This window comes from Thunnus maccoyii, chromosome 18, assembly GCF_910596095.1.
Source record: "Thunnus maccoyii chromosome 18, fThuMac1.1, whole genome shotgun sequence".
In the NCBI taxonomy this organism is placed as follows: domain Eukaryota; kingdom Metazoa; phylum Chordata; class Actinopteri; order Scombriformes; family Scombridae; genus Thunnus; species Thunnus maccoyii.
The window spans coordinates 16,269,648-16,521,520 of record NC_056550.1 but is presented as its reverse complement, the minus strand read 5'-3'; the positions used below and the strand labels follow the sequence as shown (position 1 = coordinate 16,521,520).

Sequence of the window (251,873 nt, the reverse complement as noted above, 5' to 3'; positions counted from 1 at the left end):
TCTTTGATTTTGGTTTATCTTTATCAGCCATGCTAGTGGCATAGCTTGATAGATGGCAATATCTATCTTTTGGTGGATTAGTCGACCTCTTTGATTCAGACTTAAATATTTCAACAACTATTGGGTGGATTTTGTACAGACACTCATGATCCACAGAGGATGTTTCCTACTGACTTCGGTGAGCCCCTCTAATACCACAGGTCAAAGATTTAATTTATCCTGAGAAATATCTCCATCTATTGGATGGATTGGCACAAACTTTGATGGGACATTCATGGTTCCCAGATGATGAATTCTGTTGACTTTGGTAACTTTTCCTCTAGCGCCACCATGAGTTTCATACTTGTGGTTTTAAGTGAAATATCTCGAGAACTAGACATTCATATCTCCTCAGGATGAATTATAATAACATTGGCAATCCCTTAAATTTCCATCTAGTGATAGATAACGTTAAAAGAACAGCAATAGATTTTTTATGGTGGCATACATTATATACACATACATATATAATTGACTTGCACTGATGAATGACTACATAACCTTACCTGCCTTCAGTCCCCAAAGCTGATCCACTGGCTGAGGGGGATAGTAAACATGATTGTCAGATAAGGTGGTTCTTGTAGTAAATCTGCTTGAAATATGTAGGATCTGGACCGGCTAAGTTCACTATAACAATTTATTAGACAGTGATTTACATTGAACAAATCCTGTATCCACAACCTTTGAGATTTCAAGGTCCACCCTCAATAATTTATTTGATCTTTGACATGAATGTTTCATTTCAAAATATAAAACACAGATTGCGCTGATGCTTCTGCTCACCTTCAGACTTTGAAGGTGCACCTGTTTCTGCACATGTGTCATACAGTTCAAGAGAAAGTAGTGCTGGAGGGAAGGTGAAACTTCAGGGTCAATAGGAAACGCAGCAGGGTGCTCCACCATGAGGTGTCTCTTTTCTTCTTTGAGCGCAAGAGAAATAGAAGAAGCAATTCAGGCTCTTTTTGTTTCTCTGGCATGAAAGAAGGGCGACTAGGAGAGGTGATTTACCAGCCTGTCTTGACATCAGACTGGAAATAAACCAGAGCTGCTGGAAACATGCTGGCCTGGAGGAGCAAGAGGAGGACGGAGTTAATACACGGTTTCACATCACACAACTGGATCTTGGATGATGAATGGTTACTGCTGCAGGGGACAGTCGGCTCACAACATAAATGAGAACAGATCTGTGGTCTGAAACATGTCTGCAAATCACATGGATTGATTTTTGATCTTAGTGACAACTTCTAATAAATAAGAATATAGAAGAGAGACCACTAACGTAAAATGACCTCTGACCTTTGATGGCAGGTACAGTACATTGCACCACTCTGCGCCAAAGTTGTTCTACCTTCATCTGACAAAGAGGAGAGGGAAATACTCTTTTCCAGACATAAAATGTAAACCCTTTCCAAAAACAGCAAAGGAGCAGATCCACTCACAATGAGCTGTAATTTAAAAAACGCCTCTCCTGGAAAAACAACAATAAATTTGAAAGGTCTTCAAAGGAACCGCCGGTGCTCTTACTTTTCTGTACGTAAAACAAAGCACTGGCATGTTCTAAAACCACTCAATCACCCTGCGATGAACAACACACTGAGTCAGAGACCGAGAGAGAGATGTAGCAGACAAAGAAAAGAGAGAGACTCTTGAGTTTCACTTCCAGTACACAGGCTTTTATGGTGTACTGTTGGCAAAACAGTCAATCTCCTTTCTTTTTCACTTTCTCTCACTTTTTTCCTTTGACTGTCTCTCTATGTGAAGAGTTTTCAGTCAGCCTTAATATGGTGATATTATCCCACAAAAGAGAGAAGTGGCCAAAAGAGCCATGTATTTGTCACCACACTCTAAATGAGTCTTGTTAGGGTAATAAATGATACAAAACCCATCATCTAAGAGCATCAGAATGATCGATGGACTGGAAATAAGGCCATCTACTGCGACCAGATACCACAGTGGCGCTGGTGGATTTTGCATTGATACACTACACGGACTGAGGAGCTCCAGGACGCACATCAATAGGAGAGCAATATCCTGCATCCTGATTCTGTCAAGGGGCACAGCCGTGACATGTCTGAGCACCCAAAGAGAAAAGGCCAGGTGTCCCCCAGCCCTCTTCCACTTCCCTCCCCCGACCCAGCACAGATCCTGCTAACTAATAGCACCAGGGAGCTACCACCCCTGGCACAGGAACCCAGATCACTGAGCTGTGGAGATGGAGATGTGTGGGATTGAGGATTTACAATTGCTCCCTGACAGAGGAACACAACTTTATGGCAAAGAAATTTAATGTGGCATTTCAGTTTAAACAACAGGATCTATGTTCCATATTAACAACATTTGATTTATCTAACCACACTGCCCCATGCCATTTGACACTTACATATTAAATAAAAACTGAAGTGAAATGCGTAGCAGTGGTAGGAGTGACAATTCTACTGAAATGTGTTTTTGATTAAGGTCTCTAAAGTGAGCTGCTGGTTTCTATTTTCTGGGTTGGATTAAGACCTTTCCAATAGGGAAAGCATTCAACAGAGACACAGTTGATGACATGAAATGTATCAACTACAAAAGAAACCACTGCGCAAAACTGATAGAAAGAACGCCTTTATACACTCATCTGTGTGATGCAAGTTAAACTTCTATGCTACTAACAATTACTTTCATTGGAAATGGATCTATTGATTTTTTTTTTTCAATTAATTATTTACTCACCACAATTGCAGAAAAGCCCATCACATATAGCTATAACCCAAGCCCCAGAAAAAAACCCTAAAAATATTCACAATCATATAAAACAGAGAAAAGGAGCCTGTTCTGAAGTAACTTTGGGAAGTAAATGTCTAGTACTTTTACTTTCTAAATGATGACTGGAGTATTAAAATTTAATAGGTTGATCTTGCAAATCTTACCAGACTAATCAATTAATTGAACATTGAAAAAGTGCTGAAAATTGTATGATTGAATATCGTAGCAAAACCAAAATATATAAAAAATAAAGAAGCTTGTTTAAAAAATATAGGTTATAAATACATTCTTTAATAATGGTGTTTCCCTTTTTCCCTCCATTTTAGCAAAATTGAAAGTATGTATTGTAAGTTAAAACTGCTACAATGAGGAACAGAAAAATTGTACAAAATGTCAAATAGAGGCTTTTCGGGCCCAATTGCAGGTACAATTTTCATCCCACTGGGGTCATGGAAAAAGTTTACACACAGGCTATTTTATGAATGTGTGTCCATGTGTGTTGAACTGCTGACCCAGGTGGAGAAAGCACAGAATGCACAGGACATGACATGCACTATACTTTTGAAGTTATGAAACCTTGTATTTGCTGACAGCGGCCCTATCTCCTTCCTTCACCTTTCTTAGTTGAAGAAATATTGTGACAATATGAAAAGGAAGGTCAGATACTCAGCAACAATGTAAAAACACAGCCATCAGAGCAATTTTATTCTTCACTGCATCTCTGACGCTGAGAGGGGAAGCAGAGCTTGTTCATCTACAGCTGAGTAAACTACTTAAGTCCATCTTATATGGCTACAGACATGATTTTTGAAATGGAAAAACCTCAAAATGTGGTAATGATAGAGATAGACAAACATAGCCATGTTTGATTGCCAGACTTCCTTTTGTTATTTCACTGTGTGTTTGAAGTCTTGAGAGAGTGAGTGAAATCTTAGCGAACTGTCTTCAATTTCCGCACTTTCTCTGAATCAAAAAACTGGCGATAAAATCTGCTGGACAGGATTCACAGAGGAGTACGCTTTGACAACACACTATACGGCTACTAAATACTGCACAGGCAGCCAGAGCCTTGTCTTTCCTTGAAATCTCTTATTGTCCTCTCAAACCAGCTGTGTTAAACCTGTCCACAATAAGATAAGCTGTGGGACTGTTTCCTGTGCCGCCTATAAATATGGCCTAATCACTCTCCAGTGGGACTGCTGGGACAGATGTTACAGTTGCATCCCTCCACCTCGCTGAAGTACATATTGATGGTTCACAGACTGTTTACACAGTTTTCATTCATCTGTGCTATGACCATTCCCAATTGGATCCATTTGCCAACCCAAGTCTGGTGGTTTACATAGCAGAGCCCCTCCGGCATGTGGAGCCCATGCTCTTTACCCTCTGCTTGTTTCATGACTGCACATAAGCAAATAAATAAAAAGTGAAGATGTATGCCCGCAAGTAATCTATAGTGGAGCGAGCCTGGCGGGTACTGGATCTAAACAGACTGATGACTGTATATGTGGAGTGAGTTAAACAAGTGACACAGACACGTTATGCTTTGATCTGCTAATTATAGTGGAAAACAACCTGGCATCGAAACTGCTGCGATCAGTTTGACCACATTACCTGAATTTTCCACCTTGCAAACAACAAAACTGTCCAAGACATAAATGTTGAAATGTTGAGGCTCTTTGTTAATTGAAGAGAATTCCAAACATCCCTTAATAGTCTCAAGTGTTTCACGCTGTTGTTTTGCACATTAAACTTCTGAATGGAGGTTAGGTTGGGTGACCTAGCTTATACGGAGTGTATCTATCCTCCAATGGCAAAGAAAACTTTCAATTACTGTGTAGCTGTCATTTTTATCTCGCAAAGCCTTTGTGCTCCTCAAAGGCATTAATACCTGCACCTTGGTGATGCCTTTAATTGCCATTTAGCATTAAGCTGGCTGAACAATAAAGCCCAGGCTGAGGGGATGTTGTCAGGTTTAATGAGGCCCTCAGTGAAAGAGGGCTGCTGTGTCGGCACCACCAAAGGCTGCTCCTTGAATTCACCTCCAGTGGACCAGAGTGGTCCTGCGGGGATTTGATGGGCTGAGGGAGCACAGACTGTCTCTCCCCCACTGTAGGAGTGTGAGGGGTAGCAGTGGCATCAGTAGCCCTTGCTGTGCATGGCTAGGCGGGCAGAAAACACAGAGAAGAAGAGGTTGTAACTGCGGTGCCACAGAGCAGCGTGGCATTGTGACACTGAAAAGCTGAGCAGCTGTGACAGGCACACAGATGAAGAAGAAACCTTTACTGGGCCCAACAGCAGCTGGTGGTCTTTCACATCACCTGACTGCAAAGGGTAAAATATGGACCTTTCTGGCCTGTTGCTTGACTTGAAGAATGAGAATATACAGTGGTAACAAAGGCATGAACAAGCATGGCCACAAATAGACATATGGAGACAATGACATGTAACAAAATGGAGAACAGAGCCAAAAAGAAAAGTAATGACAACTGTGAACTCCTGGCCCATATTTAAGAGGGGTACATGGTTCACAGTTTCACATGGAGTCCTCCGCCTCCAAACCCCACTCCAGTTACTTTGATTCTTTATTCATCCCTTTCTCCTCCCCCCCCCCCCCCCTCCTCCTAACCCCTGCCACCCCATCCTTAAGTCCAGCTGATGGAGGCTCTTTTGTCCACCAGCACCCAGGCAACAACATCAAAGGGCTGCTGGGTGTAAATGCAGAGTGCCTGAAAAACAAAACAAAACTGAAAAATAAAGAAGTCCTGGAGGGGATGGGAGATATTCACAACAGCACCCCGGAGAGGGAGGAAAAAGAGCTACTGTGTACAGGAGGAAATAAAGAAACAGGGAGAGGGGGAAGAGAACGGAAGACAAAAACACAGAAAGAAAGAAAAAAGAAAGAAAGGAAGGAAGAAAGAAAAAAGAAAGAAACACACCCTAACTTGCTAGGCAGCAGTGGTTTGTCAGACATTCATCATCATTTACTGAATACACAAAGGTGTGGGTTGGGTCATTCTCGGTTTAATGACAACAATAAACAAATGAAAAAGCCGACATTAGACTTTGTATGAGACCATTATGACACTTTCTTTGTACTGGATCATCAAAGCCCATTAGGGGACAGTGAAAGCCTTCCATTGCTGTTCATGACCACTTCCTCATTCAGTGACAGATGAATTGGAGGCTAGATGGATTGTTATGCAAGACAATGTCATGCTTTTGGACTGAATGCTTTGCTTTGATCTCATTGGATGCCCTTGAAGCTTCAACAAGGGCTGATATGTTAACAACCAGTCTGGTTATTCTAGTTCTATCCTCCACCTACTGCCCTGCCAGTCAAAGCTCCGAGGGGAAGGGGACAGAGGGAGGGAGGGGGGTAACGGGAGATAAAAGCCTTTCATCTCTGCCCCCATATGGGAGTCCTGTAGAGTCACGCTCGGCGTGGCGACATGCCTTGTCTCGTACCCACAAAGTACCCGGCAGTGACATGCTGACTCCAGAGCCTGGCACCAGGTCTCCAGCCAGCGCCGAGCAAACCCTCTATTCAGCAAGATGGAGGAAACACAACTACATCGGGCCCACAGCTTATAATTAAAAGTCCTCAGCCTCAAAGAGCACAGCATCTCCATCGTAATGGTAGGCTTCCATCTGAGGCATTGGTTTAATACTTACTCTGTTTCCCATCAGATAGTGATGTGGATAGAGGAGGAAGAGAGACATTAGGACTACAAAGAACACATGTGACCCATCCAGGATTAGAGGTTCACTCTTCCCTCAGTAGCCTAATTGCTGGATTGGACAGATCAAAATCACTTCATTGAGATCAAGGTCACTGTCTTCCTCTTGTCTCACTACACTGTTGCACAATAACTCAACAAAAGCAATGACAAACCCGGGGAGGGGGGGAGAGTCCAGAAGTCGTGGAGCGAAAATGAATGTAGTTCATGTTTAGAGAGCATGTTGTGTGATTAAGGGAAGCCCACATCAAACATTGTGGCTTAAGAAAACCACCAGTTGAAAAACAAGATGCTTCTTCTGTGCAGAGCGGCGCAGACTGGAGATGCTGTTGTTCAGAAGGCGGACCAGCCCAAACTAACCCGCCTGTCTGTCTCTTGAGACAAACAGGGAAATAAGAGACATCACAGATTTGCAAAGGACTTGGAACTCATTTTGAGTAAGAGAGCAGGATGAGCTACAGACTTGAATTCAGTGTAGCAAAAGACAGCAGGTTATAAAGTAAGATATAAAGATGTAAACTTGCATAAAATTGAATGGATTAATTCACACGTCAGAATTTATATTTTATTCTCTTTAAACTCTAAAGATTGGGCAATATTTCACAATTCACAAACTAAAAATTAAGTGGACACGTGGCTAAAAAAAGTGTTTTCCAAAGTATGATTATAAACCGTTCAAAGGAATGAAACACAGTTAACCTTTTAACAATCTTATTTTCATCTTTTGCATGATTAAAAAAAAACACTAGAAGAGAGGAAAAAAAACTCATTATGATGAGTGAACTTGCAACAGTTTAACAGGAATGTTTTCAAGGCACTTTTTTGACCTAAATTTCCTTTTATATGGACAAAACCTCGAGACTCTCGTGGTTTCTGTCATACATCAGCGAGAAACGCTGAATGAAAAGGATGGATAACACCCCCTTTTCTCACAGAGAAAACATCTCTGGACAGAGGAACGGCAATATTGTGGCCACATGTGTGAGCTTGTTTACTTACGCTTGGCTTTTAACTGAAGGAATCTCATGATTTAAACCACAACATAACAGACTAAATTATTAGCATGTTACCGCACTACACACTCTTTCCCCTTGATTGGAACAGGAGAAAGTGTGCATGTGCCTTGTAGATTAACACACAGACACACGCCTGCAAGAAGTCTCCCTCCTGCTGTCTTACATACACAGAAACACTCACACGGGCCTCTGCAATCTCTTAGGTAAAGAGATGGAAAATTCAAAAACCCTAATCATGGAAATATCCCCTTTAAACAATAAACTTTCAACTTCATTTCATCTCTCTCCTTGCCAGGACCACATCAAACAAATCCTAAGGTCAACAGGGGTCAGCGAAAGGATTTGGATAATGATGAGGCTCAAAGAAAAAGATTGAGGGTGGTGAAAGAGAGATGGTAAAAGAAGGGGAGGGGAGCTGATGGGAACAGAAGAAAGGATGGGGCTGGTGGAGAGAGAGAGAGAAGGTGCAAAGGCTAGGTCTTGTAACGACAGACCCCCTGATTACATTGTTGCACAAATAAACAGGCCCTCTGCAGGCTCCCTGGAGTCCAGCTGCGGTGCAGGAGAGGAAAGCTTTCATTTCAGGGGGCTGAGGTCGAGCCAGGCAAGTGATGGGATGGGGCCTGGCTGTCTACCCGCACCGTTTCCTCACATCTCCATCAGCAAGTCAATGAACAGGGGAATAGGGCAACATCTCATTTGAGAAGCTCAATGATTACGTGCCATTTCCTGCACTTGCAGACTACCTAGAAAGGCCATCAGTATGTAGATTAATAATTGTCAATTCTCAGAGAGCTACAGAGAAGAGCTGCTTAGGTTGAAAAGAGAAAAGAAAGGATGCTGGATAACTGAGCTTTTTGATGATGATGAGGGGCCATCTGTATGGGGTCAGATAAGTGTTAGAGGAAAGAAGTTGAGAGAGACAAGGCTCAGATGCCCCCAAGCCACATCTGTAATCGTCTTTCCTTCACCTCCGATCATTACAGTCCTGGTCCTCTCTTCTCTGTGTCCTGCAGCTATCAAGACCCACATCAAGGCATGCCCCTGCCAAATGTATGCCCCCCCATTAAGGGGCCATCATCAGATAAACAAGATAAACAAGTCCTATTCCTGGCAGGACTGATCAAAGGACTCAATGTTAACCCCATGGCCAATTTCAAGTAGGCAAAAATCAAACACAGACGAGGTCACATGGAAATGGAGGAGGCTAATCCATTGTCCCTTTATGGGCACAGAAAGTAAAAGGGACAGTGAAGAGGGTGGGGGAAAGAATGGAAACCGTCTGGATCTCAAGATGCTACAGGAATTGCACCCACCGTAAAAATTAAATTCCTGTATTACTTTGCATGGACAGGTGCACCCATTCAATACCACAAAATCAAAAAAACATTGACAGTATTTTGCAATAGATGGTGAATCCCCCAGATATGTCTTGGAGGTAATACCACAGTCCGCACTCCAAGTTCTCGTTCTTCTTGGATTCTTCTTGGGTGTAGCGACTTGGCTGAAATAGTCTACAAGAATGATACACCCCTCCACTTTCTTTGGATTTCCCTGGCAGATTGCGTCATCCAGGCTAAACACTTGCGTATATGGTGGTATTTCATTAATCTTTTTTCCAAAGCCCCTGTGTCATCTTTCCTCTGTAAATCACCTCTTTCTCAAATGCTCAAACTCTCCCCAGACACACGTCAAGTGAAATGAACAGTTGAAAGACAAAATCTAGCCAAGTATGTGTGCGTGGAAACACACTCTGATTTATTTTATATTTCTACTCCCAGATATCCACACAGTATTATTAAAAAAACATTGTAAAATACAACAACAGATTGTCTGGTGACTGTGACAATGGGATAGATCAACAGGAGTTTTAAGGTTCAAATTCTTTCAAACCGTAAACAATTAACAAAGGGAACGTTGAACTCTACTTGGTGTCAAGGTATGACAGAGAAGATGCCTGCTTTTGCTCACGTAATGAGTCCATTCATGTTCACACAGGGGAGAAAAAGGAAATTCTATTGGCTCTCTTTCAAGAGAGCCATATTGAATTGTAATCAAAAGATTATCCCAGAATAATCAAACAGCCCCCCATGGGACCACCCACAGAGAGTAGAGAGAAACACAAGACTGGCCACATGCTCTGCTGTTCACCAAGACCTCCACTGCACAGCAGATAAAGGAACAAGCGAGAAATAGGACAGAAACTTTTTGAAGTTTGAAACACTTTTTTGTGACTGGCATGTCCTTTTATTGGTTGCGCTGAGTGATTGAAGCATCTCAAGAACAAACATCCTTATTTATTTTGTGTGAGGTTCCTCTCATTTGTCTGTATTCATCATTTCAAAGTGAATCAGAGATATTTAACTCTACGTTACAGTTAAGTCATACTCCCACAACACAATGTATGTCATTGTTTGGGTTGCTGGTTTATCACGTAATGGGAAAAAGTAGCTTCAAGCAAACAACAGCTTTACTCTCAAATGATCCTGATAATGACAGGCCCAGTCTATATTTAGCTCTTGTCTCTCTGACAGACCTCCAACTGTTGTAGCTGGGATGGAGAGCCATAAACAAAGCTGGCAGAGCTTAGACAAGCATGTGATGACTGCTGTGCCGCCTGAGATACGAACCATGGGGGCCAGGGACAGAGAAGTGTGGAGGGTGGAGGGATACATGAATGACTGCACCACATGAAGTTAACAGACACCACCACAGACTCTGGTTGAGGCTTGTGGTTCTTCTAAAAGCTCTGACTGACAGAATCGTCCTGTGATAGACAAGGGCAGGCTCCGTCAGTAGCCTGCGGGATGCCAGTGAGGATTGTTAGTGATGTTTCCATCACAGGCCAACCAATATGGTTGTCTGATTAAGGAGATACTTTTCAAGAGAGCAAAATCACTGTTGTCAAGGGATGACTTCAGCTTATGTTTTGGGGTCAGATGAGAGGAAAATGTTTGTGCATCAAGCATAACTCTCCTTTTTCTTCTCAGTCTGGGGTGTTGGGTGGAGGTGCTTGTGGTAGGTGGTGGGTACAGGGTAGACAGACCCCACCCAATTTCTTCAATCCTGGCTAATTAAAGGACCGCAAGTCATCCATAGAGGTTTGATGGATTCAAAGAGACCTGGGTGTCCTTTGCTGTAATTTCAAATTACTGATTTCTGTTATTAATTATACATCTTAAGTGCCTTTGAAGAATGCTGCAGACTATCCTTCATCGGGAAGACATAATGTCTGGCTCGCGAAAAAAAAAAAAAGACTTAAGAAAGCAAAGAAGCTTCAATTCATTGGCTCCAATGAATCAGAGCTTCCAGGAAAGTCAGCAGGCCTTGTCTTATTGTATCATTATTATTTTTCTGTCTTGTTTTTAAGCAAAACACCCGCGTCTGACGTCAGTGTATCATTGTCATTTCAAGAGTAGTCTTGGAAGCAGAGCAGGGGTTGTGATTGAACTCTGAGAGCTGCCCCGGAGCTGTACTTTGAGGAAGAAACCACGGAACCACAGATAATGCTTTACAGTCCACTAGTCTCAACTACTGTCATCAGATTTTCACTTTGTAAGATACTTGAAAAAGATTGTCATTCCGGTTTCCTCCAGAGCAAAGGGCATTGCACTGATGTCAAACTGAAGACAAGCTTCGAAGACTTGAGTGAAATGTCACAGATCATCATTATAGAAAATAAATCAGTGAAATTAAAATGGATATATTCTATGCTAGCATCACAACTGAAAAAAAAATGGCTGAACCAGAAGCATCTGACAAGATAAATACAGCACTCATCTCATTTTCAAATATGTCTTTGCCCATGTTGTAACAAAAATGGAGAGGAGGCATAAGACTTTCAGAGGGTGCTGCTGGGATCATCTGGACTCATCTGGGCAGAGTTTATGGCCAGAAAACAAAAGCAACATAGTGTCAGGCACACAATAAAAATGAAACCACCTCTGTTGACTGGTTGAAGACTAGGAATGCACGAGACACAAGTTCAAACACCGCAGAGTCTCTTCTTCGTCTACTTTCCACTGGTGGAAAGACTTTTCAGGAGACAGGGGAAGGCATCTCCCTTTCATCCTTCACCACAGACAAACATAGACATATAAAAACATCCATGTTGAAAAGTGGCAATAGTCCTTTTTAATTCCAGACAAACCCAATGTGAAGAACTTAATTACAGAACGGGGGCTACCCAGCCCTTTTAAAAATTACACTTACAGTAAGACCTTTGAAGCAAATACATCCTTTATCCTATTTTTTCTTTTGTTCAATGTTTTGTCTCTTGTAAAGCATGCCATTGACGACTGTGGTTTCAAGTGGGTCTCCCTCTTTTCTCCTCTGTCTCCATCTCTGTCCAGCCTTTGCTCATCAAAAACCTATTATTTGGATATATAGTGGAGGCAAAATCCCAGTTTGTATGTTAACTTTTTGGCACTTTTTACTTGATCAATTACCAATATCAGATCCTTGTTTAGAAAAATGAATCAAACACACTCTTAGCAAATTAATCATTACCAAACAAGTAAATAAATCTGTGCTGATAAAACACAGTTTGAGGTACAAGGAAAACTATTTTTGATCAAATAATATCATTGCAACAAACAACATTTAGTGTAAAGGAATTTTGTTATATTAAGTTGGTACAATGCTACGTGAGACTCAAGCAGCTAAAACTGGTGCTGAGAATTAGCCAGGTGCTTCTTTACAAATTGCTTCAAGTTGCCAACTGCAACACAATAATACAATCATCTATAAACTATTTCATTAACACAAACATGTGGGAAATAATTCCACTGCACTCAGGTAAAACAACTTCAAAAGTGGAGCATGGTCCCATGACATAATCCCAAGAAATGAAAAACAGATTTCCATTTTGTTTGACAAGAATGCTGTTAATTCCTTTCTGTTGTACGTGGGTGTCTGATACAGGTTAAAGATTTCCTCTGTGTGAGCTCATTAGTTCCTCCCTGTAAAGATAAAGCTTTGTGGTTGGATAGACCCAAAAGGCCTGGCACCAAAACTCTACCTGGAGCCATGGTAGTAAACCGCGGGAAAGTGAAAGAGACGTGGCGAGGAACATGTTTTGCTCTCATCTTCCTCTCAGGCAGGCGTAGGTGATGTTCTGCCAGGTCTAAACTGAGGTGTTGGGTTCGGCAGTAAATCAGCTTGGTCTCAGATGATCAAACGCTTGTCGTTATTTCCCGCGCTTTCATGTAATCTCATAAAAGGCCGACCACTCTGATGGACTGAGCCTGCCTGCCAAGCCGATCGGGCCTCCCATGCTGGCACGTCAGTGTATGTGGCTCTGCTGGTTTGTTCCTAAAATCAGAGTGAAACAAAACAAGGCTGAACAACAGCATGAACAACATCACAATGAGTATGACCACTGAAAGTGGAAAACATTAGGGACACTTCCTCTTCTCATTAAACACACCACTGAGGTAGATCCAGATAATATCCATGATGTCTTTTTTGATTCTTGATACAGGTAATGTTATTTATCCTTTGTATGAAATATTTCACCAAAACATGATGTGAGCTGTGGACAAGTACAAAAGATGCTTTCATGTGCACATTTTAGAGTTTTGCATTGAGTAAAATTTAAAGGAAGACATGCCATTTTGTGCCAATAAAACATAAAATTTACATGTAAAAAATAGGTGGCAGGAAGAAGAGATGAAGCATCTTGAAGCGTCTAATAAAATGTCTGAAACCACCGCAACTCAGAACGAAAGACACAAACATCAAAGTCAATAGACTGGTTGTTTGATCTCCCCAAGTTTTTCCTCTCTTTTTTAACATCACTCTGTCCCGTTTACACTCTGGTCTTCATTATCCTCCTCTGCCCTTAAAATCATTTAAAATCTATCAGGTTCTGACATGAGAAGTGGGGAAGCTCTAAAATAAGAGAGAGCTATGTAGTGACCACTCTGATACAAAACATTTACCAGCCAATATCACTTCATCTCCTACCAAATTACACATCTTATGTGAGATCCTGCATCTCTTTGAACAAAACAGTTGGTAGTTGGATGGATGTTCTATAATGGATGTTATGTTCTCAACCTCCAGGGAAGTTTATAGCTCGCTTTTTGACAAATGGGCAAGAGCGAGATAAAACACTCACATACACAGACACCCACTCCTTTCTCAAATAAAATAAATCAATAACCATAAAAAGGCAGCTATTAAAGTGTTGGATAGCTACACATTAGGAATAAAACTTGGATTTTGGCTGCTGTGTAAAGGCTTTCACAGACGGTGCAGACCGCACACATCATTGATAAATGGATGGTGGGCACTGGCGTGGTCGGGATGTTTCAAACATGTGCTCGTGGGCCAATAAAGACCAAAAATACTGGCAGCTGCAGGACAACTCATTCACAGCTTTCAAAGATTTGGCCAGCTTAGGCAACATCAAGAAAACATGAATGTTACAGGTTCCCCAGTGAAACATGTTCCTGAAAATTCTGCCTGCGATTATAACTGAATGTGCTTCTTGCTTGAGTATCAGAGTAATTTTGTATTTTTGTGTTGTTGTATGTCTGCATATGTGCGTGTGTACGAAGACTCAAAGAGACAAGGCCACTTGTGCCCATGGCGTCTGGTAGAGCTCGTGACTGTGCCTGTTTAACTCCACTAACAGAGCACCGTTCCACAAAGCCCATCACGCAACCCACAGATGTCCCACAGAACAGACAGGACTGCGCCGCAACCAACAAGAAGCAGTAATAACCCCCCAGCCCACACACCCATGCGCACATACACACATGCAAGTAAACAAAACAAAACACACACACACACACACACACACACACACACACACACACACACACACACACACACAGTGTCTAGTATAGGCTGCACTATTTAATGTTCTTCTTCAGAACATTAAATATGGTTCTAAACTTGGTCAAAAAACATATTTTCTCATGTAACTCAACTGGTATCTAGCCATGCAGTTTGGGTTTTGTTTGCCAGATTTTCAGTTGTATGTAACTGAGAATTTTTTTCCTTCACCTCAGTATAATGCAGATAAATGCAATTTTGTTTGTGGTGCTCATGGCACTGAAAAAATACATTACAATTAATTAATTGCAATTACAAAAAATAAAATTCAGCAGCAAAATCTCTCCAAAAAGTTTCCCAGTTACTCTGGATAATCCACAGAAAATACTAGTTTTTATAGTGATTATCAAGGAGACAGTAATTTAATTCACTTGTTCAACTGACTGGTAAATGATACAGTCATTAATTGGGCTAAAATATGATAAAGAAAGCGTTTCTTATTGAAGATGGAGAAAACTATTTACTGTCTGGTAGAAAAGTAATGTTTAAAGATGGCCATTTAGTTAGACTTCAGGCATAAAAAGGCAAGCCAAAGCTTTTGATTAAAGCCTGCAGATTACAGTGTAATTATTCCGTATTTATGGTGCAATTACACAATAAACATGGGGTACAATAATACAGTTATGGGAAACAAAACAGGGAGCCTTAAAGGGGACCTATTATACTCATTTCCAGGACTATACTTCCAGGACTCCAGTAGAGTAGCTTTGCATGATTCACAGTATAAAAAAACTCCTTATTTATCTTATACTGGCCCTTTATGCAGGCCCTCAGTTCAGCCTCTGTCTCTAATAGGCAGTCTTAGCTCCTGTCTCTTTAAGGCCCCCTCCCAATGAGCCCACTCTGTTCTGATTAGCCAGCTTTCCGGAAGCTGCCGAGGGGCAGCCACATCAGAGTGGTGTTAAGTTACTGCCGATGCAAACCCAACATTTCCTCTTTACTCCTTCATATCAAAAGCTTTTAAATGACTAAATAACAGAAGACTTTTATTGTGTAGAATTTACAGGAAATGAAATGTGTTCCTCTCCGAATTAGCAGAGTTTCGTTAGCAGTGCTAAAAACCAGTCAACAGAATATTATATATGGAGATATTTGGAGATATTTGGAGCTCTTTGTTCAGCAGATCAGTTAGAAATAATTCAGGGAGGAATAGTACAAGAACAACCACAGTGATGATGTTTGATGAAGAGCTGCAGATGACCAGCACACTTCCAACAGGTAAACTACATATTTCACTTTACCATGCTGCGTAATGGAAAATCACTCACAGCGTGCCAGCATGACTCGAGTCATGGCTTGGCATGACAACCCCCAAAACACTGGAAAAATGCCATAATGTCAGCAGAGTGGAGTGGAGCAGTGAACTTGCATGCTGTGCATAGAGCAGATGACCATATAAAGAAATCGGTTATGAGCCGATGTCGGCTTGGGCTGAAAGTAGAAAAAACCGTTAGAAACACAGTGTTCAGAGCAGTCTGAAGCCAGTGCTTTTTGCTCACAGGGATTACTTCTACATACGTTTACCTCATTCTTTGACACTTTGGCCACATTTAATATGAACATCTGACAGTGTAACATCATATTTATATGACTGAAAATAAGGAAAAGCATAATAGATCCCCTTTAAAAAACTTAAGAACTTTGTACTTATACGGAACTTATATGAATCATATTATTGCAGGATGCCTTTACAATCATTAAACTATATTGAAATTATAAACAAATTGTGGGGCATAGAAAAATTACTGAGGTACAAAAAACTGTTGTAACTATCCAAATGGACTGGCTAATTTATAGATTTGGTGGTCTGTTATGTTCTTTGAATTGGTTGCATATGTACTCATAGTACAAGCCAAATGAGGGCTGTAAAATAAAGTTCTGCCTGTTCTCACTTATTCCTTATACTCATGAAGTAATACAAGATCTAACTCTGACTGTAGTGATTATAAGTTTCATAGAGAATAATCCTCTTTTCTTTTTAGGAAACGTGCTCACTGAATTATCTCCATCATGTGAAAAGTGCCTCTATGAAAACTATTGGTTGTTGATTTGGCCTTGAGGGCATTTGGACCAATGGTGAACATTAGAATAAAGGCATCAGAGTCAGAGGTGAAATCGAGCTTTTTTTTTTCTTTTTTTTTTGGTGTCTTTACATTCACAGTTCGGCTACTTTTGAGAGTTTCCTGGGGCTGACATGCAACGTGGGCTCTGACTTCAAAGTCTCCAAAGAAAATATATAAATACAAAACCATTAGCCAGCTTGTTTTCTTTAGTTAACATTTCAAACACACTGCGGAGTGGATCATGTTTTCAGTCCCCTCTCTGTAACTTGAATGTTGATGTTGTTTTTCTGATGGTCCTGGGGCTGGAAAGTCCTCAGCACCCTTAAAAAATGACTGCACAAACACACCCGAGTCAAGCAGAACACAACCTCCTTTGGCCTGTGTGGACTTTCCTGCCAGCTGCCCACTAAGATACAATTTGCATTTGGCCCTCAGCACCGTAGAGCCATAAGCATAGGTTTCAATGTCAGCAAAGGGTCGAACATATACAAACCCAGAGGTGGTAGCATCACAGAGGAAAAAGAACAGTCAACGCTGAAATGCATGATTATATCAGACATATGTACCATTCTCAAGCATCAGGGGAGTAGAAGTCATTTTTATTAGAGACACTAAGAAGTTTATAAACAGAGCCACTTGACACAGTGAACTTAAGATTCGAGGGTGATCCTCTGTGTAGACAGATTACCACTTCGTTAAACAAACCAAGACCTCAAAGTGTAACAAGCCCTTGGACATGCATACCACAGAGAGAGAGAGCAACCCGGATTCTCAGCCACATGAGACAGTAACAGGCTGTCTGTCCCAGAGGTTATTACAATTCCAAACATTTATTGGAAGGAAATCAAAAAATGTGTGCCTTTTTGTCCTCCCTCTTTTTTCTGCCCACAAAATTACATTCAAGCAATAAAAATGTTTATATGTTAGGTATATAAATGTTTGGGAATAGCACTTTGTGGCTATTTTTAAACCCGCTTGGAGTTGAAATAACATCATAAAAAGACACATAAATCAGTAAAAATAATGCTCAGAGGGAAAATAAAAACCTTCTTCTGTTTCAAGTAGCTATTATAAAGGCACAGACAGCTGTCAGGAAAACAATTCGACGTGTGTGACCGCAGTGCGAGTTTGACCGGAATAGTCCATAAAAACATAATGAAGCACTGGCTTCAGCAGCATGAAGGCATGCATGACAAAATCAGTAAAAAGTGAGGAAAGATACTACGATTATGGTCTGGTCAGCTAACTTTGAAGAGGGGGCATTTTTGTCAGTGAAGGCATCAGTCTTCTTAAATCCAATCACTGACTTTATAGTTCACAAAGCCTTTATTTCAGCTTTTAGTTAAGAGAAACAGGACGATGTAAACAGTCATGTTAAAGGAATAGATAAATGGGTGGGGGGACAGCTAGCCCAGCTTTGTAAGAAGGTAACAAAATCGACCTACCAGCACCCCTAAAGCTTACTTACTAACTTATTTTATATCTTGCTTGTTTAATTCGTACAAGAACCGAAGCCTAAAAACAACAATTTGCTGTTTTATGGGAGTTATGTGCCAAACTATTTCTTGGCTCTGAGTTGCCGAGCAACCAGTGGAGACTCCAGGAAGTTACTGCTCCTAAGAAGCCCAAGAAATAGTCCTGCACAAAATGACCCACGAAACAACAAATTGTCATTTACACTTCTATTTCCCTACATATTAAACAAATAACATGTAATTTCGTAGAAATAGTTTGGGACAAACCCCCCCTATAAAACAGCAAATTGTAATTTTTACGCTTCAGTTTTTATATGGATTAAACAAGCAAGATATAACATGTTAGGTTGTAAGCTTTAGAGGTGCTGGTAGGGAAATTTTGTTATGTTTGGACAGACCCAGGCTAGCTGTTTTCTCTTGATTCCGATCTTAATGCTAAGCTAAATGCTGCTGTTGACGGCTTCATATTTACTGTGCAGACATGACAGTGGTATCAATCTTTGAATAATTTCCTGTTGAAATATTCCTTTAAAGATGGGTCTTTTTAGATTAATACTGTATAGCAATGGCTTCATGTTCATCATTCTATACAGGAAAAAGTCACCAGAGTAGTAAAAACACCTGTTATACAGAATTGCATTTGCAGAGTGTAATTCGTTGCTCTGCGGTGGATACTGAAGTAGAATCAGATCCAATCAGAGACAAGAAACAGACTAGCAGTGACACAGTGACACCACTGCAGAGGAAAAACAGACCCGTTCTCACTTCAAAGAGCCAGGGGGATGCTTTTAAAAATCACACCGGCAATAAACTACAACAGAAGTTCATCGCTTTTCCACGACATGAAAGGGATTTTCAAAGTTACGTCTCCTTGAGTAGTCCTCTCTCTCTGCCCGGACTCTACCCCTAAACAAAGTTCATATCAGCAGAGGACTGGTGGTGCTGAGGCTGTTTACATGGGAGGTGTTACCATGGGAGCGGTCAAATTATTTACATTTCAAAGACGGAGGACAACACGCCGCTGTTTAAAGCAAGGAAAGAAGAAAGAGCAGGCCTTCATTTCAAAAAATGCCACTCACAAATCACTGTAACAACTTAATATAACTTCTATGAATCAGGGACTGGCTTTTTGCTGTCTTTCATCGTTTTACCCCTGCATTGAAATGACAGAAATTAAAATTACACTGTGGACACTTGCTAACCAGTGGAGTTTATCTTGGCATGAGAGTAAATAACATACAAAGACAGCAGCTGAAACCCTCCATCCTCATATGACTGATTTAAGTAATTACAGAAAGGACATGAAAGAGTTGCCCTGCCCAAGTGCATTATATGAATTCTTCACTTTCTCTAGAATAAATAAATAAACAAAGACAATACCAATAAGGTTACATGCAATGAGCACAGGGCAAAAGAGTAAAAAAGAACACACTTTGAAATCCTCATATGTCACATGGAAGAAGTCGTCCTGCAGGTTGTCATAGTTTGACATGTCATGAGAGGATGCAGTGGACAGATCACCAGAAAGGGTGGCGACAATACAATAAGACCTGAAATACTGACTGACTGCTGTCATTTCAGTTGCAATGAGAAAGAGAGCCAGTGTCCACGGTTGATTCTTCTGTCTTATTTGAAAAGCTGAGCTGTTGCATGCACTACATTTCAGGAATTTTCACAAGGATTAAGGTGGTACGGACAAATAGCAGCAAGTGGAGAAGGTGACAGGTGACAGAGCCTGCAGTCGATAGCTGTGACTGAAATTACAGCAGAATCCTGAGCAGTTGCAGCTCCCTCCTGAGGTAGCTGATTGAAACAACATGCTGCTAGACACGTCCCATGTTTTCTATGGTTTAGAAAATATAAAAGGTCCAACAATATATTATAAACTGTCTTATATTATCAAGGTCTGCTGATAAAAAACGTATTAAGACAGTCTGTGTTCTGATGTGGAGGGCTGATGTCTCGCAGGATTTTATTCCACATCTGGTCATACCTGATTTGCATCTTTGTGACATCAAGTTAAGATTATCAACAATATCATAATATCATTGTGCACGCATGTCTCGCCATGTAAAATGTTGCAAGGATGTGCAGATTGCATGCAGGTATCCTGAATAATGAAGCTGAAAGGAGGAAATCAGCTGCTGCACAGTAGTGACAAGTTGGAATGAAAACACTCGGCTGTGATGTGAGATTCAGACAACACTGGCGTCTTTTGCCACCAGGTATTTAATAAACTGCATTTACACAGTGTCCCAGGTGTCAGCCTCATAACAGATGATAAAAACCAGCCGGGCTCTGAGTCATGAGACCTGAAATTCACTGTGTTAGTATATTATTTGAAAGTTGGATGATTTAACACAAAGTTGTACTATATCTTGTGCTGCATCACTTTTATCTTTTTTCCATTGTTTGTTGGTTTTACAGCTTGGCGATCAAACACAACCGTTGTTGATCAAAGGTCACAGGAGCAAAGCAGAACAGTACAGTCTTTTTGAGCCTCTATTTCAGATTCTAAATAATAAATATTTACTTTGAACTGTTTTCTCAATGGCAAATTTCTTTCTCTTAGGTATTTGCTACCAGCTACCCAAAGTCAAACAGATTTAGGCTCCCATCGGCCATCAATTCAGCTAACTCATTGTACACTATGTGTGCTTTTGTATTTTTTGTTTGTTTGTTTGTTTTACTTGCAAATTCACTGTAAATTGATGTGAACTGTATATCGTTTGGGTACTAAAAAAGCAATGACACAGATAGTACAACCAGCCAACAGTCAGCCTGAGCAACCGTCATTCATTTTTGTGTTCATTTTTACCCTGACGCATTCCACAGCTTCCTTTGATTCCCGCTCTTCATATGTGGCACTCACTCTGCGCTGAAAGAGAAATTAGAGGTGAAGATGACAAAAGCATTCTGCAAATTACAAGGCTTTATGTTTACTATTCTGAGCTCGAACATGACATTCAGTCCAGCAGCATGCTAGTCTTTCGGCTTTGCCTTTTCTTCAGAAAAAAAAAAAAAAAAAAAAAAAAAAGAAAATACCACAGCCAACTGGAAGTACAGAGTGAATAAAGAAAGGCCATAATTATAGTTGAGTATGAAGAGAGAAAGAGTGAGTCCCCATCAGGAACTCTCATCTGCTCATCTTCATTTGTCCCTCACATAAGACTGCAGTTGACTCTGGCCTTGTTTAGGCAGAACATGTCAACAGTCATTCCAGTAATGACTATATATGCCGATGTCAGAGTGTTGGGTCCTTAATGGCATTCTCTGCAGACTTAAATCCACTCACTTAGGCTGATTTAAAGAAAACATGATTATAATAGCTTTGTAACACAGTTCACAAAGAGTTAATCAGCTATGACAGTGGTTTGGCTCATGAGCCAAACGCAGCTTGAATATTTACAATTGTTTACATTTTTATGCATGTGAGAATAGATATTATCCGTGCATTTTTGTGGAAGCGATTTTAAGTCTGCCATCTGGACGTGGATGAAAATGGACTGTCATGTTGACTAAATACTTACTCCAAAGATAAAAGAACATCGACAGAAAAAAAAGGCATCTACAGGAAACAAAAATCCACTGAATAACAAAAAAGATCCTGTGTGCTGTCCAAACACCGATGTATGTGCTGACTGTTGACTGTTAAATTCTCTATTTCTGCTCTTCTATAATTCATCCCAAGCTGTTTCCAATAGACCTCAACAAGTGTCTCCGACCAGAAAAGTAATAATCTCAACAGCTTTTTTTCCCGTCTTTTGTCTCTCCATCATAATCAGATCTTTGAATGAGTGGAAACTAATTTATTCAGATGCAAACAGATACTACATTAAATGTAAGCTTTGAGGTAGAAATTGCTATTAAAGATAAAGCACACACTGTAATATTAAGGGACAGTGACATGAGGGCTGCAGGGGACACATGGAATCTATAGTTATATTTTGTAGTTTATTTTTATGATCAAATAAAACTCTGTTGGATATGAAAGTTCATGTAAACAGTGTGTGGAAGTCACTTGCCCCTCACTTGCTTGTCTCTTGTCCTTGTTCCATCCACAAAACAGAGAAATTTCATTATTTTATTTCAGATCACATTAATATCATTTCCTTTTTCTTGAATCACAACATAAGCTTTAAGATGCAGGTTTCATTAACAGTACCAGAATCTCTTCATAAATTTTCTCTGTTTTGGGTTCAGAGAGGTTCAAATATCATCGTGTTACCGCTTTTACCAGGAAGTCATACCCATGTTTCCTTGACCTCTGCCATATGGTGCCTTGTCTTTTCTGTGTGTGTGTATGTGTGTGCGTGCGAGCGCGTGCACAAACATACTAAGATGCCTGAGCATCATTGGATTTCCCTTCAGGCTCACCCTCCCGCTCTCAAGTGGATATCAAAGGCCTGCATTTACAGTTATCTCTGCTTGGCTGCGCCACGGAAGTAATCACTGCAGGTCAGGGGTCAGTGCTCAGGCCCAAGACAGAAACAAAACTGACTGACGTTGACTTCAAAGGAAAGTGATCCTCTGACAGACTGTTGTTTTAGCCGGGAACTCTGGATATCATAATCAGGAGGGTGGAAAGGGACAGTAAGAAGAGAGAGCAGTGGAGTGGGTTGTGTGGATGGGTGGGGGTGGGGGTGGTGGGGGATACTGGTGTTTCAGAAGAGAAGTAGAAGAGAGAAAGACTACCTTTGAATAATTAGAGCCAACAAGATCAAAGAACAGGCTCAAGTTTGGTCTGCTTAACCTCTGTAACACAGAAACGGAGCAACAACAAAAAAAAGCGTCATTTTATTCCGTCCTGTTGTTATTCCTCTGGTTGGCGAAACCCAAAACCATGTCAAACATAATGGAAAATTTTTGAGGTCTTCTTTTATTAACCAAGAACAGCTTTGATGTTTGACGTCTTTATTTGTTTTAGAAGAAGAAAGGGAAGGGGCAATATGGCATGCGAGCGATCTTCTTTTGGAGAGAGCACACAAAAAAGGGGAGGAATGAATGATATGAGAGCAAACCAAGCTTGTTCATTCTACATAATCAATTAAACATCATTATTGGCCCTTTCAAGAATGCCGAGATCAAAGACCAGTAGGAAATGATCAAAGTGACAGTATTTTGTTTGAGCGCTAACCCCTTCCTGCTACTGCTGTCCTGCTTTCCAGCAAGTTCACTAATGTTGCTTTGCTAGAGATCTGATGAAATGGCAAATGTCTAGCGAGCTGCTTTGCTCGAGTTTATATTTTACAGTTTACATTTGTACAAGTGATGCTGCAAAGATGAAACAGATAAATTGATTCAAGCTTCCTGTCATATTTGCATGTAATCTGTGTTTTGTTATTTATTGGCATTGTTAAAACGGAGAAGCCTGGGGAATGTTGGAAATTGCAGAATCAAGAAATCTGGCAAACTGAGTAAACCCACTATCTTCAAAGTTGGCAGCTCTTAAGGGGGAAGTAAAACTGCTCTGTTGCTGTTGACTAGGAATTATTCACACCGCTCCAATTTGATTTTGACTGTTGTGACAAGTTAATGATATACAGTATTTTGGAGCAGAGTGGGTGGCTGCTACTTGAGTTGCAATTAAGCAAAACTGGGTGAATTACAGCAGCTTAAGTGGAAACAAGTTGTTATTCCAATATTCCTTTATAAGGATGAGATACACAGCTATACAAAGTCACTCTTATTCTACATGTCTGTAAAGCTGGAAAATAAATTGGCTAGGTTTGGTGCATTTTGACCCGTAGCTGTGTAAGAAAGTCAAAAACAGCATTCCAGCTATCAAAGGCACAAACCACAGACCTTCTCGGGTGTATGTGTTCAGCAATGGGACACTTCAAATGCATAGCAACTGCATGAAAAGGAGCCTCTTCAGCTTGCTGGGTGTGAAAACAGGTGGAGGGGCAAGAGGGAGTCTTTCATGGACATCCTGTCAAGAGGGAAGGGCGCGGGTGGAGCAGCATCACAACGAGCGTAAGAAAAGTCAGCGTTTCAGGGTGGTCAGCGGGAGGGTGCAGGAGGTCAGAGAAACAGTGTGTGAACTATTCTACTCCAGGCCACACCGACCAAGTCTTATCACTGCATCCTTGTTGGCTTCGGGTTTCTTAGCTGGTGGGGGGCCATCAACCCTCATGACAGATCTGAGCCACTGGCACTTGGCCTGTCGTAAGTCTTAGCTCTTCCTTGTTAATGGATTGGAGGTAGAAGAAAGCTCCAACCCCAAATTTTTCTCATTTGGCCTTTTTCTTCAACTTACGGGCTCCTTTTATTTATCCAAAGCACCTCTCTTTGACTGCATGCTGTACTGGAAGATGTCAAGAGGAAAATATGTGGTAAAATGTCTTTTTAAAGGGCTCTGACTAAACACAAGGCTTATCTGCATTTGCAGATGCTCAAACCTTTGCTTTTGTCAGGTCAAATTAGGACATTCCTTAAAAGAGACCCTCACTTGTCTGCTATTAAGCTTGTTTTTACTAAAAATATCCACAATTATCCCTGTATGACATTGCAATTAGCAAATTTAAAAATATTGCGAGTCTGTGGGAAGCAGAAATCTTCCTACAAATTATCTTGAAAACAATTTATACAGCATAGACCAGATATATTTTATGGGAGCCAATGATTTGACAAGAACAATTCATATGCATTGTGGTGCGTACCGACACGAGCACCAAGTCAGGTCAGATTCTCTGTGTAAACCTGTCAAAATAACACTGCTTGCACAAGACTTTGGTGTTGCCTTAGTGTAAAAGCTCTTACACTGTGCATTATAGGAGTGCAAGAGAGAAGCAATTTGATCTAAAGCCCAAGTGGTGGTCTGTTTTGTCTGTAACAATTCACACACATACACATTCATTCACACACATAGGCACACTGCTGAATCATGCCAAAAAGGCTATTTGATCAGCAGCAAACTCGGGAGAGGTGACGTCCCATCCGACGAGATTCACACGCTCCCCGCTCTTCAGCACAAAAGGGCAGAACAACAATATTATGGTGTCCACTGAGTGCCTACCCCCCAGTAAAAACATTTCTGTGAGAGTGGGCTTGACCTACCTCTTCTCTCGTATAAAAACACAAAGCCGAGTGTATTCTGACAGCTGCTGCCCGGGTGCCCTGTGGAGAACAGAAGGAGAGCTTTGAAGATCTTGACCTTCTGGAACAATAAAACGCCATCATCAAACACTTTCCTGAGACAGACTGCTGACCCACAGATCCAAGTGTCTGCTTGAGATAATTCATATTAAACTGTAGGGATCACTGTGTGTATGTGTGTGCATGTGTGTTGGAGGCACATATAATGTGCTCCTGCAATCTGGACCAGTCAGATGCTCCTGACTGGCAACATGTGGAGTGGAGTTTACTACTGCTATCTGATTCTGAATCTTACCACCTTCTAATGCTTTCACACACTGACATGCTTTCTGATATGATGTGACGGCAGCATCACAGAGTATCCATTTGGCCAAGAAATGTGTCTACCATTAGTTCAGCATTACTCAGAGTTTGAGTCACTCTGGCTGTTTAAGTTCTTTGTCACAAAGAATCAAAAGCCAACAATGACTCAAATATGAATAAGAAAAATATAATAACCCTGTACAGCATCACTGCACCAGCACCAAGCAAGATGTGTGGAAACATACCATTTCACAATGATTAGAGCCCATTTCCTTAAGAAAGTGAGACTTTGCATTTAATCACCAAAAGAGTGATTCACAAAAAAAAATCTAACTTAAAGTTCAGTTAGAAAAAGTAACTGATCACAGATGAATGGTATGGTGATAACAGATAATAGTGATGCTACACATGGTTCCAGTGCTACTGTACTGGGCGAGAGATCAGAGGGGTTAAAGGGTAAACTGGTTGATTAGAGTGGCCTCCAAATGTAGGCACACCCGTGTGCAATATGGAACTCTGTGGCTTCAAGGTCAAGGCAAAACCCCTTCCCTTTGATGGCAAAAGGAGGAAGTGCGGCTATTTACCACCTCGAGAAATACGCCAGGTGGCAGTTTTTAGCACAAAGTGAAACAGAAGCTAAAAACATTAAGCTTGCAAGGGGATGGTGTCGATAAGTGAGAGCCACCTTTCTGATCTCCTGCGCTCATACAGTACTCACAAACTGATGTTGCAGTTTTTTTCATAAGGCCTTAGTACAAGTATATAAAACAAGCCTTTGATCTTATATAACCTTGCCTTAGCGTAACTGGCGAAAGGTGTTGTAGGGCAGAGATGCCAGCCAGGCCCTCTTGCTCATCGCGCAGGGCTCCGAAGGCCTCCTGTCTCTGTCCACATGTTAATCTTTACAGGGCACTCAAGGAAGTGGCGTTGACAACCTAGTTTTGAGGTCAAGAGGGGGCCATGGGTCAAGCACTTCCTGCTGACATGAAAGCACATCCAAGCACACCTTGCTCTTGGTATCTGTCGTCGGCCCCTCTGACCATCTGTACCTACATAATCTGGGGCTCATCGGGCCCAAACAAAAGCCATGTGTTAATTACCTTTGAAGGTGTAATGACTTCAGGGCCGCAGCCGATCTTCATCTGGTTTCAAAGCGAGGGCCAGAGAACAGGTTACGCTTCAGACATGTTACAGTCGTCCTCTCCCCTACCTGCCTGGCGTGTTTTCATTTTAGTGGGATAACCATGCCTTTTGGTTTCCTTAACACTGGAATCCTCTCCTTTCCCGTATCAAATCCAGAAGTACACAGCTGCTTCACTCTTGCTTTTGTGGACTCTTAAGTAAATTAAGGAGAAAGTTCTGACACATGAGAATTGGGCCTACACCTGTCCTCCAGATGTGAGGGCGTTCACTTTGATGGAATTTGGTCTTATTCTTCAAGTGTTTTGTCTTAATTGTTTTTGTACTGCTCACTTTAGAAATATTACTTGATTGTGGTAGTAATCAGTATTTAGTTCTACTTTTCTCTATTTACATCCATCACTTTCCCCAATTAGAGAGCTTTGTGAAGGAAAAAAGAACGATTAAGTGGATTAATTTAGAGACTGACAGAAACTCTATATGTAGATCATATTTATCTGTCCCAGCTCTTTTTCAGAGGTAGGAAGTATCCAAAAGAAGCCCCCATCCACTGATTCCAGTTATGTGAATTATTAACAGATCAAAACCAGATAGAGACGAGCGAAAGGTGCTGGTAGCAATCTGCTCATTAGTCATCATGAAAACAAGATGATGTGTCCTGATGACGGCTCCTCTCGCACTCTCACGTTTGTGAGTAAAGCCTGACTAACACTTTCGTTCTGCCCACAAAATGACCATGCTCTTCCTACCCAAGGAGAAAGGGAAGTGGTGCTGTATATTTCCAAACAGATATGTTACCTTGTTTTGAATAAATGTTTCCACTGGCCAACCACAGGTTACCTCAAAAGCAAAGATGAGATCTTTGCGGGAAGACACTCAGATTTCAATGGCTTAGGTGGCTTTGTAGGAAGTAGTGGTGGCACTAAAAGGCTCTTCCTCTACCCGAGTGAAAATGGCTTTAATATATGTCAGTCTGTGTTACTAATTAGATCACACGATGATAATTATACCTACTCGTGTTTGTAAGAGGATATGCATCTGAATACATCAAAGAGCAGTGCGAACTTGGCAGCCACATGAGTTATGTACTGTCTATCCCACTTCAACCTCTTGAAGATACGCAGTCATTCTCTACATCCTCTCTGCTGAGAATAAACAAACACACTCTCTAATCCTTTGAAATGTTTTTCCTTTTGAAAATCCTAAACTCCAGTTTCCAGTCAGGGGATGGTCAGGGGCCCGCAAACACCTCTTGATCCTCAGGGCATCTAGAGGAGAGTCTGTATGATGTGGGGAGGAGAGGCTCTCCGCTCCTGACCGACTGTACAGGTGAAGACAGACAGCGATCCTGTGAAGCCGAGGCTGGGCAGAGAAGCAACTCTACTGCCAGCCTGCTGGAGGAGAGGTTGGTTATAAATATCCGCCTCACACGGCAGTTTCCTCAGTTTCCTCCAAAAGCAAACACTTCAGATTCTACCTTGTAATTTATCACTGCTCTCTCCCCTGCGGAGGGAAAATCAAGGGAAAGGAAATGTTGAGTTGAAAGATTGCAGTGTGTACACTTGTTTTTTTTTAATTTTTTTTATTTTCCATGTGTCATTTTGTCTCTTTATGCTGTTTATTAATATTCACTGAGCTCCACCTGGTTTCACTGGTATCACAAAATGTTTTACATTCTTTGAAATGTGTGCTTTATTTCATAAGTATTTGCTAACTCGCCAAAATATGACTTGTATCACATGGGTTTTTTTTATACATTTGAAAAGATATGTTACTGTTTATTTTATTTGTGTACATCTTAAACAAAAATTATTTCAAATTAAATTAATTTAAATAAAAATAAAATTGACATATAATAGATTTTTGTAATAATGTTACAAGAGAATAAATAAAAATAACTAGAAAAGAATGTGCTACTGTGTTTTAACCAACAAATGAAAATCAGTAAACTGTGTGTAAACATACCCCTGATGCATTTTGAATCTACGTAATACCATTTTCATGAAACACTGGATTTACTCAGAGATGTTCACAACTACATTTCATGCAAAGTTCACATAAAACAAACAATCACAGGTAGGAACAGAAGTCAGAAATACATTTCAGAATAGAGTATTCTGGCATCACTTGATGGATGTGTACCAGTATATAACCTAAATCTACCATATAACGATTACTGTAGACATATAAGCAACATGGCAAACAAAACAGAAAAAAATGCATTTTACTTAGGGTACACTATAAAATCTCCTGATTTCTCCTGCACTGCTTGTATTCCATTGCCCAGCTTGTGCCTTCTTTTATGTAAAAGAACCAAACACATGTCTTCACCTCGCATTTACTGACACAAATTGCTGACAAGTCTCAGGCCAATGGCATCAAGTTTTACTTGATGGACATGGCAAAAATATTATTTAGTCACATTATTGAGATTGTTGACCTGAGCCAGGTTTTCAGTCTCCAAAGTTCACCGAAGCTTCTTTCAGCTTCAGCTGAAGCCACAGGAAAAACCAACAGCAGCGTAACAAGAGTTTTAACCTCATCAAACAAACCTCTAACCTCAAAAGGCATTGTTTTTAGAACTGTTTCTGGACTTGTAGTTGTTCTTTGAGATGAACATGGATACTTGGACTTTCAGATTCTCTTTGTCAAGCTCTGGGTATTGACAGACAACATTGTTCATTTCCCCAGTGAGGAGAGCATTCTCTAATTTGTGCAAGACTTGCATATCTGCCTGATTAAACCGTTCTTTAAACTGCATATCCACAGTATCTAACACCTTATAATATTCAGTCCTGTAATACACTTCTGGGGATTTTTGGCCTATGCTGAGCTGCTTTGCCAGTGTATCTTTTGGGGGGCTGTCTTTGGTGAAGGATTTGGATAGCCTCAATATCCAAGGAGTGTGCCACTAACAACGCTCTGAAAGTGCTCCTCATTCCTTTTTACTTTGAAGAGCGGAGTTCACATATTCTTCTGCAGCCTGCATGCCTGCAATGGTCTGTATTTTCTTCTGCAGTCACTTGTTTAAGCATTCTAGCCCCCCAATTACTTCTGATGCTAAAAATTGACCAAGGACAGTTTTCCTTCTCTGAAAACGGTCTAGGAGACCATTTGCTCTGATTCCAGTGTCTATGGGTCATCTCCTCAAAAGTCAACAACACACTCTGACACTGACTAAGAACAGCAGAAATGGCCCTCTCCCTAACCGTCCACCTGATCGGAAACAGAGGTTTCAGTGCTCTGGTTTTGTTTTGTCCTGATGTTGCCTGTCCCTCAAATACTGCCTTGAATTTCCCTGACTGGTTACTGAGAGTTCCCAGCTCATGAAACCACTGTAAAGAGTCACGAATCGAAGGAGATGCATTTCAAGCATGTTGTGTGATGAGGTTTACACAGTATGCACCACAGTGTACATAAAGAGCCAATGGCTGCTTTCTCTTCAACATTGCCTGTGCTCCTGTGTATTTCCCAGTCACACTGACTGCACCGTCATCCTCTGAAAAATGTCCATGCTACTGCAGCTGACCTGATTCTCCCTTGCCTTCAGATCAATCAGAGCCTCAATGCCTGCCTCTTAGACATGAAGCAAAACAATAAATATCTGTTTTGTATCTGCACATGCATGAAATACACAATAATTTACAATATTTTGGCTCAGTTTTCACAACAGAGTTTTAATGTGCAAAAGCTTCAACACAAAATGTAATTCTAATTTTGAACTAATGCATGAAAATCTCATGTAAAATGAAAACAACTGAATCAAAATAAGTAATATATCATGCGTCAGGTTTATCAGTGCATCATTAAATTGTATTGTTTCATGGATGAATAAATTGTTAATCTTTTTTTTTTAAATTAAGTGGTTTTAAATTATGCTGTCAACAAGTGATTATATTTAAAACAGAATATGGCATGGTAATTTCTGGAGTCATTCTACAGTATAGTGACAAGGAAAAATGTGCAACCCACACAAAAGTGCATATTTAAAATGCTGTAGGGGTAAAAACTTTTTTTAAATTAAATAAACTGTATTGATTATGATGATGTAGTCAGGAGTGATTTAACACTAAAATAAGTTCATTCATTCATACAAGGCAAAATGATGATTGTCACTGTCATTACATATTATTTTAGTTTTTTGCACTTTGTATGTAAACCAAATTTTGTGTTTAATAAGTTAAATTAAAAAATAAATTAGTAGTTTTGTATGTTCAAGAGCAGTAATAAATCTTATCACTTAGCTGCAATAAGACCCCACCTGAGTTTGACTGTGTTCCCTGCAGATGATGCAATGATGAGTTGATGTATGAGTTAGACAAAGTAAATCTCCCTGATTACTTACCACTATGGTATTTTAACAGTAGTTTCAATGTCAAGTTCAAGTCTGTTGATTCAGACTATTGAAGAGTTTCATGCTGCTAATACAATGGAAATTTTTGACAGATGAGCAACAAGGCTCAAACATTAACCCATCTTTAAAACATCTCAAAAACTTACAGTAGGCAGAATGTATTTTATAATCATCTTATGAACTTACAACCAGACATTTCACTGTGGCATCAGAGCTCACCTGGGAGCCTGCAGTTCCACCTGCCTGTGTATCCTCTCTGGGGCTGCTGTCTGGATTTTCCTAATATAATGATGCATGGAAATCACATACAATCAAATTAGTTGGGTATCCTGCAGATACCTTTGGATATAAATAATGTCTATGATTAAATAATGACTCATTCAATAATAACTTAACACATGATCCACTCGTGAAAAGGGATAGGCGAGAGGATGGCAACGTTCCTTAACACATTATGGCTACATAAGAATATACTGTCAAACATTAATATTGTTTGCTAAGATTTGATTACAGAAAACTCCTTTAAACTTAACTTTTTACTTACACTTTGGGTCTTCTTAAACAAGGGCCTGATATCTACCCTCTTTCTCTTTTTAGCAGACATTTTTGGCTACAGTGATAAAATTAGTTAGTATTAAGATTAGCAAACTAACACGTAATGCTATACCTAAAATTGAAATATAAAATCAATTCACAGGTTTAAGTTATATCCAGCAAAGACTATATTTCTTAATTCAATGATGTTTGAATTGTTTAAAATAACATTACCAACAACTTCAAATTGACCACGGTTCATTCATCTTACACAGATGCTTTTACCTCCACTGTGCTGAAGCCTTGGGTATAGCGAGCAAACAATGTGTAGTACACGATCATAGACATATATACATGGACACCCCATTGACCTTTGGATCATATGTTAACCTCGCCGCCATAATGGACCAGGCAAGACTGGCCTATAAACAAATACAAGTAAATGGAGGAGCTTTGGGTTTTTTTTGGATAAAAAGCACTATAACATTTACATTTTTTGACCAATTTCAATGAGACGTTTTTGCCAGATCATCTGGTCAAGTATCCTCCATATCCCGCTCTGTCACTCAGCGAGTGTTCAATAGCCAGGTGTTTGCAGAAAACGTTATACAAAAATACTGGTAGGGACAATTCAGTAACTCCTTAACTTTGGTAGGGACATGTCCCTACTGTCCATACCCAAATCTACGCCCATTCATATGCCACATATACTAATGTGTGTCTCAGATGTGCATTTTTTTTATTTTGAGATGAAGGGTGTAAAGGCGGGGATGATGATTTCAGATTCCTGGGAGAAAATTCCCAGGCCTGGAAGAGCCCATGGAAAGTAATCAAGTAGCAGAGTGATGAAAGGCAGCCTGTCAGACAGTTGGCGACTATGGGTGCTCTTTGGCATGGGCCACAGCCCGCTATACACCAAAATATGACATCAAAGCAGGTACCAGGCCAGGCCAAGAGGCTGGCACTGATCATTGTCTTCTTTGATTACAGTAGCTTCATCTTCTTGCTGAGAGGATAAAAGAAAACGGCTGCTTGGTGTTAAGAAAGTGTCAAAAATAATGAGGCACATACCATGCGCTAATGGTGTCCCAGTGGCTCTGTGGATTGAAGCGCATACCATGTACTCACAACATTATGGGCCGATTTCCCGGACAGGGATTAAGTCTAGTCTAAGACTATGGTGTTTCTCAGTGGATATTTTCACAGAATTCTGTCTTTAGTCTAGGACTAGTCTTAATCTCTGTCTGAGAAACTGGAACCAAAAGTTTGGATGTAACAAGAGATTTATGCTACATGTCAATAATTCCTTCTCCTTCATATTTCTTATATTTCATAGAAGAAGAAGAAAAACATTTAAAAACAACTGTTGTTCTCAACTCTTCATACCTAGATTCTTAGTGTCTACATTCTCAAAACTGTTTCAAATACAGCTCTTACATAATTGAATAATGACCATGTTTTACAGCAGGGTGTGGACTTCAAAAGAATTTCCCCTAAGAGACTACCAGGTTAAAGGACAGAAAATGAATAATGTGTTGTGGCTCTACTGTCATGACCTGTAATAAGGGCTTTTCCATGTCCTTTGGCAAATCTGTGGCATAAATAAACATTTCCGAGACAAAAGGGCCTGATTCTCCTCCTGTCTCTGTAGAGATGGGACTAAGCGCTGGGGAAGGAGGGCTGCCGCCTCTCTGATGATAATAATAGCAGGTCTTCAATGGTAATTCGTCTCTGCTCCCTCCTCTGTCGCTACCTGGCAGAGGGCACAGCACAGAGTGATTCAGGCACAAAGCATGAATGGAAAACTCCTGGAGGAGGGCCACACACTCACGCACCGGTACCTCTGAGACAGCCGGGTCCACATCGTTCATCCTTAAGTGCACCAACACACACATGCAGGCACACACACAGGCATGTGCCCCCACCCTGACTGACACAAACATCTATCTTGCTTAGTATGAATGACGTGACAGAACTGTTTACAGGCAACAGCAGCTATTTTGTGACCATCATTCAGATGAAAGATCAACAACAAACAGCTGACCTGTCAGCTGAACTATTTGGTTACCCTTTGGTGCCAGAGAGACCCCTAATGCAAGCTGTCCTATCTTGAAAGAGTTCATTTTTATCAAACAGGGCATCATCTGTAACCAATAGACGGCCTCCTCTTACGAAATGAGAGCCTGCTCGACAGATGTCTCCTGCCTCTCTTACTCTCTCTTACTCCCCATTTACATCCACATCTTAGATGGCACCTCTTGACTTAACTTGACCAGGATCAAGGTTGTTTACGGATTCTCTAGGTAATATCAGGAACATGTGGTGAGGGCACATGAAAGGAACTCTACAGTGTGTTAACACCCAAAACCTCTGTACATGTTTGTTTTGGGTTTTAAACAATAGTTTCAACATGAAATTAAGGGGACCTGCTTCCGGAGTTTTGCCTCAAGGTGACACAGAACAGAAGCTGAGGCTCAAAACGTTTTCAGGGGTGGATAGCCTCAAACGTCAAAGCTCTCTAACATTACCATCAGATCAACTTGTTAATAATCCTGTCATGAAAATATTCCAGGCAAAATCATTATATTTACATGAATGTATTTGTTTTCTTTTTTGAGAGTAGCACAGTGAGTTCCCTCTTACCAAGCTACCACAAGCAATGAACAAAATGTCAAAGTCTGGTACTGTCTTTTTTGGAAAAGCAGCAGAGAAATGTTAGCCACAGGAGAAATTAAGAGCCATTACTACAATATACAAAAAAACCTCTGAAGGTTTCAACAACTTTTCGAGTAATACATAACACCTGAGTCGTATTCCATACATTTCCAGTTCCTTTTGCGTCCTGGCTTTTAGCAGATTTCCACACTTAAACACTTTGTGGCATAATGCCACTAAGTCTGAGGCTTTGCTGTTGTGACCTGCATGGGATTTAGTGCTGCGGTTGAGTCCCACAATCCCTAACCTGATATCATATGTTTTTTGCTGGTGCTGTGTAGTTTGCGCGCTCTGTGTAGGTGAGGGTGGCAATTTAAAGGAATTTAAAGAAACTCCTCTATGAAATATAAAAGTTTTATAGATGGTGATCTCTCCTTTGTTCTTCCAATGAGGACCTCCACCTGTTTCTGATGATGTGAGCCAGAGCCTGTCCCTTTCAAGAGGCTGATCCCTCCTGATCTCTTTGATGTAACCTGACCTAACAGTTCCAACTAGCGGGATTTGATGATCACGGATGGACCCTCGACAACAGCATGTGCAAATCAAAACTAACAGGCATGGGGAGACGGACGATGGGGATGTGTGAGCAGAACTGGCAGGCTATGTAGACAGAGAACGCTCACAGAGCTATGATGTGTCTAAACGCCAGGCAGGCAACGGTCACATGATCAATGCTGCCAGCCCAGACTTAAGCAGTAAAACCTGTGGATCTGTGAGGGCACATGCAACTGATCGGAGATGAAAGACAGGCTTTGACTTTCACAGGAGGCCTGGAGTTGGGGTGGGGGCTATGGGGGCTACGGGGGCACTTCTGAGGGACTGCCATCAGAACAGCTGGGTCATTTTCAAATGACCTAATTCTAGGATTAATCCATTCGGACTTGCATGGTTAAATTTGTGTCTATGGTACACACAGACGATGGGAGGCAAAGAAAAAGGGACCAAGAGAATTACTGGTGAAAGCCAGAAAGGCTTAGCGCGAGGAGTTCAAACAAGGTGCACAGTAGAGAACAAACCGCTCAGCACCAACAGTAGCAGAGCTAACCAATGTTTCTAACTCTGACTTCAACATCATATTGTTAAGTCATTTTAACACAGAATCTGTCATGTTCTCTCTCTGAATCTACACATTTAGATCTCTCGTGTCTCCTCCTCCATGTAACATAAGAGCATCTGCAGCTCACACTTCTCACTCACTTGGGTCAGAGGACGTTTCGACACACCGTCGGGGCATCTCTTCATGGTAGTGTGTGTGTGTCAGAGGCCAGCGTCCATCTGCGAGTGATTTAAGGGTTACATTTTTTGGGATGACGTGTGATAAAACAGGGAGGTATGGGTCAAAGTGACTAGACTCAATCTGTGACAGAGCCTCTCCTCCTGGGCCCTACCACATGTTTTAATCTATACAAGCATCTGTTTGAAGTTCCTTATGAATACCATCAGTCCTGCTGGTGACTTCATATCCATCTTACCTGACTCAGAACAGTTCGACATCCTTTAGGCACACCGATTAACCATGGGGCTACAGTCAGTAAGTTTGTCTCTGAGAGGACATGAAGCTGTTTTACAGTTATGATGTTCTTTTTGTTAAAGACATACACAGTACGTGAGTATCCTCTATAATATCTATCTATCTATCTATCTATTCAAACCTTTCCTCATCTTTTGTTTTTTGTATGTTTTCTTCCAAGATATAAAAAATTTAAAGATTTAGATTTAAAAAATCTTCTTGGCAAACCCTATAAGTTAAAACTGTGGATGCTTGATCACTGAGAGAAAACTGATCAAATGGATCTTGAATTGATGATAGGTGAGCTTGTCGACAGACGCAACTTTGTCAAAAAAACGATCCACAAAAATTCTCTCAAACACTTCATATGACATCCGTCTCTGCCTCCTAATCTTGCTTCTACAAATCTGATACAGCAACAATTAGACATTTAACAATAAGCTACATAACGCTGGGGTTCATTTTACCATGTGGATGTGAGCAAAATCCTCTTAAACCACTCTAGGGTCTAGGGCTTTTTGCTTTCATAAAAGAAAGAAGGAAATGTAAAGGTATGCATTAGTAGTAGAGCAGTAAAGTCAGTAGTATCAAAATTGCATCTGACTTCACAGTCATCCAGACATTTAAAACTAAACTGAATTATGGTATTGTGGCCTCAATCACAGACAAGTGTTATCTTGATTAATAATCACTTTCGGTCTGTGGGCTAAACTTTAACTTAAATGTGTCCTTAAAATGAGAGGTTGTTCGAGGGAAGCCTACCTCAACCGTAACGAGGCATTCCTGTGTTAAAAAGCTGGCTTCCCATCAGGATGCTCTGCTCGACTTAAAATATACAGTAGACCAGGAAAGTTTGGAAGAGACTGAAGTGGGAGGGAGGAGGCGAGACGGGGGAGAAAGAGTGATGGTTGCTTTGATCTTTAGAGGCCCCGTCTGGATTAAAAAGAAAAAAAAAAAAAAAAAAAATAACAAGTGTCCAAGTCCCTTTTTCTAAACCTTAAGAAAACATGAGCAACTCAGTTAGTCAGTACTGGATGTGATTGTAACAATGAGTTATGTGTTTTTTTAAGAGGCGGTTGATAGTGGATTAATCTCTGAACAATTATTGTTTTACATTTAGGAGAACACATAAAGTGAAAATTAAAGGAATAATAATAATAATAATAATAATAATAATAATAATAATGATAATAATAATATGGTGTTTCCTTTATACAATTAGGTAAAGTATCTTGATTAACTTTTCTCTTTCAAGAGAAACCTGGACAAATATCGTTGGAACTCTGAACAAGTTTTGATCATGTTTTGTTTTTTCCCCACTTGATTTTCAGGCAAGTGTGTAACAAGATGCGTATTCTCACTTCATAAATTTGTGGTGGAATGGGAAATGGGCATTTCAAGGCCAATAAAAGCCACCACATCAAATAAAACATCGCGGATCAAAAGAACCAACGCATGGACATTTTTTCCCTCTATAAATTAAAAAGGGGGGTAGTCTGCCACGCTTGATCATGCCCTGAGTCCTGCCCCGCAACTGCGATTGGCTGGACGGACACACAAGGGGGGAAAGTTTGAATAAAATACAAGAGCATGGCACCAGTGTTGTCGTTCAAGCTTGTGCGCTTGGTCCAGCAGCGCTAGAGTTGTAGTAGATAGATGGGCAAACAGTTGAAGGCGTATTATTTCAAAGTTTGAAACATATTCACAGAATTCAACGGATGACTGTGATCGACCTCAGAGGACTTTTGATTTTAGCTGACATTAAATTGATGCGTTTCTGGGAGCGGACGACAAGTGTTGTGGCGTCTCTAAAGCCGTGCGTAATTGCCGTTTCTTCCTCAACTCCACTGGTAAAAATTCCTGTTTCCCTGACGAAACGTTGCATTTGAAGGAAGAGCATTTAACCGGCGGATAAGATGACAGCGATCAGAATGGTTTCATCAGTGCTGCTGCTGGTGCTGATGCAGTCCGGAGCTCTTTGCGCACGGAGGTTCCGGGGTGGCCGCAACCCACAACCACGACGCTCACCACCTCCTCCCACATACCGGGCGGACCGGAGTGACACCACGGAGAGCTTCCCTCTGGATTTCACCGCCGTGGAGGAGAACATGGATAACTTCATGACACAAGTGAAGAACCTTGCGCAGTCTCTCTACCCGTGCTCCGCGCAGAAGCTCGACTATGACATGAAGCTGAACTTTTTGGAGAATACATCAGTCACCTGCAACGACGGTAGTCCTGCGGGGTATGTACCAACAGAAAAAAAAACACATTACAGTGTGATAAATGATGGTTCCCATGTGATCGGATCACGACAGGTCAAAGCAGGGTCAGCTTTACAACAGTGCACCTTGGAGCTAGAAGGAGTGTAGAGTTATTTTGTAAGAGTTCTTCAGCAGGTCCTGCTGGTCATCCTGCTACCCGAAGTAACCCGCATGTTTCTGACCTAAGGATAACGATAGAGTTTGGAGAGTGCGCACAAGAGGGAGACATTCTCAGTATTCGGCTTGACTTTAAATGTTAAACATGGGTTTTCGACATTGAAATGCTGACACTATTATATATATACATATATATAAATGAAAAAAATGGGGACTTGTTCAAAACAGGGCAATGTTCCATTAGACAGAACAGGGTTCAGTCAGGATAACATAGACAGCTGCTTTGTGTCAGCCAAGCGTGAAATTTGCGGATAGCCACATGGCCTATGCTTCATTTCCTTTGCTTCAAATTAGAATGCAGGATTTGCTCTGCAGAAAGTTTTAGATTTAAGTTTTCAGACCCCCGCCCATCTCTCCCTCTCTCTGATGATTGCACCCGGTGCGCAAACTGTTGCAATGTGATTTGAAAGCAGTTTGTCCTCCTGTAACTGAAACGTGGAGAATGGGTCCTGTTAATTTTATGTTTGTTCCTCATAAAATGATTTTCAGCCTGTGCTCTATGGGGTAAACAGTGGATCACTACTTGATCAACATTTGCTTGCAATAACATAAACTGTTGCCATTGTTGTTAAGCAGAAATCCATTTGGCAGTAATAAAGCCTGTATGATTTCGCTTCTAAAGAGGGATAAGCCATGGCACTAAAAGCATATTAATGTCAGACAGATCCACTGACTCTCCTATTGTATAATAAACAAACAATGTTCAGTCATATAGACTCTGCTTTTATATCCTATTTGATGGCAGTGAGTCAAATTGTGTGTTGAACTGATTCTCATTGTTTCAGAATACACATTTTACTGACAATTGGCAGACTGAGATTAATCAAACACATAGTTCGGATTGCAGATTTTATTTATATCCATACATTTTTTTTTACATGTTAATTGTCTTTAAAGGTTCTTTAAGGAAAGTGAACTTCACTTGTGTCTAAAACTGGCGATACTTAAATTGTAAGCATAATAAAAGAAAATTACATATATACGCACTATATACAGTAATATTGAAAATCATTGTAGAATATATGATAAGCATATAGTCATTATTTGCAGTTATCAGTATCATATGTTTTTTTTTATTACTGTTAATGTTGTCCATGTCATATCAGGAGGCTTTGATGTCTGGCCGCCATTGTGCATAGGAACTTATCTGAGACCAGTTTGACGATGGGAGATGAAGACTTGACTAAAATGGGTTTTGACATAGAAGTCTCTTTATGGATTTAGTATCCTGTCTAATTCCTGATAAAACCCAAAGTGCCTGATAGAGAAGCATGGTAAAGCTCTTAGCTCTGTATAGACACAACACGAGTACCGGCGCAGGGGACAGTTACTGGCAGATGGCCGTTTCATTCACCACTGTGGCTGTTGTCAGTTAAGATGCTAATCCATCAGATACTGAAATCATTTTTCCAGTGAGGGTTTCTCACAGTTACAGATAAACAAGAATGCAAAGAAAAAAAAAAATCATTCACTAGGCGTAAAGGTGAATCTGTGTGATTCATCTTCTGGAGCGAGATCTTGCACTTGTTAGAGTGAGTGGATTGATGCAGCACCTTTCCCTTTTGGCTTGTTCAGCTTGCCAAGCCCGCCCTCACATTGTTGTTTGGAAGTAGTGAGTAAAGTGTGCTGTCCTCAGCCTACATCATTGACTGTGGTTTGCAATAACAGTAAAACAGCTTTAAGCGCAACCAAAGTGTGATTCAGCATCTGAGCAAACATCACAGAGCTTCAGCCAAGTCTGTCTTCTTTAAAGTCACTGAAATGTATTTGGCAATCATTTGAGTTTAGTCATTGGTAGAGTCTGGTGGATAAACTCTCTAAAAAAACAAATCTCTCAGCGTTACAGAAGCACATTTGGAACATCTGTCCTCTGTGGCTGAAGCTACTTTTCACACCAGACATTTTTAATTTGCCTCAACTGTGAAAAAAAACAAAACTTTTTTCTGTAATTGATATTGACTAAATATCTGGTTAAAGACAATGATGGTAATGCGCTAGAGATGAGTACGTCCTGCACATCCTGTAGCATTGGAGAATCATGATAGCATTGCCCTCTTCTGGGCTGACAACATACAGCACACATCTCATATAGTCTAGCATGCATAAACTTCAATTTAAAGTCCCAGTGTGACACAAAAATGAAACCAATTCACTTCATCTAACCCAGGATACATATAATGAAGCACTACATTGGGCATATGTGGGTCCTACGCAACAGACAGACTGTGTGTTGACATGAATACAAGCCAAAAGTAGATGTGTTATTTCTTCTTTGATTTTATCAAATTTTGTGTGTGAGGACACCGCTGAAGAATGATGAGCTCAGACTGAAAGAATATCATGGTACATTGCCTTCTCTGGATTCATTAAACATGAGGGATATCATCTACTGGAATTTTCAGTACAAGCAAGATAGGGGAAAGGATGAGGTCTATCTCTTGTTTGATCACTAGATCAGTTTCCTAAGTGCAGAATATACACACAACCTCATTGTTCTCCTCTGTAAAAAATTATCTTGGTGTATTTCCTTTTTTGCTGTTTTCTGTCACCTTTCTAAAGATAGGAATCAACACAGTAACAGGACATCCTCTGTTTAGCTACAGGTGATGATGTCATATGTGTTTTTATTTCATGCTTGCATACCATCGCTGAAGGTAGAAACAGTGAGGGCATAACTTTAACCATTTATCTCATCTTTCTCTGTCTGAGAAAGAAAGTACACCATATCAAAATTGTGGAATGTGGTTGTATTTCTATGCAATTTAAATATATTGTCATGCAGGCAGTGTAAAATAAATCTTGAGGAATTTAGAATTGTATTAACATATTTTTTTTATACTTCAAGATTAAGTCACACGCCTGCTATGATGTGTTGATTTTATATTCTTTGGTCTCTTGTAGGTACTACCTGAAAGAATCTCGAGGCAGCAGACGATGGTTGATATTCTTAGAGGGTCAGTATTTAGGACTGGTTTGTCTAATTAACTAAAATCATTATGTTTCTACTTTCATACCCATATTAAGAATGCTGATGGCAAAGTGTCTTTCAAGCAAAACATTTTGAAAATCCATGCAAACGGTATTGTAAAGAATTCATGTGAGAAATGATCTGTGTTGTGTTTTTTTATGTATCTTTGTCCAGGCGGCTGGTACTGCTTCAACAAAGAGAACTGTGATAGTCGATATGAGACCATGAGGAGACTGATGAGCTCATCCAAGTGGCCCCAAACTAAAACAGGTCAGCCTCAGCTAGCCTCAGCCTCTCACTCCAACTATGGCCTGTAGCAAATCCTGACCCCTCACACAGTATCCAAAGTGCTAACATCCCACCATAATGTCTCAGTAATTTAAAGGATCGGATGTACCTGTGCTCATCTGCCTTGTTATTGAGACTGACACCCGGTCATAATTTAGCTGTGGCGTAGGGCTACCTGGCGCCCACTGCTATAGAAGCATAGACACCTCCCTCTCTCATTGTGGTGTAATAACTGTAATCCATGTGATGATGAGGAAGAAGAGGATGTGTCTGGGAGTGCCAGGATGGCTAATGATACATGTTGATCTGTCTCTGCAGGCACGGGGATCCTGTCTTCCCTGCCGGAGGAAAATCCTCACTGGTGGAATGCCAACATGGTGTAAGTTGACTCGTGTTTTGTGTGTTTGTTGATGCTTAATATTTAATCATAGCCAGCAACTTTAACTTAATGTTGTTTGTGCAGGTTCCTGCCATACTGCTCCAGCGATGTGTGGAGTGGCGCAACTGCCAAAACAGAGCAGAGTAAGACAATACTGAATCATCAAAAACATAACATGTACTGCATCCCTCTTTAAGAAAGATGTTTTTCTACATGTTCCCCTCTCTCTTTCTGTTGTGTGCAGATGGCTATGCCTTCATGGGCTCGCTGATAATTCAGGAGGTCGTGAAGGACCTGCTGAACAAAGGTCTGGACAATGCCAAGGTTCTCCTTCTAGCAGGAAGCAGGTACATTCATGTGTGAAAAACATAAAATTAAAACAGTATGATTCATTCATATTCCTGTATACTGTATGTACTCATAAGAATTTCTGTATGCAGTGCTGGTGGCACGGGGGTCCTGCTGAATGTGGACCATGTAGCAGAGCTGTTGGAGGGACTGGGGCACACCGGGATACAAGTGCGAGGCCTGTCTGATTCTGGCTGGTTCCTGGACAACAAGCAGTACCACTGCACTGACTGCGTTGACACTGCCAGCTGTACCCCCACTGAGACCATCAAGAGAGGCATCAAGTATGTGAATATTATCATGAAATGTTAAAAATCATGATTTTGTAAATAATTGTGTGATATGGACTATTTTAGTTGGGTGATGAGATCATAAAATTGCTAATTGTCTGTCTGTACATTCACCTGCCCCATCAGGTACTGGGGAGGAGTGGTACCAGAGAGGTGCAGACAAACCCATGAAGGAGAAGAATGGAACTGTTTCTTCGGATACAGAGTCTTTCCATCAATAAAAAGTGAGTTTGTGGTTTCAAATCTGTACTATGTACATTTTGCACATATATGCTCACATATCTTTACAAGCGCAAATCATCTGCATGGCAATGTCTAAATAGATGTATACTAAACTATATATACACATGCATATATTAACTCTAATCTTCTTATAACTGTTTAATCTTCTCTGTTCTCTCTGTGCAGGCCCTGTGTTTGTGGTCCAGTGGCTTTTTGATGAGGCCCAGTTGACAGTGGACAACATCCAGCTGACAGGCCAGCCTGTGCAGGAAGGCCAGTGGCGCTACATCCAAAACCTGGGCATAGAGCTAAGGAACACACTAAAAGACGTCCCGTAAGGCCAAGTCTCTACATTTAAAGAGGATAATTTAAATATGATTATTGCATGGTTTCAGATTGAATTATGTCTTCCTTTTTTCAGGGCTATGTTTGCTCCAGCATGCCTATCACATGAAGTTATCACCAGAAAGTGAGTATTTTTATGTAGTTCTCAAAAACCCAGTTTTGCAGTGTATCATTAACAGGAGGCACAAAACTTTGTGTTCAAGCAGTTCTGACTGTGAGCTGACAGCGCCCTCTTGTGTTGTGTTCTAGTTACTGGATTGATGTGCAGGTTAAAGGCACTTCCTTGCCCCGAGCACTGCACTGCTGGGACCGCAGCCTCCAAGACAACAGGAACAACAAGGCCCCACCCAAGGGTTGCCCTGTGCATTTGATTGACAGCTGCCCGTGGCCACACTGTAACCCCACTTGCCCCACCATCCGAGACCAGTTCACAGGACAAGAGATGAATGTCATTCAGTTCCTCATGCACATGGGCTTTGATGTGCAGAAGATGGCCCAGCAGCAGGGCATGGACCCCAGCAAGCTACTGGGCATGCTCAGCAGTGGCAGCTAAAGGGACACATGCATACACAGCATCTCCAAGCTAAGCCCGATTAGGGTTGGCTGGTCTCTCTGGCCAGTCTCCCACGCCTGATACCTCCAACTACCCATCCAACTTCACAACCCATTCTACCTAGTCTATTCCCCTCTGACCTCCTGTTTACTTTTGGTACGAACCTCAAGCAAACAAAGGGGCTTAGATTTGTCCCACAATCCCTTCCTCACAACTCAGTACTGGTGACAAGTACAGGGGGCAATATGCCACCATGACAAGGCACAACACACTGCTACTCTCCATTTAAATTATCTTTTGCTTTGTAAAAGAAAAAAAAATATCACGAATGTAATCCAGTTTTAAGGATGCTCAGTGATGTTTTGTTTTTTATATTATTTTCATCCTTTCATATAGATTATATTAAGTCATTGTTAAGAAAAAAAAAGCCACAATGACATAAGGATGCTGTCTTTGTTAAGTAGTCACTATAGAGTATATGGGTATAATTTTGTTCAAACTGTTTTATAGTTGGGTTTTACTTACATCTCATCACACAATAACCTACATCAAAGCAAAAACAGGGGCATATGATGAGGTGAAAAAAGCACTGGATCGGGAGGGGACTGAAAGAAATTTAGTATTTACCTCTAAAACAATGGCAAGAGCGATAGAGAGGCATATGAGCAACTTGTGGTGCAACACCAAATAAGCTGTTATGATGTCCCATTACACATATAACAGTTACACAAATCTAGAGGTTAAATTAAGACACTCTTAAAAAGTTACTGAAATTAAAGCCTTAAACAAAAAAAAAAATATAGTCAAAAAAAGACATAATGTTCAACACTTGAGATAAAAAACATAAAATAAAATAAAAAAAGAATCCCTGTAGAGGTAACTCTCATTCATGACAGTGTTGGGATCAGAGTGCCATATTTCCCATTTTGACTGCTGCGAAGATGTCGTGATACCTGGTTTAGTCATAAAGAAACAAACTGTGGTGCTCAAGTGGACCTGGAGACACTATAAGTTGCTATACAAACACCACAGTGCCATTGCATCTAGTCTGTACCTCTTTCTCACCAGCTGCATCACCACAAGAGGACCGTTTAAAACTCGCACATCGGGTACACAATCATGTTAGGACACCTCAGTAGTTCAGCAATCCTCAGATCAATGCAACAACATTTAAAGGGAGACAAATATTGTGTATTGTATATTTTTTGAGTATTTGTATAGGTTCTTTCAAGTGTTCACTATTGTAACTCCCTTCTTATATTTCATAATAGAGATCACTTTTTAATATAATGACAGTGTTGTATGTAATGATGTCTTTATAAATGATGTTTTTAAAGGACCTCTATTTCGCATCACACCAGAGAAGGAAAGGTATTACTAATTGTAATTTTATTCTGTAACATATTTTTTAACAGAAAAAAACTCAAGCTACATTGGTAATTTACATATTTATTTTGTTATGTAAATCATATTTATAAGTGCTATTTTCACAGAGAAGTGATTCTTTGTAAATTGTAAATACATTGCTGTTTTTTTCTCTTTGTGTTGATTGCATGTCTTTGTATTAGACCTAAAAGAAACAACATATTACATATACTACAAGGTACATTTGCAGTCTTGTTATTATTACTATGATGATACTTTTATTATTATAATTATTATTATTATTATTATTATTATTGGTAGTAGTAGTAGTAGTAGTAGTAGTCGTAGTAATAGTAGTATAGGTATCTGCAGCATTCATTCCTAATCCACTTTACACTCATAGTACACGTAAAAAGTCAGGAGTCAAGGTCAATGGCTCCCTCAGGTTCCAAACACAGCTTGTCACTATTTTGACATACCTGATAATAGATATGAGGCTTACTTTACACACACTGACAGTCGAAGGTTTTTCAGTGCCTTATATTTCAGCGGTTTCCGATAAATCTCAAATTCCCTAAAATCGGAAAATACATTTCAGAGTAGGTCAACTGAATTGAGAGATGTTTGAGTTTTTATTTTATTAAAAATGGTAATAGGAAATGAACTGAAAATCTCATCTTTTGGGATGACCAGTCTAAAATGCATTTTCCTGTTGTGAAGCACTAGCGAGCTATAGCAAACCCCTGTTTTGATGCCTCAATAAAAGGTGTCTGAGTGATGCAAAACTGACCAACCCTAAATTATAGTCTTCATAATCATCAGGTCTTCTTTGCACTGTTTAAATGGTCATTTTCTTATGTTGTGACCTTCATTCAGCCATGTCTTTATGTCTGGTGAAGTCACTGTCTGTTACACAAGCTGCAGACCCTGATGAACATCTTGTTTTGTTGTTGTAGGTAAGCCACATTATCAGCTTGTGCCACTTGATAGTGCCAATCACAGTGATAAAAGATCATTTACATTATTTGGCAATTTTTCAGTAAGATTATCTACCATTCCTCGTGTCATACCAGCTTGACCTTTGTTGTGAGTGGACATTTTCCTCCCACGATGTGCGTCTTATATTCCTCTATCACAGACCAAAACCTTATATCCAGAAAACCTATTTTGGATTAATGTCAGGCAGGTGAACTGGGATGTTAAGAACATATATATTGCTTGATTGTAACCTAATTTAAGACAAATATTTTGTCTACAGCAACCTAATTAAAGTAATTTAACTAGTAAAATCAATCAGGAGTGATAAAGGCCAGTTCTAATAAAATACAAAACTAGAAAAACATTTCTTATTTCACTTATACACCAATCCTTATTTATATATTTTTTTCACAATAGGGTGTTTACAAAAATTCATTGCTATTTAAAAAAAAATGGTGTCATATGGAGCGTTCAACCTTACAGACCTGCAGTGTACCATTTCATACTTCAAAAACTATTGTAGGTAGTGGTTTTCTGTAAGAATCACCTGGCATACTGTATATCAAAAATCACAGTGTACTAATATCACAGGTTGAAGTATTTTAAGTAACTACTAATCCATTTTCACTTCCCTCTCACATGCATAGCTCAAATCTGCCATTGCTCGTGTGTAATTATCCCTCTGGACCTGTGTGTAATTTTTGTCTTCAATGGGAGTCTTAGCGTCCCTCCCTGTCATTACACTGTGTATAAATGCCAGTTTCTTACTGAAGGAACTCTGACTCAGCCTCTCTGGGTGCTCTCTGGAAATACGACTCCCATGCTGCCTGCCACATGTAGCCTCCCACCCCTCTGTGGATTATAGACCCCCTATTTATAGCACTAGCTGGGCCTGTAACCCTGGGCTCGGCACAAACTTTCATTTAAGCAGCCACCCCTTGCAAATCCACTGACTGCACACTGACACACACATACACACACACAGGACACATAGGCGAGAGAGGGTGTGTTTGTGTGAGTGAGAAAGAGTGGAAGACCAAACCCGAGAGGCAAAAGTAGACAGAAACAACGAGACAAAGAGCAAGAGACAGAGGTTTGAGTGACTGACGGGCAGTTGAGGGTGAAGAAATTACACATACAGGAACTTGACTGATAGGACAGCAAACCAGTCCACCTGTTCGGCACTGAGGGCTATTGTTGGAAGATTGATCTCTGGATATGACTAAAAGAGGAAGGCTTATTGGACAGGACATTACTTCACTTTGAACTTTGTGATACACTGGACAACTTGGTGATTGAAGTTGAAGCAAGGAAAACCAAGATTTCTGAGGACATATCCTACAGCTTTGAGTAAGACCAGGATAACATTCTCTAAGCTTTAGATTTGCATTTCAAAAACAGGACTGATATCAGTGTTATATGATTTACAGAAATTAGACTCTATATGTATAGTTTATAGACCTGTGCAGACAAGTAATAGGCTACTGATAATGATAATAGTAATAATACATTTATTGACATTGGCTTAAAAAGCAAACAAAAAACAAAACTTGGTAGTCAAAAAGATATCTTATTTTTAATGTCTAGCTAAATGATTACTACTATTACAAGCTACTGTACAAAATTCTACATAACAACGTATAAATGTAACTAGATCTTAGGCACACTGCTGTAATTACAAAGCTAGCCCAGCAAAAATTACAGACATTTGTAATTAAAGACCATCTATAAAAGGCACCCAAGGAAAGGGTGAGGTCTGTGGCGAAAGAGAAGAGCGGGCCGCAAGGACACCAAGACGAAGAACAGCACATCGAGAATCTTACAAGGAATAAACAGCTGTTTGTAGGGAACAATACACACCATGGATTCACATGGAGGACACTACCTCAACAAAGAAGCTGTGTTGTCACCTTTAGGCGCAGCTCGAATGTGCCAGCTGCTACTTGGTTGCACCATAATGGCCCTTGTGTCCCACAGTGCAGGCTACAGCGCCACCTATGGAACCTTCTGCATGTTTGTGTGGTGCTTCTGCTTTGCCGTCACGCTGGTTGTGTTCACCCTGGACATTACACGGCTCCATACCTGCATGCCCATTTCCTGGGATAACTTCACTGTGGCCTTTGCCATGCTGGCAACACTTATGTACATCACTGCCTCTGTGGTCTACCCTGTTTACTTCCTCCAAACAGACTGCCCTGATGAAGGCTGTGAAGTCCAAATCTACCGCATTGTTGTGACTGTCTGTTCCAGTGTCTGCTGCTTCCCCTACGGAGCTGAGGTGTTCCTAACTCGCGCCAAACCAGGTGCTGTGGTGGGTTACATGGCCACTGTGTCTGGTCTACTCAAGGTGGTCCAGGCCTTTGTGGCCTGCATTATTTTTGGAGCCCTGGCCAATGATAGTGAGTACAACCTCTACATTGCCACCCAATACTGTGTGGTGGTGTACAGCCTGTGCTTCTCTGTCACTGTGATAGTGGTCATACTGACGGTTTCTGGGAGGACCTCTGCCCTGCGGTTCCCCTTCGACCGGTTTGTGGTCATCTATACTTTCTTTGCTGTGATCCTCTACCTCAGTACTGCACTGGTCTGGCCTATCTTCAGCTTTGACAAGAAGTACAGCTCTACTACTCGTCCTGAGCACTGCCCACGTGGAGATTGTCCTTGGGATAGTAAGCTGGTGGTGGCAGTGTTCACCAGTGTCAACCTGATCCTATATTTTGTTGATCTCATCTACTCCCAGAGGATTCGCTTTGTCTCCAGCTCTGCTGTCTAACCCCCTCCACCCCACCCCACAGACCTTTTAGCCTCAGAAACAAATAACAAAGGTTTGAGATATCAACATCCAACATGCTCTCCACAGTTGGGTCCCTGAAAAGGACTCACTCCCTTATTAATTAATGGTGTTATGTTTGTGTGACATTTGTTATTATCAGTATTCATCTTGTATTGAGCCTCTGTTCTAGACAGTATTATACATGATTCATGCTACAAACTAAGGCCTTTCTCCAGTTCTCCAGTGACCTACCAGGGAGAATCTGCCAGGTGCACTGATGAGCTGATCTCAGCAGCTTTGTCCACAGATGTCCCCGGGAAACACGTCCATCTCAGCAACAAACACATCCCACCTCTCAGCGTTGCATTGGTGGTCTCATAGTGGGTAGACCTACGGGGGTGGGTGATAATGTTTAGAATATCACACCAGTATTATGTCAGTCAGACTTAGGCTGAACAATTTATTTATGTATTAACATGCATTATGTATTTAATGTCTCATACTGTCTTGTAACATGATGTCTCATAGAGATACACAGTATATATTAAACCTACAGTGTGCACTGAACATAGGTTTCAGTTTTGGCTCTCCAGCCATTTTGCTGTTGTTTTTTTTTTTATCAATTTGTGTCATATTCCTCATCATATTTGTAAAGCCAAAAGTTCAGGTTTATTAGACTTATCCTGTTATCCACTGAATGTTGAATGTATCTGATACATTGATTTCTGAAGGAAAAATTTTGACAACAGCATTAAATTGATTACTTGGGATGGGCACAATAATGTAACATATTTTCTTTATCTATGTGATATTTTCCATGTTCAATAAAATACTGAATAATGTGTCTTGGGTCTCTTTGATTTCTGTATCCTTTGCTTTGCATGAAGTAGGCTTTAACTGATATGTGAACCTTAGTCTCAACTTTCAGGCTAACTAATTCATTGCTGTTACCACAAAAAAACTGTGCTGCAACTTTTGTTATGTCTTCACTGTTTTTTTCCTGTATGTACTCCAAGAAGACACATTAGACCATAATGTTTTCATACATGGCCTAATTTTCTACATTTCACACAATGAAATCTTTTCTAATCAGAACAGCTGAGGACAGAAAACCTAGATTACATCACAAATTTGAAATTGGACATTCCATTTGTAATTTTAACAAATGTCAAATAAAATACAATTAAAAAAATGTTTGATTAGTAATTAAATAAATACATCTGATATTTACAATGAGTAATTATTTATTATATTATATATATCATATGCTGCCCAATGTCAGTAAAATTCTCCTAATTGTCACAGCTAAATTTATTTAGGCTAACATACTTAAATTAGCAAGAAAACCGATTTGTTTCTCTATTCAGAAGCGTTTATGACGAAAAGGGCGTTACTAACTGTTAATTGGGCTAAAAGTCGGCTCTCACAGACTTTCTGGGGCAGCATAACATCTTTCTCCATTCCTGGAAAATTCTCTACAATGTCTTTCAAACTTTTCGCCAGCAGATGTTAGTATCGTGCTTTCTTCCTGAACTTTTCTTCCCCTACGGCTCCAACTGATGCAACTGGCTTTTCGGCTTAATAGGACCCGCCCGAAAGTTACAGTTACTACCAAGGTGATTGGTCAGACGTGTTATGAACTAAGTAAACATGCAAGTTAATTGGCTTCCTCGCTTGTCAGTCAAACTTATTGCAACCAGGTAGAGTATTTTTACAGTCTATGAGTAAATCGAGGTAGCTGGGCCACGTTGGCAGCGTTGCTGTATTGGACAGTCAGACCGTCCACCTAGGGGCATCTTCTTTATATTCGTAAGTCTTTTTATCTGTAAATATATGCGTTGTTAGTAATATGGCTCGCGCCACCATGTTTTCAGGAATGTTGTTTGCCTCGGTCAACAAGGAAGTAAGAGTTTGTTTACTACCACTGCACAACATATCCAGAGCTAAGAGGGCATAATTGTGCACCACTTGTTACATGAATGTTTAATACTGAATTTAGCATTCAGTCTATTTTTCTTGAGATAAAATTGATTCATCCATGTCAAAGTCTTTGTACATTCACACGCAGAATGAGTGTGGGCTTCATAGGTGCGGGCCAGCTGGCCCACGCGCTGGTGAGAGGCTTCACAGCTGCAGGTGAGTTTTGAGTCATACATCAACATGTGTGCATGGTTTTGATTTGACTTGTGTTGTTGTGTGTTGATTGCAATCAGACACTAAAATGATTTCTTGACATTTTTTCTTCTTTCACAAGGCGTGATTGCCACCCACAGAATTACAGCCAGTTCCCCAGACACAGATCTTCCCACAGTACAGGGACTCCGGGTGGGTAGACAATTAGGGATTAACATCAATACTACACTGTATGTTCCATCTGTGATTGTGTGAAATCCCAGGCTGAGTTTTATTCATGCTTTAGGCTGCTGGGTTTTAAAAAGAAAAATACATTTATTTGCATGTAAATATTTCCTATGCCAGCTTGCTTCTGTAAAGTAAATGACATAATATAAAACAATGTCTTTACAGAAACTTGGTGTGAATTTCACTACCAGCAACAAAGAAACAGTGAGCAAGAGTGATGTACTCTTCCTGGCTGTGAAGCCCCACATCATTCCTTTTGTGCTTGATGAGATTGGACCAGACATAGAAGATCGTCATCTTATTGTGTCCTGTGCTGCAGGTGTCACCATCAGCTCCATAGAGAAGGCAAGTTTGAGCCATCTGACTGTACATGATACTAATATCAAATATCACAAGATTTTTTTTCACTCAATTAATCTTGTGACACAATTTTGAATAAGACAATTAGTGCATATTTAATCTTATATAGAAGTATGTGACATGGTGTCTGAGAGGAAATCACAAGTTAATGGGGACATGAATGCCCATTATGTATCCATCCATGCGTATTTGTTTACTTGAGTCAAGCCAATTACAACTGTAATCCTGTCCTTTGGACCAGGAAAACGTGAGTGTAGGACAACATTGCTATAATTAAACCCTCAGATGATCTCTAGTTTCACTTCAAAATCACATTGATATGAATATCTCAGCTCTAGATGATAATGCTTGCAAAATTTTGCTTTTATGAAGTAAGTTCAGCTTCTTGGTTATTAGGAATGCTGATACAGAACTTTAACATGAGACTCTCATCATATGTTTGTGGTCTGATCTCAGCAGACCCTCAGGCAATAGTCACATTCTTTAACATGATGCTGGTTTGCTGTTTGGACTTGAAACACTCTGCAGTTGCCTTTAATATAGGCCAAGATATGTTGTGCAATCTTAGAAGGGCTATTTTAGTTGCAGACTTAAGCAAATGCACTAAACAAAAAATTGATCCATTACAGCTTTAGTTTAAAGTTTGAGTTAAAAATACAAGTGACATGTAGGGCATGAACGGTGGCGCTCAACTTTTTTTCTGTGATTTCAAGGTAGTCTGTAAAATTGTTACCCTTTGCAGAAGCTGCAGCAGTATCGCACGACTCCAAAGGTAATGCGTTGCATGACGAATACCCCAGTAATAGTGCGTGAGGGGGCCACTGTGTACGCCACAGGCACCCATGCAGAGGTGGAGGATGGAAAGCTTCTGGAGCAGCTGATGGCCAGTGTAGGATACTGCACTGAGGTGGAAGAGGACCTGATTGATGCTGTTACTGGCCTGAGTGGCAGTGGTCCCGCTTATGTGAGTCAGTCATTTAATATCCAGTGTGTTTTGCAGTGCTGGTTTACCTGTAGCACATATGCTACAGGCAAGTCTTTCAGATTGTTTTCACTCATTCTGTCAATCTAATAATTGATGATTGTGATCTTACAGGCGTTCACAGCTGTAGATGCTCTTGCTGATGGTGGAGTGAAAATGGGCCTGCCCAGGAGACTGGCTGTACGCCTCGGAGCCCAAGCCCTGCTGGTATGAAAGTTAGCTATTAACAAATTTATGTCTTATATGTATGTGTTTTCTTTGACATTTTTTTTTTTTAAATCCCTTTTTGATAGTATTATATTTCTGTTGGTTCCAGTGTTTAAAATGTAGGTTTTCAAGATTTGATCATTTTTTTTGAAAGGACAAGACTGACGATTTTCCGTTTTTCTTATTGTCAGCAAATCTCATGTGCAGAGCCAAACCAACAATGAATTGATCCTACTTACAAATATTTTGTGTGTATCCAAAGCCTGATATAGTGTATTTTATTCCTCTGTGCCATAGACCTCCGTTGTTGTCCAAAAATGATTAAAAACATGTCAGTGAGCCACGCCGCTGCACTGGGTAACATGTTCCTGGTTCCCGAAGAATGCGGGCATTTGAGTTTGTTTGTTCACAAAAGGAAAACTTGTTACCCAGTGCAACAGTGTGGCTCATTAACATGTTTTTAATAGTTTTTGGACAACAATGGAGGTCTACGGCACAGAGGAATACAATATATCAGACTACGGTTACACGCACAGTACCTGTTGATGCACTGATTCATTGTTGGTTTAGCTTTTCACAAGGTTTTGTTGACAATAGGAAAAACATAGAAAATCACCAGCCAGCCTTTACATCTTGCTTATCTCGGCAGATAGGGCCATTATAACATTCTGAAAAGGAAATGCACGTCTTTTCTAACTTTGGCACATTTTTATTCTAATGTTGATTAATGTGCACCGTCCCTGTAAGACATATAAAACCAGAAACAGCTCTGCCAAGTGTGACTTGCAGTCTGTCTTGGGTGGTTCTAGACAGTCTGGATATACAATAGTTGGATAAAAGATACAGGTCGTGTATGACATAATCCGTGCTTTGTTGATCTAACGTTGATCTCCCTTTGTGTTTCTTCAAAGGGGGCAGCTCGAATGCTGTTAGACTCAGAGCAGCACCCCGGGCAGCTCAAGGACAATGTGTGCTCACCAGGGGGCGCCACCATTCACGCCCTACATGTCATGGAGAGTGGTGGCTTCCGCAGCCTCCTGATCAACGCTGTAGAGGCCTCCTGTGTCCGTACCAGGTAATTTGATAAGAAGAATGTGAGACAAACAAACCAACAAATCATATTTCCTGTCATAAGGACACACAAGAAATGCTTTTAAGTTGATTGTCCTACTTAAATGGCCTAAGGCTGATATATTTCTTTTGAAGTTTACACTTCAGACAGCAGATGGAGCTATGTGCAAATCATTTTAAAATGAGAAATTTCCTTCTATGGTTGCTAATCGCTAAGTGATAAAAACACTATTACATCACTAAACTATAGTATATTGTGCTATGTTTGTTACATACTATGTTGTAAATGTCTCTGTGTCCCTACTCTTCCTTTAAAAAGGGAACTTCAGTTTTTGGCAGACCAAGAGAAAATCTCCCCAGCTGCTATAAAGAAGACAACTCTGGACAAAGTGCTGCAGCAGCCAGGAGTGACTGTGGAGGCTGTTGGAGTTAGATCTCGTGGGATCAGTGTCTTCAACAATAGCAAGCCAAGGACCAAGAATAACTGATCCTTTTTTTTTTGTCACACTGGGAAACAGTACATTGTAATGCAACTTGTCACATCACTGAGGATGCAGTACATCCTGTCAGCAAACCACTACTACCTGATGATTGTTGAAACATAGGAAACCCTAGAGGATTGCCATCTAGAAAAAAAAAAAAGGAATGATGCCTAACATTAGGAAAAAAAACTGTATAAGCAATATTTCATGAAATCCCTCTCCTTTCCCAGGTGGTTGCTTCCTCATTCAAGGTTTCATTCCTGTCCTATCTTGTCACTTCTGACGGTCAATTGTTAGACTTTGAGATAGAATGATAATTTCCATTTCTGGTGAATATGGCTTCAGGAATCTTATTTCAGTTGGTCCTTTCTGATGGTGGTAGGCAAAGATAGGTTTGCTAAGTTAACTATGCAACCCACTGGTCTGCGGTGAAGTTGTTTTTCTGGAGGCGGTAGCCTGTAGTTCAACATGTATTTATGCAGTCTGAAATAATGTTGTCATTCAAATAATTTACTACTTAAACTTTTCTTTAAAAAAATGTAAACGAGTATATTTTATATAAAGCAATAAACAGGATGTTTTCAAAAATGTTATTAATAAATATTCAAAACACCATGTGGATGTGATTAATTTGTGTCAATGCAACAAATGTGCAGTTGGATACAGTAAATGCCAGCACTGTTTAATTAGTCATTAATGTAGCAGTGTACAATATGTATTTTGGTTAAAATGTTTCTTTACTTATGAGGAAAGAAGATCCTTCATGAATGAAGGCACGTGACCAAACACGATGACGTCTGGCTTCGATACAAGAGAAAGGAATCAACAAGGAGAGCACGAGCTGGCATTTGGGAGCAGCGCGCTGTCGCTTCTGTCACTGTAATCGAAATACTACTGTGCCTCTCATGTTTGTTCCTCCGCCTGTCGGTGTGAGAAGAGGACATTGACAGCCACAGCTTCAGAGAACGTCATTTTAAGTCAGGTGGGTCTGTAAACCAAACAGAGTCGGTGTTGTTATGCTGAGTGTGCATGCCTTCGCCTCGCCGCTGACAAGCTGGCCGCGGCTAGCTTCATGCGTTAGCCACCTAGCTTCTAATATCTATGCGCGTCAAGTTAACCGGATTTACACCAGAATTGGTTTTCAAAGGAAAAGAGCTCGCTTTACTCGCGCATGTGTGTTTTCTTTATCATGAAAGCTACTACCGGATATGCTTAGTGTAGTCTGTGTGAAATGACAATTGTCGGGCTCCTACTATGCTGAGATGGCAGCTAATCTTTTGTACACGCTCGTGAGCTGCGAATAAAATATGTCATTCAGATATTTGGGTTTGATGTACCGTTCACCGTTTCGCGCGTGAACGGTGATTTTTTTTTCTCCCTCAGTGGAGGAAGCGCTCGTGGTGCTGTATTGGCTTCAGTTATAGTAGGAAGGCTGAGCACGGGGATTTCCTCGCTTGCTTGTTTTGTAGGCGGGGGAGTTGTTTGCCACTTTCACAAGCAAGGCGTTGAGAGGTTGCAGACAAGAGTCGTAGGAATGTCAGAACTGTGTAACTAGGTTGCTTTTATGATAACTAGTTTGGCGTCTCGTGCCCACTGTGTCACAGCGCTTCTTGGTGGTTTGTCAACTCATGCGCTTTCTTGCTGTTCAAACCTGCTGCTTCATCACCTCGTTGTGAAAAGGAGCAAGAGCAAGCCGAGGCAGCGGTTTAGCGAGATCAGGTTGGTTGCATTATTATTATTTTTTTCTTTTGACATTTCTCTCAAAGATGAACGTGATGGTTAAATCTGAGCAACGTGTTGTGCTTGTTGTGCAGCTTCAAATGCATGCATGGTTTTCATCTTTTTTTTTTTTTAAGGAAATGCTTCCATATCATCGTTTCGTATTGAATTGGTTTACCTGAAGTGACAATTCATTTAACCACTGGTTAAATTGTAACAAAGGCAGTGCAGATCAAACCATCCGTCCTTGGCTTTTAACCACAGTATTGTTTTATTATTAGAGCCAACAAACAAACAGCGGTATTTTTATCATGCTGAATCATCACAATGATGTAGGCTATTTAGACGTCCTCAGAATCCACCCCGAAATATGGCACCACCGGACAAAGGTCTGCTCGGTGGATAAGGGTCGATGTTTATCACTAAGCCGCCGTTATTAAGTAGATGGATCGAAATGGTGCTCATCTGTCGTCAGAGTCAGTCATCAAGCCATGAGCATCAAGTGATGACCATCATGCATGTATCAATAGCCTCATCTACATTCAGCTGAGAATGTGCATTTTATTGCAGTGCTGTCATGATGTACATCAACAAACGGGGTGTGAGTAGCCTACATTTAGACTAAGTGCTTAGGTGTCAACTGCGATGTCAAATCCATTTTAAAAATGCATGATAAGCAATATATTATGCCTGTGTTGTTATAATGGAGTCCTGCAATGAGTGGCTGTTTAAATTGGGTCATGTATAATTATGGAAGGTATGGGAAGTTAAAAATCTTATTAGGGAGTATTTTAAATAAAATGCAAGTCAAGGATATATGTATTTTGGTGTGTGTGTGGCGTGCTGTAAATGCCTTTTTATTTTGTTATACAATAGTATTTTAAATACGACTGAGAGCCAGCTTGTTTATGACATTATCTGATGCAGTGTAACACTTCATTTCTCTTATTTTGGGTTGGCAGATGCTCTTGTTTCCCTGTGTGTGACATGATGAAATTTGCAGCCCATTAGAGTGCACGCTTATGGAGGGCAGGTAATGAATTATCCATGGAGAATCTCTGTGCAATTTCGAAAAGTCACCTTGGAAACTGTTGAGCATATATAGGCAGGGCTAAACAGATAGAAGTTGCCCGTTCTTGCTCAGATATCCAACTTATTTCATCATCTCTGTTCATGCGAGCAGGGCATTGAAGTGTGTTTAGCAGACAGGCCAGCGCTACATCAGAAGCCCGGCTTTGCAATAAAGCGTAATGCCCATCTCTGCCTTTTTCTGCAGGTAACAAGAACAGATGAGGGCCCATATAAGAGCCCGATGGGGCTGGCAATGGTGTGAGGATGGAGACAGGGAATGGTGGAGATCAGCTCTGAAATTTATCGCCTCTTGCATTGAGGTATCCAAGATAAAATAAGGCTGGATACCATAGAGGTGAACCAAATGCACAAGCCATACCTTGTGGCGTTGCTCAGAATGGGCAGGAGATGGAGGGTGGAAGAGAATATGTAAGGTTGATGAAACACAAGGCAAGACTTTACACTGCATAGAGTACAGTCTGGCCACCGACACCTCTGTATGGCCAACACAGCTGTGCCTTGGGAGTAGTTACGCCTATTCAGGACAATTAATAGCCTCCAGAAAGGAACACAAATGTGGGATTTGTCCACAAAAGTGCTGCTTAAGCTGCACAGGGAAATGGGAATGCCTAGAAGCAAGGGAGAAGAAGATCAATATAGTTTTTTTTTTTTTTTCGTTTTTGCAATAGGGAGGGAATGTTGATGATGAAACCTCTTGCAAGTGTAGTGCGGATTATGATTGCTTAGCATTGCGATATGCCCGCTCCACTTCTGAAAGTAATACTTTCATCCAAACAGAGTAGCAAGTGTGTTTGATGAATTTCTGTTTGGAACTTGAGTTAGACTTGGCATGTTCATTACTGCCCTGTGTGTGTTCATATTTTAGATTAGCCAATATCGGACAGAACATGGAGAGCATAAAGTCTAGAGTCTCTGCTGGCTGCTGTTTTTCATGTAACCTACTTTTATCGTGGCTGTTTTATGTGTGAGACACATCAGTGGTAAACTGACATTAGAAAGTAATTTAGCTGTTCCCATAATTGTGTAAGAAGCCAAGTCAAAATGAAATGAATGAATGAATGATGCAGATTTCTTGCAATGTTCTGACGTGACTTGGGTTGCTGGATGTGTAAAATTTTCTAAGGAAGTTAAAGATAGTAAGACCTTGTTCTAAGATAAGCAGTCTATAACCCACATTGGAAAGGAGCTCATGTAGATCATTAAGCTGCCTTAAGTGCTGCTTGTATTGGTTCTTGATAAAATGGACAAAGATTATTTGTAGAGGCATGTAAAATGAAGGTGTGTTACCCAAATGAGTGCAGAGTCTGTTGGTGTAGATGGTTGAATTATGCTATAGTTACATTAATAATATTTGCCATTTGCCTTCTGCAGCCAGTATCTTTTTACTGGCACCACTATGACAACAATCTAGTTTTATACATGTAAGTTTATTTGTGCAAAATATCCCCAATTTACAAAAGCAAAGTGATAAAAATAAAACTAATAGAAACTGCCCTTCATTCAGTTATTCGGTTATTTATTATTTAGCTGAAGTTCCTTCCTGTTGTACACAGAGTGAGCAGGTGGGGGTTTAGTATCTTGCTCAGGGATGGATGGACATACTGGCTGCTGTGGGGATCAAACCTGTGACCTTACTCTTATAAAATGGTTAAAATGTTTTTGTCCTCTTGTACATTCTTTAGGTATGTAATTCTTTCCAGTACTCTAAGCTTTACTCCACATATTCCAGTGATCCGCTGAGGTAGACTTTAGTTTAAATTCTTGGTGTACTGAATGCATGCTTATGAATTCAGACTGTATTCTGGAGTGACGTAATTTATTTATTTATTTATTTGGATAATCACGTTGAGTGTGAGGCTTCATCAAATATCCTGTAGGCAGACATCATCAATCACTTGGCATAATTTGAACTGAGCGGTGGCAATGTTATTAATAGAAATTAGCATCTTTGTTACTTTCAGGTAGTAACTCTGCTAAATGACTGTATTTGAATCAAAGAGCTTTGTTATACAAGATGATAATAACCTTGTTTTCTTTTCTTTGGTTATGTTGTTCAGCTTTGTTTGTTTGATGGCTTTATCACAGAGGGATGTTTCAATTTAAGAGAATCCAGAATCAAAGATGTGAATTATTTCACTATTATTTCACTTAATTACATTACAATGTGTCGAACTGCTCTAGTTTAGCCTGTGTGCTGCAAAGGCTGTGTTGTAGCTGTAAGGTCAATGCAATATGCATTTAATATGTATGCAACCAGAGTAGTAAAGCTCCTGGATATTTTACCAGTGTGTGGGTTGCCTGCAACCCTTACTTCCTCTGCCAGTGCAAGGCCGAAGTATCAAGAGCTATTCTCTTCCTGTTTAATCAAGTCCTCCAGGCAGATTCAGTGGAAGGCCAATGAAGTCTCTTCCCCTGCCTGTACTAACAGAGCAGCTCCAACAGTAAACAGCAGCTACTGAGCTTGGAAATATTCTGTATTGAAACATTGGCTAATGCAAACCAGTCTAACTCAAGTCCCTTTTAATAAGCCTCACATTATCAGTGACTTCAGAAAATATAAAATCCCTTGAGGGTGATGATTCATGTTTTCACTTTAAACCACATGAACTGGATGCAAATTCCAGACATGAATGTGCCACATGCTCCTCCGCATGGTGTAACCTACTAGTCTCAAATGTGACTTTTTTCAGAGCCAGGGTCTATCATAGTGCATCATGTTATGAAATAATCAGTGTTACTCATCTTTGTAAACCTGTAGGGGAAAAATGATCAAATTTATTTAAAAGAAATAGGAAAATTGTGCACCAGAAGACTACATGTTAGAGATTAATTTACAATATTCAGAAATGCTTCATACTTTTATATTTTATAATATCAAATAGAGCAAAATCAGCAAATATCTTGGCAATATTGCCAATATTTTGACAAGCATAAAAGACAGAATTACCATATATTTGCATGGAGAATCATAAGCCTAAAACTATTGGATTCAATCCCGTAAGGCAATTCTAATCTTAGTTTAGAGTCATTGTACTTATTTAGCATTTTACCACTTAAAATGTAAATGCCACTGCAATAATTGTGTAACATGTTCTTACATTGGTAGAATTTTTGAAATACATTTGTGTAAATGAAAGCATTAAAATAATTGTTACATTGCAACTACTCAAAAAGTCAAGGACTGTATAGGCTATATTGTATTACCATCTACTCTGGTCTTAGTTAAAATGTATTGCCTTGAAAAATAAGTGTAGGCTACCAAAGTCACTGGCACTTAAGAGATAATAAATAAGCGGAGAGAAAGCACCCATACAATATTTTCCCTTGTGCTGTATTATGCAGCAGGTGGCAATATATTCCCCCTCTTTCAAACTTTCATTTAAGTGGATAAAAGGCTACATATCAAGAGTCACAAAATTCTTGGATGAAATATCAATCCCAACTTCCCCTGTCTGATCTTTTTTTTTTTACTGATATTTTTTTTTTAATCTTGATTAAAGTGCTTTTCTGTTGAATGTAGTATTAAGCATCCGTCTGTTCATCTAACACGACTACGTCTGCAGACCAGAGCAATATCAGGAAGATGTACTAACAACCATTTAACCCTTTAATTGTAGTCACACTGTATTTATTCTAAGGGTCAGTGTTTCCACAAGGCTGGCTTAAGATTTTGATATGATGCTATTTTAGCATTGCCCTAAACCTCCGCTGGTCAAAAGTATTGGCTTAGTATTTCCCCTCTACTACAAGCATATCGCATTTCCCCCTGAAAGCTGCTGAATGATTTCCCCTCTCCCTCTTTTTGTCACTCTTATTTCACGCTCTGAATACTTAGTAGTTAATAGCTTCCCTCCCTTCTTCCCATCGTACCTTTCTCACACACACACTCACACACTGTTGTCTCTATACACAAGTTTACACCAGTCTCCCAGTAACTCTTCCAGAGCTATCAGAGGAGTTTGATTTTTAATTTGCAGTTAAATGGCGCCCGACACATGCAGCTTGCTTGATAATTGACTTCACTCAGCTGAAGGGAGGAATGATTAGATCTGAATATCTAGGCGATCATTTCAACTCAGAATTGGAAGGGAGGGAATAAAAGTAGTGGCTCTGATCAGGCATGAAGGGTTGAGAATGGATATTTATGGCGTACAGGGTGAAAATGTTGGCAGGCTGCATTAAACATCTCAACCCCGAGAACAGAGAGTGGACAAGACAACAAATAAGCACAAAGTATAAATTAATGAGCCAAAGCATAATGGGAAAGTGCTGACATTTTTTGTTTTTCACACACTTATCTCATCATGTGCTTTTCAGTATCTTTGTGGTCATCAACCTTCTATTTCCTGTGGAAAGTCCATGATAATGGAGTGAGAGGCTACAAGTCTCATACATTATTGATCAGGGAAACTGAATAGGTGATCATACTGGCTTCATGTCCAGGTCTCTTCTTTTGTGTTGTGTTAATCTTCTAACGTGCAGGTTTTGGAGAGACAATGAATTGAAATCGATGCTAAACCAGTCCGTCATCTTAAGGCTAATTTACTACTGGTTTGTAGCCCCCATGTCTCTTCTTGTGGCTGCACAGACCCTCTTTACGAGCCTGGACTGGTCATTGCAAAGGAAATAAACTTAAACTAGGCATAAGAGCAAAATGAGCCACACGGTATGTCTTCTCTTTTTGGAATGAAACGGATTGTTCGGTGTGAGATGTTATTCAGCTGTTAGTTTCACAGAACTGAGTTGTTATTGTTGGATGCTGCCTGCGCTTTCCTGAAAAACAGTCTTTCATCAGCATGCACCTCCACTGTCTAGTTTTATTCACTTCATTAGCAAGCTGCCAGTGCCAAGTGCTCGGACGCTTCTTTTCAAGAATTGATCATGACAAGTTAAATTTATATGTGCTTGTGTGGTTTTGGTAATCTGTCTCTGTGTGGATACATGTGCATGTGATTAGTTACGTGATATGCAATCCACTCTCATGTCTCAGTAAAGCCCTCCCCAGCCATGTTTAGTATTCAGAGAGCAGGCGCTGTCGTAATCTGGATTCTGAGGTAGGTTGCTGGGGTTTTTGTTTGCTCTTATGGCCCTGATAATCTTGTTACACTGCTGTCAAGTGGAGCTGGCTCTCCCTGCAGCCCTGAACCACCATGCGTGCCACCTCCAGTACCAGAAATCCATCCCCTCCCCCCTCGACGCCCCCACCAGCCCACCGCCATTTTGAGACAGCCGTTGATGGAAGAGCCTTGGATGTATCCTTGAAGAATCACCTCCCGAGCATCTTTATTCAGCCTCCCACCCCCACCCTTGTCTCCCACCCCCACCTTAGGCAGTCAACGACAGTGATAAATATTCATCAGGGGACGCAGTGTGTGGATGCTGTAGCCTCGGTTCCCCCTCAACAAAGGGTCCCCTAGCTAATGGTGTCCATCCTTGGCAGCCCCCCTGGAGAGATCCTGTGGAGGGGATGAGATCATTAAAGCATGACATGGGCTCAAGGCCTGACCTATCATGTCACATCAGCATTTATCCCACCAGAGTTTTTCCCCCCTTGAGCCTCAACCTAAGCCAACCCCACCTTCGCAAGCTGCTCTCTATAGATTTAGATGAACACAGACAGCTTTTGAAGGTTGGCTGGGTTACTCTCGTCGTGTTAGTTCAACTTCACAACTTCCTAATTGGCACCTTGGTTTTGGTCCTTGCTGAGATCAGTATTTTTTTTTTTTTCCCCTCAACCTGTTCTTCTCAAGCTCCTCTAAATGTGTTGAGTGTGCATTTTTAACAAGGCTGTTTGCTCTCTCTTTCTTTCTTTTCTTCTCACCCTCTCTTTCCCTCTCGCTCTGTCTCTGTCCGTCTCTCTCACCATCCCCTCCTTCCCTTTCTCTGGGTGACCACACTCAGCGTTTTCTATTTCCTGTGGGTGTGATGTCTCTCCTCCACAAGCAATCAGCTCTGATTTGTCAGCGTTCTTCCAGGCGATTCATAAAAATTCAGCAAGCACCTACAAAAGACGTCTGTGTCCCCGCGCTTGCTCCCTACCTCCGCTGCCTCTGTGCTCCAAGCCACAGTTTTCTCCCTGGGCACACACAAAAGACTTGAAATAATAACAAGTAATACATGTGTGCAAGGAAAACTGTCCTCAATTACGACTGTTAAGAGAGTGAACTTGTCAAATCTGTGTAGGAAGTCTAAAATTTACCTGTCACATTTTTGTGAAATTATAGGTGTGTTTTTCTATTCCTCGCCTCTTTGTGTGTCTGTGTGACCATGCCTCTTTGTCTCTGTGAGGTATGACATGCCTGGTAGTGGAAGGGAGCAGCTGTGCATTGGACCTTGTCTGTGTTGTGCTGCCATGCCCTGTCATTGGTAGCCGTCTGTTGGCAGCAGCCTGTGCTGGAGGGTTGCAGCCTGAGCGCAATCCTTCCACAGTGTCATATGGTGAGCTTTCACTGTGCCAAGCCATGCCTACTATGTTACCCTACACACAGCTGTGTGACAGAATACACCCCCTCAACCTGGATAATGTGCCATCTCTCCCTGCATTTTCAAGATTCCAACTGGTTTATGAACAATGTTGGGTCTAGGCTGCTGAGGGGAAAATGATAGGCTTACATGAAATTTGGAAGAAGCAGCCCTTTTTTTTCTACTCTGATCCCAGTAGCTATTAGTAGAGTACTTTCCTGTCTATTTGTCCATTATCTGTGCTTCATCAGGCAGACCATTATCCCATTATGTTTTGCATCTGTGGTCCAAATGCTTACTGGAAATGAGTCACCACAAAGGCCAGTGAAAGGTAGGTGTTACTATCAGTCAGCTATTCATAGCAAGCCCAACAGGGATGAAAGTATCACATTTAAAAAGTCCTCCACAGAACGTGAAAGGCTTTTTATATGGGCATCCGCAACACAGAGAAACATTGCAGTTTTATGAGGAGCCAGAGGACTTTTTTGAAGTGAAAGCATCAAGAATGCAAGTCACAATCTGACCTCATGTTATGTCCCCAGCCTGTGTGATAGTGTCGTATTCAGGTCATTTTTAACAAGCGTCTGTCTCTCCCTGTTTGGCTCAGGTGACCAGTCCACCTGTAGCACCCTTTTGTTGCCATGGAAATATCCTGGCCATCTTAGTGCACTTCAGAGCTACGACTCATCTGTTTCTTTTTTTTTCCCTCCTTCCCTCACTGAGCTTCTCCGAACACATCATACATATACATGATGACTAGCTTAGTGGGCGTGTAGGCTGTAAACACATGCACACTGACAGTAGTTCTTTTTTTCTTCTGTTCTGTGTTTTGATGCTAAAAAGTTGTAAAAGCCCACATGCATTTGTTTATGTGCTCAGTGCAAACACACTCTACTGGGCTGTGTAAATCAGCTTACCGAGGCAATGTGCTGGCTGGGCTGACTGTGGTGGGTGCCTGTGTCGCTGACACAGCATTTACTGTGTGTAGTGTAAAGCACCCAGGGCCACAATCGTGTGTGTGTGTGTGTGTGTGTGTGTGTGTGTGTGTGTTTGTGTGTGTGTGTGTGTGTGCATGTACTTATCGTGTGACAGAGCTCACACGGTGGAAGGCACCCAACCTTCTGTCTGTCTTAACAGAGATTTCTCGCCTGCACAGCTTCTCTTGGTGTTCCCTCAGTACTGACATGACAGAATAAACTGCATTGCAGCCCTGTTATTCTGGATGGTAGCTGAGGCTCTGCAGTAGTTACAGCATATCCCTTTTTCATTGATTTATGGGATTATAGTCGCACACCAGCCAAATCTAGACTGTCTAGACTGGATAGCTCATACAGTAGATGAAAGCCTGCCCTGTGTCTCTTTTTTGAGAGTGTATTTTAGCTGAGAGTGTACGTACAGTAGAAAGGCTCAGGTCTTTTTTAGTCCATCCGCGTCCTCTGCTGTTTATGCTCTGAGAGGCTGCACTTAACGGAAGTGACTTCTCTTCAGTTTTGTTTTCCAAGAAATTGTTGTGAATTGCTGCCAGCCAACTAAATGTCGTGCTCCTTGTGACTCGCCACCCTGCTGTTTAAATGCAGTGCAGGATTCAAGTGAGATCTTTAAAGTACTTGCCACTGGATTGTATTGCCTGGTCCTAATCAACCCAACTTATGTTAGTGGGGGAAATGCATACCACTGAGTAGTTTGTTCATAGTGGCAGGTGCAGTAATAATCCAGGTACCTTTCACGGAATGGGCCTGGCATCAATTACAACGAAGTCTGAAGTCCTTTGACCCCCTTTTTTGTATTTGAAGGACTTAGTCATGCAGTATCTTCTATGTTATAAAACATATTCTTGTGTATTCCATGGAAATGTATCTTTTAACAGCTCTGCTAAGCTACTGGTGACTTTTCTTTTCACAGACCAACCAGCAGTACAGGTGGACGCGGCTCTCGTGGCATGACTACCACAAACAAGGGAAACAAGGCCTTGAAGGTACATAGCTTTCAGACACAGAACTAAGTTTGTCAAAGTGTGAAGTTTGCCATGTAAATATAAGTATTCACACTAACTAACTCCACATCCCCAGGTGAAGCGGGAGCCAGGGGAAAATGGCACCAGCCTGACAGATGATGAGCTGGTGACCATGTCAGTGCGGGAGCTGAACCAGCATCTACGGGGCCTGACGAAGGAGGAAATCCTGCAGCTGAAGCAGCGGCGGCGTACCCTGAAGAACCGGGGCTATGCTGCCAGCTGCCGGGTGAAGCGTGTCACCCAGAAAGAGGAGCTGGAGAAGCAAAAGGCTCAGCTGCAGCAGGAAGTGGACAAGCTGGCCACAGAGAATGCCAGCATGAAGGTGGAGCTGGACGCTCTGCGTTCAAAGTATGAGGCCCTCCAGAGCTTTGCCAGGACTGTGGCCCGCAACCCCGTCACCTCAGCCAGGGGACCTATGGCCTCCGTCATAGGGCCCCTTATCCCTGGTAAAGTAGCTGCCACCAGCGTCATCACCATCGTCAAATCCAAAACGGAGGCTAGGTCGTAGTAGCAGAAAGGATGGGATGAAGATTTTCAAGACTAAACTAGTCAGTGCATTGTAACATGGCGCAGGATTAGCTGTGTATATTCTCAGTCACACCCCATGGCACTAACACTAACAATATGCTTCCCCCAATTCACTCTTGAAGTACGACTCAGCAGTCTGTACCTGTCAAAAGACATGTTGCGCTTCATGGGCGGCACAGGTAATCAAGTTGTGTGATTTAGGAGTTCACAGTTTGTTATCAAAGAATGGTGACACATTGGCAATACTGAAACATTTCATTCGAAAAGCCAGCTGTGGTAACATTCAAGATGGCAATATTGGGTGGCAAAAATACAATAGAATAAACGTTTTTCTAATCATTGAAACTAATGGTTAATGACATCAAGTCAGACTGTTAATAGGTTGTTGGTTTCTGATAAGGTACTGTATGTGATGCGTCTGTTCTCTTTAAGACTAAGCTCTTAAATATTTTCCGTCCTAAGAATTGGTATGTTTGAAGTCTCACAACTGATCACAACCAGTAAACTAATAGATAATAAACACCACTCCTTGCCTATTCAACAATATAACAAAAGAAAGAGCCAGCACATATCTCACATTGAACCCCTTTGCTTGTTATTATGCACTGACTGAAATGAGGGTAAATAACACATGGTCACAAACTCTTGGCATGGATGCGACAGATGTCTTTAAAACAGCCTGACTAACCCAAAACTAGTAAATTTGTCCAATTTGTGATGTTGTTGGTCGTCTGTCAGGAATATAAGCATGAAATAATGCTCCCAAATCTAGCATTTATTTCTGTTTATGCATCTGTGACAGGCTTTAATGAACTTGTCATTATCAATATGACTGGTAGATGCAATAATATATGTATGCACTGAAAATACAAAGAGGTCTTGCATATTTATGGTAAGTGGAAACGTTAAAAATGATCAGCTGTTCTTAATGATATTGTTCCAGAGCTGAGTGCCATTCCAATATGACAAGATTCTTCTACAATATCTGAAAACCTGAATGTTATTACAGTAATATCCTCGTGTTTTGAGGGGACAGTGTAATCCACAAACATTTTGAAACATAATTTTTGCTCATAGAGAAAATATGTTGAAGTTGTTTTGTTTAAAAGATATATATTGCATTTTTTGTAATTACTTGTTGACAGGGCCGTCAGATATTTCCAAAAGAAAATCTTTACACAAGCTTTACTGTTTGAATTGTTAAGGTGTAGAAAACTTTGTCTAATGTTGAGTTCTTGGTTTTTATTACTAGGTAGATTACCTTCCATTGTTTATAGAAATACAGAAAAAGAAAACAGGAAAAAAAAAAAATCCCGTGACATCTTTTTTGCAATTGTACCGAAAGTGGCTTACTATTGAAGTCTGATAGCTTTTTCTAGTGACTAGGCGCGTACTGTGGGGTAGCGCGTGATGTGATGTGTAAGTGACAAGTTGGCAGTGTCGTTCACTGTATAGATGTCAATGCTGTGCTATTTAAAACAAATCTGTAGAGCTAAACTAGGTGGTGTAAACAAGGTCAATTGTCTTTGTGCGTATTGGCATCTGTGATATCCTCCGCTTCCTTGGTGTTAGTTACAAATCATATTGTCATTAAGAGTTTACCACATTGAGCCATGTAAGACAGAATTGGGTGAAATGGCGTTTGGGTATTCAAAAAGCTGCGTTTTACTGAACACGAATTTAAAAGACTTTTACTTTTTCTTTGAAGCTCAAAGTGATACTGTCATTGCAGAACCTGAATAATGGTTGCACCTGGTGCTGGATGCCCTCTAAATACATCCTCTGTAACCTGAAAGTAAATGACTTCATTATTGGGAAGATTTCATTATCATATTCATTCCAGACACTTAATTGGTCTGAATTAGATCACAGGAATAGAAATGAATAACCCTTCAAATGTCGCTTTTGACAGACTAAATGAAACATGAGGTTAACTGAACATTTTTAACAGTTTAGATTTTTGTGGGTTTTTTTTTTTTTTTTTTTTTCAAAATATCTTACAGTTTCCCAAGACTGTAAGATTGCATCAATGAACTTAAAGGGTAACCGCCAAATGGTGCAGCATCATGTGAATTTTACCCGCTGTCTTCAGATGGTCAGATTAAAAGCGGTAGGGTCTGGCTGAGGGTTTGTATGCACTAAGCTCCAGCTTGTTTTGCTCAGGACAAAACAGGTCACTCTAAAAATGAACAAACCATTCTAGATGAGAGGCAGGGATGGCAGCTCTCTTCATTTTATTGTTTTCTTTTTTATAATAAGCATGTCATAAAAGGGCTTCAATCCACACTCGGAAAGAGATACAGCACGACCACGTAGAATTACAATCAACAACGGCTGCCAGCAGCGCTTCCTCTGTGCCAAGTGTCGCATCACTCTTCTAGTCCTCTAAAAGGAATTTAACAGTGAAGCAGTTTTACACCTCAAGGTGAAAGTAGTTGTGTGATGACATTAACAGAATGCACTTCATCCAGATCTCCTGCTGGTCAGAATGTCTTATAGTGTCGGCAAGGTGTTAATCGACAGTCACTCTTAAAACTACGCCTCAGCAAAACTCCATGCCAGGGACCTGGGTGCTGGTTATTACTGTCTGTGCGCAAGTATCCTATCCTCACTTTGTCAACATGCTTAGCTATCTACATTGACTGCTTAACTGTGGGAAAATATATATCTGACTCTTGACATAGCCCAGTATTGATGTTGGCGTCCTTATTGCTGTGGCAGTCTTGTGGAGTGAATCTTTTTTCGTGTCAAGTGTCTTTAAGGTGTTCGAGTGGCACCGTCGACCAATCTCTCAATCTCCGCTAGAGATGATGACTCTCTCTTTCTCACACATACAGGTGTATAGTATGTAGCTACAGTAGGTATTAATGACCATTGTGAAAAAGTGACCCTTAATATGCAACTCAGTGGAAAGGTGTGAAAGAGTAGATGTAAGAGTAATCAATATTGTCAAAGTGACTATGGTCTGTTATTTAATAATAATTGTTGTTTTTGTAGTTTTTTTTTTTTTTTTTTTTTTGTAAAACATGTTTTCTTTTGCCCACAGATTTTGCATCCCTAAATGGAAGAGCAACTGGCCCTTGTTTATAGTAGCTGACATGTAAACTATAATAGTGTACAATGTTGGAAAGAAGTCATGAGACAGTTGCACTCAAGCCTTACTCACTAATTATTTTGGTCTTAAATTAGCTGAATTACCAGATCTATAAAAGGGATTTTGATATCTGACTGAAAGCTATTACTATTAAATAAATGTTAGAGTTTGTGCACTGAGTGATGCTACAATAGCTTCTGTCACAAGGGCCACTTGCAATATCTTTTTTTTTTTTTTTTCTTTTTGTCGGTATGCCTGTGTTCGTGTGAGTGTTTGTACGATTGAGGTTCCTCTGCTGCTACACCAGTCATTAATGCTCGTTGTTTGCTGTAGCATCATCCACAGCATTTCTGCTCTCATTATGTGTTGAGTGTGTTTGAAATTGATCTTACACTGTAATTTGTTCTGCAGATTTAATTTTTAATTAGTTATAGCTTTTTTTTTTTCTTGTTTGTTGTTTTTGTTGTTGTTTTTACAGGCAACATGTTAGAGAGAATAAATAACAGCACTTGTGTGGCAGTTGAATTTAATAGCTCTCAAGACATTGGCTTTTTTCATGAAATTATGCTTTGTAAACAGTTGACTGTGCAGTTTTTTTCCCTCTTACTCCATGGAGTGGGTCTGTGTTTCAAAGGTATAAAAATCTGACTAAAGCGAGTAATACAAAGTTAATAATCTGTTTTTGTTATTTTTCTGTATGGGTTGTAATAAAATATTGCAGTACTTTGTATGAAAACAGACAATAGTTAATTATAACTATTTATAAATTAAATTATTGTACTTTTTGCAATCTGTAGATAAGTACTATGTATTCATATATACAGTAACAACTGTGGATTTAAACGTGATTCTCTGAGGTGTCTAAGTTATTGATGTATATATTGTATGTTTGTTGATACAGCTTACTTTATTTTCTATAAGACCAATAAAATGTTTTGAAAAAGGCTTATAAGCACTACTACTCTGTCATTGGAGGCTTTTAAACACTGTTGAAAAATTGGGTTTTTGTCATATTCTGTGGCGTCATTGACCCAGTTTGATACTTGTAAAAATAAACTGGCGGGGAAGGCTTTTCGCCGTCCAGGGTGGGTTTTAGAAGACAGCGATCATTTAGATGGCACGATTTCTTTTTCTGTGATCCAAAAAAAGCTGTTGGGCGACCCACTTTGGCTAACCTCAGCGGACATATTTTTGGCCCGACACGAGTAAAACATTAGAGTCATGAAGGATGTCTAGGTGTGCTTGTCCTAGATTAGGAGGAGTAGTGAGTTAGTCATCTCTGCTCCCTATGGGGCTCCTAAGCCCCCTCTGTCTCAGCGCAGCTCATCAAACATCACCCTCCTCAGCAGCGTTTCAACCCCAGCACATTCAAAACATGCCTCATGAGAGAACATGCGGAGACAAAGAGACAGATGGCTGAAAACAAGCTACACCTTACCACTCCATCCTGCAGGGCAAGTCTAAAACCCCAGTGCCTCAGCACCGTTCCAGCTAGGTATTCTTCTTCGCCTGGAAGAGGCTCCTACAGGTCTATGTGACCTGTGCCTTAAAAACGGGCTCCTCTCCCTCCTCTGTTGCCTGCCCCAGACAACCGGGTGGCCTCTGAAGAGTTGATTAATTTTGCTGGTTGGGTTAAGGTGAGCTGGTGGGCAATCTAGGACAGCATTCTTCATCTTCACCCACTTCTGCAGCAGGTGCCTGCCCCAGTTCTCAGACCACAGCTTGCCGTACAATTAATGTTGCCATCCCCATCAGCGAGGCTGTTCATTTACCACGTCTGCCCTGCCAAAACTTGGCATGGGGCTCCGCTCTGCAAATGTCACCATGGCAGAGGACATGCCTGTAGAGGAGAGGCACAGTTCTACATTGGGCAGGAGGTGTATTTGTTCTTGTTCACATCAACAGTTATTTGAATCATATATAAGGGAGCAACAAAAATTCTTATCCTCATATCAAACATGATTTGTTAGTCTGTGCTCTCCCAGTAATAAGAGCAACTGCACTCCTGTCCAGATAAAAGACTCCAGACAACTGGAGAAAGGAGACAACACATACCAGGGTATTCAATGTCACTGCTTTCAGGAGTTTACCTTGCACCAGTTTAGCAATATATGGGTCTGGGTTTCCCTCTGCTGGCATGTAAGTGTAAAGGCTTTGTGTGATTTAGCAGGGCTTTTCCACAAGATGACGCTACACTGTGCTAACAGAAGGATTTCCCTTACAGTGCTTACCTTTAAACAATCATTCACATGTTGAAGTATCGAAATTATGTAATGTTGCCCAAAAGTAACTTCATTCAGCAATTAAGAGTTTGCAGTAATCCTGTTGTCCTATTTTTGACTGGCAAGAGTCACACATTATATTAATATTAGTCCAGGGTCAATAGCAAGTCTCTGTTGACCTAGTAAAAGCTATAACCTGTGTTTAATAGTAATTCTGAGACCCTCATCTACAGTAGCTATGGAGGACAAAACATTAAACACGCCCTTCAATATAATACTGTCAGCACAACACATTACTAAATAGTTTTAGAGTGGAAAGAACACAGTGAACACTGATAAAATGTATAAGGATTATTGCAGTGCTATTAATGCTATTATAAGTAATATTGATTGTATAGGTGTTGCCTAAAAATAAGTACTCTGTTTAAGTCTGTATTTTTTTTAACCTTTTTTATATTTTATTTTATTTCATTATTCGTTATTAAAGACAAAATGAAATAGCATGTATAAGATCAAATTAAATTAATTAATTTGATTAATTTAATGTATCTATTATGTACAATTTAACAGTAAATTTTATTATTATTACTTTGGCTTACTTACTGGAACCTAATTTTCAGTAAATCGAGGTTAATGTTCAGGCCGATCACCAACTGGCAGGTCATCAAAGACAGCTTTGGCAAATAGCCTGCTATTTCTGTGGGAATCCAGATATTGTCACATGACAGTGGGAAAACGTCGCTATTATGTAACAACATGTCGGCTTTGTGAGCCGGCACTACATCGTACGATTCAGCCAGTGTCAAGCGTGCCGTGCAAGACACAGTGGTCAACGTTGGCACTTTACAAAAATAAAATCCGCAGCTACAGAGAAGTGATGCATGTGCTTTTATGAATAGTGCTCTCTTCCTTCGCGGTTTATCCGCTTACTTCGGCCGACTTGACGCTGCGGGCGTCGTGCGTCGCTGCGTCGCCGGTAAAGGAGGCGTTGGCGCATCGCTTCACTGCTGCTGCCGCTGCTGCTGCTTCACTGCTGCTGCTGCTGACACAGAAACACAGCTGTCCTGTACTTGAAAAGGAGGCAGATAACTGACACAGCCACGCTTAACATCTCATTTGGAGGAAATCGCGCTGTGGCGATAGTTGCACTAATAGAGCACCAGCTTCAAAATGATCAAAAATGGACATCACCACCACCAAGTGAACACACCAGCGGGGAAAGACGCAGGGACGACCCCCGGCGCTGCAGCTTGCAGTCCCGAGAAGAGGAGGCGAAGAATCCGGGTGTGGTGCGATGGGTGGTGAGTAACTTACCGGATGATTGATTGTGTGATGAAGATGCTGCAACACTTATCGTTTGCATCGAGCCCGTTTGAATGAATGTGTCAGCCAGAGTCACCTGTCACCGGGACAGGCCTGCTGCAGGTAACCGGGCTCTCACAGGACTGCTACTCAATTCTCCAGAGATATGAATAAAACTTTTAATTTAATATTTTGTTGTGTATATTTAGAGCTGGAACATAAGCACTGCAATTCAAGACGTACATGTCAATTACATTGCATTACTTTTATTTCATATTGCTGAGGCAGCCTCAGTTTTCCTTGAACAGACACATTATTACATAATAGCATCATGACAGATTTACATTGATCTTTGTTTGGTGTACTTCACTATAATTCACCGTCATGTTAAGGGAGCCTCATATCTATGACCAACCCTAAGTGTACTAAGGTAAACCTAATGACACAATATTGTAAGTGCTTTGGACTGAAGTGTCTGTCTTCCAGATGAATGTATTGTAATGTAATGTAAGTACCAACTGCATAGAGGCACCAAAATAGTTGTCCAGTATCAGCAGAGATGCTTTCAGCCTCTTTGACGCCATGTAGTATCTTCCCAAAATTACCTGTTTAAATCAGGTATACCATTATGTTAAACAAGACATAATCTTACATTTATATTAAGTGCTGCACAGATTCAGCCAAAAAATATTGGATGCTGCAACCAAAGTTAGAGTAATTCATTCATCCTCTAAACTTTGTAGTTTTATTTAATTATTTCCATCTATCTTGCTTGAAGTGTTATTTATATACTGGTACGAAACTATAACTTTGTCAAAGGAAGCTTTAAAGCAAAAGGAAAAAGAAAAGATATTTTCTAAACGTAAGACTTCTTTGAGGCACAACCAAGAAGGTCACACTACCACAAAGAAGTAAATGATAACAATGATGTTTAAATGCAAAGTGATATCCATTAGGCAGAATAAAATAGTCTTAAATACTGGTGCTTGTGTGCCATCATATTAATTTTGTTTTCCAGGCCAAAGTTATATCAGAATCCTACAGCGTTTAGGTTGCTAAAATAAGATGAATATCATCAAACAGTATTAAATCATTCTACCCTCATTCTACACATGGAAAATATATAAAACACATATTTTAATTCCATTTCTATAAAGTGATATAATTACAAATACAATAAGCAACCTACACTGTCTCTTCTCTGTCTGTTGACAAAACCCTCTCCACTTTTGCCATGATATATGTGTAAATGACAGTTTCCATCCATCTTTGGTGTTCACCCTTGTGTTTCCTCCTGCAATAATGACAATAAGAAACATTGAAATGATATCATAACCTGTAATAGCTCTGTCAAATCTTACATGTCACACTTATACCTCCAGGAAATCCAGCCACCACAAAGACTTTCAGTAGGCATACAAAGAAGAACACTTTGATACATCACAGACAGAAATGCACAGGTGTGAATAATAAAATTAATGATGGCTGAATTCCATTTATGTTCTTTGATGTCAGGGTCCTGGTATTGTGGATGCTGGCTCACTGTTAGCTAGACATTTAGATAGGACAGAGTCATTGTCAATGTTATTAGTATCACCTGTGCTTTTCCTACTATGACAAGTCAAAAAGCCTATTAAAATTATTTACAACACCATAGTATGATAATGAAAACACATACAGTATTTTAGGATATTGATATTACACATTATGCACCGTAGACCTCTCTGGTTTGGCCATAGATTGGGATTCATGCCATGATGCCACAATGGTACCTCTATAAACAGGGTGTCTCCTTTCAGTGTGATGTAATGGAATAAAAAACAATTATTATAAAGTTGAGCAAGCTTATGTAGTGTCAGATGTGGTTTTTAATGCAATACAGGTGATGGATTCATATCCACACATAGCTGTAGGAAGGGCAAAACTAACCACAGAAAATTAGCACATGTGTTCACATCAAATGGCAAAACAACCACTTGATGCTTGGGCTCAGAAATGGCTTATGACTTATTATAAATCTATTGCACTATGTCAAAAATGCATCAGCATCCAACCAAACACTTTCTTTTTAAACTATTATGTCCCACAGAAGTAATATTCTCCTGGTTTATGTTTTGAGCCATGATGGCCAACATTTAATTCTTGGCCACTCCTCATGTGACAGGTGAGCCTAATGATGCTGAACACATGGATACAGGTTTCATGGACAGGTCTAGGTGGAGTTAAAGGTTTGAGATTAATATGAGTTATGAAAAGGTTCTGCAGTGTCATCTCAGATACACACGGTGCTCAGTCAATGCCGTAATATTGCAGTCAAATACTTCACCTCCTTCAGGAGAGTTCACAATAAAGTTGGACACCCGTAGAGGATTTGATACATACTACTTCTTTGCTGCCGCCTGATTACAGTAATAGATCAAGAAGACCAACAAACTGGCCATTAAAAATACACGAGCTAACAATTGAAACAACATAAAGAGTTTTAAAGGATACTTTCATCCAAATTACAACAAAATTACAATATTTTCGCAGTTAGACATATTTTAGTGTTTTTTTTTTATTTTTTATTTGAGAGGTTCTGACATCTCCAACACCACTTTTACCGTCATCCCAATACAAAAGATGCAAACGGAATTTTGTTTTTGTGGCGCTCATGACATTTCAAAAACTCAACAGCAGCCTGTCTTTCCAGAAACAATGTCCCAGTAATTCAGAATAATCCATTGAGCTCACTGTCAACAATTTTTATTGGGAAGTATTTTCCGCTGAAGGTAGAAAATACTGAAAACTTGGGTGAACTGACCCTTTAAGATGCCACTTTTGGAAGAAGCACCAAGTCTCGGTGTGCAGAGTCTGGCTTTATGGTGCAGCGGCAAAATAAATGCTTTGATTTTCTGTGTATGAAGGCCAGGATTATGGTGGCTTTCTCTAGTAGAATTCCTGCCATTTAGGTGTGGCTGCCTATCCGTGGTTTAATGGAATGTTGCAGAATATTTGGGATGCCGGAATATTAACCGGTGGGGTGAGCATGCAAAGAGAGCCAATGTCAACAGAGCTCATGCCATTAACCCCTATAACCCCTACAGCCCACACCTGCTGTGGCCGCTGTAGCACGAAGCAGCCGAGCCCGTCACTGAGCACATTGTTCCCCTGAAACTCTACTGGACATCACCGCGCTCTTACTGACATCCAGCGTTGTCAGCAGCGTGATAGGAAAATTCCAAGAAAAGAGCACAGTCACTTCATCTGTTGAGACATCTGTGACCCTGCCCCTTCTTCCCTGCACAAAGGGGCTTTCTGTTCTTATTTGTCATCCTGAAAAGAAGTGATAGGGGTTAAAGATCAGTTGTCAGAGAAGCATCATCAAGGAGGAGTGTAAAGTCCACTTCCACGGTGTATCTGCTTATGTTGTGTGTACATACACAAGACTATAAAGTTGCAGTGAAGTGTATTCCAGGCTTATCTGAGACTAATTGGTATCCTGAGAATTAACCATGAAGTATTAAGTAAAAATACTATTTTTGTTGTTTTCAAGGTATTTTAATTCAAATAACTCCTGTTATCACTGTGTATACAGATGTCTGTCTGGTGTTGCTCTTGAGAAGCTTAGGTGCCGTTTGGGTGTCCGCTAGCAGGCTACGCTAATTAATATTTCATCATCCCACAGTGATACTGTCATGATCCATCCCTGCTAAAAAATAAAACAGGAATACAATCACATGTTGAGCACCTAGCTAGTGTTCTTGTCCATCTAAGGGCAAATACCCCAAAGCAGCCTCCTGTTCTTATGTAACTGTCTGGGTCTCAGAGTTTTCTTCTCCATTCATTCACCTACAAATGCACCCCCCCCCTCCTTCTTTGCATGCTTCTGGCCCTGCACTGTCGCCTCAGAGCCTGCACACGTGGATCCCATTTCAACAGTGCAAGACACAGAAAAACTATTGGTTTCTGATTAGGCTAGTTTCCTCACCAACAACAACAACCTTTTTTTTGTGCTACATACTTGTGCATTTTGTTGAAGTGACAGAATCACAGGTAATTCCTGTAATCTAATAGTAGTTTATTTAAAATAAGTTATTTCAGTACACTCAAGTGCAGTCCAGGCTGTTTTCAGTCAGACTGTGTATAGTGACACCGCAGCAAGGCACAGATGCTGTCTCTCATTAACGTAGCCTGTAGCTGAAAACAACATGGGATTCTGTTACTGTTGTGGTGTGTTCATGGGTCAGACAGTGCTCATCTGTTTTCTTATTGATTTTTCAGGGTGCTTCATAGTGTTGTTCCACACCTTACCTCTGAGAGCGCTGACATGCGATATAGCGTACTGAAGAGGACAGAGATGTAAATTTTCATTCTAGCGTTACATCATTATGTTGTGCTTATTGTAATTTTCCAAGAGGTACACGAGTATGGGGATTGCGGTCATACACTTTCCGTCTCCATCAGAAAAAAACTCCTAAATCAGTTTGAGAAATGGAGAATATGGTGGAAGATAAACAATTGAAAAGTGTGGGGGGGTCAATGAGCCAGCTGTGGACCAGAGCAGCCCACTGGAAACTTACATTGTCCCAGATGACAACATACCTGGGCTGCTCTGGGCCATCTGGTCTGGTGGAATGAGAATGTTGTGCGGCGTGTCCAGGAATGTGATGAGACGGGCTGTGTTGTAGGGGCCAAGGGTGGCACAGTGATGGATGACGCTGTGGTGGTTAATGGCTGTGCACGTAGTGATGTTCCCTCCTCGCTGGCAAGGGACTTCGACAGTGGCACGCTGGCCGATGACATTCCTTCCCCTTCCTCGTCTTTTCGCAAGGTTGAAACCAACCTCACCCGTGAAGATCAATTCAAGCTCTACTGCAGCTGCATCTAGATCAAGAACTCTCTGAAACAGGCAACATGTCAATATCAGAAAGACCTAGAGCAGTCAATATTGTGAAGTGCAAAACATTGGGATTACAATACTGTAATATGTCATTGCACATAGTCATAGCGCAATTCTTCGACTCTTTCTGTGTTCCTTTCAAAAGGCAGCCTGTAGATCTGTTTCGTCCTCATCTGGTTTCGGTGCAGTTTTTTGGAAAATGTAATTGTTTTCTGTGATTTTACTCTGTATTTGCTTTAGATTAGATTTCTTACCTATTCTCATTTCAGAAAGTCCGGACAATTGAGGCTACTGTCAACCTGCTCAAGTTTGGTTGTACTCTCTGCCCAGCCTCACTCATTGTTAGACCATGGTTGACCACATGGTCAACCAAAGTGGCCTGAATCTTATCAGAGATTATGGCTCTCCTTCGTCTTGCTCTTCCTCGTCCTCCTCCTCGTCCTCTTACCCTCTCTCCTCAGTCTTGCTATGTTTGCATCCATTGCTCAAAAACAGAAGAACTCACTTGTGGCCCTTTTATTGTTAAAGCTCTCATTGCTAATTGAACAATGATGCAACATGCCAGGCCCATGCGAGGAGTCAGAGTGGATAGTAGGAAATTTAAGTTTAGCATTTCGAATGGCAGTGTGTTCCATGTGAGCACAAGGAATTTTTTTCATGAAGATTGTGCCAAATGTAGAGAATTGCAGTGTTTTGAAAAAAAAGTGTGGTTTTGAACTGCAATCTGAATGTAAAGCAGGAAATGTGCTTGTATTTTAGCAAAATTGGTTCAGGGGTTGGTACATGAATTACAGATTGTGGTCATTGTGTCTCAAGTACCAGCGTTCATGTATAAACAACTGAGAAAAAACTATAATTAATGACAAAAGACTGCTGATGATTCTATTAGCTTGATTCACTTTGTGAATGTGTGCAGTTACTCTGTGATCAGATCCTCATAAACTCAAACTCACTATGTCTTTACCTGCTACTAAAGCCTGCCAATCTGAGCCTATTCAGCCCCTTTTTTTACATAAATATCACGTTCAAAGTGGAGCAGAAAGAAAAATGATCAGGTTAATGTCAGCTGAAGTAATAGTGATGGAAAGCTAATGTCCATCTGTTCTCTATTACTATCCTAGATTACCATGTTAGAATCTCAGGCTCCAATCCGTGATAATCTAATTATCTACAGATGGTATGATAGCCTGGGAAGAGGGAGGATGGAGAGAAAAGACACTGTGCAGTTGACTCTTTTATGTTGAGTCTTTGATCAGATATTTAGCAGATCATATTATGCATGTGGATTACATTGTGGGGTGGATGGATAATAACAAGACCACTGTGGATATTAAAGGCTAAAGTTTTGCACATTTCAGTCCATTAACTAAAAATATATTGATCTACTTCCTAGTTAGTTATTGCTTTCCACTTATTTCACTGAGTGTTTTAATCATTTTGGGGATGAAGATACTGCAAGTTGCAAAAAACTGTCTGCCTTGTTGGTGCGTTCAAGAACACTCAGACATCCGAGTGTTATGGAGTGGCTGCCATTTTTAACTTTTTAAAAAGCATGGTGTATTGGACAAAAGTTGTGTTTAAATTTTGATACAATAAATGGATAAATTGGAAACTGCTAAACAGAAACCTTTTTTTAATTCAAGAAATGACCAATTGACATGTTCTTTTTTTACAGTGTTGTGTTCTTGGAAGCAATCCCTTCAGGCAGCTACTGCACTTTACTGATAATGCAACTTTTGTGAATATTCATAATTCTTTCTTCATTTTTTCTTCTTCTTCTCTTAGCTATGACATGGTCCATTATGGTCATTCTAACCAGCTGCGGCAGGCCAAGGCCATGGGAGATTACCTCATCGTTGGAGTACATACAGACAGTAAGACCAAAAACTAGTGACTGTCATGGCACAAACACTGTCCCTTCCAAATGCATCTTCACATGAAAAAAAGTTGTCTGTTATAGCCACTCTTTCCCTGTTAACTTAAAAACTAATGCTCATCTGCAGCTGACTTCTTTCATCCCCACTTCTGACATTCTTCCCTTCTTTCCCCTCCCTGATCCAGCCTGTACCTGGTAGGTGTGGGGAGGCATCTGTTTATTTTCTTCAGCCCCATCATTACCACGCACCAGCTGTGTCCTATACACTTAGGAGGTGTTGCTGTGACAGTAGTGCAGCAACTCAGCGATTGTACCTCACCCTCCTTTGACACACTGGGGCATTCTGACATAGTGATAACGCAGAATGACTTCACAGTCAGGGCCAACATAGATATCAGCAAGCTTTCCCTCTGCTGAGGTGATAATAAAATATCTCAATGACGAAAGCGATAAAGCTGCTAATCAGAATGCAATAAAGCTGCTAATCAGAATGCAATAAAGCTGCTAATCAGAATGTAATGCAAATGGAGAACTCTGTCTCTCTCTCTTCTGTTAATCTCAGTCTGCAGTATTGTTCGAGCATATTTATTTGTTTTCAAGGTGAAATCGCAAAGCACAAGGGTCCGCCAGTCTTCACTCAGGAAGAAAGGTACAAGATGGTACGTGCCATAAAGTGGGTGGATGAAGTCGTAGAAGGAGCGCCTTACGTCACCACCCTCGAGACCCTCGACAAGTACAACTGTGACTTCTGTGTGCACGGAGGTATCCATCACTACAGCATATAAGATCTGTTACAAGTGGTTATGGCAAAGCTGAACTGATTATAAATTGTATGCTATCGTTTCAGATGACATAACACTTACGGTGGACGGGAAGGACACATATGAAGAGGTGAAGAAGTCAGGACGCTACAGGTGAGCTTTCTGCAGAAGATGATGATAACAGTTAGGGCAGAGAATGTGTCTTTCTTAGGTTGTTACATTGTGTAGCATGTTTTTTACAGGGAGTGTAAGAGAACCCAGGGAGTTTCAACCACAGACCTGGTTGGCAGAATGTTGCTGATGACCAAAGCACACCACAGCAACATTGTGAGTACAGCTGTATTCTCTTTATATGCTTTCATTGCAAAGTACAACCCTAATTTGCTCCCGTCTTCTCTTTAGGATAGTTCAGACTACCAGCAGCACACAGACAACTTTGGAAAGGTAGGTACCAAACATATTTCCAGCTTATTTGATCATCATAATATAGTTAACATTAAATCCTTAGAGAACTAAACTCTTCAGTGGCATCAGTTTAAAACCAGCTGTTTCCTCTGCCTTCACTTTTTTGTCATTCAAGTATCCAAAGTTGCCTTGTGGGCCAGATGTCAACCATTATTAAACAAAGGCCTTTACTGTGTTCCCACTTTATAATCAAGTTACAGGCCTTGCCAGTAAACGCTGAATGCCACTTCTGTTCCGGTATTCGAAAAGTAATTCACAGTCAACATGCTTTGCCTAAATAGTGTGAAAGCAGTAGATGGTCTCTTCACATTTGACTGCCTTAGACTGGAAGAATAACGCTGTGAATTTGGCGAGAGTTGAATAAATGTGCTGGAGATTTGTGGGCCAGCTTTGAGTTCGCCTGCTAAGGATGACGTTACTCCTCAAACCACTTGGTGGTGCTCATGCAGCACAAGTGTTAATCCTGGGCTTATCTGATAAGCATACTGCAGTGATTATATTATCTATACTGATGTACATTTTGCTTATTGTTTCAATGTCACTTGTACTCACTGTGCCTGTTTCTGGATTATGGGGGTCACATGGTCAGAAGGGCCACAGTCCCTGGACGGGGGTGTCTCAGTTCCTGCAGACTTCACAAAAGATCATCCAGTTTGCTTCAGGCCAGGAGCCTCAACCTGGAGACACCATCATCTATGTGGCAGGAGCCTTTGACCTCTTCCGTATCTTTTAACATCCACACTAGAAAATAATTTGGATTTTTTAAAACATATTTTTGCTTTTTAATCCAAATGCATGTGCAATTTAATAAAGTGAGAACAGGGCATTTAACAAGTGATAGTCTCTGTTAGAATGGTGTGAATAATTAATGATTTTGTGAATTGCTGCTGTGAAATCACCCTTGACTAGTCTCCTGTCAGACATTGGCCATGTGGACTTCCTGGAAGCAGTGCATAAGCTCGCGGAAAAGCCATACATTATAGTGGGGTTGCACTTTGATCAGGTGAGTTTCATTCTGCTCTTTGTCTTTCATCTCTGTGAGACAGTTATTGTCTTCCAAAGTCAAGCCCTGACATTTTCTCTACGTTTCTACTTTCATATTTTTCAGGAGGTGAATCGTTATAAAGGGAAAAACTACCCCATCATGAATGTCCATGAGAGAACGCTCAGTGTCCTGGCTTGTCGAGTGTGTTCTTCTTCTGACTCTCCATCAATACAAAGCATTGCATGTATTTCTTCTATATCTATATCTATACTGTTTTGTTTTTTTTTACAGTATGTTTCGGAAGTGGTGATCGGTGCACCCTTTGCTGTCACAAAAGATTTGCTGGATCATTTCAAGGTATATATGAACAATACAATCACCTCTCACCTCTAGGTAATAAAAAATGAATAAATCAACTTACACATGGCTTTTTTTTTATCCAGGTGGATCTTGTATGTCATGGAAAGACAGAAATATACCCTGACAAGGATGGATCTGACCCTTACGCTGTGAGACTCTAAACATTGTCACGTGCAACTACTTTGAGAAAACACTTTTATGAAATAATCTTCACTGGTGATCAATAAAATGTTTTCTTCTTATTCAGGAGCCGAGGAGGAAAGGAATCCTGCGTACTGTTGACAGTGGGAATAGCCTCACTACAGATGCCATTGTGCAGAGGATAATCAAAAACAGGTAAAAAACAAAACAAAACAAAACAAAAACTTGTCAGCTCTAAGAATAATCAAAAAAATATATAAATTATATCCACTGGGCTTCACAGTATTTTTAAGGTAAAAAATGGGACATGTTGACTCACTGCTGGAATGAGTAATGTATTAGTAAAGTCTTAGTAATATCTTTCCTTCATTTGATCCAGGCTGCTATTTGAAGCAAGGAACCAGAAGAAAGAGGCCAAAGAGATTGCTGTGATCCAGGCCATGAAGCGACAAGAGGAGGAAAAGACTAAAGAAAGAGCCCAAGCTGTGTTGTAGGAAGGCCCCAAAATAAGCACCATCAATTAAGTGTCAACATTACACTGACAAGCTCAATTCATCTAATCTCATGTACAGTAAAATCTGCCCTTTTATAAGTGTTACGACACCCTCCGCACATGATCTTGGCTAATTACAGCAGTCCCTACAGCAGCCTGTTTTTAACCAGGATGGCATAATCTGCTGTGGGATCATCAGGTATGCAGTATGTGTGTGGGGGAATCATCCTGTGTATTAATATGTCCTGCATATGCAACTACTTGTTTATGTCAAATCACACATCTAACTATTTGTCCCGTCTATAGCAGACAGAACAATAGAGGAAGGCTGAAACATAGAAGATATCACACTGTCTGTCTGTTTTATGTTCTCGAATATTTTTTTAATTCTTCAAGTACATCTATTTTTTTGCCTTTAGAACATAATGTTGATGTATTTTATCATGAGATTTGGGCCCATAAAGGGTAAGTGTAGGGACCTGAAATGTTGGCTGAGGCATTGAACTATAACAAGGAAGTGACTTGATTAGTCATGTCCATGGAGCTGTTGCTGTTTTCTGCCTAACATACAATCTGTCTATGTTATACTGTGTATGTACTGTATGTATGTATGTATGTATTACGAAGTGATTGCAGGTTCTCTGGAGGAAACCACTAGAGAAATGGAGGAGAACATTTCCCTCCTGCTTCTCTGCGTCCAACTTGGGTTGTTTGGAAGTGAGAAGGTGTTGAAAATTTGATGGACTGCCATGAGACCTCATACCAGAACCTGCTCCAGACTGCACTGACTGCTCTAAACTGTTCTGTTTTACTGGTAGAGCAGGTTTTTAAATCCAAAATGCACACTGTCAAGACCTGCACACCTGGCCTTTTGAGTGCATCAACCAGCACTCCTTAGATTTATCCTAAAGTAGAAAACAGTACAGAGTTTTAACAGACTGCTTTTAACATTTTGTTTTCATAGAATAACTAGAGATCTATGACATACGCTCAGTGTTGTTGACTTGATCACAAACTAGACCTCTTACTGTCACTTTTGAGCACTGAACAATTTAACCTCTGTCTCAATATCAAATGGGATTAAATAATAATATATTTTTTGTAGATGTATATTTTACTCACCTCCTCTCCATTAACTACTGTATAGATGGTTTCATATTGTTTAAAAAGCATATTAATATGTCTGTATGTCGAGTTGGAATGTATTCAGTGTAGGCTATAATCTATGTATGTTATTGACAACTCCCAGTTGACAAATACTGTAGAAATGAATTGGACTACAGTATATTATTGCTGACAATAATAACAATTTAATCTGAAAAAAACTGTTTCTCATCTTCTTTTCACTAAAACAGAAAATGTCAGAATTGTCATGTCATAATTTATTTCTTCAGTAATTGGCAGGCTGTGCATTATTCACATGATGAAAGGGTAAAGTCATGTTTTGGACACAGAAAATGACCTTTGATCAGGAAAGATGATCTTAATTTTGCAACATATGAATGAGTCACGCATAGAGTTCGTTAAATGTCAGGCCATTAAGATTGGATTATTTTAGGAGTGAAAGGTGCCCAGCAAAGTTCTGTAAGCTTTTCTGCTGTGGAAAGGCTTTGTGACCTTATGTCATTTATGATGGCAAAGTAAATCCTGTTTAATGTTAAATGAATTACAGTTAATTTGTAAGTATCAGAGAGACTGATGCTGATGTTGGCAACTATAGTTGATTCAACAAATCATTAGTAATTCATGGAGAGATACACCCATCTGAGGCCACATGCTGACACTATAAAGGTATAGTAAAAAAAAAAAAAAATTGCAACTCATGCACTGTTAAGATAAGCTAGTTCCCCCAATCAATTTTCCACCATAAAGGCTACGGTTTTGCAATTATGTAATTTTATTTTAATGAATAATAATATTCATTATTATTAATGAGTTTAAGTTTTTCTATATCTTGATAGACGTATTAAGTGAACATGAAAGCCTATTTTGAAGTGAAAGCCTTTTTGAGTCCATCAAAAAACCAGCTTCAAAGTAGCTCTGAGTTTTAAAGACAAGTAAGGCCGTGCGCACGTGCCCCTAATTAGCCTAAGTAGCTCTTCCCTGTCTTGCTAAAATTCTTCCTCGGACTTGTTTGCGGTTTGGACTGTGAGTCAAACGATACAGCGGCGTGCAGAGCAAAAGCAAAGTGATGTTTTGTTGTCTAAATGTACTGCCAGCCCCACTGCAGGTATACGTTCATTCAGCTGTTGAATTTTTAATCTCCTCAAAAAAAAACAAAAAACAAAAAGATGAAATCTTGGCAGGGTTGTGTGAGAGGTTCATGCTCATTTGGATTTTTTTGCCGCAGTTTTGAAAAAAAAAAAAAAAAAAAAAAGCAACCTTTTGTCGTCATATGGTCTTATTTGATTAAAAGAATAATTATTTAAGTCATAGTAAAAAGAAAAAAAAAATCAAATTCAACTGTATGGTTTCTCGGATCTGATGATTTGCTGCTTTTTCATATTTGAAACTGGTGTTGGGACTGTTGTAATTTTAAAACGTGATGGACATTTTTCCTAAGTATTTACATTTATCAATTGGCTTATCTTCATGGGAGATAAATACAGACCATATTGTCTACAGTAGCCTGCTTCAGATAGATAGAATATAAAAATGGCTATCAGACAACTAGATTACATTATTTTTGAGTACCAAAAATATTTTCTTAATGCTTAAGGGAATGTGTTCATTTTTTAATGTTCATCTGCAAATGTTTTCCTTGTCATTTTTTTGTATTTTAAATAACTCAAATAATACATGAAATAGTATACTTTCCCATAGGTTATAGAAAATTATTATCCTTAAGTTATTATTGCAGTTAATGTTTTATAGGCCCAAAGTTTCATTCAGGTTGCATGTGAAAACCGTGCATTCTGCCTTAGGTCTGCATGGGAATGTGCCTCCACCAGGATATCACAGAGGAGGGTAAAAAGGCTAAACTGCAGAGCTCTAAAATAGAACAAGACCTTTGTGAACATGCCAGGACTGAGATGAATGTGGTGAAAATCCTCATGCTTGGTAAGTTAAAGGCATTGGTTTATCATGTACCATTGACATATCGTTTATTTTAAGAATTTCTCCGGATTGTGTGTCAGGAGTTGCAGAGAGTGGAAAGAGCACCCTGATCAAACAGATAAAGATAATCCACAGTCACGGCTTCTCCAAACAAGAGCTCATCAGTTTCAAGGTGCAATACTGGACAGTTGTGATGCAAATTGAGTGTTATAATTTATTTTTCACCCTAAAATATTTTAGTCATCTGAGCCAAAAGCAATTCGGCTTGCAAATGTTGACTTTTCTTCACAGCCCGCAGTACTAGACAACGTCCTGACCTCTATGAAGTTTGTTCTTCGAGGAATGGGGATGCTGAGGATAAACCTTGCTAACAAGAAGAACAAGGTGAGGAGAGCTTGTACAGATTTCTATGGAAACATAGTTTTAGATAAAGTGTTTCATCAAATCAGCTGCTCAGTTTTGTCTTTGTTGTCCACATTTTTTTTATTGCAGCCCCTCTTTATCACACTAGATGTCAGTCTTTATCTGGTATACTCTGCAAATCAGCAAGCATTTACAATCTCTCAGTAGAGATTATTGGTAGAAACTAGTGATCATCATCAGTTGTAATGTTGAAAGGGGAGACATGTTGATCCATTACTACTTCCAGGCAGCACAATCTTTAATGCATAGTTTTAATATGAGGAGAGGTGAATTTTATCTTAAGTATAGGCCTAAATCACACATTTGTCTCCCTATCATTTACTTACAGGTTCTTGTAAATAATATGAGTGACCTCATGCTAACAATATATTGTCCTGCTTAGATGCATGCCCGCTCCATCCTGTCCTGCAGCCAGTGTCTGGGGGACGACCAGGAGCTGCTTCCTTTTGTGGCTCACGCTTTCTGTGCACTTTGGGCGGACCAAGGAGTGCGAGCAGCTGTAGCCAGAGGTTACGAGTTTGAGCTGAATGACTCTGCACTCTAGTGAGTAAAATGACCTTAAGTGATCTATGTTGCACAACACCACCCAATTATGTCTGATGATGGAAATGTCAAGGGAAATTGCTCACTAAGGAGTATGTCGTCACATCTTGTCAATACAGAGCGACAGTAAAACAAGTGCTGAGAATAACTCCTCTTCAGGAAATTATTCCTGTGACATTTGTGGAACAGGAGGCTTAATTGGGACCAAATTAAAAAGCACTGTTTGCAGACATCCAGGAAAATTGGAATGAGTGGATGGAGCAGATGAAACAGACATGATTAAAGAGTTTGTTTTCTTTGAGTAAGAAGTCAAACAGCATCACACATGTGAAGCTGTAGCTATGGTGGAGCGTTATGCTTTTAATTTAGCTGTATTTTATCCAATAAATATCACTTCAAATTAGCCAGTGTTTGTCAACCCCCTCCTGTCCTTGTGTGGGACATTTCATGCAGTATTTATGTGGGCAGTACTGTTTTTTCCCCGATTGCTATCCTTCGGCCATGCGATTTTGCCCTTTCAATCCTTCATCAAAAGAGTCTGCCTGTACAGTGTCATGAGATCCTAATTCATTACTCTGTATAGATCATTTGTTGAGTGTGAGTTGCATCATCAGCTGAAGTGTGTATTATTAACTGAAGTGTGGAATACATTTTACTAAATGGCAATATTGTTTTGCACTCCTAGTTTAATGCCAACTTCAATTTGGAGTCTGAAAAAATTACATAGCTTGAAACAGCCACTGGGGACGTCTCTTGTCCCATTTTGTTGTCTTTGTTGTGAATATTTTATTCATCTCTGTACACAGCTTGCAAAATGAAGCCCAATGTTAGATCGTGTTGAGACATCAAAACATTCTATCCAAAATGAATTTCAATTAAGATTCCCACATTCAATAAAGCAAGACTTATTTACATTTATTTTGCACTCAAATTGGAAAAAAAACTATACAGGGAAAAAACCATTGTAGTAGATGACGTTTGCATCACTCAGTAATGTTTATATAGCAGCACACAATCAAAATGATGGAGAGGTTTTGCTCGCAATTGTTCTGAAATAGAAAGCTGTGCAACATTTTCAGGCACGGTCCATTGGCTTTTTTTTATGACTGGCAGTCTGGGAAATGTAGAAAATAAGGGAGTAGAAATTGTAAAGTTTGCCTAGAAAGTAGAGGAAATGAGGAAAATGTGACTTTTCAACAAACTGAGGAACAGATTGAGAGAAAAATCACAAAATAACACTTGCTGTAGACATTGCATTCACAGTTAAGGTAGCAACTATGTGCTCTGTTTGTCACTTAGTTGCCTTACCTTGGTTTAAAAATGTTAACTGTCAGACCTCTCTTAAAGCTGGCATCTACTGCTAATTGGATTGATTGTATGACTCACTTGCATAGCTCACATTAAGATGCCTTCGGTACCTAGTCACTGCCTGAATTGCTTGAACATCAATTACAAACAACACAAAATTGAACACAACATTACATTCTCTGACCAGTGTTGGGGTTTTCATATCCTCTGTAAAATGAAGGTGAATGAGGAATCTTTTCAGTACTTTTGATCTCTGAATTTACTGTACTCAAAATACACAGATTGCGTAGAAGCCCTTATCTCAAAAGCAACATGGAGGACGTCTGCCAAGTTCAAATGTACTCCAGCTGGCCCGACTGAGAAAGATGAAGATGTGACAGCTTAATTATCGGAACTCAATAAGGTTGGGAGCTGGAGGATGACATGAAACTCAACAAGCTCTCTTTCGATGTTCTCATTCTGCTGGACCCCGCATTGATTTATCCTTCCAGAAATATTGGATTAGACTGTGTCGTGACACACTTGACTTGCCCAAGACCTGAAGGCATCCCAGTGTGTAAAATGACCTCTCAGACATTACATTTGGCATGAAATGAACTGTTAATATTGCTGAAAAGAAATTTACAGTTTCAGGAAGTAACTATTGATGCAACCTGTTTCTTCTTTTTAGATCCCCCCAAATCAACAGTTGCTTTAATAACTTTACTTCACTGCTGAAGGTAGAACTTAGAAAGGCTTTGTAATGTGATCAACCCATCTTTACATTACATTATTTATGGAATATCTGAACTGACAAACATTTTACTTACACATTTACTCACAACATGATACCATTGTTTAAAAGATTGTGTACTTGCACAACAACATGGCTCACATGTCACGGACCTGCAGCCAGGTCTGCTACATGAAAAAAAATGTTCACTCTGCTTGTGTCATCTGGTGTAGCTCTAGTAGTAATTTTCATAATAAGGTTCTGAGTGTGCCAGGTCATGTAGTGTGCTGTTGACAGTCCACTTTCTCCACTCAACAACTACTGTAGAACTACAACAACTTGATAGTTCTACATTTTCTCTGTGCAGCTTATATTGCAAGTTGTCACAAAAATGTGGTTCATTGTGATGGGATTCATATCAGTGAGGGTAGATTAAATATTAGACACACAACATAGTATAATACAATAGCAGGACAAACTGCAGCCTCCATTTATGAAGAAGATTTATTGCTTTGTTGTCGGATTTGAATGCATTCTTAATTATAAACTGGCATCTGAGTGTGTATGTTCGTTAATGGCCTGAATGAAACAAGAACTATCATTGCCATTAAAAAGATCATATTATTGAAAGCATGCCATAACGTGTAGTTTAGTAAACACCACTGTCTTGGCCTGAAGTTGATGAGAACTTGAATTGATTTCTGTAACCCAAATAAAATCTGACAAAAGCAGCAAGACTTGTGTCTGTCCACAAGCTGACATTCTTATCAGTTAGTGATGTTTCTTGGTCTCCTTCTCTCTCCAGTTTCTTTGAGAATATGAGTCGAATCATCGCTCCCAGCTACGTCCCCACTGAGGCAGATGTTCTGAGAGTGAGAGTGAGGACCTGCGGAATCATTGAGACACAGTTTCAAGTTAATGACATGATCTTTCGGTAAGACACTTAAAACGTGTTCAAATTCACTACTGGCTTAAACATAATATAATGCTGCACACAGATAACTCTAACCTGCACAGCGATGCCAACATTATGGAAAAATGAGCATCATATTTTACATTTATTGTTAGAGGGGCAATTACCTCACTGAAGATGCTTGCTTAATATTAAAATAATATTTCACCATCTTTTACTCTCAAGTGACAATTGAAGTCTTTGCATCTTATACCTTTACATAAACAAGCGTTAGTCATATTCCCTTGAAACACCAATTCTAATGAAGAAACATTGATTATGAACTATATATTAAAGCTGAAAGCATAATTGAGTGTGACCAGGGGGATATAGATATCACTGCTTACACACACACTACAACATGAACAAATATACAAAGATACCAAAACCACATGCATGCAGTTAAACACAAGTATGCAGTTACACACAACACTCAGGATCTTTTACCATGTATGAACATGTAGATTTTATGCACTCACAATAAATAGTTGTTGGTTGTCTTAGCACCCTTGTGCTTGAGATGTGTTGCCAGCAGAAAGATATTTTGTATGTTTTTTTTTGAGTGGAACTGAAGAACAGTGTTTTGATGATGAGTTATAAATTGCTGCTATCACATGTTCTACTAGTATATGCACAACCATGCCATGAACCTGGTGGTGATGTTTGGATGAGTTGGTGATTAGCTTGGCATGAGAATACAATGGCTGTAGAGTGTAATGTCTGAGCTTTATTTGTATGATTGTTGATTTGCATTTTTTTGCTAAGATTTTTTGTAAATAGAGTACTTTATTGATCCCAAAGCAAAATTACAGTTTTACAGTAGCTACTGAACATAAATCACACAATACATAAACACTGAGGTGGGTAAAAGAAACAAATCCAATTAAAGGCAAAAGCATAATAACAATAACTAAATGGACTAACTCAAATATAAAAATAAATCAAATACATAAAAATATATAGAGATTGACGACTCAGCTTGTAGCACACAATATGTAACTTAACAAGAAAGTACATCTGATTAAATGTTTGCTGTGATTGATTATCTACCTTAAAGACATTTCAGATCTCTGTAAGTTGATTTTCATGAAGGAAACTGATGGTTACAGGGATTGTATGGACTTAATCAATAATAAATAGACAAGTTATTTTAAAAAATGGGCGACAATAATATCAGTATGTTATTATTATCAGTATAGTTGCAATCACTGGGTCAAACAAGCAAATCAAGATGTATGGTCCTTGAAAGATTCATTTGTCACCACTTTTCCTGTTCATGGACTTGTTGAATACACTTTAACATGTTGGCATCTGTAAGCAGCACAGTGAGGCTTAGTGAGGCTCTGGAGACTTGGCCTCATCTCTAACTCTTGAAGGGTTCCTGACAAAAGCTGAACTCACTGCCTGGGTGCTATGACTCAGACATGAAATATTGATGGCTTCACTCTGCCTGGTTATTCCAGGAATAATAACACAAATGCGAAGGAAGCATAGTAATGATCTGAAACCCCAACCCCCCCTTTTCCACTTTGAACTTTTGTTTTTCAGAGTACGCAACTATTCACAATGCTCCCTGTGCCCTGTCACTATGCTATGACAGCATTCAGTCTGCAGGTCGTCACAAGGAACAGGATCAATACAGACCACAACTTTATAAATATTGCATATACTGTAGCTTCTTAAAGGCTAGAATTGCAACCACATGCTGAAGCTTGCAAAATGTTAGGTTTGACAGCTTTGGAGCAATTTTATGAATGTTTTTGTTTGCATCTCTGCAGCTCTGATGTGTTTGCCTCAGTGTGATCATGACATGAATTATCGTCTTCCACTATCAAATTTCAATGCCTAATGTAACGTTCAAAGCTCATGAAGGCAACACAAAGGAAACTGTGCAGAAATATTTGATTCATCGTAATCAGCCAAGGTATAAAGATGTAGCATGTTGCTTTTGGTTACTGCACTGGTGCCAAGTCCTCTTTACTTTTCATCCAGAAAGTTTGTGTTGAAAACTACAATGAGTCTCAAGCGGTTCAAGGTATTCAAGCAAGATTTCCATGCACATGCCACAGACAACAATAAATCAGCTAAACTTCTGTAACATTGAAGACCATGTAAATAATAACTCTGCATCCTGTTGCGATGTTTGATGCATTAGTTAACATTCTCTGTCTGCTTATGTGTAAAGTTTCTATGATTATTGTTAAGATAATCTGGCCTTGAGCATATAAAATCCCTCTGGGGGTTCATAAGTGTTAATCTTTTGTTCTGCGCCACAGAAACTACTGCTGTCAAATGCCACTGTTATGGCTTATTGTCCCCCAGCTTGTTACAGCTGACTCTTGACCCAGAGGATAAATGCTTCATTACCTCTGACATGAGTACTGCAATCATGCACCTGGGGACTGTCTGGCCCAAATGGGAACTCATTACCTGTGTCACAGAGACCCTTGGCTTAGTGAAGCCCAAGTGTCCAATCATAATTTGAAATAGGTTGCCCCAATATTTGTCACGTTTTATAACAGGTTTGAATGTGCCAATGTAATGCTATTCCCTAATATCAGTGATATTGCCATATTTCTTGTGAGTAAGACGGCAACAGACAGTATCAATAAAGCTATTAGTGAGGGAATATATTTTAAATTGTCAACTCACAAAGAATATTTGTACTTAAATCAATTATATTACATTATTCCTTTCTACTTTTTTACAACTTAATAATTGTGACAAATCTCTGGAGTTTAGTATACTTGAGCCCAGCAGAGAAAGAACACCATGTCATTATACTTTAGATTGATTAGTGATTTAAGCTAATTGCTTGCACAAATAGTCTTCTTCTCTTCTTGTACTTATGGTCTGTGATCATTGGTTGAGTAAAGCACAAATGGGTTTTTGTTCTGCGTGTTGACAGGTTGTACGATGTCGGGGGCCAGCGGAGTGAGAGGAGGAAGTGGCTCAGTTGTTTCGACTGTATCCAGGCAGTGTTATTTGTCGTGGCCCTCAGCAGCTATGATATGTCACTAATAGAAGACCCTTCAGTGGTATGTTATGATAAAGATTGATTGTAGCCACATGCAATAAATCAAATGTGATGCCATGTTTTCCTGACTTAGCAGAATAGACATTGTGTTTCACTGAATTAGTATGGAATAAAATTAGGGTCATAAGTATTGTAGCTGTGTATCACCATATCTGAAAACATTTTGTATGAATACATTCAAATGTCTGAATGTGTAAAACATTTTGATCAAATGAATGCCAATGTTTGAATGTGTAAAAAACTATCTGAACAAATTAATTCTTGAATTGACATTTTGTGAACAAATGAAAAATATTTGCACAAATAATTTCCAATGTGTGAGTACATAGAGAAGATTTGCACAAAGGTTTGCAGCTACAATATTTGGTGCAAACTTAATGTATATCCTCAGCTTCTCTCATATTTTGCTTCATTAGAATCGGCTGCAGGAAAGTCTTGAACTTTTTACATCGATCTGCACCAACACAGTCTTCAAGAGCACCTCACTGGTAAGTATGGTATGGTACGCAAAGGTGCTTAACATTGTAGAACACACAAAGTATCAGTTTATAGTATTGTTTTTAAGGCATCTGTCTGCCATGTTTGTTTGAAACTCATTGTAATGTGTGTGTGTGTGTGTGTTTGGGGGGGACTAAAGTGCCTTTTTGGTAAGCATTCATGCTAGGCAGATAGGGCACAGTCTTGCTATGATTGTGTCTGACATACATAATTAGCATACAAATTGCATCTAATTGAGATGTAGAATATGGGATTTCTGTTTAGTGTGTTGGCTGGAAGCACTGTTCACCACCTACTGTGATGAATTTGTTTGATTTCTTTCACAATCAAATTTATGGGATTATTTATATGAGCATGAATGACTCACTTGTTTGGTCACTAGCATTCACATCTCTATTTGATTAACTCAAAGCATTTAGGAGCAGGTTTATTTTACAGCCACGAATATCTACAAAAATGGAAAAGTCAGCAGCACTAGGTGACAGACTGCACCAAAATATATTAGCATATATATATATATATATATATATTTTTTTTTTTTTACAGGGTGTCCCTTTCTGTAAAACCTCTGCTAAAGGTATCATTAAGCCATTAGCAGACTTTAGAATAATGTTTTAAATATGCTAATACTGACCTGTCAGTGCTTTGGTGCCGGTAATGACTATGTTTATAGCATATAGACTGAACCACGGTGATATATATGCAGTGAATCAAGTGTTTTGGCTCTAGAGATGTGCAGTTCTAGTTGATGGCTCCTTGCAGAGCAGCATACTCGCTGTATGTTGTATGTGCCCTGTGAGAAGAGAGATGTAAAATATCTTAATTTTCAGAGGATGTTAGGATGCTGTAAGTGTTAGCTCTGGACCAGGATGACTGCCATTATAGTTTTTATACAGATGTAGTAAGAAAATGTTTTTCAAACACAATATTTCAGGGTAAAATTGTGTTTGGCCTCTGGTAGATGAAGCACTTACTGTAAATACAGAGTTTTGTGTGTTTCCTAAAGTGTTGAGGACTTGATGCATTTGATCAACTGGAGGGTTATTTGAATATTGTCCCTGCTATATTTATTATTTTTTCTATTTCTCATGCTATCCCTCTCCTACAGATCCTGTTCATGAACAAAACTGACCTTTTCCGGGAAAAGATCCTTCACTCTGGAAGACACTTGAGATTTTATCTTTCTAGTTATGAAGGTATGCTGGAGAGACATTTTGTACATTAAATTTTACTTGTGTAAGTATGTTTGTATGATGTCAGGTTCATCTGAGTAAAGCATACTTTTGCATTATTTCTTGTTTTTTTTTCTTGTGAATGACTGACTTCCAAATAGGAAATAAAGCAAGGATCATACATATCAAGCTATTTAATCTATAATGGAAAAATGCATCAAATATCAATCTGACAGTCTTGAAACTCTCCCTTGACTCTCTCTACAGTACATAGCAACTGCCACAATGTTACTTCCTGACCCCAAAACTGAGAACTCTGACATAAAATATATACTGCTGATGTGGGATACTCCAACTCTTACTACTGAAGAGTTGACACTTAACTTCGAACTTGGATTTCTTCAAATCCACAAGGAATTGTTTAAATATGTATGTTTTTTGTTGTTTTGCTGGATGGGTCTCTGCATCCTTCCAGTCCACTGGGTAATCAAAATTCCTCCTGGGCAGAGATTTCCACAATATTCACATACAGTCCTCCGTTTATGTGTATATCATTGACTCTGGCTGAATCATTGTCATACATATTTCAGGCACAACTGAGAAGCAATCTCTCAATGTCAGTGTATAATGTTCTCATGTGTGTAATTGGGGTTTGGGAAGGAAATCCTGTTTACAGATTATCTCCAGAAGCAAGTGCGTCATTTTATTCATATTTAATGAATGAGGCCGACTCAATATAGTTTGGACTGCTGTTGAACTGGCACCATACAGATGTCTCTGAATGTATCTTTTTCTGTCTACCTTCAACGATATCCAGGTCCAGATGGTGATGTGGATGCTGCGGCCCACTTCATCACTGCCATGTTTTCAGCATGTAACAGCAGACCAGACCATCCCATGTTCCACCACTTCACTACTGCCACAGACACCACCAACATACAGGTGGTCTTCCAAATGGTCATTGATCAGATTATCAAGGAGAACCTAGCAGCTGTCCAGCTGCTATAAAAGTTCTCTGATAATTCTTAGTGTGTTTTAGGTAATTCAGCACTAAAATTTTTAACTTCATTACAGTTGTTTCCCTCATTTTAAATTAACTTATTTAAGTGGCTAATATGGTAAAGATAATATTATTGGTGCTACACTCATCCCATTTTATTTTAAAACATTTTAAATAAAATATTTATGGATTTGCATGCCTGGTCTTTTTAATGTGGTTTATTGATTACTGTAGGTTTTCTTCCCCTTAAAATAACAGTTACCTATGCAGGATATGTTTGTCTCCCTCATTTGCACACCATGCAATTATAACCTTGGATCACTGTAACTTGGGGAAATGCAACAATTTTTAGTCAGTGTGTCTCTTGATAAAGTCATGTTTTGGCACATTTTAATGCCTCTAAATCACCAATAACTGCATTTATTATTACAATGTTTGTGCAAGTTGTTTGTCTTTGACAAATTTATGTTTGCTTGTGTAAAAAGGTTGCTCTTCTCCCTTTTCACTAAGCCCTGATTCCCAACATTACTTATGTTTTTGTGTTAAATCACTAATTTCAGTCCTGTGTTTCTGTTAATTTATCAGTCACATTACACAAATAATGGAATTTGGGTTTAATTTAAGTAGTTTCTGTTTCACAATGTTTTGTTTTGTTGAAGGGCTTCAGTCCTGTTGTGCTTCTTTTTGAGAGCTGTGATGGTAGGGCAGATTGTCAGCTTAATCAGTGATAGTGACAACAGGTGTGCATTATTAGCTGCACTAAACAGTGAGTCACTAGGCTCTGTCAAGTTGAGGTAGAATGGATAACACTATTATGTGGTAAATGACATTCTATATAATTTGGTGCACTCATGGCTGTGCATGTGTGACCACAGGAAATTGTGATTGCCAGCAGTAACAGCGAAATCCTACATCAGTGTTGTTCTATATGTTTGGAAAGCTTGGTATCAGTCTAGCTCACACTGTGGTCACCTGAGTAGATGGTATGTTCCAGTTAGGTGAGACTGAGAAGGTAAAGGGCCAGTTTATTGAATGGAGTAGGGAAGAGAGTAAGTGGCAGCTTGCTGTGAGGATGCAGATTTCATTTGTTTGTTCTTTGTTTCAGCTCAAGGTATTTGTTGAATTTCCCGTGGTTCATTTTTGCTTCTGTTTAATATTTTTGGTAATAAATATCACCTTTTTGTGCACATGCTCCAGCCTACCAACTTGCTTTGTTTAACATCCCTATAAAAGTCTCCAGTGCTAAATACCATCTGCCCTTTTATATGTGATGGTGGCACCACAGCTAGAAAATAAAATGCAGCGTGTGATTTGGTCATCTCCAGTGTTGAAGAAAAAGCACTGCAGTGTGTTTTGTATTCAATAATTTCAACAAGGGATTGCAATATGATTCATTTATTAATGAAAACTCAAATATGTACATTAATACATTTCTTGTACTGCATAAAAGACAAGTTTCTCAGAAAATCAATAAATAATCTGGCGAAATGTTAAATGAAAGGTAACATAACTTCGGTCTAGTGCAACACCTGTGATAAATGTACAGTTTTTAAATGCCAAGCCTCCAGGAAGTAAGTAGGCTTCATCATCCAGCCCAGCTGTCGGCTTTGCTGCTCAGTCTCCTGCACAGTCTGAGGGGTCCACAGAGAGGAAGACGTTTGCTTTGCACTTAAATGAACCCTTGATTTCCTGGAAGAGTTCACAGCTCTGCAGGTTTGGTGTGATGTCTTTGATGCAAACAGGCTGTGTGGGGAAAAACAGACAAATTATGTCATTACACTAGACGGTGTTTAACCCCCCCGCCCCCTTACTATGAAGTAGTCAACGCTGACAACATTAAAAGGTTTATTACACGTTGATGTATCAGTAATAATAATCCGGAGTTATATATAATTACTCTGACAGGAGGTATCCTGCGGTAAAGTCCAGCTTTCTTTACAATGTATTCTGATGTAAAACTACACTTAAACTTTCAGGCTTTATTGACCAGAAGTCCTGGAACGAAAAAAATGCTGTTCAGATGGTTTTCTCTGTAAAATCTAGTGTTAAGATTAAGATAAACTGATAAACGTGCTCGCAAAAGAGATAAACTAACCATGGGTTCACCAATTCTTAAGCTGGAGCTCATTAAAGTCATAATTGAGTAAAAGTCTCGACAATGAAAAACGCTGCCAAAAGTTTAAAGTCTTAAAATGTACGAGGAGAATTGGGTGAATTTTCTTCTTGTTTCCAGTAATCTGTGTTATTTTCAAGATAGATGTTTTGTACTTAAAGTACTATTACATTTTCAGGTTTTTAAAAGTCTGATTCTGAATGTTTATATTTGCGCTTGAGCGCAAAGTTACCAGGCACCGTGCGTAATGCGTAATGGCAATCTTATCCAACCCAAAATCCGTTGAAATAATCGATGACCACTAACCATTGTCTTCAGGATGAAACTCTGAGGAGTTATTTCAGAGAATACGCTGTTGGACGTGTCTGGCTCGGCTCTCCTGACGTACGGTGACCTCCGGATACCGGACAGCAAGCCGGACGCCCTGCCCACGGAATAGTAGCTTGGACCGGCCACCTGCTTATACCATGCCTCCGTAGGACTGCAAGCAACCAGCACGGATATCACCACGATGGGGAACATGAGTTTAGCAGGCATCTCCATATCGAGCACTGAGTCTTTGGTCCTGCGTAACTTAAGCGACTGGTCCTCCTCGTTGGCAGCGCGCACTACTTGTGTCCTCGTTTCCACAGTCTACTTATAGGGACCCCGTGATCATCCCCGCAATTTCGTCAACGAAAACTACCCTGGAGTGGGTGATTCACACACCTTAGAGAAATCATGTGCGGCCGTTTTTGTGCCTCTGGACAACTTTGTTTGAAACGTGTTTATTTTAAATGTTTGAGACAAAATGTTGAACAAATAGACATCAAATTCTGTCATAAAATCCTATTTTTCTAAAAACAATTGTGAACAATACAATTGAAGCTCTGATAAGTCTTCATGCATTGTCCTGGATTTCATTAAGGCAGAATAAGGCAGGTAACTAGTATCAACAAAATAAAATTGAGCCATTATTAAATTTCACAGAGATTTTTAGGATTAATAATGTTGCCTTGAAAGTATTTAAACATGTGTTCAGACAAAACTCACATATATATGTTACAGAAAAAAAATGTATAGCATGTGATACAACCTGCAGTGTTGATGAGAGGGAAGTGCCAGAATGAAAAGGACAAGCTCCCATCCTTTTTTGAAATTCAGTCAATGATTTGACACAATAATTGCATCAGCTTTTCATATTCAATGTCATTGTCCTAAATCTGAAGTATTCTATTCTGTGTCAATGGTTAAACAACACATACTGACACTGTACATTATCCTCTTTTCCCCCTACTTTATTATTTTTTTTACCACCAGTTATCAAAAATAAAAATGACAAATACATTAAAAATGAACATAAAAAATCCACTTGGTTGGTACACTGTCTGATCAAAAGTCACAGACAACTGATATAACTAGGCTTTGACCACAACAAAGCAACATGTCACGCATATGCACAGGACACATGCAGGTTTCCTCATACAGAGACTGGTTTTATACATCTCATGGTGCACTGTGGTGTATGTGACCTGATTTTAGAGGCAGAGAACCTTGTTAGGACCTAAAACCTTTTTTTTTTTTTTTCCATCACAGGAAACTGTCTTAACTGTAGATTAAAAAAACAGATAAAAGAAAATACTCCTTCACTCTGCATTTTGAATAGAAAACAGTCAATGTGGCAGGTAGAGCTTCTTTTTTCTCCTACAGAGACTTTAAAAACAATTACAATCTTGATGATTTGACTGGAAAGAACTTCAAAATGCTCATTAAACACAAAAACCTGACATGGACACTAATGCTACTGTTTCTGCCTGGTAAGTACAACACTTAACTCTCATTTAACGCAATATTTAAAAGATAAAATCACACAAGTTATGCATGAATCCATCTCTTTCAGACGTTCTCTGCAACATGTTGAAAGTGGAATATCAACAGCAACATATCTGCGCAGTGAAAGGCTTGTCTGCTGTCATACAATGTTCATTTTACCACACTGACAACCTGAGAATAAAGAGAGTCCAGTGGGGTCGTGTAAAGAATCATGGTTCTATTTTTGACGGCAAGGTCATCAAGACCTCCCCAAGATTTCAGTATATCGGTGACAAACATCACAATTGCTCCTTAAAAATACGGCAAGTGAACCATGATGACAAAGGATTATACACCATCAGATTTTTTACTAGCAATAAAAAGGTCTGGAGGCCTAGTAAAGCTGGCCCAACATTAAAGGTTGTTGGTAAGTTTTGTTTTGTTTTTGTTTTTTATTATAAACATCGACTATAATTCACAATCTGCAAAGTTTGAAACTGAAGCTGTTCTTTGCTCTTCCAGATTTAAATATTTTGGTGACAAAATCTCATGGAAATGAAACAGTGATGGAAGGCGAGTCTGTGAATCTGACCTGCATAAACAGCTGTGACGACATCAACGTTTCATCTGCTTTCACCTGGTTTAAGAATGGAGAACCCATACGTGAAGGACCTGTGCTTTATTTGAGAAACATGTCTTCTACAAGCTCTGGAAACTACACTTGCTCGCTAAAGAAACACACAGGAACAACTTCAAGAGTCTTAAATATCGATGTTCAATGTGAGTACTGGAATCAAAGTTAATACTTGAAATGAAATCTACAGTATAGTGTTTTTCTGGATGAACTAAACCTTGAAACAGTGAAGCATTTAAGTGTCTGAATGTTAGATTTATCTCTAGACAACTAAAAACTCAAGTTGTGTTTCAGATGGCCCAAAGAACACATCAGTGTCTATCAGACCATCGCCAGAGGTAGACGCCGGTAGCAACGTCACCCTGATCTGCAGCAGCCATGCAAACCCCCCAGTGGAGAATTATACTTGGTTTAAAATACATGATGATGATGATGATGATATTATGACTGTTGGCCATGAGCCTCTCTTCTTTCCTGGTAATGGTGGCCAGTATTTATGCAGCGCCACCAACACACATGGAAGTCAAAACTCCTCTGTTGTGACGTTAAAGATGAAAGGTAAGAAGAACATGGGTAATGGCCAAAAACATTTTAAAAAAAGCACTTGAGTCTAAGATTATGGATATTAAAATTGGCATCAAAGGAGTATTTGACTCTGATGCTCTCACAAAGCTAACTCAATGCTTTTGTTTCACAGTATTTTGGGCAACAGCTACCAGAGACATACTTATCATTGCTATTGTTGCTGTGTTTCTCATTGTGACCACTGCTGTCATAAGGTAAGTTGTATTTACACTGATCTTGCAATGAGTCTTGCATGTTGATTTTACAGGTTTTGTTCATCTGTTTCAGGCTCAACAAAAAAATGACGTGGGCACCGACGACCGACTGTGAGGAGGACATACAGGTGGCACCATCAGGACTATTTTAGGCTTTTTTTTATTGTATTCTAGTTTGTTAGTGAATATGAAATGAGTGAAAATGACAGTTGGGCTGGTTGTCTCTAACTGAGTTAAGTAGGTGAGAAACAAGTCAAACCCACATCCTACAGTGATTCTTGATGAACTGATAAATACCATGACTGGCATCAAATAGGATGTTTTTGTTGTGTGAGTGTAGGAAAAAGGGGTCACAGTAGCTCAGGATATAAATGTAAGAGGAGAACATTGTTCTGCACTAATTCATCTTTTGGTATTTCTTTATGTATCCAGAATACAGACTACGTCAACTGGCTCATTTGTTACGATAACCAACGGGAGGCAAATCAGTGTGAAGGCAGAACAACAGAACTCATCTATACTTCTGTTTACTTCAAAACCAACAGAGAATCAAACATGTGAGATGTTTTTACAATTGTAAACCATTTTTCAAACATTAATGATTGTTGCAGTGGAGGCACATGTACAAACTGACTTTGTCACGTGCAGGGAGCAGCGGTTTCACTCCCATAATGACGATGATGAAGGTGTGGTTTACAGCACAGTGTGCAGGTAAAGCTCAACAAACACTTACACGTCATGAATAAAGATTTTGCTGAAGATAGCATAAGTGCATTTTTTTTTCTTTTCCAGGAACCAACAGTTGAACCCTACAAGTATCACAACAAACATTTGTAATTTCTTGTTTTTATTTTCTTCTCTGTCAACACAGAAGGTACAAATAAAAGAAAAGAAAAATGCAATAGAAAATTAAGAAACTGGGTTTTGTAACATGTGGAATAAAGTGTGCCATTAGCCTCAACTCTTTATATTCAACTCATATTATCTTATGTTATCTAGATCTATAAAGGTGAGGCACATGCTGGTATCAAATTGTAAACTAATGGGGAATTTAGTTGAACATGCTGGCAAGGGAATAAATCTTTTGATATGTATCATTTCTAAAGCTGTAAAAATTTTGTTGGCGGCTTGTGTAGTTTGAAAATTCATTAAAATTCTTCAGTGTAACATGTTTCCATTTCAGTTTTTCCTCATGCTTGATTCATTACAAAGGAATTATTGTGAGTCTCAGGCCTTACTGACACATTCTCAGATGATGTTCCTCCACATCTCTTCCTCTCTCAGTTTTACAGGAGGGTGGAGTCTGTCTGCAACCAAAATCATTGTCAAAATAATCAAACAATATGTCAGAATATGTATTTTTTTAATGCCTCTGGGTCAAATGTGCGTGGATATGCATGCACAAACTGGTTGTTAAGTTGCTTTCGGGTGCTCAGTGTTTTACAAATCATAAATGTTCTTATTCTGTGTGTTTGGCACTGTAAAAGTTAATTTGCTTCCTGTAGTCCTCGGTGTATTTCTCAGGAGTGTATCTTACCAAAATTATACTCATCTATAAACCTGCGCTACTGACATGCAGACATCGACAGTATGTGAGGTTCAAACTAAATGAAAACAATAGAAAAACATTGCACAGCAAACAAATTTGCTCATAGCTGTCATTAAGGTGAGTAGTCTTTCTTTTTATTGATGCAACAGTGTGTCATCACACTGAAACACCGAAGCTTTTGTTTTTCTGCATGGTTGTCCTCCAGGGCTTCAGTGATGACATACAGATGAATAATACACCTACACACTGAATTTGCAGGCATCTATGATTATAAGCTACCTGAGAGAAGTTTAATTTTGGAAACTCTTTATTGATATCACGACTGTGTTAAAGTAAGGACCCTAAGACCTATTATGGCTGTTACAACGCAGCTTTCATCACAAATTCTTGTATTGTGAAACTTCCCAGTGGTGTTGATTGGGCATGTCCTTACTGACTGATGTTGATGACAATGAACAGAGTCCAGATAATTTCTGTTTTCAAAATCGAAAACCTAAAGTAGAGTTTTTTCTTTTTTAAATTCTATGTGAAATTACTGTAAAGTGCATCCATTTTTTTTTCTTAAATTTCTGATACCAAATTCCTGATAATGGCTGATGTTTTCTACTCATGCATTAAGTATCCAGGCTCAACAACAGATCACATTTTGCGTGTGCATATTTCATTTTTTTAATTTGAGTGCAAAGTATCTAAAAGTTAACATGAAAACTAAAGAAAAAAGATGCTCAAACATTGGTCATGATTGTTTTGTGATTAAGAAAAAAAGTGTGACTGTGCTTACCACTCAAGAAGGCAACATGTGGTTTCACAGATACTGCTCATGTTCACATTTAAGCTGTGACCTTCTTTCAGGGGCTGGACTTTTAGTTACAGGATGCTTTGTAGTAGAGGAAGAAAAGCGACACACTAATTCTGCATTTTGAGTGGAAAGCATTCAACGTGGCCTGCAAAGCTTCATGATTACTTGACTGTAATGGGAAACAGTTTCAACATGCGTATTGAGCACAGAAACTTGACATCGACACTGATGCTACTATTTCTGTCTGGTAAGTACAACACTTAAATCTCATTTAAGGTAATATTAAAAGATAAAATCATACAAGTTATGGATGAAATGATCTCTTTCAGATGTTCTCTGCAATAAAGGGAATGTGGTACATCAACAGCAACATATCTGCGCAGTGAAAGGCTCGTCTGTTGTCATTCCTTGTTCAGTTTACTTTCCTGGCCAACGTATACTAAAAAGTGTCATATGGGGTCATATAATTTATGATACTTTTAAGGTTCCTTTCATATTTGAGAGCAAGTCAAGAAATAATTCCTCAAAATTTCAGTACATTGGTGACAAACATCACAATTGTTCTTTAAAAATACATCACGTGGAGCATAATGATGGAGGAAAATATGCCTTCAGATTTATAACTGACTCTGAACAGGGCAAATGGATTGCGCTACGTGGCTCAACATTAAAAGTTGTTGGTAAGTTTTATTTTCTTTTTGATGAACAAAATACAGTTGTGAATCTTGTCTGCACTTTAGTATGCAAAGTTTGAAACTGAAGCAGTAGTACTTTGCTCTTCTAGATTTGAACGTATCAGTGAAAAAACCTCATGGAAATGAAATGATGAAAGAAGGCGAGTCTGTGAATCTGATCTGCATAAACAGCTGTGATGGCATCAACATTTCATCTGCTTTCACCTGGTTTAAGAATGGAGAACCCATAAACGAAGGACCTGTACTTTACTTAAGCAACATGTCCTCCACAAGCTCTGGAAACTACACCTGCTCGCTAAAGACACACACAGGAACAACTTCAGGGGTCATAAATATCAATGTTGAATGTGAGTACTGGACTCAAAGTCAATACTTTAAAGAACAAGAGATAAGAAGAGAAAAGTAATTTTATTTTTTATTTTATTTATTAGTTTATTTGTCAGGGACGATACAAAAAAACATTGTAACAGGTTAAAGTAACATGAAACAGATGTATTACATATAGGATTTCTAGCCAGGGCTAATTTGCGACCCCTGTCCCTGGTTAGGCTTTTCTACTTAAAAATAGTCATAACATATCACTACCAGAAATACATTAATTGAATAAAGCTCATACTAAATAGTGACATTCTCAATAACAACAGTATTTACATCACATAACAATCAATTTACATGTGTTGCATATGTGTGCACATGTATATGTTCCCTAATTCATGGTAATGATGTATTTACGTGCATAATATTTATAGGTGTATGTGTCCATGTACATACATGCATAGTTTATATCAGTGTGCATGTATGTTTATCTGTATGTATTTTTGTTACATATGGACAAAGTACAGCTGGGGCAAGATTGTTCAAACATTTAAAAATCAGTTTGATAAAAGAAAACTTGATAAAGCTGTCATAACTAAGCAGCTTCTACTTTTTCAGAATTATACAATGGTGCCATTTCATTTGTTTTTGATCCACTATTTTTAGTGCTTGTTTGTATAATGATGTAATGGGTTTAACAGTTGACTGTGAAGCCTGGCTCCATACAGTAACACAATAGGATAAATGTGAAAATATCATGGCATGCATAAACAGTTGAGCTGCTTTAAGGGGTATGTAATGTCTTATCATTCTAAAACAGTTCAGATTTGTCTTTACTGTCTTTCATGGCTTTTTAACATGTTTATCAAATTTGGTTGGGAATCCAAAATAACACCTAAAAATTTAAAGTCACTGACTTCCTTTATTTCCTCTTGATCTATTTTGATTATAAACGTTTCTTTTGCTTTCCCTCTCATGGAGAAACACATTGACACAGTCTTTTTAAAATTCAGCATTAGATGTTTGTTTTTGAGCCACTGGGATACACCCTCCATTTCATTTGTTAATATCTCTGCTGCAACAGAAGGGGTTTTAGCTGATACATAAATGAAAATTAAATCTGTAGGATATGGTGTTTCTGGATGAACAAAACCTTTAAATTAAATCAGTGAAGCATTAAAGTGTCTGAATGTAAGATTACCGTCTTGATTTGCAAAATACACACACAAAACTTACATGCCAGAACAAACAAATGACTGACAACTAACAACTCCAGTTCTCTTTCAGATGGCCCTAAGAACACATCAGTGTCTATCAGACCATCAACGGAGGTAGACGTTGGCAGCAATGTCACCCTGATCTGCTGCAGCCATGCAAACCCTCCAGTGGAGAATTATACTTGGTTTAAAATTTATGATAATGATGATATTATTGACGTTGGACACCAACCTGAACTTCACTTTAGGGAGTTTTATCCTGGCGATGGTGGCCAGTACCTATGCAGTGCCACCAACAAACATGGAAGTCAAAACTCCTCAGTTGTGATGTTAAAGATGAAAGGCAAGCAGGTCACAGCTAACAGCCAAAATACATTATAAAAGTAATTGATTCTAGACCCAAAAAGCTAACATGCTGCCTTTGTTACACAGTGTCTGGGTCAACAATTACCAGAGACGTACTAATTATTGCTACTATTGCTGTACTGCTGATTGTAACCAGTGTTATTGCCATCATAAGGTAAGCTGTATTTACACTGTATCATTATCCTATCTCACATACAACAATAATGTGATGATTTTACAAATTTTGTTCATCTGTTTCATACTGAACAGAAAATGGAAAACAGCACCAAAGACAGAGTGTGAGGAGGACATACAGGTTGTACTATCATTACTAAAGGTTCTGTTTGCTAAAGTTTAGGTTAGTGAATTAGAGCTGGAAGTTCAACTGAGTCAGGCATGTTACATGTTAACATGCTAAATCTTTACTAAATGAGATACAATGATGGGCATCCAATAAGAGAACACAGAGGTTGTTTTGTCATGTGGGTGTGAGTAAAAGGGTCATGCAGAATAGAAACAGAAAGGTAGAGTTTAATGTGAGAGGAGAACATTGTTCGACATTAATTCATCATATTTTTGAAATGATTGCATCCAGAATGCTGTCTATGTCAACTGGTCCATATTTCACAACAACCAATCACAAGAGGGAAACCAGTTTGAGGGAGGAACAGTAGAGCCCATCTACACAGCTGTTAACTTCACTGCCATAAGAAAATCAAACATGTGAGATGTTTTTACAATTCTTATCCATCCATTTAAAAATAATAATAATTGTTGCATTGGAGGCACATGTAGGAACTGACTGTATCACCTGCAGGGAGCAGCAGATGGACTCCCATACTGATGAAGGTGTGATATACAGCAGGGTGTGCAGGTAATGCTCAGCAAACACTTACACATGTCATGAATAATGATTGTCTCAAGACAGTGTAAACATTTTCTGTTTCTCTTTTCAGGGACCAACTCTTGAATCCTTCATATATTGAATCTCTCTGATTTGTCAACCAGCACATTTTGTGGTAATAGCTGTACAGACACAATGTTGAATTGTTTACTGTCTGTTCCCATGCATTAAACCTGCTGGTCAGGGAATAAATGTTTTGATGTAAACCATTACTACATTTGCAATGATTTTGTTAGCTGCACTTTGAGAATTCACAACATCTCTACAGTGTAACTTATGCCATTTCATGTCCTCCTTGTGTCTTATTCAATACAAAGGAACTACTGAGGCTCAGAAGTCTATGACCATCAAAAGCGATCAGACAATATGTTTGAATATGTTCTTATCATACCTCTGGGTGAAATATGCATGGATGTGTATGCACTGACTGGCTGTTAAGTTGCTTTCGTGTGCTCTGTATTTTGCAAACTCTAGATGCTGCTGTTCTGTGGTTTTGGCACTGTGTAAAAGTTCATTTGCTTTCTGTAGTATGTGGTTCCTGAGGTTCTCGAGAGTAACCTATTAAAATTATATAACCAACTGTAAATTTACTGTGAACTGCTGGTTAAAAGGTATGTGTATATGTCAAGGAAATTAAATACAGACAATTGCTGTGTGTGAGATATAAACTTTTGCAATTAATAAATGCTTTTTTGATGGAAACTCTTAATTGCAGCCCAGTGTGCAAAATGACTCTCATATGCTTCTTGTATAGTGTATCTTAGACAATGAACACCCATGGAAAGCACTGTGATTCTGTGAGTCTCAAAACATCCTGCAAACAGCTCTGCTTACTGGTATTTCAATAGTATCCACTTTTATTAATTACACTCATGCATGCAGTTTTTTTTTTGTAAAAGAATTTTTGCTATTATGGCCAAAGGACTATCTGTTTTTTAATTTTTTGACACAGGTTGCATGGTGAAGACAGACTAAAATACCTCTGGATCTGACAGTCTGACTCCCTTTGCCTGGGAGTGCAGTCCAAGTTACCATGGTAAGGGCAAAATGAAAGTTATCATGCTGAAACGCCAATCTTGGGTGTTTCAGCAAGATAACTTGGATGACTTTGTCCCCCTTTTAAGCACAGCCTCTGTTTGTGAGGTCCTTTGGTGCAGTCCTCTGGTTGAAAAAAAAACTACATAGTCCCTGCACTCCATGACAGTCACCAAAACTTGCTCAAATTAAAGGTTATTCTGCCCTCTGCTGAGAATGTAAGAGCATAGCATCCTGAGATGTGTTAATGTCGAGCCTTCATTGCTTTGCTATACACAACCCTCTCTTAATACATCCATGCACACAACTCTCCTCAATGAGTGGGTGTCATGTGAGAGCTGTAGAGAGACACTCATAACTGGAACAAAGGTCATCCCACAGGCATCATGGGATACTCAGTTGTAACAATAAACATGTGCAGGTTGAGCATGTTACCCTTAACTGAGAATTTACAGAACAACAGACAACACAGCACATAGTGTTGTCATGTAAGAGCTGCAAACATGGTTATGGATCAGTTCTTTGTCTTCATTTCTTGTAGATGTTTTTGCAGGCCTGACTTTGCTTGGGGTCATTAAATTGTGTGTGCCCTTCAGCATGGCATGTTATTTTTCTCAATAATTTTGGATTTTATTTTTATCCAGTAGCTACAACTGGAAAAAGGAAGTCTTAACTTCCTTTTTCCAGTACTGTCTTTCTAAAGCACACCCATTCATGTCATTAGGTTTTTTTCCAGCACAGTAATATAAATACACAGTTTTCTGCTGCTCTGCCGACCAGCTGAGTGTGTCCTTACTCAAAGGGAAAGTCAAAGTGAATGAAACCAAAAGCAGACATGCTTCACTGTGGGCCTGTGCTAAGTACTTTGTGATCATACATCGAAGTAGTGATTGCATTGATCAATAAATGGAAAGTGAATTCCTGAATGTATGATTGTGTAATCCCCCAGTAATAAAACAATAAAACAAATGTTATGCATACACAACAAGCCTTCAAGCTCTGTGTGACCATTTTAACATTCTGAACAAAGCAAGACATACATACTGGAATTCCATCTTAATGTGTCATGACATTTCTCTGGAGGAAACAGAAACTGTTTAATGATAAAAACAAACAATAATAAAAGCCTTATCCATTATGTGTAACAGTCATTTATAGACCATGTGGGCCCGTTCCCTATCTGCCAGCCAATAATGTCCAATTTGCTTTAGTAGTGACCATTTTTTAAAGAAATTTAACAAGTATAACCTCTGGGATTGTGCCATAGATAGCAACTATACAGTAGTTCTTGTGTTCAAAGTTAATTATACATCATCAAAAATACACTTTGGTGAAAGTAGATTGACCAATTTATGAATGACATAAGATTGTTAAAGCTAAAGTAATGAGAGTCCTAATTAGTTACTCTCCACACTTGAGAAATCAAAACTCGCACCTCCTCCCCAGTCCAGACAAACAATGATATGAGTCATAAAGTAATAAGTAATTTTTTTATTAGTTGACGCCCATTTCTGACAAAACGAAACTTTAGAATACATGCGGAAATGAAATGAAACAAAGCTCGTATATAACTCTCCACCGGCACATCGCAGGTGCAGCAGAGATGACATGAAGGCTTTTCTATCTGCAGGACAGAAAAAAGGTCGTGACGCACTCAGCTCAGGTAAGACCGCTGAAATGTAGAAAGCTGGGGGTGATAACGATAATGACTTGACGTTATGACAAACTAGGAATAAACTAATCCACAATTAGCTGGAGTAGCTATTAGACCGGGCTGTCACAGGACACTTCTGACAATGGCTGGCTCAAATTAGGGTTTGACTGTGATGTTATTCGATTGACTCCTATCATGGCATCTGCACATTATCGTTGTCGCTGCTTTTTTCCCTGGAAAGTCTGACTTCAGGAGCAAACTGGCCGAGCTAATTTTAGCTGCGCAGCTCAACAGACTGACTGTTATAGTACGCGCTAGTTAGCTAAGTTAGCTAAGCTAACTCGCTGCCATAATGTTTCAAGGACAGTTGTTTTGTGTGTCAGAGCTGTAACTGCAGTTGATAAATGTGTCGTGATACTTGAAATAATTATGGTGACTATCTACTGTGTTAGTTTGGTTTGCAATCTCAGTTTTACTGTTGTGACCGAGGTTATAGGTTGGAATCAAAACAGGAAGAGACCTACACGCGATGTTGCGAACTAAATATGTGATTGGCTGAGACGTGAAACCAAATATCTTTTCTTTAAGAAGAGGAATCACTCTGTAGTGGAAAAACTGTCCCCCATTTTAGGCTGTAAATATGAGCATGTTGTCCTCTTTCTATTTTCTTTTGGTATCTTTTACTGCAGAGATTTGCAAATGTGTAAATAATTGTATGACTTTTCATGAGAAAAAAAAATCATCCCAATATGTAGTGATTCTCAGTTTGAGTGACAGTTGAGACCTAGAACATGTAAAGTATGTGCACCACAATCCATATCCCAGAAACCGTCAGTACAATGAAAGTAAATGTGTCTGTCTCCTTTTTCCATTGGCCCTGGTGTTGAAAGTTTATTTCCTATGCCTGACAGTAAGTCATAAGAACATGATGTGTTAAATTCAGACCTGAATTTACCGGTTATATCACACACAACAAAATATGTTTGAACAAAGTGCAACATTACTCAACCACAACACTGGTCTCTGTGGGCTTAAACGCTCAAGTTTACGTGCCTCAGAGTGTATCAGAAGTCCAGAAATCCGGCAGGTTTCAGCAAAGAGAGTGCAGCAATGCAGTTGAACTATCTTATGAAATACAAATTCAGAGATAGACCACTGATATCATTGAAACCTTTTTAGTTACAGTCATCAGTGATTCTCACAAGATAATATAATACTGAGTGTTGATATATTCTACACACTTCATCCATAACATCAAAACTAATTACCTAATTAAATTGTGAAGTGTTTCAGCCTTGTGACAGTGAACTGGGAGTGTCTATCATCTACAGTAAACAAGCGCTTCCTCTCTTATCTACCCCTTTGCACCCTGAGAATGGTAATTTGGTGCAAAAACTAAATGTTTTAAATATTTTACGGATAGACAAAATTAAAAATGCTTTACATTTTTTATGAGTCACTGGAAAAAAAACCCAACTTCTTTTCTTCTTCAAACTATTTTTGATCAGTTTTATGTTTCTAAAGCTTCATCATAGTGTATTATTTCTCGAGGTTTATTGTGGTCCGCAGTGAGACCTCTTTTGATTTTCCCTTCTCTGGCTGTGAAGTGAAATTACCTTAGTTAGGAGGACTGTAGGTGGGCGTGCAGTGGCACCACAGACTGTCGTATTGTTATCTCCATTTCAGTCACTTAGCAAAATGTTTACTGGTCAGTTTGTTTGGAAAGACTCAAAGTCCAAATAAAAGACACAGCTGTGTTCTGTGCTGTTGATTTGCAGAGCTGAACACGGTCTCATGATAAGGCCTCGACTGGAAGAATTGAAAGTGAAAGAGATTCACTTTCAATTCGGGTCTTTGAGGTACATAACCTGTTTCTTTTCTTTTGCAGAAATCACTGAAGTCTGAAGATGAAGTGCTCACGTTGTGGCCACAATAGTTTGGAGAAGAAACCGAAGTATTGCAGTGAGTGTGGCCAGGAGCTGTCTGTCCAACCTGCAAACACACAGGGTAAGTAGGATGGCTCAATATCATCTGTTTACTTGCATAATTCGGTTAATCAGCTCCACACATTGTCTTAAAGAGAGACTGTCTTAATTCACAGTTACACAATTAATACAGTTTGTCAATATCTCATCCAGAATATAATTTTTGGCATTATATAAGGGGCACATTGTGACACGTAGGACTGGAGTATGCAGGTTTTTTGGTATGACTCCTCTATCATCTGCACTCTGGTTGGAATGTAAAACTGCCCAGACATAATTAAATGTCACTTTTTCCAAAAATGAAAAATGTAACATTTTGAATGTAGAGTAAGCATGTAAAAAGATGTGATGATGATCAACTGTTCAAAACTTGTATTCTGTATATTGTTATGGCATGAGGATTTACATTACATTGCATTACTGTACTTATATAGCACTTATGAAAGCAAAATTACAAAGTGTTTCACACAAAAACAATAAAATAAGTTGTCTTGAAGTGTTATTTTCTGACCTCAAGATGGCAGCATCTGTGCATTATCTTTCCACACTTTATCTGGACGGGTTGGGATTAAACAAACAGTATATTTATATTCAGAGTAACATTTCCTTTGAGATCAAGGTCAGTATTAGTATTGTGAGCTACGTTATTATGTACCGACAAGGAAAAGGCACATTCACTGTAACTGGCTTTGGTTCAAACTTGAGCACAGTGACGTACTGATCAAGCTTTTAGAGAAAAGTGTGTTTGTAACTGATAATTGAAAATAAAAGTAAAAGAAAAAGAAGCCCAGATGGGTTTAAAGTGATAACACTGATCTTTTCTATTTCATATTTTATTCTGACATTTGAACTGTAGATAATGCTTTATTTTATGGGTACAGGAAATTTAATTGAATATTAATTAATTAATTATATTCCTAAGAATTCCTTAACTGACTGAAAATGTGTGTTTCTCAGTGTGTAGTTTTGTGTGTCAAACTACATGTTAGCATATTAGATTACTTCTTTATTAAAAACTCTATAATGAGCACATTTCCTATATAAAACTATTGGAAATTGGTAGGAAAGTAAGAGATCTGTAAAATAAAGTGTTACTGACATTGTTGATAGATGCTCACTTATTCCAGAATTTTAACTGAACATGCTAATATGTAGTTTGACACACAAAACTACACACTGAAAAGAATGTTTTTTTCTGTCAGTCAAAGAATTGCTAAGTGTCTAATTTATTATTTTTATTATTATTATTTTTTAAAATTTTTAAATAATTTGTATCAAATTGCACCAGCCTTTCTGTAAAAAATAAAAATTAACTGTTAAGTACCTGCAAGTTACTTAGATAATTTGCAGAAAATTAGTATAAAATTAAAGGATCTGTAAAATAAAACATTATTGAACTTTTCTATTATTTATGAGATTTCCTCTTCCTTCAAGTCTTCCCCTGGCTACATGATGTGATTTTGATTTGACTAGAATGCAAATTAGTCTGCGGCAACACACTACACTTGATAATTCCCAGAGCATACTTTGCATTTCTGCGTAGTTATCACTCACTGGGGTTTGATTTGTCACTCTGATTTGCATAACACCTACCTTTATTCCAGATACAGACAATCAGCCCAAGTCCTTGGTAGCAGACTTGGAAGGCACAAGTGATAATACAGTGAAAAACATCCCACCTGTGGACAGCAAAGATTCTGGTAAATCCCCCAAACGACCGAATGAAGAGACCAACAACAACCCAAAGAAAAAGGTGAGTAACTCTTCAGTTTTAGCAATGGGGAGCTTCAAATGAGTTTAGGTGCACTTAGTTACCACCATCACTTACATTTGGGAACTATAGTCTCCAATGATTTTATGATTGTTGATCTCTCACCTCTCTAGCACATTTTTATTTAATTTATGGTAATTAAAAAAAAAATCAAATTTCAGTTTCCTATGTAATTTGTCATTGCCACACTAATATTTTCCTTATAGAAACAGCTGCAATCTATCAGTGTTGGCAAAAATCAACAACTGCTGACTTTTTTAAGAATTTTAAGAATGCTATGATCCCTTTTTTATTATTTCCTATAAATAGAGAATTATATCAAGGTTTTTCAATGATTAGTTATCATGTATATTACATATAGATTTTTATATAGATACATAAAGTTGTATATTTTTATTTTTGAAGCAAAACAGTTTTTAAAATTGATGTTATTCTCTCTGGTCTTATTAGAAAAAAAAGAGAAAGAAGAACAAAAAGAAGAAAGATGGCCACTTGTCATCAGACAAAGATCAAAGCCTCTCTGACCTGTCCCACATCTCTCTGGGAGAGAACCAGGGGAAGAGGACGCAGGGCGGAAGAGACTCTTCTGACAGTGAAAGCTCTGATAATGCAATGGACGAAACACCGGACTCACTCCAAGATGAGGTCTCCTTACTAGAGAACCAGTCTAGTTCCTCAGCAGCTCACAGTACTGCTGCACCTTCTGAAGAGACACAAGTTATTCAGAGTGGAAAGACTGCTGCCACATCAGAGCCAAGTACAGCGAGGCAGTCTGAGGCAGCTCCAGGTAACCATATGGAGGGAGAGAACAATGAACCGAAATCAACTCAGGACCAGACAGTCAAGGCAGCACCAGCTGACACTCCGACTAATCCCTTATCAGAGGACAACAAGAACACGACTTCTCAGTTGGTGACGGGCAAGGGTACACAGCCCACTAACCCTAAAGATCAAAAGACAGAAAGTAAAAACTCAAAAGCCAAGAAAAACACAGCCACCACTAAACAACCCATTATTGACCAGAATGCCAATGTGGATCCAAATGCGAAACAGACGGGACAAACCAAACAGAAGGGAAAAAATCAGCAGGAACAGAAACAGAAGCAAACTGTGGCAGCTGAACAAAAGATGGTTTTTGGTCCTCAAACTTCATCAAAGGTAATGATGGAAAATAGTTAATAGAAAATAATAAACTCATGTATGAGCAAATTTTTATCCTTCGAGTGGAGAAAGTTCAGGGATGAATTTTCATATTTTTTTTATATATATGTAAAGTATAGAATTATCCAACTTTTACAGGCTGAAAGCACAGGCTCCAGTGTGGACCCACAGGGGCCAGTAGAGTACATGGAGACTCAGCAGAGCGGAAAGGACTCAACTGCAAGACAAACCTCAGATGCTGACAAGGGAAGTAAAGATGGCATTAAGGAGAACACAGAATCCAGCACCCGAGCTGACCCGCCACCCAAAAGGTTAAGTTCTCTCAGATGGTTGTACACATTTTCTTTTGATCACCTTTGTCAGTTTAAATTCTGTGCACAATATTCACTATTTCTAAATTGATATTTTTGGTTTTCAGGCTGACCAGGAGTAAGACCATTGCTGTTCGTGACAGACTCACAATTTACTTTCATGCAGTTCTCTCAAAGGATTTCAAATTTGATCCGAAAGAAGATCGTATCTTCATCAGGGCGGGGTCTCGCATCGGGAAATGGGAAGAAAATACAGTTGAGCTGTCTGTGACCAGGTACTTATTCTTGAATGAATAGTTAATGAAACTCATATAGTGGCTTAATGTATGGGCGCATCAAACTATAATACATAACAAATAATTCTCCAAAATTCAGTTTTTATGTTTAACATTAATGTTTGGTAAAAAACTTAATTTTCCTTTTGTTGATTTGTAAAACGTACACTTTTCCCTATGCAATCATACATACTATGTTACTTGCTTGTGGACAAATACACTTTTACTACATCTCAGATCCTCAGTTCAGGGTAAAGCTGCAGCCCATACTGGCAGAGGGGGGATTTGCTCAGGCTGTTAATGTGTGCATGGACAAACTGGGCTGCTCTTAATTTCCTGTCTCACTGACTTTCAACCATGTAAATTTGACTTTATTTTTCTTTTCACACAGGGATTTTGGAGAACATGGGTTTCTGGTCGAAGGCAGTCTGCAGACAATAAAAAATGATGCTGAATCTGTGTCGATACCATACAAATACATTGTCTACAATAATAAAAAGGGCAAATATGAGTATGAGTACATATACAAACTGGATTCTACACACCACACTACCAACAGATGCTTGTTTGTGAAGCCCCACCTCGTCAATGATGACGGTAAATGTAACCTTCACTTCCAGCTGTAACTATATTTGGCAGCATCTAAACATTATATTAATATTATTATTAAATTTCTGTTATGTTTATTTATTTGTTTATTTTGTAACAGGGGACTGGCATCAATATGATGACATCATCTGTGCAGAGCCATCAAAGAACATGCTCAAACGCTTCAAAGAAACCATTAAAGAAACCATCTGGCCTGAACAAAGGAGGGATCTGATTCAAGGCAGAGAGATTGCAGGGAAAATAATGCTGGAGACCATATTTGATCTTCTCAGGTCATGGACTGATACCAACTTGAAGAGTTTTCTGACCCAACTGAATCAGTTCTTCCAGACTTATGGGGAGCCTTTTGTTTATGAGGAGAGGCATAAGAAATGGGATGCCTTAAACTATGGAAAAGATGATGTGAGATCATAATCTTCACTCAGTAGCATTATATTTGAAACACCCAGATAAAGTAATCGCACATAACCTCTTTTTTTCTGTTTGATTTTCTAGGTAAGGAGGATGCTGAAGCAATTCATGCTGACAAATGTGATTCCTCAGTTGTCGAAGGACGGAGACGGAAAGAGTCTCTACATTCAGGATCCCATGAGAGCGGGTGTGATAATGCTCCGCGTATGGGTGCAGCATGGTATCAGAATGGATGATGCTGAGCTCTATCGGCTCTGCACTACGCTGTGCCTGCCCAAAAAAAACAAAGATGATTTCCTTCAGTACTGGAAAGATTTTTCTCTGGATGTCGCCATTCTCAAAAAGTAGGTACCTTTTTATCTTTTTAATAATCATCATCGATAAATTAATATTTGCTTTAATGATTTTCTGTTATATTGCTCTTAAAACTGTCCTTGTTGTAGTCTGCCAGAAAACTTGGTATCTCTGATAAAGGCTGTGAAAACAACGGGAATGACCCGGTGGATTCTGGTACTACCGCTCCTCCACCTCCTCAAAGGTACCATAAAGCCCTTTGAGGTACCACGATCTGAAAACTTGAAGTACGGCTTGCCTTGGGCAGGTTTGCAAGGCCTTGACGTGGGTACCTCTTCATACTATACCATGAACAGTCAAAATAAAAAGTAAGAGCCCCTTTGCTTAAGTATAGCTTACACAAACATCTTCCAGTGCTGTTATTTGGAAATGGATGCATGTTACTGTACCTTTTTTGGTTCCTCTCTTGTTCTCAGGGCACTGATGAATCTGATGAAAAGCCACAGTTACTTGATGGAGGTGGATGCACTTGCAGTGCGATCCTGCTTGTACTTGATGTCAATCGATGAACTGGTGGAGTGTAGCATCAACATTAATCCTGAGCTTCTGGACATGCTTCATGTTTTTGTTAATAAGGTTCCTGAGGATATTGGCTACAATTCCTTTGAGGTGAAGTGGAAACACAAGATGAAAGTAATACATTTCAGAATTATTGTACATTTCAGTAAATTAATTAATGTTCATTGATTTTTGTTTTACAGACAGTATCTGACATTCTCTCGCACATCCAAGTCCATCTCATTGAAGAAAAATACAGGTGATGTGCTCTTTTAAATGTAGCTGATTTTTAATTAAATTATAAAGGCATGAAGTCACAGATTATTTATATTTGTTGAATAAAATCTTACTGTGAGGACAATTCACATTTTTAGACATGTTTTGTTTGTTCTATTTTTTTTGTATGACTTGCTGTGCAGATCATGAGCACACTTTTGCATGGAGGAAACATGTTCATTAATTTGATGCTTTAATATTTTATTATTTTTTCTTCATAGTTATTTTACTGAAGCCTATAGGAGAGAGTGCCTGGCAACAGCAGTGAAACTGTTAGAGAAGATCTGCAAAGGAATCAAACCATATAACCAGAACTTCCTTGGTATTCCTGTGACTTGCATGAACCTGGTTGCATCAGTGTCAGACTTTGTTCACTGTAACAAGCAACAGGTATGTGAAGTGAATCATGTTAAGCAATCTGTGTGCATTTAAAACAGTATTAAGTCTTGCTAATCTCAAATACTAACAATTCACATTTAGGAGACTCAAGAAGGGGAAAGAGAGCTGCAATATGCAAAAGGCATGGTGATCTCTCAGGCGATGGTCATCATGAGAGACTGGATCAGCCGGTCCTTCAGACAAAGTTTGCTCAACAGGGGTCTGTCATCTCTATACCGGGTTGAGGGCACTGTGGAGATTGAAGTGAGTAGTTTTGTCATATTTACTAATTGGAATACAAAATATATAGATGGATCCTCACAACCCATCATAGGCTGAGAATGCTGGAAAATATGGCTTTAATTATTTGTGTTTTACAGATGTGGAACAACATAATCTCCATCCACTTTAAGGACGAGGATTGCACAAAAGAGTGGAGACAAACGTTCACTATGGATTTTGAGGGCAAGTACAAACAGGTATGTGATACATCTTTTCACTGTATTTTTTGGTTAAACTATGAAATATTGAATATTGTTTATGTGTGGTTTTAGGAATCTCCTTTGGATCAAATTGAATTCTACTGCACAAAGATGGAGGAACTCAGTGATTCCCATCCACATGTTTCTGCCAGTATTGAGAAGTGTGCTCTTGAGGCTGTTGGGTCTTTGTGTCAGGTATGAAGACTTCTCATTTACTTTTAGCATTTAAGTACATTAAATGCATAGTTTAGAATAACCTAAGCCATATTTAAGAATAATCACGTTTGTATGAAACAAGCAAAAACTAGTGAATTCCAAATTAAAGCTCCTAAACATGCAGTTTGGAGAATTCTCTTATTTAGAAAGAAAAGGGAATTGTGTGATTCACAGGATTTCTGCGTGTATTTAAGATATACACAGTAATGTTTATTGCTATTTTACCTCATATACAGAACAAGTCTGAGGGCAAACTATTTGAGAGGCTCAAGATAACTTGGAAGTTTGGGAAACTCATCTCAACCATTATCCAAAAATCCTGGCCAAGGGATCGTCAAGGAAAATATCAGGAAGATGAAGAAGTTGTCATTCAGCACCTCCTCTCCTGGACTGCCGCCAAAGACATTTTCCAACTACACGGTATCTACTCAGAACAATATTGATCAGTGAAAAACATGCATACCCCAAACAGTACAATTCTGTACGGTAGGGAAGAAGATAATCATAAAATAAAAATAAAAGTAAAAAAGAGGGTGACACCCTGCCATGATCTCTAATTTATAAGAGCAAACTGGGCCTCAGTTCATGACTTCATGGCAGAAGTTAAGCAATTTAATATTTGCTGATGTAATTTCTGTCATTGCAGGCGCAGAGGAAAAGCTGATTGAGAAGCTCTCTCAAGATGCCAGAGACAGAATTGCTATAGCAATATCATCATTCACAGCCATCAAAAATCAAGTTATTAATGGAAACATTAACATCAACCTGCTCAATATCATTTTGAAGAGGAAAGATGCCTTCCTAGAACTGCTGAAGATCGGTAACAACAATCATCAGATTTCTCAACATTTAATGATTAATAACTCCAGAACATGTGAATTTCACATGGCCTTCCAACGGCCTAATATGATAAACATACTAAGATGCATGTGGGATTTGTCATTAACAGATTGCCTCTCTGAGAATGAACGTTACAAGGATAATACCAAAATGAAGAGGCTGTTACAGCGCAGACAAGATGAAGTTGAAGCAGTGTACCATGAAAAGGAGCTGATAGATGTCTTCTTAACAATGAGCCACAAACTTGAGGAACATATGACAGGTATGAAGGTCATGTCAGGAGAATGAGTCAGTTTGATTTGATCATACAGTTGCAGCAAATTTAACATCTTCATATTTGATTTCAATGATAGTTGATATTGCTGACATGGAAGAGAGACAGAAGGTCAAAATTGAGGTCATGCACCTGGATAATTTCATGGAGGTCCACCCATTTGACCAACTGCCCTCTCCAATGGCTGGTGTTGTCACCTACTTCAGTCTGGAGGAAGAAATCAGAGACATGGCAGAGGTCTTGTACACATTCAGAGACAGTTATATATTCAAAGTGTGCTGGGAGAAACAAGCCAGATTTATGGCCACAGAGGAAATGGAAGACGAGGATTGTGATAAGCATGAATTAGCAGACATTATGGCAACACCCGAAATGATACATAATGACATTTTCATGCCTTGCTTTGCTGATTACAAAGACATCTACACTTGTCTGAAGAATGGCAGTATAAGGCTTGAGAAGGTCAACCAGATCTTCAAAGTGTACAAGGGCAAGTATGAAGAGCTTGCACAGGACCTGGACATCATGTGCAGAGTTGATAATTCGACTGACAAACAGTGGATCCACAGAAGAGTTCAACAGATCGAGCAGTATCATGAGCTCCATCTAGCTGTGGCATCAGCTCAAATTATCATGAAGGTCAAAGAGACGCTTTGTCTTCAAGGGGACTTCAGAGTTCTGGAGACACTTACAGAAGTTGTAAGTGGCATTAACTTTGAACAAAGTATATCACACCCAAAACTATTATGCCTTGTGTGAAACTTCTTCAGTCTAAAAATAAGCCTCTTTACACCACATTTGTATGAAGGTACTGTGTTTGAAGCTATTCAGAAGTTGCAATGTTAACTTTTGACTTTCCTCTCCCTTCAGAATGATGCAGACTTTCAGCAAGAGCATCTCAGTCGGATTGACAATGATTTGATGCAGGCAAAGATGGTTCTGGTGGACATCACTGAGCCCCGCAGACTTTGCTTAAATGAGCTGGGACTCAGAGGACTCTTTGTGAGATGGGTAAAGGATGCACTTGAAGGTAAAAATAGTTGCTATTTACTCTAGTTGAACCAAGTAACACCAATGTATTTTAGTGCTCTTTCAGTCAAATCACATAATAAATGTTATTTATTTTCAGATATCAATGAGCTGAAGGTGTTTGTTGACCTGGCCTCCATCTCTGCGGGAGAGAATGACATGGATGTGGATCGTGTGGCTTGCTTCCATGATGCTGTCCTGGGCTACTCTTCCATGCTGTATGAGCTCAAACCAGACTCAGATTTTCATGCCTTCAAAGAGGTGCTAAAGAAGCTCTGGAGAGCTTTGGAGAATGACAGCAACCTACCAAAAAAACTAGTAAGAGGACATCTTTCTAATACTACAACTAAAAATACTGCACCATGATTGATCACAATTCAGCTGTGGATCTGAAGATGATCCTCAATTTTTTAACTTACATTGAGGGCGAGTAATTGATATGTCAATGCCACTTTGACGCAGTCAGTTGGTGATGCTTGATGGACATTAAATCACTCAGATGGTTTTGGGTTTGGGTTTTGGGTTTTTGGTTCACTTCTTCTCTTCAACATTTGTCTGGGTATTTTGTGCAATGTTTAACTAGAGAAGACTCCAAACATTGAGGAATTGTTTTATAGCTATACAAACAGAATTTACTAATTCCTTACTGGTTAAGAATTTGCTGAGGGCAATATCTCTGAAATACATTGATAATAGACAATAGAAAGAGTTAATTGCAAACTCTACACACTCACATAAATGTTAGTGTCATACAGTCAGGGTACTTGGGTTAAACCTAACCCTAATCCCACGAAACAGAAAATTAATATTGAACAGCACATTTGAGAATGCTGTCTTCTTTTGTAGCGGGACAGCGCACGCCATTTGGAATGGCTGAAGACTGTGAAGGAAAGTCATGGGTCAGTGGAGCTGTCTTCTCTCTCATTAGCATCAGCCATCAACAACAAGGGTATCTACCTGATCAGTGCACAAAATGTAAAAAAGGTAAATAAAGTCAAAGATGATTGCAGTATGAATATAGTGGCTTTAAATGTTCCTACAAAGTTATGCATGACTGTGTATTTCCATTTTTCAATCTAGTTGAGTCTTGACACCATCCTGAAGGTGCAGATTCCAGAGGACCATGATGAGGGCCAGCAGATGCGCTCCTATTCCCTTGAGGATCTTCGGGAGCTACAGAACAAACTCATGCTAATGTCTGGGAAAGGGGATCAGGGACAGAATGAAGTTGATCACTTTGCAGAGGTATTTCTAAATATTTCCTTTTATTCTGTTAACATAATAATGCTACTAATACTGCTACTACTACTTAAATATTTACTACTACTAATAAGTATCATATTATGAAATGTTTTGTACAATGTTTTCTATTATTAAAGGTGCATCAAATTGTTTAAAAGATTAACTGACACCTCAGTAATAATGAAATAATAAGAATTATAATAAAATAAAAAGAATAATAAATTCTGGCAAGACAATCAAACCAACAGAGCTTACTGGACCCTTTCCCAGCATGCTTTTGGTAAAAACATTTGACAACGCCACTTAGTCATTTGGTTGTTGAAGAATATATTAGTTACGAATAGTCATTGTGTATAGTTAAAATGTGTTGTAATGAGATAAGCTATACAAAGGTATACAAATGATGTCCATGAATACAAAATAAAGATCTTGCAGATTTGAACAGCAGATAGAGCTGAGTTTAATTCATTTAAGGATCTTCATCAGATTTGAAAAGGACAGAGCATGTTCAACAGTTGACATGGTTGTACTTTCCAATGTGCTGAATGCTTCCTAAATATACTGTACATACAAAAATGCATGAACAGTTGCATCTGACTGTTTGTATTTTTTCAGGTTTTTGCCAGTGTTCAAAGACTAGCTGAAGCATTCATTGCCCTCTACACTGCTGGGAATCCTCTGTTCAGACACTGGGAAGCCCATATCAACTGTGGTATTATGATGGACTTGGGAGGGTTAGGGAGTGTTCTTGTGGAGGGGAGCATAGAGGAGCAGCTTCCTGAACTTTGCAGGAAAATGGAGAAATGCCTGGACTACTGGATGGATTTTGTGGACAAACAGAGATCCCAACATTACTATTTGAACTATTATACAGCTGAACAGATTGTCTACTTATGCAGCAAGCTTACTCAGCAAAATGTCAGCAATGTGGAGGAACAAGTTCTCATGATGCTCTCCTTCATCAAGCCAAATTGCACCACCTCGGACTTGAGGCAAGTCTGGCATGCACTCCAGTATGAAATCCTCACCAAACCACAAGAGCAAAATAAGGACATTGAGTTTCAGACCTTTGTTGTGGTGCAAACAAGTGAGCTGGGAGATCCAGACTTCACTAGCGAATTGGATCCTATGCCAAGTCTTATGGAACAAGCAAATGGTTTACAGAAATTTGATCTAATGTGGAATGCTTATATGAAAGACATGAAGAATTTTCTTCCACACATTCTTGACATAAAAAGTCTTGGAAGACTTTTGGAAATACTGGCCAACAAAGAAGATCAAACTGAAGAAGACATTTCTGATGAGAACATTGGGAATGTCATAAAGAGACAGCTACCTAAAGGCTTGGTCACTGGAAATCCAAACCTCATTGTTTGCCCATATGATGAGGTCTTGACATCCTGCATCTCCATTTACATGAGTAGCGAGGATGAGACACTTCCCACCTATGATGAAGTCCTCCTGTGCAACCCCTCAACACCTTACGAACAGGTGGAGCTATTCCTCAGACGTTGTCTCAGCACAGGCTACAGTGGACAGAAGATATACTCTCTACTGTATGGGGACCTGCTTACTTATGAAGTGAGCTCTAAAGTTGAGAACTTTTTTCAACGAATGAAAATGCAGAGCAGGAAGGACTACAGCCTTGTTATCATCTGCAGCTCAGAAAGAGAGCATGCCTACCTTCCATCAGCCTTCAGCCAATACAGATTGCACATTGTTCCCCAAGAGCCATTGGTGAGGATCCAGAGGTATCTCCACAAACACTACGTGGTCCCAGCCGATCAATGCAGTGCTGCAGCTGCATTCAAAGACCGCCTGTGTGTTGGAGTTGTCTCATCCAAAAGGGCTGGTGTTGGTGCGTATATATGTACCTGACTATTTCAAATTGTTAAATTGCACTGATGGTGAATATGTCACTTCCAAGGTTGTTTATTCTTGTCATGATGACATTTTTTTCACAATTTCAGGTAAATCTCTCTACATCAGAAGACTCTATGAAAAACTGAGGCACTCAACCAAAAAGCCCTCAATGATGAAATGTATTCGCTTGATTGAACCTAATGTAGATGAGGATGCCATCCTTCAGTCTCTGTTGAACACCCCCAGAGAGAGAGAACTTACAATGTTCCATTTTGATGTCACATCATCGGTAATAATGAATCTCAATGTGAAGTTAATGCTTTTTAAAAAGACATATCTCAACACCTTACATACAGTGTTAATAGATTGTTTTTTCTGTATTTAAAAAGGTGCAGAAAGGCCTCAATGAGTTACTTTTCAAATTGTTGATTCTACACTATCTGATGGACTCTGAGGGAAATATGTGGAAGAGCAGTGACAGGCAGCTGTATGTCATAGAGATTTTAGAACCAACTGTCAAGCCAACCAGAAATGCTTCACGGCAGGTAAGAGTTTGGCACTAGCACTAATGCACTAATCATTTGTCATTTGATTTTAAACCTATGCTTACCCTTAGTTGTGTTTTCATCTCTGATTTCTTCATAGGCTCAAACTGTGAACAGCTCATTCACAGATGTGTTCCCAAATATTTTCTGCCGACCACCTAAAGAAGTGTTGATGCTAGAGATGAGGAAACAAGAAGATCCCACCATTGTGAGCAACGAAGACCCACTGATGGATGACGAAGAATTCAGAAGTGCAGCCTTTCAACGACCATACCAGTATCTCAAACGGTTTCATAACCACAGTGATCTTGATGTTTTCACATATCAGGGTGTTGAAGGGTCACACGTGGAATGTCTACAGATGCTTCTCATGTACTGCGGCATTATGGACCCATCATGGGCAGAACTGAGAAATTTCGCATGGTTCCTTAACCTGCAGTTAAAAGACTGTGAGACATCTGTTTTTTGTGATGCCACTTTCACTGGGGATACGTTAACTGGATTCAAAACCTTTGTCGTGGATTTCATGATTCTGATGGCAAAGGACTTTGCCACTCCATCACTCAGCATCTCTGACCAGAGTCCTGGCAGGCTGCAGATGGACCTGACTGGTGTCCGAGATGAAGACTTGGCCCCTTTTCTGATTAGGAAGAGATGGGAAACAGAATCACATCCATACATCTTCTTTAATGATGACCATGTGTCCATGACCTTCATTGGTTTTCATCTTCAGCCCAGTGAACAGAACTCTGTTGACGCCATTGAGCCCACTTCTGGAAGGGTGATAAAAAAGAACGTAATGACAAGGGCATTGTATGAAGGCCTAAAGCTACAGAGAGTCCCTTTCAACATTGACTTTGATCGCCTTCCTAGAGGGGAGAAAATAGAGCGAATCTGCAATGTTCTTGGTATCCAGTGGCCTCTTGACCCTGATGAAACATATGAGCTTACAACTGACAACATACTGAAGATGCTGGCAATCCATATGCGGTTCAGGTGTGGCATCCCTGTCATCATCATGGGAGAGACAGGGTGTGGTAAGACACGGCTCATCAAATTTCTTTGTGAGTTGCAGAGGAGTGGAGTGGCCACTGAGAACATGAAACTGGTCAAGGTACATGGAGGGACAACTTCAGAGATGATTTACACCAAAGTCAGAGAAGCAGAAGCCATTGCTTCTATCAACAAACAAGACTATGGATTTGACTCTGTTCTGTTCTTTGATGAAGCCAACACTACAGAGGCCATCAGCAGTATTAAGGAGGTCCTCTGTGACAAGACAGTCAAGGGGGAAAGTGTGGCACCCAACCATGGTTTGCAGATCATAGCAGCATGCAACCCTTACCGAAAGCACACGGATGAGATGATTAAGAGGTTAGAATCTGCTGGCCTTGGGTACCGTGTTCGAGCTGAAGAGACAGATGAAAAGCTAGGCTCTATCCCTCTCCGCCAGCTAGTGTATAGAGTTCAGGCCTTGCCACCAAGCATGATCCCTCTGGTGTGGGACTTTGGACAGTTAAATGATCACACAGAGAAAATATACATCCAGCAGATTGTGCGAAGAGTGATTGAAAATAAAGAGATCAATCAAAGTTACATCAAGTGGATCACTGATGTTCTTTCAGCTTCCCAGAAGTATATGCGGACAAGAAAAGATGAATGTAGCTTTGTCAGCCTGAGAGATGTTGAGCGCTGCATGCAGGCTTTTGTTTGGTTCTTTGACAACCATGCCATGTTTTTTGCAGAGCTTGAAAAATCTGAGAGACAGCCTGAGGTCAGAGACCCTGTGCTATGGTCTCTAGTCATGGCCATAGGAGTGTGCTACCATGCCTGCTTAGAAAATAAGGATAAATACAGACAGAAAATCAGCAGAAGCCTACCAGCAGCATACAGCCCAGCAAAGGTAATGCAGGAAATCTCACTCATGCAGGATTTACTCTTGAGCGGTGTGCCAATGGGGGATACTATTGCAAGAAACAGTGCCCTCAAGGAGAATGTCTTCATGATGGTTCTCTGCATTGAGCTAAGAATCCCTCTCTTTTTAGTGGGAAAACCTGGAAGTTCAAAATCTCTGTCTAAAACTCTGGTGGCAGATGCAATGCAGGGCCAAGCCGCTCATTCTGACCTCTACAAAATGCTTAAACAGATCCATTTGGTGTCCTTCCAGTGTAGCCCTCACTCAACACCAGAAGGCATCATTAATACATTCAAGCAATGCGGACGCTTCCAGGAAGGAAAAAACCTGGATGAATACATTTCAGTTGTGGTCCTTGATGAGATTGGGCTTGCTGAGGACTCCCCAAAGATGCCACTGAAAACCCTTCACCCACTGCTAGAGGAGGGATGCATTGATGATGAGCCACTGCCACACAAAAAGGTGGGATTCATTGGCATCTCCAACTGGGCTTTAGACCCTGCAAAGATGAACAGAGGCATCTTTGTGTCCCGCGGTGACCCTGATCAGAAGGAACTCATAGAGAGTGCTAAAGGCATATGCTCATCTGATGCGATGGTTTTGGAGAAGGTCAGTGATTTCTTCCAACCCTTTGCAAGAGCCTATTTGAAGATCTGCCGCAAGCAAGGCAAAGGCTTTTTTGGCCTACGTGACTATTACAGCTTGATTAAGATGATTTTTGCAGTGGCCAAAGCTTCTCAACGGAAGCCCACTGCAGAGGAGATTGTGAAGGCAGTGTTGAGAAATTTCAGTGGCAGGGATGATGTGGACGTAGTCAGTGTCTTCACCAAAAGACTGCAGATTGCACCCAACCTGGAGAACATCAGTGCCATTGAGTTTGTGAGAGAAAACATTCAGGCAGTGGGGCAAGAGGAAGAATGTCGCTACTTACTGGTGCTCACAAAAAACTATGCAGCCCTACAGATCCTGCAGCAATCCTTCTTTTCAGAAAGTGGTCAACCAGAAATAATCTTTGGATCCAGCTTCCCAAAAGACCAAGAGTATACCCAAATCTGCCGCAACATCAACCGAGTAAAGATCTGCATGGAGACAGGTGAAACTGTTGTGCTCCTAAACTTGCAGAACCTCTATGAAAGTCTCTACGATGCTCTAAACCAATATTATGTCTATTTGGGAGGACAGAAATATGTGGATCTTGGACTGGGAACCCACCGTGTCAAATGTAGGGTGCACAAAGACTTCAGGCTAATTGTCATTGAGGAAAGAGAGGTGGTCTACAAACAATTCCCAATACCTCTCATCAACAGGCTGGAGAAACATTACCTGGACATCCACACTGTCCTTAAAACTGAGCAGAAGAGGATGGTGGATGAATTGGAGAGATGGATCAGACTCTTTGTGTCTCTCAGTGGTCAACATGCAGCAGCAGCTCAGACATACAAGTACCAACCTCCAGACGTCTTTGTTGGCTACCACTCAGACACATGTGCTTCTGTGATTCTTCAAGTAATAGAGAAGCAGAGTGACAGTTTGGAAATCTCAGATCCCAAGAGGAGAGCACTTGATGAGGCTAAACTCATACTGCTCAAATGTGCTACACCAGACTCAGTGGTGCGATTGGACTGTACAGGCCTCCCCAAAGTGGAGAGTGAATATCTGGCCAGGGTCTACTTTGAAGAGCAGAATAACATCTGTTTAGCTGACTTCATACTTGCTCACGCAAGGCAGGAAGTACATTGTTGTGCCACCTTCACAGAGGTAATTGTAAAGTTATCATACAATACCAGTTTCAAATATATCCTGTAGTCATAAGTCCTTTTTAATTGTAATTTGTACAATTTCATAGGTTACTACGTTCTCCAGACTTTTGACGGCATCTGACTTGGAACCACTGGAGCGAATGTTGCAAAGTATTGAGCTTCTCTCACTCCAGCAGTTTGACACAGAGCACTCCTTCCTGAAGAAGATCAGGTTTGTTGATATAATGGAGAATATATAATTTAAATTTTAAATTACATTTTATAACAGTTACGGTTTATTGCCTCAAACTTGTTGGCATTCTTACACAAATTCCAGAAAGACTAATAAATAAAGCTATGGAAATATATACTTAACTTATATATAGAAACCAGAAAAAAAAGATACTTTGTCATGAGGGCAATTATATACTTTATAATTTACAGTTTAATTAGATTGTTTAAAACAATTCTGATTGTCTGACATTTGTATTGATGTATATAGTGTATGTCTAGACAAGCACTGAAGATTCTGTTTTCTCATAGGAACTTCCTCACAGCTGAAAATGGAAGCAGTAGCGCTGGACCCTGCAACAAGATCCTTGTCATTCAGTGTGATTTTGATGAAGCCACCCATAGTGCCAATCTTATTGCATCTGCAAAGTAGGTCGAACATTTCCTGTTAGGCATGCATTAGTGTGTGGTTTTGCCATATTGACTTTTTCTGTTCATTTTTAGGTATTCCTCCATAAATGAAATCAACAAGATAACTCAGGAGAACATTGGAAGCAAGGTGTTTGTCTACTTTATCACCAGACTGCCAAGAATGGAAGGAGGGACTTCCTATGTTGGCTTTCATGGAGGTAAGTATTACAACTTTTGCAATCAGTTTTTTATTATTGTTCGAAGAGTAATCTGATGACATTTTAACATCTACAGGCCCCTGGAGATCAGTTCACATTGATGACCTCAGACGATCAAACGATATTGTTTCAGACATCAAAGCCTTGCAAAACATGACAATTAGTCAAATGTTTAAAACAAAGATGAGTCAGCCTGAAGGTAACTGATTGCTCAATATTTGACAGCAAATTATAATTTCATCAGTATCCAGTGTCTTTACAGTGAAGTCTTTCACGGCATTGAATTACAAAATTCTTTTGTACAGCCATGGAGGTGGATGATATGTACACTGGTGATGAACAGGCGGAAGCAGAGTCAGAGGAAAATGTGAGTATATGCAGCATATATTTAAAACATTTGCTGTTGTAGGAAAACCTCAAATTTACATTATATCGTTTTCTGACTTTAACTGAACATCTGAACTTGACGTATGTGCACAACAGCTGTGTGTCATTTTATTCTGCATTACTTGTGACACTAGTTCCTGACCAGTATGTTCTCCTGCTGCAGGGCTGGGATAATGTTCTGGACACCACAGCACTGGTGCGAAGCTGTGTGCAGAGTGCAGTAGGCATGCTGAGGGACCAGGTGGAAAGTGGCTTCCGAAGTACTCAGAGAGTTGAGATCTTACTGACACTTCTCAGTGACAATGATGAAATGAAAGGTACTAACAACAGTTTTTTTTTCAGCACTTTATGTTACAACAGTTGCAGCGCTCATTTTGTTATTTAACTCTTGGCAGGTGAATTTCTGCAAACTGTGAAGAGACATCTTCACTCATTGCTGGCGATTCATGATGGCAACACCTTCTCATCCATCAAAAGCAACTGGGTCATTAAGGAGGCCTCGAACATTGATGCCTTGCAAGAAGGTGGTACATTCAGGTGAGTGCTATAGCTGCAGAGTACAAAATTTCTATGTTTGCCTATAGATTTTTTTCAACAGCTATTTTAACTTTTTCTTGGCCATGACAGGCACACCTTATGGAAGCGTATTCAGGCTGTGGTCGTCCCCATCTTGGCACAACTGGTTTCAGTCATTGACCGTGACCAAAACTTGGACATCTTGCTTGATAGTAACTGCAGTCAATCTGTAAAGAGGCTGTGGTTAGACATCTTTGGCAATGAGAAGTTGCTGGAAATCCCACACCTAACAGTGGACCACAAGTAAGTGGTGGTAATAATGTAAATAATTGTTGGAGTTATGTAAATAACTCCAACAATTATAATGTAATAAATAATGTAATACCTTTCAGACCTTGCTACTCTTTATTAAAAATGTTTAACTTTAATTTTTTTATTCACTCTAATTTTAATTTATTGTAAATTTATTTCTTTTAACCTGACCAAGTGAAGAATTCTAATCTGCATGTACCGTGCTTGTGCAAATGGCAATGAAGGCTCTTAAATCTTGAATCTAATACTGCACTTTGAACACAATAAAGGGTACCAGTTTCCAATAAATATCTCTTTTTACTGTTTGTTATTTTCTCCTCATGTATCTCTGTGTATTTCTCTTTCACAGCTCTGAGACAAGAACAATCCTTGTACAGAACTACATTGCCCAAGACAGGAACTTAAGCTGCAGCATGCCTTTCAGTTGGAGGATCAGGGACTACCTAGAGGAGCTCTGGGTTCATGCGCTTCAGCATGAAGGTAATACATGCCTGTTAGTAGGCTCTGTCACTGCTGTGATGTTGCTGTGCCTTTGACTTTTTTATTAACCCAATATGTCTGTTGATAGACCGCACTCACCAAGAGTTTGAGGAGTTCTTTTGGAAGACGCCATTGGGCCGATACATTGCGAAAGCAGACCCAGAGATGCAGACAGAGTTTTTCCTCCGCTACCTACAGGATTTTGTCTCCATGACAATGAACGTGACTTGTCAACAAGATTTGCAGGTTGATATTCTGTCAAAGCCACTGAATTTTAAAGACACATCTGTTTACTTTTGTGTGCATGTTTATGCTAATTCACATTACCTGATTTTATAGTTGCTGTCTAGTGCTTTGAACTGTTGTGTCAATGAGCTCCGATTGAAGCTCAGTGCCACGGACACAGTGATGTCTCTTCCATGGGTTCATGCTGCTTATCATGAGTTCAAGAACCGACTGCAGAACCTCTCCAGAATGATCTGCATCGAGCCCCAGGTGACTCAGGACCTCTTGAAGAATCCTAATGCCAGAGATGGAGTGGAATTGGTGAGCTTCTAAACACTAGTTATTCACTTTGCTTTTCTTTTTCCACTTTGTTCAAGGCTTTATGAATTTGGAATGCATGATATTGACTTTAAGTTATGTTTGGTAATATTTATTATCCATATTGGCCATTTAGATGCCTGAAATGTATAATGATTGTTTACTCCCTGTATCCAAGATTCTTGATGTGTATGCCGCTTTTGCTTGCGTGGAGTACCTGGAGCCCAGAATCCTGGACACAGATGCACAAAGACAAGCCTGGCTCAGACAGGTCAAAAAACTCCAGGTTCCCATTGAGTTGATCTGCTCAGAGGACAGTGTGAGAGGTTATGGAGAGAGGAGCAAGGCGATTGTCTGCAGAGTCCAGTAAGTCAAGCTAAAGTAAAGATGTTCAAATTGTGTATGCTGAGGTTTTTAGCTAGACTTTAGGTTGAACTTTAGGCTGTATTTAATTATTTGTTTGTTTCTTTTTCTTAGAGCTGGATGGAATCGAATATTTTCTCTCTCTCTATTTGTGGAGCACATGTTGATGGGTATTGAGGAGGTACAGAGGGAGCTGACACCCTTAGTTTTAGAGCATACACGAAGGCTCTGCCAGGTTTGTCTGGGTTTGTACTAGCCTTATTTTTGACAATAACAACAATAATTCCTTCATCCATCATAAAATGTATAACCTCTGCTCTCCCATCAAGGTACTGGAAAAAAATTCCGACCTCAAATCCCAGCAGCCATTTGAGGCAGTAATTGGTTTACTCAAAACCTGCAAAGATGGAGCCGTCGAATGCAGTTTCAGGTACAGATTAATTTTTCTGTCTTTTGCATCTCTCCTACTGTTCTGGGTCTTCACCTGCCATTATGTTTTATCCAGGTTTGGTCTGACTCTGTGCCCAGTGTGTATGGGGGACCCTCAAGATCCACTCTGCCTGCCATGTGAACACATCTTTTGTGTTGCCTGTATCAAACAGTGGTTGCTCCCTGGTCAGATGTACTGTCCCCTCTGCATGCAGCCGGTTGATGACAACTTTCCCATGGTTCCTTCTGAGGATATAAGGTTGGTAACTGTGTATGGAACAAAATGAGCTAATTTTGATTTGTTTTGTTTCCAATAAAAGGTATCCATGTGATGATGGTTATTTACACATACGCAATCTCATTCTGTTTGAATATGGCCTGTAATAAAATTAAGCAAGAAATTGCATAACTTTTGTTACTCTTATTTTGTGCAGGATTCTAATCAACAAACATGCTCAGTTCAGGAAGCAGTGCAATGCTTTCTTCATAGACCTGGTGTCTACTGTGTGCTTCAAGGACAATTCTCCCCCCTGTTCAGCTGTCATTCTTCACTTGCTGTCCTTTCTCATGGTGGAGGCCAACACTGTTCCCATTCTAACCCAGAGCAGAGGTAGGACACTTTTCTAACTCTGGTATTTGACTGTATACACACATCCATGTTTCTGCTCATACATATTTTGTCAGCTCTGAATATACTTTTTTTGTTTTTCTCCAGACTATCGACAAATTCGGACAAAGGTGCTCTCTCCGTTTGATGACTCTGTGGATAAAAATCCAGTGGTTCGGTCAGTTGTGCTCAAACTCCTGCTGAAGTACAGGTAATGTGCTAGAATTGCTAAAGGCTAACATAGTACTGATCTACCATTTTTTTATGGTTTCTCATTTTTCCATGAATTTCTCTGTTTTTGAAGCTTCGATGAAGTTAAAGGTTACCTGCAGCAGCATCTGGCGGAAGTTGAGCGGAGCAACATCTTGGAGGAGACAGACAAAACCGAACTCTACTCCTTGTATATTAACTGCCTGGAGGTAAACATGAGCTCAAACCCTCCAGTATATTTCAAATAAAGTGTATCCTTTATCAATTTAATAGGTTGTATTGAATGCATACAGGTATGGTAATCATGCATAACATTGTGAAATGGCATGATTTTTATGAATGCACTTTTTACCTTTTCATTTCTTTAGGATTCCATGTTTGAGAGGCTGCAGTTCAGGTCTGTGGCAGAACAGAGGTTGTGTCTGCAAGATGAAAGTGCCTTCCTGACTGAGTACCTGCAATCACATGATCAGTCTGCTGAAACAGCCACTGTGGAGAATCTGCAGCAGGTGGCAAGAGTGCGTCTGGACCTGGAGATGGCTGCTACCCTCACTGTGGAAAAACTGAGAGCCACAGGTGTGTAATTTTGATGAAATACAGTGTTAGTTCCTCATATACTGTACACTTATCTGTGATTGAAAAAGCCAAGACATTTGTAATTGATGTCTGTTTATAAAATGTGTTCTTTTGATCAAAAAGCAATTCTCTTTAATCTCATACCAGAAACCCAAGATGGTGGTCAAAGTGAAACCACAGCCTTCCTGACCAGTGTGATAAACTTGTGTAGACGCAGCGGGAACAACTGGTATCGTGTCTACTTGATCCGAAAGATCTGCAGCCAACATGGAGTGGAGTTTGTCCTGAAACTCCTCAAAATGGATAAAATGCACTGGCTCTTCCCTGAAGAAGTTCTGCAAAAGGTTCAATTATCCACAGTGTGATTTTGCCAAATGCCAAATGATGGTATGGTCATTTTCTAAATGTATTGGCAGCATTAATATGTTTTTATATTTTAATTACACCCAGACTGAAGAAGCCACCCCAATTGACCAGTACCTTGTGTGTGGGGAAGACTACAAGACTATCAGAAACGCTGTTGCAAAGGGAATTATGGAAGGCAAAGTGGAGGGACTGGATGAGACCTGTGTGGTAATGTTACATCACTTTTTTGTTGGTAACTCCATATCAGATCAGGACTCCACTTTCCTATATATGTTAACACAGAAATCCTGTTTTCTGGTTTGTTCTTTTGCTTTTCCTTCATAGGGGTGCAAGCGCTTACCACAGTCGACAACAGTTTACCTCTTGTTGGCACTGTACAGAGAAGTCACCACTGTCTACCGAGAAACCAATGCTAGCTTCCATCCCAAGCCTGAGGTATATCTTTACATTAAGACAGTACACACAGTACTGTTTCAGGAGTGCTGTTTACTCCTTTAGTTTTAGTTTGGCAAAAAAATACATCTGTGTGTGAGTATGTATGTGTTTTAAATTAACCACATAAAAAACAACTGTCCAAGAAAACACGCTGTGGTTTGTTATATGACAAACTTGATACAGTACAAACAAGCATAAAATTTGTGTTACCATCTGAACAGACTTCTGTAAGTCCATTTTACTTGTCTTCAAATCATATTTTGCTTGTAAATGGGAAATATAAATATAAATTACCAAATACAACAATACAGTTCAGTGTTTCCCCTAGAATTTTTTTCAGGCCTGGTGGTACACACCAAAAAACCCCCAAAGGGATATTTTTGCGATGTCAGCTTAGGGCTGTTGGCACAGCAGGCGGTCTACAATTTATATTTGCATTCAAATTTTTGTTTGCTCGGTATATTCAAGACGAGACAAGTGGTCACAAGGAGAGGATGACTTAATAAGCTGCATTTATTGCATAAAAATAAGCTATCCCTCTCCCTTCTTCCTCATCAGTATTTTTGCTTGACTCCAGAGTTTTGGAGAAAAACGTTGATATATTTGTTTGTCCTGCACCTGCATTAGAGCTTTTTCTCTTTTTAGGTGGTGCCATGCTCATATTGGCTAATCTGCATCCCATACTCTCTCGCTCTGCAGTAATTTAAAAGGACACTGATATCAGTGGCACTCGCATCACATCAAAAGTTTCCCAGGCAATGACACAGAGGTTGACTCACGTTTTGGAACAGTGTTGCACAGAGGCTCCCAAACGCTATTGATTATTGATTTTCAAATTAATGGATATTTGGTGATATATTTGGCCTGGTGGGGGTTCTTGTTGGCCCGGTGGCCCACCAGGTCTGTACAACTATAGGGGAAACACTGCAGTTCTTTACTGGTCTGTTTTCTATGTCAGTTATTGTCTTTTTTGGGTCTTTGTACCTACAGCAATTACAAGCTCTGGTGACCTACATCCAGACCTCCAGAGTGCTTGCCAACCCACAGGTGAAGGCATTTGCCCAGGCTCTGGTGACCAACCAACTCGGGCAATTGACTGTTCATCCTGGGACCTCTGGGGCCCAGTGTGTGTCTGCAGAGCTCACTATTCACCTGGCTGCTGTCTTGCTCTGCGGGAACCAGGGGATCTTAGCTCCTCTGCAGCAGCTGGCAATGACACCTGCCAACATGCAGGTATATATATTGTCGGCTACTTTTAGTGCTGCCAACTAGGCCACCCCTTTTTCGAAGTAAATTGAATGTTTTCCATTTGTTAATATAGGCAGCCTTCTTGCCTACCATGCCAGAGGACATGTTAGCAGTGGCTCAACAAGCTATGGGACATTTGCAGTGGTACTGTGAGTAACAGGCAGAAAAAAGTGTACTCTCAGATTTGGAATATATCAGTTTAAGATTCTATACAGCCATGCAAAACACTTGTATATTAACTTTTGATTTGCTCTTACCATAGATTGTCCAAATGGTCACCCCTGCACTATTGGAGAGGTATGTTACATTCAGTTTGACCAAAATGAGTCTCTGTTTTACTACTATCCTTTAGATGTTCTGAATTATTTTTCTTGCCTCCTGTTTCCTTTGCTATAGTGCGGTCAGCCCATGCAAACAAGTCATTGTTTGGACTGTGGCGTTGTGATTGGAGGAAACAACCACTTGCCTGTGCAGGGATTTCGTGCTGCTCAGCTGCAGTAAGTGGCCTATAGGTTAACAATTATGGAAGAATACAAAAGAAAGTTATTTACCACATTTTCTTTTCTTATTTATTTTTTGTCTTCTGACAGAGGTGATCGCACTCAATCAGGCCACATTCTCGGTGACCCCAGTCGTAGGGACAATCCAGACATGCTGGACACAAAGAGCATTTCCCCTGTTCCCTTCACCATTGTCCGCATGCTCACCCACATGGCCATGCTGCTCGGTGCCTGCAACCACCCACAGGTAGCTTCATTTTGGACAAAAAAATCAGTATAGTTCTAATAGAGACAATTTCTACTCAAAGTATATTCTTGGATGTTTAAAAGTGCAGTTTTAGGTAACAACAACAAATGCACTAAGCAATTTCTTAGAGTTTCTTTGATGCACACCAAATCACCCAAGTAAAAGAGGTGGGAATCTGGTCAGTTATCTCCTGTATTTGCATTTTCAGCATATCTCTCCCATCATCAAGCCTCCAGTTCCTGATCCAGGAGCATTTCTACTTGGTCACCTGCAAAAGGACATTGAACATTTTATCAGATCTCTGGGCAAGGGGGCAGACGACACAGTAAGTGCTGTTCACCTGCTCATCAGCAGCCTCCTGGAACCCCACCAGCCCCAAAAATGTAAGAAAACAACCTACAACAAACCTGCAAACCCTAAAAATACACTAAAAATATGATGTGCTATTTGAATATTTAGAGAGACATCTTTTTGCCTGTTTTCTAAAGGTAGTGAAAGCATGTTTCTAAAGTTTGTTGCTCCTGAACCATGATGCTTACTTGTTGTATATTTCATGTTTTTTATGTATTGATTGATGTACTAAGGACAGAGACAGAGGAGTTAAAAAAAGAAAAGGTGCCCTCTAGTGGTCAGGAATTGTGTGGCATCATGTTGCAATTAATTTGTATCAGGGGATGTTATAAAGGTATTAAGTTGTATATTGTAATTTTAAGTTTTAAGTTAAGTCATCAAGTGGAGGCACGTGGGTCAGACTTGGCCTTTGCAGTGTCATTCCTAGCTTTCGAAATGGTCCAGGATATGGTCAGGTTACATTTTAGCCCTAAGAAGAAAAAAAAACAAAAACACAACATTCACAGAATTACCCAGAGTTCCCCTGTTAAAAACAGCTCATCTTTCCTTTCAGGGCCTGCTCCTTATGACAATCGACTCTCCACTAAAGAAGCTAGAAATGAATGGGAGATGGAAGTGAGCAACTCCATCATCACACCTCAGCTGAAGGTAGAAATGCTTTTGATTATGTTCTGATAGGGAACAAATGGTTTAATTCTAGGAACTAATGCTGTCTGATTGTACTGTAGGAGATCAACAAGTTTTCTCTTTTGTCATCTTCTCCTCCACAGCACTTGGATAGACATTTAAAGGAAGTGAACACATTCATCCGGGCCGACTCTCGCATCTCTGCCAGTCCAATCATGAAGCTCATGTTTGGCGATCCTCGTTTCTTCTTGGCCTCACTTCCCCAAAATTCTCTGATCCATGGTTCTGCTGTGTGGAGCTGCAGGGAGAAAGTGACTCTGCTGAGCCTCACCCACATTGTAGAGCAGAATGATGGCAAAGACACCCTGCCTGTGCTATGGAGATTTCTTCATAGAGTAAGAAAAAAGTGACTGAACATGAAAGCCCACTTACAAAAAAAAATGAATCTTGTGTTAGGCTTACAGCAGAGTTATTTTTAAATCAATGGATTGATTGAACAGTATGGCCTTCTTGTACAGTGATTGCTTGTGTATGTTCTTGTAGTGAGCTACATTTAGATCTGCATTTTGCTTACAGTCCATTAATTAATTCAGTTGATTGGTTTGCTGCAACACAGTATAAGCCAAAAAACAAATACATAATTGAGCTATGTTAAAAGAGACACACTTTTGTATCTAGCTCAAAGTCTTAAGTACAGTAGTTGCCTAGAAATTAAATTCAGACAATGGTATAGCAGTGATTTTCATAAACAAAAAATTAAAAAAGAATACATTTCAATAATGCTTCACAAAGAAGATGGTGAAAACACAAAAAAATCTTGAAAAGCATAAATGGAACCAATTAATATGGGAGATCTGAATTAACTATCCGTGTAAATGTAGGAATAATGCCCACATTATGCTTGTCTTTTTGTTTGAGAAACTACTAATTAAGGTCATACAATGCACTACTTCTAGATACAAAAAGTGTTTCATTTGTTTAGTCACAGTCATCGGTCCATTTTTGTGTGCCAGAAAAAATGTGCCTGAACTGTTTATTATCAGTATGTCAGTTATGAAGAACATTTTAGCAGCAACTGGTTAATCTGTCATTATTATTTGTATCAGGAAGCAGAGCTGCGACTGGTGAAGCACCTTCCTGATATCCTCACACTTCAGAGAGATCTGGTCAAGAAGTTTCAAAACGTCACAGATCTTACTTGTGGCACCATCAACGAATTCCTCCACAGTCAGAAAGCAGGTACTGAAACCAACTGTCTACACCACTTGTTCTCAACTTTTTCAGTTGTATGACTCACTTGCACAAGAGATACAAAGTTCCACAAAACTTCTAATTACCACTTTCTTGAAAATGTCATAGTAAAATGGCTGGCAACATACAGTTTAAAGACCTGCCTGCCAAGGAATGAGTTGTTTTAACCTGGAAGGAGACAATGATTGAGTGTTCTTAAAAGAGCAAAATCTCTTCTACACATAAGAACACATGTGAACAATGTCTTAATCTGCAACAGTTACAAAAGTCTTTCAGATGTAGTGCAAGTAATGTTTCTGGAGCTGACGTGTGTGCACTTTGGATGAAATATACGGTTTCCTCATTTGTGCAGTTTCGCTGAGAACCTGGTATGAGAAATACATCGAAATCTTCTTGACAACCTGGAATCAGCTCAGAGTGTCTCTGGCAACCAACGGTAAATACAAACACTGACTGTCCATTACACGCTCTTCATACACTTAACACTGCCTGTGCAAGTCCAACTCTGTGATTTGACTTTACCTGAAATGTTGTTGTTCAGGTGAGATTAAGATCCCAGCTGAGTTCTGTCAGAAGGACATGGACCTCAACAGTGACATAAGGGTGATGTTACCGCGGCGACAAGGCCCAGGCCTGTGCTCTACAGCCCTTGTGAGCTACCTCATTGCTCTGCACAATGACCTGGTGTACTGTGTGGATAAACATACTGGAGAGGAGACCAGGTGGGGGCGCTCTTACCACATTTTTCTGACTTGCACATGTTTTCCTGTAAGCACATAAAGAAAAGAATGTGTTTACAGCTGTACTCCCAGACACTGTTCTTCACTGTTCTTCTTCAACTGGTCTGTTTATCCTTCCATTAGCTACAAAGTGAGCCCTGCAGATCTGACTGACCTGCATGTGATCCGGTATGAGCTAGAGAGGGACCTGATGCCCCTGGTTCTGTCCAACACCCAGTACAGCATCGAGAGAGGCCAGGAGACCATTCATGAGTATGATTTGCCCAAGATCCAGCAGCAGATTGTTTCACGCTTCCTACTGGGCAAACCTCTCATCACTCTTAATGTGAGCAAATGAAAAGCATAAGCAAAGCACAATGGCTTTGTCCAAAAAATGACTTCTATTTGAGTGCAAGATATGCCCTCATCCTCATACGTCTGTCTCTTCACCACAGGGCATTCCAACACTAGTGAACAGACATGACCGCAACTATGAGATTATCCTGAAGGATGTAAAAGAGAAGGTCAAGCAAGTAAGTTGTGATGTATAGTAGGTAGCCCACTCTCACTCTACTCTACTTCTCTACTATCATTCATGTATTACATACAGCATATCAAACATGTTGTACAGTAGATATCAACTCATGACGTGTGTGTGTGTGTGTGTGTGTGTGTGTGTGTGTGTGTGTGTGTGTGTGTGTTTGTGTGTGTGTGTGTGCGCCAACAGGAGCCTCTTACGACTCTCACCCTGTTTGCCGTGGCTGGGGAGCTGCACTCCTACAGTGAGGTGTGTGAGGCCTTGTCCATACTGGAAGTGGCCCTCGGTTTCCTTGCCATGACTGGGGGAGAGCCTCACATGCAGCTGTCCTGCTACCTGGAGGAGGTGCTGCAGATGGGAAACCAGATGGCTCCGCATATCCTCAAGGTCAGCCTGTCTGAGACACTGGTTATTTTATCCTGTTGTGCGGTCTCTCACTTCCACTGAACAACCAGTCTGGACAATGTTGTTACTTTGTATACAAACAAGTTTTGATTTTGAGTGCTATCATACTGCACTTTAACTCCCTGAATAGTGTATTTAAACAAACAATGTCTTATTTTGTGTGTGTGTGTGTGTGTGTGTGTGTGTGTGTGTGTGTTTTTTTATTTTTTTAATATGCCAAACATGAGATGAACTTAATGCTCTCCCTGTTTACCCACAGACCCTGAGCATGTGCTGTCTAAAGCATTGTGTGGAACTGTGGCAGCTGCTTGCCTCACTCAAATCAGAAAATATGCTGCGGCTTAAAAGGGTAAGGCATCACACAATTCTATCAGTGTACCAGTAGTAGTGATCTGATGTCAAATAAAATCCCTGTTGGATAAATTGTGATCAACAAAATAGATTAACAAACACTACAGTGAACTTATTATTATTATTATTATTATTATTATTGAGCCTGTTGTCTGTGCTCCTTACGTACCTCAGGATCCGTTTGTGGGAGTCTCAGTGAAGTACAAGCAGCCGCTGAGTGAGGACGAGCAAAGGCTGCTGACTGCTTTCTTTTCTAAGAGCAGCGTCGACAGTTTCCTGCTGGAGATGCACGAGTTCCTGGTGCTGGTGCTTAAAAAACCCAATGCACTCGATACCTACAGGCCTGACTGGAGGTACAACAACATTCTATTTCATTCTATTACATTATGACATACATATTCATTTTTACATATTTGTGAGTTGCTTGTCCCTACACTAGCCCTGTAAAGCCCAAATATATAAAATATATAATAATAATAAGAAAAATGAGCAAAAAAATCTTTCACCTTTCAGATGTTGTTGTAGGAGGCCTCTGATGTAGAATTAAAGGGTTTTCAATTTTTTTTACGTTTTAGTAAGTATTTACAAAACTGAATTTCGTCTCCGCCCCAGTGTTCAGCCATGTTCATTTGCAATGATAGTCTCAAAGACACTTCTTTTCCTCTGAAAAGTTAAGATGAACATCACACTTGCTGCATCGCATGTTGGTTTATCCTTTATTGCAGTGTCTGAAGTGTCTTCTCTTCTTCTTCACTGGAAAATGTGCGATTTTTCAGCAAGCGATACCTTGTCATAGGGCATGTTTTGTTTGTTTGGTTGGGGCTCGATGTCCACATAATCACTGGCTGGGAAGTCAGTGGGTTGTTGGTTTTTTTCGTCCAATTCACTGGCATCTTCATCTGCCTCTTCGTCACTTGCATCAGTGTTGTCTGATTCCATCTCAAAATCACGCTCTCCATTTTGGATGGCAACAATCACATCCTGCACACTGTATAGAAGACCTGTCTTTGCTGGTTGCATTAGGAAATGGAAAAAGTAAAAACAAATAATAATAAATATATGTATTAATGATACATAAGTATTATATTGTATGAGATAATCTGAAGGAATAGATAGGGTGGTGGATCAAGTGTTCAGGATTGAGAGCTAAGTATTTTCCAGGGTAAATAATATCAATGCAAATTGATCCTAATTCATTTACACATACCACTAAATTCACACAATACTATCTGACTAGCCTATTATGCTCTCTACTTATCATACCTATAGGAGTACTTCCATCCCCCCCAGAACATTTACATCTATACATCAGAACCATTCACACCTGTCCCTGAACAATGCAACAAACATCCCCCAAAACATTCAGAACAGTCAGAACCTGTTTCTAACTAATGTAATGTAGCAAACAAAGCCCAGAAAAAAGCCCAGGGTCAGTTAAATGTATTTTTTTAACTGATAAGATACAGATACAGTTTCTGCTACAGATTGAGTTTCAAATACTGCAACCAGAAACAGTCTATTCATTTGTTCAATTCTTGTCTAAACTCAAAATTTTAACGGAGAAAACAAATTTAGAACCTAGTTATAGTGAATCATCGAAGACGTTATATTTCTATCAGTATTTTTCCATATGTGAACATGTGAGAAGTGCAGTGTCCCCATTTAATGTGTAAGGTGCACATGCTATTTTGACTACCACCTTAACCCAGCATTATAGAATTACAACATAGCTCAAAATCAAGTTTGATGAATAACTAAGTATCTACATGTTCTAGACATTGTAATTATCACAAAAAAATATTTAAGGCATGTTATTTACTTCTTTCTTGACAAATCCGGTCCAATAAAAGGAAAGTTTGCAGGTAGTGTGGGTTCATGGCCAGATGGCCGGACCTATAAATACATTTACTATCCAATAGCATTGCAAAGATAAACAGTAGGACCCATTAACTATGTAAATGTGGTCTTTTAAAAAAAACATTTACAGTTTTTTGTTTTTTTTTAGGATAGCTAAAAGTGTTTGTTGTAATATTGCAACAGTGGGCCTTACAGGGCTAGGTCTGTAAAGTCTTGAAATTTTGATAAAGTCTAAAATAATTTTCTGAACTCTTTTGTGCATCAATAATTCTGAGATCACAGATTTAAAGACTACATTTTATCTCTTAAAAGTTTGAAAGAGACAATGGTGTCATACATGGAGCGCAAGGACCTGGACATTCCCCCTGATGTGGAGGAGTTCTTCCCAGATGACATCACCCTTTCTCAGTACGTCGAAGCCTGGAAGTTCATTGTCGCCTTCAAGCAGGAGCGCAGTCAGAGACAATAAGAATGAGATGGACAGGGTTGTTAATTTGCCTGCTTTCTTTATTTTAAAACAATCCCATCTTTCATATGATGTTTACAATCATGATGCATCGACAGTATTGAAGTGGTAAGGATGTGTGATATATTCTATATTTGACACATATTTATGCAGAGATGTGCCTTTTTAAGAGCACTAATGTTGAGCTTCATAGTGCCCCAGAATAAATGTGCAGTTCACATTTACAGCTTGTCTGTATATAAAATGTGAATTTTGAAGATTTTTTTGGATTATCTATTCTTTTTTTTTTATTATTTTCTATTTTCTTAAGCATCAATATGTACGGACTATTTGTACAGTTGAAGTCTTTTTGCTTGCACTTTATTTGTAATGTGAATTTGCCTGGCACAAACAGGCAGAAAAAAAATCTGAATTATGCTCAGGTAAAAAAATGTATAACTCTGGGGACTTAAAATCAAACGGATCTAAATCACCTTATCAAGAATAATGTATCTTTTCACTCATGTTTTCTTTGTATCACTGTTTAGATTGTGTTATGTTGTGGTGTCATATGTAAAATTTGCACTTGCCTTTCTTCCAATTTTTAAATCCACTGTCTTAAAATACTTTGGTGTTTATTACCTTCATTTCTTTTACATTCCAGTTGTTGAGCTTTTTTTCTACATTTAATTTTCTTTAGCACATTTACAGAACACAATATATTTTGTGTTATAGTTTCACTTGCCTGATTAGTTATGTTTTGTGTGCTTCGTAATAGATACTGCTTCCAATCAAGAATATGCTTGTTAGTGTGTGTTTTTGAGTCATTAAAGTATTGAGTTAAATATAAAACATAACAAATCACATGTTTCAAATGCATGTTCATGGTCACCTCATGCTAGTGTGCCTGCCAGTAGGCTCAGTGCTGCCCCCTGCACCCCTGGCGTAACCATTGAGACATATTACCCTAATTTGTCTGATTATTGGTCAATATGGTATGGCAATATTGATATATTGTGGTGTTGTAAATGTTTCCAGCTTCAATTGTAGACAAACTGGATTCTTTCCTCAATCAACTATAAATTAGACTCTGATAAGTCCTAAATCCTGCTGTCATAGTGGAGTGTCACAGTAGAATATTTTGCTCAGCAGGGGTTTGGCAAAAAGTATTAAAATGTCATGCACTTAGAATCAAACCCTCTGAGACTGAAGTCTTTATGGGGATAAGAAAGCTCCACTGGGTCTGTAGACTTTGGAATTACTGTTTGTTAGCATGGTTGGGTAGGTCTAAATGAGGTTGTACTTGGCACCTATTAATTCCCTTTATATATGCACAGTTATAAAGAGGGTATGAAATTAGATATACTCAACAGCATTATTACTAAAGGGGCACAAATAATTTCCCCTCATTGACTTGTTACATCACTGCCAAAAGCAAGGGAGGCTCTCCATGATGGAGTGCTCAGGAAATGGCTGCCTGCCTAAGGTTACGTGACTTTGTGACCCTCTGTTGGTGGGAGCTCAATGTGTTTCTGATCAGGCTGATGGAAATGATAAGGACAAGACTGCTGCTGGACGGCTCCTTAATTCAATTTCCTCTATACCAAAGCAGTGTTTAGCATAACAATGACAAATGGAAGCATGCGCCTGAGAAAGTAAACCATGCCAGCGACCACCCTCTGGGAGTCTGCAGTCAGAATAAATGATGTCCACAAGGGAAGCCAAAGACATCAGTTTTCACTTGAAGACAGTTAAAATGTACTTTATCTCAGTATCATATTGATGCATCTATTATCAAGGAATCTGATCAATCTATTGGATAAAAGATACAGGACTCTAGTTGCAGTCATGCAGCATTTCATTTCAAGACAACAGACTGAAAACTAAAGCGGTCACTTAGATTTCATCAGGCCTAAAGGTGATGCTGATACCCTGGCCTGTCTAGCTGAGTTCTCGCTCCTCATTAGCACACCCAAATGTGGATGTACTGTACATGGGGTTAATAAACACCCGGAAATGGGTCATGAGGCGTGATTTGCGCAACTCAGTCCTGTAGAACAAGCCTCACTGAGCAAGTTCAATCACTTTCACTTCCACTTCTGTAGGCTTCAAAGCCACCATGCCAATGTTACAAAGAGGAAGATACAAAGGGCCAAATTCTTTCCCTGTTCTGTTTTTGTTTTGTTTGTCTTTGTCTCTTGATGAGGAGGAATCAGGGGCAACATTACTGTGCATCATGGCTCACATTTAATGATATTCATGGTCGATGGACAGTTAGGACCAGGTCTCGTGCATTAGGGCGTGAAAACAAACAAACAAATCTGGATAATGCAATACAGAAATAAGGCTTTTCTTGCACCTATAGTGTGGTTTAGGATTTGACAGTCATGGTGTTGAGTGATTTTAGAAGTTCTGTTCTCTTTTTCACTCAAAAATATTAAAGAGAGTTATCAAAAAAAAACAAAACCAAATGGAAGTATGGAGCAAATCTATGAGAAACAATGAATGTGTAAGCCGATTACAGGTTACATTACGTGTCCTTTTGCTTTCTACAACCTGTTATACAAGAGTCTCAAAATCAATAGCTCTCCTGGGTCATTAATAGAGGTCTACTGCTAATCAGCACTTCAGTCAAAATTGTCTTTTTTAAAACTTTGGCTTAAATGACCAATTAGACAAATTAAACACTGTATTAAAGTCTGTATTTTTGCTTTCTTCATATCAAAACCCATTATTTAAATTGATCTGGTTTAACTTTTAACCTTATTTAAAACAAAATCATTTTTCCTGGTGGCCCAATGGTTGAAGATGTGCTTGGTTTGAATGTGGCCAGCAGACAGCGTTGCTTGTAATCTCACACTCTAGCTTCACATGGTTGCTGTTGCTCTCTTCTGCCCACAGTTAAGTAAAAAAAAAAAAAACAGTCACAAAATAATCTTTTACATTAGGTTTTTATTCTTTAGACTGTTAAATCTAGGTCAGCAATCTGAATCAGTCCCTGCTTTATATTTGTCTTAAGTTACCCCTATCTTTGGTATTTACCTTGACTAGATACCCTATGAATTTTACAATCCAGTTAAAAAAATATGAAGTTCAACTTTGAATCGTCACTGAGCCTTGATCTGTGGTGGAGCTTCAAACTTGACCCTTTGCAAAACAGCCTCAGATATTCATCAAGTTTACACCTTGGGGATCCAATGTCATTCACAGGCGCCGTCGCCAGTCAGGCGCTCTCAGCCAAAAGGGAGCTAAGATTTTAATGATTGTGGTATGAAATCAGTATCCTGAAATACCCCCGAGACCTCACAAAGCACACCAGCAGGCTACTGTATTTTCTATGGGGCATTACATATGCTTTACTGGCGGTCTGGGAAAATGTTTTCTTTGAATTAGCCCTTCAGCGTGCTGCTGTTATTGCATTATTATCAAATTAGTGTATTTTAATTACTACGTCATCTGAAATGTATGTGCCAGTAGGTCACGATGGGGTGAGAGCAGAGACCGTGTCCAAACGCTCAGGTTGCCCAGCCTGCTGTGCAAGACAGAGAGAGAAAAAAAATCTCAGTGCACACATCTGTGAATTATATTAGCTAATTGTGTGCACTTCTCCTTGCACTCAACACTCGGGTTGTCCTCCAAGCACAAGGAAGAAATTAAGAGCACCGCTGCCATGTTGTTCTATTAAATACGTGAAGAGAAAATACAATTACTAGTTAAGTGGGAACATACCACATGGGATTATGAGAGGCACAGCGTTTCAAGATTTCAGGGTGAGTTAATTTTTTGCCATGTGCAAACATGGACAGGTTTCCCAGCAACACCATTCTGAGATGTGCATGCAAACAGAGGGCAGAAGGAGACGACGGTATTTCAGAGAGCATTCAATGAACTCAACAGCAACATGGCTGACTGTTGTAGTGCTTGTTTTGGTTTCTTTGTATCTAAAATAAAAGTGCTTTTAAATATCAAACTCTTGGCTTATTAAACTAAAAGATCATGAACTCTGGTTGTCACTTACAGTCTGTCATTTTTTGTTGCACAATAATTATTATCTCCTATGTTTGCAGAAAAATACTGGTAAAACTATTTAATGTCTTTCAAAAACAGCAGACACCTACAAAATTAAGAACTTCCCTTTATTAAACAGTACTTTTGCACAGTGCTGATCAGCCCAGGAAAGTTGGGCTTGCTGCAAAACTCACCTTGGGCTGAGCAATCTTAACTGTACCCAATTCTTTACTTGCAGCTTGAATTTCGATACCAAACTGTCTGCTACAGGCAGACAGCTCTGCCTTTGCGTTCCATAACAATAATACCACATATTGAATCAGCTTGTTATGGTAAGATGAGAGGGTGTTTGAGAAGCCCAGAAATATGTCTAGCATTTCCCAAATAATAGGAAGACGCTAAGCAAGATAGGGTTATGTTTCAGGTACTGTGTTAAATTTACATTGTAAGAAGCTCCTGCTGCTCTCAATGACTTTTGTTTTGGGAAAAAGGCACTGCACAATGGCAAAGGCACTGGATACAAGGCAGAATTGCTCATCTGTGCATTTTGTTTGAAGGAAAACAACTTGGAACACTGGTTTAAGGCTGGGAGACAAATACTCACATAACAAACTGTCACACAATGGTTGTTTTGCTGTGTTGCTCTTGTTCATCCAGTTGGTCATGTTTGCTATCACAGCTAATGTTATTAGCATCACTTTGGATACCTGTGTGCATTTTGTTTTTCCAAGAGATATGATCTATAAAGGCGGCCTTATCCAGAACTGTAGCCGCTCCTTATGAGAAGTCATGCTAGGAGCAATGTTTCGCATACAGTACCAGTTAAAAGTTGGGACACACTTGAAGGTATGTACATTTGAAGAATGTACTCCGCTTGCTTGGACACACAAGCAAGTGGAGTACATCCCTAGATGGCAGGTGTCTGTGAGCTTCCTGTACTGTGCTGCCACTGTGAACCACCAACCTGTCAATCCACCAACAGCTGGTTGAAGAGTAACTTAATGCCAATTGCAATTCTTGTGTTTAGTGACCTGGTTTTCACCTTGTTGCAGTGATGTTGAAGTGCACCCAGGATCAAGGACCAAGGATCAAGTGGCAACTACCACGACTTGAGGCTAAAGCCAATGCAGAAGTACCTTAAAGTGCAACGCCTCAGACGGCTGCTAGATGCTGCCTCCAACTGACTCCCATTCAAAAAGCCTCAACTCTCTAGAAATACTAAGTGACTTATTCTTTCAATGAGTCATTATGGTCTCAATCGCTAAATTCTGGCTCTCTAATAAGTGTTTTGGTGGTCATTTTGGAAATTATTGCTTCGTCAATAAGATTTGATGACTTAGCTTTGCAAAACACTTGAAAACATCTAGGAAGGCTGTTGCAAAGATTGACTTGTTTTGCATCCCTTATTTCCTGGAAATTGTTTTGACGAAGGACTATTCCAATCAGTATTCCAATATTCCAGCCAATCAACATTACAATGAATTTCATATATTGTTGATGTTATTTTATAAATCCGTATTGCCAGGGTGTAATTTACTGGGAAAAAAATGTAGTCAGCTATATTTTTTTAGGATTGAAATGACAAACTTGAATTGTAAGTTAAAGGTACATCTTTGCCCAACCTCACATGTTTTCTCCTTGCCTGTCATCCACCACCCACAACATTGACTCCTGAACTGCTCGGCTGCTCTTTCTTACTCAGACAGCTGCTCCTCATCCTACAACTCTTCAGCATATCCTCAGCTGTTCCTACTTTCCCAGCAGAAAAGTCACGAAGAATTGGCATTTCGGTCCTGCTGCTATGGGATTTAGTTGCCCCACACATACAACACACAGAGAGATTAAAGGTGGTGCTTAGAACCACCTACCTTTGTGGGCTTTAGCAAACATGTCCGAATTTGACTGAGGAGGATTTAGCAGTGCTGTCATCCTCACTCAGGTCCCCCTTTGCCGTTCCACTCTGGTTGTGTTTGTCCCTGAAAATCCTAACTCTGTTTCTCTTTCTACCCAGTGATGGATGGCTGTTCTTTAAAAAGATTTAAGCACTTGCCACCTTTATACTTTCAGGTTTTAGTCATAAATGCCACTAAATTGATATGATGTAAAGTTTCCAGAAATTTGACAGTGTATACTTTTCATTCTTGGAGGGTGTTGGGATCTTGTTGCATAAATCAAACAACAGAGTATTGGTTTACATCAAGGCTGAGAGATGCCTGGAGCTTTTACAACAGAAAACACTCCCTTGAAAGAGCGAAAACAGTTGCTGCCTGGCACATAGCAGAGAATGTTATATAATACAATTAAATACTGTTCTCTCTCTCTCTCTCTCTCCTCTTTGTCTCCTTGTCTCTTTTCCTGTTCGCGTTCTCTCGCACTCTTCTTTCTGTCCTTCTCTCTAGCTTTCTTGCATCTATCTCCTTTCATTCACCCTCTTCTCCCTGATGTGCTTTGTTATCTGAAGACCTTTGGCTGTGAATAGATAATGACTGTGCAAGAGGTTTTGTTTACCATGGATACCAAAGGATTAGAGTGATTACTACTGGTGCCAGTGTTGTAACAAGCCGGGAAAGACTTCCACAGTGTATGGAGGTGCTGACAGTTATCCTGTACAAGATTAGAGAACTTGGATTATAGGTTGTTTTTCTCCACCTGGTGATGAGAGACTAGAAGAAAAAGATGGATGTCACAATGCCAGGAGTCCGAGGAACAGGGCTGTCCTGGGTGAAAGTAATCCACAGCCTCCATTAGGAATGTTTGTGAACATTGGCTTGTTCATTCTTCAGAGTTGTGTTAGCTGTAGCCCATGATATGCAGTCTTAGCTGTGGGAATGACGTCACTTTCTACCTTGACCTTTCACCCCGGTATTCCCTGATGCCACAGAGGGAGATGGTTCCTCTGCCTCCGACTAAGCTCTCCTGTGGTCAGGGCCCAGGGTGGTGTTCAGTTTCACAGTGCCTCTCTTCTTAGCCCCAACACAAATACACAACACCCTCTCCAATTGCACTTGATAATATTTATCCTCAATTATAATTCCACAGATATGGATTCTTGAGTGGAGTACAGTGGCAGCAGACAAAGCAGAGCGGCCTTGAGCCCCCGGCCGGGCCTTGCTGAGGTGGGTTCCTGCATGAACCCCAGACAATTCATGTTCTCTTCAGCAGTGGGGCAAAATAAGCAATGTTGCCATTAAGAGCTCCAATGCAATGGAGAAACACTTAGCTGTATATTTGTCCTTGGGATGAGTGCATGCATTGCTGTAATGACATGTGAAACCAGCTACAATACACACTAAGTGTCGCATGTGAGGGGTGGTCACAGTTTAAATAAATTAATCCAGCTTCTTGTGAGCCGCAGCCTCAACTGCATTAACCCCAAAACTAGGCAATGTCAAAGACGAGTGTATTAATGACTTCATCTGAACAGAACGCCATAAACCATGAAACCATAAATCGGTCAAACACACATTTAGAAATATGAGAAATAAAGGCATTCATGTAGAGACCTTGGTTAAGCCTCCCCTGGCTAAATGCAGCCATTATAAGGATAAATAATAACCACAGTGGAAACAGCGCTGTCAGATTGTCGGTTTTGCGTGCACATACTTGTTTGAAGGAGTTTGATGGCAGAATCTCACAGTGGTGAAAATATTTTCTGTTGTGTAGATGGAGTTACATTACCTCGAGTTTCCCAAGTTCTCTAGTCAAATGTTAAAATTTTAAAAGGCCATTTTAAGGGCTAATGCGGTTTAAGGAATTTGTCTAAAATGAAATAAGCTAAATGTGCCAAATTAAACTCAGTGACCCAAAATATCATGTTAGCTAGCAGCTCTTTACTACATGATGACAGGCTAATGTACCTGTGATTGTGAAGGACACTCGTAAGACTGCATGTATTTTTGGTAAAGATCCAATCTCTGTTATACATAAAGAATAATATTTTACTCGGCCAATCAGAGAGCATGATTGCATGCATCCCATTACCTATGGACCTTATTTCTTCAAACCTTAGCGCACCATATGTCTTGAGATCATCCGTCTCATTTCTGGTCAGCCAGCATCCAGTATAAGCTGGAGCTCTTATTGAGGATCAGCCTGTGATTTGTTGGTTGTCTTGGCTATTAGAGATGGCATCAGAGGATTGAGGATTTTCTAGCAGGGGAAATAGATGGAAATAATGAGGGGAAGGAACGGCTGCCAGTCTCTGCTTTTTTAACCTGCACACACATAGAGAGATCTGTGTGTAATATTGTTGTTACTGGCAGGGCCTATTTTGGGCAAGTCAACACTACCCTGTGATGCCCAAGAACGACATGCGTGTCATTTCCTGCCAGGGGCAGTCATTTGGTTATTACTGCTGCTCACTGGCAGCCTGCTCATGTTCTGTCTCTGATTTCCAAAATGAAACATGTATATTTTTCTTTTGTCAACAGCAGCAATATTTCCAGGCGAATCAAGTTTGCGGTACAAGAAGGTTTGGGGTCTTAGAAAACTTTAGTTTATAATGAAATGTATGAAATGTCTGAATCAGACCATTTATAAATATGCTCAAGAAGTGCTCTTGGCTTTGAAAAATAGCTTGTTTACTCTATCTTGTAATGCAGCATAGGATGGATTTCCAAATTGTATACACAAAGCTTGCACAAACAATACAGACTAATTACAAGGTATCTAGAATTACATGATATTTAGCTGGTGATAACAGGAAGGTCACATGTAATTTAATGTTATTAATGAGCGTACTGACTAAAATGAATGTTGTTTGAACAGTATAGCAGTATCTGCTCCACCTTTCTTTCCGAATGTGATTTGTAGAATTCATTGGCCTGATGGGGCCACTGTCTGCTTATATTATACTCAGCCTTTAGAGAGACAGAAATATGGCTCACGTGAAGTCTGAGGCTTGGTCTCACTGAGTTTAACAACACTTGACAAATCATTTGATTGGAAATTTAACTTTAAACAGTTTAATATTTGTTTGTGAATATAGATTTGAACAAGGTTATACATTTGTGTAAAGTAATCAATGACAATTTTACAAATTTCGATGGTTATGAAGTTTTTGATTAGCCATGACACAACAATGTAATCAAACACAGATTTTGTGAAAAGTTCCCGTAACTAAACTTTGTCTAAGCCTCATCTTATTCCACCCAGTTTACTGGCAACTTAGTACTTAATTTCACTTTGTCTCCAATTTAAAAAGAGCTAAACTAATGTGGGAATAAAACATTAAAAAAGAAAGGCTTTGGCACAAAAAAAAGAGCCTTGAAGTTTTTAAGAGGAGAGAGGTTCACCCTCACAGGGCCCCACAGCTGAGCATCAGTATTCCACAGCCATCAGATAGTTGGCTTGGTTAATAGCACAGCCGGTGGTGTGGGCTCTTAGCCAACAAAGGACTGATGGCTGAATTATTGGCCACAGGCAGCTGGGCCCATCGACCAATACACACAATCGCATGATGGTACATGTCTTTGCACTTTATACACTTTTAAAATCATGATAGAGTAAGTGGGTTGGTAAAAATGTATGTGCTGCTGCTTACGTGATGTGGTGTGAAAGGAGACATTGGAAACCCTCCTGGTACTGTGATACAGCATGTGAACAGCCCTGAGATGTCAGAATACACTCTTAAGTGTTCGCCGAGGGGAGGAAGGATCATGCTAGCCTCTTGACCTCAGGGTCTCTCTGTAGCCGCTCCCTCTCCTGCTCCCAGACTCAGCTGAGAGGTTCTGTAGTGGATAACGGTGATGAGCTCATAAAAACAGCAGATACCATTAAGCAAATAGTATATGGCCTCATACAGTAATACTGTCTATAGTGTTGAGGTTTTTCCAGTGAAAATGCAACTTTTGCAAGATAGACTCCTGATTTTCAGTTTCTCATTGGTTGTTAAATTTATAGCAACTACATACAGTATATTGTGTGTGTGACACACTAAGCACACGTCAGAACAGTGAATTATCTCCAGGCAGACGGAAACGCAGTCATATTGTAGTTTGTGTCCGACTAATTGAATGGACCTTATCAGCAGTGATGGGGCTCCCCAACAGCAGCTCGGTGCAAACTGTTACACATCTCCGGGCTGGAAGAAGGAGGTACAGGTGATAAACTGGGATGGCCTCCAGCCCACGCAGATAGCACATAACTGTTTCCTAAACTGGTGGGCGCTGAGAGATAACCAAGGTCAGCTCAGCTTGTGCAAGACAATTTGTTGTGCTTAAATTCAGATTTTTATGAATGAGCAAAAGAAGCAACTTCAAATGGGTTTTAAACAGGGATCCAAGCACTTTCATGTTCTTTCAAGTGCATGTTCACATATCAACAGCTTTTTTCCCCCTCTTTTTTGCATCTGAAATGGCATTGCACCAATATGAAATATGGAATTTCTGGACTGACAATCATAACCAACTGTAGAAACATATTATGCATTGTTAGTCAAAAATACACTTTCTATGACCACATATATTGATTTTCATGCCTTAGAGAAAACACAATATCCATACAAAGTTTCATATCATCAAGTTTATCTGTGGATAACATATCTGCCTTCAATGTATCATGTCCCCCTACTCTGAAAACAAGTTTAGGATTCCAGAGGAGAAGAGCAGTTTGTCATTATAAGGACATTTAGACACACCAGTAGATCCTCCTCAATCCTCTGGGTCAAGCTAAGGACTAAACAGCTTTCCGAGTCAGGCTTACTATGTCAGACTTTGACACTGGACCAAAATCTGGTCAACCATGTAAATCTCTGACATACATTATGCAGACGATGTTAAGAATAACATGAATAAATCTAGTAAGGGGGCAGGATGGAAGGGAAGGAGGCTGCTTGAGGGAGAAAAAAAAAGTGAAATAAAAATCAAATAAGTATTTCATTTCCTTTTGAACTTGTGGAGAAGTCTCAGCGTGTGCCTGCTTTACATCACCATGTGATGACTTTACCACACAGCCTTCGTCCCCCCTTTGGACTCATCCATCTGTAGGTCTTTAGTCCAGATAAACAGACAATGAAGGATCAGAGTTCATGCTAGAGAAGTGTTTAACACACTGCCTCCTTCACTGCAGAGCAAGAGCTGCCATTTAATCATCTGTCATGACGAGAGACAGAGATCGGGGCAGCGTCATTCCTTCATTTTTCCTCATGCTGTTGTACGATTTATGTCGAGCACGGCCCTCGGTGCTGAACAGAGAGATTCTGTTGATCTATTACTACAGTGAAAACATGTAAATCTTTCATTTAAGAAAAGAACCATGAGACCTTAAGACTTCATTTGGGACACTCAAGTTAAATCTGATAACTCTTCTGAGTTCAGAGGAGCTATCAGAGATTTATACTCATCCAGTGCCAATTCATCTCCTCCCTGCACCCCTTATGATCTTGTTTTATGATAACAGACAATTTATCTCCCTGTTTCTTATCAGTGACAGGACCCATTCCTCCCAACAGATTAAATAAACCTCACAGCTCTCTCGAGTTCCTGCAACACATATGAAAACAAACAAAGGATGTATGTATATGTACCAACACTGAGCGTTCTAGCCTAAAATCTTTAAACACACACAGAAAGATGAAAAAAATATCTTTGTATTGTTTAGCTTTTTTTGAATGTTTAAGTAAAGTCAGTCTTTGTTTGTACTTTTAATGTCTTGAGTCTCCACATACTTTAAGTAATCTTTTAAATTCACTTTTCCTTTTCTCTTTGTGCCTCTTTTTAATGCTTGAGGCCACAAATGAGATAATAATAACTTCTACTCCCACATGTATATAACAGTTCATTCAACTAAACTTATACACAAGCAGCACACACACACAGAAACACACGGCAGCAATAATTTGTGTCCTATCATGCACGCACACTCAGTTATTCCCAACTGGAGGCTCATATTCCAGCAAGCAAGCTTCTATTAACAAACAAAAAAAGACATTTTCTCTTGTTTTTTCAGAGCCTTTGTCTAGTAATCAGCAAAGATGTGGAAAGGTTGTTGATGCTAATGCTGTACGGTGGAGCCTTCCGTTGTGCTGCTGATGGACTGTTTGCTTGGACAGTGCTCCTGCGATTGAGAGGTGATGATGGCCAGAGGGAAGTTGTCAGTCAGAGTTGGCCGGTGCTGCCGGTGCTAACAGGTGTGAATATGTCACCGTCTCAGCGTCTTTAGCTGAACTGCATGGAAATGCACATGTTCAACAGCTGCAGGGAGAGTGTGTGTATATATGTGTATCCTAATAGTAGGGTTGGTGGGATTAATCTCTGAGGGAGGAAGCCCTGTATCCCTTCCTCTATTTTCTGTGAGTCTGTCAGCACTTCAGCTCCTCAGGGTCTCAGTGCTCCAATATAGGGAACCGGTATGTCAGCTAAATTCTGCTCCTGTAAGGTGAGGGTGTAACAGCCTTGGGCATGAAGGTCCAGAGGTCAACAGGAAGTCTGAGCACTGGTCCTGAACTCTTGTGTCACCGTGCATGTCCCCTGTAAAAGCCACTTCTGAAAGTCAGTAAGCCGTGACGATGGCTCTGTTGCTGGCCATTAAGAAAGCCAACTTGACTTCCTCTGTGTCAGCCACAAAGAGCTTTGGGTTTTCAGAGGATTTTTGTAATGTGGCTGAAACTTGGTGGTTTTGGAAGGGCCAGCCATATTATCTACTGCACTGGCTGAGCTCACAGAAACAGCAACTTGAGCTTTATTCTGCGCAGATTGTGGTCCCTGGCCCTTAGCTTGTTAGTCTAACATTCAATGCAGTGGTATTTATGACTGAATAAAACAAATAATATAGTAACGCTTGAGAAGAGGGGTTAGAATAAACTAATCTAGTGGGATTCAATTCATACTTAATGAATGAATCAAAATGCAATGGCAGAGCATTTTGCCAATGATCATAAATGTGTATACTATATATATATTTTTTTTACCAAATACACTATTGCATAACACTCATTACTGCACTCAGAGGGTGATTTCAGGCCACTGGTTCTGACACTGGTGTGGACACAGTAACACTTACGGCAATATAATTTGCACTGCATTTGGTATGAAAACTGCTAGTGTTATATTGACACAGCATCTCACTTACCCAGCGTGATTCTGGACACCTGTCTGATCCAAGAGACGTCAGCCTTCCTAATCATCACATCCTGAGAAAGATGGAGGATGCCAGGGAATGATGGCATGCCTGCTGTCACAGCATGGGACAACATGAGGTAATCTTGTGCTCTGGGGAACTCCTCCCTGGGCTCTGCCCTGTAGGACTCGGCAGGGACCAGTAATAGGCAGTGTCACTGTATGACTGAGGCCCTTTTTTTTTTCGTCTTTTCTGCTCATTTGTAAACCACTTTTATTTCTGACCAGGTTTTACTGTTGGCATCTGCCAATTTTCTGCATCTTTGACGTCAATATTTGGTTTTGTCTTTGATACTATAAATGGCCTGTTTGGTTTTTGCCAGGACTGTTGAAATTCATACATCATGCTCTGTCACATCTGAGACAGCCAAGTTAGGACACACAAACTATATAGTTTTGGTTGCTTAGAATAAGAATGTTTGACAGACAAGACATTTGTGTGGTTTCATAACATATTGGCCAGCCAAAAACCGGATCAGTAAATTGCATGGTGGATAGATTTACTTTCTAAGCTCCCTAAAGACTGTATCCTCCAATCCATCCCCTACAGCATTACCCCTTGTTTTCTAACTATTGAATAAGACACAGGTACTTATACAGAAAAGCTGTATTTATGTATCTGGTGTTTTAATCTTAATTTTCCATGGACCTTGAAATTCCAAAGGCTCTCACTGACAGAAAGAATTTTGCTTTTTTTTTTTCTAAACATCTGTTAAAATTTACCTTGGCAAAAGTATTGGCTGCACATTTAACCATTGTTATTGCTCATAGCTTTTCTATGGAGGGAATAATGAACTGCGCAAGCAAACTGTGCCCAGCAAAAACTAATGGGACTGTTAAAGCATCAATTAAACACCTCACAGAAGACACATACAAATACATGTCCATTATAATTATTCTGGGGAATTTTCATCATCTTGAAACTTTCAGCGACAAGCTGAAGAGGCCTAAGACTCACTTTTATCCTGGTTTCAAACCTGCTAAAGAAATTACACCTACCAGGTGGTAAGCTTGTTTGTAACGCACTAAGCAGTGCTTTACATGATGCATGGTGTATGTTAAAACAAGTACAATAAGCCACATATATGACTGTGACTGTACACACACACACACACACACACACACACACACACACACACACACACACACACACACACACACACACACACATATTTGTGTATGTGTTTATCATCTTTTATCATATATCATCTTTCCTTCAGTTTTTTATTTGTGAGTTGAAAAGTATAAATAAATGGAATTTTATGATAAACTTTATTATATTTGTCACATTTGACATTTGAGTAGAGTAGTGGACACACAAACATGGGCTTGTTTTTGAACCTCTGGATATTATCCACATACATAATCTAAATGCACAAAACACTTCTTGAATGAAGGTGACTCACTGATTATGCTATTAAAGTCTTTTCCTTGAAAAAGTCTGATTTTCACTGCTTTACAAAGCTGCATCTCAGCTTTACTGCCTTGTTGCAAAATGAAAAAAGGAAAATTAACTTTTACTTTTCTTTCCTGCAGTACCCCTGCTGGTCTACTGATGGCAATCTGGTTCCATTCAAACGGCTACACTCGAGCTGCTTGACAAGTTTTAAATGGGCCTCTGCCCCAGCATGTCCCGTCCAGGAAAAGGAGAATTACAATAAGTTATTAAGATGTATTGACACCAGATGTGCCCTGCCCCTATACTAGAGACAGAGCAAAAAGGTTCAAGCACTAATTGGCCATCTGACCAGCCAGCATGGTTCATAAGCAGTCATTAACACATGCACGTGTGAATATATACATGTATGCACACATGCTTTTCTGGAGCCACACACACGATTATTTCACATAGTAGCCACCATAATAACTGTTTTTGCTTTAATTATCGCACTTTGGATAAATGATCTGCAACAAACAAATGTGTGTAAACCAGGCACATTGTAATAATACTATTTTCTAGAGAGTCTTAGGTATATTTCCTAATAAAGCATAAAACTGAATGACATAATATAAACATACAATGTCTTTTGTTATGGTTAGTATGATTTTTTTCAACTATAACATAATAATTAATGTGCTTGTGTTTGTTTGTATCCCTATTAAGAATGAGATTTGTCCCTTTTTACATACATGGGAGAACAAAATATTAGAAACATATTTAAATGAAATGCATCCAACATAACACTACTACTAACTGCAGCCTAAAAAAATACCACAGAGCTGAGTGATTCTGTCTCTTAAACAGTTTTACAAAGTTTCTATGATCGTATTTTTACAGAGATTTATATTGGATTGCATTACATTGTACATGTTTCTGTTTTTCTGGTCACTGAATGTTCTCACATGAATTTTCTCACATGTGAATGTTGCCCATTCTTAAGTCACAGCCCCCACACACTCAGTTGTAAACCCTGGCTGTTTCTCTAACTGACAGCAGTCCAGGGTCAAAGGTTATCAGGTAGAGCCTCCTCTCTAAGATGATGTCACTGATAGCCTCTAACAGACTGACTGATGTCTCTTAAACATAAACACAGGCTGAAAACAAATTTCCCTGCCATGACATGCATTTAAATTTTTCCTCAGGGTGTTTATGTAGATCTTCCACAAGTAGTTGTGTTTGGGATGTGCTCATTTTGCATAATGGTTATTGGGGTCGTCACTCAAACCACAGTATCTGGGTTTGATCACCACTGAGGTTGTACCTGTCAAAGTATCCTTTCACAGGATAGCTTACCTTTAGCTTCTCAATTGATTGTCCAAACTGTCTGACCTCGTACATCAAAACCCTTTATTGTCTAGGACATGTATTTCTGTTGTAGTTGCTAACTGCCAGAATACTGGAAACACACAGATAAACAGTGGATGTCTGACCATTATTAACTGACCGAACACACTTTGGCATAGATTGTGTGCACAGCTGTACACATTTTTGGAACTGAACAGAGGCGTTTATGTGGTCGTTGGTAAATAAAAGTAAACCGAACATGGTTTTACTTAGCTACCTGAAACAGTTAAGGACACACAAACCAGCAGCTCAACAAAGATGTCTTTTGTGAATTTTTGACTTGTTCAGTTTCTCTTTATTGTCTTTGATGTGTGTTTATGATAATGTAGTGCCTTATAGAGTTGACTTGAAAACTTGCAGTTAAGTTATACAGTATATCATATAAGAAAACAAAAGCATAAAAGAGTAGGGTAACTAATGTGAGAGTTAGAACTGTAACTATATATATGCATACTGTAGTTACAGTAAGTATTGTGGAGCATTTTATTACATTTCTGAAAGTATTATCAAAGGCTTTCATTGGATTATTGTGCATCTTCATGGATTTCCTTAAACCTACAGAGGTGGCACAATTTCAAAAGAAACTATTTAAACTACCACTGACATACTGTAGGATCTGCTAGTGTGCATGAACACAGCATTCAGGACACTCAGCAGGACGTCTTTTTATTGCTCGTAATATGGGCTAAAATCATTTGTTCAACGGTAGTTGAAAACCTCCTTAGCTTCTGGCAGGCAGGAGGGGGCTGAGACTTGGCCAGTGTTAAAACAGCAATGTGGGCCCAAGGTGCCATTAGTGGCTGTGGAGCAGCTGGAAGTGATTCCAAAAACATGGCGAGGAGGAGGCAGTTTAAAACCACATGGTTTCAACTGGGTTTTCACACTGTTCTTGGCAATTTACAACTAATAGCTTCACGCAGCCTCAATGTGACTGTTTGTATTGTGTAAGGACACAACAACGATGACCAAATTAAAGATGTGCAACCATAGTTTAATGCACAGTACAGGAGCGTGGCTACTGTATCGTAGGTGTTAATGGGCTTACGGAGGGTATATGATCCCACATGGAGAGTGAAGGAAGGCCATCTGCTTCCTGTCTCTGACCCAAGGAGAGTTTGTTTTGGGTGTCCGAAAGTCTTGATTTTGTTGTAGATTCAGCTGAAGCCAGATGTTTTTTTGATTTTTTTTGACTATATCATTTTTTGTATAATGCACAAATAAATCTGATAAATAATGAAAAAAAACTTGTTTAAGTATTGAGACTAGTGAAAAAATGTGGATCTAGCCTGTAAGATTTGTGTGATGTTGGACTGTTGGACTAATGAAAAAAACAAAATGAATTTCCAGCGACAGTCAAATTGTTACATGCATTACAGCTAAAAACCTTAAAACATTTAAACCTTAAAAAATTTGTAGCCTGATGTATGCAGACAGCCAGAAAAAACAGTTTCTCTGATAGTATTCTTGTGCGTAATCTTACAGTCTTGTACCACTGGAAAGCACCTAAACAGTCTCTCATTTCTGGCCTTTTGTGCTTGGCTGTGTCTCATACAGTGGAGTAGGTAGACAGGCCTGTTTAAAAAGCCCACCTGAATAAACTTCCTGTGCTATCTGCTCTAATTATGGGATTATCTCTCAGGAATTCTTATGAACACAGCAACACACACAGAAATAAGCACATATGCACAAAGAAACAGACACACACACACACACACACACACACACACACACACACACACACACACCGCACACGCACACACACACACACACACACACACACACACACACACACACACACACACACACACACACACAGAGTTTTGTTAGTTTTGTACGGACTTTCCAACATGTTGTAACAGTAAGTAGGTAGAATAATATAATATTAATAAAAGCTCAAAAATTACATATAAGTGTTGTGAGAGTGTTTTAAATGAGATATATTTAGGTTATCTGCTCATTGCTAGTTGTTTTCTATTCAAGAGAGCAACAAATGCTGCAAAATGGAGTGCATGCAATAAAAAATAAGTTTGGACTCATCCTTTAAACTACTATGTACAACCCCTGAATGCACCCCACTCTGCTGGTCAAAACTAAATGACCATTATTCAGTGTTAAATTCACCACATCTAATAGGCTATGAGTAAGATTGAATTTATCAGATTTGCAATGTTATTATCCAATCTAAAGCAAGAATATTTTCCTCTCAGTTTGGCCTAACACACAAAACAGGCTCTTACTGTAGATTGAAATGAGGGTGGTGAGATGCCAACCTAATCAGCTTGTTGTTTCCATCTCTTCGAAAATAAATGGCCCTAATAGCACATAAATGTACCCTGTTTTGTTAATAGCTGAACTGGCTATTTCATCCACAGATCAGAGAATTTGTTAAGTAACTCTGTGATGTCTATCTTGCATGTTTGCAGTCCATTTGCACAGTGGTTAGAGATATGGAGCTGTACATTTTAGACATTGTTCTCTGTAAGTCAAGAGCTTGGCCCTTGCCAGAAACTGTGTCACTAACTATGACTATCAGATCTTAGATTCCAAAGACTTCAATGATTTCAACTCAAGCCATTAGGCCTTTAAATTCACAATGAAATGATCTCAACATATGTAAATATACAATATGTAATCTATTGATTTCTGCATAAATAGCAGCAATTATATAGATTGCTTGAAGGGGACAATAAAAAAATGATATGATTTATCATCTTTGCCAGATGTCACAAATATCTGAGTGCATGCTTATGTGGGAATGCATGCAAACACACAAGCACATGCCTACACACACACATGCACATGCACATGCACATGCACATTGCAAACACATGCACACAGGTTTCTGGTTCACTTCTTTCAGTCCCAGGTCCACTGAGCACTTTTGTTTTCCTCTGAGTCTTTTAAGCGTTAGACATGGCTGTGATGCATTGCTTTGGGGTGTCTCTCATTAGGGCTAGAAATCAACGAGCTACTGTAAAAAAAAAAAAAAAAAAAAGCACTTTAAACACTCTTTACTGTAAGTATCAAACAGCAGAAATCCACTTTAAATGATTTAAAACCACATTTCTCTCAAATCATTACATCGCTTTAAAAAGTGGAGCAATGGGCCACCAGCAGTGTCTGCTTCTGACCTGTTGCATCATCTTGACAGATGCTGCAAGAGTAAAGCTAATCCTCAGAGGCCCGTCCTACAACCAGACCATATATTTCTTTCTCAGAAAAGCCATGCTGATTTACATTTATGGACCATGGCAGCCTTACTGTATACAATCCCACTGCATCAGTAAAAAGTAGACTTCTATAAATGTGCAAATGTTTGTATCACTGGCTTCAATCCTTTTATTATGTTCCTGTTAGCACATTAGAAACAGCAAAGTACACGTTCTGAAGATCTTACTGTAAAAAAAAAAAAGTTGCAGTAACCATTAATGTATTTATGATATATACAACATATGTTGTGTTTTTTTGTTTTTTTTTAGTAACTGGGTTAGCGTACATCCAGCATCCTTCTGTGAATGCATTACACTGAGCATCTTAAATGTGTAACAGAAAAGCTGCCATGGGCACACATATTACATATATATTTAAATTAAATGGTTAAGTGTTGTGCTAAATTCCTATCTGTGTTTAATCTCTGTTTTATTTAATGTAAATAAAACATTTTACAATCTGTAATGTAATATACAATCTACTGAATGTTCTTTTTTTTTAATGAAAATCCCATTTAACTGTCTTGGTAGCTTTCCACGATAAATATTATTTTCAAATAATAATAAAATAATGTTACATTTTGTAAATTAGATACTTTGTAAAATGTCATACATTTTCAAAATGACTGCAGCTTCATATTCTCTATTTTCTTGGCACATTATAAACATGGTCCTTGTGGTGATGCTTGAGGGAATAGTAATTATTATTGCGGGTTGTTCCATTCAAGTGAAATTGCTGGTTAGAGTTACTATACTGTACATTTACGTACTACCATCTGCCAGGAAATGAACCACTTATGATTTTAACCACTGGAAGAAATGGTGAACCTAGTATAATCTCATTTTGTTTCCAGGGCAGCAGTGTTTTCCAAATGTGCAGTGTGTCTCCTAAAAAGTCAATCATTCCTTTGAGACTTTCATCCAAATAGTAACCCAGGTAATAGAAATTATTAAGCCCCAGTGATGTAACCCAACTTTGAAGTGATAAGGATCAAATGGTTTCAAAACTTTATTAACCCTCTTCTCAAATAAACCTACACCAAAAGAGGGGCCTAGGATGAGGGCTGTATACTGCTTGTGGGTGAGGGGAGTAAGATGAGGTCAGAGTGTCAGTCATGTGTCTGTCATGCTGTCAGTTTCCTGGTGTTGACTAGTGTCTCCACCACCTGGGGATGATGAGATATTTACAGAGCGTGTGGGGCGGATGGAGTGAGACCAGAGGGTGGCCAGGCTCCCTGGCTCCTGCATCTTGCACGCATGTGCAGGACCTTCTGTATTTTTAACATGTGATGTGTTTGGGGGAGTATATGAAAGTCCAAATATTTTCCTAACTGATTTTCTGTCAGCAGCTTTCTCCAAATTATGCATTTGATTCATTCTGTCATGGATGAAAAGGTCCTTTCATTGTACGCACAGGCTAGTCCTGACCGAAGCGAGCTTCAGACAGAAGCACTAAAGAGTTCTTACTTTTAAAATTTTCATGATTCTTATATAATACTATCTACTTTCAGAAGCTGATGATAAAAGCTTTTTGCCTTTTCTTGGTTTACATATAGTAGTTTGGTTGCATTCAATGCCCCATAAATGCATTTTAATCAGTAAACTCAAGTCCTTGACCTCATTTTCTGGCATTAATGTGGATTGCTGATTGTTGAACACACACCGAGTCCTTTCTTAACACTGCCAGCAATGTCTTCTGCATGTGATTATTGTTGCTAGGTAGATCTCAAATATTTAAGCACTGATTTATTTAGCCACATGAAAAATCTCCTTAAACGATGTGTAGGCTGTAAAGATGACAATCACAGAGACGTGCTTTATGGGTGTGTGAAGTGCAAGAGCCAGGCAGGGAGATGTATTTCACTTTAATTTCCTCCACAGACAGCAGCCGCCACGGCTGCTGCTGCCCTGGCAAGACACACTCAAGGATGTTATTGCTCCACTTTCACAGTCTGATACTGTACAAGATAAGACAAATAGTGAGAGTCTCTTGGCAGAGAGGGTACAGAGTATGAAATTTATGAGCTGCTGAAAGTGGCACTTTAACAGATATTTTAACTTGTAACATTATATGTCAGAGTGTGTGTGTGTGTTTATTATACTGTAAAAACCAAACTGCTGATTTGCCAATTACATCTATTCAACAAATTTGCATATATCCTCAAGACACTAGAAGATTTTTGAAGGTGGAATTTGAATTTATTGGAATAAAAGTACAAACGTGATTTGAATTGCAAAACCTTTTTGACTTTAACATGCACACAATATGTTTTTTCATCTATGTTGCCAGATTCTCATGGGATGTCCTTGCAGGCCACTGATGTTTAGGGCCTCTCTGTGATTTGACAATTAATGATGCTTTCAGCAGCCTACATTCCTCAGTTAGAGGGGAATATAAGGGGTCACAGCCTCATGCCTCCTCCATGGATGACTGAATCTTCGATTTACACAACAGATTAACCTGTCAGACTACAAGAGGACAGGTTGGATTTTTTATGCAGTTTTGATGATTAGCTTAACAAATGCAATAATATCACAATATTTCTAGTTAAGTACAAGTGTAATGGATATCAGTCTCTTAAGCAATTTGCAGTTTAATAAATAATTCAGTACCAGAATATGTTTTTTGTTAAATTAAGACAGTCTGACCATTTGAGCATTTCCAACTTGATGTGATATATTTAATTTTCCTTGAGAATCTATGATTTGCAGAGGTAGTAGAAAACCTTACATTCATTGTCATGATTTTGGCACAATGGCTGCATTCATACTTAGCTTCAATTACCCACCAAATTGTCCCAAAGCAAAACGAAACAAACAATACATTGTGTTTTCTCTTGAGAAAAGCTTTACAAGCGTTAGTGAGTGATTCTGTTAAGCTAACCTGGCAATCTGTTTTTTTGAATAGTTAAGAGGTGTTTAGAAAATAGGTGTAACTAGGCTGGGAAAATGATCACAGCTGCTGTTGTTAACTTTGACACAGAGATAGTGGTTGTCTCACAGCTATAGAACAGGCATGTTGCCAGTTGTCCAGGATTATTAGCCAGGACACCGTGTAGTGAATGCAGCAATTAACGCCCGGTAGAGTGGTGTTGTCAATGTTATGAGGTGAGTGACATGAGGCAGACCATGGCTAAAACAGGTGGACGCAAAGGTCAGGACGGAGCAGGTTTCTGGAAGAGGCCATTATCAAACATGTAAAGCGGAAAAGGAAATTTAATTTCCTTAGTGGCCACTATTAAATTCAAACAGCATTGGCTACTTGCACTGTAGCCAGAAGTTACCAGATTACCAGGGCAGGTTTGGGGCAATGGAGCTCCATTCCTGCACAGCACTTGAGGTGTATAATTTTCGTGACTTGTGTTGCAGTAGATCATTTACACAAATAGGGCCTTTTCAACCACTCTGTACCCCAAACCGACAAACTAGTGGCAAGTTTCTTTCGCATACACAGCCCAGGTCAGAGAAGTCTAAAATGTTGGTTTGCTCTGCAGTTCTCTAGAGACTTGTATAGCTCTTTTGTCCAGTATGTGTGCTGCAGTCCTGCCCTGCGTGTCTAGACAGAGGAAAAGGGGGAAATATCCACCAGCGTGTACTGTAAAAGGATTCATTCTAAGGGGAGGGGAGTTTAATTACTTTTTCCTTCCCGATAACCTCTTATTAACTCTGACGTTTACTCTCTCTTGCCAGAGATTAAAATAGAGTGCGTACGGTAAATACTTCATTTTGTTGGCAAATTTGATTTATGTGCTAGACATTGGTCGACATGCCCCTGCAACATTGGTCACCAAATGTGACTAAGCTCAGTTGATTGCCAAGGCAGACAGAAAACATGTCATCTAAACCTGGTGGCTACCAAGATGATATAAATAAGAATGTTGGACCCCGTCTAAACTTGAGGGGTTTCTTTTTCCAATAAAAATACTAGATGTTACTATTTTAGCGGATTGAAATTTTTTCAAGAGCTAAGGGTCAATGCAGCTCTACTTTTCCTTGTCCGTAAACAATGGATAACATCAATCCATGACTCACACAGCCTATTACAAACATCTGAATATGCTCTGAAGTACAAAGTGAGAACGGTGAAGCAAAAAGTTAAAGAAATACTTGTTAATACTGGTGGTGCAATAAATTGAGTCCTCTCACTGTGGGGCCTCAGGATGTTGAAGGACCACAAAATGAACCGGAAAATGAGAAACACAAATCATAGATGATACAGTAAATTAGCTCAGAACTAATGTGATCTGAATGTGTCAATGTTTTCCTCATCCCTGTCTGCACAGCCAGTTCAGCCAACCCAGACAGATCAACTTTCAGTCTTTGCAGCATTTTAGATGACTGACAGACAGAACAGACCTTGTACTGCCTCCTCCCTCCGTCTCGCTGGCTACTGAGCATCTCCTGTCACCAGGCCTCGCAGTGTAAAACCACCAGCTCAGCCAACGTGCCATGACTGGCAGTGGAGAAAAAATAAACAGCCCTGGATTATGATAATTGGTTGGTCAGGCCCAGCTCTAGCTCTAGCACTGAAGACATGCTCAATTAATCAACTGTTCTGGTGAAACCTTTTATAACGAGCACAACAATAACTTTTTAACAGATGGGAATCATTTTCCTTAATTAAAAACAGAAATAAATACTGCACTATGACAACAAAACCACTCAGGTTGTTATACAAACTTCAGACATCCCCTCAAGATTTTTCTGGCTAAATCAGGGGTAATCAAGTCAATTGCAGAGTGTCTATTTTTTATGCCTGTGCCTGCTATCTTAATTGGATCTTAAATCTCATGAGGCTACCTTTAAAATATACTAAAAATAGACAAAACAGACCCTAAAAGTAAAAAGCTTAATAACGAAGTAATCAAATATGAAGTCAGAGAGTTAGACCTGAGTCATTAAAAGGAATCTTTTCAGCAAGAAAACTACATTTTATACTGTAGATACAGTATTACATGTCAAAAGTATTGTATCCAGCATCATCTTAGTCGGTTTGTACTTCTAAATCTTTAATCTCTCTCTCAGGGTGGAGCTGTTGGCACTCAATTATATATACGAGCACATCAAAACTGTGATCTGACTGCTAGAAGCTGCACAAAGTCTGTTCATTAAAAGCTAGTCAGCCGTCGGTTAGCTTAGTTTAGCACAAAGACTGGAAAGCTAATTTGCTGGTGACTGTAGCTTGATATTTAGGCTACTGGACAGGTGGTTTATCAGTCTTCTCATTCAACTCTCCACAAGCATACTTCCCAAAATGTCAAACTCTTCCTTTCAGACTGAGATTAATACACATTACCCATCAAAAATGACATTTGATGGAGTTTCATTGTGCAGCCCTGAATAAAGATTGATGGTAACATTTATATTAAACATGAATCCATCTTTTCATGGATGAATATTGAGCACTTGGGCTGTGATGAGTCAGTTTATTGTTCAAGCTCCTCCATCCGTGGCACAGCTGTTTCGGCTGATGTTAGAGCACAAAACAGTCCACAGAGACTCTTCGCACTTGCAGGCAGACTGGTCAGTCCAAAGAGTTCCCAGGTGATAGCTGTTGCTCCCCCTGTCTGAGTATAAGTGACTTATTCATATTCAACTTTACTGTGTCTCACACATACTCACTTTCTTGCTCTCCATTTCTTTTTTCTTCTCATTATTTCTTCTCCCCTCTCAATCAACCCCTTTCCCCCTGTGGTCCAATAAAAAAGAAAAAGCCACTGTGTCACGAGAAACCACAGTCAGTCAGACAGACTGGGAGCTCATTTGAAAGAGCCTCTCTCACTGAGTCTATTTCTCTTCAGAGTGACCTGGACTGCTGGCGCTGGGCAAGTTTAGAGCGGACTTTGGGAGGAGACAGACTGTAATCTCACCCTTAATCCATTTTAATCAACAATAACACACTACCTCCAGTCCCAGGGTGAGGCTGCAGAGTCTTTCTGAGCCCAAGATTTACATCTCGGTGAGGCAACGCTGAAATATGGCTTTGATTTATTCAGGTTTTATTTGGCACAAATTGTCTGAGTTACAGATCACATAGCTCAGCCCTTTCCCCCCAGGCGTTAATAGAAAGTGCTTTGAGTTGTCCTTAATTGCAAAAGAAGGCTGATGTTACAGGAGCATTTCAGCCATTATAGTTTTCCAAAATTGGCACTTAAGGATATAAATTATTTTTGAGAACTTTAAACTGGGTTTCAAATTTAGTAATTATCTATTAAATTAAATATTTATGATTAAATAAGCTACAATCAAAGTTAAAGATTTGAGGGGAGAAAAATGCCAAATATAATATATTTATTAAGAGTTTAACAGTTGAAAATTCAGCCAATCTGCTTCATCAGGACTGTGTGGGTGGGGTTTGATCAGATTTGATTGACAATGCCAAACAAATATTCAAATATGAATCCTGATTTGTGCAAGTGAAATAACCAAAACTGTTAGAACTTTGACAGAAAGTTATATGCTCATGGATCCCATCGTTCATAATAAGATAAGATAAGATGATTTAAAAACAAACAAACAGACAAACAAACAAACAAAAAGTTTTTCAGTGCCTTTAACAAACTCAGCCTAACTTCTGACTCCATCTAACAATATAATAATAACTTAGGGAAACATGTTTAGTTCTGGGAGACCTGAGTAATAGTTTCATTGAGATTTTCAGATGTTTCAGGTAGATTCATGATGTTGACACCATAGAACAAAAGAAGGTATTCCTGCTGTATATTCCCATTATCTAGATTTAAAACTAGTATGATCACTCTGTTATCATATCATTTAATGTTTTTTTTAATTGCGTGTCCTTATGTAGTGATCTTTGACTCAGGGGAAAATATAATTTTAACTGATGTAAGAAGCACCTCATTGGTTTAATCTTATTAACCCTTAGGATGTGTAATGTGACGGCTTCAGTGTCTTTTCCCTTGTTCCTGTGGTGTGTGCTGTGTGTGTGAGTAAGCCAGTATTTCCCCAATTTCAATTAAAAAACAAACAAACAGTATATCAAACTAAATAAACTTGCCTTGCCTTGTATTCAGATGAATCAAAAATAAAAAAATTAACTGATGATGCAAAATTTTTTTAAAAAGTAGCCTACTTCTGGGTTTCTAATGTTGACAGGTATCGGTTATCATTACTCTTATGACTGATTAAATCAATCCTTAACCTATGGGCTATATAGAGATTAATGTAGTCACTAATCACTGCAGGGTGTTGCTACTTTCACCAAAACAGATATTTTCAGAAATTACACTTTGACAAAACTGGGAAGATCACAAACCAAATCCCACCTCAAACTTTATTAAGTTTCATTGTTTTACAACTTTAAATCTAAGTAGATCAATTTTGACACTGAACAACAGAAAACAACTACTGAATGTCAAAGTGAAAACACCTCACCCTGAGATGTGATTGCAATCTCCATCTCAGTTAGTAGATAAGAGGGTACTCACCCTCGTTACTTTGACACACCTATTTAAGACTAGACACAGCATGACTCTCTCAACAGTATACAGAGGTAATTACTAGCTGAAGCTGTATCTTTCCCCATTACACCCCTATTAATGGTTCCGTTCACCCCTGACAAGTGCCCTCTTTGTTCAGCAAGTCTCCTCCAAGTGACAGGATGTGTTAATATCACTTGGTTGATTGAATGCGATAAGTCTTGCACACTGCTGAATTTTTTTTGTGTATTCAGTCCCAGTGTCCAGCAGAAAGTTCTGCCTGCATCCAAATCTCTTGACTGGCTCTGAACTGGCCTCTTTGTCTGCCCCTGCAGATCCAAATCATCAAGGCCAATGATGTGCCCTTGTGCGCTGTCGCCATGGGAACGGGGACTGCGGTTGCCAGCAGTTTACTGTTTGCTTTGGCTGGAAATCAAAGCGGGAGTGGAGGTGGGGATGGATGGGGTAGAGTGGGAGGTGATGTGGCTTGACGTGGGATGGTAGAGGTGATACAGCATGGCTTTGTCCCCCTAAACAGGAAGCCCCAGTACACTGGGCCTCACTCCCAAAGGGTAGGGATCAGGTTTTCCTAGCCACCTCTGCCTTGTCATCAACCTAACTTGCTGCTCCTGATCCTGACAAGATCTGCATGTGTCACAACTTACAACATGACCCCACCCCCTGCAAATCTTACCACACCTCCCCTCACTCAATTTGTTTACTTTGGCGCACATGGCTGAAATCCTTGAAAACAGATATGGCATGCTGTTCTAAATGTGACAATATCAACTGCCTCCCAAAAATCAATAAAGCTGCTGTTCACAGCCCACAAGCTTGGCAGATTGTGTTACATGACTGTAGCATGATTCTGTTCGAGTGACAGGTACGCTTTTGTTATCGCAGAGAAGGCTAATCACACTTGAAGCAACTGAAAGCAAACAGGCTATTATATACCAGAAAACCACACTGTTGCTCTTTTATTCCCCACAGGAGCACCAGGAGAATTTCTTGCAGAGCAAAGATCACTTATGTGCCAATTCATCAAGTTTTGAATTTGAATTTTGTATTCATCATCAGCTCTGTTGTACAAATAAAGTTATCTTGGTTTGTAAGTTTTGTGGGTGCAAATTCATATTCGATGGACAAGGCCATTCATCACTGTCAGAGCTGCGACTCACTTAAAGCCCCTTCACCAAAAGAAATCTCTGTTTTGACAGGCTTTCTGGAGGCAGGCACAGATGAGGTTGGGACAGGCGCTGTAGGGGGTCTTCTGGCTTACAAGGTTCTGACGTCCCTAGGCCCTCTCACATTCAGGTGTAAAAACCCCTCGGCCAGCACAGCCAGGCTAACATTGCTTGGGACTTGCAGCGCCACACTGTCTGCTGCAGCCCCCAAGCCTCCCCGCCTACTACTAAAATAGAAACGGGAGAGTCTCAACCTCACACCAAGACATGGCTTCACATCTAGCATATAAAAATCTGAATATTCAAACGATTTGCAGCTCATCCATCATTTTTTGATACTGCAAGAAATCTGATTTTGCTTTTTTTGCAGTAGCTCTATTGATAAATGTGATGTTCAAATTTTCAAGCTGTGCAGTGAATTAACTACTTTATATTGGGTGGGCAAACTGTTCATAACCTCATTTCAGAGGCAAGAATGTCACCTCTGTTCCCCCTTTTTTAATGGATCTGTTCTGTCGGTGGAGGGGCTGTTGGATATCCAGGATTGTTGTGGCTCTATGTTTACAAACATGGTTTTCACACGTTGTAAAACTGTTGTGTCAATGTTCTCTATAGGGTACAGGTGGCGCCCTGTCAGGGCCCAGAATCCCAGATGATCAACAGATGATTCCCCATGCCATTCACCTCTGTTTCCTGTTCAGCAGCACAGCGTATATCAAAACCACACATGTTCTTCCCGAACTCTAGATTCCCCTGTCTGGGAATGGCCCCCTGAGGCTCAAACCTCTGCTTCTTCCTCTTCTCCCTGCTATTCACAGGTCAAAGGCGACGGACTGCTGGCGAGGCGTTTCCCACTACAAGCTCTACTGGATTCAGACTGAAACCTACATGAAGGAAGAGCAGAGGCCACTTCTCTGGACCAGAAAAAATGTTGTGAGGGCGAGTTGACGCAAAGACGGTTGTGTTTACTAAAACAAGCCGAGACCAAGGCAGATAATTTATAACCATCAACTGACCCCAGGAGGAAGTGAGCAGATGTAAAGGAGAAAGAAGCCAGATGGGAGGGAAGATAGCAAGATCTCTCTCATTGGGCCTGATGAGAAGTTACATGCTATAGAAAAGATACAGCATGCAATTTTAGATTGACAATATACTGTATGTTTCAAGCACAACAGGTTCTCTGAAAAGATTGTTTGACAGATGAAATCAATCTGAAATGAAACCCCTCAGAATGTTATGAATAAAGAGAATTTGACTGGATCTCAGAGCATTTTTCTAGGGCCTCATTAGTGTCACGACTGATTTCCCCTCCAATATTGAGCGCAGGTCTCCTTAAGGGACCCCTGTACCATGGGAGCGGATCTGTCGACTGGAGTGATGATGATGGGAGCCTTTTGACACATGTGTACTTTTACAGTGAGAGGACATGCATAATGCATATGGCTTTAACCAAACATCCAGGACCCGACTCTACTGGGGTGTTATCTGGTGTGTGACTTGGGCTCTCTTCCTGAGTGGGATGGTGTATCAAATTCCTGGAGGCCCTGCTTCCTCCAGTGTACACATATAAATACTCACAGGCTGCAAGCATGTGCACACAAACACACACACACACACACACACACACACATTTATGTTGGAAAACACACAACCAGCTGATTTAGGACCAGATGTTTTGTCGCAACATCCACATACTGAAATTAAATTGGAGGGAGCAATTATCTTGTATTCACCAAGGAATGGTTTTCTTCATAAAAAAAGGTGCTTAATAGCAAGCTACAGTATGCTGGAAGTATTAAATTGTACGAAGGATCTATTTTTTTTTTTTTAATTTATTTTTTTTATCATGCATCAGCTCTCTTTGGACGCTATAACCACAAAGATATTCATGGAAGGAAGAAGGGATTTAGAGCCTCACAAGCTTTCTCCTCTCTGACCATCACAAGGTTGTGTCTGGCCTCTCCCCAGAGCCCCATTGGAGGAAGCGTGGGCTAACTCCAAGACATCTGGCGTGATACAGTATGTCTGCAGTTGTCAGGTTGAGTCGCAGACCCAAACACACAGAGATATAGACTTATTGTTAGAATTGATGTTTACACTGTAATTTTGCTGTCATTTACCAGGAAAACATGATGGTCACATAAATGAAGAGCAGAGAAGCAGACATAATTTACATGTTACGTAATTACTGAGGCAGCTGGAAGCATCTGATTCATGCAATAACAAGTAGAAACATTTTAATGATGCTTACTGAGTCCAAAGTTTGCTTTGCATTTCATATTCACAAAACATGCCAGTGAATGTGTGTATCTTAGAGTGCATGGGTGGTGTCTTTCAGACAGTTTTTTTTTTCAAACTATGGAGTTGAGACATATTGTGGCTTCTCTTGTTGGTAATGTAGTCTATGTGTGAAAAGGTGAGATGTAGGACTGATATTGACTCCCCAATGACAGCCATCAGTTCACACATTGAAGGAAATATTTTGTCCTCTTCATATTTTACTTGATCATGGCACTTAATGTCAATATTACAATCAACTTTCATCACAACACCATCTAGTTCAAGTGTTGATTGCATCGGCAGCACTGAACTCAAAGTGAGTGACTGAAGGCTTGTCATCATGGGTTCTTGTAAATCCAGGTTAGACCCACAGCCAGCCTGATTACCAGAAACCGCAGGAGATTCCAAAGCTTCAGCTGAAAGGGAATCGTACCCCTGATGCCTTCTAGGGCCCATTTGACTGGCTTTTATGCTCTATGTGCATTATATGACCGCTTTGTGGTTTCAGCCAACAGTGGGCCTTCCTTGAAAATGAACCCCTGACTGCAAGGAGTCGCCTTATATCCGTGTGTTTATATTTGTCAGAAAAAGGCCTGAGACTGAGGCTCCTCTGCTGATGTAAAAATTTGGATACCTCTCTGAAGGGTGGAAGTACCCTCCAGCTAGCATGCATGACTTGCTGCAGATTCTGCAAGTGTACCACAATATAGGACCCAGTGATGTGTAAGGAAGGAGTTTCTCATGTAACATTATTCCTCAGTTAGAGATGTTATGCCTGACTATATTTTGCTTGATCATTGGAGGCTGTTTAGTCATCAGAACTTTTCCAGGAACTGTTTTACAGACTTAGGAACTGTACCTGCATGTCAACTCTAAACATTTAATTCCTTTTTTGGTTCCTGGTTCGTAGTCTCTGCCACCCACTACTATATTCCATTCATTTAATATCACCAGATAAATGAGAGCCAAGCTTATTCTAAGTGAATTCTATTTGCCCTATACATTTTTTTAAATATAGAAGTTTATTTAGCGATAATTGTCAATTAATAATTGTAAGCAGTGGTACTTTGTAAAAAATTACAGATTTGGTTTTAATCTGCTCATTGTTTGCTAAAATGATCTGTAATCTTGAAACTAATGGTAAAGATAGGCAGAAATCATTCATTCATGAATTTTGATACAACAGCTGCAGTATGCAGTAAACTCAAAGCTGCAGACAGGCGACCTTGGGTTGGTGACCCCAGGAGATGGCTCTGTGCTCATATACTATTCACATATATGGCAATCCTGATGCTGGCTTCACCCAGTGTTGTGTAACACAGTAAGTGTGGCAGGCTGTAAGTGTGTGAAGTGCCGAGGCTGGGGCAGCTTCCACTCTCATTTACAGTAGGTTGTGTGAGAATATGCAGAGTGCAGGTCCAGGCCTACAGCTGCTTATTTATTATGGAGCAGCCACAGCAGCAGACAGGAGCAAGAGCAGCAGCCAGGAGGGATACTCCAGGGGCCTGGCCCGGGGGCCAACACAGTGTCTGACAAAAGCATAAACATAGGGGACCACCAAACCCACAGGGCTGCACCACTGCCAAACACCGCCCACCATACTTGCTGCCACCATCACACCCGCTACATTCACCATCATTCAAAAACCTCAATTTCCCACCAACAGTTTGTTTTAGAAACAAGCTTTTTGGGCAGCGGGAACCTGACACGGCTTGTGTTATGATTTTGTAGTCATGTTCTAATTAAGCATAACAGGAACTGTGCAGTACTGGCCCTGATGAAACATTGAGGACGATGGACAGAAAATAGATCCAGTTATTCAGGGTAAAGCTCAGTGTGTCCATTCAGGCCTTGCCTGTCAGCAACAGACTTGGTTTAAACATACACACATGATCAAGCGAATGCACACTGATATAGTGTGTATACACTGTACAGTATATTGTACAGTACTACGTAAGCTCACATTTTAACTTGGAATAATGTCTGACCTCAATGAACTGAGGTTGAGCTGGTCTCTGGAGCTGTTTATACTGACACGATAATAGTCTTATTGAGGAAGGCTGTGGGGACATCAGGCTTCTTATCTCTAAACTGTTCATATGACTGTCACTGGTGCAGCCTGTACCAAGGTGTGTGGGTGGACAGCCAGAGGCCTGCAACTTCTCTTTATTTAGTACACTTGGTGTTTCCAGAGCTGAGCCCTGCGCTAACTCAGACAGCATTTCAACACCATGGAGTCTGTCTCTGCTGCAGTCGGGGCAGCAGCTTCCACCCCCTCCTTCCCCTATCACTTCCGGAAAGAGAAAGAGAGATGTCTCAGCTGGAGTGAGATCAAAAGAAAAGGAAAAAAAAAAAAGAAGAAGCGGAAGATCTTTGATGGGTCCTCTTGTGGAATCAATTCAAAGACAGAAAGGCAACCCTTTTGGTCAAGTAAATATAATTCTCTACCTCAAAACATCTCAAAAAACAGATTCTCTGACGGAGCATCTTCAAACCATTTGCCTTCACCTGTTTCTGAGCACAGAGCTGTTATTTGGGTTTTCTCCACAAAAACACAAACAGACTTTCTGTTTATGGCCTTTCGATGTTGAGTCATCCCCCTCTTTAGAAACAATAGCTGACAGTGTGTTTAGTCTGAGATGCTCAGCCTCAGGATGTTACATTATGAAAATGCAGTCCATCGATGAAAACACAGCATTAACTTTATCAGTCCCAGCAGAAGGCTGCTGTCCCACCCACTGTTTAAGTGAGGCTTGCATATGAAGTGCAAAGACAATCCTGCTGTCAGTCAACACACTAATGGCCTCGGTTCTTATGAGCAACATGAGCTACCACAATTAGTTTTAATCCAGATTCATGGCAATCCAAGTGACGTGCACATAAAAGTTTTTTAAAACCATTCCATGCATCTCATTGGTTCTCTGTTCTCATCTATGTCCAATGAGAAAATAGATTGATAGAATATTGAAAATAAAGGCCAAGTCTTTTCTCTTCTTGCATTCTGGAAATCTATATACAGTACCTCCACCTGTACCTGCTAGTCAGACAATGTGGTGAAAGATTTTTCTTTAAATTCATTTTGATGACTGGAAGCTAAAACATACACCACTACCACACACACACACACACACACACACACACACACTGCGAGTAGGAGACTCCTTCTTGTATCTCACGTCATATGTTTGGATGTTTGTATTATTCTTCCCCTACTCTGGTGGCCTAGTCACGCTTTAACAATGGTTGAGGGCTGACTGACTCCAAGACACACAAACGTTATGTGATGGAATGTGTCTCATGTTGTGGAGGGCTTCATACGGTGAGCAGGCTGAGAGGTGTCATGTTATTTAATTACATACAGCTTACAACTCCTGTCTGCCTACAGGCCACCTCTTGCCTTCATCTGGTTCAATACGGTTACCTTTGCAGAGAAAATATGAATATGAGCTTTTGTTTGCATAACTCTAATTAGCCCTTAATTAATAGTGTCATCTCAAGACCAGGCCTCAAATCAGGCTGGTAAATTAAGGAGACAGTATATGTGTGGAATGCAGCCGAGGTTTCACGTCTCCATTTCAAGACAAACTGAAGTGAGAGACAGCGTATAGAGAGGGAGAAATCCTCTCATTATGAAAACAAAATGAAACAGATCCCCAACTCATATTGCTAACATGACAAGACAACATCTGTTTTCGTAGGGCCTCCAGTCTCAGCCTCCAGACAAAATTATATTTTATTAAGGAACTAATATTTCCTCCTCAGTGGTGTTCAAGATGGAGAGAGGTTTTGTATCACAGAAATTGAAACTGTGAAATTGAGAGTTACCTTGGTGATGGCCTTGTCCTTGACATTACAGAATTTACTATAAAATGAAACCATATCCCAGAGAGGGATAGCTGAATGCGCTTGTTAGAGAAAACACACTTTACCTTTGCTCCTTTGCAATTATCTAATCCCAAATTGAAAGAATAGGAAATGTGTACATGCATAGTATGTTCGTGCAGTGGTGGGAAAGAAAGACAGTGTAAATGTCAAGTCTGTAAATATCCCCTGTGCGTGATTTTGGGTCGATGGCGTCTCACTGCCACCTCACATTCTCATTTCCAGACACACAAAACCAGAAGTAGTCTCCAGGGCTGAGTGAACACCACATGAAGGCTGTCTTTGTCCTCTGTGGCTGTGGTACCGTAGCTTACTAACACTGCAGCCCTGGCCTGCAAACAGCAGTGTGTCACCCAGGAGGTGTCAGGCCAAACGTGCCGGTGACACTGACATCAGATTTTTTTTTTTCACCACTGTGTTTGTATTTTCATGTGTGCTTGTATGTACATGCCTGTGTTGTTGTTTGTGTTGACTGGTTTGGATGAGGATTGTTGGTCTTGTTTAGTTTTGGCTTGGATGTACGTGTGTGTGCTGTGTGGAAGCATGGGAGTCACTAATAGGTTTGCCCTACTCTTAGCTCACTTCAGAAAGGCAAGGTGGTATTGTATTTATGAAGCAAGCATAACATTCTCTGCCACTGATACTCTCCCTCCTAGTTATAAACAGACTCCAGAAAAGGCCACCTCCTATAATTATTCGCTCACTTGACACTGCGTGACCATAGAAGCTGGTTTCTCCGAGCCAAGTGGTTTGCATTTACATGAACACAGGCAACATGGAGATTTGTGTATTTGTATGCCAAATTGTGGCTTATGTGCATAGGCTAACACACACAAACAAACTTACTGTATATGGTAGTAGGATCATTATTTCCTAAGGTGTATGTTGTCTTAGTGCTTTTACTGTTTCAGTACTGCCAATGTCATGTTTCTATAAAGCTGTCAGTGTCAGTGTAGGCCCCTGCAAGTCTGCAAGTTTAAATCCTCCTAAAGGCAACAGACCTGTGTTTCTGTGGACCTGTTTATCAGCTCAGGTGAACTGCCACCTTGCTGGGTCACCTAAGCCCTGAAGGCCTGTTAACACCATGTTTCTGTAGTCTTTAAACTTGCTACAACTCTAACAGCTTATGGTAACTGTACAGTTTGTGTTCAGGGATAACATAAAACCATAAGATAGTCAAAGATACTTGAATTTGAGGGAAAATAAAGATCCACTTACAAAAATTATGGATATTCTGATTAAATGTTTAACTTATAGTACCGCATACTGTTTGCAGATACCAAAAATCTCCTGCCTCGCTTTGTTAGAGGAGCTTGTAATAGATGCAGACTTTGCCGCATTCTATCGCCCATGTCTCAGTTTGGCATGTAGACATAAGGCTGGTGGGAACCACTTTTTCCAGAAGTCACATGACAAGTTTCCAGTCTATTGGCAATGCCAAACCAAATGGCGAACCTGCATACAGTCTACACAGTACATGCAGCTGGTTTAATTCCAAAACATTCTGGGAATGGGTCCACCAGAAGTGGTGTGTGAGTGTGTGTGTGTGTGTGTATGTGTGTGTGTGTGTATGTGTGTGTGTGTGTGTGTGTGTGTGTGTGGGTGGGGGGGGTCTGTCTGTGTGCGGTGCAGCCTGAGTGTGCACATGTGCGTGTGTACTTGTCATAATGATTATGTATGTACCATGCCAGCTTCCAGTGCCCACATCCACCAATCCAGCGAGCTTCAGTGCAATACACATGTCCTATCTGGGCCAAGCCAAATAGCTGCTCACCCTCCTATTCTCCCACAGCCTCAGAGCCGGACCAGCAGACAGCAGACAGGCACGCTCCACCTCTTAGAAAAACCAGAGGCCAGATACCACAGCACACCTTGCTCACAGTACATAACAGTGTATCACAATGTACCACAGTGTGCTGGAAGCCTCATTGGAGAGCTTTGGCCATTTGGTGGAAGGTTTTATTAGTAAAATATTATTACTTTTTTTTCTTTTTTTTTACCATGGGCAGTCCAAATGGGAACTGAACGCCTAACTGTTGCAATTGGTTTATAATGGACCATTTTGTGCCTTGTACATTATCGCTGGTGTTGACAACAGTGAAACATCAACTCTTCATGTTGTCAAGTTTACTGAGTTGCCAAAAACACAGTCTAAGCTGATTCTAAAACATACTGCAGAGCAGACAAGCATCTTTTGATGATCCATACGATATGCTGTGGTGCTGCATGACTGCACAACATTTAAAACATACAATAAAGTAATTTGATTCCTTACCTGTAGACCACATCTCTCCAGGGATAGCTCGTTAGTCAGTGTCTTATTTAATCAGTGTGCCACAGGCGTATTCTGTGTATCGGTCATGTTTTGGACTTTGTGTGTGTTCACTGACACTTCTGTTCAGGGACAATCTCAAGTATCACATGTAACCAGTAGCATGCAGTTGAAGAGGTCAAGAGTTTGAATGGTCTTTCCTCAGTAATGTGGGGGCACAACTCTGGACAACTCTGGCCTCTCCAGAGGGAACACCAAACACCTGACCTTCCCACAACAGTCAGTGGGAGTTCGGATTGTAAGGATTTATGGGAGAAGGTGAGAGGCTCTGGCATAGGCTCTGCCCCATGACCGACCCTCAGGGGTCCTGCTCTCCCTTGTGTGTTGACAGTGTTACTGCGCATGTGGACCCCTGAAAGATTGGGTGTGCTTTTCTCCCAATTGTTCTGACCCCTATAAACTGTGGCCTGGCTACCAATAGGTTTTTCCGCTTGGAATATCTCACCCTTAAATGGATCTCTCAGGTATTGGGGCCTCTCAATGTGTGCCTCCAATGGGCTACAGGAGCCCCAGGACTGGGTTCATTAACTCTGCATTGATTGCTTGAGCTTTGAAAACGTCCGGCACAGCAGGGATAATATGACTCTATGAAAAAGCATTGGGAGTTCCCCAGAGACTAATTACGGCACAGACAAGTAGGTTTGTAAAGGTTTAATGTGACTTGTATAAAATCCACATTTCTCCAAATTGAATTATGAGAAGTCTTATTTGAGTAATGATTGCTATTAACCTGCATATTATCATAACAAGGAGGTGTTTATATTGCATTACCAGTAACTTCATTCTTCTTCATTGTACAAAAGAAGAATAATGTTTGCTTGCTTTGCACAAAATCCAGAACATTAACAACAATGCTTTAAAAATAAGCCAGTGCTTGCTTATCTTAGCAACAGCTCCCACACACCACTGGAGAATCCAGGTCAGAACTTGAGGTTTCCAATTTATATTTTGGGAGCAGGCTTCTGTTTAATGCTGTGTCAGGGCTGTTCAAGCTACTGTCTGTGGAAACTGGCCTAGGTGTGACTGATGAAGGCCCTTATGTTCTGCACCCTCCCAGCTGAGAGGGCCCTCAGAAGTGTGGTGCTTCAAGGTGCTGTGTGATAATATTGGACCTGTCCTCCCTGCCACCGTCCTACTAGGAGCCTCATTTATCATGAGCAAGGGTTACTACACACTTCGCAGCAGGGCTCAAATATGATTTGACCCTCTTTCCAAAGGTGTTACCAAGGAAACACAGGAATAGCACTCCCAACATGACTCAGCTTTCAAAAGAGGACTGATGTTTTCACGTAATCAGTATTCCTATAAAATGAGACGAGGAGGAGAGATCTTAAGGAGTGTATCAAGGTATACAAGGCTAACAAAGTTGAGATGAGTTGAGGTGAGTCTAGCCTAGCCACAACCTCCCACCAGCCATCCAACTCCTCATTCCTCCACACTTTTTTTGTGAGAGAAAGCAGTCTAGTTTCCAGGTCCTGATGGGTTCGCTGGCAGATGGGACTGAAACTCTCACTGAGCACCTCTGTTCCCAATTGCTCATGGAGAGGCAGGAATTTACTGCGACCACCCGATTGTTTTTGATATGTCTTGACCAGTTTACCAAAGGTATTCCCATGCAGCAATTATTGTGTGAATAGACTTATTATAGGTTGACCGCAACTGCAGGTCAAAGAAACGCCACAAGTAACACCACATACAGATGTTCCTGTTGCTGATGAAATGCACCTTTTGGCTGCAATATGAATGTATTATTACTGAAAATCGCTCTGAGCATCTCTGTTTTGTGACAAATCATACGGTAGTTATAACAGCACTCATACGAACTGAAGTGTTAGATTATGTATCTGTAAATTTCTTTTGCTAAGTATCACAAATGTTCAAAATGTTGATTAATGCTTGATAACACATTTTGTATTGTCATTTTTTACTGCTTTAAAATATAACTTATCTTAATCTAATTAATCTTGAATGAGAATGAACAGCAGAGGTTCGGCCAAAAGAACAAAGTTTGGAACTTAATAAAATAGATATTTATCTGTTTCTGTCTTTCCACAGGGGTCGACATCAAAAAATATTTTTTGAATGAAACTTTTTTTGTTTTGTAACACATTTCCTCAGCTTTGGTACGTAGACACTTTGAATATATGTAAACATGCTTTTTTTCTCTACTTTTAGTTTTCTAGTTGTTTACTGGTCCATTGTTGCACCTTTAAAATTGACAAAAGTCTTGTTTATTTCATTGTCAGAGGATTTGATTGTATACAAAATGCAACCAGCAACAACTGGGCTGGTGTCATGAAACTGACATCAAACACAACAATAAAATATCAACAGAATCCATAATACACAAGAAATAATTCAGTGTCAATTATCATGTGTCTTGCTTAATTCCATTTGAATCTCTATTCTGTATTACCCACCTTTTCTTAATTCTAACATATGGTTTTCTGTAAACAATCAGATGCCTGTTAGTTGTTGAAACATGTGTTGATCTTGATGATGCATTTGGTTGCCACAGCCCTTTGTAAGCACAGGACACATGTTTCATATCCCTCCCCTTTAATTAGGCCGGACTGGAAAAACTGACCACATTCCTTTTTTTTTTTTTTTTTGGTGTTGGCCTGTGGAAAGGTGTGTGTGGTAGGCCTGAAAGATTAATGCATTCATGGCATCCCTCTCTACCTGCAAGATTTATAACCAAGTATGTTCAACACACCGCAGTGGTCAGACTTTTAAAAAGCATGTAAAACAAGACTTGATTTTCAAACATCTGACAGTGGGTTACTAAGCCAGTTACCGCCAATAAACAAACACACTCCTTTTCTTTGACTATCTGAAAAGTCTTGAAAATGAACCAAAATATTCTCTGTGGTGAAATGCCCAGCCTATAGGTTTGAATAAGGCAGTTTATGTTTAACTATATTTTACCAACTACAACTATGCCTAAATTTGTACTGCATTTATTAACAGAGCAGATATTCACAGGATACATCCAAATGAGAGGGTGGCTGTATCGCACACCCATGGTTTTACCAGTTTAGTGCCACAGTAGACAGAGCAGGTACAGTATATCAATACACCAAGGTCTAGATGGTACTGTCACTTTATATCTGCAAATATACACTCAGCCTTTTTTAGTATGTGTTTGCTAAGACATATAAGGACTAAAAATTACTGTACATCTGGTTTTAACCACTCTAAGTAATGGGAGATGAACAACAAGATAATCAAAAGTACCTGAGATGCACAAACTGTGTAGAAATGTGTGTAGAGTCGGCATCACCTGACCTTGAGGGAGAAGGGCCGTAATATTGTCAAATGAGTCAACATTTAAAACGAAACACCTGAACAGAGTTCCAGTAAAAACAGAGATGGGCAGGGTTTCCCGTCTTAGAGAAAAATACACAAAAACGCTCCTCCATTTTTTCTATTAAAAGAAGTGTTAAGAATAAGCCCCTTTATGAGGCTTTTTCGCCTTGTTTGTTTTCCCTTGAAATTCAATGATGTAAAAAAAGACTGTAAAAGTGGAAAATAAGAGGCTCCGGTAAACAAAAAGAACAGGGGCAGCAAGGAAGATGCTGTCCTGAGTCATACTGTCTATAACAGATGATCCCTGTTTTCGTCTTTCTCCATGCTGTTATAGGTCATCAGCTAAGTAGAAATTATAAGTTATAATGGTAATAATAGAAATAAAAAGCGGTGAGTTCATAGGTCTGATGACATGATGATTTGATGTTGCTTGCCATCATTATTATCCATGAAAATATGAAGAGACATATGTATTGGATTTCCTTAAGTAGAGACAGGGTATAGAGAGCATTTGCCAACTATGTCGACCAAGTACAAATGTTTATTTTAAAAGTGATGTTTGAATATTGTTTTATTTCCATATACTTATAGACTTGGCTCAGCAGGCAAGTCTGTCTCTGAGACATGTTTGAATCAAGAGCCTGGATTCAATTCATGTTCTGTAGGAGTCTATACTGGGACAATGTGAATACAAGGAAAGCCATGATAAGAGAATCTGTGTCACCATATCCAAGTAAAATAAGTGAAAGACTGGCATACTTTATTTTCGAACATGGCCATGGAATATCAGGTCTGCCCAGTGGAAAAATACCAAAGGTAATATCAAATCCAGGGTGTCACTTCTTCAGACCTGTGCGAAGTTTGGGGAAATTTTAAGTTTACTTTTCATTATGTTTATACAGGATTGTGTTTCATGTGCAATAAAACACCTTTCTAGCTCCTCTAATAGAATATGAAATTCTTGAATCTCTATTGCAAAGTCTGCTGGCTCAACTAAAAGTGTCTTTAAAAACCAGACTGTATAACTGGACTAAGGATTTTACTCAAACTGCTATTGCTGCTCAGCTGTGGGACATGATTTAATGTCAATTAACACATAATCAACATAGTATTGACATTACTCAAGTGCCTTTAAATTACTCAAGACTTCCTTTTTTAGTGAGAAAACACAACATATAATAATAAGATTGTAATGGTATAATGACAGTATTTTTCTAGGTTAGAGTAATGGTAGTTTCCTTAAAAATAGTGTATTTTGTTGGAAACAAATTAAATTATCATGGCTTTTTGTAGTTTTCTGGAAAAAATTTAAACACCATTGCTATTTTCTGATATGTAATAACAACAATTCAGAAGGAAACATCTTTTAAAATCTGAATTATGGTTATTTTCAAAGCTTTGACTTTTTATTTAGACTTATTAAACTACATTAAAATTGTGGTAATTAATTAAATTCTAACTCGTTATAATTATATATATTTTCATTTTATGAGAATTAATTTGATTACAGTCCAACATTGGAACAGTTATCAACTAAGGGAGGATGATGATGATAAATAAAATAAAATGTGCTGTAAAGGGGACAACTCTTTACAAGTGAAATCAATCAGTCAATCAACGTGGTATGAGCTAGCAAGTATGACTAAGGGGAGTTATAAAAGTCGTCTTGTGTCTGGACGCTATGGGAGGGACAATTTTCTATTCCTCCTTAAGTAAATACTACATATGCAGTGGGTATTAGGCTCCATCACAATCCCTGGTTATTTGGCAGGCTGTTGCTAATGGAAGCATGGTCTTGAGTGGACGTCACAAGCAGAAGGCTGAACAAAGAGGCCCTTTCTGTGGGCCAGAAGGTGCTGAAAGGCAGGGTGAGGGTGGCAGGGCTGTGTGGAGCACCACTATCATGCTGGGCGTCATATACCAAAGCTCACAGACAAAGGTGAGGCATGTTATCCTGACTCCATTGCCTGAGACCTCTGTAGCATACAATCAGTTTGTGAATACCACCATATGATATCTGAAGATGATGTAAATGGGTTTAGGGCTCAGAGATAGCAGCAGGACAGCAGTCACTTCAGATAATAATTAGCAGAGATTATACAAATCTAACACTTAAATAAGCATTTACAGTCAAACAATCTGTTTGTGGAGGAAAGCAAAAAAAAAAGCTCCATTCTGCCCAGTTTTCTGGATTGAATGATGAGATCTGAAAGTAGACATGGCAAAGCTTCATACCTCATTGATTCTCTGTGCCACAGTTTGGTTTTTTTGAATCATATAACATAATTCAGACCACATGTGCCCACACATGCCCTCTTGAATAGGAAGAGGTGAATGTCTGAGGCAATTAGCATGGAGCGTAAAACATAGTCCCTCAAAACACTTACGCAAGATTTATTCGGTGTAAGAATGGAGAGAAAAAGAGTGTGAAGTGACTCATTCTGATTCACTACCAACTTGTACTGAACTGCTGAGCTTGTATAACCTAATTGTCTTGTATCTGCAAAGCACTGATTCACAAATGCACTGTGATACATTTCTAAATTTGTTTTCCCATGAGTTTCAACAAAGTTGTGAGGAAATTAACTGAATATTACAAGAGTGTAACAAGAGGGGTTATTTAACAAATAATGTAGCTCTTCTACAAATATGGTATGAATGTTCCTGAGATAGAATTTATGTTGTTTTAATGAATGAATTTGTCTACTCTGTCTAAATGCACCATATGGCTTTTGGCATTGTTATTATTCTACATTTTGGGGGCTTTAAGTTGGAGTAAGTAATGGTGGTGACAGGAATACACTAATGCTTCTTCTACAGGGACAAGGTCAGAAGCAGGTTCCATACACACTGTCATTATTTTTTTCAAGAGATTATGTTTCCAACAAGCCTTTATTGCATTCTCTCTTTAGTAATTCAACACTTTTCCACTTCAGACAAGCCCCAAAACTTTTAATTTACATGTTTTTAATGTAAATTCAATATTACTGTGCTCAATTCATAAAATAGTTGACCTGAAACAAACTTTATTTGTAACTTACGTCCACCACAGTTTATTGGCATGTGCTGCTTTTATAGGTAGACAGAATAAAGGAGGAGAGTTTGCAATTTGACACACTGAAAATTCACCAAATCAAAACTAGAACATAATTTTAATTCAGGAGAGAAACCCAAATAAAAGAATAGAGAAATGGCCATGACCTTGCCATGACCTTATTATAACCTGATTAACCCCTGAAATTGGAGTATGATGTGCACATAAACTTGCCCTATTTCATAATTGCTGTTATTCTTAAACAATAGTGGGTAATCCTCTTTCTTATTACTCTTGATAGCAGTTACATGTGGGTCAACGAGAGGCTGAATGGGTGGCCATACAGTACAGCGCCTTTCTGAGGCTGTGAACTGGGAGAGCTGAGCGTGCTAACCAAAGGAAAGCCTCAGGGCCACGCGACAGGACCCGTGGAGCCACTCGAGTGATCCCCTAGCCACTGCATACAGTCTGCCTTTTACCTCCTTGTGTGTACACAAAGGGGAACTTATCCGAGTCCCCCCGCCCTCTCCCTTTCACCCCTCTCCTTTCCTCCTCCAGCTCTCCCCTCACCTTCTTCCCCTGCCCTTCATAATGAGATGGAGTCAGGTCCTGCCACTGCATAATAAAAACCCGCCCCCATTGCCAAACAATCACAGCAGGCCAGGAAGGAGAGATCATTTAAAATCAATCCAATAGAAGATGGGTGACCTGATACTGCAGGCTGAAAGAGAGCAAAGACTTTCTTCCACCTCTTTATGCTCTAGGAGCAGCAGAGCTCCAAGTGGATCTGTTCATTATTAAAAGGAAAGTTAAACCTTTGGTCAGGCAGACGTTCTGCATTATACAATGTACTTTTGTATCCCATGTATGTAAGAAATATAATATTACGCTCTAAAATAATAATCAAATAGCAGTTAAAAACAGTTTCATGTAAGAAGTTAGTGGTTAAGCTATGTCTTGTCATCAGTAAACACACATTACAGGTTAGAGCGAGGCCATCTGTGGGTCAACATACATGACCTCTGGACATGCGGTCGCAGCTGAAATCTCAAAGTCACAGCTTAAGTCTGAAATCCATCTCTCCCATTGTGTCTGAGCTCCACCAGCCATGTGTGCTCGATCTGTCACCAGCAGAGAGTACTGTAAAATGTTACGTTTCCTCTGGCCTTGCCTTTACAACACAGGGGCATGGAGGCCACACACAGCTCCCAGAGATCCAGCGATGAGAGTAAATAAACCAGGGGAGCCATCCCTGACACCATGTGTGGCAAGGTACAGTGCAGACGGGTGAGAAAACAAAGTCGGGTCAAGCATGATTACCACCTCACCTTTTCTCAGGATGCTCTGTTACAGTTGTGTGTGGTGGAGGCTTAATCTAATGACCTCCCTGTGAAGTCATAATTGGGCTTGAACAAAATAATATTGGAAATCCTATTTTTAATATTCATGTATAGAAACAGAAAAACGTGACAATTTTCTTCCAGTTGGTAACTTTTTGGGTGTTTGTCTTGATGTAATTCTCAACCAAAGCAATTCCTTTTTTTGCAATTTCCATTATGTAGTGTTATTTAATTATGTGGACATTTTAACATGGTTGTTGTAGTATTTAACCATAAAATTATGTTTCATCGAGGATTGTCTCAAGTTTTGTGATGTCTAATATGGCATATGCATGCATAATATTTTATTGTTACAACATGATTAGTATTTAGCTGGTAAAAATTAAAAACGTGGCATATTCTTTAATCGTTCGTTCAATGAATTACTGAGGAATGCCTTGAGCAGGGCCCACAGGCTGCATGGACCAAGGCTCAAGCTTTTTGTATGATGTATTTACAACTGGCTAATGTTAGTATTACAAGTGTTATCATAACCCTTTGCTGTGGGATAAAAGGCACAACAACAAGGAATATTAGATTTATCAAAGAATGGAATGTGTAATGGAAGAATGTTATGAACCTACTTGGACAGCTCTGGACTCAGCTTGACAGCTAATCTTGGCAATAAATGCATTACCAAAGGCTGAAGATTGTTGACTATCCAGGTTTAAATGACCAGATCGAAGTCAGATGTTTAGGGGGATACTCAGGTAAGTGCCAATCAAGACAGATTGTTTATCCAAGAAAGGCCTGGTAAACATGCACCCGAGTTCAGCCCCTCTGCAGGTTCTTCTCGTGTGTCACAAGGTGCCGAGGAGAATTCACCTTACAGTATTCCAGAGCCAAGCAAGCCATCGTCACCAGGATTGGGAGTGACAATACTGACATTTCAACAGTTATACACTACAAAACACACATGCCTAATCTGTATCCCTAAGTAGGATCTGCCTCCAAATTGCTCCATTGCCTGTGGTCCTTCTGTTTGTTGTCGTCCATTGCCGTGCATAGACTTTAAATAAACACAGCTTTGATAAGCTAGGGGCCAGACTGTAACCTTTGACCCATAGCAGTTCCGATCGGGGTCCTGGGGCATGAGGTTCACCAGGTGACACCAGCATAGCTCTAAATTAGCGGCCCTGTTCTACAGAGGAGAGATTTATAAACACTGCGAGTGGATAAAGGAGTGTTGGTAGGAAATTGACTTTGTCCAGGGTGTTTTGACTGAGAGGAGAGCAGAGGTTAAGAGGCACAGGGCCCAAAGGAAGCTTGGGATGTGTGATTTTTCTCATCCAATGGACATAATTATGATTAGGATTAATTTAATTTACTAATTATTATCTGACAACTCAAACATTTACTGTCAGTCACAAGAATGTATGTAAGCTTTGCACTGGTGATCTTTTTGTATAAGCAAGGTAGTCAAATAAATGTAAAACCTATGTCATGTCGCCGTATTATAGACTTAATGAGGTTTCCTACTCTATTATTTACTATCCACCTACCATCACTGAACTTATTCTCCCTCAAGTGTGTATATATACACAGTATTCAAACCAAAACAGTTTCCCAACAAGTCCCAAGGCAAATTCAGGAATATAACTTCATATTATATAAATATTTCCTTCTGCAGAATAAGGGTCCTTGGCTTATTTGTAGTGGACGAAGCCATAGGTGCAGCCAGCCAGTGGCAGTCTGAGACCTCTTTGTAGGCTGTCGAACATGCACCAAACCACAAATTATCATTGGAGCAGGACAGGCCTCCTGCACCATAACCAGACCAGCCCCTGCCTTTCCAAAAACTCAGGATTTTATGGCATGTGTCCAAATAAAAATGTTTGAATGTTGTGGCAGACAGGAGCCGTGGATGAGCATGCCTCTGAGAAAATCAGATCTCACACCTGTATGTATAAGTGATGTAGGCTGCTGCCAGGGCAAATGCTCAGACACTTTCTCAAATAAATCTTAGAGTTTTAATTTCTGTTTGCCTGATGTTCAGTATTTCTCCTTGGCCTGTGTTTGTTACACATGCCGTTCTCTTGCTATCTTGTTTGTTTTTACCGTCTCCTCTCTCTCTTCAGTTTTCTTTTCCTTTTGCTACATCCTGTTCTCATCATGTCTTTGCTTAATTCAGTAAACTTTTTTTTTCATGGTAAATGAGGTGTGCTGTAAAGTAAACATTGCTTAGAACTGTTTACTTTTGTCTCTGTATAATTTCTGGTCTGTACAGTAGTCACACTTATGCAGTTAGAGTGCCGAGTGGAAATCTTTCCAGCGGTTCTTCGTCATTTGTAACCATCTACCAGGGTGGGATTGCTCATTTTAATATACCCTAGCCCGTTCAAGAAATTAGGGGCATTTCAGCTTCTACTGGTGGTTTTGCAAGTTTTTTTTCCCCCTTGACTATTAATAACAGCATGCTGGAGGGTACTCTGTGTATTAATTATTGCTCATATATTCATGCAAATGATGCCCTACAGAGCAGTAATTTTGGATGTTCTTGTAGTGTTGAAATAATAATATAAAAAATATATTTATACAGAACATTTAAGACAAGCGGATGCATCACAAAAAAAGAAAACTTAAGAAAAAACTTAAGAGAGCAAAATATATATCAATAAATAAGTGAGAAATATACATTACAAGATCCTAGGTAGACACAGATTTTAAAAGTTAAAAGATAAGTGCACAGTCTCAACAGATACTGTGTGCATTTAGGTTGTACAAATAGGGTGTACTAGAATGTAAAGTAAGATTTGAGTATTTGCTTGTTCTCTTTTTTGTCACTAATTAACTATGAAAACTCATAGTTAAAAAAAACATAGCCAGCCATACATGAATTAATATCTAGAGTAAAAGGCATTTAACAATACTGTGAACAGGATGGAGATCTTCAGCTGGAGCAGAAGCATAGAGCTGAGTGTCATCTGCATAAGAATAAACACCATGTTTTCGCATGACAGCAAATACAGACCAAGCACTGAACTTTGGGACATCACAGCAATTACTCTCTCTTCACAAAACCCCCAAGAGAAACAATATAGTTCAAGCCTGTTAGGTATGATGTCAATTAGCAAAGACCAAAGATTCCAACCTGTCAATAACCTGTTAATTATAAATTTGTGATCAACCATATCAAAAGCTGCACTAAAGTCAAAAACTACCAGAGGAGAGATGTTTTTCTTCTATCCAGGTTTATACTGTATTTTACCTGTATGTTATAAATTCTTTACTTTCATCAAACCTTTTCTCAGCTACCTTAACCAACACAATAAATCTAAAATGTTTTATCCTTGATATAAACACAAAACATTGCACAGTGTCTGGTACAAATTGTGGGAACTGTTGTCCATAAAAAAAAGGGTCACCATGCTTTTGCTCTTTTTGTACCACACTGCTTGATGAGAATTCAGTCTTACCAGTATGATGTAGGTAGTGTTAGCCTATAAGTCAGTGTGCACCAGTCAACGTTAAGATTCTGCTTTTGGCATGCCATGTTGATGACATCAGTAATTTGTCACTCTGCAGACATAGTGTGATTTATGGCTTTTCCCATGCAGCAAAACGTGCCCTTGGTGTTTCTTTATTACATTTAAAACCTATTACTGTAAAATAGGGAGATTACAGCATAATACATGCTTGGAAAAGAGCTGCAGGTTGAGCAAATATGGTGAGTTTTATACTAATAAAGTAGCTGGGTTATGGGTAAATGTTTATATTATTTTACTGCTTGCCTAGAGGAGGGAAAAGATTTCCATTAATAACCAGAATGATGAATGTGAGTAATTACCTTGTATTGTAAGCAATATACTTCACCCCCTAAAGCTTCACACTGTTTTATAATTTGGATTTCTCACTCATGGACTAATGTTGAAAAACTGTGCCTATTTGTAATGCTCTTATTCTCCCTCTTGTTTTTCACTTTGTATTTTTATGTCCAGTCAATGCTCTGCTTTGGTTTTTGAGGATGGATTCTCTTTTTGTTAAGTTTTGAGTACAGTTTGTGACAAGAAATACACAAAAAAGAAAAAGGTAGATTGGTGAAGGACATAAAAATTCCTTTGATATCAAATGGGCCCTTTAAGATCAGTAATTACTCTAACTGGCACAGAGGGACTTTCAGCACTGACGGACAACCTGCTTGCCAGGCAATGGTCAGTTTTTGTATATTTGCCCAGTGAGTGATTTGCAGAAAGACATCCTTGTAAAGGCCACCGGCATCGCTCTCTGAGGGCACTCGGGGTGCTGACACGTCATGTCTATCAACTCCAACATGGCTGTCAGCACAGAACACCACCATCCTTGCCAGCTGTCTTCTCCTGCCTGATCCACAGCTGCTTTCTCGTATTGTACAGTATTAGTGGTGAGGCAAGAAACAGGGAACTATAGAGCTAAAGATGTCTTTTAGCCAATATTGACACACACTCAGTTTGATTGCATTTAACTAAAGTGCTGAAGGATCATCACCACTGGGGATATAAGTCAAATAAATGTTGTACATTGGTACACGTGGATCCTGCTCAAGGATGTTTATGTGTGGATCCTTGTTATTTATGTGCTAGCATGCATGTTCCCATCTTGAAGTAATGATACCCAGTCAGTTAACAACAAGTGAAAACAACCTGGAATGTACAGGTCATATTGCTAACATCCTTTTGAGAGGATGTGAAAAGCTCATGCAGAAAAAGAAAGAAAATTTGTTCACAGAAGAATCAGTGACCTGTGCGTCCTTGTGGCAGGCAGGCACCCTGGAAGTGGATACCTATACATGCTGATAGGGAGAATGAGTCGCACAGTTGTCAGCACTGGATTGATGAGAGTCGAGGGAGCATCAGTGTTGATGCTGAACGGGTTAATGTCAGCTCTGAGGGCAGGAGGAAGTCTTCACTGGGAGTCCCATCACCATGGTCAGTCTGGGAGTTGTGAGAAATATTCATTAATCATAGTCCTAAATTGTTTTCTCACTGCCATGCTGACACATACAGAATATTATTACAGTGTCAGTGAGGTGGGAATCTCAATGGTTACAGTTGCCACTGCAGTGCATGCTGAAAGACCCACTGTTGTTGTGTGTGTTGTTACAGGGGGAGTGTGTGACTTTACAGTAGGTATCAATCTGTGAGCTCTTACTTGCGTTTGTATTTAGATGTCAATTTGTGGAAAGGTATGAAGGAGTAAATGCCATTGTTTGAAGGATATCAAATTCTAAAGAACAAAGTCATTGCTTACATGTGTAAGTAATACAATTAATTATAAAATTAATATAATTTCTTTACACCTTTTCTATCTGTGTGGGTGTGTTTACTCCACATGATTCAACACACACAAGTGTACATGGACAAGTGTGTTACCAGTTAAATTGATTTGATTCCCAGGGGTAACTGAGCTATAGACTTCATAAAGTCAAAGGGCAGTTTACATTGCAAGCTCACCACTTTAACACCATATATCATTAATATCATATTCTAGCTGCAAAAGTGTTTATTTTTGTCAATTGTTGACACCTGCAGTGAAATAATTTGACTGGGCAGTAACCTGCAAGCAACTGTAAAGCGATAAGTGTATTGTTATTTAATATCGTATAAAATTTAATTATAATTTAAAATTTCAAAGATTCAGATTACATATGCATTAATTTAATCACTATCATGGTAAGTAAATACCTGTTATAGTTTTAAACCATATTAAAACATTCACCACTCAGGCTCCAGATTTGACAGAGCCCATTTCACTTAGTGTCAAAGACGGATACAATATCAAATACTTTATTACAAATTGTACTTTGGAGAATGGCTAAAGACTTTACAGGGGATCATCTAGGCTAGTTTCTTTCCTGCTGAGTTAATAATGACATTTGCATTGAGCAAATGTACTGACCTAGGAGTTAAACCAAGGAAAACACTCCACATCCACTCCCTTATGTGTTTTAGCTTAGTAAAGTCGAGATGATGATGAGCTACAGCCTCAGACGCTATATATTAAGTCAGTATGGCATACGAAAACATGTCCTCTCCTCAATCAAGCTCAAGTCAGACTGTCAACTCACTGGAGAGAAAAGTTATCTTTTAGTTATCTTTTTTCTGCTCTTAAAATTGCCAAATAATGTTGCTTGAGACAGTTGCAAGCCCACAGTGAGTAACTCACACAAGGTTTATAAAACACCAAGTAAATGAAGGCATCATACATCTGCCTTGTTGGTGAGAGTACCAGTAGTTCTTTAATATTTAAATCTTCATACTATCTTGAAACCTAGATAGCTGCATTTTTGTTTTATTTAATTTTACCTCAACAGATGTAATTTTTAATTTTTTTTCATCTTTCTTATTCCAAATGGTCTGATATGGCCCATCTTTATAAGACAATAATTCCTGCCTTACTCTTGTAATTAGACATCAGAGACTTAAGAAAGGAACTGTTCATGTTTCACACTCACTTATTGCATGAGCTTAAGTTCATATATTAGAGTATCAAGTTTATGAGACATCATGAATATCACAGTGAAACATAAGCCTATTTGTAACAAATGCAATATTCTTTGCTTATCTTCCAATATATTCACATAAATAGCCTTTTCACTTTAAGTTGTGCTCAAAGTAAGAGCTGAGAAAGTGAAAGACCTTATTGTTTGGCTTCACCAGTAGCAGATAAGGCTAAAGGTTGCTATGGAAACTCAGCCACCTGGAGCCAGAGTCCAATTTAGTAAAACCACAAAGTCAACACGAACGTGTGCTATGGTTGGAGAGAATGAAAAAAAGTTGTGATTATGCGGGCAATAATCAGAAGTCAAAATATATAAACTAAAAGGCCCTGGATACAGTGACACATCACCATTAATTTCCATCAGTTCAGGTAAACCATCACTCTGGGGCACAGGCGGAGGCACGATGACACATTTACAGTATGTATAATGTGAGACTGTCACTACTGCAGAAACCATATCCTTTTATTTATTCAAGGCAAGGCCAAATGTTGCAATGGTTACGTGCTTCCTTTAAATGTTTTAAATCACCCACATCTTTTGGAGTGGAGACATTAAGCTAATATCTTCACAGTCCTACCAATGTCTGACATGAGAACTGAGAGGCAGTGTACAGGCCGGCAGTGACTAAAACTGTAGAAACCGAAAAGAAAGAGATGTCTTTTAGGTTTGTGTTTAAGAAGCTCTAGTGAACTTATTACCTTACACTACATCAAAATTAACTTTCATTTATTTTCATGCAGTTAACAGTTCACAAAAAAGAGGCTGAGTGCTGAGTTGACTTTAAAAAAAACAACAAAAAACGCTGAATATGAAAAGCTATATGTATCGTATATGATATCTTTAACACTAATCCAATATATGTAATCTAATACATCTAAGACATAACATGAAACCTGTGGTTGCCACATCAGGTTACATTCACCGTATTTCAGTATTTTTCTAACCCGTGCACCCAGATGTAGAGGTTTATCAGTCATTGATATTAATCTAACATCTAAAATATTAAATTAGCTTCAACATTAAACACATCATACTGTATGTGGAGATAAAATGTCATGTGGGCAGCGTTGCGTGAGACACTGCAGCAGGCCTCCCTGTGTTTTCTTATTTGGCTGTGATGCAGGTAGGATGCAGTGGGCTGACATTGATCAGACTGCTGAGCCCAAATTATACCTTACCAGCCGCAAGTCTGGAGTGCAGTTAGACTTCAATTAAAACACGCCAAAGTGATTTCCTTGGTTGCATCACATGTCACGTGCAATGGTTATTATGATGTAAATATTCAGTACATGCCTTGCGTGAACATTGCTTTTCCGGTGAGGTCTTCTTGCCTCGTGAGCAGGCTTGTCATAATAAACTGAAGACATCAATGCGACATGATTACAGCCCTGTATAGAAATTGGTGGATGAGAAAATTTTGGAAAAAAAGGAAATTACATGAAAACACAAACAGAGAACAGAAAAATTCCAGGTACCAGGATGAATCCTGCGTCTGACTGAAACTAATTTTCAAATTGGATGTAATGCTTTGTCTTCAAACACCAAGTAGCCACTGCAAATGCATGGTTACTGTGAATCCTAAAATAATATATAATTAAAGCTGCAAGCAGCAATGAACGGGCCCTCGCGCCTCCATGCACGTCGGGCCACGGCGCGATCGAAGGTCTTCTGTCACGGGCATGTAGATGTCTTCAGACCCGGGCTGTTTTCAGACAATGCAAGAAGGAGATAAACATCACTTATAAAGGAAAAACTGCAGTACAGAGCTACAAATTTTAGTTTTGATTTTATTTTTCTGCAGCACTTTATCACTAAACTGTGATAAAGTGCTGCCCCCCCCTTATCCCCTCTCTCTCTCCCTCTCAGTTGGAGAGGAGAATGTCACTCTTCTTGTGAAATATCCTCATAAATCCCATGACTTTGGCCAAATCCTACATTAAAAGGCACATTTTTTGTAGGAAATTTCATCGCGAATCCATTTATACAGGTTTCAAAGTGGTCAGACTTTTAGTTTAGACATCAGAACCATTTGTTTGACACAAAGTCCATGCCTAGATATTGCCTCCCCATTAGTTTACATTGTAAGGTGTGATGTGGCACTACAACTTTCAGGGCTTACAATATCTAAACCGTTCGAGTTATTACAAAGTTTTTAGAAAACTTTTGTTCAGCATAGTGTCATAAGTCATGTATTCAAGTTTGAAGCTGATACCATTAACGCCCTAGGAGGAGATAGCGTTTGATCAGGGTCCAAAATTGGCACAAACTCATACTTTCATGGGCATATTGCAGACTTTCTCTTGAATTTAGGTCAGGGGTGTCAGCGTATGATTTGTAGGTCTTGTTGAGACGAATAATTGAATTTTGGTTTGATCTCTCTACGACATTCCTATGGGCGGTGGCTGCCATTTTAGATACATAGGTGGCGCTATAGAGCACATTTTAGCACTTTGGGGATAATTTTTACATTTTATCAAATTTTTCACCAGACGTGTGTGCCAAAATTGGTGAGTTTTTGAACATGTTTAGGGGGTCAAACTTAGGTCTGAAGTGGCGAGATAATAAAGAAAGAAAGAAAGAAAGAAAGAAAGAAAGAAACAGAACAGATACAAGAGGGTCTTCACCCCTTTGGGGCTCAGGCCCTAATTATTTAAAAAGTGAAGTATCAAACTTTTATTAATGATATATATTAAATTACTTAATAAGTACAATATAACATAATCTGACACCTCAGCAAGGTCAACAACCAAAATATTTAATACCATTAAAGCACTGATCTTCTTTTATAGCATGTCTGACAACAGTATGAAATATTTTACCATATTGCTCCCCTCTCCATCATGCCTGCCCTAAAGCAAAAGTTCAAACAAACAATCGTAGTCATGAAGCATACCACAATAGCCATGGTAATGTCATTATCAGCACACATTCACTAGGAATCAAGGTTAGAAAAATAGCTGCAAATAAAGAAAAGTCTGATGTCTAAAATAAAAATAAAAGTATATACAGAATAACTTTACATGCAGTTCTCAGTTACTGAGTGACTTGATAGGTTGACACCTTGGTAACTGTGCAGGTATCTCTTGACTTTAGGGCTGTCATTTCCCAATCCAGTTAATCAGCAAAATGCAGCAAAGACTTGGCTTTTTTTCCCTGACATTATTTTTTAGATTTACTCTGTCCTTACCAGTCATTTTTTAATCTCTCATTCACAACAGCAGCTATAGGCCTGCCTCACTTTGTAAATGAGGAAAACTACAGTTATCTAGTTAGCTAGTCATTTGCTAACTGTCATATGACTGGAGGAAACATGACAAATGAGGCACACGTCAGCAACCAAAGCAGTCATTATAACTTGAATTGATATGTAGGAGTTGTTTTTTCTTACATCAGTCTGGAGAAAAGTCCTTTGCACTGCCAGTTTTAGCATGGGTGACTCCCGCCACTGGTGTGGTACCTGTCCAAGAACAACTTGTCTGAGGTCGCTGCAGAGCCAGAGTCTGACACAGTGATTATAGGTGGTGCTCTGGGTGAGGAAAGCTGCGGTTTTCGTGCTGAATATCTGAGAAATCCATTGTGAGCTTCACCTTTTCTGAGGTAGCGCTCAACTGAATTATTTGCCATTGGGAGGAAGCCAGCAAGTCCCCAGTCTGTTACGAGCAGCCATATCTCAGCCATGCAACAGTGTGGATAGGCCTGGGTGTTAACGACTCACATTCACATCTGTAGTATGCATTTTCAGTGTTTTTCAGTCCTTTTGTTTGAACAGAGGATATTAGAATAAGTCTACAAAAAGCTGACTTATTTGTTAATTTCAACATGAGTGAAATGGGAAGATTTGAAGTGATGGACAGTTTAGGTGTCACTCACTTTGCTTTGCTCTTGAGGGACGTTTGAGGGAAAAGAAACCATAATCCACTCTCCAATGGAGCCATTGTGTATGGTAGCACTTACCTCATATGTACCAGCAGAGACCTTCCACGCAAATCTCCATGATGGAGGAATTGAGATGTGGGAAGCACCCGTGGGTTTGGAAAAACTATATCTTTCTACCTGAAGAGTCATAATGTCAAGCATGTTACAGTCCATCAGCTGGATACCTGCCACAAAAAACATCTACCAATAGGACTCTGGAGAGCAGTATCACAAACTTTGAGGTTCTTTTTTCCTCTCTTTTCAGACAGAACTGCCTTATGACATGCTACAGCAGGCTCACGCAAAAATCATACACTTGACATGTAACATCTTTTTAGTGTGTGTGTGTGTGTGTGTATGTGTGTGTGCGGTGGGTGTGAGGGTGGGCCAACATACGTGTGGCATGTTTCGGGGAGAAAACGGTAAGCATGATGCGTGTATGGACTGTCAAGACGTGTTTCGTGCTGCTCAAGACACATTGTAAACTCTATCAGTCACCCAATAAATCCTGCTGGAGGGAAAACACAACACAAGATATATGGCTGTTTAATGAACGCGAGCCGAGGTGGAGGTGTAGTGGACTGGAGTAAGCCTGAATGGGGTGCATGGGTTCAGCGAGAGTCGGGTGTAATCCACTGGGACTGCGCTCAGCTCGGAGAGCACCAGGATACGGGGGGGAGACACAAGGCCCTAGTCACAAGGGGTTAATTGTAGGTGTTTAAAGAGCACATGTCGTTAAAGAGCTGGTGGGTGGAAAGAGTTCTATTTATACATGGCAGAGGTAATGAGGTGAAATTATTCTGTCCGACAGAGATGGGATGTGACCACAGCGGGCTGGTGGAGACTCTCCTGCCCTGGCTCGGACTCCTGAGAATGTTTTCAGTCCAAATACGGGCGCTGAAACGTAAGCTTGCTAATTAATTCCCATTTACATACGGCCAGCTGTGGTTTCCATTGCGCCCTACAGGCCAGGCGCCCTGTCACAGCAGCGGGCGATTGATTGACTAATTAATGATTCCCCAGATGCAACAGTTACACTGAAATTAACTTAATAGGACTCAGACGGTATTACACCACAGTAGTGTTTTCATAACTCTTGTTTACATGATAACAAATATAAACACAGCCCTACACATGGCAAAGAATCGCAAGGATTAGGCGTTTCATTCTGGAGCCCTGTGCAGTTTTACTTTTAGAGTTTTATTGAGGGAGGTCTGTAACTATTTGCCTAACACAAATATGTGTGTTTATAGCGCTGTATCTGTACTGTGAAAGTCTCATTTTGGATGAATCAATTTCTAACATCTCTAGACTGATTAAACAAGCACTCTTTGCTCCACTAGAGGGAGCAACTCCATAGGGATCAGATACAAATGACACTGTTTGATATTGTACCAGTCACACACTCCCCCTATAATAGCAAGATATGATGTAATTTAGATTTTATCACAGCCTTCAGCACATGTAGTTTTCCTTTTAATTCCCAGGACTGGCCACTCATCAAGTGAAAAATAATAAGGTTAAAGTGAAGCATAATAAAGTTAATGTGAATGTCAAAGCAGTAATGAGTATGAATGAGCATCACATAATGGAGTAGGATGAGCCGGTTAAAAAACAAATAATTTTCTAATCCCATCAGACTGTATCTATTCTTCTGAAAGCATTGCGACTTTGCACAATGAATGAGAAGTTTCCATCCTTGAAAATAAAATAGTTTAGTGACTGAGAAATCTACCCAATCAAAGCTTGTTGAAAGCCAGAAGTGGATCTCTACATCTTCGACTTTGAACAGTTACTATTTTCAGTATGTGTATTTAATTTTCTTTTTATACATATGCTTTTCATTTATATTAGTATTATTTATGTGCATCTTCAAGTGATGTAATTCTGCATCACTCCATATTTTTACACGGTGGTTGTTTTTAGGATGTATTTAAACGTGTTCCCCTCTCCTTCTCGATTAAATTAATAGAAGAAACAACACACATGTTGTGTACTTTAGTGGTTAGTAAGGTGTGGTCCCTGGCCAGGTCTGCGGCTTGTCCTGTGCTGACTTTTGATGGACACTGAATGGAATACAGCCCTGAGGATGTCCACAGGGAAGAGTATGTGGTTTCCAGAATCTGATCATTGGGAAGGCGCATGTAACCGAAGAAAAAAGAAAACAACAAACTGAACAACTTGCCAAAATCATCATGCAATTTCTGGAACACTCTGAATTGCCAAGGGAAGCCGGATCTCCTTCCCATGCTTGATAGTTTTCTTAAATTACTACCCACTTACAACCTTTAAATCCCCGTTAAGCAGCATTTTTCTCAATTGATTTTTTGATATTTGTAGAGAAGAAAATAGAAAAATAGCAGAAAACTTGCGGGAAATGAGGGTTTGCTAGGGTTTTGATTAATAGATGCACATAGCAATGAAATGTCTGTCATTCATAGAGCATTTTCCCTTGGCGCTCAGGTTACACAGACTGAAACAGCGTTTGTCCATATTAGTGAGGGCCCAGATTTTACCCTTCCTGTCTGCCTGCTGGTAAAGGAGAGAGGCCAGAGCGCTATGGCATGACGGTCAGTGGCACCCACCCTGCATTTCCATCGGCGCCTGCAGTCCGGGCCAAGCCTGAAAAAGGTGAAATGGCTGATACATACACTCTCACACACAAGGCCATCAAAAATAAAGGAGAAGCCACCTCATGGTGGTCTTATGGACAAGCAGTATAGATCCCACCTGGCTTCAGTCAGAGTCGACAGTGACATCTAATATAGTACCCTCGATTATGAAATACTTATACAGTAGTGCTTTTGCCAATACAGTCAAAGCTTAAAGTGCTATGTAGCATGATAATTATCTGCCTTTGTACAACCATAGCAGGAGATAATAAATAAAACTCATCAGCATCGGTGACATGCGTATTGGCTCGCTCAGTGTTGATACTTAAACGTCATGAGTTGGATAGGGATTTCATTACGTGTGCTTTTGATTTAGGCACAGGAAGAGTGGCCTGCCTCAGGCAAACCCACACAAAAACGGTGATTCACTGCCTTTGTGTAAATATTCTTTTTGGCTCTTGTCTTTTGGTTGTGTCTCAGTATGACTTTTCCAGAGTAAGGGTGACCTGCCGTGATCATATAGGGCCTGTCTGGGCCTTCCTCCGATCATTAATTCATTTCAGCTTCACAGACACAACCTCTCTTTCACAAAATCTGTCCAGACAGAAAATTAGTTATATGTTATAATCAGCTTATATATTTTTTATAACATAGAAAATGTTATAAGTAAGCAAGTAAGTGTAAATGTAAAGATAACTAGCTTGCAGTTTTTAAACTTTATATGAGCCTGACTACTGTCCCCAGATATTGTATGGATGTGTGTGTATTCGAGCTTGCCTTAAACTGTGTTGTCTTATGTAAATTATTATGTCAGTCTCTGAAATTACAATAAACTGAAGCATTACATTCTGACAGAGGACAAAGTCTCAAATCAGAATTTCATTAACTTTGAAGTGCAGCCCAGCAGATGGACTGAACCATCAATCATGATTAAAAACACACTTGTATCAGTCACCTTTGTCTTGGTGTATAATAAGCTTCTTGGTGAAAGAAACCTGATACAGTTTGACACACTTAAATACATTTAATGACTGTGTAGACGCTCTTAGTGAGGGTCACATCCTGAAAACTGTGAAGTCATTCAGATTTTGAAACATCTTAATACGGCTGTTAATTTCTGTTGTGCAAAGCAGAATACTTTTATTTTCTTATAATTCTAAGAAGATGTTGTGGCAAATGTTCAAACAAATGTTTTCAGTTCATAGAATTTGTGGTGAGTCAGTGAGTAAAATATAAGACATAAAGATAAAAAAAAGTATTTTCAAATAAAATAGACAAAGGAAAACAAAAAAAAGGAAAGTAGACAAAGCCATAGGTAAACTTGTGTGGCTCAGTTTTAACATTTTACAGCAAATGGAATTTTTTAAAGAGCAATTTAAACCTCAAAAAGAAACACTTCTACAAATTGCTAATAAATAAAAATGATGTCATCCACATTAACCAAGTTTAGAGTTCAGGGCTCTGCATGGGCTGATTGCTATTGGAATTACAATTGCTCTAAAAACTGCCAAGCTCATTATTCATAGATACAAAATATGTTCTTTTGCAACATCTAACCAAATTTTGTTACGGACTTGGCTGTATCAAAAGCCACTTTCCAAAACTTTAATGACTGTAATGACTGTCAGGCTTTTTGAAGAACCGCCCTAAAGCGGTCACATTGTCCTCGGTTGAAAATAATCATAACTCATTGTTCTGCAGATGTGCTGCATTTGAGAAGTTAGGACTGTGTAAATACGCTGAAAAAGGATATGTTTTTGAAAATGTTAACTCCAAGGTAAGCATGGCACTCTCCCCTCTCTGAACCTCTAAGCACCTATAGCTAATGCAGAGGAAAAACTCATCAACGTATCCCTTAATTAAGCCACATTTCGTCAATACCAATACCAACAGCAGTGATAGAACTGTGTTTGCTGTGTTTTGTTTTGGAAACCCTACAGTGGCCCTTTGATGGAAATCACAGGCCTGTCCTGGTTAGGCAGCTGCTGGAGAGATCATCGTCTGCGTTTGCATGGCACCCGCTGAGAGGCCCAAGCACCACGGGAGAAGCTCTCCCAGATAATTTCCATAAATATGAGTAATGTGTCCCTTTTCCACTTTGGTGAAACTCCCTGAGGGAGGACATGGGGATAAATATGTACGCCATGACATCCACAGACCAATAAGTTATCCTCAAATGTGTTTCTGGATTTATAGACATTTGTTTATTGCTGTTTAGTAGCACAGACCAACATTTTGATGAGGGTAGTATCTGACCCCCTGACTGATAACAACTCCCTTAAGAAAAAAAGACATGGCTGCATGTGTTGAAGCGATAGTAACTCATGTGATTGAAAACTATGTTTAAGCCATCACCTCTAGCATATGGCATCTTATATATAGGCACAAACAAGTGAGTACATGGAGACTCACAAGTGAGTGTGTGGGCTCTGGGCTACAACAGCAATAACTTAATTCAATCTCTCCAAATCATCACATCTTCAAAACCCAGGTATTATATATATATATATATGAAGTTATTCTGTATAAGAAAATAAATAAATAATAAAATAATAAAATGTAATTGGTGAAAAAAATTGAACAAAACAAAACAATGGCAATGCATTCTAAACTGGAGGATTAACAAGATGATCAACCAGACCTCAACTCAATTTTCAAACTGAAAAGTCAATTTCCACAAACTCTGGAATTCCATAAAGTTCACTTATTTTCACATTTGCAATCTTTTCTTTCCAGTTTTATTTTCTCTAAACAGTTATAAAATAGATACTTTATATCCTGTCGTCAGGGTCCATTTCATTTAAGACTGCCATGTCAACATTCTGTTTTGGCAAAGACTGCAGTGTAAACCCCATATACCTGCCTTTAGGCACAATTAAATTCATACAGAAAGGTCTGCATGGGTCAGTGGCCAGCTCATCCAAAATCAAAAGAGCCTCTATAAAACCCAATGTGTCTGCCAGTGTTGTAGCGAGGCAGTGAAAGAAAAGGAGGGTAATAACTTTTTATCTTTGTATGGGCAGATGTGGAGGGAAAGAGCATAAAAATAGTAAAAACACAGCAAATGTTTAACCTCCCTGTGAAAGTGTGAAGTGTTCTTACTTTTTCACATGTAACATGTGTAATTTAACTCATAGCATATACAGCAAGAGTGTACACAATACAGCAAGTTTTTTTTTTTTTTTGGACAATCTCTCTTTACTCCGCCATTTTATTGCTGTCTGTTGATGAAAAGAGACCAGAGGGATATTGCATTTCTTATATATCAGTACTGTATGCTAAACGGCCAATGAAAATAATATTTCTAAAACCATATTTTAGCTCTTTCCCACTAAGTTTGTTGTTGGATTTTGAAGCCTCTCAGTTCTTGTGTCAGATAACATTCAATACGAGAAAGTGTGAGTATTACAGTTGCATATAAAAGCTTTGTACTCCAAAACTGTTAAAATCACAAAATCAAAGGAGAGCAATTATTTCTGCCTCTGTCAAAGTTTAAATAAATATAAACTAAAACAAGCTTTATATATTTCAACAAGAACTTCAGCTCCCAAAAATTAATCTTGCACCCGTTCCCATTGCAGCTATTACAGATGTCATTCTGTACGGGGATAGTAGGGTCGAATGACAAGACCTCCACTTCTTTTGATGGTTTATACTGACTAAACCAGCATAAATCGATTCCTCAGACGTGAAAACATTTAGGTTGATTTTGGGTTATTGTTCTTTGAAATGTAATTTGTAGTTCTCTGCTCACCCAGCTCCTCGAGCATCCCCTATAGCTCCCCTTCATCGCCTCCACACACCGTAAGTTCAACTGTGCTCAGGACTGTAAATCAAACTCCTCTGAGGAAACTATTTATAAAAACCTGACATCCAGCTTCCTTTTTCTGATTGCTGATTACACCTCAGAGTTTTTGAATGCAGCTTTGCTAGTCACCTCTGGAGCAACACAGGACAAGGTTAAAAAACTTCCAAGCTGTAAATTAACCACATACATTATCTATGGCCCCAGATTTGATGCACTGATCACCATCTCCCTTTTGCAGCAGGCGATGTGAGGCCTCCTATCCTGGTGATGATGAAAGAAAAGAGAAAGCTCTTAATGGATTTACCAGTGTGTTGAATCCCTGCCTTGTCTAATATTAAATCACTGCTTATATTTCTTACAGCTGGCTAAGCTTTGAATGGCAACACAGGCAGTAGTCACAAACCAAAATATGGATTGTACCTCAGAATAAGTTAGACATCAGTGTGCATCTCAGTGTGCCTTAATGGGCACATTAATATTGGTGTGCATGCCTTCAGTTTTAGTAACGCCAAGGACATGACAACATATCACATGCCAAGGTCAGGATTTTTATGCTTAAACGCAATGGCCCTTCTGAGGTCAACTTTTAAGCGTGACATGCAAAGAACAAAAAACAATAGTCCAGTGGCTGTTTTAAAACTTAGGATCTGCAAATGAAGTGTATCAATGGCAACATAAATCAGATTGATTGGATTTTAATAGCGACATCTCCTCTCACAAAGTTGAAGATGAATCCACATGCTCAAAATGTCCTTTGTGTTGAGGGTGGTCAGTGAACAGACCCGAGACAAGACAAAGTGCAGTAGAGAACAACTTACCTTATCCCAAAAGTCTCAAGGAGCTGCTTCAGCCTATCATTGAATATAAACTACTACTCATACAGTTTATCCTTGAATATGTTAGTTATGATAGTTGAGAAACATTTGTATAATTTAAAGTTGTATTTAGCATTTAGTGAGTAAATATTCAATCACACTTTTGGGGTTATTCAAATATAATATGTAATGGTTTCACACAGTCTTATTTAATTTTGTGAAATTGATGTGTGAAACTCAAGTAATCAATATGAGGAATATTAAGTAAATAAATCTTCTCTGTTCTTGTTATCACATTGGACAACTGTGTGAGACTTTATCAGACTTAAAAGTGAAAAAGTACATTGTGACATGTCATTTTCACCTGTTTGGTGGCTAATAGTTTGGTTTAGGCACACAAATTTTAAAATTTCCCTGTGCAATTTAATGCCAAACTATTGCCCACTTCTAGATGTATCACATTCATACTGCAAAACAACTCAAAACTTTATTTTTAAAGCCAGAACTGTTTATCTGTACTTATCATTTGCTCTTATTTCCTCCTCCACTTCAAGAGAGCTTTCTTACTCCATAATTGTTCTTTCTTTTAGCTTTGAGATTGCTTTGAAGTTCCATCCATGCCCAACTCTGAAGGTGTTGAAAAAATAGGTAAAAGGCCTCTTTCATCAGTAATTGATATGTGCTTGTTTTGGTTCAGCGGCCTTGTGTCACTCTTGCCACTATGTGTTAAGAATATATCAGGGCTGGAGGGGTGTGTGAAGGTGGGGAGATGGTGGAAACAAGTGTGTCATGACCAGAGAGAGTGGCACATACGCCATGCATGTCAGGATGACTAATAGCCCAGGGCAACAGGTCTCACTGTGGGATGTTAACAGTCAGCCGGGCCTCAGGTTGTGGCCTGACAGCCAGCCACATGACTTGGACATGAGTTGGTCACCTGCACTTTGTGTGTCTTAACAGAGCCTTTGTCTCAAAAAGCTTTAATCGACTGGTTTCGCCTTTTTCACTGTAAAAGATAACATTGCTCCCAAGTAGAAAAAAAAGCTTCATGCCACATACAGTTTTTACAAATGGTATGTAGTTTGAAATGGATAGCACTGGAACTAAAGGTTAAAATAAAGATTGTAATAAAATAAATTAAAATGACTCTTAAAACAATCTAAGAAATAAGTACAAAACACACACACACACAAACACACACACACACATTTTTCTTGTTCAGGTGCTAAAAAGAATGCAGGTAATTCTCTAAATTAGTTTGATACCTCTGTACTTGATGAAGCACCAGTTTTGTCTTGAAATATTGTACTTCTCCTAAATTTAAAAAAGAAAAATATGTTTTTTTAAAAGGGAGCATTCTACAGTGTTGTAAGTCCGTGCAGAGCAGAAAACATCTCCTGTACTTTAAAAACAATCTACCAGTGAAACAAAATGTAAGATATTTTTATTAACACATCCACACGGATCATTTAGTCTCTGCTGAAATTGAGAATCTTTATTTGACAAGTCAGCTCAGAGAGCAGTTCATCAATTCAAACTGACATTTTACATTCTCACTCACCCATAAGGAGTTAAAAGAGGAACGTGCCTGCTCAACATACTTCGCAAGAGTATCTCCTTTACTTTTTCAGAAAGTCACGGTAGGACTCTGCACACAGCAGCCAGCAGTACATTATTATGTATTACAAGACCATGTATTATATAGGTAATCCTGTAATCATCTTGTTAAATCATGACTTTGTGGCTATTAAACAAAGTGTTGTGTGTAGTTTTCTTTGAGCAAACCACCAGTACTCATGTGCACTCAGTGGCCATATTTGTTTTTTTATAGTATAGTAAGAGAATGAAAAAATGTATTTAATGCAGAAAAATGTCTTGCTGATACATTACCTTGTAATATTGGAAGAGGTGAAATAATATATAAAGACATGTAGACAGCCACCGGTTTGACCACTTTGTTAGACGCCTTGGTGAAAAGTAAGAAGCTTGTCAGCTGGCCAGCTTCCATATGGGGTGAATTCCCTTTTAGTGAGTATGAGTCTGAGTCTTTCTTCTTGCTGTATATGCTCTTTCTTCTCAGTCTTCGTCTTTCTTTCTAGAACTCGTTCTTTCACTGTGTTCAAGTAGACAGACATCTTGACATTAAAATACCTGTATGACTTGATGTGCGTCACAAATCTAAAAATAAACCTTGGAAAATGAACGTTATTTTGGCTCAGGTTTGTTTCTTTTTTTAACTCTCAATATTGAAATTGGTCGGTGAAGGCCACAAGTAGAGTGGCTGCATGTATTTAGACTGGATTGGACTCGTCGGCAATGTGCCGAGCAATACTCGGGAGACTTGTTTTCTTCCAGACTTAGCAGTACATGCTGCCATGATATAGTACATTGGACATTATATACAGCTGGTCATGTGCATCCAGTACCCCACATGTTGACAGTGAGAGATTCATGTATCTGTCAACACAGACAGTCTTAAGAGATTGCTGATCACAGGGTGTTTTTTTAAATTTTTATTGCAAGTTGACAGTAAAGACATAAAAAAAAAAAATGATTGCAAGAATATAATTCATTATAGGCATTGTTAATCGTTTAGAAAAAAATGTCTTAAAATGGAATTTGATCTACTCTTTCCTGGTAGTTTTCATTTTCCTTTTTTGTTCTGTAATACAATATCCATTGCAAAATTATTGGTAACTTGCAGGTCTGAACAACCAAACAAGAAATATGATACACCTACCTGAACATGCTGTTCTGATACAGATGTGTGTACATGTTGTACAGACAGTTATCTATAAAAAAATAATAGATGAGATCCTGTTTGAGTGCTGCAATAAGCTAACTTTAATGATGTCATCTATACAAAAACAAATACAGCACTGCTCCACACCCACACTCAACTGACTACTGGTTTCCATTTTGCCAACACTGGTTGACGTCTCTTCCAATTATGCCTGTTCATTTGCACATCAGTGTTACACTAGAGCGCAGGTTTGTTAAACAGTGTTAACAGCCAATTAGTTGTGAGTAGAGGTGGTGGATTTTATGTTGCCCTGGGAGACAAGGCCTTTCCAACGGCATTTTAGTTTCCAGGTGTGTTAAGCTGTTTTTATATGGTGTGGGCAGGCAGCCGTGCCCACCCTGTAAACAGTAATGTAGAATGTGTCAGGACAATAAAAGAGGACCACCAGAAATTTGTTGTTAGGTTCAATTGACCTCTATTCATAAGAAAATCTTCTTGGTGAATGCGTATCTGCCAGTTATTGTAGGGTGCTCTGGCCAGTTTAATTGTTTTAAGATGTAAAGGTGAAATATAAATAAATGAACATCTATATTTTAAACTAAGTTTGGCAAGAGTAAGCTTGACAAAAATTAATGGGGGGCCCTTAATTTAATGTTTATTTGTGAGCCTTTGCGTTTGATCAACAGAACATACAGTAAGACTATACCTCTGTTAGGACTGAAAGCAAATGTGGCATATTGAATTTCATACTAGTTACATTATATTAATACAGCTTAATTAACAGCAAAATGTTTAAGCCAAAATCCTTGATCCAAATGTACAAAATTCAAAACTCATGCAAGATCCTGTCACCTTCATTAGTAACATAAACTGTATCAGCAATGTTTTCATAGTATTATTGATGTTCTTTGATGTTGTAAAAGACTTGTTTACATCATTCATGTTTATAACCGCCTGAGTATATTTCCAGTTGAGAAACTGAAAAATATTTTATTTTCATCTACATCTTCAATTTCATAAAATGTCTGTATTTTAGTGTATATGGCTATAAATTCACTGATTTTGCCTTTAACATGTGCAGTAAGGTGACCAAAATCAGGCATAAATGCCATGTTATGTTAAAATCTGAATGATATGGGTATCATATATCTCTCAGGGCAGTTATTTTTGTGAGTCATGCAGTAATCTGAGGGGGATATTTTTCCTCCAATCCAGAGATGTGACTGCCTGAGGTCTTGGCAAAGTCCTGCACAGTCCGGGAAAAACTCCACTGAGCACTTGTGATTAAGTGTCTTTATTTAAGCCCATGAACTCAAACGAGCAATCAGAGCCAAACCAAGGCTCCAAACTTCCCCAAAATCATGTTGCTGGAAGCTCTGAAGAGTGTTACTGACCGCCTATCATCATTTCTCTCCTGTCAGCTGGTACTGTACACTGTACTTTAGCTGTTAGATTCACTCAAGTTACAAACTTTGCAATTAAACAAAAAAACATTTAAGGTTTTACTTTTAAGTAATGTTGCCATAATCTTTTTCTGAGCAAGGCGGTACTTACACATGTCTGCCAAAACCTAAAATACACTCCTCTATGCACCACTCAATACTGTTATATTATTATTGTAGCTCATTTTGACAAAAGAATTATGCATAATTATTCCAGTGTCTTGTCCTGGTATATATTTTCCTCTAAACCGACAGATCTGGGACATTCTGTCTCTTGGCCTCAATCCAGACATCTGCAGTGGCCTCATTTTGTTGTTCATCTGTGCTATCATGGCTTTGTTTATACATACATAATGTTTAATACATGTGTATAATATAATCTTTTCATGTATAATTCCTCTCTACAAATTCTATGAAGTCTGCACTAGTTTAATACTTTAAAAGCTTGTGGTAGTTCTGAGGAAAATTCATCAGAACAAGTTGAGAAATACAACATGTCCGGATAATAAAGCCTGTTTTGTTTTCAGTGGTTTTTATGAATGAATTTATGTTCCTGTGCCCTGGCAGTCTGGTCTTGTCTCTACCTGTTTGACGGTGAAATTCCCACATTCTCTCTGTCTTGCTCACGTCACTCACCCCGATTAGCAGATAATGTCAAGGAAGTTGGATCATGGAAGTGTTTTTATTTAGTCTTCTCGACAAGATCCTGTGATGCCCTGTATGATAAAACAATGCATTAGCTGAGGGGGGATTAAATAACCAATTGATTTCATTTGTTGTTTCTTTATTCAGAATAAACAGCTGAATGCTCCATTTAACCATATAAATTATGATAAGCTTTTAACAAACACAGCTTAAAGAATCAAAGGGTTGATGTGGCACACAGGTAGCTATGACACCACCAGGGTGCGGGGCCTAAGTGGGTGTGGGTGTCCAGACATACCAAAACACTATTTTTAGATCCTTTTAAAGGCATGAGGTCAGCATTCACTGGGTTAAACACACACACACACACTTTGTGATGATTCAGTGGCACTAACTTGCAAGACCCCACCTGGTTGGTCAGACATTGGGGCAAGACCAGACAAACACCAGGAGACATACTTTTTGTTTTAAGGGTAATTTTTGACCACTAGTGGTGCTGTAGAGCAATGTTTGAATGAGAGGTTCCTACTATAGTTTGTATAATGTGAGAAATGCACACATGAACACAAATGCATGCCACAAGCATGGGGCACAATTCTTCCAGAGGGCAGTAACAGTCAGTGGGGGTATAAATGTGGCATGAAAACAAGTTACAATACATTAAAGGTGCAGTGTGTAGAATTTAGTTGCATCCAGCGGAATGGACTTGGCAGAAACGAAATATAATATTCATAAGTATGTTTTAATTAGTGTATAATCCCATGCAAATATGAATCATTGTGTTTTCATAACCTTAGAATGAACCATTTACATCTACATAGGAAGAGGGTCCTCTTGGAGCCCGCCATGTTGCACTGCCATGTTTCTACAGTAGCCCAGAACAGACAAACCAAACACTCTAGAGAGGGCCTTTCATGTTTTTTGTGTTTTTCATGTTTTTCGTGTTTTTCACGCGTTTCACGACCACCATAGGTTCTCCTACATGCTTGAAAGAGACAGGTGAGGGCGAGGGGTTGCAATCTGCAACCTCACCGGTAGATGCCACTACATCTTACACACTGATCCTTTAAGAAAACATTTTGCCAATGTTTTCTATGGTAAGAAATGTATTTAACATGGTTTTAAAGCTATAAGGATTCTAAAAAGTTGAGTGCAGAATATCAAATCAAAACAAAAATTTGATTTGACAAAACAATTTTAAAAGCTCACTTGCCTGCTTTTTCTGGTGCTGTCAACCCTATCACATGACCTACATCAGCAGATGGAGGTGACTCTGTTCACATGAGAGTGCAGTAGCTGTTGTGCACAGCATTTCTTGGACTTATTGTCAATGTTGGCTTATAAGTTAAACATGAAAGTTCATTCTAGACTTTGGAAATGGTAGTTTGAAAAAGCAATCACAACTCAGCCTAGCCTTTTCCAGAACTTTAAACTGTATCATACACAAATTGCGAATGTTTTATGAATTAGGAAATACAATGAATGTGTTTTTAAGCCATATGAAAGAGAATAAGGAATTTAAACAAAACTTCATAGGATACCTTTATTCTTATTAAACATGCTGTTAGTGAGGATTTAATTCTGACCCCTACTCCAGTATGTTTGTAACTGATCTTTATTATTTAAGCCTGGTGTGGCAGCCAGACATCACATTTGATGGACAGAAAGTTTGACATAAAAGTATGTCTACAGGAATGACGTGAGTGTGTCAGAAGAATGTGTTTTGCAAGCCTAAAATTCCTTTGTGATATACAGGGCCATCACATATGTCATTCATTCTGTACATGAGTACAGCGAGGCATCTTAATCTTCTTGTTGATGAGAGACAGGATTATATTGTCTTCAGTTGGGATCTCTGGAGTTGATGCTCTTGTTTCAGTGTTTTTGTTGTATCTGCGTGTAGCCTACATTTATTTCTATGCCCGTCTACCCTTTCTGCAACAGAGAGTGTGTCACAGCAGGTTCAGAGGCCCAATACACTAACCTGTTTGACTCACTCGGCGCCTGAGCCGCTGATGGGGGCCCTTTACTGCTCCTAGCTGGTCCAGCCCCTAAAACAAGCTCTCGGGCTGCGGCAGCGGTTAGAACCCAAACCAAGCCTCCATTCACCTCATCAACCCAGCTGTTTATTTTCAGAGGCATTAGAGGAAACACTCGACAGGGCTTATCAGATCCAAACAGTCGCACGTCTTTGTTATTTTACACACAGGCCTCCTCTCAACTCAGCCTCATTTTCAGTAATTGTTTTCTTTCTTGCTTGGTAGAATAACACGGAGGGCTACATTTAACACAAGTGGTAAGGGAATCCGTCAGTGTAAACAAGGCAGATACAATGCACACTGGGATTTTATCTGAGCCTTTTCTGTTATTCTATGTTTTTTAAGGGCTGGGCTGGAGCAAATATTGGACTATACATATGTTGGAGTGAAACTGGTGAAATGCAATACAGGCCATTTGACGCAGAGACTGCAACCTCCCGTACAGACCTCTGTTTTTCTCCATTACTGCTTCATCGCTAACCACCACTAAACATCAGACTTTCTCAAAGCTAGTGTCAGATAGATATCAGGCTGATATGCATTAGGGTGAAAAAGTATAGTTCACTCCTTAATTCCTAATAATATGTGAATATTTAAGTCTTACCTCTGAAAAAACTATTCTCTGGTTTTCTCACAGCATAACGTAAATTTGCATCTTTAAAATCTTCCTAAAAGCTCTCATGAATAAGCTGTTGGAGTGTGGTGTAAAAAATACGCTGAGATGCAAAAGAAAGGAGTTGTTGTGACAGTGTAGTACACGTGGTCAACATGGTGGCAGTGTTGCACTGTCTTTGGGACACCTGGAGCGTTTGGTGCCACTCAGTACCAAGCAGCTGGAGACAATGCTGAGGATTATAAAGCAGCCATGTGGATCAACAGGCTGATTTCACTAAACTTTAACATACAGTGTAACACATGTAAGCTTAACTGTGCTGCAGATTGCGATGAAGAGGCATGGAAAATACACAATTGTGTCGGTTCCGAAAATATTGAGTCGTGTGCCGAATTATGTGAGATCTAATCATTTCTCCTTATCATGAGAGACAGCTTCGGTAGAGAAATCAGTGAGTTTTCAGCAAGCAGGAAATGTTTGCAGTCACTCATGACTGACAACACAACCTCTGTTCAGCCGCAAGGTCCTTTAGACAAGCCAACGTTACAGCCGAGTATTGAGGCAAACATCATCCAAATCCCCCAGTCCACCTCCTGCTGCCAGCGGGAGCTCTCGTAGATGGGCCATGCTCAACTCTGCCAACTGCGCCATAAAATAAACACACAGTAAATCCAGCATGATTAACATTAATCATGATCACGTCACTGCTAATGCACTGACTGGGGGCCATACAGTGAAATCACACTGACCTAGACGCTTGTCTCCTCTGCAGGAGGGGATCAGCACAGACAGGGGAACCTTCAACTACGCTGTGATAACGAATAAAAAGTCATTAAATGTGAAATTAAACAGTAGTGTAGTGAATGAGTTTCAGACTGCGAATGACGTGACCCAAAATGCACAAATCAACATGGGTGTTAGACACGGTAAACTTCACTTTATTTGTGTGACCCCTGTATCTGGAATGAGCACTGCTTTGAAAACATGCAACTTTAGGGAAAGACATTTATTTAAAAGCCTCTTTTCAACTGTGGCAGTGCCAGACACAGTTTGACTAAAAGGTCCCGCAAGGCTTGTAACTTATTGTGGAGGATTGGATTTCAGCTAAAATTAGCCATCAGACCCAATTTATTACTCTGATTGAGGACTCTGAAAATGCCAGTAACGGGCTCCCCATTATATAAGCTAAGCCCTGAGTTGAAGATATAATGTTGCAATTTAATTCAACCCACATCACTTGTGAGGCAAATGTGTAAAAGTGGTAGTAATAGTAGCTTAGGTTTCCCCAAAGTATTGAACTGGCCTGAGAGGCTTGGAAAAACAGCAAAATCCCTGACCAATTTTATGGAAGTGGCAAAACAAGCGTCGTTCCTTAGGTGACTTGACTTATTAAACCCACTGGAGGTTGTGAGTTATGAAGTGATAGACCAAATTGAAACTGGCACATTGTAGCTCAGTCAGTTTTAAAACAAAACGCACCTCAGTTTTGGAGCTGCGAACAGGATCTGGTCACAATTAAAGAAGTGTAACACTGACGTTTTATCCATGATGTTAATTCAAAATAATTCCAGGTATTTCCTATATGTTTAAGTTACAAACAGATATTTAATACGGCAGTAGTCATTCATAACCAAATGCCACTGTTTATGAGGCCTGTCACATCAGTTTACCATCATAAATCATTCGAATATCTGTTGAACAGAGTGCACAGTTCTCTGTGCGGTAAAACCTCTTTTACATGGAGAATTTACACTGTTTTATTACAAATTCTCTATCATTGTACTGATCTGTCTTTGAACGAACAGTGGCAACAGTGTTCCTCCAGAGGTTTGCACACAAGCTTACCTGAAGACAAATGTCCTTTTGATTGAAAAGTCGTTTCCTCCTCACTGTTTAAACACAGGTGTTGATTCTAGTGAAAATGACTGCTACTGCTGCTGCCTCCCTCCCTGCATTTGCTCTTTTAAATATGAAACAGGCCAAATGGTGCCTCTGCCTAAGTACACTTAGACAGGATCAGTGGACACTCCAGCACTTATCAGACATTATTTGAGCACTACATCCCCCCGCACCCCACCCCAACACACACATTACACTCCCCTTCTAATTTTTCCACCCTTTAAACTCACATAACACGAGCAGTAGAGGATCATAATAGTTTGCAGTTTGAACAGGTCTGCTGCTGGAAAGTGTGCACTGTCTATGCTGCCAGGAAACAGTCTGTGCTGCCACACTGCTGCTGTACATGAAGACACGCACTGCTCTGGCGCTGGACAAGAACAAGAATAAGGGCCAAACACCCTTTTCTCCCCTCTTCAAATATCACGTACCTCTACCAAGCAGGGTGTGTCTCAATATGCTATGTCAGCATGGTTAACAGAGAGAGAGAGACTGTCCTTTCAGTCTCCTGAATCCTTGTAATATGTGCAGCCAATGACAAAGAAGCACAGAAATATGGCTGTAGCAGCAGGCGCCGAAATATGTTAACAGTTTTCTGTGCTTTCTTTCTTACTTTCTGCGTAGATTATCTGAATAGAGTTTGCTTCCCAGGGTGCAGTATGGATTCCTGCGCATCTGTGGTTGGCACAAATGCATGTCTCGTGGCACAGATGCTGGACTGTGGCACTGGCATCCTTAGAGCCCACACCCAGTGCCATGCTGCACACTCTTCACCACTGACATCCTCCACTCTGACCAGAGACTGTAAACACCAACGGAATGGACCACACACACTTCTAATTTTTGAGAGAGCTCCTCGGTGGAGGAGTAGGCATAAAAGAACACACACGCGCACAGTTGGACTCAAAGGCCCAATCAGTAATTTTATTGACCATATAAATTACAGATACATTCAGATATATTTAAAGGGTTCAAGCTGCAGGTGAAAATAAGCATTTTGTTTTTCTCACATATTCTTTTTTTTAAATATAGGCCTGTTTTACCCTTGTGTTTACAACCATAACTAATGCAAACAGTCTACAGCACCAGAAAATATTGAGAATTTCGAAAACTTTTATTAAACATAATTCAGACCGAGGGCCCACCAGGTCTGAAAAGTGAAGCCAACGCAGAAGTGCCTTAAACCTATATTCTCTGTAATGGCCAACAGGGGGCAACTATCAGAAAATGACCCTACTTCTTATTTGATTTATTACCTCAGCAAACATTTTCCTAATGAGTTTATGGTCTCAATTGCCAGTTTCAAGTCTTCTTCAATACAGCATGATGGTCTCATTTAGAGTAAAATAGATGATAAAGCAGGGTATGCTTTTGTGATTGACAAGTTGCTACCACGTGATAGGTAGAGGTGTAGCAACTCTTGTTACATATTGTAACCACAGATTCTATGAGTATAAGCGTAGCCCTCTAAGAGCTGTTGCTATTTCACAGTGTGTTCACATTTTGGTCTTCTAAAAAAGTCTTTGTTCGGTTGTACTAAAAGACCCTCTAATGAATCATCAGGAGGAGTTTTAAGCCTATTTTTCGCTAGCCAAAATTAGCATCCCAAATAATATCACTAATATAAATATAAATTAACATGAATTACAGATGCACTCTGCTAACCAAGCTATCTAGATAGTGGTAGCCTTAGGGTAAACTCCACCCTCTCGTCAAAATATGGTCACTTCTGGCTCTAAAAACACCAAGAATGCAACAGCCAAAATGCCAAACTTGAGGCTTCAAAACCGTAGTCCACAAACCAATGGGTAGTGTCACAGTGACTACGTTCGCTTCTTTTATATAGTCTATGATTCAGACAGACCTTTAATGAGGTTTTTATACACAGTCAAAATAACTATTCTAAGAGGGTAATTTGTACCTAAGAAGGTCAAATTAGCCAATGTTTACCTCTAACTCCTGCTACGGCATCCTCAGTATAATCTGACATGTCAAATAACCACATGTCAGTTAATTGAAAAGTTACATTATTTAAATTATCTGCAAAACTCCAAGGTCCTCAAGTAACACTAATTTTGTGTGGAAACGTATGACATTCATTTTAATCTTTTTTTTCCCCTTGAGAACATAGCATTATTGTTGTCCACAATGAATGATGAACTCTCATTGAGCAGATTACTGTATACAGTACTTTTGAAAAGCTGAAATGCATCAGCAAGATATATCATTTCACCAAAATTGTGTCTATAAAATATAATCAGCAGGGGCTGAAATATTGTTTCAGTTGTAATTCAAGTTTTATTTTAAAAAATATCCATGAATTGAATCAAAATGTACAGTATTTAATTAATAAAACAACAACAACAGAGCTGGTTTAAATAAAAAAATTGAATAAAAAATCAGTAATAAAAAGGCTGAGGCTTAACATACAGGTGTCTGAATGGAGTTACAAACGTCCAAAAGAATATATTGATACTAATCTCATTCTCACAGACAAATAATGACAGGTGGGTCTCCAGTGACAGTTATGTTGTATCCTAAATAGCACCAGTGTAAATCAGACTAGATGGTACACTAAAGCAGTAGGTGAAGGAAGTGGGCTGTTTGTACTGCACGACAATGTGTACTTTGCAGGCCTCTGCGGGTTCGAGTCATGTGTATATAATGGCCAAGCTGTACAGTAGCTGACCACTCGGTGACAGATGCCAGTTGACAGGTGGGGCCAGAACACCTCTTCTAAATCTTAACACCTCATGGCCAGAGCCTCATTTTTCATGTCTGTTCGACACTGCAGCTACTTCCTGCAGCAATCAATTTCTCCAGCAAAAGGAGGCAAATATCTCAACAAAGAAAAGAAAAGACTCCTTGTGCCTTCTGTGACAATATAGAAAATCTTTCAAAAGCAGAACGCACACTGCACTGTCCTTTTTTGATTATTAAAGCAGCTTTGGACAGGGACAAAGTTCTCTGCCAGGAGCTTTTTAAGGACCTAATTAGTTGAAAGCCCAAGGCACCAATCAGTCACTAAAAAAGAGTTTTCCAAGTCCATCCTGCTCCAGTCTCTGCCGACTCAGAACATCTTTGCAAACACTCTTGGTCATCCTGTCAGCTGTTCCCTCCAGCTAGCTCAGAGATTTACAACCCCAGGCGGGGCTGGCGGACGCAGGAGGGTGTATGCAGGGTGTTGTGCTATCTCCAAAGTAGATCCTCTTCCGAGCAAATACTTTCCTGCTTTTGTCATCACCAGCAGCAGGTGTACCCCACAAAAAGGGGGGTCAAGTTATTCCCCTGCACTTGATTCAAAGGGTGAGGACGAGGCACCGAGGAGACAGAGCTCTGTGTGAGGGAGCAAAAGTATCCTTGTAAGCTGACATTCATTGGGCCCTGGGCTACCATCATGCCCTCCAGATGACTCCATTGATTTATATTGGACCTCTGTGGTCAGACTGGTTTTACTGGTGTGGGTGCAGCAGCGCCTTTTGCACTAAAGCTTACGTCAAACATGCGGCACATAGCAGCTTTGCCAATCCATCTAAATATTGGGAGAAGGAATGAAAGAGGGACAGGATCAAAAACAACATGGTCGTGACTCAAAAGACCTTTCACATGGGTCGAAGCAAACCGCATTTCGCCCTCATAGCTTAGAGGGAGTTGCCAAGCTGCGTGTGTTTTCTCACCAGTTTTAAATAAACAAGCCCGACTGCAGATTTAATGAACAGGAAAAGCAGGCTGATGAGAGAAATCAATTTATTTAAGGACCGATGCCACATGATAAACAGTGAGCTCTTAGCATTACTTATTATGCATTTTTGAGAGTGCAAATGACTGCACGGTTGCCAATGATTATATACTAACACATTTATAATAGCTAAGGAATTTGACAGTTTAAATTTAATTTAAGAAATAAGTGATTTTAGTGATACTACTGCAGCCCAGCTGTTTCATGGAAGCTAAAATAATTCAGGAGATTATAGTTTACCTATCAATGCAGCTAGTTCTAATGAAAGGACTTCTGTTTGTTCACTTTGAAGTCCTATAACTTAACTGAGGTGAATCCCCCTCATCTGTCAAAACAGTATTTGCATGATGGCCACAGAGTGACTCGGGTCCACATTAATGCAACCGCCCAGCCTACATGAAAATTGCTATCTTCATGATCTGTTGACTTAATGAGCGAATGAGATGAGTAAATGTTAAAATGTTTAAAGCATAAGAACAGAGCAGTTAGAATGTAAACATCACCATTTCAGAACAACTGTGAACACAGATGTTTTTTAGATGAGCTGAAAAAAAAGTTCTTTGTGTGAGAGTTGAAATACAAGTGACACAGGCTGAGCAACAGTAGTGAATCCCTAAATCCTCAAAGCCTTTGTCTTGGACTCAGCTGCTGTAAAACTGTATGTCAGGGTAGCATAAAAGACCTCTGTGTGTGTAAGTGGTATTTGTACTGCTCAGTGTGTGAGTATATATTTGTATAAACAAATATGCAAATGCATTGCAGAACTTGTCATACAGTATTCAGTCTCTCTGAACAATACTAATGTATATGTGTATGAGCAATTTTGTGTGTGTGATCTGGTGGGCTGTGGTGGATATTTATAATACCAAGTCAGACCAAATTAAGGGAAAATAGTGTGATAATCTGATATGATTGTAGTGTTGACTATTGAAAATAGTGTGCACTGGTATGGCTAAAATGAACAATAATCCCCATTGCGTTTCGTCTTTTTTCTTTTTTTGTGTGTGTATTTATTTAACTTTTATTTAACCAGAAAACCCTCATAAAAAAACCTGATAATGTGATGTCACATGACAAATAAACTTTGTGAGACATCTATCTATTGGTCTATCTCCTCTAGTTAGACAGTCATAATGAGAAAGACAGTAAATAACTCCTCGTAAACATATTTATTGCCAGGTAAATCTGAAGCAAAAAGGAGCTCATCTTTCACTAGCACTGCTCAGAGTTCAGGCAGAAGAGCCTTTTATGCCACATTAGGGAAAAGAGAAATGTGCAAGAGTAACACAACCATGATGATTTTTCAGGGATTGTAAAGGAGGAGATATCATAAAGAATAAAAAAACATAATTCCATGACAGTATCCAGGAATGGCTTTCAAATCAGAGGTTGCAAAGCATTGCAGCCTCGAGGCTTTTATCATCCCTGATGAGGGCAGCCGGGTCGGAAGAATAAATGACTCCACTTTGGTGTCAGGTGGGTTTCAGGTTCCTGTTCTCCAAAATGTTTTTAGTGTTGACTTTCACCCTGTAGCCTGCTTCCTGCTCTCTTGGGCCTACTTATCATGTACAACAAGAATGATTGATGACCTGCGGGAGTGAACATCAGCTTTGAGAGCTGATGCAGCCGCCAGCTCATAATTCTTTGACTGCGTAGAGATTAAATTAAACTGGAAACCAGTCCCAGTATTAAGGGTTGTCCCTGTTTCTTTGGGAGAGTCAGTGAGACAATGTAGAAACAGGTGCATGATGTGTTTGTCACCCGTGTTTGTCTATGTAAATATATGGCTGTTTGGCAGGCCATGTACTCTCTAAATTTTTTCTCCCCTTGTTTTTCTTGGCTACATGGGAAAACAAAAAGAGTTTGTTAGTATTTAAACTTTCAGGTGTAATCAACATCTGTGTGTTTTGTGTGGTTTAAGTTATCATGGATAATTTACATGCACGATGAACTGAGCCAAATCACTGAATTTGAATGTTTTATAGGAAAGAACCGATATTCGGTGGAAACACAAGGTGTAAAAAGAGCCAGATCTACAATGCAAACATAGATAACATCCTTATTTAATTTATAGCTAAGCAAATATATTGTTAAATTCTGAGCTCCAGATGAATGTGCTGATGAACTGTTTACAGTTTATCTGAACCATCAGTCTATAGGCATTTCTCTGCACCTGTGTTTTTATAACTGCACGTTATGACGTTATGCTTTGGGTACACTATTCTTTGGCATCAGTCATGATAGTTTTTTACTTTCCTTCTTTACCAACAGATCAAAGACACTGTGGAGCCATTTGAAGGAAATAAAATAAACTTGATAACTTGAAGTGAATGAGTAGTGATCATATCTAACCCCTATAATATCCCTTAAATTACAGAGCTCTGCATATTATGTTCATTTCAAGTAGTCATATCATAAACTGTTTTTTAAGAAAATATTTGGAGACAGAGATGAATGCAGCATATTGCAAATGCTCAAAACTCCAAAACAAGTATGTGATTGATCCAACTGAACCACCAGGGTTCAAAAGCTTTTCAGACTAATCAACTAAAGAAAATATCTCCATTAATCTCTATAGAGTGAGTTACTATTGTTAAACAGAATTAAATGCTGGACATCACAAATAGTGGTGACATATGTGGGGCAAGCAGGTGGATGAGCTCCTTCATCAGGCACAGAGATCATGTCTGTAGACAGGTCTGGCTATCCTGGAATGTGCCTCTTTGATCCCTGGATTATGGTTTCATCATTTGGGCTCATCTGCTCTTCTCTGATCCAAGGGGCCCCACAGATCCTGTTGATATATATTACTTGTCTGTCAGGATATGCAGATCGTATCACCTGCATGAATCTTCAGCTAGGATTAAAGAAACCCAAATTTGTAAAGTCATGCCAGCTCCTAATAAGTGTAATTATGTATGTAGAAATTATATTTTTACCTGGAACATTGCCAAAAGTTAGTTTTTAAATTGAAAAACAAATAATAAGGTGGTGCTGTCAGGTGGTGATTATGTATACAGTTCAATGAATATCTACTAAATGAATGGAAGTCACATTAAAAGTAAAAACGAACAAAATAAACTCCCCAGAGTTTAGATTATTCAAACACCTATCTTGAACAGTCCAAGTAGAGGCTAGAGGTGTTTTGCACATATTAAAATAATAAAAAAAGGAAAAATGCACCTGAATAACAGTACTATTAAACAATAACAAACCCTCAAACTATGTGTCATCTTTATCATACTCTAATAGAATAACCATCTATTTTCCAGCATCAAAAGACTGCTACTACTTTGCATTTTTAAAGGAGTAATGCAATGCAAGAAAATTGTCAAGTGAAGCAATCAGTAATGAGGCACATACCAACCAATGACCTCAAAAAGAAAAGAAAAGCTTTGCAGCAACGTAACTATGTGCTGAACTACTGTATGCACCGAAGTAACCCACCAGCTCTTAAATCCCCTCCATCTATTGGCTCTACTTTCCTGGCCCCTCCTGTAGGACCATGCTGTAATTACTGCTCTCTTTACCTCATTTCTGCTGCTGCAGCAATGACCCTGTTGATCAACAAAGAGGTGAGTTAGATTGCTGATAATACACTGATGTGTATGGTTGTGGAACTTGGCTGTAATAAGTCTGCCCAGAACAATAACAATTGCATAATGATAAAGATTAAATGGAAAAAGTGCACATTTCATACAGACAGTGATGTCTAAACAAAATGTGGTTAATGGTACACCACACTTGCTTAACTCTGTTTTGACTTGACTTCACTGGACTGCAAAAGACGAGTGATGACATTATTGTAAACACTGTTTTGTAAAGCAAGGTTTTTGCAGAGGCAATATGCATTTCAATAAACAGAGGACACCTCTATAATGTGTGGATTTTATAATGCTGTTGTATGAATGACACAAGGGATTCTCATGGGCTGATTGACTAGGAAATAGTTGCTAAATTAATTCATAATGTCCAGTTTCTTATTTATTTATTTTGTCATACACATAATAACAAGTTCCCTTTTTGTTTGATGTGACTGCACTTTGCATTCTACACGTGGGAAAATAAACATCCATACAAATATCCAGTCTGAAACCGTAGTAGTGCTCCATCAAACAACCTTTAGTGTACAGATTCTGATAAACAGAGCTCCTTCACATGAACTTCAGAGAGCTTTTGGTCTCCACCGCCTCTGATTGCATTCCTGGCTGGGGTAAGTCAGATAAAGAAACAGTACGGAAGCAATGACTCAAGTCAAGGGAATGTCCTCTGCTTATACAGTACAGTACATCCTTATATGAGGAGTGCAAATGAGTACTTTTAAAATACAGATTAAAAAATGGAGCCAGTGCTGAAAATTGTTAGTAATAACATATCATTGGTATAAATAAAACCAGCATAGAAAATTTCACAAGTTTCAAAATTTTACCAGTCAATTCATTTTAATGCTATCATGCATCATGTCACTCAGTATGAATAAATGTTGACTAGGAAGTCTATGATTTGACTTTCCTGCTGGGCATCACTCACGGCTTTCTCCACCTTTGGTGCCAACAGTAGCTGTGTTTTCCTTTTAGCATAATTAAAATGTCGACACAAGGACTAAGCCATTAATCTATGCTGTTAGGTAATCCACTTGAAGAAAATGATTTACAATATAATGTTTATAAATATATTATTTTTGGGAATGTTACCAGCACGGACTGTAAATGTTTGATACAAAAATAAATAGGCAAGGTTTCAAAAATGGACACTCTCACAATAAGAAGTTTGTTTAGATGTATTTTGTTGGAGAAACTATTAACAATCACATTACAGAATATTCTGCTGCCTCTGGATGTTAAAACAGTAAGAGCAGTTATCTGTTTGCAAGAGAAAAATATACTTATACTTTTTTTTAAAAATATTCCTCTGTTAAACCACTGAAACAATTCATCAACCTTACAGAGACTTAAGCATGTAGATCCCTCATTGAAATATCCTTCAACACTGACACAAAGTATACTTTCCTCAAACTCACCACAGCTCTTAGACAATAATTACAGCCTTTTCATGTTTCATGTGTTTTACATTTCCTCTTTCAGATGACATTGCAATGAAGCATTGCTCCACAAGTCCCACAAAGTTTATTCAAGTGTGGTTTGAAGGCTAAACCTGTTATCTGAGTATACTCTGATCAGACAATAGAAAACCTAAGGAGGCTTAGAGGACGGCAGCAAGAGTGACTCTAGACAAACTCTGAGCCCAACCAAACTGAGTATGTCATTCGTGACGAATGTATTTAACATTGACTTCAAAGTTGTAGGAAAATAAGCATAGGCATTGGTCAAATATTTGCTTTTCTCAGCTGATAGGTTGGTGATGCATCGTGAGTCCCATGACTCAGTTGGTCATGTACTGTATGCAGCTTTATTTGCACTGTAACATCAACAGAATCAGCCTTTAATCTAGGGGCTGCTTCGGCTTACAGTCTGACCCAGCTTTTAGTTACAAGGTGGGTGTGCTGTGGATACACTGTGGCTTCCTTTGTGGCAACAGTCTCATTTGGGCCCATGTTTAAGGGGGAAAATAAAATTTACCCTGTATTTTTACTCGGCACACAGTTAATCCACTGACAGTTTCCTGCCGCAAATCCTTCCTGTTACACATCACACATCATGTAAACAAAAATGCTAATTTCCCTGTAGACCAGACTTTACTGTACATTTACACTGTACGTGACTCAATAGAGATACTATTACATAGACACTATAATTTAACCTGTATGAATGAATGAATGTACACACCCTTCCACATACCTTCTTCTGTACAGTGGGTGCAATTAGAATCCTTCACCTGTCAACTCTGATTATCAGGGAAAAACTGTTCATTGCAGAGATTCATAATTTTTTCATCTCTAATAATGTTAATACATTGAAATAAAAACACAAATTGTCAAAGTTTCTAAACAGGAAGTGGAGATCTGTCTCTTTCTGAACTCTGAAACATTTGATTTAACTATTTAGGAAGCCATTTGTGGTGATCCTGGTGTTTTCTTTTAATAAATATGACTATGTGCCCAAATATAACTACATATATTGTAACATATATACTGTTTATAACAAAAAATAAAGAAAAAGACATGGAGTATGAGACATATAGTTTATTTGAAAATTATACACAACACAATACAAAAACCAACAGATGCACACAGACTCACAGTTATCAAATGTTCAGCTTTTTCCTTCCTCCAGACAGTAGTGCAGTGGGCAGGACGCCAACAATCTCAGACACAGACAGTATTAGGCTTCTGTCTCAGCTAATACTCAGACGATACCACATCCTCCAGACAGCCATGAGTGATTCACTGTGAGGTTGTATCATAGATTGCTAGATATATAATATAGATATACAGGATATATTATATATAGATAGATTTTACTGTATGTAGTAGGGGTGTGCCGAATACAAATATGTTATTCGGCTAAGCACAAATAGTGGATTTTTTACGAATATTTGTTTCATACAAATATTTTTTAAATTATTTGTTTTTGGGAAGAAAGAAAAAACCATGTCAAATACTAGCACGCAGGTCGGTCATATCAGTCTCTCTCATCTGCTCCACTGTTATGTCTATTGGCAGGTCTCAACGAGGGGAGTCACATCCACCTGCTACATGATGCACATTTCCTAATTTGAACATCACTCCAATGAGTTGGGAGTGTTCCCCAGAGATAAAGCTGAGCTACTGACACAAGCAAAGTGCTCCCAAGGGACTCTCCATATCCTGTTGTTCGCCTTCTCCTTTCCACAAAGTTTGATTGTAAAAAATAGGCAATAAATGAAAAGTGCAAAGCAAGAATCACCTTTGAAGTTCTTCCCTACACGTTACATGTGTGCTGTCTCTGTGTTATGGGTGTATAAATATGTAGAGGTCTGTCTGCAGTGAGGCAACACGTAAAGTTTTAACTCAGTACTCAGCGCAGTCATCTATGATCTGGGAGACTCCAGTTCGAGACCCGGTGTGGGGACCTCCTTCGGAAGGTAATTTACTCATGAACTCTGATTGTAACACTTTAATTTTCTAAAAGCATAATAAAAACAAAAACAGGATTTTTAAGCCTCTTTCCACTTTTATTCAAATACAAATACAAATAATGTCATCATGCTGATATTAGCATCATAATTGTAATAATCATAATCATAATGTCAATGTTAACATTCTGATGATTAGCAGGTATAATGTTTATCATGTTCACCATCTTCATGTATGGTGTTAGCAGGTCTTTGGTGAACCAAAATATTGGAAATATTATGAAATTTGACCTGATTATGGTGTATCTTGAGAGGAACATGAAAGTCTGTTCTAAATTTCATGGCAATCCATCCAGCAGTTGTTTAGACTCAACATCACAAATATCAACCTCATGTTGGCACTTGAACAAAAGTCAGATAATCACCAAAGTCAGTAAGATTCATCAACTGGGGACCATGAATTTCTGTACAGTTTCATGGGAATCAATCAAGTTGTTGTTGAGATATTTCAGTCTGGACAAAGTGATAGATTGACCAACCGACAGGCTGACATTGAGTCACGCAGCTAGTGTATAAAAACATAAAGATGATGCTGCTATGTCAGTAGAAATTATTATAAGAATGCAGAAAGCAATTATTTTGCCTTAGATCCTGATTTGACCCAAGCCAAAATTGAGTATGGTCACAGGCATATTTCATTATTGAGGTCAAAGGTCAGATACAACTTACTTTCCCTCACCCTCTCTCTGTCTGACCTTAAAACACATCTACTTCCCATTTCCCCTCCCACCAAAAGCACCCTCCTACTCATTTGACCTCTGACAACTGGGGCCCCTGTTCCACAGCCTATTGATTCCTTGGCATTGAACTTGAATCTTGGGGCCACAGAGACTACAATCAAAGAGGCATTGTCTCTCTCGAAGACAGATTGCAGACCAAACAATACTTGTTCACTTTCCCTCATTTCTCCATTCATAGAATGAGCCACTTATCCTCAGCTGTCCTAGACTTTTTGACCATTCAGTTCATGTGGAATGCATGCATTTCCTGTGCATAGAAGATGTCCTATTTACTCTGACGGATTACCGGATGATAACAATCTTCATACGCCCCTTGGTGTAACCCGACCAGTGTTGGTGGCAGGACGTCAGAGAGGTCCTTCAAATCTATTTACAAAGACACAGACCAAAAAAATCATCTAGCATCTACATCAATGTGACATCAAATATGTTTCACATCCAGACTCATATATACCATATATTTAATTGGAAAAGAATAGATATTTACAATTCTTCCTTGAGCTTTAGCATAAGGCTACTCTAATTAAATTGTAAGCAACTCCATGACTGTCTCTAATTACAGTTAGATTTCACTGTCATCACCCCTAGTAGCAATGTGGCAAGTAGAATGGCATTGACTGTATATTAAGAAGACATGGCATAATTGCAAACTTAATTTTTCAGCATAATTACAGGAAAAAGTCTTAATGATTCCACTGGAACAACAGTAGCAAAGTATATGGCTTATTTTACCTCAAGCTCTATTGGAGCACATTAGAAATACATTTGCTGACTTCTGCTGGTGTAAACACGAGGCATCTGAGTTTCATTACAATGAAGAAATTAAATAAACAGTAGCCTGAAGAACACTGATGGATGCATGCTTCATTAAAAAGCAATGTTTTTGTAAGTGGCTAATTAACATGGGGCATATGGGCCCCTTTTGGTTTGCCTACTGTAAATATACAAATTAATGAATATGTTCCCTGATTGGTGTGAGAGTGGACCCACAAATCACTTTCTGTACTGTATTAAGACCTTCCACCATTTGAAAATCTAACTGATGTTGTTAGTACACCATTCACAAATAACAAATATATCAATAATATGTAGAGCTAAATTCTGAGCTGGCATTATTTGGTTTATCTACAAAATGCTAGAAACATGTTGCAGAATACAGGCCTCTGTATCAGTTTTTTGACACCAAGCAAACACTGTTTCATTTTCCTACTGCTCCTGTGGCACCCCCTTGACCTTGCACATGTTCACAATAGAAAATGCTACTTTTTAATGTGTCCATCCTCTGGTTAAATAAGAAATTCAAGAAATGATAAGTTGGTTGTGACATTTACTAACATTTAAGATTCAAGATTCAAGATTCAAGATTTAGTTTATTGTCATTTTCTTGTGTATTTGCATACACACAAAAACAAAATGCTGTTCCTCTCATCCCACAGCAGTGCAACAACAATAGAAAGGATAAATATATACTGTATATCTAAAAATTCCCTTTAATGATAAAACATATAAAACCCAAAGGAAAAAAACAAAACAAAAACAAACAAGAAGTTAGTAGCACAGTGCATTAAAGTGCATTTAGAGAGAAAAGTAAATGTCTCAGTTCGATGTAGATAGCTCTTGCATGTCAATGAGTGACCAACACTGATGGAGGAGTTATATAATCCATTTTGCTGTCCAGACAACATTAGGCAACATGATTGTTGGAACTGCCGGTTTGTATGGGTTAACAGTTAGCCTAGTTCGCACTCCTCTGTGCTTGCCCTGATTGCATGTCCTATCACACGGCTTTCAATGTTTCCTCTCCAGTGCAGCTCCAGGCAAGGCCGTCGTCTCCTTAGGGTCCACTTGGCATAGCAGGCCAAGTTCGCTCAGCTGATTTAGCTCTCCCAGACAGTATTTCTTGTAGCAAAGGTCTTTGTTATGAATGTCCAAAAGAAACTGATGATCATAGACATATTTCCCTTGCACTCTACATGATGACACAGATGTAGACGTAGACATGGACAAAGACACTGCATTACTAACTAAACCTATAGGTTGTATGTTCTGTGACTTTGGGAAATGAAGTAGATTTCCTTGATAAACAAGCCTTTGCGATACGTGAACAAGGTGATAACAGCAAAGCAGGTCATTTACCCTAAATAGGGACCTGGCCTCAGCAAGTATGCCTGGCAGCTGGGTCAGGACCCTGTTGACCCCATAGGCTGGACTACTGCGCACAGACTGTAAAGGAAGCTGGTTAAACTGGAGGACTATCCTCAGAAAGACATCCAGTTGAGAGAACATATTGTTAGTTGTTTCCCTCACATGAACTTTACACCAATTAGTGTTGCTTCTAATGCACAGAAAAGAACTTGCTTCCCACATGTGAACACTGCCAATTATGTTTCATTGGAATGCTAACCCAAGCCAGAGGTACCACTACTGGAAATCAAACCCAGGGTCTTTGCAGTGGTGGGAGAAATTTTGCTCTGTGCCAGCCAGAGTGGTGAGTCTCAACTTCTGACTCACCAAGCTTAGCTGACATGGAGTGGTAAACATGGTAGGCTAGGTTTTGGTCTGTCTCAGATTCCCATCATTGGCCACCCACTTCCTGTGCCAAGGCAATTAATAGAGGCTGTCCCTCTCTCTGGGGGGAAGTGATCTGAGTCTGATTTAAGTGATTTGAGTGATGTCAGTCTTATGAGTCTTTTTCTGCTTTTCTCCACCTAAGTGTCAACCTCACCATTGATTCAGCTGTTGTTGACCTCCTTCCAGAGTCCTCTTCAGACCAGGGATGTGCAGAGAGCCCAGTATTTGTATTTGTATCTATATTTGTTGAGGCAGAAAATTATATTATGTTACGCTTTTAGAAAATTAAAGTGTTACAATAAGTGTTCATGAATAAACTACTTTATGAAGGAGGTTCCCACACCGGGTCTTTAACTGTAGTCTCCCTGATCATAGACAACTACGCTGACTCCTGAACTAAAGCTTTACTCAGCGCCTCATTGCAGACAGACCTCTACCTATTTATGCACCCATAATACAGAGACAGCACACCGTGTAACATGTAGGGAGGAACTTCAAAGGCAATTCTTGCTTTGTACTTTTCATTTATTGCCTATTCTTTACAACCTAACTTTGTGGAAAGGAGAAGGGGTACAACAGGTTATGGAGAGTCCCTTGGGGGCACTTTGCATGCGTCAGTAGCTCAGCTTTATCTCTGGGGAACACTCCCAACTCCGGGAGTGATGTCCAAATTAGGAAATGTGTGTCATGTAGCGGGTGGATGTGACTCCCCTCACTGAGACCTGCCAATAGATGTAACAGTGGAGCAGGGAACAGAGACTGAGATAGCGATGTAACCAACCTGTGTGCTAGTATTTGACATGGGTTTTTTTTTTCCTCTCGAAAAACAAATAATTTAAAAAATATTTGTATGAAACAAATATTCATAAAAAACCCCACTGTTTGTGCTTTGCCAAATAACGTATTTGTATTCGGGCACACCCCTAATAGTCACTATTCACAGATCCCATCCACAGACCACAAACATGTATTTTTACATTCCCTCCCTTGCAACAGGTACTACCAGGGTCTCACCTTTCAGGGGAAGATATTCCAGTACTATCGTTCGCCCTTTGGTTCCTGTAGACATGACCAGACATACTACCGGAGTCTGCGGCAGATCTTGAACAATGACGAGCATGCCTATCCAAATGATAAGAGGCTCCACCTGCGAACAAGCCAAACTGGCTGGGAGGGGATGCAACAAGGTAATTTTCCCATCACACAGATTTGCCATTGCTTCATTTGGCTGATAATTATTGTCTTTGTGTCAAAGAAGAACACGTACTGTTACTTGTGGTTCCCCCCTGCAAAAACCAACAGCTCTCCTCTGGGTGTGGACACTTCTGTTCATGCTTTGTGTGTCAGGGTTTGCAGTATCATTCCCTCTCCAGGAAGTGATGAGGCAAATTATGTGCTCTCAGTCACTGTAGCAGCTCTGGATTTTCAAACCCAGATGCTGACTCATTGCAAGGGTGATGCCACTGGCAAGACACATGAGGTTGTACAGTAGATGCTTTAGATCTGTAGGGTGGTTAGTGCTGAGAAAGGTTGAAAGTAAAACATTGTGACAAAAGACTGAGTACCTAAGATGTCAGAGCTTTAACTTTTCACAGTAACCTGAGAGGGAATAGGTGAGGTTGTAAATCTGTGATCCTGCAGTGCAGACAGCCAACAAGTCAACCGTGTTATGTCATATATCCCTCACCGTCACTACAAATTGCTATTACACAGCTACAGTTATCATGTTCAGAGTGCTTCTAGAGAAATTGCTCTCAAGTATATGTGGTTTGATGGCTGTTGTATGTCAGTAGGTAGGACGCCAGGTAGACAAAACTGTGGGTAGGTTGAGGTGAAGTCATTATGTCAAAACTCATCCATCATGCACCAGACTTAACAATAAAAACATTCAGACAAAACAGCCCTATTGCTGGGCCCTTGGTAGCATTGATCATATCAAAATGTCATAATAATCCATGACAGAAATAAAGTTTAATAGTCTTATTTATGAGTACTGATTAAACATGAAGAAACATGTTACCTCAGACATATTGGATTTCATGTAGCTTACATGGATATCATTTTTTCCCACAATGTTTCTCTCTACAGTGTGAAACAGGGTGGCGACAGTGATTCAACCTCTCATATGTCAACCTTTTGCACACTTCCCTGTCCAAATAGCCAATCAGGATCCATTTAGGCAGCAGTGGCCTGGAACAGGAACTGACAGGCCTGGCAGAGGTGTTCTGCGCCACATGTGAGCCATGGAAGTCCTCAGCAGTCCAGGCTTGAAATCCATACTGTGGTTTGCACAGACACTGCTGATTACCACACTGCTAGTGCAGACGTGCAGGACAAGGTTGTCAGATCTAATTGTCTAATGGGAAAAGAGTGAAGTCACCACAATAATAAAGAATGCTTGAAAAGTTTTATTTCCTTCAGACTTTAAGTAATTTGTCACTTTTCGCATGAAGTCAAATTCTTATTTTTTTATTTCAACAACACTTACTGTAGTTATATTTGGACTCACAGAACATCAAATTAACTTTTTTGTGGTTTTATTTTAAAAATGTCACACTTATATTTCAAATTCATAATTATTGTGTGTATTTAAAAGGGTAATTGACAAGTGGTATGCTAGCAACAGCACAGATAAATGCATATTAACAAAAAAAAATCCCTTCTGCACATGATAAATGCATGGTTACATGACAACTAGCACTGTTATTTTTTTCTTCATTATTGTTATTTATTCTATGTAAACTTCAGCCCTTGGACTGTGGTTCTGCTGCCAGATCACCTTTCAGGAGGCCTGCAATTTCAGTGTCCTGCCTCCACGGTTGGATTAGTTTGGTTTAAACAAGTTGGCTCTGGGCTTTGTGAAACCATTCAGACCACAATCATTGTTGAGGGCCTAATCAGACACTTCTACCTCTTGCTAGAAGTGCTCTTGCCTCTCTGTTTTTACACTTTTGAGTTTAATGGGACTATTTTTAAATCTAACAATATGTGTTATTAGGCTCATGTTTTGATAGCCCGGAATAACTGTTTTTTAGCTGACTTTTTCTATTTTTAAGTGTTTGATGACTTGTGTTATGCATAAAATGTTACAATGTCTTTTGTAATATAATAACTTAAGAGACATTGTTACAATATATGTGATTATACCACTATACCACTAACAGTTACACATAACACTGCACTTGCACCAGTATTAGCAAATCACAACAGGTTATGGGTGAAATGAATCAAACAAATAAAACAATTAAAGCAATGGTTTTACAACAAAGAGCTTACAAATAAAAATAATTCTGAATTCAGTCTCCTACAGTTCAGTCTTCAATTTGTGTTCTTCAATGTTTGTTCTTCAGTGCTGAATGATAACTATTAAATGACTGGCAGTGTGCTAACCATGAAGGCACCGTGCTGGCTAGCTTCACTAAGGCTTCTTTTAAAAGATTCCAAATGAGCTCCAACATGAAACCCTTCCTTTACAAAAATACAAGTCAACCCAGTGGGCAATTCACAGATTTACAAACAAAAAGAAAAAAATCCCAAGACTCTCTTGTGTTTACTTTGTGAACTTTGCCAAATTTGTCTCAACTGCTCAGTCACCTCACTGAAACTGTATACGCGCTGTCAGAACGAGGCAAAATATGACAGATCACCTTGACTTGATTCATCTATAATTTGGCATGTTTTGAAGTTGTGTACTCTGTCCATGGCGCCACACTAACCTGCCTAACATTTAATTAATTTCCCTTTATTTACACTTGGTCTTTGCTTCTCTCTAAAAGACAAAGTAAGCCTATGCATAAGTCGGGCTTTTTAATTATCATTGAATACCAATAAAAGGTTCCTGCCAGGAAAACTTGGCCAGTATTTGGTTTGCTCTGAGTCCAACACAACAGTCCCATAAAAACATGATCCATTTACATTCCATTCGTTACCACCTCAGGACATTTTCAGACATCTCTGAGTGTTGCTCCAAATGTTTGGAAAAGCACATTTTGAAATTGAGAGTATTTTATGCCTTGCAAGGGTTTACTTTATGACATGAAATGGACTCAGCAAATGTACGACTTTACAGTGATAGTTTTAAGATTAACCTTCAATTCCAAGAAGATTTACTTAAAAGCATCAGGCAAAGGGGGCCTCATCTCATCTAAGGCTTCTCAAGAATTTCTTTAGAATATCCTCCAGGGTCTAAGTTGTTTATTAAAATCGAAAGCATGACTGTTTTTGCAAACTAACCACAATCCATCCATCATCCCATAGCAAGTAACCAAATTAGTCTTCTTCCACTCAAGGACTTGATGACAGGGTGTACTGGGCTTCCCGTATGCTCAGAGGGGATAAAGGTGTTTGTAGAGCCTGTGTTTGATGTTGTGCAGACACCATGTAAACACCATCGTCATCACATACAGGGCACATACAAGCTAACATGACTTTACTCATGTGTAAACATGCTACATATCGAAACACCCCTTGACCGAGCCGATAGCTGATCAAATACTATCCAGAGGTGGATATGGACTGTTACCAAATAGAAACACGTGTCTAATTTAATCTACTGGAGTTCCAGGATCGGCTTGTTGTAAATGTCTTTGGCTCTAGCTCTCGTAAAATAAGAGCAAATAAATGAGGTGCAGATAAGTTGGTTTACCTCTGTGCTAACACCCCACTCCCTGCGCCCTGTATATAAAGTGTGATTAAAGCACAACACTGGACTGCGTCCGAGAGAGGTAGGTGTTGAAGGAACAGGCCAGAGTCTGACCAAGACAAGAGAGGGTGTTTTTAAATAGAATATATGTCTTTCTAAGTGGAGATTCTGTTGAAGAGCTTCAATGCTTGATGCAATGCAAGACAAAAACAAAAGATGAGGTCTGAATTTTCACCCTGCACATTCTGTGTAGAACCGTGAAACCATGTCTTTTTTTTTCTTGCCCAAACATCCTGCATACTTTATAAATCAAACCGTCAGTGTGAGGACAGGTAGATGACGTCATTCACGGTCGATTTCCAGCAGCCGGCAGGGCTTTGATTAGAGCAGTAAATCTCCTCGTGTTTGTCTGTTCTCCTGAGTGAAAGGGCAGCTTAATGGTCAGCTCTCCATATGTTGCGAAATATCATCTGTCTCTAACGAGGCTCTTTGATAAAGCTTGTGTTTGCCAACGTTATAATCACATCTCAGGCACTCAAAGAATTATTTACTACACTTAGCACTTACAAAACGTGGACAATTAAAACAATTTTAATTGGCAATTTGATGATTTAAAAGAAAAGTAATTGTTACGCTTAGGTGAACTGTGCTGTTTAGTAGAACAGTTCTAAATAGCACCTCATAAAAGTACCAAACACCATAATCAATTGCTAAATAAATGGCTGTATAAATTGATTGCATAGTAAGCAATAGCGTACTCTTAAAATATTTGTCAAATGAAACAATCTTTTATTGGTAGCTGACAAGGTGCTACTACTGGAAACAACAGGCAATATCCCATGAAGTGGCAGAAAATCTATCAGCTGGGAGAGCAGAGAGGGGGTGAAGCAGAGCAGGTAGAGAGTATAGAACATTGTGAGGGCAAATGCTTGCAAAAATCATTGCATTTGAAATGATACAATGTTTTATTTAATGAAGCACACTGATTCAAAATCAAATATCTCCAATAAATACCACTCGGAGGATGTATGCTGCATACATGTCATATTCATATATCAGAATATTTACACAAATTGTTCAAACATTGTTTCTCTTTGTACATTCAAGTTCTCTTATCAGTGCTTTGTACGACTTAACTAGATCTCCGCTATGGGCTGAGAGGCTAAAGAACAGCAGCAAAGTGAGAGCAAAGTCCATCAGGACTGTACTTCCGTGCAACAAAGGAGAGGTATTGTAAATATGAAACCGACATTGTAATGTCTAGCACCAATTATGCTAGGTCCAGCATCAACTTCATGTCCAGAATTGATTGCTATGAGGTACAAAGGGAGTCACATTCACCCCCACATCCAAAACCTGCAGAGAATATAATGATTGTTCAAGACTGTCTCATTACTCCAATGTACACATGGAGAGTAACATTGCATCCCAACATGCATTTGACTGTTGTCCAAGCTGTCATTGCAGAGTGAGCCTATGGTCTTAAGTGCTCAGCCAGTAAACAAATCAGGGTTTATTAAATACACACTTGTCACTCTCCACTAGCCATGCATGGGGAAATTTATTTTGACAAACGTTGCCCCACAAGACTTAAGTGTCCCAGGCTGACGCCAACAGATAAATACCTCCGAATTAGGAAATGGATTGAATTTAGCCAAGGTATGCTTTTAAAACATGGATTTCTCCCTATCCCTGTGGCCTATCTAAGGTCAATAAACAGTCAATGAGTGACACATTTAATTGCTTAATCTAATTGTAATGCCATAGTCTGACTACTGTACATTACAGCTAAGCGGTTAGCAAAAGAAGTGTCAGAACATGTTTATTTACAAAAGTGTTAATTAATGTAGGAAGGAAGAAAAAAGAAAGAAAGAAAGAAAGAAAGGAAGAAAGAAAGAAAGAAAGAAAAAGAAAATAGAAACTGGGGTGAAGAGAAAAAAAAGGTCTGCACTGCTCATACATACATGTATGCTGTCAAAACACTTAAGTCCCTTAAACATTATGGGAAAGTATATACTTACATGTGTGCATGCATGCATCTGTGCAGGAGTGTGTTTGTATACCTTATTTCTGTGTCACATGCAATATAGCATGTGAGAATGTGTCTGCACCGCTGTGAACATGCATTCAAATTCACTCATTCTGGTAAAAAGGTCAGACTGAACAAATGGGAAATCTTTACTCATGTCTGGGCAAAAGTGCATATACATCACATTCATGTGACACTTTGCATGTATTTACTACAAGTGAGGTCAGGAGACTGAAAATACTCCCTTCGCCATTGTGGCATCTAGTAGTTGTCAGTTGCCAGGATGTTTTAGGCCACACAGAGGGAGTCCCTTTTCACACAGCCATCTGTCTGATCGCTGTATTACAGCAGGGCAACAGTGGCACAAGTGAGTTGTCCAACCTGCCAACCAGCAGCGGGTGATTGGGCAGTGGAAAAAGCAGTAACTTTGTATGTTTGGGTGTGTGTGGTGAAGGAGGATTTGGAGAGAGAAAGAGTACAAGCGTGTCAAGCTTAAACCAGTGCTTTGTTAGGCTGGTTGAACTATACTGCTTACCCTGCCATAAGAAAGCATAACTAATGCTGAAAGTTACAGTGAGGAACCGAGGAGAACTGAGGTTATTCTTTACTCAGCAAGATCTTAACCTGTTCCAGCAAAGCAGAACATCATGTGTTAGACCACAGAGTGAGGTGAACAGCAGTGAGAGCTTCCAGACCTGAAAGAGACCTTGCCTGTTACCCTCAAACACACACATACATGCCAAGTCTGTGGCAGGTCTTGCCATGTAAAGTACCACTGGAATCATGGTCTTTGGGCCTAGACAAAACCACAGAGAAAAGGTGGGAATGATAATAATAGTTGGAGTGTATTTCATTTACTTTGCATTACTTTGGCAGTTTCGCAAAATTGATACTAAACTTCTCTGCTCCTGTTACAGATTCTCTGTTTTAATGGTACATACTGGACTTTGTCACCACTGACAAAGCTGTGAAAAAAGAAAGAAAATGCAATAAATTTTTGTTTGGCTTCTATTAACTTTTTCTCTGGTAACTGATGCCATATGGTCAATGTCACATGTAATCTTTGCTATTGGTCCACAGAACACAGCCAGGTAAATGGACAAGAACTTTGCAGAAAAAGAGAAGAAAATAAGCTCTCCTGCACAGTTACATTATGTATTCACATTTAATACTATTTACATTTAAAACAGGCCCAGCCAGTCCTCATGTAAGTCAAACAACAAGAAAGGGTTGTTTGCATTACATGTGGGGCTGTGTGTGTGTGTGTGTGTGTGTGTGTGTGTGTGTGTGTGTATGCTAGTGTGCATGGGCTTTTGTTTGACAACACTGACTTGACTTTCTGAGCGGAACTCAATAATTAATTAAGAATTCTTTTATATTTTGTCCCCTCTTTGTTTCCTATTGGTTTTCTCTCTTTCAATTTTGTCTGCAATCAACTTTTAACATCTCTCCTTTTTCTTCTCTCTTGTGGGTTGAGTCATTACCATAACAACAGAGTCAGGCACAAAAGCCCTATGGGCATGTGACAGAGTTGTGGGATGGAGGCACATGGACTGAGAGAGAGAGAGAGAGAGAGAGAGAGAGAGAGAGACTGCCCATGCTAATATCTGCAGCTGGGCCTTTGGTTTTGTTCTCTATGCAGCTGGGTTGGATGAGAGAGCCTGGATTCCAACACACCCCCATCGGCATAAATCTTGCCATGCTTGAGGCTGCAAACACTGCAACAATGCCACTGGGTCATTCTATGCCAAGTCGGCTGGGTCCACACATACACACTCACACGCACGCACTCACATGCTCACAAATAAATTGTTGTTGTGTGGGGTTGTTTGTAGAAACTAAGACGTTTTTGTTTTTTTGTCTTGCAGGATGCATATATTCATCATTTATCATCTGTTCAGACTGGGGCCAAATGAAAGCCCAGACGATGCTAATTATTCCTTTCAGTCTCATTGGCATTGTCTATAGAACAGGGCCAGACAAGATTGTGTCATGTGCAGGGGTCAACTCCAAGATTCATTTTGATGATCACTTGTCACATTAAAGGTCTCCAGCCTTCTTAATATTCACAAGTTATTCCTTGTCCTTGCTTTGGTATCAGACTTTGCAGTTGTTGAGATAAGGTTGTTTGGACTTTTGAAATAGAGACAAACAGATACTAGGCATACTTCAACACTGTGACACTCAGATGTGCTTCCTAACCTCTGACATATTCAGCGCCCACAAGACCACTCCACCAAAGCAGTGGAATGCACCCCAATTGAACCGGCATGGATTAAAACAAAGCAATGCTCAGCCACAGAAACAAACTTGTTCCCAAAACATTTGTCCACAGCTTTCAGCCTATCATTAATAACCCCATAAAGAGCTCTTTATGTCCGAGTGGACAGTGTCACTTTTTGGAGTCAACTTTGACGAGATGAATGTGCGTGGTGAGCTTGAATGCTTCGCAGCTGGGTGTGAGCCGGGCGCTAGTGACAGCGGGTACCAGGGCACAAATCCCATGGCAGAAAGGGCATCTTTGTTTGGCCCAGGTGCTCTCTGGATGCACTGCCCTCACATCCTGTGCAGTCTCATTCATTATGCATGAGCCGTACATTTAAAATCATGAGCTTCCTGTCAAAAGCCAGAAAGGACCGGCCTGGCCAAGTGTGCTTTCTGTGGCTTCAGAGGGAGAATAGAAGCGTAACATTTTCAAGGCATTGAAAAGGCCTAAAGCAAAGGCCATTGTAGCATGGGCAAGCATTATAAAAACACATTATAGCTCTAACTTTCCAAGATAGAACAAGGTCTCATAAAGCAGTCAATGCTTTCAGCTCCCTTGACATGGACTTTCACAGTTGCCTACTTCCTCAACAGACTCTGTATGGACCACATAAATATGCATTGTCTGAGTGACACGTAATGTGTTTTGTGCAGCTTTTGCGTAAACTTTGTGGTGTTAGCAGTTTGTCATCGGTGGCTGCCATAATGGATAAGAATGCAGAGTCCGCTCCTCTCATGTGCCCCACTGCTCCCATGAGAAGATGTGGCTCAGTAATTACTGGAGGATTACAATAATCTACGTTTGGAAGCGTAACCTCCCCCTAGCCTTTGTGAATCAGCACGAGATGAATCCAGTACAATTAAGCCATTTTGTTTCACTGCATGACTGTTCATTAGCATTATCTACACCAGTGGCTTCAGCTCTCAGACTGGGTCCCCCTCAGGTTCTCATCATTGCATCAGTTCCCTTGGTTACAGCTCAGTCTCCCAGAGTCTGGGGTCAGAGGGGGTCAATGCCTAATGATGTGATCAGACTACTAGAGTTACTCCTGCAAGTATCAGAACTATCTCAACAGAGGTCTCTCTTACACAGTCCAAGTCATACTCCCGTACATTTTCCCGTTATCTTCATTCCATAGTACCAACAGAAGAGAGAGGTATAAATCACTAGTGTGGCTGACTTTCATCTGATGCATATCCAAACCTTTAGTGTCTGTGCTTTATAGTTTAAAGCCAGTTAGCCTTTGACCAGTGGGGTGCCGCACCTCTGGTAAAAGGGATCGTAACCCTAAGCAACAGTTATAGCCTGGAGCAGCTCTTCTCAGCAGCCAGCCAGCCAGTATGACCAGGACTTGAGCAATTGGCCCATGCAGGGGCACCACAGGTGGGGACATTAACCATTAAAGAGACACCTCTGCTGACCGTCTGGTGATGAAGTAGACCTCTTGGCTTCCTTGGGGCTTGAAATGATCATCTGGGGCAACTCAGCACAGCTTGGCTTAAACAGGATTTGGGGAGTGAAACCCCTTTATCAGGGCTTACAAGGATGAGACCATATAGCTGCTTAAGCAGATCCCTGAGTTGTGATCCTGCTGGGAGGCATTCTCATAATAATAAAGACGTTACAAAATAATAGGCAGTCAGTTTAATGTTACATGAAATACTGAATTACGTAGAAGTTAGAGACAGTGGTTTACAGCATTAGTGCACACTAGTTATGTTTCTATACATAAGTCACACTGAATTTGAATTAACTAATGAAAACGTTCTTTTAATCACAAAAAGTACCTTAAGGCACCACAAACAGTGTCTACATATTACCAGCATTTTAAACAACTGGACACTTAAGAGTTTCATTTGTCTTAACTTCCAACCACTTAGCAAAATTACTTATATTCAAATGTCATTTTTACAAGAAGATACCCTGGGTTTGGTTTCTGTCAGGAGAACATCTCCTTGAGACCTTGTCCTCAGTCTAGTGGTCAGCCAGCCTTATCCTGATTCCTGTCACCCCTCATCTTAGGCCAAATCTGGAGCCAGACATGGTATATTGGCCAGTGATGAAAAGTAGGATATACCACCCACTGTTAGTTACTGATTTAATCATGAGCTGTTCATACCATCAGCAGCAGCCCAAGCAAATCCTGTTTGTTTACACTATTAAAATAAATTGCATGCTGTAATGCTCTACATGGTGATTAGGAACAGTTAATTCCAGATAACCTATTCAGGAATGTAATACACATGGGCGCACACACACATATACACACAGACACACACACACTCACACACACACACACACACACACACACACACACACACAAAATAAACTCATAACAAATACCTTTCGGCTCACAGCAGGGTGTGTCGATATTTGATTGAGCTTCCAAGTTTGACTTTCATTTGCTATTCTGACAACCTGTCATATTAAATATGTTATTGGTATACACTGAGATCACCCATTAGTGAAATGGAAAAATTAATTTGGCAGCAAAGTAGATTCCACTGTGAGGTCAGTGTCTGAGGGCCAGGATCTGGATCGCTAGCAGCCTGCTGTGGGTCCGTCTGTCCCCATCCCACGTTATAAGCCAGCTATCCGCAGGCTGCCATAGGCAAGATATCCAGTCATAAGACCTAAAAAGAATGGCATCAGTCACACTTTAATGGATTGTGGATTATTGTGCCCTTGTCCCTCCACCCTACGGAGCCCAGGGGTGGGTGGTTGGCTCCGCTACAGTCTCCAGGAGCTGCCTACGTCTTCCCTTGTGACCCTTACTTGTGCCTGTGGGCAGACTCAGCATGGTAGCTACTAACCAGAGGGCCAGACCCTGCTGTGTCATGCTACTTATTGGCCTCAATTTTGTCAAATTAGCAACCAATCTCAACTCTTGTTCTTTGAAAGCACCCATAATCACACTGAGAGCACAGAGGAACCAGCTTTGCCCACTGCAGGTGGACAGAGAGGAAAAAAAGCCTTCCCCCTCATCACCACTGAAAACATTCTTTCAGCTTTAGAGTGGGAGGAAGTCGCTCAGTATGTCTCAAATTCTCAGTCATTTCATGCTGAAACAAAAGGCAAGACAGTGTAACTCAATTTATAATTATTAATTATCATTTATATAAATAAGTGACCACTTGGGGTTGACTGAATTAGCAGTTAGTAAATTGGTTACATTTTACAACTTCTACTGATGTGCTGCTGGAGGGAGAAAGATTGTTTTACAGTTTGACTGGGGGATAGACACAATAGATCCCAGAGTATTAGTAATTCTCCTTCCATTAGTGAATCCACACGCATATGACGTACATTAAATGATACCTTTATAATGGACATCCTCGGTGTATGGATTTCCAAAACATTATCCAACAAATTTCAATATCTGAATGTCTTTTAATAGCTAACTTCATCATTACATTATTATTATTATTAATTATTAGTCTTTGTTATGTTAATACCCAATGACAAACACAGATATCTTGTAACCTCACAGATTGTGACCCACATTAAAATATTGTGCTTTCAAAGATAATTAAATTTGATAGAGAAAAAACTCATTTAGCATTAAATTGGTTTCTGAAGTTAGTTTAGTTTAGTTTCTACTATTTATAATCGACTATAACATGTACATGTTATAACATAAATGTTATCAGACCTGTTCAGTGAAGTAAGAACAATTAACTTCTGTAAAGGCAGCCTCAGACCCAGAGGCTGCTATCTGATCATTGGTACCACTTAGTGGGGACCTGCTGAGACCTCTGTTTATGCATTAACTGGGCAGCAATAATGAGCACTGGCCTCTCACAGTGCATGAGTCAAATCAAATTCCCTTGCCAATTAGAAGGAGATTTACACGAGGCCCTGTAGCACAGAGGCTAATCTTCTTGGGCGATCTACGGTGTTCCTGCACTAAAACAGCCTCTTATATTCTCATGGACCACTGGTGCTAGCCCTCGTGGTGGGATTTGTTTCTGTTTTCATATGTTTCTGCAGGATTGGGAGGCTGGAGCCAGTCTGTGTGTGAGCATCCTGCTTGTGGAACAGACCTGGCAAATGGCCCACTCAGGACATTTGACCCTGTGGATTTTTCGTTCTTCTGTGTGGTTTTTTGGAGCTAGCACGTTTCCTTTAGCAAAGGCTAAAAGGCTCAAAAGGGTGGAAAGCAAAATATTTTTATAAGTCTCCTGGACGCCAGGTTGCATAAAAGGTTCCACAGGCGTTAGCATCAAACCTGGACTGTTGAGACCACAGATTCTGTTTTTGTTGCCATAAAACTGCCCTTTCCAAAAAAGTACATATATGTATATTCCATTTGCTGGACTCTTATAAATTCAAATGAACTGAGAAATCAGGTTTGCTCCCCAAAGAAAAACAGAGAGCTAAATATATTAGGCATATGACTATAAAGATCTATGGATTAATACTTTGGGTGTATTTTTCGCAGATCCCAAAGCACTGGGTTGGGTGGTGTTCAGTGAATGCACAAAATGTGTCTTATCTAAAATATCTCAAATCTAGCATGTACCAAATTAGACTGAAGGGGAAAAAAGTCAGTGCATTTGAATTGTATTAATTGGGACTAACTATTATTAAATGAAATTTCATGTTCTTTTTTTCTTTTATCAGAATTGTATTCATGTTTTAATAGGTACTGTATTTACCAGGGATAAAAATGAGACCAGAGGTAAACATAAGAACTAAGACACAATGTGCCATGGTTTCAATTTGGTATGGTGAATGTGACCTCAGGTGAAAAGGTTGTGTTTGGGCTCAATGTCACATGTGGTTTGAGAGAGGATCTACCATGCTGTCATAACAGCCGTGGGCAGAGCTAGCATGATCTCCTAACATAACGTGACTCTATGGAAAACAGAGGGAAGCCCCTTAAAGACCTGAAGATCTCCCTTGTTTACTGATGCAGGATACCTTTCGCAATTTTCCTTTGGTCTTAGGGGGTGGTGGGCAAATGGGGGTTGAGAGGGGGGGGTTAGACCGGGCTCCTCTCTTCCCCCTTCCAGCTTCCAGCTTTAGTTGATAGGGGTGATTACAGACTAGTTTGTTGAGGTTGTTTGGTCACAGTAATTGCAGGTAAGTTGTCCATCACTCCACAGTCTCCCAGTGGTGAAGGGCAAGGAGAGCACAGAGCATTGAAAAGAAAGGATCCATTTAATAAAACTGGTGAAAAGGTGGAACCAAATTATATGAATGGACCCCTCATCTTGGTGTGAATGCCAAGAAATATGTGTTGCTGTTAGACAATAAAATTAGCCACAACAGGGTCTTGGCAATGGCACAATTTTACTATAGTTGTAAAATACTTCTTACAGGACATACATTATGTGTGTTGTGTATCCTTATATTTCTTTATATAGACAACATCACTGTGATTTTACTCCCTGTCTAAAAAAAGTATCCTTGAGAGAACAGTTTAGCCATCAATCACTGCATTAATGAGGCTCACTGGTTACTTAAACATAGAAAAAAAAATGTTCCAATGATATTTGAGGGTGTGAAGTTATATAAGGCTGTTTATAACTTACAGCTTTATTCACTGCTGGGACTTTCGGAGGTGGCTATACTGCCACTGGGGAGCTGCCTGGGTTGGAAAAGCTATGAATACCCTTTTACCACATTCCCAGCCTTATAAAGAAAACCCACAATATGGACACAAACTTGTCAGCATGTGTTCTGGGAGAGAACTGCAAAACCTACAGGTATGAAACCTGGCAATACTTAAAAACAGGAAGAAAATGTTTCAGGAATAAGCAGGCACACTATATCTGTAGTGTATGTCAGATAGTGAGGTGTTACTCCTCATGATTTATTGGACATTGAGTATGTCACTGTGGAATTAATTGAACCAAGCAGACAGTTTTTTCTTGTTTGTTTGTTTTTCGCTTTCCTGGTATTATTTCCCTTCATGACTTTATCAATGCCCAAGATTAAGTCTGTTTGCTTATGGACAAGAATGCAATTAGCAGAGTCACACTCACTGATCAATACTGGCATATCACTAGCACTCACCCATGAGCAAACATGTTTTTCTTTTGAACAGATAGGAGTGGAATGTCAAATAAGCGCTGAAGTGCAAATAGTTGGCTACGCTTTTCAGCTTGATGTTATGTAAGAGGAACATATTAATTATTTCCCATGTCTGACCACAAACCTACATGAGGTCTTCTCACTGGGTTCACAAAGCTGCAGAATCCATTTGTCACCCAGTCGCAGTTCTCATCCCTCTGTTTCAGGTGAACAATAGATATGGGACCCCCTGCTGCTTTGCCAGGTGACCTCATCACAGCGCCGCCGATCGGTCTTCACTCACGCAAACAAAGGTTGGCCCGGTGAAAATGCCAGCGGTGGTTCTCACAGTCACCCCGATAATATCTCTGTCCCCCCAGCCCCACACGCATTGACATGGAGCAGCCACACAGATAGAGTTGCAAATGGGCACTTCTATGAGTCAAAGCAGGGGAGGGTGGGACACTGGACATCCCCCCAGCGGACGCCTTGTTCTCCCATTAATTGATCGCTACTTGATCTTGGATGGTGATTCAGGGGTACTCTCTAGGGCAGGCCACCAGTCTCGGTGATATGTGTGGGAACTGTGTGGAGGCCACGAAGGTGCACCTGCTAAATGGCCGTTTCGGCCTATTCCCCCAGCACCCTGCCCATTGTTAGGGATTTATATTCAGTTTCCTTCTCAGATGGCCACACAGTGGAGGACTACTCTCTTTTCAGAAAAGGGGTTGCTTAAAAGACAAACCTGCTAAGGTGGAGAGTATTGAAAGAGTGACACAGGAAGAAGTGGGATAGATGCGGAGCCCAAGGAGGTCTCATGGCACACAACAGTGATGTCAGAAGTTTAGCTGAAGATTTGGACTTTGCACTTCACATGGCTGATCTGATCCCTTCAGCCATTTTTGTAACAATAATTTGGTTACTTGTGTTGAAAATGTAATGAAAAAAAAAACACAAATGAAAGGGTATGAAATACTGAACAGTAGTTTTTTTCTGAGGAAGGAGGATGATCACAAGCCAATAATTAGCCTTAATGACAGCCTGATGTCCTGTTTGACCCATGACCCTCATTTTAATGAGAGCTCTAATAAGGGACATTACTCTGTCAGTGTGGGGTCTCGGTCTAAGGAGGATGACAAGATGAAAGGTACCCACTGAAGTGTGGACTGCAGGTGGGATGCTGGTTTAAATAAACATGATAGGCAGGTGCAGTAATGTTGTGTAACAGACACAGTAGCACAGCAGTCAAACTAGTTGCTGTTTATTTTCTTCAAAAAGTTGCCCTGTATGTACACTATAATAAATTAAAACTTAACCTCCACTTCAGATGTGTTGGTTGGTTTCAAAGATGCAGTCACTCAGGAAACATTCATGATTCATCATAAAAGAGAACCCTCTAATCCCTACAGTGTTCTGAGAATATCAATTGTTGTTTTCAGTGTTTCACTTCTTTCATTCCTCTCTCTCTCTCAGTATTAAACTCCCTAATCCCTTCCGCGGGAGCATGTCATCACTGTGTCATTCTCACATGTCCACTCTAAGCTGAGGCTGTTACCCGCTGGCACACCACTGCCATGATCTTCAGAGAGAAGATAGAGAGGCGGAGGAGTCATGGAGGGGTGGGAGCAGGGCGTTGTTGGGGGGGGTGGAGGGTGGGGAGAACTAGGAAAAGAGCCGGAATTACCAGATTTAAATAAAGTCAACTTTCCGGCCATCTGGCCAGTGTTTGGGATAGAGGGGGAAGGTCACCTTATTCTCAGCCTTCAGCTGGTATAGCTGGAGTGAGAAAGCTTTATTTTCAATACTTATTATCCAAACATCTTAAGAACACAAGACCTATCAAGGTCCATTATAAAGACCATAAACTATTACATTTTAAGCATCCATCAGCAAAAACAAATATCCTTTACTCACAATTATTTCTTACCATTATTGCCAAATTATTTGCAGCTATACAGACTATCAGGCTGTGGGATTCATTATTCATTATTTATTTGTTAAAACTGAAAAAAGAATTGCAACACCAACGATGAGGTTTAGCTATCGGTATCAACTCAGTGCACTTCAGATTGATGAGACGATCACAGCACACCCTGGAGTCAATGTAAGTAGATCTAGAGACATGCATCATGGCCCAAGAAAAGTGGCACATAGGCTGGTGAGAGGAAATCAAATAATTTGAACTGAGAATAAGGTGACCAAGAGGACATGTCCCTGAACCAAGCACTCTAAAATTAAGGACAAAACAATGTGTCAGGCAATGATTGATCAGTCTGGGGTGTTTTGTCAAAATTCAACCATCTCTGCAGCCCCACCCCCAGGCACTTCCTATAATCAAAGGCCATGCCCACCCATGGCTAATTAGACATTAAGGAAACGTCAAGAGGGCCTGATTTAAAGCAGCCACCCTAGACCTGAGCTAAACAAAAGGAAGCAGAGTGGGGAAATGGGAGAGATCCAGATCAATATTGAGCAGTACTTTTGTTTGCTAAAATGCCATAGAGGCTAAAATAAATCAGATAGAGGAGGGAGAGAAGGGCCAGCGATTGCGTTCTCACGGCTCCCCGGGCACTGCACTGAGAATAGGCACACCTGGCCTAACAAAGCCCAGGAAGAGGGGAGGGATGAGCATGCACCCAGGCATGCTCCCACAGAAACACACACACAGACACTCACTATCTACTGATATAAGATCATATAAACAAGAGAGGATTTATAAGCATTTTCTATTAAGGCCATCTGCAGTCGTCCTAAGCATCAGTAGAGGCAATGCCAAAAATAAGAAGACATTGAGAAGATCATTGAGGATTTATATGTTTTGAGAAGCTCTTGTGAAGCCTGGGTCAGGAACAATAAAAAAAAGTATTGCCCGCCAGTGAACCTTTATGTGCCAGCTGAGAGTCTTCCTCTGCAAGGGCATCTGCAAACTTTAAGAAAGAAACACACTTCTTTATTAAAGCTGAAGTGTTATCTTGGTTGCTCACTAAACACAGGACAGAAAATATGAGCTTGAAATCCTTGTGAGGTAACCATGAGATGCAAAAAGTTGGGGGAAAGTTGAAAGGCTACAGTAAGGATAATCATTAGAGTTTGCTAGAAGCCTGAAGTGCTTATCCCTTTTGTCTTCCTAGGTGGAAATCAGCAAGACAGCCAACAGACAACAGCCAATTCAACTTATAGCAGCAATTGAGGTGTGGGGAAATATACAATCATCAGAAATGATCAGAAAGAAGGCAATTTCACCTGAACAATTTGTTGGTTGTTACCTATAAACCTTCCACTGTTTTAAAACTTTGGCACAGAGCAGGTAGGGGTTCAGTGTCTTGATTAAGAACACATCAGAAGAACACATTGTCTTCCTCTATTCCTCAAAGCTACTTTGCTGTTCATCAAGCTAACCAACTTTTATGTGTGCTAAGTTACGTACAAAGTGATGATGACTCTCATAATGATCTTCTCATCATGAGCTGACTTGTGCAGCCTGGTAGGTTTTCTCTCCACAGTTACAGGGTTTCCTGTCTGATGAAAATGCTTCACGTCACCCTTCCCTCCCAACCAGTCCTCGCTCTGCAGCATCTGCGGCATGGTCCCCCCTGTAAATCATACTGTCACTTCTCACACTCAGCACCTCTGGAGCGTGAGCACCCGAGCTGGTTTCAATTTGAGCGCTGAGCAAAGTTAATAAGTTTGAGATAAATTCAGCTGGCCTGGCTGGAGCTGATTTGGAGTGGTGTATGCTTTCGCCCCCCTGATTAGCCCTGGTCCTAAACTTCATTGGCAAAGCACAAAGAAAGAGTCTGTTTCACCCTGACCCCTAATGCAGTGTGACCCCATGCAGAGAAGCCTGTTATCATTGCTATTTAGAGAGTTCAGGTTACAGGTGAGTCAGGTACTAAAAAGATAATACTGACAAAGCGCAGGCTGGCTGGTAGCTGTAAAGATTCATTTAGGTAGAAATTTTGAGAATATCCAAATGAGGGAATCTTCAGTTGCACATCAGAAATGTGGCAAAATCTTAGTCTGATCCTTTAACAAGGAAACGCTAGATTTTTAGGTAAGATGATGTGGAAAGCTGTCACACAAGAGAAATTAACAAGTCGGACAAGACAGCATTGTGGCAGAAATGAAATTATTCATAGTCATTGAGAGTGACTTGCCACACATAAGTGCCGGTGTCATTTAGTTAAATAAACCTCACCTCAAGCTAATATTCATCCGTGGTAACCTTTGGCAACTGGCATGATGTTGGTAAGCACAGTCATTAACCAGCTGTCATTAACCAGCTGGAAATGACTAGAGCCTTTCTGCTTCCCACCACATGATTGGAGGCTACCCCCAGTAACCTAACGCAGCGGCCAATTATAGATAATTTAAGACTTAAGCAATTTTCGACAGATTTCTGGAAATTACTGTAGAGGTCTTGTTGCTGTCGCTGAACAGAAACAAGAGTGGGGTATTTTGACAGGTTTTTACCACAAACCAGTCCTCAGATACACAAAGGCAGAGGTTACATGGTGCCTAATATCCATGTGTTGATTGGGGCTAAAGTCAGGGGGTTATGCAAGGTCTAGTTAGCAGGGTTCTGAATTACCACAGAGAAGGTTAAGCAAAACAACAGGCCTCCATCCCACCTGTCCACCAATTACCACTACATAAACATGACGGTTGGTCTGCTGCATGCACACGCATAAGATAAATTTACGTAGGTGGTCGGACTTCCCCAATTAAGGAATTTGACAACTGGAGACAGACTGAAAAATGCTAAGTTTGGGCCAAATACTATAAAACCCTTACGCAGTGACCAGTCTGGGCATGCTTTGAGTCCACTGCTGGTACCATAATGATTCATTTCAACTCATGGTAATATGGTTAAATAAAAAACACATTACACCAAGAAATAATAACCAAAACCAGAACAAATGGCATGGCATTTTTCTGGCTACTGAGTTACTGTTAGCATTTTCTTTAGGCTTTTCTACCATGCTGTTAAATACAATTCAGCTATGGCCCTAAAAGACACACATATTTCCCTCTGGAGCTTAGCCCTTTTCCCTGCTGTCTTTGGCCCCTGTGACCTGGCTGTGTTAACAGGTGGATGCATTCGTGTTTGCTGCCCGTCTCACTGTGTTTGCCCGGAATGGTCAGACAGGAAGCTGGCCAGACTGCGGTTGGCCTGAGCCAGCACTGAATCCTTTCGGCTAGGTGTGAGGAAGACTTGGTGACATCACTGTTATGGGATAGTCTTATGACGGAGGCGAAGGGGAGGAGACTTGCCATGAATCTATTTCTGGTTCTGCTTATATACAGTAGACACACCATCCCAGATATGACACAGTGCTGTTCAAAGGAGTCATGTTATAAAGGTATCTGGCCCTGATTTGAGTCAAATCATCCAGGCATTAGCCAAACCTAGGGCTAATCCTTTGCTCTGCCTGCTGCTAGAGGCTGTAGTGTGTATCATGACTTGTTATTCTGTGGACCACAAATATCCACAAACAGTCATGTCTAATTAGAAGTGCAGTAATCATTTATTCAGGTCATGGGATAACATTATTTGTGTTAATATACATGTGTGTGAATGCATATGCTTATGCGTGTGGTCTTATTCACATCACACATTCATGTACCCCCCCACTGCTGGGTTGCTACCACTTCACCCAGAGACACAATTAAGTGCCCTAGCCGGAAAGGAGGCCTGAGCGGGTGGACGCTGAGACGAGACAGGCTCACTGGGCAGTTCCTTTCCCTCCTCGTCTCTGAAGGCTCCCTGGCAAGACGCAGACGGCCCGAGATGTCAGGGCCAAGCAAAAGTGCAATCTGTCTCAACACAGTTGGCTGACTGTGTGACCAAAACGTAGCATCTCTCTGCTTGCTTTGCACTGAGCCATGCACACTCACACAAAGGGAAACAGGAAGGCCTGATCAAGCCAGTATTTCACAGCAGTTAAGGTGGTCTGCATGTAGAGCTGCTGAACTTGCGGGGCATAGACACTGATCATTTTCTCTGCTGTAGGCCACCTTTTCTTTATAACCAGTAAGAAAAGTGGTGTTCCTCTCAAAGCCACTGCTGGGCTATGAGCTGCATGGTCAATAATTAACAACAGATGCTTCTTCTGTCTTTATTTCCATGATCAAACTGTGTGCATTGTTAGCCTAACTGCTAAACTTTCAACTTATTGCTGTAAATATTCCTTTAGGGAATTTGTTGATAAAATATTTATGTATGAATTTATGTTTGAATCTGTGATGTGTAACATCTTCTTCTATAGTATGATCTGAAGAAAATAACTGTTCCCACTGAAATTACAAAATGACCAACTGTGTCTCACAAACTGAGACAAATCACCTATTCAATGTCTATTCCAGAGTCCCTGGGGTCAAACGACAGTCTTGACTACATATAAAGGGCTATATTTAGGACAGTTTCTTGTATTGCCTCTAGCACCACATTAACCTCTGACCTCTAACTAGGCACTAAGCTCCTGGTGGTTTACAGCTGGGACAACCACTCCATACACTAAGAATGGTGATAATTTCTCTGTTGGCCAGTCCTAATCCATGCACATTAACTTGACTCACACAAATATACTCTTATCACAAGATGAGATATTCATACAGTACCAGTCAAAAGTTTGGACACATTGTAGATTGGTTATAAAGACTTAAGCTGAAATTTTGCAGCAACTATTTCTTTATTCCAAAGGGCATTGCCTAATTTCAGGGTTGATGAGGTATTTCAGCACCTTCCCTACCTGTTGCTGCTTTTAGGCTTGGGATGTATACTCAGAACAAACAAATAGATTTACCACTATGGTTTAACCATAGTTAAACACTAGTGCTAAATGAGCGTGTTGTGTCTCTTGGGTTTTCAAGGGGACTGTCATTAGGCCTTTGATCCTCATTGATATGAAGTGTCAAGTGTTTGTTTAGCCTTAACCTTTGATGTAATTAGCAAGTTGACAAAAAGGCAGACAACTAATACGATAAAATATGCACTAAAAAGTTGATTATATATTATTAAAAATAAAGAAAGAAAAGAAAGAAAATCCAACCCAAAAAAAAGTAGCTAATTCCAGGAATTGGAAAATTTCCATTTCCTAATTTCCATGAGTATCTAATTGGTTGCTGGTGTTTGACACCCAGGTGACAGGTGTTTGTATTTCCCTTCCTGAAACCCACAGTAGGTTTATTTAAGGTTTCACACGTAGACTACATCCACCACCCAAGTCTTGCCCTGTCCTATATAACAGGAGGAAGGCATCATTCTGTGTGGCTCGCATTTCTATCTGGGCAGTCACTGAAACACAGCTGAGGTCCTGGATGTAACTTAGCCCTTCTCCTCTGTAACCCCAGCTGTAAAATGACACAACTCCTCAAGTAGCTGCTCAGCAGCCATCAAATCTCAAGTGCCTCTTAAAGCTCTGGGACTGCCCCTCACCTCCACCATCCCACCCTTGTCTTATAAAACCAGTAGCCATAAAACCACCACTGGGCTCATTTTTACTTTCCATGTGTCCTCTTTGTCGTGACAAATGGAGAATTTTTATTTAAGGATGTCTTGCTAATATTGTGAACATTATCACTTCAATTGGGGATTCATATTTGGTGATTTATTTGCTGCAGTTCAGAGGTCATGACACAGATGCTACAAATCTCCAAAGTAGATTTAAATGGTTCTTGAGTACAAGAAGGGATCATTTACAATCCAGTGATATCTGTCATAGACAAACAATTTTATTATTTGACAGTCAGGTAGTCACCCGAGCTTAGTGTGCACAATGTCCCAATAATGAAACAAACAGAGAATGACTGGACAATTTTATGACCAACATCCAGGCCAACACAAGGAAAACATCACCAGCCTGTGTAAGTGTGCTGAGGAGTTGGATGTCAGACCAAGCAGCCCCTCCCGAGCATCACACCACTCCTCTTAGTCAGTGTTCTCACTCCACCCTTTTTCTCTGTCGCTTACTCCAACTCCTCTCCATGGGCTGTACCAAGAAAACTAAGATGAAAATTTTGGCAGCTGTTGACATTGTTTCTTCATATTTCAACAAACTGAAATAGAAAACTACGGACAAGATCAAACTTCACTTAGTGACCATGATGACATGAACATGACATTATTTAAAGACGAATCATTTCACAGAGGGTAAAGACAAGCCAGGTGCAGAATCTACTCAGAGAGGCCATCCACTAAAATATTATATAACAATATAGGATTTTCAATGGCAAGCAAGTAGCCTTTGGTTTAATGAATTACTATTTATATGACGTAGTCATTGTACAAGTCTTATACAGTGTAACACGCATTTATGTTGTATTTGAATAGATTTTCAAACACTTTAGCAAAGAAAAAGCTGTTGAGTTATGCATCTTATGGAGCTACATGGAAACAATTACTTCCTGGCAAACTCAGCTTTGTTGGCAGATCTCTTCCTGAGTGTGTGTGTCTGTGCGCATTCACATGTGTGTAGTTACACTTGAGCACAAAGAGAATAATTGCCACTGAAACGTCACTAGGTTTCATTTGACAAGTGTGCTGTGCATCAGCCAAGCAACATCTGGATGCAAACGGAGAAATGACTGCCAAGCACATGCATTACAGCTCAAACCTCTCTGCATGAGAATGCCTGCAAGGCTGAAAATTAGCTGAGAAAGTAGTGTAAAAGTTATGAAGAAGGAGTGTCTCTTTGTCTGCCACTCCAGCGCTTATTCTGCAAAATACAGCTCAACATGTCGAATTAAGAAAGCAGCTAAACACATAACAGTACATGATGTTTGAGAGTAAAGAAGGGATAGTTAATGGCAAAAGCTACACAAATACAAATAAAAACTACCCCAAAAATAAAACTAAAGGTTATAGTTACCCCTAGGAAGCATAAAATCCTCATAAAATAAAGTCCTCAAATGCATAAAGATGTAATAAATATCCTTTTCAGTCTTTTTACAGGACATATTAACTTCACAAGTGGCTGTTATGACCAAATCCATACACAACTCCTTATCCAGTGGCCTCTCTATGCGCTTCTATGGATTCAAGCATGCAAGCTAAGGTCAACACTTGGAATTTGTGGTAATAATAATAATATGGGCCTATCACTTGAAGGTTAAGAAATAAGACATCACTGCAAAAAAAGAGATGAAATAAATCAAAATGAGCATTCTCATGACTATGAAATGTCAGAAAAATCTACTCCCAGTGAAATGATTTCAAGGATACTTGTGTTTAAATGTCAAATCTAACAACAGTACCTACAGAGATGGTCTAGGCATGAACCTAAATCCAAGGCTGATGATGCTAAACCTAATTAGAGACTGAGCTCTTTAGTGAGGGGAGAAGTAAAAAAAAATTGGATCAGGTTTCAGATCTTGGAAAATGTGTGCAGCATCTATTATTTCTTAGGTCAAAACTCACACTGGTAGCTTTCAGTTTTGACACACACCTGGCAGAGCAGACTATTCCTTATGTTTTCTATTCTGCACCATAATGTCTGCAAACAAGCACCGAACACTGAAAGTCGTCCTCAGATGAACTCTGACCTGGTTAGCCATGCCACTGAAATGTAGAGTGGAGGGCCTCTCTATCCTGCATGTTTAATGAGAGCGGCTGACAAATTGAATCTAAGTGCTTACTGAGGCAAAGGACGGGAGGTTGGTGGAGGCGGTGTGGGTGGGTTAGACAAAGAAATCAGCTACTGAGGCCTGTTCTCTGTTTGCTTTAAGTGAATCTGATTAGCTGTAGAAGGGTGCAATTGAGCGAAATTATATCTGCAACAATGATGAGCATTTCCTTTCAACGAGTTCTGTAAAAGAAATTGTTGGCTGTGTCAACAAATACTGAAAATACATCTTAAGTTTTAAAGTATGACATTGTGTCTCTGGGGGAACCAGAGCTATACAATGATTATAATGTAGCTGTTATGGACAAATCATGCTTTCCACTTTTCGTCTGCAGACAGCTGTGGACTTGCAAGCTGAACGCGGACACTCACGTGGTTCCATATATACTTTCGGGGATCCACGGACACAGATGCGTTCCACATGTACATACTAGTAAAGTAGGTCTCTCTGGAAAGTTATCACGCTGCAGGGATGCAGCGTGATAACTTTCC

At 39.7% G+C, this 251,873-nt stretch overlaps 10 protein-coding genes across 16 annotated transcripts; 9 read left to right on the top strand and 1 right to left on the bottom strand.

Moving 5' to 3' along the window:
• The first annotated feature begins 37,240 nt into the window (after positions 1-37,240).
• On the top strand, positions 37,241-44,057 carry notum1a (notum, palmitoleoyl-protein carboxylesterase a). Its single transcript, XM_042392090.1, has 11 exons — positions 37,241-37,820; positions 40,918-40,970; positions 41,159-41,254; positions 41,591-41,651; positions 41,736-41,794; positions 41,896-41,998; positions 42,092-42,283; positions 42,416-42,513; positions 42,698-42,845; positions 42,933-42,980; positions 43,106-44,057. The coding sequence occupies exons 1-11, from the start codon at positions 37,492-37,494 to the stop codon at positions 43,407-43,409; spliced, it is 1,491 nt and encodes a 496-aa protein (XP_042248024.1). The 5' UTR covers positions 37,241-37,491; the 3' UTR covers positions 43,410-44,057.
• Positions 44,058-47,279: 3,222 nt separating this feature from the next.
• On the top strand, positions 47,280-48,769 carry LOC121883682 (myeloid-associated differentiation marker-like protein 2). The gene has a single exon (XM_042392095.1). The coding sequence runs from the start codon at positions 47,614-47,616 to the stop codon at positions 48,523-48,525; it is 912 nt and encodes a 303-aa protein (XP_042248029.1). The 5' UTR covers positions 47,280-47,613; the 3' UTR covers positions 48,526-48,769.
• Positions 48,770-50,237: 1,468 nt separating this feature from the next.
• On the top strand, positions 50,238-54,644 carry pycr1a (pyrroline-5-carboxylate reductase 1a). Of its 2 annotated transcripts, none has more exons than XM_042392092.1 (8): positions 50,238-50,334; positions 50,594-50,661; positions 50,780-50,850; positions 51,052-51,231; positions 51,989-52,210; positions 52,343-52,435; positions 53,347-53,510; positions 53,826-54,644. In XM_042392092.1, exons 2-8 carry the CDS (start codon positions 50,595-50,597, stop codon positions 53,992-53,994), a joined length of 966 nt encoding a protein of 321 aa, XP_042248026.1. In that variant the 5' UTR covers positions 50,238-50,334; position 50,594; the 3' UTR covers positions 53,995-54,644. The 2 variants fall into 2 exon arrangements, with proteins under 2 accessions (XP_042248026.1, XP_042248027.1); XM_042392093.1 differs by having other exon boundaries at positions 50,253-50,334; positions 50,573-50,661.
• Positions 54,645-54,810: 166 nt separating this feature from the next.
• Positions 54,811-69,844, top strand: LOC121884802 (transcription factor MafG). 5 transcript variants are annotated; one of them, XM_042393809.1, is made up of 4 exons: positions 55,662-55,707; positions 63,513-63,592; positions 65,164-65,236; positions 65,331-69,844. In XM_042393809.1, exons 3-4 carry the CDS (start codon positions 65,201-65,203, stop codon positions 65,781-65,783), a joined length of 489 nt encoding a protein of 162 aa, XP_042249743.1. In that variant the 5' UTR covers positions 55,662-55,707; positions 63,513-63,592; positions 65,164-65,200; the 3' UTR covers positions 65,784-69,844. The 5 variants fall into 5 exon arrangements, with proteins under 5 accessions (XP_042249740.1, XP_042249738.1, XP_042249743.1 ...); XM_042393806.1 differs by lacking the exons at positions 55,662-55,707; positions 63,513-63,592 and adding an exon at positions 54,811-54,970; XM_042393804.1 differs by lacking the exon at positions 63,513-63,592 and having other exon boundaries at positions 55,039-55,707.
• A 2,265-nt stretch (positions 69,845-72,109) lies between these two features.
• LOC121884276 (ethanolamine-phosphate cytidylyltransferase-like) lies at positions 72,110-83,676 on the top strand. Of its 2 annotated transcripts, none has more exons than XM_042392995.1 (13): positions 72,110-72,420; positions 79,089-79,177; positions 79,780-79,941; positions 80,027-80,093; positions 80,183-80,267; positions 80,343-80,384; positions 80,995-81,127; positions 81,326-81,408; positions 81,514-81,591; positions 81,682-81,747; positions 81,834-81,899; positions 81,998-82,086; positions 82,271-83,676. In XM_042392995.1, the coding sequence occupies exons 1-13, from the start codon at positions 72,290-72,292 to the stop codon at positions 82,383-82,385; spliced, it is 1,206 nt and encodes a 401-aa protein (XP_042248929.1). In that variant the 5' UTR covers positions 72,110-72,289; the 3' UTR covers positions 82,386-83,676. The 2 variants fall into 2 exon arrangements, with proteins under 2 accessions (XP_042248929.1, XP_042248928.1); XM_042392994.1 differs by having other exon boundaries at positions 80,980-81,127.
• Positions 83,677-84,470: 794 nt separating this feature from the next.
• On the top strand, positions 84,471-95,282 carry LOC121884993 (guanine nucleotide-binding protein G(o) subunit alpha-like). Its single transcript, XM_042394145.1, has 10 exons — positions 84,471-84,614; positions 85,309-85,444; positions 85,522-85,613; positions 85,733-85,825; positions 86,247-86,407; positions 89,233-89,361; positions 92,288-92,417; positions 92,833-92,904; positions 94,023-94,110; positions 94,904-95,282. The coding sequence occupies exons 1-10, from the start codon at positions 84,576-84,578 to the stop codon at positions 95,092-95,094; spliced, it is 1,131 nt and encodes a 376-aa protein (XP_042250079.1). The 5' UTR covers positions 84,471-84,575; the 3' UTR covers positions 95,095-95,282.
• Positions 95,283-96,465: 1,183 nt separating this feature from the next.
• LOC121884994 (neuropeptide B-like) lies at positions 96,466-98,064 on the bottom strand. Its single transcript, XM_042394147.1, has 2 exons — positions 97,506-98,064; positions 96,466-96,829 (listed from the first exon to the last, which is right to left on the bottom strand). Exons 1-2 carry the CDS (start codon positions 97,740-97,742, stop codon positions 96,701-96,703), a joined length of 366 nt encoding a protein of 121 aa, XP_042250081.1. The 5' UTR covers positions 97,743-98,064; the 3' UTR covers positions 96,466-96,700.
• A 739-nt stretch (positions 98,065-98,803) lies between these two features.
• Positions 98,804-101,465, top strand: LOC121884714 (carcinoembryonic antigen-related cell adhesion molecule 6-like). The gene is made up of 9 exons (XM_042393682.1): positions 98,804-98,995; positions 99,079-99,417; positions 99,513-99,770; positions 99,919-100,182; positions 100,322-100,403; positions 100,477-100,531; positions 100,836-100,960; positions 101,052-101,114; positions 101,196-101,465. Exons 1-9 carry the CDS (start codon positions 98,941-98,943, stop codon positions 101,314-101,316), a joined length of 1,362 nt encoding a protein of 453 aa, XP_042249616.1. The 5' UTR covers positions 98,804-98,940; the 3' UTR covers positions 101,317-101,465.
• A 511-nt stretch (positions 101,466-101,976) lies between these two features.
• Positions 101,977-106,542, top strand: LOC121883926 (B-cell receptor CD22-like). The gene is made up of 9 exons (XM_042392374.1): positions 101,977-101,991; positions 103,236-103,431; positions 103,536-103,793; positions 105,049-105,321; positions 105,411-105,498; positions 105,594-105,639; positions 105,919-106,046; positions 106,141-106,197; positions 106,280-106,542. The coding sequence occupies exons 1-9, from the start codon at positions 101,977-101,979 to the stop codon at positions 106,317-106,319; spliced, it is 1,101 nt and encodes a 366-aa protein (XP_042248308.1). The 3' UTR covers positions 106,320-106,542.
• Positions 106,543-108,791: 2,249 nt separating this feature from the next.
• rnf213a (ring finger protein 213a) lies at positions 108,792-142,339 on the top strand. The gene is made up of 67 exons (XM_042391863.1): positions 108,792-108,925; positions 110,805-110,923; positions 112,506-112,654; positions 113,123-113,830; positions 113,972-114,144; positions 114,252-114,419; positions 114,811-115,016; positions 115,129-115,430; positions 115,524-115,783; positions 115,883-116,101; positions 116,210-116,402; positions 116,495-116,550; positions 116,789-116,957; positions 117,048-117,209; positions 117,326-117,424; positions 117,500-117,622; positions 117,880-118,063; positions 118,290-118,463; positions 118,593-118,745; positions 118,837-119,456; positions 119,628-119,787; positions 119,887-120,104; positions 120,633-120,770; positions 120,867-121,031; positions 121,644-122,886; positions 122,999-123,180; positions 123,281-123,436; positions 123,537-127,109; positions 127,198-127,322; positions 127,634-127,750; positions 127,826-127,950; positions 128,027-128,149; positions 128,256-128,317; positions 128,501-128,654; positions 128,733-128,874; positions 128,965-129,156; positions 129,515-129,645; positions 129,734-129,891; positions 129,985-130,191; positions 130,367-130,554; positions 130,666-130,786; positions 130,881-130,981; positions 131,057-131,239; positions 131,415-131,590; positions 131,696-131,798; positions 131,892-132,006; positions 132,166-132,373; positions 132,521-132,717; positions 132,824-132,946; positions 133,064-133,174; positions 134,165-134,407; positions 134,496-134,571; positions 134,685-134,719; positions 134,819-134,919; positions 135,013-135,169; positions 135,378-135,552; positions 136,074-136,168; positions 136,291-136,542; positions 137,254-137,386; positions 137,751-137,834; positions 137,940-138,120; positions 138,262-138,463; positions 138,573-138,650; positions 138,845-139,042; positions 139,320-139,409; positions 139,586-139,764; positions 141,581-142,339. The coding sequence occupies exons 2-67, from the start codon at positions 110,824-110,826 to the stop codon at positions 141,735-141,737; spliced, it is 15,651 nt and encodes a 5,216-aa protein (XP_042247797.1). The 5' UTR covers positions 108,792-108,925; positions 110,805-110,823; the 3' UTR covers positions 141,738-142,339.
• The last annotated feature ends 109,534 nt before the right edge of the window (positions 142,340-251,873 follow it).

What these genes read in the sequence shown, in the direction of transcription:
- LOC121883926 (XM_042392374.1), top strand. An exon ending in CATAAATATCAATGTTGAAT is followed by an intron (nt 103,794 to 105,048) that starts GTGAGTACTGGA and finishes GTTCTCTTTCAG; the next exon opens with ATGGCCCTAAGAACACATCA. An exon ending in TGTGATGTTAAAGATGAAAG is followed by an intron (nt 105,322 to 105,410) that starts GCAAGCAGGTCA and finishes TTTGTTACACAG; the next exon opens with TGTCTGGGTCAACAATTACC.
- pycr1a (XM_042392092.1), top strand. Translation starts at nt 50,595, where the DNA reads ATGAGTGTGGGCTTCATAGGTGCGGGCCAGCTGGCCCACGCGCTGGTG. An exon ending in GAGAGGCTTCACAGCTGCAG is followed by an intron (nt 50,662 to 50,779) that starts GTGAGTTTTGAG and finishes TTCTTTCACAAG; the next exon opens with GCGTGATTGCCACCCACAGA. An exon ending in GCCTCCTGTGTCCGTACCAG is followed by an intron (nt 53,511 to 53,825) that starts GTAATTTGATAA and finishes TCCTTTAAAAAG; the next exon opens with GGAACTTCAGTTTTTGGCAG.
- LOC121884802 (XM_042393804.1), top strand. Translation starts at nt 55,553, where the DNA reads ATGATAACTAGTTTGGCGTCTCGTGCCCACTGTGTCACAGCGCTTCTT. An exon ending in CAGCGGTTTAGCGAGATCAG is followed by an intron (nt 55,708 to 65,163) that starts GTTGGTTGCATT and finishes TTCTTTTCACAG; the next exon opens with ACCAACCAGCAGTACAGGTG. An exon ending in AGGGAAACAAGGCCTTGAAG is followed by an intron (nt 65,237 to 65,330) that starts GTACATAGCTTT and finishes CCACATCCCCAG; the next exon opens with GTGAAGCGGGAGCCAGGGGA.
- rnf213a (XM_042391863.1), top strand. Translation starts at nt 110,824, where the DNA reads ATGAAGTGCTCACGTTGTGGCCACAATAGTTTGGAGAAGAAACCGAAG. An exon ending in TGGAGACACTTACAGAAGTT is followed by an intron (nt 119,457 to 119,627) that starts GTAAGTGGCATT and finishes CTCTCCCTTCAG; the next exon opens with AATGATGCAGACTTTCAGCA. An exon ending in ACCCCTGCACTATTGGAGAG is followed by an intron (nt 134,720 to 134,818) that starts GTATGTTACATT and finishes CCTTTGCTATAG; the next exon opens with TGCGGTCAGCCCATGCAAAC.
- LOC121884276 (XM_042392994.1), top strand. Translation starts at nt 72,290, where the DNA reads ATGATCAAAAATGGACATCACCACCACCAAGTGAACACACCAGCGGGG. An exon ending in AAGAAGTCAGGACGCTACAG is followed by an intron (nt 80,094 to 80,182) that starts GTGAGCTTTCTG and finishes TGTTTTTTACAG; the next exon opens with GGAGTGTAAGAGAACCCAGG. An exon ending in CAGAGGATAATCAAAAACAG is followed by an intron (nt 82,087 to 82,270) that starts GTAAAAAACAAA and finishes CATTTGATCCAG; the next exon opens with GCTGCTATTTGAAGCAAGGA.
- notum1a (XM_042392090.1), top strand. Translation starts at nt 37,492, where the DNA reads ATGACAGCGATCAGAATGGTTTCATCAGTGCTGCTGCTGGTGCTGATG. An exon ending in AACACACTAAAAGACGTCCC is followed by an intron (nt 42,846 to 42,932) that starts GTAAGGCCAAGT and finishes TCCTTTTTTCAG; the next exon opens with GGCTATGTTTGCTCCAGCAT. An exon ending in CATGAAGTTATCACCAGAAA is followed by an intron (nt 42,981 to 43,105) that starts GTGAGTATTTTT and finishes GTTGTGTTCTAG; the next exon opens with TTACTGGATTGATGTGCAGG.
- LOC121884994 (XM_042394147.1), bottom strand. Translation starts at nt 97,742, where the DNA reads ATGGAGATGCCTGCTAAACTCATGTTCCCCATCGTGGTGATATCCGTG. An exon ending in GTTTCATCCTGAAGACAATG is followed by an intron (nt 96,830 to 97,505) that starts GTTAGTGGTCAT and finishes TTCCCCACACAG; the next exon opens with CCTGTTTGCATCAAAGACAT.
- LOC121883682 (XM_042392095.1), top strand. Translation starts at nt 47,614, where the DNA reads ATGGATTCACATGGAGGACACTACCTCAACAAAGAAGCTGTGTTGTCA.
- LOC121884993 (XM_042394145.1), top strand. Translation starts at nt 84,576, where the DNA reads ATGTTTTGTTGTCTAAATGTACTGCCAGCCCCACTGCAG. An exon ending in TTGCTAACAAGAAGAACAAG is followed by an intron (nt 85,826 to 86,246) that starts GTGAGGAGAGCT and finishes TGTCCTGCTTAG; the next exon opens with ATGCATGCCCGCTCCATCCT. An exon ending in TCTTCAAGAGCACCTCACTG is followed by an intron (nt 92,905 to 94,022) that starts GTAAGTATGGTA and finishes CCTCTCCTACAG; the next exon opens with ATCCTGTTCATGAACAAAAC.
- LOC121884714 (XM_042393682.1), top strand. Translation starts at nt 98,941, where the DNA reads ATGCTCATTAAACACAAAAACCTGACATGGACACTAATGCTACTGTTT. An exon ending in AATGCTACTGTTTCTGCCTG is followed by an intron (nt 98,996 to 99,078) that starts GTAAGTACAACA and finishes CATCTCTTTCAG; the next exon opens with ACGTTCTCTGCAACATGTTG. An exon ending in CTTAAATATCGATGTTCAAT is followed by an intron (nt 99,771 to 99,918) that starts GTGAGTACTGGA and finishes GTTGTGTTTCAG; the next exon opens with ATGGCCCAAAGAACACATCA.